Source organism: Triturus cristatus, chromosome 9 (assembly GCF_964204655.1).
Source record: "Triturus cristatus chromosome 9, aTriCri1.1, whole genome shotgun sequence".
Lineage (NCBI taxonomy): Eukaryota > Metazoa > Chordata > Amphibia > Caudata > Salamandridae > Triturus > Triturus cristatus.
Window position 1 is genome coordinate 290,633,960 of NC_140592.1, and position 288,358 is coordinate 290,922,317.

At 47.1% G+C, this 288,358-nt stretch overlaps 1 long non-coding RNA gene across 2 annotated transcripts; it reads right to left on the reverse strand.

Annotated features, from left to right (window-relative positions):
• Positions 1-70,445: 70,445 nt before the first annotated feature.
• On the reverse strand, positions 70,446-200,574 carry LOC146797765 (uncharacterized). 2 transcript variants are annotated; one of them, XR_014968529.1, is made up of 5 exons: positions 200,470-200,574; positions 199,955-200,096; positions 171,170-171,252; positions 160,947-163,172; positions 70,446-73,461 (listed from the first exon to the last, which is right to left on the reverse strand). It is a non-coding gene; the product is annotated as an uncharacterized LOC146797765 (long non-coding RNA). The 2 variants fall into 2 exon arrangements; XR_014968530.1 differs by lacking the exon at positions 199,955-200,096 and having other exon boundaries at positions 200,470-200,560.
• Positions 200,575-288,358: the final 87,784 nt, after the last annotated feature.

The following is a 288,358-nucleotide window of genomic DNA, read 5'->3' on the forward strand; positions in this document are numbered from 1 at the left end:
GGATTTCCAATGGCAAGGACACCAACTCCCCTACTGAACTTTGGATTCCCTAATCCCGGAAAGCCCCTCACTTTGTCCCCCCCCCCCCAATAATAAATCACACTATTAAGAGTAGATGCCTGCTGGTAGCATTATTACCTAACATGTGTCTTGTACAGTCTAAACATGCCTGAGTCATCTGTTCACTTCAACCATCCACACCCTGGGGCCTGAGTCTGGCACAGGACACATGGGTCACAGTTTATTAGGAAAGACAGACATGGAGCACCATACACACCCGTGATGGGCAGAACCAGCTGAGGGGGTGGCCGAACAACCGTGCTGACAGACACATTGAGTACAGCAACAGTCATGCGCAGAGGTCAGGGATCCTGGCCAGTGTCCTGGGGGGCACCCAGGTATGTGTAGACAGGTGGCAGAACCATGTCCTGCAAGCTTGAGTCCGGTGGATGCAGAGAATGGGGTCATGGACAACGTTGGATGCATGGGGATGGCACATGTCACAATACCCACACAGTCATGGACATCATGCCCAATACACAGTCTCAGCACACACACACAGCTTGCATCTTGCCACTCGACACATTGACACATAGCCACAATCAGGGAATACCATGCCAGACATGCAGGATGCACCGTGCCAACACACCAGCATTGACTGAGAAGAGGCACCTTGGAGGCATAGGGACACCTTTATTAGTCATGTTTTTGGGATTGCAGAGGCAACTTGAAGTACACATGAACACATCATGTGGAGTAACATGTGGGTCCAACACTGGCACCCCCCTTCTGCAGCACAAATGCGTGATAGCCATGGAACTGGCACACAAGTGTCGGCTAACAGCTAAAACCCACAGCTGCACACGGAGAGCCTGACATACACCATAGATCCGCTGATGTGGAAGTCCCACGCCATGTCAAGACAATGTTAACCGTATGTGTCCAAGGGCAGTGTCACACACATTGATGCCATCATCACAATCCACTATCCCATCACTGATGACTGACAACCAGGCAGCCCATCTATTCAGGTGTACCCAGCTGCATGTCGTGTCCCATGGGGATGCCACATGACTGCAGAGGAACCAAACCCCGACCGGGGCAGTGTGCACACATCGTGAACAACTGCCACACCCAATACACCCCAGATGCATCCCTTACCCCATGGAGACTTCCAAACGTGTCCGTGCCTGTAACGCTGAGTCAGCCCACGATGTCATGTCCATGAGGAATAGCAGTGCCACAACAATGCAACCAGCAAACGGCATGCGCAGGTACCTGGGGAAGAGACACACACAAGAAGTCAGCCACAAAAAACACAGCCATTTGCATGTGCATTTACTCGACACATGTATGGATGACAACATGCTAGGTCACAATTATGACTGGGGAAATACTACCATCACTGCCACCATCACTCCAGTGACACACCCACACACACCTCTGACCCACGTGCCATACATGCAGGTGGAGACACACATCACAACGCATGCCACACGGGGACCAATGCGTGCACACTCAGACCCTGGTACTCACCACTAAGCAAAGAAGTCGCGTATGAGCCGAGTCCGGATGTCCTCTTGCGGCTCCACATCCTCCACATCACTAGCCCCATTGCCAAGCCCTTCGTCCTCCACGGGTGGATGGTCCTCGTCATGTTGATTCAGGATGAGTGGCACAGCTCTTTCAACTGCCATGTTGTGCAGCATGCAGCAGACCATGAAGATCTTGCAGACCTTCGCCGGGGCATAAGGGAGTGCACCGCCGGTCTTGTGGAGGCACCGGAATCGGCTCTTCAGCATGCCAAACGTCCTCTCTTTCACTCGCCTTGTCCGGCCATGGGCGGTGTTATAGCGGAGCTGGGCCGGCGTGATGGGGTTGCGGAGAGGTGTCAGCAGCCAAGGCATGTTGGGATAGCCAGCGTCCCCTACATGGGAAGCACATGGACATCGTTAGAACTGGTGAAGCGGTCGTGCTGGTCGGCTATACAGAATACAGGACAGACAGACTGTACCCACCAACAACACATGCCCGTTCGTTGCGCAGCTGCATCATCATATCAGGCATCCCGCTACGCCTCATGATGTAGGCATCGTGTGCTGACCCTGGGAAACGAGCACAGACATGTGAAATCACCATATTGGACAGACACACCACAAGGGCATTGATGGAGTGGTAGTGCTTCCGATTGCGGTACGCCACCTCCCGTGCGTGTGGTGGTACCAAACCTACATGTGTCCCATCTATGGACCCAATGACATGGGGCATCCCTCCCAGGGCATAGAATCCACGCTTGACCTCAGTCATCTGTTCAGGGGTTGGGAACTTGATGAAGTCATCCAGGTGAATCAACATGGCCTCCAAGAAATCATGCAGCACACCGCTGAACATGCTCTGGGACATGCCACCAACATGAGCTATGGTATTTTGGAAGGTACCCGTGGCAAGAAAATGTAGGGCAGCCATTACCTTCAGCTGGGGTGTCAGTGCCGTAGGATACCTGTGCTGCGGTTGCAGGTGTGGTGCCAGTCTCGCCGTCAGCTCCAGAATCAACGGTTGGGTGAAGCGGTAGAGCCGGATCCTGTCATTCTCCTGCATGGTAGCCAAGTCTGGAATTCTTCGGGCAAGAGGCGGCGCTCTGCAGTAATTTGGAAGTGACAAGGAAGAGTGAGTGCACTACGAGAACAACTCATGTCTACTGAGTACATGTAAATCTGGCAATACACACATGCTACATAGGGAGTCAGGTATGTGCTACATGCCCAGGACACGTATGGATGCAAGGTGACACTCCTTCCAAGACCCAGCTACACACGGTGATTGAGAACCTCCCCATGCCACGCCATGGAAATAGCTGTGTCCCAGTGCAAGTGCACAGCCCGACGCAAGACAGGAGTGACATACACCCACACATCAGCAGAAGTGGGATGCCGATTGCAGAGACTGGTAGCGGAACACTGGAGCCACAGGTCACATGACATTACACTAGTCCAGCCCACACACCTTGCCATGAAGGTGCACATGTCATGACTCACCACACATTCCTTGTGAGGATGCTGACATGGCCTTGTCACGCTACTCCGTGTCCCATGCATACATGTGCACCTCACATCCGATAACACATGTGGCATGGTGTGCGGAACAGTGTGCAATGACAATCTACACACAGCCACATGTTGGTTGCTGCAACGGCTGCAGCTTTTGAGGGTGCTACAACATCAACCTGATGTAAATCCCGGACACATATATGACATAGTCACATTGTGCACTGTGGGTAGTGACAAGTCATGTGTCATGACCCCTGTACCGGGCATCATGGGACACTTCCGTGTGTTGGTGTCCGTGCCATGCCAGTGACGCTCACCCCAAGTGCGCAGTCCCACATGCACACATGTCAAAGGAGTCAAGGGCATGCCTGGCACACATTGCACCCTCACACAGTACACCTGTACACATCTCATCATACATCTGGTGCCTTCTCCACTCAGGAGGCATGTTCCACATCACAGCCTGTGACACCTGTGCCCCACACATGTAGTAATGCACAGACGATGCCTTGATGTCCATTCCTGGACAAGTATGTCCATCCATGGACAAGTATGTCCATCCATGGACAAGTATGTCCGCCCTATTCCTACCTGTGTGTCGCCTATCACCACAGTGATGTGTAAAAACCGCCGTACTGCTGCTGAGAGGGCCTGTGCATGTTCCCAAATCACTGTGGGAGTGCTGCCGTATGTGTACCCATAGTGATGGCGAGCGTACAGGCATTTGTACGGTCCGTACCACTACGAGTACGCATACGCGTGCAGACCCATAGTGATAGGGCCGTACACACGCATGTACGCTCACTATCACTATGGGTCTGCACGCGTATGCGTACTCGTAGTGGTACGGACCGTACACACGCATCTACGCTCACTATCACTATGGGTCTGCACGCGTATGCTTACCCGTAGTGGTACGGACCGTACACTCGCATGTACGCTCACTATCACTATGGGTCTGCACGCGTATGCGTACCCGTAGTGGTACGGACCGTACACTCGCATGTACGCTCACTATCACTATGGGTCTGCACGCGTATGAGTACCCGTAGTGGTACGGACCGTACACTCACATGTACGCTCACTATCACTATGGGTCGGCACGCGTATGCGTACTCGTAGTGATAGTGAGCGTAGATGCGAGTGTACGGTCCGTACCACTACGGGTACGCATACGCGTGCAGACCCATAGTGATAGTGAGCGTAGATGCGAGTGTACGGTCCGTACCACTACGGGTACGCATACGCGTGCAGACCCATAGTGATAGTGAGCGTAGATGCGTGTGTACGGTCCGTACCACTACGAGTACGCATACGCGTGCAGACCCATAGTGATAGTGAGCGTAGATGCGTGTGTACGGTCCGTACCACTACGGGTACGCATACGCGTGCAGACCCATAGTGATAGTGAGCGTACATGCGTGTGTACGGTCCGTACCACTACGAGTACGCATACGCGTGCAGACCCATAGTGATAGTGAACGTAGGCATGCATGTACGGGCCGTTGCCATGCATTTGGGGTGCCCTAGGGCCCCGAAACGCACCGTACCTGTGTGTGATGCTCCAAATTACATAGGGGACAAGTATTAAGGCCTACATGCATGCTGGTTGTCATGGAGACCAAGTTCAAATTTCGAAATTGTTCTGGAAGGTGCACAGCAGAAGTCAGTTGGAATTCTTCTACTTTGTTGCAATGTGTTTGTGGGGCTGACATCATGCAGGAGAATGAAACCGATAGAGAACCCGCAGACTGCTAGGTTTGAAGGGATTGGTGGAAACATAGGATGCAAATGTGAGTGACCAATCACTCTGTACTCCTGTGCATGAGACTGGGCAGAAGGGCACATATAAGGCAGCCAGGTCCCATGAGGGAGCACTTGCCTGCACATCTTTGCATTCGTCGACCCAGCTGCTGCTACTGATTCCCTGGAACCATGTCAAGGGCTGTGGAGAGGACACAGCCATTCACCCTGGAGGAGAACATGGCTCTGCTGGATGTGATCCTCCCACAGTACTCCATGCTGTATGGGCGACCAGGGTATCAGGTGAGTGCATAGGCCACTGCCACAGACTGTCCCTATGTTGTGACTGTGACTTCTGCCATTGCGTCCAGGTGTAACACACATGCCATGTACTGTCGGGGGGTCCCAGGGGGGGGGGTGCCTGATGTCTCCCAGCAGTGCCCTGAGACAGGAGGGGTGTGTGCAGAGTCCTCCCAGCAGTGCCCTGAGACAGGAGGGGTGGGGGCCTATCACTCACAGCAGTGCCCTGAGACAGGAGGGGTGGGGGCCTATCACTCACAGCAGTGCCCTGAGACAGGAGGGGTGGGGGCCTATCACTCACAGCAGTGCCCTGAGACAGGAGGGGTGGGTGTGATGCACAGTGTGAGCCTTGATCATTGATTGTGACATTGCCATCATTCCACCTGTGTACCCACTGTGGCACGTACTGCTTTTGCCCTCACCAGGGGATGATGTCCCTATGACAAAGGTGCAATGCGTTGGCTGCATGACATGCCTTGTTGTAACCAGCTAATTTGTACCCATATGTCTCTCTGTGACATGTGGCTGGTGTATTGATGTGGTGTCACTTGTTCCCCCTCACAGGTAGGCGCCACTGCCAAGGAGCAGATCTGGTTGACCGCCGTCAGTGCCGTGAGGGGTGTGGATGGTCGGAGGCGGAGCCTGCCCCAGGTGAGGAAACGCTGGCAGGATATCCGGTGCTGGACGCGGAGGATTGCACGGCTCCTGCTGGGGGACTCACCTGAGAACCACAAGAACCGCGGCCGCCGCCGTCTGAGCCACCTCCACAGGCGTGTGCTGCCGGTGGTCTTTCCAGACCTGGAGAGGCGCTTACAGGCGATGCAGCAGCCGGAAGGGGGTAGGTACATGTGTGTTTGTTGTGTGTCACCGGCATTTGTAAGGGCACAGTAGCATGAATTCACTGGCAGGGTTTAAAGGTGCTGTGCAGATCCTGTTTGCCCCAGTATAGCGCTGTGCCCCTGCCACCCTTCCCCTCCTTGCAATGTGTTCCCTGGTCTGTGTGTAGTCACTCCTTCACAAGGTAATGTAGGCTGGCTCTTTGTCCACGAGAACAATGACTGTAGCATCATGTGTGGGGGTGGTGTGTAACAGGTTGTGGGACCTTGCCTGTGCACTGTCAAGTTCACTGCATGTGGGTTCCATGTCAGTTGGCACTGATGCTGACTCCAGACATGGGAGTTGGTCTCTCATGTGTCATGCCTTACAGCGCGCATGTCCTATGTAGTGGCCTGTGACATGATGTGCATGAGTGTGCGATACACATAGTGCAGGGATGGTGACGTGTGTTGCAGTCATTACCATTCAGTAGCATGTAGTTGCGTGCCCACTACTGTCCCCTGGGGCACCTTTTCCTCAGTGGTGTATGTGTCATCATAAACGTGGCCAATCTCAGTGTCTACAGCGTAGGTTGTGCTCTGTGCCATTGTCCCCTGTCACCATGTATATAGACGTGCTATTTTGTACAGGTGTCCACTGTGCAGCCTGACCTGATTGTCCTTCTTCATACTCACAGTTGCCAGTGCCTGTGTGTCTTTTTATACTCATCTGAGGATGGGCACTGGTACCTCATTATTTGTACAGGCGCACCTTGGCTGTTTGGCGTCCAATCTTGCTTTTTGCCTGCCCCTGTGTGTATCACCCAGACTATGAGATGTTGGTGCCACCTGTGTCTCAACAATTTGCCTCGTGTAGGGTCTTGTTGGGGCGGGCAATGCCTATGTGTTAACTCCTGATTTCCACTTGCTGGGTCTGGGCAGTGTGTGATGTGTCTGGACACACACGCAATGTGCAGTGACCGAGTCATGTTGTGCATGTTTTCAGCATTACCTATGCAGCATGTGTCTCAAGTTCATGGATATGCTCCCTGGTCATCGGTATTTTCGCCAACGCTGTGTGGTGCAGATGCAGTGCTGGATTGTCCCCAGGGCCTGGGTGCTATGTCAGACTCCGTTTCCTGTGTTTAGCTATTGTCTCATGCTCTCCATGGTATTTCAGTGGCATGGTGGCTCAACCAACTGTGTGTTTCATGCCCTACATCGGTACCCTGTTCAGTAGATGTTAGGGATCTTCCTTTTCAGGCCATGCAATGTTACCTATGTAGATTGGACTCATGTGACAGATGTGTACAGGTGTCTGATTAATTTCTGTCTCTCCACCCTGCCCACAGCATCGTCGGGGGACACAGAGGGAGACATGGACACAGACCAGGCGGAGGGACCGAGCACCAGTGCCAGCCGTGACATCGGGTCTGGCACATCGAGTGGGACAGAGGCGGAGGAGAGTGTGGCCGAGGACCTGTCGACTGGCACATCAGACTACGAAGCTGACAGGTCCGAGGAGGATGTCTGAGTGGGCGGAGGCTGCACCAGCAGCTGACAGCGGAACAACACCTCGCACCGCCCCCTCAGTTTCCACCAGCCGCCTCCCACTTGCTCGTGTCCCTTCCCAGCGTGCCCGGTCACAGCATGTCTCCTTCCTGCCAGGCACCGCACCCCCTGCCCCTGTCTCCACTGCTGCCGCCAATGCAGAGTCTGTGGACATCCAGCGGCAACTGCAGGTTGGTCAGGCTGCGATCCTTAATGTCCTCCATGCCCACGGCAAAACCCTCACCAACATCGAGGCTTTCTTGGAGGGCATTCATTCATCGCAGGCTGACCAACGCAACTTGCTGAGGTCCATAGACTCCACACTGACTGCAGCAGTGGGTCTCCTGCAGCGCGACCTCCCCCCACCAACCCCTGCCCCATCCACACTTCCCACTCCCATGCCTGTCCCACGTACACCCAGACGTCGGCATGCACCCACATCAACGGACACGGGCACCACACCAGCAGGGAAGGTCCACCGCACTCCTCCTGACACGCACACACAGGGTGAGGTAGGCACACCCACTGGGTCGGGGGGCAAACGTGTGACACGCAGCCATAGTGGGAGTCCGCATTCCACCCAGTCCACTCCCTCCAAATCCCCTCCCCTCAGCTCTCCTGGCCACATCTCCCCCAAGGACTCCTTCATGGCCGCTCTGTCCCTGAGCCCCACAGTGACACCACCACGCAAGCGGTCAAGGAGGTCCCCGGTCAGGGTGGTTGAGTCTCCCCCCCTGTCTCCACCCTCCCCCGGTGGCGCTGCGACCCATCCCTCTGACCCCCCCCCCCCTTGGGGCCTGAGGTCCCTTCGGGTGCAGGGGACTCCCTGGAGGACCTTGCAAAGGTGTGTAGTGCCATCCTGGCCTCCGCCTTTGGCACTGACCCACCCCCTGTGGTGGAGTCCTCCATCCCTGCACCCACAATGCCGCCCCTTTGCCCTGATGTCCCTGCGGTGCCTGTTGCTTCCCCCCCCCCTGATGCCCTCACCAGTGTGGAAGACGATGCCATTTGACTGTGCAGGCAAGGTAGGGGACACGCATCCCACTGTGTCCCCCATCCAGCTGAGAATCATTGCCTGCCCTATGGGCTTTGTGAAGATTGAACTGCCTGCGATCCACGGACATTGTGCTCATGTTGAATAAAGCTTAATTTTGTTTTCATTATCACACTACTGCTATGCTGGTATTGGTGTTGGTGGGGCTGCTACATGGTTTTGGGTGGTGTATAAGGGTTTGGGTGTGTGGGATATGTAGTAGTGTGCCATCACAAGGTGTTGGCTAACTTTCTTTGTTCATGTAAGCAGTTACTGCATGGTGCACTTGTCCCAGGGTGTATTCCTTCCTCTGTGTACCCAGCTTTCTTCCCTGCAGGGTGTTACCAATGTTTAGCGCAGAGCTGTGTCTACATGAGCTGTGTGTGTGACGGAGCCCTTCTACTTTGGCCATGCATGCAGGGCCATGTCTCCACCTGCAACAATCGTGGCATCCTTGGTGATCACTGTACTTGTGTGTGGAGTCTGTTGACATGAGTTCATGGGGACATGTTCCCTTGTAGCCAGTATGCATGTGGATAATTCTGGCCTCACACACATGTGTTACACCCCTCCTGTCTCAGGGCACTGCTGGGAGTGATAGGCACCCACCCCTCCTGTCTCAGGGCACTGCTGGGAGGACTCTGCACACACCCCTCCTGGCTCAGGGCACTGCTGTTAGTGATAGGCACCCACCCCTCCTGTCTCAGGGCACTGCTGGGAGGACTCTGCACACACCCCTCCTGTCTCAGGGCACTGCTGGGAGGACTCCACACCCACCCCTCCTGTCTCAGGGCACTGCTGGGAGGACTCCACACCCACCCCTCCTGTCTCAGGGCACTGCTGGGAGGACTCTGCACACACCCCTCCTGTCTCAGGGCACTGCTGGGAGGACTCCACACCCACCCCTCCTGTCTCAGGGCACTGCTGGGAGGACTCCACACCCACCCCTCCTGTCTCAGGGCACTGCTGGGAGGACTCTGCACACAACCCTCCTGGCTCAGGGCACTGCTGTTAGTGATAGGCACCCACCCCTCCTGTCTCAGGGCACTGCTGGGAGGACTCTGCACACACCCCTCCTGGCTCAGGGCACTGCTGGGAGGACTCCACACCCACCCCTCCTGTCTCAGGGCACTGCTGGGAGGACTCTGCACACAACCCTCCTGGCTCAGGGCACTGCTGTTAGTGATAGGCACCCACCCCTCCTGTCTCAGGGCACTGCTGGGAGGACTCTGCACACACCCCTCCTGGCTCAGGGCACTGCTGGGAGGACTCCACACCCACCCCTCCTGTCTCAGGGCACTGCTGGGTGGACTCTGCACACACACCTTCGATTTCACGATATGTACGCTTGGAACATACACGGTGGGGGTACGCTCAATGCATTCGAGGTGAGGGTACGAGTCTACTTACACTGGTGTGGTGGGGGTACGCTCCATGCATACGCGGGTGAGGGTACGGGTCGTACTTACACTGTTGGGGTGTGGGGTACGCTCCTTGCATACGCGGGTGAGGGTACGGGTCGTACTTACACTGTTGGGCTGGGGGGTACGGTCCGTGAGTCCGCGGGTGGGGGTAGGAGTCGTACTTACACTGGTGGGGGTGGGGGTACGGTCCGTACGTCTGCGGGTGAGGGTTCGAGTCGTACTTACACTGTTGGCATGGAGGGTACGCTCCATGCATACGCGGGTGAGGGTTCGAGTCGTACTTACACTGTTGGCATGGAGGGTACGCTCCATGCATACCCGGGTGAGGGTTCGAGTCGTACTTACACTGTTGGCATGGGGGGTACGCTCCATGCATACGCGGGTGGGGGTACGGGTCGTACTTACACTGTTGGCATGGGGGGTACGCTCCATGCATACGCGGGTGGGGGTACGGGTCGTACTTACACTGTTGGGCTGGGGGGTACGGTCCGTGAGTCAGCGGGTGGGGGTAGGAGTCGTACTTACACTGGTGGGGGTGGGGGTACGGTCCGTACGTCCGCGGGTGAGGGTTCGAGTCGTACTTACACTGTTGGCATGGAGGGTACGCTCCATGCATACGCGGGTGAGGGTTCGAGTCGTACTTACACTGTTGGCATGGAGGGTACGCTCCATGCATACGCGGGTGAGGGTTCGAGTCGTACTTACACTGTTGGCATGGAGGGTACGCTCCATGCATACGCGGGTGAGGGTTCGAGTCGTACTTACACTGTTGGCATGGGGGTACGCTCCATGCATACGCGGGTGGGGGTACGGGTCGTACTTACACTGTTGGCATGGGGGGTACGCTCCATGCATACGCGGGTGGGGGTACGTGTCGTACTTACACTGTTGGCATGGGGGGTACGCTCCATGCATACGCGGGTGGGGGTACGGGTCGTACTTACACTGTTGGGCTGGGGGGTACGCTCCATGCATACGCGGGTGGGGGTACGGGTCGTACTTACACTGTTGGGCTGGGGGGTACGCTCCATGCATACGCGGGTGGGGGTACGGGTCGTACTTACACTGTTGGGCTGGGGTGTACGCTCCTTGCATACGCGGGTGAGGGTACGGGTCGTACTTACACTGTTGGCATGGGGGGTACGCTCCATGCATACGCGGGTGGGGGTACGGGTCGTACTTACACTGTTGGGCTGGGGGTACGCTCCATGCATACGCGGGTGAGGGTTCGAGTCGTACTTACACTTTTGGCATGGGGGGTACGCTCCATGCATACGCGGGTGGGGGTACGGGTCGTACTTACACTGTTGGCATGGGGGGTACGCTCCATGCATACGCGGGTGGGGGTACGGGTCGTACTTACACTGTTGGGCTGGGGGGTACGCTCCATGCATACGCGGGTGGGGGTACGGGTCGTACTTACACTGTTGGGCTGGGGGGTACGCTCCATGCATACGCGGGTGGGGGTACGGGTCGTACTTACACTGTTGGGGTGGGGGTACGGTCCGTGAGTCCGCGGGTGGGGGTAGGAGTCGTACTTACACTGGTGGGGGTGGGGGTACGGTCCGTACGTCCGCGGGTGAGGGTTCGAGTCGTACTTACACTGTTGGCATGGAGGGTACGCTCCATGCATACGCGGGTGAGGGTACGGGTCGTACTTTCACTGTTGGGGTGGGGGGTGCGCTCCTTGCATACGGGGTGGGGGTAGGGTCCGTACATATACGTCCCCACGCTATGTGATGCTTGTGCGGCCCATACCCAGGCCTTTGCCACGTGGGTGCGATCCGTCCCGCCATTGTTGGGGTGACGTGTGTGGGCGTGGTCCGACTCGTACCCACGCTCTTCAGGCGTGGGTACGGGACGTACCTGTCTGGTTGTGTTGCCGGTTCGCGTGGTGACGGACTTCCGTTGTGGCGGTCGCTGGCTTATCAGGACACGCCCCCACCCCCTCGTGGTGACCAGGGCATGGGAGTCAGGTATGTCCAGCCATGTGTGGTGTGTGACTTATGTGGTTGTTTTGTGGCCTGCCCTGGTCCTGCCACCCCCACCCCACCCCACTTTCCCCCCTCCCTTAGTTATTCTGACCTTCTGCGGCGTCTGCGTCGTAACCTGTAGAGGAGGTGGACTGCTATGAGGGCAGGGATGACTCGTAGGTTCGGGTCCATGTCTGTCCGTCGCGTACTGGTACTCCTTGATCGTGTCGTCCTGTCGCGTACGGGTCCTCCTTGATCGTGTCGTCCTGTCGCGTACGGGTCCTCCTTGGTCGCGTGGTCCTGTGTGTCCGTCGCATACTGGTCCTCCTTGTTCGCGTCGTCGTCTGTCCGTCGCGTACTGGTGGTCCTTGTTCGCGTCGTCCTGATTTCCCGGCAGTTTTTGGCTGCCGCAAAATATTCGCCGTGCGGGGTGACGTCGGTGCGAATCGTGATTCCTGGGTCGTGAATGGCTGGCTGCGAGCGTCCCGACGTCAGGTCGGCGCTTTTCCGGATCGCATTGGTAGGTTTTTTTTGGTCGGTCGGGCTTTTTTACGATTCGTACGGTACTGGTGTACCCGTGCGAATCGTAATTCCTTGTTTGTAAAAATTGACGACCAGCTACGCGTCGGACGGAGATTATGCTCCGTCCGACGGTTCGTACCCGGTTTTTGCCGGATCGTGATCGCCACCTTTGGTGCCGATCACGATCCGGTAAAAAATGTCCCCGTACGACTCGTATCGCGTCTTTTTACCGTACGAATCGTACAAGTGCCGTACGAACTGGCAATCACGATTCGCATGGTAAAAAGTCCATACGAACCGCACTGGGAATCATTCCCCACACGTCCTCGGGTCGGAAAATGTGTCCGACACGTCCTCGGACGATTTACCTTACAAACGTAAAAATCCAAGTCCGACCGAGGAATCACGATCCATCCCGTGAGTCCGAGCCTACAACCGTATGGAAAAAACACCGTCCGCACCGAACACCTATAGCAACCATGGAGACATGTGCCCGCATACGCGCCCAACACTCCCCCCAGCCCCCGTACGTCCGACACGTACCCCCCGTATATGTATACCCCCACCCGTCTAGGTACACCCCAGTACGTTCCAGTCGTACCCCCACCCCAGTACGTGTCATACCCCCGTGTACCTACACCCCAGTACGTTCCAGTCGTACCCCCACCCCAGTACGTGTCGTACCACCGTCTATGTACACCCCAGTACGTTCCAGTCGTACCCCCACCCCAGTACGTGTCATACCCCCGTGTACCTACACCCCAGTACATTCCAGTCGTACCCCCACCCCAGTACGTGTCGTACCACCGTCTATGTACACCCCAGTACGTTCCAGTCGTACCCCCACCCCAGTACGTGTCGTACCACCGTCAATGTACACCCCCCCCTGTACGTGTCGTACGACCGTCAATGTACACCCCCCCACCCCTGTACGTGTCGTACCACCGTCTATGTACACCCCAGTACGTTCGAGCCCCACCCCCACCCCAGTACGTGTCATACCCCCGTGTACCTACACCCCAGTACGTTCCAGTCGTACCCCCACCCCAGTACGTGTCGTACCAACGTCAATGTACACCCCCCCACCCCTGTACGTGTCGTACCACCGTCAATGTACACCCCCCCACCCCTGTACGTGTCGTACCACCGTCTATGTACACCCCAGTACGTTCGAGCCCCACCCCCACCCCAGTACGTGTCATACCCCCCGTGTACCTACACCCCAGTACGTTCCAGTCGTACCCCCACCCCAGTACGTGTCGTACCACCGTCTATGTACACCCCAGTACGTTCCAGTCGTACCCCCACCCCAGTAGGTGTCATACCCCCGTGTACCTACACCCCAGTACGTTCCAGTCGTACCCCCACCCCAGTACGTGTCATACCCCCGTGTACCTACACCCCAGTACGTTCCAGTCGTACCCCCACCCCAGTACGTGTCGTACCACCGTCTATGTACACCCCAGTACGTTCCAGTCGTACCCCCACCCCAGTACGTGTCATACCCCCGTGTACCTACACCCCAGTACGTTCCAGTCGTACCCCCACCCCAGTACGTGTCGTACCACCGTCAATGTACACCCCCCCTGTACGTGTCGTACCACCGTCAATGTACACCCCCCCACCCCTGTACGTGTCGTACCACCGTCTATGTACACCCCAGTACGTTCGAGCCCCACCCCAGTACGTGTCATACCCCCCGTGTACCTACACCCCAGTACGTTCCAGTCGTACCCCCACCCCAGTACGTGTCGTACCAACGTCAATGTACACCCCCCCACCCCTGTACGTGTCGTACCACCGTCAATGTACACCCCCCCACCCCTGTACGTGTCGTACCACCGTCTATGTACACCCCAGTACGTTCGAGCCCCACCCCCACCCCAGTACGTGTCATACCCCCCGTGTACCTACACCCCAGTACGTTCCAGTCGTACCCCCACCCCAGTACGTGTCGTACCACCGTCTATGTACACCCCAGTACGTTCCAGTCGTACCCCCACCCCAGTACGTGTCATACCCCCGTGTACCTACACCCCAGTACGTTCCAGTCGTACCCCCACCCCAGTACGTGTCATACCCCCGTGTACCTACACCCCAGTACGTTCCAGTCGTACCCCCACCCCAGTACGTGTCGTACCACCGTCTATGTACACCCCAGTACGTTCCAGTCGTACCCCCACCCCAGTACGTGTCATACCCCCGTGTACCTACACCCCAGTACGTTCCAGTCGTACCCCCACCCCAGTACGTGTCGTACCACCGTCTATGTACACCCCAGTACGTTCCAGTCGTACCCCCACCCCAGTACGTGTCATACCCCCGTGTACCTACACCCCAGTACGTTCCAGTCGTACCCCCACCCCAGTACGTGTCGTACCACCGTCTATGTACACCCCAGTACGTTCCAGTCGTACCCCCACCCCAGTACGTGTCGTACCACCGTCTATGTACACCCCAGTACGTTCGAGCCCCACCCCCACCCCAGTACGTGTCATACCCCCCGTGTACCTACACCCCAGTACGTTCCAGTCGTACCCCCACCCCAGTACGTGTCGTACCACCGTGAACCTACACCCCAGTAGTTCCTGGCGCACCCCCAACACAACCTCCTAAGTACGGAGCGCACCCCATGCCCCAACATCACAACCGCATGTACGAGTCGTACAAAGCCACACACAAGGACATAATCGTACAACCAAATGGCCCATGTACACACCGTACACACGCTCAAAACGCACGTACACAACCAGGACAAAATAAAACAACACAAGAATACACCATTCGAAAGGCACACAGCCACTAAACATGGCCAACAACCACTAAAATAACACAATCACTGACCTGCAACTGCCAAAAACAAACAGAGGCCCAATACACCACCACTCCTTATAACACACCCACCCAAAATTCAAAAACTGCCACACCCACCCATGGACCAATAAAAAGGGCCCACACACACAAACCATGAGCCTTTGCAACAGACTCACTGCTGCCAGACACCACAGAACCAGACTACAAGCTACACCACACCTTACACTTGCACACCTTCACACGACCACCCTCACAAACACCCTCTCATCACATTCACACACACACACAACCATCCACACCCCCCCCAACATCCACACACCCCCCACACCCACACCATCCCCACCCACACCCCTCACCATGCCCACTACCAAGAATCCAAAGTTCAGTCACCGAGAGTTGGAGGTCCTTGTTGATCAAATCCTCAGAGTCGAGCCACAGATCTTTGGAACATTGGTCAGAAGCACCAGCCAGGCAGCCAAAACAGCCATGTGGCAGACCATCGTCGATGCTGTGAATGCTGTTGCGGACACCAGGAGGACCTTTGCAGGATTGCCAGAACAGGTGGTACGATCTGCGGAGGAGGGTCAGAGCCAAGAGGCAGGAGGAACACGACCAGGCCAACGCCACCGGAGGAGGGCCCTCCCGCAGAGCCGTACAGTACCATCCCTGGGAGGAGAGGGTGATGGCCATACTGCCGGTGGAGGCAGTTGAAGGAGTAGAAGGACTCCGAGACCCGGGTGAGTACACAAACAACGCACCTCACATGGGGGGAACTGCAACCACAACCAAAATTACTAACAGGCACGCAACCACCACAAGCCATCGCATGACTCAACCACACTCCATGAGCAGGCACATGCCACTGCTGCCACCATGCCCCATGCACCCAGCTGGACAATGTCAAGTCACAGGCCACAGAAGACAACAACACATGACACGGTAACCCGGATGGCGGGAGGCTGGGCACCAAAAATCACATAGTGCGACTCCAAAGCAGACAACAATGCCCTCTGCCCATATGGCCTAGGTCACAGCCAGACAAACACTGTGTCCCAACACAGGAATGACTTGCCAGCAAATGGCGGACGCCTTGCATCAACACATGGGGGTGAAGGCACTGTTTTGCACATGACAGCAGCTAATGAACAGCCAACATTGTGAAAGAGTGGCAGCACACACCACCACAGCAGCAGCGCACAGACACACAGCAGACAAAATGGGTGCCTGGAGATCAGAAACAAACTCACATCAACAGGCCAAGGGCCACTCAAAGATCTGCTAACAGTGTGTGCCCAGGAAGCTGGGCCAAGGTGACAGAGGGTGACACACGGAGGGAGGGAGAGGGGGACACAGAGGGAGGGAGAGGGGGACAGAGAGGGAGGGAGACACAGGAAGACGGACAGAGGGAGGAGGCTGACACACAGAGGGAGGGAGAGGGGGACAGAGAGGGAGGGAGAGGGGGACAGAGAGGGAGGGAGACACAGGAAGACGGACAGAGGGAGGAGGCTGACACACAGAGGGAGGGAGAGGGGGACAGAGAGGGAGGGAGAGGGGGACAGAGAGGGAGGGAGAGGGGGACAGAGAAGGAGGGAGACACAGGGATAGCAAATCAGTCCTTTGGTGTGTGGGAATGTCTGCTCGTCAGCAGGTGGACTGCGTGCATGTAGACAAGGGTGGCCAGTGCCAGAACCCCCCCTCTTCATCATGGCAAAACGCAGGGCCATGTCACAACCTGTACACGAGCACAAGGACAGCCACCTGCATCATATAAGTGTGTGGATCCACTCCATGTGCACATGTACAGTGCTACAAGGAAGGCGCAAATGCATGGCTCGCCACACCTGCCCACTCCACTGCTGACTGCAGTCACACTTGACGCAGCAAGTAAGACTGTGCCACACATAGTTAAAGGGGCCAAATTGGTGCCCAAGGGACACACCCATGCACAAGTGCACTGTGAGTGGAATGCAAGACAGATCCTAATTCCAAGAGGAAATGTGCCAACTTTGAAACGGATGAAACATGGATGTTGCATGGACCAAAATTAACATTTTCACTCTCACACACAGGTCAACGTCGTGCTGCACTCCCCAACACTGGGGGGGAACACTCACAGGACCCGGATCTGCAGGAGACCGATCCCACCGGCAGCGACCACTCTCACCACTCTGCGGACGACCCCGACCGACCTGGCCCCTCTGGTGTCCAACCACCTGCAGCACCTGCGTCAGGTACAACCGTGCCAACCACCACCCCCACTCCTGCCACATCCCAGGAGACACCCAGGATCCCTGCCCCAACACCACAATGCAGCCAGGCTCGCCAGGAGGGACACGGTGTCCCGGGCACCCAGGAGGAGGCAGGCGACAACGCCAATGCCACCCCTCAGGGGTCCCGGAGACCCGATGTGCCCACAAGTGCAGGCCAGACGCAAGTGGGCAGGGGTGGTGGGAGTGGAGGACGGCGGAGGCGCGAGCCTGACCAGTTGGCTGGGGATCCGGTATTTTCCCATGTCCGTAACATCCTGGACTCATACCGGCAGGACACCACGGGCATGGCCCAGGTTGTGTCCGTCCTCGAGGGGATCAAGGTCCAGCAGGCCCAGCAACATGCGGAGCTAATAGCCTGTCTACAGGTACACCAACGGAGGATGGAGGACAGACAGGCTGAGCAAGTGACGGCGTTCCAGGGGATTCACGCTACACTCCGTCGGATGGCCGACACCATGGCCGACCCTCCCTGTGCCAGAAGGCGGAGAACATCACCACCCACAGGGAGGGATCAGGAGGAGGAGGAGGAAACATCCGACGGAGCATCCCAGACGTCGTCACGGCCTGCTGCTGAGGTTCCCCGCAGGAAGCCGGGTCGTCCACGGAAAGGACCGTGAGGGTGGCTGCTACATCACCATCTCCCAGGACACCTGGCCTGGCACCTGGCCCACTGGAGCAACAGCATCACAGCATCAAGAGACATTCTCTGCCACATGGCCCTGCTGGTCACTGGCTGACCAATGTTGACAAAGACTGTGGCATGGACTCTGAGGATTTCCAATGGCAAGGACACCAACTCCCCTACTGAACTTTGGATTCCCTAATCCCGGAAAGCCCCTCACTTTGTCCCCCCCCCCCCCCAATAATAAATCACACTATTAAGAGTAGATGCCTGCTGGTAGCATTATTACCTAACATGTGTCTTGTACAGTCTAAACATGCCTGAGTCATCTGTTCACTTCAACCATCCACACCCTGGGGCCTGAGTCTGGCACAGGACACATGGGTCACAGTTTATTAGGCAAGACAGACATGGAGCACCATACACACCCGTGATGGGCAGAACCAGCTGAGGGGGTGGCCGAACAACCGTGCTGACAGACACATTGAGTACAGCAACAGTCATGCGCAGAGGTCAGGGATCCTGGCCAGTGTCCTGGGGGGCACCCAGGTATGTGTAGACAGGTGGCAGAACCATGTCCTGCAAGCTTGAGTCCGGTGGATGCAGAGAATGGGGTCATGGACAACGTTGGATGCATGGGGATGGCACATGTCACAATACCCACACAGTCATGGGCATCCTGCCCAATACACAGTCTCAGCACACACACACAGCTTGCATCTTTCCACTCGACACATTGACACATAGCCACAATCAGGGAATACCATGCCAGACATGCAGGATGCACCGTGCCAACACACCAGCATTGACTGAGAAGAGGCACCTTGGAGGCATAGGGACACCTTTATTAGTCATGTTTTTGGGATTGCAGAGGCAACTTGAAGTACACATGAACACATCATGTGGAGTAACATGTGGGTCCAACACTGGCACCCCCCTTCTGCAGCACAAATGCGTGATAGCCATGGAACTGGCACACAAGTGTCGGCTAACAGCTAAAACCCACAGCTGCACACGGAGAGCCTGACATACACCATAGATCCGCTGATGTGGAAGTCCCACGCCATGTCAAGACAATGTTAACCGTATGTGTCCGAGGGCAGTGTCACACACATTGATGCCATCATCACAATCCACTATCCCATCACTGATGACTGACAACCAGGCAGCCCATCTATTCAGGTGTACCCAGCTGCATGTCGTGTCCCATGGGGATGCCACATGACTGCAGAGGAACCAAACCCCGACCGGGGCAGTGTGCACACATCGTGAACAACTGCCACACCCAATACACCCCAGATGCATCCCTTACCCGATGGAGACTTCCAAACGTGTCCGTGCCTGTAACGCTGAGTCAGCCCACGATGTCATGTCCATGAGGAATAGCAGTGCCACAACAATGCAACCAGCAAACGGCATGCGCAGGTACCTGGGGAAGAGAGACACACAAGAAGTCAGCCACAAAAAACACAGCCACTTGCATGTGCATTTACTCGACACATGTATGGATGACAACATGCTAGGTCACAATTATGACTGGGGAAATACTACCATCACTGCCACCATCACTCCAGTGACACACCCACACACACCTCTGACCCACGTGCCATACATGCAGGTGGAGACACACATCACAACGCATGCCACACGGGGACCAATGCGTGCACACTCAGACCCTGGTACTCACCACTAAGCAAAGAAGTCGCGTATGAGCCGAGTCCGGATGTCCTCTTGCGGCTCCACATCCTCCACATCACTAGCCCCATTGCCAAGCCCTTCGTCCTCCACGGGTGGATGGTCCTCGTCATGTTGATTCAGGATGAGTGGCACAGCTCTTTCAACTGCCATGTTGTGCAGCATGCAGCAGACCATGAAGATCTTGCAGACCTTCGCCGGGGCATAAGGGAGTGCACCGCCGGTCTTGTGGAGGCACCGGAATCGGCTCTTCAGCATGCCAAACGTCCTCTCTATCACTCGCCTTGTCCGGCCATGGGCGGTGTTATAGCGGAGCTGGGCCGGCGTGATGGGGTTGCGGAGAGGTGTCAGCAGCCAAGGCATGTTGGGATAGCCAGCGTCCCCTACATGGGAAGCACATGGACATCGTTAGAACTGGTGAAGCGGTCGTGCTGGTCGGCTATACAGAATACAGGACAGACAGACTGTACCCACCAACAACACATGCCCGTTCGTTGCGCAGCTGCATCATCATATCAGGCATCCCGCTACGCCTCATGATGTAGGCATCGTGTGCTGACCCTGGGAAACGAGCACAGACATGTGAAATCACCATATTGGACAGACACACCACAAGGGCATTGATGGAGTGGTAGTGCTTCCGATTGCGGTACGCCACCTCCCGTGCGTGTGGTGGTACCAAACCTACATGTGTCCCATCTATGGACCCAATGACATGGGGCATCCCTCCCAGGGCATAGAATCCACGCTTGACCTCAGTCATCTGTTCAGGGGTTGGGAACTTGATGAAGTCATCCAGGTGAATCAACATGGCCTCCAAGAAATCATGCAGCACACCGCTGAACATGCTCTGGGACATGCCACCAACATGAGCTATGGTATTTTGGAAGGTACCCGTGGCAAGAAAATGTAGGGCAGCCATTACCTTCAGCTGGGGTGTCAGTGCCGTAGGATACCTGTGCTGCGGTTGCAGGTGTGGTGCCAGTCTCGCCGTCAGCTCCAGAATCAACGGTTGGGTGAAGCGGTAGAGCCGGATCCTGTCATTCTCCTGCATGGTAGCCAAGTCTGGAATTCTTCGGGCAAGAGGCGGCGCTCTGCAGTAATTTGGAAGTGACAAGGAAGAGTGAGTGCACTACGAGAACAACTCATGTCTACTGAGCACATGTAAATCTGGCAATACACACATGCTACATAGGGAGTCAGGTATGTGCTACATGCCCAGGACACGTATGGATGCAAGGTGACACTCCTTCCAAGACCCAGCTACACACGGTGATTGAGAACCTCCCCATGCCACGCCATGGAAATAGCTGTGTCCCAGTGCAAGTGCACAGCCCGACGCAAGACAGGAGTGACATACACCCACACATCAGCAGAAGTGGGATGCCGATTGCAGAGACTGGTAGCGGAACACTGGAGCCACAGGTCACATGACATTACACTAGTCCAGCCCACACACCTTGCCATGAAGGTGCACATGTCATGACTCACCACACATTCCTTGTGAGGATGCTGACATGGCCTTGTCACGCTACTCCGTGTCCCATGCATACATGTGCACCTCACATCCGATAACACATGTGGCATGGTGTGCGGAACAGTGTGCAATGACAATCTACACACAGCCACATGTTGGTTGCTGCAACGGCTGCAGCTTTTGAGGGTGCTACAACATCAACCTGATGTAAATCCCGGACACATATATGACATAGTCACATTGTGCACTGTGGGTAGTGACAAGTCATGTGTCATGACCCCTGTACCGGGCATCATGGGACACTTCCGTGTGTTGGTGTCCGTGCCATGCCAGTGACGCTCACCCCAAGTGCGCAGTCCCACATGCACACATGTCAAAGGAGTCAAGGGCATGCCTGGCACACATTGCACCCTCACACAGTACACCTGTACACATCTCATCATACATCTGGTGCCTTCTCCACTCAGGAGGCATGTTCCACATCACAGCCTGTGACACCTGTGCCCCACACATGTAGTAATGCACAGACGATGCCTTGATGTCCATTCCTGGACAAGTATGTCCATCCATGGACAAGTATGTCCATCCATGGACAAGTATGTCCATCCATGGACAAGTATGTCCGCCCTATTCCTACCTGTGTGTCGCCTATCACCACAGTGATGTGTAAAAACCGCCGTACTGCTGCTGAGAGGGCCTGTGCATGTTCCCAAATCACTGTGGGAGTGCTGCCGTATGTGTACCCATAGTGATGGCGAGCGTACAGGCATTTGTACGGTCCGTACCACTACGAGTATGCATACGCGTGCAGACCCATAGTGATAGGGCCGTACACACGCATGTACGCTCACTATCACTATGGGTCTGCATGCGTATGCGTACTCGTAGTGGTACGGACCGTACACACGCATCTACGCTCACTATCACTATGGGTCTGCACGCGTATGCGTACCCGTAGTGGTACGGACCGTACACTCGCATGTACGCTCACTATCACTATGGGTCTGCACGCGTATGCGTACCCGTAGTGGTACGGACCGTACACTCGCATGTACGCTCACTATTACTATGGGTCTGCACGCGTATGCGTACCCGTAGTGGTACGGACCGTACACTCGCATGTACACTCACTATCACTATGGGTCGGCACGCGTATGCGTACTCGTAGTGATAGTGAGCGTAGATGCGAGTGTACGGTCCGTACCACTACGGGTACGCATACGCGTGCAGACCCATAGTGATAGTGAGCGTAGATGCGAGTGTACGGTCCGTACCACTACGGGTACGCATACGCGTGCAGACCCATAGTGATAGTGAGCGTAGATGCGTGTGTACGGTCCGTACCACTACGAGTACGCATACGCGTGCAGACCCATAGTGATAGTGAGCGTAGATGCGTGTGTACGGTCCGTACCACTACGGGTACGCATACGCGTGCAGACCCATAGTGATAGTGAGCGTACATGCGTGTGTACGGTCCGTACCACTACGAGTACGCATACGCGATTGCTGACCCATAGTGATAGTGAACGTAGGCATGCATGTACGGGCCGTTGCCATGCATTTGGGGTGCCCTAGGGCCCCGAAACGCACCGTACCTGTGTGTGATGCTCCAAATTACATAGGGGACAAGTATTAAGGCCTACATGCATGCTGGTTGTCATGGAGACCAAGTTCAAATTTCGAAATTGTTCTGGAAGGTGCACAGCAGAAGTCAGTTGGAATTCTTCTACTTTGTTGCAATGTGTTTGTGGGGCTGACATCATGCAGGAGAATGAAACCGATAGAGAACCCACAGACTGCTAGGTTTGAAGGGATTGGTGGAAACATAGGATGCAAATGTGAGTGACCAATCACTCTGTACTCCTGTGCATGAGACTGGGCAGAAGGGCACATATAAGGCAGCCAGGTCCCATGAGGGAGCACTTGCCTGCACATCTTTGCATTCGTCGACCCAGCTGCTGCTACTGATTCCCTGGAACCATGTCAAGGGCTGTGGAGAGGACACAGCCATTCACCCTGGAGGAGAACATGGCTCTGCTGGATGTGATCCTCCCACAGTACTCCATGCTGTATGGGCGACCAGGGTATCAGGTGAGTGCATAGGCCACTGCCACAGACTGTCCCTATGTTGTGACTGTGACTTCTGCCATTGCATCCAGGTGTAACACACATGCCATGTACTGTCGGGGGGTCCCAGGGGGGGGGTGCCTGATGTCTCCCAGCAGTGCCCTGAGACAGGAGGGGTGTGTGCAGAGTCCTCCCAGCAGTGCCCTGAGACAGGAGGGGTGGGGGCCTATCACTCACAGCAGTGCCCTGAGACAGGAGGGGTGGGGGCCTATCACTCACAGCAGTGCCCTGAGACAGGAGGGGTGGGGGCCTATCACTCACAGCAGTGCCCTGAGACAGGAGGGGTGGGTGTGATGCACAGTGTGAGCCTTGATCATTGATTGTGACATTGCCATCATTCCACCTGTGTACCCACTGTGGCACGTACTGCTTTTGCCCTCACCAGGGGATGATGTCCCTATGACAAAGGTGCAATGTGTTGGCTGCATGACATGCCTTGTTGTAACCAGCTAATTTGTACCCATATGTCTCTCTGTGACATGTGGCTGGTGTATTGATGTGGTGTCACTTGTTCCCCCTCACAGGTAGGCGCCACTGCCAAGGAGCAGATCTGGCTGACCGCCGTCAGTGCCGTGAGGGGTGTGGATGGTCGGAGGCGGAGCCTGCCCCAGGTGAGGAAACGCTGGCAGGATATCCGGTGCTGGACGCGGAGGATTGCACGGCTCCTGCTGGGGGACTCACCTGAGAGCCACAAGAACCGCGGCCGCCGCCGTCTGAGCCACCTCCACAGGCGTGTGCTGCTGGTGGTCTTTCCAGACCTGGAGAGGCGCTTACAGGCGATGCAGCAGCCGGAAGGGGGTAGGTACATGTGTGTTTGTTGTGTGTCACCGGCATTTGTAAGGGCACAGTAGCATGAATTCACTGGCAGGGTTTAAAGGTGCTGTGCAGATCCTGTTTGCCCCAGTATAGCGCTGTGCCCCTGCCACCCTTCCCCTCCTTGCAATGTGTTCCCTGGTCTGTGTGTAGTCACTCCTTCACAAGGTAATGTAGGCTGGCGCTTTGTCCACGAGAACAATGACTGTAGCATCATGTGTGGGGGTGGTGTGTAACAGGTTGTGGGACCTTGCCTGTGCACTGTCAAGTTCACTGCATGTGGGTTCCATGTCAGTTGGCACTGATGCTGACTCCAGACATGGGAGTTGGTCTCTCATGTGTCATGCCTTACAGCGCGCATGTCCTATGTAGTGGCCTGTGACATGATGTGCATGAGTGTGCGATACACATAGTGCAGGGATGGTGACGTGTGTTGCAGTCATTACCATTCAGTAGCATGTAGTTGCGTGCCCACTACTGTCCCCTGGGGCACCTTTTCCTCAGTGGTGTATGTGTCATCATAAACGTGGCCAATCTCAGTGTCTACAGCGTAGGTTGTGCTCTGTGCCATTGTCCCCTGTCACCATGTATATAGACGTGCTATTTTGTACAGGTGTCCACTGTGCAGCCTGACCTGATTGTCCTTCTTCATACTCACAGTTGCCAGTGCCTGTGTGTCTTTTTATACTCATCTGAGGATGGGCAATGGTACCTCATTATTTGTACAGGCGCACCTTGGCTGTTTGGCGTCCAATCTTGCTTTTTGCCTGCCCCTGTGTGTATCACCCAGACTATGAGATGTTGGTGCCACCTGTGTCTCAACAATTTGCCTCGTGTAGGGTCTTGTTGGGGCGGGCAATGCCTATGTGTTAACTCCTGATTTCCACTTGCTGGGTCTGGGCAGTGTGTGATGTGTCTGGACACACACGCAATGTGCAGTGACCGAGTCATGTTGTGCATGTTTTCAGCATTACCTATGCAGCATGTGTCTCAAGTTCATGGATATGCTCCCTGGTCATCGGTATTTTCGCCAACGCTGTGTGGTGCAGATGTAGTGCTGGATTGTCCCCAGGGCCTGGGTGCTATGTCAGACTCCGTTTCTTGTGTTTAGCTATTGTCTCATGCTCTCCATGGTATTTCAGTGGCATGGTGGCTCAACCAACTGTGTGTTTCATGCCCTACATCGGTACCCTGTTCAGTAGATGTTAGGGATCTTCCTTTTCAGGCCATGCAATGTTACCTATGTAGATTGGACTCATGTGACAGATGTGTACAGGTGTCTGATTAATTTCTGTCTCTCCACCCTGCCCACAGCATCGTCGGGGGACACAGAGGGAGACATGGACACAGACCAGGCGGAGGGACCGAGCACCAGTGCCAGCCGTGACATCGGGTCTGGCACATCGAGTGGGACAGAGGCGGAGGAGAGTGTGGGTGAGGACCTGTCGACTGGCACATCAGACTACGAAGCTGACAGGTCCGAGGAGGATGTCTCCGAGTGGGCGGAGGCTGCACCAGCAGCTGACAGCGGAACAACACCTCGCACCGCCCCCTCAGTTTCCACCAGCCGCCTCCCACTTGCTCGTGTCCCTTCCCAGCGTGCCCGGTCACAGCATGTCTCCTTCCTGCCAGGCACCGCACCCCCTGCCCCTATCTCCACTGCTGCCGCCAATGCAGAGTCTGTGGACATCCAGCGGCAACTGCAGGTTGGTCAGGCTGCGATCCTTAATGTCCTCCATGCCCACGGCCAAACCCTCACCAACATCGAGGCTTTCTTGGAGGGCATTCATTCATCGCAGGCTGACCAACGCAACTTGCTGAGGTCCATAGACTCCACACTGACTGCAGCAGTGGGTCTCCTGCAGCACGACCTCCCCCCACCTACCCCTGCCCCATCCACACTTCCCACTCCCATGCCTGTCCCACGTACACCCAGACGTCGGCATGCACCCACATCAACGGACACGGGCACCACACCAGCAGGGAAGGTCCACCGCACTCCTCCTGACACGCACACACAGGGTGAGGTAGGCACACCCACTGGGTCGGGGGGCAAACGTGTGACACGCAGCCATAGTGGGAGTCCGCATTCCACCCAGTCCACTCCCTCCAAATCCCCTCCCCTCAGCTCTCCTGGCCACATCTCCCCCAAGGACTCCTTCATGGCCGCTCTGTCCCTGAGCCCCACAGTGACACCACCACGCAAGCGGTCAAGGAGGTCCCCGGTCAGGGTGGTTGAGTCTCCCCCCCTGTCTCCACCCTCCCCCGGTGGCGCTGCGACCCATCCCTCTGACCCCCCCCCCTCCTTGGGGCCTGAGGTCCCTTCGGGTGCAGGGGACTCCCTGGAGGACCTTGCAAAGGTGTGTAGTGCCATCCTGGCCTCCGCCTTTGGCACTGACCCACCCCCTGTGGTGGAGTCCTCCATCCCTGCACCCACATCGCCGCCCCTTTGCCCTGATGTCCCTGCGGTGCCTGTTGCTTCCCCCCCCCCCTGATGCCCTCACCAGTGTGGAAGACGATGCCATTTGACTGTGCAGGCAAGGTAGGGGACACGCATCCCACTGTGTCCCCCATCCAGCTGAGAATCATTGCCTGCCCTATGGGCTTTGTGAAGATTGAACTGCCTGCGATCCACGGACATTGTGCTCATGCTGAATAAAGCTTAATTTTGTTTTCATTATCACACTACTGCTATGCTGGTATTGGTGTTGGTGGGGCTGCTACATGGTTTTGGGTGGTGTGTAAGGGTTTGGGTGTGTGGGATATGTAGTAGTGTACTGCTCATTGGTGGGACCCTGTGATCTGTGTGCCATCACAAGGTGTTGGCTAACTTTCTTTGTTCATGTAAGCAGTTACTGCATGGTGCACTTGTCCCAGGGTGTATTCCTTCCTCTGTGTACCCAGCTTTCTTCCCTGCAGGGTGTTCCCAATGTTTAGCGCAGAGCTGTGTCTACATGAGCTGTGTGTGTGACGGAGCCCTTCTACTTTGGCCATGCATGCAGGGCCATGTCTCCACCTGCAACAATCGTGGCATCCTTGGTGATCACTGTACTTGTGTGTGGAGTCTGTTGACATGAGTTCATGGGGACATGTTCCCTTGTAGCCAGTATGCATGTGGATAATTCTGGCCTCACACACATGTGTTACACCCCTCCTGTCTCAGGGCACTGCTGGGAGTGATAGGCACCCACCCCTCCTGTCTCAGGGCACTGCTGGGAGGACTCTGCACACACCCCTCCTGGCTCAGGGCACTGCTGTTAGTGATAGGCACCCACCCCTCCTGTCTCAGGGCACTGCTGGGAGGACTCTGCACACACCCCTCCTGTCTCAGGGCACTGCTGGGAGGACTCCACACCCACCCCTCCTGTCTCAGGGCACTGCTGGGAGGACTCCACACCCACCCCTCCTGTCTCAGGGCACTGCTGGGAGGACTCTGCACACACCCCTCCTGTCTCAGGGCACTGCTGGGAGGACTCCACACCCACCCCTCCTGTCTCAGGGCACTGCTGGGAGGACTCCACACCCACCCCTCCTGTCTCAGGGCACTGCTGGGAGGACTCTGCACACAACCCTCCTGGCTCAGGGCACTGCTGTTAGTGATAGGCACCCACCCCTCCTGTCTCAGGGCACTGCTGGGAGGACTCTGCACACACCCCTCCTGGCTCAGGGCACTGCTGGGAGGACTCCACACCCACCCCTCCTGTCTCAGGGCACTGCTGGGTGGACTCTGCACACACACCTCCGATTTCAGGATATGTACGCTTGGAACATACACGGTGGGGGTACGCTCAATGCATTCGAGGTGAGGGTACGAGTCTACTTACACTGGTGTGGTGGGGGTACGCTCCATGCATACGCGGGTGAGGGTACGGGTCGTACTTACACTGTTGGGGTGTGGGGTACGCTCCTTGCATACGGGGTGAGGGTACGGGTCGTACTTACACTGTTGGGCTGGGGGGTACGGTCCGTGAGTCCGCGGGTGGGGGTAGGAGTCGTACTTACACTGGTGGGGGTGGGGGTACGGTCCGTACGTCCGCGGGTGAGGGTTCGAGTCGTACTTACACTGTTGGCATGGAGGGTACGCTCCTTGCATACGCGGGTGAGGGTTCGAGTCGTACTTACACTGTTGGCATGGAGGGTACGCTCCATGCATACGCGGGTGAGGGTTCGAGTCGTACTTACACTGTTGGCATGGGGGGTACGCTCCATGCATACGCGGGTGGGGGTACGGGTCGTACTTACACTGTTGGCATGGGGGGTACGCTCCATGCATACGGGGTCCCGCATCGTTCCAGAACTCACCTGTTGGTCCTTCGTGGTTACTGTACCCGCCCTGGGAAGGGCTTTGTGGATTGCTGATTGCTGTTTTACGAGAGTGGCAGGACTAACGCGGGGAGCAGGCTTAGCACGGGACTCCGGTTCCCAGGAGCCCGTGCGCGGTTACACCTGTGCTTCTCCCCGCCCACCGCCCCAAGAACATTCATAACGCCTCGCGGAACCCGCTGGCGCGGGTCCCGCATCGTTCCAGAACTCACCTGTTGGTCCTTCGTGGTTACTGTACCCGCCCTGGGAAGGGCTTTGTGGATTGCTGATTGCTGTTTTACGAGAGTGGCAGGACTAACGCGGGGAGCAGGCTTAGCACGGGACTCCGGTTCCCAGGAGCCCGTGCGCGGTTACACCTGTGCTTCTCCCCGCCCACCGCCCCAAGAACATTCATAACGCCTCGCGGAACCCGCTGGCGCGGGTCCCGCATCGTTCCAGAACTCACCTGTTGGTCCTTCGTGGTTACTGTACCCGCCCTGGGAAGGGCTTTGTGGATTGCTGATTGCTGTTTTACGAGAGTGGCAGGACTAACGCGGGGAGCAGGCTTAGCACGGGACTCCGGTTCCCAGGAGCCCGTGCGCGGTTACACCTGTGCTTCTCCCCGCCCACCGCCCCAGCTATACTTAAGTTCTGACGGTATCCGCTTCGCGGTACGCGAGCGGGACGCGCCGGACGAAGCCCGGACAAAGGGCGGGCCCTCTGTGGCCCTCAGAGGCCAGAGGAGACAGGGCTGGGCCACAGATCGTGGATACATCTACTGCCTATATTGTCAAACATTATGCTGCGGTGTTAATTGTGTTCACCCCCACGTGTTAGCAGATGTTAGAAATACAACAGGGACACCTGGACAAAACCGCATTTGTTGCCTGTGCTACCTAGATTGCACGTAGATTCCTTGTATTGTGTTTAACGCTCGGCAGAACTCGTTGCATAGGTCCCGCCTCACAGAGGGGTGCTCTCCGTTGTGGGCTGCTAGCTGTAGCAGGGGAAAGATAGGGGCAGAGGGCTGCGAGCAAGAGGACTGGGACTACATTTCTTAGGAGTCCCAGTAACCCCGCCGGTTCCACCTGGTCTGCTCTCCCTCCTCGCCCCCGACCCCACCAAACGGGTAGCCTCTGTTAGAGTTATAAATTAACACGTGAACACGCTGTGCGGGAGCGCAAGGGAGCTTGCTGAGGGCTATAGTTATAGTTTCCTTTATAGTAAGTGAATTTCTTTGTACTCTGCATTGGCGTGAAGTAGGGCAATGTCTGCCATAACAAGTACTGCCAGCGCTCGTTCAACTATCTTACCGACTGAGACTGGTCTATTGGCTATCGGCCCTTTAGATAAATTCTTCTTTAACCGCTCATCTTTTATTGATAAAGAGTTAACCTTGGCCGAGAGGCGCGCAGAGCGCAGACAATCAATTGAATTGCTTAAAAATTCCACGGACAAGTATTTAACTCAAACATATCCCACTCTGGTGACTCCATTATCTTCAGTAAACTTTCCAGTTGCCAACGAACAATCTGAAGGTCAGACACAAATAATAAATGAGGAAACTGTTACAGATTTGATTAGATCCAGTGGGAGTCACAACAGTCTCATATTGCTTCCTGAACCAGATGCTCAGGTTATCCCGATTCGACCTAAGCTTGGGTCTAAGAGAAAAAGAACAGCCCCACAAAGAAAATGTAAAAATGTGGTTAAACCCCCTTTTAAGCAAAGGAAGCTACACAAAACTGTGGGTACAAGAGAGGCTGTTTTTGAAGAAAATCACAGTATAGGAAGAGTTCAGAACTCGAACCATGTTCCCTTGGGTATTCTAGACTCACAAGAGAAAACTTGTCTCGAGTCTACCGCATCAAGTAACGATAAATTGTTATCACCTGCAAACCTGCTCCCTGAGCTAGAAAGATTACTCAGACTAATACTTATCCCGATAGAGAATAGAATTGCCAAGCTCTCTGATAGGTTAAACCACTTTGAGCAGGCAACACTAGATAATTTTTATTCTACAAAATCATTGATTAAATCCAATATAAGGGTGGATTCAAGTATAAAGCCCCAAGATAATACTAATCTTGTCACTCAAGACAAGGGTAGAAGGTCTCAAAACAACTCTCCTTCACTCCCGAAGACAAGTAACACCATTGTTAAAACAACTACCAAATCTACTGATTTGGTGTATTTAGGCCCTGTCCAACTCCAGCCTAATACCACTAATACCACAAATCCACCCCAGTCGATGGTAATTCAATCACAAAATCCATCACCCGTGGCTGGTTTAGGGGTTACTGTACGTTCTTCAGTGGATAAAGCTTCAGCCCCCACAAAAATAACCAATAAGCAGTTAGTTCTTAACAATCCTGCGGTTGGGACAGGGGACAATGTATGTCTCTTAGCAGGTAAAGTTTTAGTTCCAACTCAACCAACTAATATTCAGTTGGTGTCGAAACCTGTACCCTGTCCTGATCCTATAGTTTCCAAATTAATCCCACCTCCCGTGATAAAGCCACACCACAGAAAACCCCCAGTAAACCTTACTCCGGATTCCTTCCCCTATGTAGCAGTCCTTACTAACGTCCCATCACTCCCCATAGGGCAGAGAGAAACCTTCCAGATGCTTAAAAATAAGACCATGCACTGGTTAAAGGAGAATAGACCTCTCCCAGGAGATCTTGATGGGTTAATCATAGGGGTAAGGAGAATAGATTGGATAGGGTATACACCAAAAAGCTTGGGGGGGATTGTGTTGTGGTCAACTTTCAAGATCCAAGGGTGGCGGGATGGATAACTAGGCAGGGATGGGGTGAAAACAAGGGAGATATTAGAATTGTAGATCTCACCTTCTTCTACCCCCGTCCAACCAGTGCACTGACTAGCCTGCGTAACGAACCCCTGAACCCTTCTGCTGTATCCTGGCCAATTACTTCCACACCAGCTTTATTATTAGGCCAGAATTATACCACATGTACTAGTCATAATCTCCAAGCTGGATGGCTGGACTCAGGGTGGGGATATTGACAAATTACTAGAGAGTGGAGTAGTGGTATTGGAGGGATTAATAATGAGTCCAAGGGGGCCCGTGAAGATCATGTTAGCTCTATTGACACAATCTTAACTGCTGGTTACACAGCGAAGGGGAATTTTGTTGTAGAGGGAGGTACCGGGATGGAAAATATAAATGTTAGTACTGTGAACCTTCCTGACCCCATTGACAATCTGGGGAAGGTAGTTACTAACATCAAAGGCTCAATGATTTCCGGAGTGTCTTCTTATACTAATAATTATGATGGGTCTGAGTTTAGCTTTGGTACGCTTTTATCCTGGAATGTGGCAGGGTTGAGTAGCAAGTTAGACTCCCAACTCTGGGTAGAATATATCTGTGGGTTCGATGTATGTTGCTTCCAAGAAACCTGGGCCTGTGACCCCCTGTTTTGTTGTGGTTATTTAAACTTTTCGATACCAGCATCGAAAGGTGGTAGGGGTCGGCCCATGGGAGGTCTTACTGTATGGGTAAAACAAGATTTGGACATTACCATCAAAATATTGGACCTGGGAAGTAGCGACTTACAATTGATAAGAATCTCAGCAGATAAGGGTCCATCATTGGATTTGTATAATGTTTATATAAGAGGCAGTAACACAACCAATTCCTCGACCTTAGAATTGTTGTCTGCCTGCTTAGAGACAAAGTCCCAAGATAGCAGGGTAATTATAGCCGGGGATCTTAATAGGACTTTTGAACCTTTAGATTCTACAAATGATCCCCTAGGGATGGATGAGGATAACCTATGGGGAGTACCATCTTTGTGTTTAAACCCCGTCCCAAGGTGGACAAAAGACATCCTATTACTAAATGCTATTTGTATGGAACATGGTCTAAGAGCACTGAATGGGAGAACTACAGGGGACAAGGAGGGTAGTTGTACCTTCGATAATGGTAATAGCAGGAGCAGAATCGATTATATAATATGTAGTCTTCAGTTGTGGCAGGGGGTTATTGATATGGCCATTAGGCCCAGAGTAGAAAGTGATCACAATCCCCTTTGTGTGACTCATAGGTGGTGGAACCCAGGAGTGGGAAATTTGTTTTTAAAGAACGATCAGTTTCCAGTCATGAGTAACGACGAACGTAGGTTGAAATGGCCAAGGGTATTGGCTAACGAAGAAACTATGACCTACATCAACAATGAGGTTGATAGCGCAATCATTGCAATGGAGGCGGTTGATCCAACAGTTCCCGGGGTTAGGGATATCACCGATATCCACAATAAGTTATTTTCCCTCCTCAAACCATGTTTTTTGACCAAGAGCAAGAAAGGGAAGAAAACCCAGGAAGTTGGAAGGTGGTTCAATCGCCAATGTAGAACAGCACGTCTAGTACTGGGACAAGCCATTAGGAACAGGGACTGCGTCGCAATAAAAGAGGCAAGGAAACTGTACAAACAGGCCATCTTCCAAGCAAAAAAGAAATGGGACGAAGACCACTGGGCCGAGTTGAAAGAGGCCTCTAATAAGAAGGACTCTCGGTCCTTTTGGAAAATTATTAAGTGGGGTAGAGGAGGTGGCCCAGTAAAGCCAGATAATAATGTAGCTGAAGAAGCCTGGGTTGACTACTTCAGACCACAATATGCTGAAGTCATGCATCCCGGGGTAGGTGAATGCATAGCGCCAGTCTATGCTATTGACAACATGTTCTCCCCCAAAGAAGTAGAAATCGCGATTAGATCTGTGAATAGTGGGAGAGCCCCAGGGTTAGATGGGATACCCCCGGATATTTTTAAGTATGATATGACGAGATGGGTGAGGTATATTTTTTTAGTAGCAAATGCCCTAGCCAAGGGCGCGGTGGTCCCCGACCTTTGGAAAGGTGCAATTATTATTCCCATCCATAAGAAGGGAGATCGCTCATTGCCGGCCAACTATAGGCCTATAAGCTTAATAGCAACCATACAAAAAGTAGTGGGAAGAATGGTTGCAAACCAGCTTATGGACTGGGTTGATGCCAACAATGCCCTTTCCATATACCAAGCAGGATTTAGACGAGCTACCAGTACCATTGATCAGGTCTTCCGCTTTACCATACTGCGGTGGAAGACGGTTTTACTGGGAAGAGGATGCCTATATGTCGCGTTTGTCGACCTGCGGGCGGCATTTGATTTAGTCCCCAGGTTTAAGCTATGGTTGGTCTTGCAAAAAATGGGAATTCCTATTGATTTGCTTACATTAATTATGCGTCTCCACGAATCCAATTTCGCAAGAATACAGTGGGGTGGGAATGGCGAGTTTACTTCGGACTTTCCCGTGGAAAGGGGTGTCCGACAAGGCTGATCCATGGCTCCCTTACTCTTCTCATTATTTATCAATGGGATTGTTAGGCGAATGTTGAAAGCAAGCGTAGACGCACCCTCGTTAGCGGACGCCAGGGTTCCGATCCTGATGTTCGCTGACGATACTCTTATCTTGTCAAAAACCCCTGCAGGGCTGCAACGTGCATTAAATATTTTTGATACCTTTTGCACAGAGCATGGGCTTGAGGTAAACGTGGGGAAAACAAAATTAATGGCCTTTACCCCAAACCGTAGAATCTATCCCAAGGTAACCCTAAATAATTGTAAGTTAGACACCGTTAAGGAGTTTACATATTTGGGGGTACAGATAGCAGAGAGCGCTGGCTGGTCGCATCATGTGGAAAAAGTGGTCATAAAACATCAACAAGTTTCAGGTGCTCTGAGGGGAGAACACCGCAAATCAAAAACAAAGCTGATTAAACCCGCACTTACAGTGTACGATGCCAAGGTCTTAGGTGCCACTTTATATGGTGCGGAGTTATGGGCCTGGGACAATCTTGCGGCCTTACAGATATCCGAGAATAAGTTCCTCAGAGGGATTACAGGACTTCCTCAGAGCACCCCCCTAATACCATTGTTCCTGGAGTTGGGTAAACGCCCAATTACTGATAGAGCTCGATTGCGCCCTGTTCTCTACTGGAGGCGTCTTTGGACAACTCCAGAGATTAGACAATATGCAGAGGGTTTTCTCTGGATAATTAAGGAAGATATTTTTCACAAGATAACTTGGCTTAAAAATCTAAGGGCAATGCTAATTGATCTGGGGTTTTCCAATCTTTGGAATAACCCAGCGGGTGAAGAGTTCCCAAGTAAAGAAGATCTCAAATTACGTTATTGGGACTGGGTGGGTGGCAATTTGCTGAACGGCGTTAGGTCCGACTCTATGGCTGGTCGTTTTTTGGAGACAAAACTTTTTCCTATCCTAGAAAACTATTGGGATACTATTACGGTACCAATGGATAGGAAGCTAGTCTTCCAGCTAAGATCCGGATCTTTTCCCTTAAAAAAACTAACGTCACGTTGGCAAAAGTCGACTAACAGGTTATGTCCAGCCTGTGGTATTGCAGAGGAGAGTGTAGGTCACTTCCTATTCGTATGCAAAGCTTACTCATCACCCAGGAGACTATGGCTCTCCCCTGTATGCAAAAACCTGGGGACACGTGATAGCACTGTGGCACTAAGAATTGTGTGTACAGCAACCCATGAATCGATAGTCATTGGGGTAGCCAAATACTTGGGTTGGGCCTGGGCCATTAGGCAACGTCTAATGGGCGGGACCAGTTAATTAGGTTTTTCTTTTATTTTTTTTTGGCTAAAAATGTAAAATTACTTGTCAAATGTAAACATTTCTATGCCAATACTGTATGAGCTGCACAGAACGCCTATTTGAATTTTATTTGTAAATATCTTGTTTTTTTAACCTCTAATGTTTTTATGCTGTGTTACATGAATTTGTATTTGTAAATATCTTGTTTTTAATCTCTAAATGTTTTTATGCTGTGCTTTTATGAGAAATATCTCGAATAAAGCTTGTACAACAACAGCATACGCGGGTGGGGGTACGGGTCGTACTTACACTGTTGGGCTGGGGGGTACGGTCCGTGAGTCCGCGGGTGGGGGTAGGAGTCGTACTTACACTGGTGGGGGTGGGGGTACGGTCCGTACGTCCGCGGGTGAGGGTTCGAGTCGTACTTACACTGTTGGCATGGAGGGTACGCTCCATGCATACGCGGGTGAGGGTTCGAGTCGTACTTACACTGTTGGCATGGAGGGTACGCTCCATGCATACGCGGGTGAGGGTTCGAGTCGTACTTACACTGTTGGCATGGAGGGTACGCTCCATGCATACGCGGGTGAGGGTTCGAGTCGTACTTACACTGTTGGCATGGGGGGTACGCTCCATGCATACGCGGGTGGAGGTACGGGTCGTACTTACACTGTTGGCATGGGGGGTACGCTCCATGCATACGCGGGTGGGGGTACGGGTCGTACTTACACTGTTGGCATGGGGGGTACGCTCCATGCATACGCGGGTGGGGGTACGGGTCGTACTTACACTGTTGGGCTGGGGGGTACGCTCCATGCATACGCGGGTGGGGGTACGGGTCGTACTTACACTGTTGGGCTGGGGGGTACGCTCCATGCATACGCGGGTGGGGGTACGGGTCGTACTTACACTGTTGGGCTGGGGGGTACGCTCCTTGCATACGCGGGTGAGGGTACGGGTCGTACTTACACTGTTGGCATGGGGGGTACGCTCCATGCATACGCGGGTGGGGGTACGGGTCGTACTTACACTGTTGGGCTGGGGGGTATGCTCCATGCATACGCGGGTGAGGGTTCGAGTCGTACTTACACTGTTGGCATGGGGGGTACGCTCCATGCATACGCGGGTGGGGGTACGGGTCGTACTTACACTGTTGGCATGGGGGGTACGCTCCATGCATACGCGGGTGGGGGTACGGGTCGTACTTACACTGTTGGGCTGGGGGGTACGCTCCATGCATACGCGGGTGGGGGTATGGGTCGTACTTACACTGTTGGGCTGGGGGGTACGCTCCATGCATACGCGGGTGGGGGTACGGGTCGTACTTACACTGTTGGGGTGGGGGTACGGTCCGTGAGTCCGCGGGTGGGGGTAGGAGTCGTACTTACACTGGTGGGGGTGGGGGTACGGTCCGTACGTCCGCGGGTGAGGGTTCGAGTCGTACTTACACTGTTGGCATGGAGGGTACGCTCCATGCATACGCGGGTGAGGGTACGGGTCGTACTTTCACTGTTGGGGTGGGGGGTGCGCTCCTTGCATACGGGGTGGGTGTAGGGTCCGTACATATACGTCCCCACGCTATGTGATGCTTGTGCGGCCCATACCCAGCCCTTTGCCATGTGGGTGCGATCCGTCCCGCCATTGTTGGGGTGACGTGTGTGGGCGCGGTCCGACTCATACCCACGCTCTTCAGGCGTGGGTACGGGACGTACCTGTCTGGTTGTGTTGCCGGTTCGCGTGGTGACGGACTTCCGTTGTGGCGGTCGCTGGCTTATCAGGACACGCCCCCACCCCCTCGTGGTGACCAGGGCATGGGAGTCAGGTATGTCCAGCCATGTGTGGTGTGTGACTTATGTGGTTGTTTTGTGGCCTGCCCTGGTCCTGCCACCCCCACCCCACCCCACTTTCCCCCCTCCCTTAGTTATTCTGACCTTCTGCGGCGTCTGCGTCGTAACCTGTAGAGGAGGTGGGCTGCTATGAGGGCAGGGATGACTCGTAGGTTCGGGTCCATGTCTGTCCGTCGCGTACTGGTACTCCTTGATCGCGTCGTCCTTTCGCGTACGGGTCCTCCTTGATCGCGTCGTCCTGTCGCGTACGGGTCCTCCTTGGTCGCGTGGTCCTGTGTGTCCGTCGCGTACTGGTCCTCCTTGTTCGCGTCGTCGTCTGTCCGTCGCGTACTGGTGGTCCTTGTTCGCGTCGTCCTGATTTCCCGGCAGTTTTTGGCTGCCGCTATATATTCGCCGTGCGGGGTGACGTCGGTGCGAATCGTGATTCCTGGGTCGTGAATGGCTGGCTGCGAGCGTCCCGACGTCAGGTCGGCGCTTTTCCGGATCGCATTGGTAGGTTTTTTTTGGTCGGTCGGGCTTTTTTACGATTCGTACGGTACTGGTGTACCCGTGCGAATCGTAATTCCTTGTTTGTAAAAATTGACGACCGGGTACGCGTCGGACGGAGATTATGCTCCGTCCGACGGTTCGTACCCGGTTTTTGCCGGATCGTGATCGGCACCAAAGTCTGCTTTAATAGCTGAAAAAATATTTTTTTAACCATAAAGGCATACAAATTGGAGATTAAACTTTATGTGGACATTTTATTCTTCACAACATCACGTCTTAATATGGAGTGTAGAAGGGCCAGAAGCAGGCTTCAGAAATCTAAAATTTCTAGAATTGTTCTTGCTGCGAACTTTTGGGATTTTGAACATTGGATTTGACAGCAAGACTCTTGCAGGTAGCCTGGCTCATCTGTTAGTGGCGCTGTCTTGAATTTATTTTAATAGTCCTTTCTCTCCTTGCTATGCTGACTTCTCCACTTACTGGCTTGCTGTGGGTGTGCCTTGGATCCAGAAGCTATTGGAATGCTCAGACTGAGTATTCTGACCACATAAGCTGTGAGCTGCTGGCACAGTATTATGGGGGCGTAGGGGTGGTGATTTGCCATTATTGAAGTGGAAATGGCAAAAGAAAGTGCAGTATAGTTGCAGATCCCAAACCTGCAGGGCACGTGTTCATAGTGCAGGAGAGAGTTCGCTCGCTGGGCTCGTGGGTGAAAACATGAGGCTGACATCGAATGAAAAACAATAGATTGCTATCCTGATCGAGACTGTGAGATATGGCCGTATACGTTGACGGCCGGAAGCCTCTCCATCCAGAAATTGGATAACGTGTGTGTGGTGTTTTTTTTTTTTTTTTTTTACGACGGCTAAGCATAACCTCCTAATGGGTTTTGCTCATCTAATTTACTAACAGCAAGTCAGCGACACTTGAAAAGCCACTATTTGAGCTCCAAGCCACACATGACATCTCGTCACCAAGAAAACGGGTGAAGAAAGTAGGGGCATATCACCAAGGGCTTTATCTCTGCTTTTTTGGCTTTAAAAGACAAAAAAGGAGAGATAAAACTAACGCCCTATCAACAACAGGGTGCTAACATGCAAATTGGCATGTTAGCACCCTTTTACTCTACGTTTCCCCTTGCATCTCTAATGAGATGCAAAGGGGGCGTTCCAGAGTAAAATAATAGGAGAAATGTCGCTAAGCGACATTTCTCCTATTATCAAGAATATCGCTAACCCTGTTAGAGACAAAAAAAAGCAGCGCTAACCGCGGTTAACGCTGCTTTTTTACATCTGGTATTTTTCTGACTTAGCCATGATATCCTATGGAAGGAGGATATCATGGCTAAGTTTGCCTGTCCCTATCAACAAGCTAACGTGAGATTATCGCTGGATTTCCAGCAATCTCACGTTAGCCTGTTAGCGTGAGGATTTTTATCTCTATTGAGATAAGCGTTGCTAATAGCACGCTATCTCAGTGATAAAAATTCACGCTAGCCGGCGATAATTATCCTAGCGCTAAGTGCGATTAGAGATAGTTATCGCCGGTTGTTGTTGATATTCCCCTTGGTTCCAAATCGCATTCAAAAATATGGAACGATTGACTCGCTGTGAGTCTCACCTTTTGTAGTAATACCTTGGTGCTCTTCTCTCGCAACTGCCAAACTTCATCAACTGTCTCCATGCAAAACAGATTACATTCTCGCGGCGCAGGTCTACGGCCAGTTCAGAGAACGAATTGCAGAAACTAGCTTAACTTTTCTTTGAAAATGAGTTTTTAACTGCACATCCCTAAAAACGGACTGTGCTTTTACGGTATTCTGCATTTCAAGGGCTTTCAGAAACTATTATTAAGGGGCTATATGTAAATGAAGGGACGGGGGCCTTTGACTATCTCTGCATCACCAACAAAAATAATTAGATATGTTTTTGATAGGCTAAGGGGGGTGAGGTGTTTTATGAAAAAAAATGTTATTATTAGTCTTTTTATGCTATCCTTCTCTCGTGGCCCATGTGGTGACTGATATTTCTGCCCTGGGGAAGGCCAATATGGTGCCACGAGATGGTCTAGGAAAGGCAGTGTGACACACAAAAACAAGTGTAAATGGGGCAATCTACCAGGAGTAGGGTGTCTTCCCAGCTCAGACTCTCTGCTAGACCCACACCTTCTGATCTTTTGCATCTTCTCTACTGCTAAAGAAATCTGGCACTAGAAGCGTTTTTTTTGCTAGATGGTCTATTATAGGCAAAAGTGCAGGACCAGAAAGGCCCTACATCTATTGGTAGACCTGCTCTCCAAATCAAATTGGCTACCTGTGACGTAGAGAGCCTTTGCAATGCCACCAACATTATAACCGGGCACTGAGGCAGTGGGACACAGATACATGGATGCACTAGGCGATAAGATGTCATAGACCTGTGTTTGCATAACATGATGTACCAACATTGCTAACGCTTGTTTGCTGTAGATCTTTGAATTCTTCTAACATCGTTTACTCTTTTCTACTCAAATGCAGAATAAAAGTAAAATGCCGATTCCTTGCTGTGAGCGAAATGGCCCATTCTCAAGTAAACTAACTTGGCCAACTCGTGTGCATGTGTAACAAGCTTCTGAAATGAGATTTGAGGTTTAAGGTCATGTCTTATGAGTTTATAAAACGTTGAGAGGGGGGTGATGGTGGAACAGACATTTCAGCAGATGTTCTGTTGAAGCGAGTGTGGTCTTCTAAATTTCTTGGATAGCAGAATCTTAGAAGACGTAGAAAATTAGATGCTTTGATTAAACCAGTTGACTAAAGTAGATGCTGATTCCAGCAGTCAAAAACACAAACTGTGATTCAGTAGATCTAGTAATGCATTGTAACCTTGCACAAAAGCCAGGGCTGGTATTTTGAAGGGGCGTGTCATCTGCTGGAAGATTTCTGACTTCTCAAGGAAATGTTTGAATCCCGAAACCTCTTTACTAAAACAATAATGCCGGCAATTTTTTTTTTGTCATTCTTTTAAAAAAAAATCTTTTTATTATAAAAACAACAAAAAACATAAAAGAAAGCAATCGTCAGAATGGACACATCATTCAAATAAATGTCGCATATATAATCAATGAAATTATAAAAGACGATAGCAATGACATATGGACATATCATAATATTAGATCTGTCAGGAGACTCACTATCCACAATATATGGAACATCGTCTGCAAAGGGGGTACATAAAAGTCCTCTATATTCATTCCATGGGCCCCATATTCTAGTCCATTTGCCCGGGCAGCCTCTACCTTCGTATACCACCCTCTCAGGTTGCATGCACCAGTCCATATCTGTAGCCCAATCCGTAGGGCGGGGCACGACTCCACCTTTCCATGTTCTGGCAATATTCCTCTTTGCTACAATACAGCCCAGAGAGACCCACAGTTGTTCGGTGCGATTCAAATCTGTAGCGGATATTTGGTTTTAAGAAGTCGAATTCAAATCTGTACACCTTGCCTTGGGCGCGATCGTCGGACTGCTGTGTCATATTACATGCACTCTAATGTTGTGTGGTGTGTGTTTTTTTTTATTTTTTGTCAAAATGTTTAACTTTTTTGGCAGATCCAAATCGCAAGCGATTCATTATCGTGGACTTTGTATAATGTCCTAGATATAAGCAATTTGAAATGGGTGATCACTAAAGTGGTTTCACCTGCACCTAAATGTAGTAGAAAAACAGTTTTCTGCTGTTCTTATGGTAAGTGGAGACTGTTTTGTAGTGTTAGTAGATTCTACTAGCAGACTTATCACCCTGTTGACACCTTTAGCGTATCAGCTGGGGGGAGGGACCCTATAGAGTATGCCAGATGCCTCATAAAAAGTAGATACACTCTTCATAAACACTGTCTTATTGTAGTGCACTCAGGAGTTCCAAAAGATGTTGTTCTACTGTCATAAGCTGCATAAAGAAAGTTATGTCCGAATTCCTGAGAGGTAAGGGTATCGTATACACAATGTGTAGCTTCAATCAAGAAGAACTTTCTACAAATATAAGGAACAAACTAATGACTTCCTTAAATTGAATCCTACCTGGATGTCACTTAAATCTGAAAGTCCGGAGTTTATCTGAAACTCAATCCAGCAACAACTGAATTTGTCCTTAACAGAGGAACGCTGAATCACTTCATTGGCTTTTTGATTGAATCTCAACCCCATCTGTCTTAAAATCTAATCAACAAAAATGTGTCCCAGCATGGTTTCAGGCTCCATAGGCTAAAAATACAGTTCTTCTTATCTTTATGCTCTTTGAAGGCTGTTGCTTTATTGACGGAGAGCTTATTATTCGCTGCTCTCCCAGAGCCCTGGTCTCCATTCAGAGCAGTTCTTCAAGTAACCGTTGCCCAATCTCCACTCAGAGTTTGAGGTTATCCGCTTCCATGGGAAGGGGGGGAGCACTTCCCGCCAAAATCCACTTCGAAGTCTGTTGTCCTCTATAAGTTGCTCCACTAAATCTGACTTAATGTTTTTTTTTCTTCTTCTAAATTCAAGCTGTTCACAGTATTCTAGTCTTACGTTGTCTGACAGCATTGAACTGTCATTTGTGAAAAGTTCATGCTTTATAAAAGCCCAAATATAATAATTAAAAAACCTGCACTGTTTTTAGGTCTCGCCTGAGACAGTGCTTGCGCTGCTGTGCGAGACATTTAGTAAGTGGGTTTTCAAAGTGCTACCAGACGCTTTTTGGGTGGCATAGAGCGTGCGGTTATGCGCACAATGACGAGCAGAGGCGCCATCTGGCTTTCCTCTCTCGTCATGGTGCGCACACATCACACACCACTCTCCATCCAGAAATTGGATAACGTGTGTGTGGTGTTTTTTTTTTTTTTTTTTACGACGGCTAAGCATAACCTCCTAATGGGTTTTGCTCATCTAATTTACTAACAGCAAGTCAGCGACACTTGAAAAGCCACTATTTGAGCTCCAAGCCACACATGACATCTCGTCACCAAGAAAACGGGTGAAGAAAGTAGGGGCATATCACCAAGGGCTTTATCTCTGCTTTTTTGGCTTTAAAAGACAAAAAAGGAGAGATAAAACTAACGCCCTATCAACAACAGGGTGCTAACATGCAAATTGGCATGTTAGCACCCTTTTACTCTACGTTTCCCCTTGCATCTCTAATGAGATGCAAAGGGGGCGTTCCAGAGTAAAATAATAGGAGAAATGTCGCTAAGCGACATTTCTCCTATTATCAAGAATATCGCTAACCCTGTTAGAGACAAAAAAAAGCAGCGCTAACCGCGGTTAACGCTGCTTTTTTACATCTGGTATTTTTCTGACTTAGCCATGATATCCTATGGAAGGAGGATATCATGGCTAAGTTTGCCTGTCCCTATCAACAAGCTAACGTGAGATTATCGCTGGATTTCCAGCAATCTCACGTTAGCCTGTTAGCGTGAGGATTTTTATCTCTATTGAGATAAGCGTTGCTAATAGCACGCTATCTCAGTGATAAAAATTCACGCTAGCCGGCGATAATTATCCTAGCGCTAAGTGCGATTAGAGATAGTTATCGCCGGTTGTTGTTGATATTCCCCTTGGTTCCAAATCGCATTCAAAAATATGGAACGATTGACTCGCTGTGAGTCTCACCTTTTGTAGTAATACCTTGGTGCTCTTCTCTCGCAACTGCCAAACTTCATCAACTGTCTCCATGCAAAACAGATTACATTCTCGCGGCGCAGGTCTACGGCCAGTTCAGAGAACGAATTGCAGAAACTAGCTTAACTTTTCTTTGAAAATGAGTTTTTAACTGCACATCCCTAAAAACGGACTGTGCTTTTACGGTATTCTGCATTTCAAGGGCTTTCAGAAACTATTATTAAGGGGCTATATGTAAATGAAGGGACGGGGGCCTTTGACTATCTCTGCATCACCAACAAAAATAATTAGATATGTTTTTGATAGGCTAAGGGGGGTGAGGTGTTTTATGAAAAAAAATGTTATTATTAGTCTTTTTATGCTATCCTTCTCTCGTGGCCCATGTGGTGACTGATATTTCTGCCCTGGGGAAGGCCAATATGGTGCCACGAGATGGTCTAGGAAAGGCAGTGTGACACACAAAAACAAGTGTAAATGGGGCAATCTACCAGGAGTAGGGTGTCTTCCCAGCTCAGACTCTCTGCTAGACCCACACCTTCTGATCTTTTGCATCTTCTCTACTGCTAAAGAAATCTGGCACTAGAAGCGTTTTTTTTGCTAGATGGTCTATTATAGGCAAAAGTGCAGGACCAGAAAGGCCCTACATCTATTGGTAGACCTGCTCTCCAAATCAAATTGGCTACCTGTGACGTAGAGAGCCTTTGCAATGCCACCAACATTATAACCGGGCACTGAGGCAGTGGGACACAGATACATGGATGCACTAGGCGATAAGATGTCATAGACCTGTGTTTGCATAACATGATGTACCAACATTGCTAACGCTTGTTTGCTGTAGATCTTTGAATTCTTCTAACATCGTTTACTCTTTTCTACTCAAATGCAGAATAAAAGTAAAATGCCGATTCCTTGCTGTGAGCGAAATGGCCCATTCTCAAGTAAACTAACTTGGCCAACTCGTGTGCATGTGTAACAAGCTTCTGAAATGAGATTTGAGGTTTAAGGTCATGGCTTATGAGTTTATAAAACGTTGAGAGGGGGGTGATGGTGGAACAGACATTTCAGCAGATGTTCTGTTGAAGCGAGTGTGGTCTTCTAAATTTCTTGGATAGCAGAATCTTAGAAGACGTAGAAAATTAGATGCTTTGATTAAACCAGTTGACTAAAGTAGATGCTGATTCCAGCAGTCAAAAACACAAACTGTGATTCAGTAGATCTAGTAATGCATTGTAACCTTGCACAAAAGCCAGGGCTGGTATTTTGAAGGGGCGTGTCATCTGCTGGAAGATTTCTGACTTCTCAAGGAAATGTTTGAATCCCGAAACCTCTTTACTAAAACAATAATGCCGGCAATTTTTTTTTTGTCATTCTTTTAAAAAAAAATCTTTTTATTATAAAAACAACAAAAAACATAAAAGAAAGCAATCGTCAGAATGGACACATCATTCAAATAAATGTCGCATATATAATCAATGAAATTATAAAAGACGATAGCAATGACATATGGACATATCATAATATTAGATCTGTCAGGAGACTCACTATCCACAATATATGGAACATCGTCTGCAAAGGGGGTACATAAAAGTCCTCTATATTCATTCCATGGGCCCCATATTCTAGTCCATTTGCCCGGGCAGCCTCTACCTTCGTATACCACCCTCTCAGGTTGCATGCACCAGTCCATATCTGTAGCCCAATCCGTAGGGCGGGGCACGACTCCACCTTTCCATGTTCTGGCAATATTCCTCTTTGCTACAATACAGCCCAGAGAGACCCACAGTTGTTCGGTGCGATTCAAATCTGTAGCGGATATTTGGTTTTAAGAAGTCGAATTCAAATCTGTACACCTTGCCTTGGGCGCGATCGTCGGACTGCTGTGTCATATTACATGCACTCTAATGTTGTGTGGTGTGTGTTTTTTTTTATTTTTTGTCAAAATGTTTAACTTTTTTGGCAGATCCAAATCGCAAGCGATTCATTATCGTGGACTTTGTATAATGTCCTAGATATAAGCAATTTGAAATGGGTGATCACTAAAGTGGTTTCACCTGCACCTAAATGTAGTAGAAAAACAGTTTTCTGCTGTTCTTATGGTAAGTGGAGACTGTTTTGTAGTGTTAGTAGATTCTACTAGCAGACTTATCACCCTGTTGACACCTTTAGCGTATCAGCTGGGGGGAGGGACCCTATAGAGTATGCCAGATGCCTCATAAAAAGTAGATACACTCTTCATAAACACTGTCTTATTGTAGTGCACTCAGGAGTTCCAAAAGATGTTGTTCTACTGTCATAAGCTGCATAAAGAAAGTTATGTCCGAATTCCTGAGAGGTAAGGGTATCGTATACACAATGTGTAGCTTCAATCAAGAAGAACTTTCTACAAATATAAGGAACAAACTAATGACTTCCTTAAATTGAATCCTACCTGGATGTCACTTAAATCTGAAAGTCCGGAGTTTATCTGAAACTCAATCCAGCAACAACTGAATTTGTCCTTAACAGAGGAACGCTGAATCACTTCATTGGCTTTTTGATTGAATCTCAACCCCATCTGTCTTAAAATCTAATCAACAAAAATGTGTCCCAGCATGGTTTCAGGCTCCATAGGCTAAAAATACAGTTCTTCTTATCTTTATGCTCTTTGAAGGCTGTTGCTTTATTGACGGAGAGCTTATTATTCGCTGCTCTCCCAGAGCCCTGGTCTCCATTCAGAGCAGTTCTTCAAGTAACCGTTGCCCAATCTCCACTCAGAGTTTGAGGTTATCCGCTTCCATGGGAAGGGGGGGAGCACTTCCCGCCAAAATCCACTTCGAAGTCTGTTGTCCTCTATAAGTTGCTCCACTAAATCTGACTTAATGTTTTTTTTTCTTCTTCTAAATTCAAGCTGTTCACAGTATTCTAGTCTTACGTTGTCTGACAGCATTGAACTGTCATTTGTGAAAAGTTCATGCTTTATAAAAGCCCAAATATAATAATTAAAAAACCTGCACTGTTTTTAGGTCTCGCCTGAGACAGTGCTTGCGCTGCTGTGCGAGACATTTAGTAAGTGGGTTTTCAAAGTGCTACCAGACGCTTTTTGGGTGGCATAGAGCGTGCGGTTATGCGCACAATGACGAGCAGAGGCGCCATCTGGCTTTCCTCTCTCGTCATGGTGCGCACACATCACACACCACTCTCCATCCAGAAATTGGATAACGTGTGTGTGGTGTTTTTTTTTTTTTTTTTTTACGACGGCTAAGCATAACCTCCTAATGGGTTTTGCTCATCTAATTTACTAACAGCAAGTCAGCGACACTTGAAAAGCCACTATTTGAGCTCCAAGCCACACATGACATCTCGTCACCAAGAAAACGGGTGAAGAAAGTAGGGGCATATCACCAAGGGCTTTATCTCTGCTTTTTTGGCTTTAAAAGACAAAAAAGGAGAGATAAAACTAACGCCCTATCAACAACAGGGTGCTAACATGCAAATTGGCATGTTAGCACCCTTTTACTCTACGTTTCCCCTTGCATCTCTAATGAGATGCAAAGGGGGCGTTCCAGAGTAAAATAATAGGAGAAATGTCGCTAAGCGACATTTCTCCTATTATCAAGAATATCGCTAACCCTGTTAGAGACAAAAAAAAGCAGCGCTAACCGCGGTTAACGCTGCTTTTTTACATCTGGTATTTTTCTGACTTAGCCATGATATCCTATGGAAGGAGGATATCATGGCTAAGTTTGCCTGTCCCTATCAACAAGCTAACGTGAGATTATCGCTGGATTTCCAGCAATCTCACGTTAGCCTGTTAGCGTGAGGATTTTTATCTCTATTGAGATAAGCGTTGCTAATAGCACGCTATCTCAGTGATAAAAATTCACGCTAGCCGGCGATAATTATCCTAGCGCTAAGTGCGATTAGAGATAGTTATCGCCGGTTGTTGTTGATATTCCCCTTGGTTCCAAATCGCATTCAAAAATATGGAACGATTGACTCGCTGTGAGTCTCACCTTTTGTAGTAATACCTTGGTGCTCTTCTCTCGCAACTGCCAAACTTCATCAACTGTCTCCATGCAAAACAGATTACATTCTCGCGGCGCAGGTCTACGGCCAGTTCAGAGAACGAATTGCAGAAACTAGCTTAACTTTTCTTTGAAAATGAGTTTTTAACTGCACATCCCTAAAAACGGACTGTGCTTTTACGGTATTCTGCATTTCAAGGGCTTTCAGAAACTATTATTAAGGGGCTATATGTAAATGAAGGGACGGGGGCCTTTGACTATCTCTGCATCACCAACAAAAATAATTAGATATGTTTTTGATAGGCTAAGGGGGGTGAGGTGTTTTATGAAAAAAAATGTTATTATTAGTCTTTTTATGCTATCCTTCTCTCGTGGCCCATGTGGTGACTGATATTTCTGCCCTGGGGAAGGCCAATATGGTGCCACGAGATGGTCTAGGAAAGGCAGTGTGACACACAAAAACAAGTGTAAATGGGGCAATCTACCAGGAGTAGGGTGTCTTCCCAGCTCAGACTCTCTGCTAGACCCACACCTTCTGATCTTTTGCATCTTCTCTACTGCTAAAGAAATCTGGCACTAGAAGCGTTTTTTTTGCTAGATGGTCTATTATAGGCAAAAGTGCAGGACCAGAAAGGCCCTACATCTATTGGTAGACCTGCTCTCCAAATCAAATTGGCTACCTGTGACGTAGAGAGCCTTTGCAATGCCACCAACATTATAACCGGGCACTGAGGCAGTGGGACACAGATACATGGATGCACTAGGCGATAAGATGTCATAGACCTGTGTTTGCATAACATGATGTACCAACATTGCTAACGCTTGTTTGCTGTAGATCTTTGAATTCTTCTAACATCGTTTACTCTTTTCTACTCAAATGCAGAATAAAAGTAAAATGCCGATTCCTTGCTGTGAGCGAAATGGCCCATTCTCAAGTAAACTAACTTGGCCAACTCGTGTGCATGTGTAACAAGCTTCTGAAATGAGATTTGAGGTTTAAGGTCATGGCTTATGAGTTTATAAAACGTTGAGAGGGGGTGATGGTGGAACAGACATTTCAGCAGATGTTCTGTTGAAGCGAGTGTGGTCTTCTAAATTTCTTGGATAGCAGAATCTTAGAAGACGTAGAAAATTAGATGCTTTGATTAAACCAGTTGACTAAAGTAGATGCTGATTCCAGCAGTCAAAAACACAAACTGTGATTCAGTAGATCTAGTAATGCATTGTAACCTTGCACAAAAGCCAGGGCTGGTATTTTGAAGGGGCGTGTCATCTGCTGGAAGATTTCTGACTTCTCAAGGAAATGTTTGAATCCCGAAACCTCTTTACTAAAACAATAATGCCGGCAATTTTTTTTTTGTCATTCTTTTAAAAAAAAATCTTTTTATTATAAAAACAACAAAAAACATAAAAGAAAGCAATCGTCAGAATGGACACATCATTCAAATAAATGTCGCATATATAATCAATGAAATTATAAAAGACGATAGCAATGACATATGGACATATCATAATATTAGATCTGTCAGGAGACTCACTATCCACAATATATGGAACATCGTCTGCAAAGGGGGTACATAAAAGTCCTCTATATTCATTCCATGGGCCCCATATTCTAGTCCATTTGCCCGGGCAGCCTCTACCTTCGTATACCACCCTCTCAGGTTGCATGCACCAGTCCATATCTGTAGCCCAATCCGTAGGGCGGGGCACGACTCCACCTTTCCATGTTCTGGCAATATTCCTCTTTGCTACAATACAGCCCAGAGAGACCCACAGTTGTTCGGTGCGATTCAAATCTGTAGCGGATATTTGGTTTTAAGAAGTCGAATTCAAATCTGTACACCTTGCCTTGGGCGCGATCGTCGGACTGCTGTGTCATATTACATGCACTCTAATGTTGTGTGGTGTGTGTTTTTTTTTATTTTTTGTCAAAATGTTTAACTTTTTTGGCAGATCCAAATCGCAAGCGATTCATTATCGTGGACTTTGTATAATGTCCTAGATATAAGCAATTTGAAATGGGTGATCACTAAAGTGGTTTCACCTGCACCTAAATGTAGTAGAAAAACAGTTTTCTGCTGTTCTTATGGTAAGTGGAGACTGTTTTGTAGTGTTAGTAGATTCTACTAGCAGACTTATCACCCTGTTGACACCTTTAGCGTATCAGCTGGGGGGAGGGACCCTATAGAGTATGCCAGATGCCTCATAAAAAGTAGATACACTCTTCATAAACACTGTCTTATTGTAGTGCACTCAGGAGTTCCAAAAGATGTTGTTCTACTGTCATAAGCTGCATAAAGAAAGTTATGTCCGAATTCCTGAGAGGTAAGGGTATCGTATACACAATGTGTAGCTTCAATCAAGAAGAACTTTCTACAAATATAAGGAACAAACTAATGACTTCCTTAAATTGAATCCTACCTGGATGTCACTTAAATCTGAAAGTCCGGAGTTTATCTGAAACTCAATCCAGCAACAACTGAATTTGTCCTTAACAGAGGAACGCTGAATCACTTCATTGGCTTTTTGATTGAATCTCAACCCCATCTGTCTTAAAATCTAATCAACAAAAATGTGTCCCAGCATGGTTTCAGGCTCCATAGGCTAAAAATACAGTTCTTCTTATCTTTATGCTCTTTGAAGGCTGTTGCTTTATTGACGGAGAGCTTATTATTCGCTGCTCTCCCAGAGCCCTGGTCTCCATTCAGAGCAGTTCTTCAAGTAACCGTTGCCCAATCTCCACTCAGAGTTTGAGGTTATCCGCTTCCATGGGAAGGGGGGGAGCACTTCCCGCCAAAATCCACTTCGAAGTCTGTTGTCCTCTATAAGTTGCTCCACTAAATCTGACTTAATGTTTTTTTTTCTTCTTCTAAATTCAAGCTGTTCACAGTATTCTAGTCTTACGTTGTCTGACAGCATTGAACTGTCATTTGTGAAAAGTTCATGCTTTATAAAAGCCCAAATATAATAATTAAAAAACCTGCACTGTTTTTAGGTCTCGCCTGAGACAGTGCTTGCGCTGCTGTGCGAGACATTTAGTAAGTGGGTTTTCAAAGTGCTACCAGACGCTTTTTGGGTGGCATAGAGCGTGCGGTTATGCGCACAATGACGAGCAGAGGCGCCATCTGGCTTTCCTCTCTCGTCATGGTGCGCACACATCACACACCACTCTCCAGACGTGGCACTGCAGTTGCTTTCACTTTTGCTGTCTTGCGCATGTGCATGTGTTATTTATTTATTTATTTATTTTCTTTTTTGCGCGCGCATACAACTCATGGGTTTTGTTTTCTTAACTTTCACTTTTTTTCACTTTCTACGTGCGCACCACTCGAGTGTTATTTTTTTTTTTTTCCTTATCTTCTCCTAACCCTCTCTCTCTCTACGTCTTTCTCGCTCTCACCTGCGTTCTCTTTGTGTTACTCCTTGCTCTCTTTCTCTCCATTCCTAAGCAGTCGCTGTGCGCCTTCCCTTGTAGTTCATGGCCACAGACGCGTGATTATTTCAAGTGAAATATTGCTGGAAGTGGGAAACACGCTGCTCTTCACTTTGCCATATGAGGAGAAAAGCATTCGAAAGGTCTTTATAAACAAATTGTTTTATAGTAATGTCTCACAGGACAAGAAAAATCAAATGTGCAGTCGAGAACAGGAGCTCCGTATTTCGGGGAAGCCTCGATACGGGGTGGGGGTAGGGTTGCTCCCGCCCCCTCCCCTTCTATCTCGCTCTTTCTGTCTCTGATAGACTCTCTCTCTCCCGCTCTGTCACTCTTTACTGTTACCCTCTTTCACCCGTCCCGCTTCTGTTTTCCCTTTGAGTCACTTTTTCCTTTCCTCTTCTCTCTTTTCTTTATTTCTTTCTAACACTCTGCACCTCCTACACCTCTCTACGTCTTTCTCGCTCTCACCCGCGCTTTCTTTGTTACTCCTTGCTCTTTCTCTCCATTCCTCCCCTGTAGTTCTCTCTCATTCTCGCACTCTCCCTCACTCTCCCCGTAACATCCCTCTCGCTAACCTACTTTCCCTTTCAATGCTGAATATTGAAAATTATAAGCAGTCGCTGCGCGCCTTCCCTTGTCTCACAGGACAAGAAAAATCAAATATGCCATCTTGAGAACAGGAGCTCTGTATTTCGGGGAAGCCTCAATACGGGGTGGGGGAGGGGTGTGGGGGCATCTGTCCCGTTTTCCCTCTGACAGATGTGCACACCGCTAATTGGCCAGCTCATTTTGATCTCCTATACCTCAATTTATCATATCCGTTGCTCCCATCGCAGGAGGGTCACGGGGTCAAGCTGAGTTCAGGTCCTGGCCCTGTAGATCACTATACCTGGGATCACCCGGAAGTGTTCGCTTGGCCGCTAAGCAGCTCGTGCTATTATCCATCTGCAGCTGGTGATAGTCATAAACATCGTTTACATACGACTTCCAGTTCATTACATTTTTCAAAACTCCGCAGGCCTTTCCAACCGCAAAAACCACAAACCTTCCATTCAGTCTCCAGCTTTTCCCTCCAGGACAGACCCCCTCCCCAGCCTCTTGGTATCCTGTTCCCCGTCCCAGATGCCCCTCCTGACTGGCAGACATACGTACCTGCTGCTACTTCTCTTTCCCTGTTAATTACAGTGTGATGTTAGCGAGCTGGTGTGAAGTAAGTAATGCGTGTAAAAAAGTTAATGTAACAGAAACCTGCTTGATTTCCAAAGTCATTTGAGCATGTGAGCTCAATTTACACGTGCAAACGGCTCGATCTTCAAGGGGCAAGAATTTACAAAATGTTTCCTTGCAGTCATAAATCCATATGTTCACTACTCATCATGTCTTAATATTCTGTATGAGTAAATCCTACTCTGGCAAAGGAAGTGGATGTTTCAGCGTGGGGCTCCTTGAGAAGTTTGAGGATATATTTTGGGCGATATTCACAAATGTTTTTTACGACCCTTTGCCACTGTGGACATGCTTGAAGATTTCCTCATTTAAAAGTCAGGATCTAAGTCCCAATGTATGATTGAGGCAGGTCCCACATAGTGGGTGCGAAATGCGAATTGACTTTTTGTGACCTCCCTGTTTGCTATGCGACCTAGGTAAAACGCCCATAGCCAATAAGTCTCGCTTTTGGGACCTTATACGTGTTTAGCCGTGCAACAGTTGATGTTGTTGCACCAAGGATATTGTGCTGCATAACTAAATACTTATAAGGTCCCAAAAGCGAGACCAATTGGCTATGTCAATGCTTGTTTAAAAAGCTACAACTATTGCATGCAGGTTTGTAAATCATTGTACAACATCACTGATGTGACATTTGGATTGAACATGGTTTTTGACAGTTTCCCTGTATGCCAACTGTGAGGGGACTGTTTCGACATGCTGCACCTGTTATATCCTCTGTTCAGTAGTGACAGTGGTGAGGTTCTATCACATTCTTGACAATGCCGATTTGATCTCATTAATGTGCCTGTACACTGCATTGTGGTTGAGCCACCCCTACTCATTCAAGTTTACATGCATTTTTTATTATCTAGTTTGATGTTGCCACTGCCACATGATTGTTATTGTGGCATAAGGAGGGCAATCATGCAGTCGAGATCAGGGTTGCTGTGATGTAACCCATGATACGACAATTAGATGTGCTTGAATTGCCATGCTCCGACAAGTGTCCATCTATTTGAAGGTGGCAAAAGCAGATTGACACATGTCATTCACATTGATGTATGCTGATATGCATGGAGGGGACAGCTTCTTGTTTATTGCCCCTTATTCACTTCACCCAGTCACCCTTGCACTTTGGTGCATTGTCAATGGTGATATGTTGCAAGCCGGAGGACATATGACTCTTAGTCAGCCTTATGACACTTGTGCATTTTTGGACTGCAGACATTTTTCTTGACTCACGGGGGGCATAGTTACAATGAAGTGACAAAGTGAGGTCTTCTCCTTACGGGATTAACGCCGCACTCCTCCACTTCAGTAACACAGGCCTGCACCATAGTTACAAGTTTATGGTGCAGGCCTGTGTTTCAGCCTGCACTGGCACATAACTTCTCAGTGTGGTGCAAACACAGGCACCTTTGCAAGATTGTGCAAGTGTGTCTGGGTTCAGGGTAATAATGTTTATTTTCAGGGAGGGACCCCTTCATGCTAACAATGATTGACAATTTTCTGTTTCTATGTGTGTTGCACAATACAGTACACATGGAAAAAGCAAAAACGATGAGAAATGAAGGATTTCTATTTATTTGCATGTTTGAGATGTTTTTTCTGGCCTTAATTTTAAAATAGCCTCCACCCTTGTGAGTATAGGGCAGTGTGTTTTTCAATGGGTGTTGCGGGGGGCACCCAACACAACACCCATTACCGTCCCCTTTCACACTAAGTGAAGTGTGTAAGTGGCCCTTGATTACATGGTAACGGTTTACGCTGGCTTGTAAGTGGTGAAAAGCTCCTATCACCATCCCAGCAAGTGACATTGGCGTGGGGATGGGGGCTTGTAAATATGCCCCTCAGATGGACACATGGATGATACATGCTCTTCTGCTCGGGGTAATTGGATGCCTTTGTTTGTGTAAGGATGTTTACAGACATGACTGCATTTGTTCACTGCCACTGTTGACTTTTCCTAAGGACTAGTTTCAATGCATGTCAATGTGTCTTGGACATCTCACAACCAGGACCGTGATAACAATACAATACAATACTGGTAGCTGTACGACACATGTAGATACTTTGATGTGGATGACTGCATTTTGATGTATCGGGTGAAGGTGACATGTAGCAAGATGACATGCATTGGTGCAACATTGTAAATCTTGCTCAGGGTCATACCTCACTTGTGATGCACCTGACAGGGACTTTGTGGTTCTGTGAGCATGGCAGACAGAACAAACACATTGTTGTTTTAGGGGACACATTCCTGATATGCAGAGTCCTTACACTGTGCTTTTGGATGCATATCCCTTCTGCTCATAGGTGACCATCACATTTGCCCTCCAGTATGTTCCTTTTTGACAGTATGAAATGTGCACCTTTTAGACATAGGGGTGCATATTTACAATGGAGTGTTGATGCATGTGTTTATGCCACCACGACTCACAACATGCTTTGTCACTTTGGAAACACATGGCTGCATATCATGAACAAGCAAAGGGGCATACTGACTGGAGAGGTGGCAGAGTATTGCATTGACCTCCTTGGCTCCACACCACACTCAGCCAAATTGGGAACACAGGGCTGCATCTCATTGACAACAATATGATGCAGCCCCGTGAACCACCCTGCTCTGGGGCAAAAGTTAGCAGACCACCACCGATGCAGACACACATGCACCATTGTGCAAGGGTGTCTGAGTTGAGTTGAAGATTGTACATGTGCAGGTAGGAGGACCTTACTGCACATACACAATTTTCCCCACAACACAGGCACCCATGCACAATGGTGCAAGTGTGCCTGTATCGGTGGTGGCCTGCTAACTTTTGTCCCAGAGCAGGGTGGTTCACGGGTCTTGGGCACCGGCTGGTACTAGGGGTTCTTACAGGAAGTTGTCCCAGCCCCATACATCAATTTCCTTCTTTTCACAATGGCACTGGAGCAGGAGCAGTGTAGTCCCTACTGGACTTTGATGCTCCCTTGGACCCATCTCTCCCAGTAAGTTGTATGACAAAAGTACAGAAGGCAAGAATAAAGCATTTCCAGCAAAAAATGACTGACAAGGATCTCTGTTTTTAAGATTTACTTAATGAATTAAAGTACAGAAATGCATAAGCGGGGCCATCTAGGTTAAATCAATTAGCATTCGATTCAATAGCAAGACTCAGTAGAGTTCTAGTAAAATCCAGCATATATTCATCTTCAAACAATGAGGAAGGGTCTTTTTCCTACATAGAGAAATCTCACCCTTTTATAGTGCTCTTTACACAGGCTTCACACATTCAGTACATTAGTACATGTTTCACATGCTCACAATCAATGGAAATTAAGTAAAAGCAACAGTTGGTAAGGAAACATATTTGAAGATTTTATCACCATTCTAGTTCATGGAGTTTTAGTGTTCACAGCATCTGTTCCAGGTACATGAAATGTTACATTGTATGTAATTCAGTCTACTTGGAAAGTACACGCTCCTTAGTAGTCACAGGAACTCATTTCTCAGCTAGTGAAGTCTATGAGTCTTTACTTATTTATTTTGAAGGTTTTATACAGCGCGAACAAGACCCTTGCGGGTATCAGAGCGCTTTACAAGGTCAATATCGAAGATACAAAGGCATATAGTAAATAACATATAGTTCCATACAAATCAAGAATAGTATAATCACGATAACCCTGGCTCAAGAGAATTTAGCCATGAGAAGGGATTTCACTTCTTTTTTTAAAGATGCAGTAGAGGGATTCTGTCTAGTTTCTGGGGGCAAAGCATTCCAGATCCTGGGCGCCTTCCCCGAGAAGGCTCGGTTGTATGTTTTCTTCTTGATGAATCTTTGTGGTTTCAGCTTACCACATGAAGGCACCAGTGTTTATGCCAGATAGCTGGGAGTGTTGTGATGAATGCATGCGATTTTTAGTTGAATTCTGGCTTCGAAAGGTAGCCAGTTAATGGATCTTAGGTCCGGGGATATGTGAGTATTTATTTTGGAGCCAGTTATAAGTCTAGCTGCTGCGTTGATTGACGCTCTTAAAGGGGCCAATGAGGATCTGGGAAGGCCGCAGAGAGGGACACTCCCAGATTCCACTTTTGGGATAACTAGAGCTTGTGCTGCCAGTTTGAAGTCCTTTTCAGGCAGGAAAGGTTTTAGTTTTCTAAATGTGTTCATCTGAAAGTTTGCTCCTTTTGTTTTGGTGCTGATGTGTTTTGCATGTTTAGATTTCTGTCCCGAGTTACTCCCAGTGATTTAGCTGAGTCGACAATAAGAGGTTGGCAGTTGAGTGCTGTTAGGTGTTTGATCCAATCTTGAAATATGGGTACTTGGGCAGCAGGAGCAATTAGGAGGAATTCGGTTTTGAGGGTATTCAGTGTTTGGCCAGTGAAGTCTGAGTTTTTCCTAGAGTTGTGTTGAGAGATGTTATGTCTTCTAGTGAGTGGATCTTTAAGTATAGTTGTGTATCATCTGCGTACATATGATACTGTACGTTGCAGGAGTTGAGAATTTCGGTATGTGGTTCCATGAATAGATTGAAAAGTGTTGGAGAGAGGGATGATCCTTGTAGGACTCCTAAGGTGACTGGGATGGGTTCAGACAGGGAATGGTTAACCTTGAATCATTGTGATCTGTTTTGGAGGAATGAGGTGAACCAATTTAGAACAGATCCGGATAATGCCGTTCTGTGTTTCAGAAGGTCTAGCAGGTTGTCATGTTTGACGGTGTCAAAGGCCGAAAAAAGGTCGAGCAAGATAAGTAAGCACGCTTTGTTTTGGTCTGGGATTTGTAGTGCATCGTCTATTATGTGGGTCATAGCTGATTCAGTACTGTGTCCTGCACGGAAGCCGGATTGTAATTGGTTGAGCAGGTTGAAATGGTCTATGTTGTTTTCCAAACTGAAAGTGTACACATTTTTCTAGGAGTTTGGCCAGGGTAGGGATGTTGGATATTGGTCGGTAATTATTTAAGTCTGCGGGGTCAACCGTTGGCTTCTTTAAGATGGGGGATACCTGCCCGGATTTAAGGATTTCAGGGATGGTTCCTCGAAGGAGAGAGGTAATTATAATCTTGGTCCAAAGAGGCAGTAGCAGTGGGATGAAGTCTTTTATGCAGTTTGCGGGAAGAGGGTCAGTGACGTGGTTGGCGGGATTCAAAGCCATGAGTATTTTGAGTATAGATTCTTCGCTGGAAGTGTTGAAGGAGGACCAAGATGCATTATTTTTTAGGTCGAACTTTGGTGAGCTCCGGTGTGTGACTAATGGAAGGGATGATGAAGAGTCAATGTGTGTGTCAGTGTGTATAGATAAATCATTGAGTAGGTCCTTCTTTATGTTCTCGATCTTCAGAGTGAAGAAGGAGACAAATGCTTTACAGTTGGGAGGTGAACCTGTGTTAGCTTGGGGGGGTGGGGTGCATCCTTAGACTGTGTTTTGATTAGCTCAAAAGGTTTTTGGGACGATTTTTGGCCTGGTCTAATTGATAACTAAAAAAGTCTGCTTTAGATCGTCTAATCTTTCTGTAGTAGGCGTTTCTTTTCATTCTTAGCAGTTTGAGGTGGTTGGCGGATGGTGTAGATCTCCATCTACGTTGAATTAGTCTTCATTGAGTCTTCCATCGTACCAGGGTTTTGAATCTTTGAAAGAGACTCTCTTCAGTTGTAGGGGGGCGACCTCATCTAATACCATGTTCATGGAGTTGAAGTAGTGGTATGTGAGATCTTGAACATCAGATAGCCCTACTGGGGGAAGAAGGATGTTGGAGCTGGAGGTTGTGATTCGGTTAGTATCAATATTTTTCAGATTCCTCTTCCATATTTTAGATCGTGTGGTTGTGCAGAACTAAGTTTCACTGTTTCATTGATGAAGAAGGTGATGATATGATGGTTGAACCAATCACATGGACGGTTCATATCGAGCTGAATGGAATCTGCATTAGAGATGACTAAGTCAAGGATTGATCCTTTATCATGTGTGGAGCTGTTACAAATTTGGGTGAGGTCGAGGTCCACGAGGAAGGTTTTGAGACCATTGACCGCTGAATCATTAGGGTCATTCCAGTGGAGATTGAGGTCACTGAAGAATATTTGGGTATTTTGTTGTCCGGCATTAGTAAAAACAATGTCCATGAGCTGTTCGATGAAGGTGAGGTTATCAGCTGGTGGATGATAAAAAGTGTGCAGAGAGCAAACTGGTTTGCTATTGCTAGTGATGTCTAGGCATAGGTATTCGCAAGAGGGTAATACTGGAGAGTGGGATCGGTTCACTGAGAGATTGTTTTAGTGTATGCAGGCAACACCATCCCCTGGCTTATCAATTCTGTCTAGTCTGATGATATCATGGTTTGGGGGTACCAGTATGTCAAGGATGGGCGTAGAATATTAATTTAACCATGTTTTGGTCAGAATTAGTGGGTCTGGTTCTTGCGTAAGTATGAGGTCAGCTAAATCCGCTGCATGTCTTGAGGCAGATCTACAATTTAGCAGTATACATTTAAGACAGGGCTTGATGAGGGTTGAGTTGGGTTCCTGTATAAGGGGAACTTGTCTAAGGTTGTTTTCGACTATACCGCTGGGATTATGTTCTGTGAGTCTGTGAGTATTGGAAGGAATAGTTTGGATTGGGGAATGTTTGTGGAAGTTGTCTGTAAGCACTAAGTTGAGGTTGGGTTGTGGGTGATCATAGTAGCGTATTAGGGAGAGTAAGTCTTTATCCAATAGAGGATTGGTCCTTCGGATTGGGTGGGTTGCAGTATTGTGGTGAGGAACTGATCCCCACCTAGGGGGCTGTTATTTCGGATGTATGATAGTACATCGCACACCGTTTCAAAGCGTGCTTTTACCACACGCTTCCCACATTGCAAAGACTGCTACATCGCAAGTTTTCCTAATGCACGGCGTTTCAACGCCAATGCCGTTTACCCTATTGCGAAATCCATTAGATCGCACATTAAAAAATCGCACGCCATTACAACGCCTATTTTTTTCTCTATGATGCTCATAATCTCCCTGTAATACGGCTACAGCTAAACCAGGTCTTTGTGTGTGGCAGGGTCATATTCTAAGCCTGCTGAAGTGCCAAGTGTTGAGCTGCCTTACAACATTTGGCCAAACCTTTTGGCATAAATAAGCATACATTTTGTAAATCTGGCTTGCACGCTTGTGTTATTCGAATTCAGGCCCCCTTTCACAGCTTTTCCGCTTGTGCGTACTGATAATTGATTATACAGCTGACGTCATGCACTTAATAATGCTGGCAATATGCCTAGACTTGGAGTAACGCTTCTTTGTCTGCGACACAGAGTCTGCAAGTTTCATTGCTCTCAGTTTTGTGCCATGGTCTGAGGCTGGCCAATGTTGAGTGTGTGCCAAATTTGTGTAGTAGAAATGTGCTCTTTAAGGTTTTAGAAAAGCTCGGCCACACTTCCAACCCACCCCCCCACCCCTACGGGGGGCCGGCCGAGCACTTTGCTAGGGCCAGTTTTGTTTCCTAGTCCGGCGGACATTTGATAATGTGGGGAATGCTGTCCTCAGTGACAGTGTGTTGGATATCATTAATTACATTGTTAGTATGAATGTTAAAACAAATAAAAGTTGCCCTGAAGGAGCCACACTTCTGCTATGCTTATGAACAACATTTCCAAATGAGTAGGTGGTGTTGCGGCCTTTTACTCATAAAATAAACCATAGTGAGATGCATGTCGTATTACATGTCTAAAATATATTAGTCACACATGTGTTTTCTCTAGGGTGCCTACTTTATGTATCCTGCACTATAAAGAGTTCATACAGTAGCCTAAACGCCGAGTGAACATCTCATGCTCCTATTAGCACCCTCATGAAAAGGCTTTTTAAATGATTTTAGAGAATCAATGTCCCTCAAAATTGCTTTGAATGATGCCCTTTCTATCTTAACAAGCAAAAGGAAAACCAGATACCGATTTTTTACTTAAGGTTGCATTTAAATTAAATTATATGCACAATATCAATGTGAGACGGTTGTTAAAATGATGGAAATGATAAATAATCCACTGAGTGTAGCCCTGCAACTAATTCAACTCGCGGAATTCTTGAGACGATTGTTTATCCATTAAAGAAGAGATACGGGTGTTCCATATTAACCTCTTGAGTTTTTCACACTAAAGGTCTTTGTAGTTATCCGGAGAACAATTATTTGGGGCAAATTACCATACTCTGGCCGATAGTCTGCACTGTAGCTAGCAATATATTTGAATAAAGCGAGATTCAATATTGTACAATCAGTGATTGTATTTATAGTTGAAAGTACGCATGCCGCTTGAAACGTCACAGTACGTCACATCAGCAAACGCCACAGCTGTGTACATACGTCACGCTGCGATGCAAGTGCAACCGCGGTGTGTGATAAATAAGGGCTTGTGATAAATAAGGGCTTGGGTTGTTAAGCCTTACTCTGTAAGGGTTCCAAGCAAAAGGAAAACCAGATACCGATTTTTTACTTAAGGTTGCATTCAAATTAAATTATATGCACAATATCAATGTGAGACGGTTGTTAAAATGATGGAAATGATGAATAAACCACTAAGTGTAGCTCTGCAACTAATTCAACTCTCGGAATTCTTGAGGCGATTGTTTATCCAAGTATCTTTATAACCTGCTATCCACCTTGTGTTAACTGTGATGGGATAGGACACCAGTAGTAGATTGACAAGCTGCTTCCATACTGTGACGCAGCGACTCTTTGTGTGATGGCAGTCTTCTTGCAATTTACCACATCGTACCATTACAGAAGAGATACTGGTGTTCCATATTAACCTCTTCGGTTATCTGAGTGGGCATCTTCCATCAGTGAGTTTGTCACACTAAAGGTCTTTGTAGTTATCCGGAGAACAATTATTTGGTGCAAATTACCATACTCTGGCCGATAGTCTGCACTGTAGCTAGCAATACATTTGAATAAAGCGAGGTTCGATATTGTATAATCAGTGATTGTATTTATAGTTGGAAGTACCCATGCCACCTGAAACGTCACAGTACGTCACATCAGCAAACGTCACAGCTGTGTACATACGTCACGCTGCGATGCAAGGGCAACCGCTGTATGTGATAAATAAGGGCTTGTGATAAATAAGGGCTTGGGTTGTTAAGCCTTACTCTATAAGGGTTCCGGCGCGAAAACCGTCGTAATAGCATGCGATGTGAACAACAGTGCGATGCAAGGGCTTGCGTTGCTGTGCCTTACGATGTAAAAGTTGCTGCGAAGTAAAAATTGTGTTGTGATGTCCCCGCGAAGTGGGCACATCGTTGTAATGGGTGTTCGCCGTTATTTCGGGGTGCTATGGAGTGGTTAGTGTGGAAATTTGTCCTGGCTTTTTGTTCTATAGGTCAAGGGTTGGCGAAGAAACAGTTCACATAGAACTTGTAGGTCCTCTTTGACATGCTGTAGAGAAATTAGAATCTTGTCAAGTCTAGGATCTGGTGTAGGTGGTAGTATGCTTGGTGATTGGATTGTGGGCGCAGGAGGTGTGCTTGCATCCCGTAGGTAGTATAAGGGTGTCATGTATTCTGGGTCGTTGTGTTGCATCCTGCCTGGTTGCTTATCCGGGTCGGGGAGGGGTGGACTGGTGGGGGGAGTCGATGTATGTATCGCAGGGGCGTGAGGTGTGGGTGGGGTCATGGGAGTGTTGGTTTTGAAGGTGGGAGGGTTGGAATTGGGGGTTGTATGTCCTTTCCAGGGGAGACTGCTGAATCTGGAATGGGTGTAAATGCTGGTAGTGTACTGAAAGAGGAGTGTCTTGTAAGGGAATCGGGCTGGGGAGAGGGTAGCACTGGGTTTGGGTATAAATGTTGACAGTGTCCTCAGATGAGAGTGACTGGACGGAAAATTAGGGGGGTGTTAGGATGTGTGTTGGAGTGGGAGCCGCATGGGGGGGTAGAGTTTTGCCACTTTTTCCTTGATGTTGGGGAAGATATTGTCTAGCAAGTTTAAACTACGGTACCATGATTGCATGAGGATGATCCCATTGTGATAAATGGTGATTGTTACTGCGGCTTTGTAGATTGGGGAGGGGGAGATAGAAATTGTGAGACTATGCCCAGTTTTCCTGGTGGAGGAGATCAAGAACATGGCTAGGAAGGCTTTCCTCCATTGTGCTCTTCTACTGGTGTAGAAAATAATATCCGTGGTTATGTGCCCTTTGTTTGTTGAGAAGTAGGGGTCCAAGATGGGAGTTTCTGGTGTGATTTTAATAAATTGTGTTTAAAGCACTTAGCTGCTTTTTTTGAAAGGTTGGGGGGGTAATTAATAGTGTAAGTGTGTAAGCCTGTGTGCTCCATAGTGGGGTTGGTGCTTGTTGGTGGGGATATAGTGGTGTGGGGCGTTATGCATGGTTGCGCGATAGGGACAGTTGCGGGGGCCTATGCTGTGAGGGGGGATGGGCGTGGATGGGTCAATGGTGGGCGAGAAAATGAGAGGAGGTGTTGGAACTATGGGGGTACAGGTGTCGGTTTAGGCCAGAGAGGAAGGAGAGCGAGGGTGGTGTAGGGGTTGTTTCAAATTTGTGCGGTGACTGGCCCGCTGAGGGCGTGAAATAAATGAGGGACTGGGTCAAAATTAAAATTCTCACCTATGTGAATTTGGAGAGGTAAACCAAAGGGTAATAACTAGCGACATACAGGGGCTAGTCCGATGTGAGGAGTCAGTCCAAGATGGCCGCACATTTAGTAGTAGGTATCATAACCAGCGAGGTGGTCCTATGTCTCTTTCCATTAGCTGGGCCGATAAAGTAGTAGTCCTGTTTCAGTTTAAATATGTGCTGTGAATGCTTTGTCTTTTTTCACTTGCTCTGTGTTCTGCTTCTGGGGACTATCGGTGTCTCTTTCTGCCTAAACAACAGGCTGAGTGCAGACCCTTAATCATTGATAAAGAGGATTAGTAGTGGTCACCATTTTGTAAGCATCGGGGCACCTGCTGCCAGTCAGTTCAGTAAAAGGGAATCTCTGAGTAAAATCCCGATCAAGAAGATGCAGGTCTCTGGAATGGGGAGTGGTAGCCTGTGTTAGTGAGCAGGCGGTAAAACCAAAGAATGTGAAACCCCCATGTATAGGGGATCTCACCGCTAGACTTGGTATAAACACGCACAATGTTACAGATCAAACAAAAGCCTGAGATAATCCTAGCGGCTTAAGGTCTAGAACGATCATCTGCTTCAATATAGTCCATTTGGATCAGTGCCTGTGAGGGGCGGGGTCAGGCTACAGGACTCTGTCTGACAAGGGCTCCGATCTCGCTGCCTGCCCCCGAAGAATCGCTACGGGTCCTATCCATATCCAGGCAGATGCGCTCCTAGTCTAGCGCCTTATCTGCACCCGCTCAGACTCTCATGAGGGCGGAGTGTTCAGCACAACGAGAGCTTCGATCGTAGCACTCGTTTCCTGTGTGTGACCTCACAGAGTGATCTGTCTTTATGATGAAACAGAAAAAAACATCAGATCAGATCACGTGTTAAACTGCAACATCACAAAAAAGATAGGCAATGAGGCCTAAGTTGTACTAAGTTAAAGAAATATGAATTCCTACACTCTGAATATAAACATTTTGAATTGTACGCAATCACCATTTACAACTAACTGATTAGTCATCAGATTTGGGCTCTTGAATTTAGATCCTTCTAGCTTCTTCACATCATCATGAATGTCACTCTGCAATGCTTCATATTCAACAACAGTTCTTTTCCTCTTTCTCCTGGTTGTTGATTTCAGATTTTTTTCCCAAATCTTACCCCATCATTGGATGAAATGATGAAATTCACAGCAGCTTTAGTATTCCGCCTCCTACACTACCTAGTGTTGTGGAAACTGAGAGGCATATTTCAATGTCCCTTCAGCACTTTTACGGAACCGGAGTGTCATTTTTGTGAAGCTCCGGAGGCGCAGAGTGCTGGCCCAAATTTACAAGGACATGCAAAGCCACCCTGCATGGTTTTTCATAGCTTTGTAAATATGGAGTAAGGCAATGCCTTCCTGCATGGAAGAGGCATTCCATGTGTGTTGCCGTAGGTGTTCCCACTCAAAATCCATGGTTTTCTACACTGCCCCAGATTTACAACATAGATTTACAACATAGCATAAATTTGGGGCAGCACCAAAAGTAACGCCTTCCTAAAGCAGGCTTAACGAGGAGACATGTTCGCATTTCTCCTCAGTGTTTCCTATTTCCATGAGTGGTGCATTCTGCAGCACACATAGAATAAGGAAAAATCCTCCTTTGATTGTTTTTATGAAGGAAGGGAAACAAGCATGCCAACACGTTGGCACTCATCTGCAGTTTGTGTGTTGGCAGAAAGGACTGTAATGCATCATATCTTGTAGATATGATGCATTCCTGCCCTTTTCTTTTGACGTAGGGCAGCAGAGCTAGAAGGCTTGCAGTGTTGCACTATGACAAAATATTGTAAATATGCTCCTGAGTTTCTGGCTCAGCTCTACAAGGTTTTTTTTCACAGCCATGAGTGACACGAGTGAACTTATTCCAATGCTCCAGTGCTGAATGTGAAAGAGGTATTGTTGTGTGATCATGTGCAGCAGGACCCTTGTGGTCCTAGGCAGACTCCTTACAAAGTTACGTTGGGAGGTATTTGGGATGTGTCTGGGTATGGTCAATAAAGTCTATAACGCAGTACGTTCAGTTAACGGTTGCATGCCGAGGAATAAAGACATATATTGCAGAGCTCTGTGTGTGGTGTAGTCATTTGCATGCTCCAGTGCTGGGGTTGATGTTACAACTGGCGATGAGTAGGGGATACTTGCCCTGAAGAAATTAGACTGCTCTCCCTGAGAGTTTGCTGAGGTCCAGCAAACTGCTTGTGTGTGCCACGTGCGCCCTAAGAAGCAAGATACGGTTGGCGTATGTGGAGCCAAAGCGCCACTCTAGCTCGCACAAGGCTCTCAAAGAATGTGAAGGTCATACAAAGGAGCACTGTCAGGAAGCCCACCAGAAGACTACTGGTAAGGCAGAAAGAAGAGATACTGTGCCACAGAGTAACAGAGAGCCATCATTCATACAAAGCAGAAGCACTAAAGGAAGCAACACTGGAGGCAGAGACAACAGGTGCAAGGAAACGCTAAAGGCAGTGACAACCCAGTACGAAGAAGTGCTAAAGGCAGCTGCAACCAGGTGTGAGAAAACACTAAAGGAAGTGACAACCAGGTACAGAAAGTACAAATGTACTTACCAGCATGAGTGAGGGAAATGCCACATGACTTTAAATCAGGCAGGATGACCAAACCCGAGTGTGGTGATTTTGTGGCTGTTTGTGGGACTGTTTTACGGTCTGCTGGGTCAGTTTTTACAGTTAATTTGCCTGGCGCATCAAAACTCGCATTGCCTGCAGGAACCTCTCATCCATGCAGTCTTCTATAAATTGCAAAAACACGTGTACAGCATGTCTTTGCAAATTGCGACAATTTTTATCTTGTAAACATGGCCCACTTTTTTTTTACAGTCTCCTTGGCCAGTGTTTATTGTTGATTTCCCTTTTATTTTACCTATGTAATTCACAAATGGGGGCCACTTTTATTTTGGTGCCTCGTCTATTTTCTGTCCCAGTCTGATGCTGAATTTTATTTACTCTTGAAATCCCTGTGGTTTATTTATTTTTCTAGGGTGTTGCGTTTTTGCAGTTATTTTCATGCAATACATTACTCTTGTAGGCAAGAGGTCACGGGGTTAGTTTAATTAGGCACTGATAGGGAAAACGTGCGAGAGCAGGCTTTAAGACCGGGTAGGATGGGTGGAGAGCTGAGGATGTTATGCAAAAAGAGGAAGATAAGCATAGAAATAACTGCCGGTTTTTTCATGAAGAGGTAAAAAGGATTGAGTTTGCTTATATGGACGTGGTGAATGGGTGGGAGTACGTTTTCTCATGTTTTTTAATTTAAGAGATTCAACAACAGTTTTTACGAGGGGAATGAGGGTTTGGAAAGGGTTTGGGAAGAAATGTTTTTATTGCACTTTTTGTCTTTGTAGCGAAAACTAAGGGGATTTAATTGGGGGCTCAGAGATAAGCGGTTGTTTGTTTAGTTGTTGTGATTCAGCACACACATTAAATGCATTGTATTATTTGTTCATGTAGGTCTTTCTGATTCTTTTTCAGTACGCCTGAAGAAGAACTTTAACTGTTCGAAATGCATTGGGTTGTTTTGATAATGCCGGCGTAATGGAATGTTGGAAGCACATGTCTTTGTTTAAGCTTGTTTGGCAGTAAAAGACATTTGAAAATGCAAAATAAAAACGAATCATTCCAAGTCATCATTGCTGTCTCCGGAGTGATTACAATAAGGATGGATGAATCATTGATTAATGTCGTGGATTACTACAGATTACTTTAGATTACATGGAAATAAGTGGTCAATTTGGTTTACTTCAAGAGGGGAGTATCCTCATTACTGCAGTGCAACAGCAGGAGGCACAAAGGTCACCCGTTTTGGTAATACTTTCTAAAAGTGGCATTTTCAAACACAGAATGTTAAAACCAACTTCACTAACTAATTTTATCATCCTGAGTTCAGGCATACTAAATTCGAATTTCTACCATGTTCTCTGAGTCAGTTAGGATTATAAAATGTAATAACCAAACTGCCTATTCTGGCCTATGGAGAACAGGTAGCCTTGCAATAGTGAAAAACGAAAATGGCTGTAATTCACTATTAGAACATGCCACACACATCAAGGCATGTCCTACCTTATCCTTACAAATGCACCCTGCCCTTGGGCCCACCATAGGGGTGTCTGATATGAAGAAAAGGGAAGGTTTAGGGACTGGCAAGTGGGTGCACTTGCCCAGTCAGCATGACAGTACCATACTGCACGCAGGCTCTGCAATGGCAGACCTTAGACACATGTTTACAGGCTGCTTCTGTGGGTGGCACAACCAGTGCTGCAAGCCCACTAGCAGTATTTGGATTACAAGCCCTGGGCACTCCTGGTGCCCTGTACTAGGGTCTGACAAGTAAACCAAACCAACCAATCATGGAATCACAAATCATACATCAATTTACAATAGGGAGCACTTGCACTGTGGCACTGGACAGCAGTGGCACAGTGCCCTGAGCAACTAACACCAGCAAAAACATATGAGGCAACAGCAAAAAATGGAAGGAAGACTAACGCCAATGTGCCAGGTCTAACAATTGGCAAAGAAGAACACAAGTCAAAGAGAGATCACCATGTGAAGCAACCCAAATCATTTGGCTGATGCCTCAAGATCACGTTAAAGGTGAATGGCTGCCCTACAACTTTCATTATGGACAGTGGTGCATTGATAAATATCGTGGTGACAGAAAAATGCAACAAACTGTGTCTGGTACCATGTCTAATGCCCAAAGGTGTACATGTGGGTTGCTTCTACTCCATTGCAAAGTCAAGGGTCATTTATAGTGACCATAAGTAAATGATAGTAAAAACACCAATTCATGTTCTCCGAGGTACTTCGTTGAGTGCATGTTAACTCAGTATCAGCACTGCTACTGACATGAGATTGATATCCATCAATCACAATCTCAATGCACATTCTGAAATAGTAAGTCAATTCCCATCGTTATTTCGTGGGCTATGGACACTTAAAACAATGAAGGTGTAAATTCACATTAATGAGGACATTTGTACTGTTGCTCAGTGACATTGTTGGATTGCTTTTCATTTACAGGAGGCCGTTGAGAAAGAACTGGAAAAAGAATTAAAAGCTTGACATCATCAGGCATTCCAAGAGTCCAACGCCATGGGTTTCGCCCATAGTGGTAGTGCCAAAAAAAGGACAGTGGAGGTGCAGTGCGCCTATGTGTTGATGTGCACCAGGCCAACAAAGCAATTGAGAGAGAAAGACATCCAGGTCCACACAGCAGACATGATTACACAGCTGAATTGTGCCAAAGTCTAATCCCATTTTGATTTGAACAAAGGATACCATCAACTCGAACTGGAAGAGAACTGTAGGCACATTGCTACTTTTTCAGCTCATGTTGGTTTGTTTAGATACATAAGACTCAGATTTGGTGTGTCATCAACTACAGAATTCTTTCAGGATATAATTCGCTGAGTAATTCAACCAGTCATACATGCTTTTAACTACATTGATTATATATTAGTATTTGGGGCCACACAAAAGGAACATGACAAAGCTCTTATGTACGTGTGGTGTTTCCTCGCCAATGCAGATCTCATGTTAAATGCAGAAAAGTGTGAGTTTCACAAAACCAAACTCAAATTCTTTGGGCATATTTTCTCTGAAGGGGGAGTGGCTCATGGCCTTGAAAAAGTACTAGCATCGTCATCCACCTGTCCCCCGCAAAATGAGCCATCCTGAGATTCTTCTGAGGCATGGCCAGCTATTACTCCAGGTACATTCGTGATTTTGCTACAGTGAGTGTCCCATTACGACTGTTGACAAAGAAGAATGTTCACTTGCAATGGTCCTTTGAATGCAATCGAAGTTTAAAGAAAATGAAACATGCAATTAAAAATGCAACTGAAATGGCTTACTTTGATCCAAAGTTGCATACTGAGGGGCATATGTACAAGCCCCTATCACCACCACAATGTCACTTTTATTGACGCTGTGGTGGCGATAGGGGCTTAGCCTTATATACAAGGCTGCGTTAAGTCACTTAACGTGGCTTAACGCTGACATGTAAATAAGGCCCCCTTTCTCGCTATGGTTAGCGTGAAAAGGGTGGGCAGTGGGAGTTGTGGTGGGTGTTCCACCGCAACACCCATTGATTTTGAAGCTGCCCCCTAAGTACAAGGGCAGCGTACATAGGAGGCAGCGCTAAAATTCGGACCAGGTAAAACCTGCTCTTAAGTTGGCGAAATGAGGAGAAATGCATTATTTCTCCTTGTTTTTGCTTTTTCCATGTATGCTGCCTTGTGCAGCACAAATAGAAAAAGCAAAATGCCATGAATTGTTTATGTACAGGAAGGTCTCTCTTCCTGTACATAAACAATGTTAAAAAATAAAGCCATTTTGTGACTTTCATGTGTGCTGCATGAAGCAGCACACATGAAAGTCACAAAATGGCATTTCTGGATTGTTTATGTGCAGGAAGGGACACCTTCCTACACATAAACAATCCTCCCCTGCACGCAGACACCCTTGCACTATGGTTTAAGGTTGCCTGCGTTGGCGCTACACTGCTAAGTGTAGCGCCAGCGCAGTGGAAAATGCAAGGCTGCACCATATTGTTGTAAATATGGTGCAGCCTTGTAGTTTAAGAAATGGCGGAGTGAGGCGTTAAGCCATGATGGCTAACACCTCACTCTGCCACTTCCTTGTACTTGTCCCCCTGAGATTGTTGTAGACGCTAGCCCGGTGGGGTTGGGCACCATTCTTGCTCAACACAATGGACATCTAAATGCTCAAAGACACATTGTGGCCTATGCCAGCCAAAGTCTTTCTCAGACTGAACGTGCCTATTCTCAGCCAGAAAAAAAGAGTCTGGCTATAGTGTGGGCTTGTGAACATTTTCATGTGTTTCTGTACGGAAAGCATTGTACCCTTGTCACTGACCCCCAGGCGTTGCTCACCATTTTCGAAAATACATAAGCCAAGATACCCGCTAGCATCAAGAGTTGGAGGTAGAGATTGCAAGAGTAGGATTACACTATTGTGCATAAGCCAGGGATAGCTCAAAACTCCGCAGATTGCTTCTCACGAGTGCCAGTACAGCGTCACAGTGCAACATCTAAAATGGCTAAAGCATACATTAATTTCATAGTAAAGTCCATTACCCCTTCAGCTCTATCCATTGAGCAGATTCTTGCTGCTACCAATACAGACAGAGACATGCTCACACTCAAGGATACAATTGCTGATCAATCATGGAGAAAACATTCTCGACCTTTCACAGATGACGTTGAATATCAAAAATTCAAGAATGTACAAGAATAACTTTCTGTCACCCAAGAAGGTATCATACTATGAGGTTCGAGAATTGTCATATCTGAGAGCTGATCTATTGCGAGTCATGACAAGTAAAGGACATGTGGTGACAGCTCAACATCCGTAAAGTCCATTTTGAGAGACTCATCCCATTTCAAACATCTGCCTCGATGTTCATCGACTCCAGACATTGTGAGTGAAACATGTCCATCTGAGTTCCCAAGTCAGGCATCTGAGTCTACAGCTACAATGTCAGTTGACAATTCAACTCCTTCACCTCATATGACTGGAGCTGGATGATTGATGCAAGCACCTCAACGACTCATTGAGGAACTTTAATGTATTTATGTTGTCCGGAATTTTATTCAACAAAGGGGGAGATGGGGAGATGTAATTTTGTGTGTTCATGTGCAGTAGCACCCTTGTGGTCCTAGGCGGAATACTTACAAAGTTGCATAATCATTTGGGAGGTATTTGGGGTGTGTATGGTTGTGGTCTATAATGTCTATTATGCAGTACGTTCAGTTAACAGTTGCATGCCAAAAAATAAAGACATGTATTACAGAGCATCATGCCTGGCGTAGTCATTTGTGTGCTCCGGAGCTGGGTTGAATGCTACAAAAGACAGGTTATTGTAGCCCCACAGAACCTCATCCAATATATGAATGAGGTACTGTCAATGCTTTTGGGCTACTAACAGAGAGCAGCAGCAAACCAACGACTTGTTCATTGATGAGTTACACACTCAAGATCAAGAGAAACGGAATATGTATTTCAACATATTTAGTTTAAAATAGTTATTTTAATAATGTCGGGACCTAATACACATAATATTTGTAACATAACAGAAGATAATAAAAAGCAGCTACGTTTTTCAATAACAGTGAATACAGGGAAAAATCATCACATCACAATTTATAGCACTAGCACCCTCAATGTGCTATCTCTACGCGCTATGCTAGTTCTACCATATGAATTTAATAAAAAGCCTGAGTTGCAGAGGTGATCTGCATACCTGCACAGCAGGGTGTGTTGTCTGTTTGGAATAGCTCATCAGCTATAATCAAGCACAAGGTTAAGAGCTAGGAGATTGTGGCCACTAGAGAACACAATTCTGGCACCAGTTCGTGAAGGCAAAATTGAATGCTTTGCAGAGCCTCTGGAAGTCTTGCTGGAGGCTTCTTTGGTCAAGATGGAATCTGGTGCCACACTCATTTGCGATCTGCATCTGCGACCTCTGAGAAGTTTCTCTCCTGACTAAGTGGTCAAGTGACAGTTTTCTATACTGAATCTTATCAGAGACTGGAGTTTCTGACATAAGTTGAGAAATGTCTGACATAGATTACATGAATAATGGTGTGTGTCCCAGACATTTCCTTATGGCTCTTTCAGGTTAGAAGAAATCAAGTAAGACAACACTATTTTAGCTATATGTCTGTATTTTGAAAATGGCTCCTGTCCCAGACTGATGTTGCACTAGGGGATTTATTGATGTCTATTTCTGAATGACTTGGCACTTTCACAGTTCTTGGAAAGAGTGGCCAAGGCGACATCTGCGTAAAAGGCAGGCATGTTGATGATTCTGCATAATTTGAGGAAAAAACGGCAGCCGAGCTTCCAATTGTCTAAGATGGCAACCTCCATTATTTAGATTGGATTTAGGGCCAACGGCACACAAACTGGACAGGCTAATTAAAATAGAGACTATAGCTAAAATGGTACCTGTCATGTATGCGTTTAAGAACCTACAACTAAAAGAAATATGCCTTAAAGCAAGTGATTAAAATTGCTACAATAATAGACTTATGGAGGGAAGCAGTCATAAGATATATGACATTCCTGGAATAATGTCTAAGAAAAATAGCCACTAAATTATCACAGAATGTGTTTTTGATTACCTTGCTTATCAGACATGTTTGTTATACATTTACAGAATAAAAGCACATGCCAGAAATGTGCATTTGAGGAGATAGAGATTCATCACTTGTTACATGTTCAATAACATTTCTTCAAACTGAAATGAAGAAAAGGGTCTTAGCATTGGAAGACAGGATCCTTACAACCATTTGCCTATCTTGGTAAATCCCTTCCCAATAGCGCTAAATACCAATCCTACTCCTTCCGAGACACCAGTCTCTTCTAATTCTTTCAGCCTAGAAGTCACGTTAGGAATATTAGTGAAGCTGGTCATCGTCTTTGAGAATATATGCCCAACATTCCCTTGCATTGGTTAGTCTGCAAACTCAATCTCCTTTGCTAGGATTATGTCAAGCACTAGGTGATTTTGGATTATCACAGCTCTCATTGCAAGCAGTTTCTTATTAATGATAGTCTGCATGCCAGCTGTGTTAGTTGCCAATCTGTCTAGTTTTGTAATCTTACCATCGTTGAGTGCTACGCCTACTGGTGTATTATGGCACCAAAAATGCCACTCATTATCTGTGTCTGCTTCACCACAAGTACGTGTCTGGTCTCATGTTTAAGTCATTGGTGTTGTTCAGACAACATTAATTAATATACATTATAATTGAAAACGCTCTAGGCCTGGGAAATATGGGAAAATCTACTCTTGTGGGGCTCTTTATTAGCAGCAATGATACTGGTATAGTTAGTTTACTTTGCAAGGCATCTCCCTCCATTCGATAGAGGGCTAACATCCATCCGGCCACTGATACAGCTACAGCAGCTACCAAACTTACCAAGCCAATTTTGCAGGATTCCTGCGCCATTGTCATTTCTTACCCAATCAACTGAGGATTAGTACTTATACCAAAGTGTATTACCCTTCCTACTTCTACCCTATAGTTTCTACCCTATTTCAGAAGCTACAGTGATTGTTGCTACATCAACCGAATGTCTAAGCAACTTCTAGCCCTCTAACCACTGCTCTGGCTTACCAATATGCTTTATGATTCTTTAAAGTGTCCCTTCAAGTGTTACCTCCTGCTCACGGAACTCAGGTCACAGAGGTTCATCAGGGTCAGTTAAACAGTCATCTGTTTCATTGTCCGTTTGCAAGTCCAGTCGTGCCTGTGCATTTTCTGCTGACCCTTCTTTCTCTATTCGATCTCTTAGGTTCTGTCAGTGCTATGGGACTGAATTCTAACTCTTCTTGGTACTCTTGTTCTTATGTCTCACTAATTTCAGTTATAGGTTCTGGTCTTTTAGATTTGGATATCTGTCTCTTTCTTCTAAGTCCTGTCTTTGTCCAGCTGCCCTCGGAATGCGCCTTTTCTTCATAAGTACTGGTTATTTTCGTCTCATGGGCAACTGGATTGCCTTCAGAAGAATAGTCCTCTGTTACTGTTTCTCCAACCCCATTCTCAGACTCAGTCACGCGTTCCGGGCTGCTCAGACTCTGTTCTACAACTGTCTCTCCCTCTCCTGTAGATGTGCAATATTAGCCTAGAGCCGCAAGCTTCAGTTGCACTAGGTTCTAAGCTCTCATGCTGCTGTTAAGGCTGATGCTGTTCTGCTACGCCTGTGCCACTTCAAGAAGCCTTCTGTCTTCCGTTTCAGAGGCATCAGAAATTTATAGTCAAAGTGGACTTGGAGAATCAGAAGGAATTGGTTCTTCCTCTTCCTCTGCTCTTCTCACCCTCTTGAGATGGGAAGCATAAACCCAGTTTGTCAGACTGGCACACTTCACTGCTGCATTTGTTGTTAAAAAGAATTGGTGCAACTCTTTCCCATGTTCTTCCAAGCAGAGCTTGCCGACATTCCATCTCACATGATCCCAGGCTCCAGGTTCAAATCATCGCAAGGAGCAGCACTCATTGATGGGGTGGCAACATCAACCTGATGAGAGACAGGACATACCACATTAGCCAGGCCAAAGTCAAGCATAACCCCGAAGTCATACTGGCTATCAGTGTAAATGGTGACTCAATCCATCGAAGGTACAACAGGCTCTTGTACGAGTTATCAGATCAGAGACTTGAGCAGAGGTTAAGTGACACAAGTGTGAAGCTTTCTCAACACTGCTCAAGGTACAGATGGAATAAACTGCCCCTAATACACCACTTCTGTCTGTTAAACATGAGCCATCAACAAATAAGATCAGGTCTGATTCATTTAGGGGTACATCCAATATATCTGGTCATGGTTTTGTGCAATATTCTGTAACAGCAAAACAATTGTAGTTGTACTTGCATTCATCTCCCTTATCTAGGGTGGGCAACAGAGTTGCGGAATTGCGAACATTACAATGCCATAAGGACACATTTTCCACTACAAGAATGATTGTTTCATGGCTGGTTAGGTGGCTATTTGTGATATACTGTGTGTGCATACGGGTCAAGAGGATCTCAATGGAAGGAGGTACCATGACATTTATTGGGTGACCCATCACAATAATTTTGTGATGGGTCACCCCCAGTTTGTTGTATACTCCAACTAACCACTGCAACTCCTTTGAGACAACCAGGTAGAGCTGTGGCTACAGGATCAAGGGTCGCTGACAGGTAGACCACCAGCCTTTTGGAATCACCATGGGTATGTGTCAACAGAGACAGTGTGCACCCAACACGTTCATGACAGAACAATACAAAACCTTTGGTGTAGTCCAAGCGCAGGTGCACGGCAGAGTGCTTTTTTGAGCTCCTGGAAGGCTTCCATGATCTCGTCATCCTTTAGTATCGGGCCATTGAAATCTAGTTGTATCAGCAGTTGTGGGGGCTTCGCCACAAGGGAAAAATTGGAGAGCCATTGTCAGCAGTAGCCAACCATGCCCAAAGAGATGCACAACTCTCCCTGTGTGGTCAGGAATTTCATCTTATTTTGCTATCAAAGCTACAAGTAAGTCATCACTATACGGCATTAGGGTGGAACAGCATATCAGTTGCTGTGTCTCCAGATTTTCGTTCAGAACCTGATTCAAATATGAAGGACTCTCTGTATACCCTTGAAGAGTGCAATACCACACAAGAGTTTCCTCTTGGAACCTGACGTGAAGAGGTCTTGACTCTCTTCTTGGAGGGCGATGGAAAAGATTGCCTGACACAAGGCAATGACCATGAACCACTCAGCTTCTGAGAGAATTTGGAACAAGTTCACTGCTGGGTTTGGTACCACAAAATAGCATGGACAGACTATTTGGTTTATTTTCTACAAATACTGGACAAACCTCAACTTCTTATTTGCTTTTTGTAAGGCCATGATAGGGAAGTTACATGGTCTCTCAATGAACTTCTTCAGAATTTCCGTTTCTAGCATATTCTCTAAGACTGGCGTCATGCCAGCTATAGCTTCTGGTGTCAGTTTATAAGGGCGTGATTAGGGATAAACTGCATCAGACCTAAGAGTAATCGTCAATGGGGCAGCACCTTTTAATGAGGCCAATTTCCTTCCCTGTGAAGTCTCATACATCTTCCCTGACTGTTCTCCTTAGTTCGATGAGCAAATCTTCTGTAGTAAGAATAGGGAACAATCAGACTTCGGACTCCTGTGACTTCAATTTAAACTCTGCATCTGAGGCTTTAGTGTCGACTCCCTCAGGTGTGCAATATATGACACCGTTGTGCTTACACAAAATGTCTCTTCCAAAAAGATTTAAGGGGCTTGAATCACAAATGATGAATTGGTACTGATCTCGAATGGACCCTATCTTTATTGGGAAAAGGGCTAAAACTAGATTTGAGGGTGTTGCTGATTTGAAATACCTGCAACTTGGACTTCTTTCCCCAAGAGGGGCACGTTTGGGACCACAGTGGCCTGCAAGGTAGAACAAGTGGCACCAGTATCAACCAAAAAGTATGCAGAATGACCATTAAGTTCTCCCTCCACTTAGGGGCCACTCTAATCCACTGTCAGAACTGCGCCAAATACACAATGCTCCTCTCCCCTCAGGCACTGTCATTGGCCGTGTTCAAATCCAACTGAGCTTTTAAACACGATGAGGATCTGTGGAACCTGGTTCAGAAACTTAATTTGCTGAGTTCTGAAACTAGGCTGGAAATGATGGGTCCTGTTTTGCATCTGTGCGGGTAATGTAGGGGCTTGGGTCAACCCTGGCTTAGAGATTCCTGGGTTTATCATGTATCTAGGCATAGTAGGGATTCCCTTCTGAACCATGGGGTTAGGTACTTGATGTTCAATCTACATCCGGTCAGGGTTAAATCAACAATCTCTCTTCCAGTGGCTGACCTTGTTGCAAATGTGACATGGGTTTACCTTCTGTAAAACACAAATGGTTGCACCATTAGAATTTCCTTTCCCCCTCCCATGTCCGAGTATATTACCTCCATAGGGCATGGCAACTCCTTGCATATTTACCCACCTACTTGCATTGAAATCAAATCCAGCATTGGTGGCACTCACACCTCTCATTCCTCCATGCTACACCATCGTGGTCTGAGCGACCATGAACCTTTCCTTCAATCCCTTTTGCTTAGCTATAAAGTGTCACTGCAGTGTTTGGCATAGTGCAAGTTCTTATCCAGAGTCTTCAACTGCCAACAGAGTATGCTCTGTATTATCTGTGAACTAATCTCGGGTCTGAAACCTTACACAAAGGAGGCAACAAATCCTCACATGTTCTTGCCCAGAAGGTCATTCATGCTGTTATGTTCTATGTATGCCTGCCTCAGTTACTCAAAATAAGCATGCCCTGATTCCTTGGGTTCCTGTTTGGTTCTGAATATTTTGGACCAATTTATCCCCTATTGAGGAACCTTTAGTTTGAGATGAGCACTTACCTCATTGTATGTGGTCTTTACTATTGGGGACGGGCAATTTGCGTTCAACACCCTTAGGGGTTCCTGTGTCAGCCAGTCTATTACTCTTCCACATTCTGCCCACACATTCTTCGGGACTGCCACCTTGAACACCTGTCCAAGTCTTCTCACAATACCTTGAAGATCGTCATGATCCTATCTATCTGAATGTACCACTTGTCTGGGTTCTCCCTTAACTTGGGAAGAGAGCTTGTAAAATGGATAGGTCAGCTCGGGACCATGGAACGTGGATGTAAGCTCCTCCCTGAATCACCCTATAAGGGTAATCCTTTACCGCCACTTCTGTCTCCTCACCCTTCTCATTCTCTATGGTTTCCCATCTCCTCCTCACTTTGGACATTTCCTTCTTTGATCTTTTCTCCCTAAATGTCTCTGAATCACTCCATTCTCTGTTGCGTTCAATCAGTTCCTTTACACTGGTTCTCAAGCCCTTTGGTTTCAGTGCCCTTAGGTCCCTGTCACAGGCTGTCATTCTGGTATTCCTTCATAACTTCTTTCTCTGGGACAGGTCATTCCCACGCTCATCTGCCAATGTCTCCATTCTTGCATACACCACACATCTACTCTTGTGGCTTCCTTACCTGGATACATTTGTTTATTTTCAGTGTAGTGCCCTAAAAAGTCTAACCCCACATTACCTTTGACAATCTCTTCAAGTTCAGTCTTTGGGCAATGTTTGTTATCTGTGCAACTGGTCTGCTGGGTGCTGGGATTATTACAGAAACTGTGGCCTGTACAGGGGTACCTATGATTCCTCCGGTAGGGTCTCCGTGAAGTAAAACATTTAAGGACCTTGTGGCTGCCTGCCTGCTTGGGGCAGACTGAGCTTGAGAGGTACTCGTGGTTATAGGAACTGACAAGGAGCTTGTGCTGGTTAGGGTCTGGGTCGTGGTTGAAGGGGTACTCTGGACCAGTGGGGTCTGTGTACTTCCTGTTTCAGTGAGGCTCAAGGGTGGACTTGCCTCAGCTGTGAAGTTGGCCTGTTTTCTATGGGGTTTTGAGGTGTATTGCATGTACTGGGCCTCTGTTGTACTGGAGTGGTCTGGACCTCAGGAGTTCATATATGAGATTGTCCACCTTATCACTCTCTGGGTCTGATTCACCTTTGACCTTCTTTGGAGGGGTGGGATTCTCCCTCCCCAGAGTTTTACTGTCTATTGCAGGGTAAGCGCCTGCTGTTTCAATCATGTCCTCCCTCCACCTTCTCTTCTTCATGAATGTTCAGGCACAAATGAAATTTCTTGCAGGTCTTTAGCACAAACCTCTTGTTATGTTTCTCATTTACCATCTGTTCCCACATTATCAGAGCCTCCAATTGGGTGGGTCTAGGCTGAGATTTCAAGTCATATATTCTTCTCAGATTCTCAAGGTGGGTATGTGGTAGGTACCACCTAGCAGGAACTGTAATTCCCCATCTTTCTTGGTATATTTGAACCACTGTTTAAGCCATACACGTGTGTGTGTGACTCATTCCCTTGTTAGTGTGCCTTCAGGTGGAAATTTCTCTTCTTTTTCTATCTCTTTCTGCTTTTTCGAGCACTGTATCCCCATGATTCTACTTTAAATGTCAAGTAGAACCGCTCCTCTTTGTCTACTTGTGTCTCTCTCACTCACAGAGTACTTCGTTCATTCGTTAATCACAGCACCACTAAGTCAAAGGTCAGCCAATCACAGCACAGCTTTCAGCATTTGCCAGTCTTTACCTGTGCGTCACACTATGACATAAACGGCCGAGTGGTGTTGAACTCTCCTGAACTCCGCTCACTCTCACTCTCTCAACTTTTACTTTGTCTGCTTCTTCTTTATTAATTGAAGGCTCTAGAAGTGCTACTTGGTCAGAAGAACATTCACACAACAGCAGACTCTCAAACCTGCAGAAGTTTGCTTTGACCACTTTGCTCATTCCAGTGCATTTAGGAATGACTGACTATCAGTCTTGATTAGTACAACCTCACAATAGCAAAATGAGGTCCCTATCTTGGTATAACTGATAGTGTTTCACAGTACACCTAACCTTAGTAGGCAATAAGATATCCTATTAGATCTCCAAATTACACCCAAGGTATCTTTTACCGTTGTAAAGTCCCGACAGGCAATCTAAACAGCGTAGTCTTCAAAAATCCACAAAAAACATTAAAGAAACAATGGCCACTGTCCTATCAATACAAGTGTCAAAACCATGTAGTAATTCTGTTAAAAATCTGTCCACTGCATCGCAACACTCCATCTCCGACATAAACATCCCAAAATGCACTGGTTTTCATAATGCACTAATTTACACACAATTTCCCTATTAATACTCATGTTGTCATTCTCGGGTTACTGCTTCGACCACCTCTTCTCCTCACGATCGTCACATGTCAGCATCGGTGTGTGGACTGTTTCAATTTGAATCTCGGGGCGCAACCACCTATAACGTGAAGGTACCATTTTTGGTTCCAAAACCAATTTATCTATACAGGCCTCCTCAGCACTTGATGAATCCAGATGGTACCATCAGCTCTACTACCAGATCTGTCAGCGCTCAAACCTATGCATTAATTTCCTTCTTTTCGGGCTGGCCCGGACTGAGAGCAGTGCTCCCCATTAAGCCGGTCTCTCTCAGTAAGTTGGGTGACAAAACTACAGAAGGCAAGAATAAAGTATTTCTGGTAAAAAGCAACAGAAAAGGATCGCCATTTTAAGATTTACTTAATGAATTAAAGTACAGAAATGCATAAGCTGGGTCATCAAGGTTAAATAAATGAGCATTAGATTCAGAAGAAAATATAGCAATACTCAGTAGAGTTCTACTAACATCCAGAATAGATTCACCTTCAAAGAGTGGAGAAGGGACTCTTTCCTACATTGAGAAATCTCACCTTTTAACAGGCCTCTTGATAAAGGCTTCACCCATTCACTAAGTGGAATATTTATCAATGTGTTGCATTGCCCTAACGTCACGCAAGGGGGGCACAAGGGTGACCCAACACTAAAGTAAGATTTATCAAGCCACACAAGATGACCTTGCATAGCTTGATAAATTTGTAGTAACACAACGCAGCGTTACCCTGCCCTAGGGAGGCATTCCATGGGTGGAGCCTGGGCGTTTCCATGCTTCTGCCCATGGATTTTGCCGCACTCCCAGATTTACCAGCATTGGTAAACCTGGGAATACTGCAAAATGCTACGCTTACCCATGGGAGGCGCAACAAGGAGAAATATCTTTATTTCTCCTCGTTGTTCCCTCTTTCAAAGTGAGCTGTATTCAGCATCCCACTTAGAAAGAGGAAAATGCCTATGAGCATTATTTTTGTGTAGGAAGGGACCCCTTCTTATCCGTTCCCCCTTTAGAATCCTCATGACCCATGCCACATGAAGCATTGTCTCTTGCCTGTGTCTTGTGAAGTGTACTTCCAAGAGATTAAATATAACATACATGTCTTTATATGTCAGTGTCCATTCTCCTTCACATACCTATCTGGCCTGCACTCGGTTATCACAAAGCACATGCAAATGTCAGACATAGCCTCACTCCTAACATAAACCTGTTGAACTAAACAAAGGTGATAAACCTGCTGCCCTGTTAAGTATTTAGAATTTTAGAGATGTAACCAACCGGTATTTCTTTCTTTCCTAGTGATATTAACTTGAAATTCTTGACACCACAAGATGAAGTACAACCCCTGTTACAGTTAAGACCCTAACAAAGGTCATACGTCATAAACCATGGATGAAACCAACAATCATTTGACACCACTCATGGCAACATTGGTTGGTTTTAGTGGTGGAAGAGTGCAGTTCAGTAGTGAGTAGTGCCCTTCTAAGGAAAATGTTTTGGCCCTGGCACTTGCTTGTACTTTAAAAAAAAAGTTAAACAACATAGTTAGTGTTTGCAGCTGCTACATCTGTCTTGCTATTAGGTACCTTTGGCACCACGCTTGATATCCCTGGTCCTAGAGGAACAAACAAATTACCTTTAAGAACCATGTTTCTTTAAGTTAGTTCAGACTTGCCGACGTTTAAAAACATTTCATTGGGTGAGAGAGCAGGTGGAGTCTTGAGGGGGTGAGGCTTAGATCCAGTCAATATCTCAGGACTTATATTCATCTTCAAAGAGAGGGGCACGGATCAGTGTAAGCCTCTGACTGAAACAAAATGGAGGTTGAATCAAGGGGGACTTTCCTGGGTTAGGGTGCTGGGCTTAGGGTCTATATAGCCTCTCTCCCTACCCGAAATACCTATATATTGCCTTTTGAAGTCGCATCTCATGTCCAAAGGTGAATGGAAAAACCGTATGGGATTTTGTAATGGTGCAGAGCCTCTGCAAGTAATTGTAATTGAAAGAAACATTTCTATAGCGCGACTGCCACCCAACGGGTATCCTAGCGCTGTGATTACCACTAAGGGACACTGTGCGTAACTGAAAGTCTGGACAGAGGGACTAAAGAATTAGTTGCTCGGAAAGAGTCTGGTTTTCAGTTCCTCTCTAAACCTCAGCAAGGTATTAATTTATCTCATCTCGATAGGCAATGAGTTCCAGAGTCTGAACGCTACAAGACTGAACGATCTGCCTCCTAATCGAGCCTTGTTAAAATGTGGAATGCATAGCAAATTAGCTGAGGAAGAACGAAGGTTTGTTGCTGGGGAATACCATAGGAATTTCCTCTGTAAAGGCTTAGGCCACATTTAATGAGCTGTCCTATAAACAATACAAAGTCCCTTAAACTGGACTCTCTGTGCCATAGGTAACCAGTGGAGATCCTTTAAGGTGAGCGAAGCAGAAGCTCTGCGTTGTCTATTTAATGCAAGCTTAGCTGCGATTACTTGAATCCTTTGCAGCTTTTTTAACAGGGAGCCAGGAGCTCCCAGTAATAGCACATTGCAGTAGTCTAGTTTGCTCATAATAATACTCCTTACCACTTGGGGTCTGGCTGAGGCTGGTAAAAAAGGAAGACTTTTTCGAAGAACTCGGAGCAGAGATAGACAGGTGCTCACTGTTTTATTCACTTGGGAGTTCAGTTGTAGGTTACTATCTAGTAGTACTCCCAAGTAATGAGCTTTCTTAACAGGCAGCGGGGGATTATTTACAGAGGCTGGCCAAAAATCCAAATGTAGAGGGTGAGAGGTTTTACTTGTGGCACAGTAAAGTATTTCCGTCTTATCGCCATTAAATTGCAGAGAATTAACTCTAAGCCAGCCTGCTGTTTCCCGCATACAGCTCTGGAATTTTTCCAGGGGAATTGCCTTATTGCCCTCAAAAGAAAAGATAAGTTGGGTATCGTCAGCGTAATTTATAACTTCAATGCCAAAGGATTTTATAAGGGAGATAAGTGGGTGCAAATAGAAGTTAAAAAGGATTGGGCTAATAGCCAAATCCTGTGGAACCCAATGTTATACAGGGCTATTCTGAGAAATAAATGGCGTCAAAGTAACTGCCTGCTGCCTGTCTAAGAGATAGGACTGCAGCCAGTCCAATGCCTTGTCTCTAATACCATTCTCCTTGAGTCTTTTAATCAGGGTCTTATGATTGACCGTGTCAAATGCGGCCGACATATCTAATAGCACTAAAATGGCGGTTTGGCCATTGTCGGCCCGCATTCGAAGGTCAAAAAGGACTGTCACCAGAGCAGTTTCGGTACCGTGTCCCTGGCGGAATCCAAATTGAACTTCATCTAGAAGATTGTTTTCTTTCGCAAATTTCGAAATGGCCTTACTCACTACTCTTTCCAGGATCTTTATTGGATAGGGTAACAGGGAGATAGGTCTATAGTTAGATGGACACAGAGGGTCCATTGTAGCTTTTTTTAAAGAGGGGAAATAACTGCCTTTTTCCAGTAATCTTGAAACCTCCCCTTTATAAGGGTTTACAACTCATCTTTTTTGCAGTTGTCAGAAATTGAGTTATTTTTTTGGGTAGTGGGGACTCCTATAAACTCAATAAACTAACTCTGTTTAGGTTAAAATGCAGCTGTGAGAGAATCTCTGCTCAACCCCTAGAAGCATTGGCTCACGCCATGGGTCATTCACAGAGAGATGCATGCTAAGTTCAAGCAGTACCAACAATTTTAAAGTAGAGAACACATAATAAAATTCCCAAACTAATTTTGAAAAATAGAGAAAAATATAAGCAGCAGAAAGACAAGATCATCAAAATACATTATGCGGAACCGGACATAAGAATGTTTTAAGAAATAAGGCAAAAAGTGCCTAGAATAAGCTAGGAACCATGGTAAAATAACAGTTTTCAGTAAACCAGACCTATTTGCAATTATAAACTGACCACAATGGCGCAGAGGCCGGATACACCAAAAGGGTTGCCCCAGTCAAAAGTTTTACCTTCAAACTTAGTGCCTGATCTAGAGTTTGGCGTACAAGGTAGTGACTGTTGCAATGCCCGAGGACATTGATGATACTTTACCCACCAAAGTTAGAGATGATTACTGGGACTGTGGTCTTCTCTATGCATTGAAGGGGACCATCCTTACACTGGTTCCTTTCAATGTATTAAAAGTTTGGTGTATGGCAGCAGTCGGATTTGAAGGCTGCTTACTGTGAGAAAGTGCCCTCTTTCTGTGTGGTTGCCCCCACTTTTTGCTGAATTGCTGATGTACTTTGACTGAGTGTGCCCTGTGCTCCTGCTAATCAGGTACCCAGGGCCTATGTTCTTTCCCTAAGACTGCATTGAAGCCTAAACTCAATTGACATCTCTGGCCACAGGTCAGCCCGTGGTAAATGGTACCACAGGTACCCAGGGCACTGTGACCAGAGAAGGCCTCTAAGGGCTGCAGCACTTATTGTGCCACCCTTAGAGGTCCTGTACCACTACACTTACACACTGCCTTTGCAGGCTGCGTGTTTTGGTGCAGAACAAAGTGAAGAGTTGATATGGCACACATCACTGTGTGCCATGCCTACAACCCACTGCCCCGGCATAGGTCAGTCACCCCTCTAGCTGGGTGCACTATACCAGTGGTGAGGGTACAGGTGCATGACCCCTGTACCCCTACAGTGTCTAAATCCATTCTTAGACATTGTAAGTGCAGTGCTGCCATTAAGAGTATATGGTGCTGGGAGTTTGTCATTCCGAACTCCACAGCACCATAATGGCTGCACTGAAAACTGAGAAGTTTGGTATCAAACTTCTCAGCACATTAAACCCACACTGATGCCAGTGTGGGATTTAATGAACAATGCACGCAGGGGGCATCTTAGTGATGCCCCATGAAAACTGACCTACCACTAGTGTCCAGGCTGATTGGCTGCTTTCAGCTGCCACCACCAGACATGTTTCTGGACCCCTGGGTCGAGAGCCTGCTGCTCTCTGGGGCCTGAAACAATGCACATCCTGGGGCGAGGTGCCAAGCCTCCTCCCCCAGGATGGGCAGGGTTCACGAAAGTGGAAGCTTAAAGGGCTTGCTGCCTTTGTGAGCTTCCCCAGGCCACTTGCTGCTCTCAGCAACCAGTCCCCGCTGGTTCTGACCCCCACTTTTGGCGGGAAAAACAAGTGAGCAAGAGAGGTGAGCCCACCTCTGCCAACTCCACCCCTCAGGTGGGGGAGGCGAGGTGAAGCACAACTCTCAGTCCACGCCATCTTGAAGATGGGGGGACTCAGCCAACCAGGGACAGGCTCATGCCCCCCTCCCACTGGAGGGTGGCATAATAGGGGGTGTACCCACCCCAGGGAAGGGACCCATTGGGCCCTGCCTTTTACCTACCTGTAACGCCCCTAAATCTAGTATTTAGGGGCACCCCTGAACCTTGCTTCCTCAGACAAGAAGAAACTACAAGAAGAAGGAGAAGAAGGACCGAACAGCCGTACAGCAGCTAACAAGAGGAAGACGCCCACTGACTTGGCCCCAGCCCTACCGGCCTGTCCCCACCTAGAAACTGCTCCTGCAAAATCCTGGTGTGTCCTGCAGCCAGCAGCCTCGAAAACCCCAGAGGACCTGCCTGAGTTCATCCTCAAAGACTTTGTCTCCCGTGAACACTGGATTTGTTCATCTGCAACTTCTGGCCTTGTCCGGAAACCGTGAATCTGTACTACTCTACACCCGCTGTCCACGGCCCGAGCTTGAGTGGGAAAACACCACGAGGAGGTCACCCCGGGGATCCAGACTCGAGATCCGGTGACCCCTGACCTACCTCAAGCCTCCAGCCGACGCCTGCAGTCTAAATTCAGAAGGCTCCCCTAACCGCGACCAGGAGCTGGTAAGAAGATCCGACCCCAAAAGGCATCCCTGCACCCGACACCCCACGGCCTTGTGTGCCCAAACCGACGGTCCCTAACCAACCCCTAACTTCCCAACTTACCTCTCAAAGTGGTGGTCACACCCAGAAGACCTCCGTCCCCAAGCCTGCAGTGCCTTTACAAACCGGAGGTTCTCCATTGAAAACAGCAGGGCGTCCGATGTCGAAACAGCACCCTGTACCCGGCCGCCCTAGTGCCACTGAGGGTGCACCTTTGGTGCTACTTTGTTTCCCCACTTGCCATGAGCTAAAGTCCAGGAGCTTTGCTCAACCAACCCAGTGGTCTGCTTCCCAGCAGCCACCAACTGGAGGCCCCCTATCCCCCTTTGGATAACATTGGGCCTCAGCACTCTGCACCCAGCCGCCCTAGTGCCGCTGAGGGTGAAGCAAGAGTGCATCCTTGACCCTGGGGGACCCCTGAGTCTACCCCCAGAACCTCAACTCCCACTACCAAATACTTACCTAAAAACCGATAACACTATTCTCCTCCATAGGATAACATTGACTTTTTTTCTGTTAAAAGTTTCTAAGTGTGGAGTTTGAGAAACTAAAGAAATTCTTTAAAATTGCATAATCTAACAAAAACGATTTTACTTACCTGTTTTCAGGAAATGCCCCAGAGTAGTATCTAGGTATACTACTCTGTGTAAGCCTAGTAATCTCAAAAGTTACTTACCTGCTTTTTTATTTTACTGAAAAGCCCATTCCAGTCTATGTACTGCATTTACTAAGTATTGCATTTCTCTGCATTCATACTGTAAATCAAATTAAAGTGCATATGCAATTATCAGTCAAACTGTATTTCAATTGCATTACCACTGTAAAGTACTTATTGCTTACCTGTGCCTGGCTTGCTTGGTTCTAGAAAATAAAATAACTAAAAGAATATTTTTATACAAAAACAATTGGTCTGAAGTTCAGTCTTTGAGTGTGTGAATGAATTTGCTGACTGAGTGTGTACAACAAATGCTTAACACTGTCCTCTGATAATGCCTTACTGCTCAACCATACTACCACAAATAGAGAGTAAGGTTCTATCTAACTTTACCTCTGTCTACCTTTGGGTTCCTCTGGAGTCTGTGCACACACACTGTCCCAGGGGACAGGGAAAGGGCAGGAGTACGCTGTATTTAATATTTAAGTAAATACAGTGCATTCCTGCCTTTTCCCCTGTGCTGGTGGCCTTTTGACAGCCGAGCGGTAATGCAGGCACCCCTTGCACAATGGTGCAAGGATGCCTGTGCTGCATGCAGGATTATTTTTGTGCGGGAAGGGATGCCTTCCTGCATAAAAACAATCCTGAGAGGCTTATTTCTCTTTCTATGTGTGCTGAAGAATGCAGCACACATAGAAAGAGGAAGTAACTTCTTGGAATTGGCCAAAAACCATGTGAGTTGCATGGGAGCCCCCATGGAACGCCCATGGAACGCCTTCAGTGGGCAGAGTAAGGCAATGCAGCGATTTGCGCTGCATTGCCTTACTCCAAATTCGTGGAGTCAGTCGGGGCCACACAAAGTGGCCTTGTGTGGCTTCATAAATCACATGTAAGATTTGGGTCGCTCTTGCAACATGTTGCGTGGTGCAAGAGCGATGCGAAGCGGCTCATAAATAGGTCCCCAGGTCTCTCTCAAGCCGGGTCTCTGCGGGGTCTAATACACTTTAATCACATAGGCCTCTAGGTCATCTAGTCAGGAGTCTTTATGTGTTTGTGTCCCTGATGCAGGTAAACAGGCGGCCAATCACTTCACCCCTGCAGAGCAGTTCTATCCACTGGGTGCCAGCAGGATTCGGGAGCCCTTGTGAGAACCTGTTTCTACTAGCAGAAGTTAGGTGTCAGGAGTCATAAATACTCCTCCAGCAGGGCCTTCTTCTTCAGATGGAGTCTTCCCAAGTCCAGGAATGTTATGAAGCAGTGGTGGTTGTGGTGTCCACCTTATCCTGTGCACTAGGTGGTGATTGGAGAAAATATACAGCCCAATCCTTACTATTTCTCACAGCCCCCTACCTCCATTTGCAGCACATTCTAATTGCCTTAATGTAAAATTCACCAGCATCACCAGTTGTATCATGGCACTACCTAGCTGCCATCAAGCAGGCCTATCTTCTGATTCTTGGCGACTCCTCTGGCTGTCAGAGCCAAAGTTGATTTTCTCTTCTGGTGCGACTGGGTCCTGACTGTCTACAAGGGTCTTGTGGGATGGGTATGATAACCCCCCTTGCCATCTTGAAGGCAAAATAGGTAGTGCTAAAGTGGCCATTTGCTCTGCTAGCTGCCCCTGTCCTTGCCTACATAGGTTACCTCCTGCTAGGTGGTAAGTAGTTAAACTCCATTAGCCTTTCTAGGGCTCATAGACAAGCTGCTGTCCACTAAGGCAGGGTCATTAACTCTCCCAGCAAAGGATGTGTATACCAGCTCTGGAGGTGAGTGGCAGACCTGTTTAAGCCAGTTCAGCTCAGGCTTCCTAAAGTACATTTTTAAAAAGCTACTCTTCTCAATTTATTAAAAATCTGATTTTACCATTAAATCAACATTTAAAAACTAAGCAGGGAATACCTGTGAAGCATTGTAGTCTTTTCTTAAGCACAGTGGTAATATAAAGATTTTAGTCCTACCTAGGCCTATTTAGGTAGCAGTTAGCTGGGTCTCTGAAGGAAATAGTTTTTCTTTGTATTGCCCTGTCAGGGCATATTAACCCCAATATGTAGTGTTCCCTATTTTTATATATTGCCCTGTAGGATGTCAAAGCACATTTTAGGGGGGACATATGAATATATAAAGATAGGCTTTTGCTACATGGCAACAGCAATTTTCTCTGATTTGAGTCACTGCAGTGTATTTTAAACTGCGGCTCAGCCAGAGCACAGTGGTGCTTCTGGCAGATAAACATCTTGTCAATTATGTAGGTGGAGTAAATACATACTGCAGCCCTCAGATGACATTTAATTTTCCATGCCATATGTGCAGTTAATGCCCCATTTACATTGGACTTACAGGAAAGTAAAATAGGCCAATTATAGAGGTTTGATGTGCAGCACATGCTGTATAAGTAAGTTCAACATAAAAACTAATAGAGGTGCAGGGATAACATGTTAAAAAGAGAAACAATAATTGCGCTATGATCAAGCCAAAATTGTTCGATTCAAATCAACGCTGAAATAAAAGAAACAAAAAACAAGATACCCACAATAGATTTTTTGTAAAAAACCTTTTTGTTATTTGAATTATTCTTTGTAAAACAAGACAGTACAGAATCCATTACAAACAATTGGTTCTCAACAAACATATATAACAAATCAAAGTGTAAACCAAAACCATACACAATGGCCCAGGAACACAAATCCAAATATTTGTTCTGTTTATCAAGCGCATAATGCAATATATGCTTCTTTTTGATTTGCCAAAGGAGAACGTCGATGGCATTTCGACCTTAGTGATTTGTTAGATCATCATCAGAACATATAACATTATTTGTGAGCAACCATCAAATTTAATTTGTGGTGTGGGACATTTCCAAATGTCTAGTCAAAAAGTGGATTTCAATCCTCTGGTCTGAAAATTCACGATTATCATAACTCCATTATCTTAGGGAACCATAGGGGCAGATTTACAAGCCCCTTGCGCCACTTTTGCGTCATTTTTAACATGGGAAAAGTGACGTTATGGTGGCGCAAGGGGCTTGTAAATAAGACCCATAGTTTCCATACCAGGGGGCTTATTTACAAGGCCCTTGCGCCACTTTTGCATCATTTTTAACATGGGAAAAGTGATGCAAAAGTGGTGCAAGGGGCTTGTAAATCTGCCCCCACATGTTTACAAAATGACACTGATACACAGGAATCAAATTTCATCAATACACCCAAGGCATGGACAAGTTCACAATTTAAAGTCCCAGAGAAATGATTTCACCGACGTCAGGAAGCGCAGGCACATAAGACTGTTGAGCGGTAGAGTCAGTGCACAGAGTCGTAAAGCCAGTAAAACTACCGCCCAGAAAAAAGCAATAAGTCTGCGGTGACATTTCAGGAAAGGCAGATTTACTACTGCCATGCCATATCACTTCTTTATTAGGTGACCTGGTGATGAAAGCGGTTATTGTGTGACACATGGTGGACGGTTTAGTTGGCAAGTTTGTTAGTATGTGTTTCTTGTCCTTCCACCGACCACTCTAAGGTTAGCCCAGTGATGTCAGCGTTGGTCAAAGGGTTCATGAAGTTACTTCTGGTACACTTGGCATTTTGGTGAATCAATGTCCCTGGGTGACTGGTCCTACCATGTGCTGGCAGTGCCCAACAAGGGTGTAAGGTTGGATACATTTTGCTGAAGCCATTAGGTGGGAGACAGGCTCCTTGATAAGCTGACATCAACGTTCTATACAATGTTGTGAAAGAGACAGGGGCTTATTTATGAGCCCTTGCGTCACTTTTGAGCCGCCGGTGCGTCACTTTTGTGCCGCCGGTGCGTCACTTTTTGTGACGCACCAGCAGCGTAAAAAATTAGCCTTGTTGCACCATATTTACAAAGTGACCCATCTAGGTAGATGCGTCACTTTGTAAACCCCTGCACCACATTATACCTGCGCCAGGTATAATGTATGCAGGGGGCGTTCTGACACAAGAAAGAATCGTAGAAGTGACGTAGTGAAATCTATAAGATTTCACTGCGCCACTTCTAGGACGCAAATGCGTCAATATCTTACTCCTGTTCATGGCAGGCGTAAGACTGACGCAGGCACATTTCACATGGGAGTTGCCCATGTGTAATGACCCATTGCAGGAGTTGCGTCACTTTTGTGACACACTCCAGCAATGCGTCACTTTTGCACCTACAGATACATCAGAAATACGTATCTGTAACTCCTTGCGACATGATGAGTCATAATGTAAATATGACGCATCATTGGTGTCGCAAGGAGGGCGCAATGAAAAGTGACGCATCGCTGTTTTCTCGCAGCGATGCGTCACTTTTCATAAATGAGGCCCACGGTGACTATATTTTAATGAGCACATAGGACATTATTTATGAAAAGTGACGCATCGCTGTGAGAAAAGAGCGATGCTTCACTTTTCACTGCGCCCTCCTTGCGACACCAATGATGCGTCATATTTACAGTATGACGCATCATGTCTCAAGGAGTTACAGATAAGTCAGTATTTCTGACGTATCTGTAGGCGCAAAAGTGACGCATTGATGGAGTGTATCTCAAAAGTGACGCAACTCCTGCAATGGGTCATTACACATGGGCAACTCCCATGTGAAATGTGCCCGCGTCAGTCTTACGCCTGCCATGAGGCAGGCGTAAGATATTGACGCATTTGCGTCCTAGAAGTGGCGCACTGAAATCTTATAGATATCACTGCGTCACTTCTACGACCCTTTCTTGCGTCAGAACGCCCCCCCTGCATACATTATACCTGACGCAGGTATAATGTGGCGCAGGGGTTTAGAAAGTGACGCATCTACCTAGATGCGTCACTTTGTAAATATGGTGCAATAAGGCTAATTTTTTACGCTGCCGGTGCGTCACAAAAAGTGACGCACCGGCGATGCAAAAGTGACGCAAGGGCTCATAAATAAGCCCCATAGTCTTTGCAGGAAGTAAAAGTGAGAGACCTGCCAGTTATGTTACCCCTGCCTTTTTATTTGAAGTGCAGAGCCAGAGATATTCTTTCCATTTGTTATTTTCCCTTTTATTTTAAAATCCCCTCCGAGATGAAGCTCAGCTTATATAAGCAGAGAAATAACAGCTATAAATATCCGGTGCAGTGCACGAGCGTGGATCTGAACGGAGATCTTCACCAAGGGAGCCCGATCAGTCTAATGAAAGCTCCAAATCAAAGTGTGTCCAATGAAAGTGTCCAGTGGGAGCCGTGAACTCTGAGAGTTGGCGCGAGGACAGACAGCAAAGCGTGGAGACGCAAGGAGGGAGAAAAACGTGGCCTTAAGAGAGCACAGCATGGTGGAACACAGAGGCAACGTGTCACATGACAGTGCACAGCGTGGTGAGGCAGGGAGGGAGAACAACATGGCGAGATGAGAAGCCAGTAAGGAGGAACACAGAACAGAGCATGGATAGGCAAAGAGCAGAGTGAAAAGAGGCAGTGGGCATAGTACAGAAAAGACAGGAACACAGCACTGTGGAGCAGAGAGCAAAGTGTAAACATCAGAATATACCCCCTAAATAGAACGCATTGCGTGATGCAGAAAATAGTGGGAGCAAGCGCACTCTGATCTCTCCGTGGACTGAGATTCGCATGGATTGGTCCAAATTGTCCAGTTCCTCACCACTAGGCTCACATCCCCAAAAACATTTGTCATAAAAGTGTGTGCCGGCTTCTTTTCCAAATACAGTACAGTGACTGGCACCAGACAACTCTCTACCATGTCCATCAAGAAATCAATCATATCATCCCTTGTACTATGTTGTCTTTCCTCATCTCTGCACTCCTCAGAAACTTCCCCCATGTTTGTCTCCATGCTACTAGTGAACCTTCAACCAGTCTCATTGAGCTCGTTCTCATAAGTCCATGAGTCTTTCTGGATCTGTGTCTCAAGCTTGTCCACTTCTGGGGAAAAGTCATAGAATCTCAACCAGGAAGTGAGTGATGTTATTTTCCAACCCAAGTGTGTGTCTTAACCTGAACAAAGCATTCCATTCTAAGCAATCAAATACTAGCACTCCTCACTAACATTCATGCTTTTGTCTTCTTTCATGACCGTTTTATTGTGCATTGTGAAGGTCATCATTTGACCTCCAATTAATTTCTCAAGACTCAGTCCTAGCACAAGCTGGGAAATTTCGAGCAAGGCAATGTGATAAGAAGGAGGCACCTTGAAGCAGATACATTTATTATGTTTAAGACTAGCTTTGGGGATATACATCGGTCAACTTTAAAACACAGCAGCCACTGGCAGAATTAGAACGTTATTTCCTCTACTATCTATTCATTGTTGAGACCACAGTTCTTCCCGTGAGCATGGTAAACTGATACATTCACAGGGTACCCTTCCTGTACAAAATACTATGCCTAGACAAGTTCAAACACGTTTCCCACTTTGTATGTCTACTGCACAGTGCGGCACGCACACAAAGTAGGAATAGAAAGGAGAAATGAAAACATTTCTCTTCTTAACACCTCTTTGAAGATGGAGTTAACTTTTGGCACTAAACCCTGTCTACAATTGTTTGGAGATAGGGTTTTGCGTCAAAAGGCATGGGTGGTTGCATGTTAACACCCTTGTACCCCATGTAACCCCCCCCTTGGTGCTAAGTAATTCAAAGCAATGCTTCACGCTGCTTGTCACTACTTGTAAGGTACATTCAACGCAAAAAATGTTTGCGCTGAAAAGTAAATTGGTAAAAAAACATTTTGTGCTGTTTAGAGTCACTATGGTGATATTAACCCAGTGCAAAATGTGTGAAAATCTACCCATTGGATTATTGTTTCACACAACGTTTGATACTATGTGATACAATTGCTAAGTTGGATTCCCCTAACAATTGGGAAATAGGGTAATCACGGTGAAAAGCCCACTGGTACACAAAGTATAGAACATAAACCTACGATCTTCTGTGCCCTCATCCGTTCATTACCAGACCATTAATCCCATCAAACTGTTTTTTACTGACCATCAGCAGAGCCACTCTCCTTCCCTCTGCCCTTTCTATGTCTATTGACAACAGTCATTTGTCTCACCCAGAGCTTGCCCCCACTTGTCAGATTCTTGCTGCTCTGCTCCCATTTTGACCTTATGAGACCTGCTGAGCACTGTCCCTCTGGCTCTCTCATCTCTCAACAATGGTGACAACTCACTGTGCAATCCGTTATGCACACACTCTTTTTCCCCATCTCTCATTCTCCCATGTGTCATCTCCCATTCATCCAGGCTGTTGTCTCCTGATGAACGTTTATCCACCACCTCCATGTTGTTGATGCGGGTACTGCACTGGCCCTCGCCGATCTTTCAACCTGACGCCGGCCTGCTAATCTCTGCCAGCCATTTTTAGGTCTCGCCTAGCGTTGCAGCGCGAACGCGCTGCCATCGCTTTGCAAGGCATGCAGTATATACTGTAGTGTGGAAGCTTCGTGGAAGCACCGCCCACTCTCTGCCCATTGGCTTTTGTCTTAAATGCTGCCTTCCGATTGGTTTGAGGCTTGTTAGTCCCTCCTCATTCATCATTTGTATCCTTCCACGGCTATTGGCCCCTTTACTCCTGACACTATTTTCTTTTAGGTCTCGTCTAGCGTGGCAGCGCGAATGCGCTGCCATCGCTTTGCGAGACATGCAGTATATACTGTACTGTAGAAGCTTCATGGAAGCTCCGCCCACTCTCTGCCCATTGGCTTTTGTCTTAAATGCTGCCTTCTGATTGGTTTGAGGCTTGTTAGTCCCAACTCATTGATCATTTGTATCCTTCCACGGCTACTGGCCCCTTTACTCCTATCACTATTTTCTTCCCTGTCTCCCCAACCCACCGCCCCCTCCCTCAGTCTGTGACTTCTCACCTTCCCCCACCCCCCCAATCCCGTTCGTGTGTTCTTGCCTGCCGGCACTTCCGTTTTCATCTTTATTATTGCCACCTTTAAATATGCGAGTTCAAGACGCGGGCTGTACAAAAACTTCTTGTGTTTAATATTCTTGATTTTGATGTTACTCTAAATAGAAAAAGACTCTAGGCAACATTCGGGGTATGCATGGCAACTGATGCCTCTTAGTTCACAAATGGCATTGATGTCGGGCGGGAGGAGCTGCAGTGTTTTAACTCATGCTTAAAACAAGCACTTTTAATACCTTCCTCTCAATTCAGTGCTATAATCTTGTGTACTGAGGTGACGCGCTAAAGAAATGCACTTTTTTGAATTCTGAAGGGACATTATCACACATTTACAACATGTTTACTGTATGATTAACATGCCGATCATTTTCACGGCTCGCCCACTGGCTCGTATACTCATGGCTCGTCTCTGGCTGGCTCTACCTGTTAATTAATATATTGGCTTGCGAACCTCTAACAAAGAGAGATGAATGGATGCATGACAGTGAGCCCGGTAGATGGTAGAGAAATAGACTGGTGCAGACAAACAGACAAAGTCAGTCTACATTGCCTCACATCAGAATCATCACTTTCAATAACCTGGAAAACTGCCGGCAACTCCTGCATGCCCCAAACTCATCCCCCTCACCTATTCTTAGCAGAAGGGGCAGATTCTGAGCTGTGCCCTGCTGGTGCAGAGGTGCACGGCAGAGTCTGTAGAAGCGCTGGGATCCCTAGCCTCTCCAGGCGGGCACCTAAGCCTTCCGGGTGCCTTCACACTTAGGATAAATGAATACATTTTGTTCTGTGCTTTAGTCGCCCCTCTGTGAGCTCAGTGTGGTAGATGAAGTTCTGTGTTAATAAACACATTCAGAGAGGTGGTTGTGTACAAACAAACAACAGCCACAATACCGTACATTTTGAACGTGTAGTTAAATACCTGCTCATCGAGTACCTCATTGGCTGATCATTCCATGGCACTACCAAAATGACATTTGGACACATTTGCTCAATTGTAAAAAAAACTCCCTTCTATGGGTCATTTAACAACTCGGGGCTTTGGGGTTAGGTAACCTACTTTGGATGCTGTGTAAAAGAGTAAAATACAAAAATTAATGCAATGAAACTAAGCAACCAGTGCTGTCTAAAACACTGTGAAAACTGACATGCATTCTGGCATTTTGTTTAGTTAATGTCGATTTTCTCATAGATGCAAGTAAAGTACTCTTAATATCTTAATGAAATCTACACACTTTTAACTAATAACACCAGGCGACCTTTGACAACTAGGCAATGAATACATTTTCATGTATCCCCGAAGCCCCCCTGCTCCCTGCCCCCTTGGCAAACTTCATTGCCTCCCAGTGTTTGGGGGATAACCAAGACACAGGAGAGTGAGTCAAATAGTCTAAAAAATGGAAGAGAAGCCGGGATTCGATTCACATGCCCCGATCCCGATCGCGTTGGTTAGTCTATAAGCACTATATATATTTTTTTAACAACAAGTTTTATTTGGTCATTTTGCAGTATATCGGGCAGTAGCCCCACAGTGGCACGTATGATCATTTGGACAGTATATGCAGCAAAAACCATTTCCATAAGAATAAACAGGCCCTGCCAAACATGCAGGTAAACCAAAAAATAAATCCAATATGCAGACAGTGGTCAAATCCCAAGATACAGCACACGATTCAACAGATTCCCAGTATACATCACTATAAGATGGTAATACAAGCAAACAACATAGTTTGGGGTGATGCCGGGCGGGAAGCAAAGAATATCCCTTATGGGTCCTCCTCAGGCAGGGGGGGCAAGTCAATTCCTGTAAGCACTACTTTTATTAATGATTAATGAGTTTCACATTAGTAAAGCACCACGGTGTGCATGTGAGGCGACACTTCACCCACGTGGTACGTGGCAAGTAATTGTTGACACAATCCACACTTTGCGTCTTTTTCAATATATATATTACGAAGTGCCGGACCTTTCCAAGGGATTTTGCACACTACATACATTCACTCCAAAAATAAAACGTGTAGGTAAAAAACATTGTCCTTTACAATGTCAATAGCTCTAACTCACAAATGTGAGACCTATTTGCATTGCAAACGCTTTTTCTCTTCTGCAATGGGGGAATTGGGTAGTGGGATGCTATGTCAATACAAATCATCCCAGGGCTTTCTACTGTGGGGATAGATCCACCCTGTCTTGCCTCTGGAGCCTCCTTGTCTGTGTCTTCGCCTGTCTCGACCTGACTCTCAGGGTTGGCATCTCACTCATTTTATCCGGCCACCTGCGTCCTGGGACCTCCTTGAAACTTTTCCCAGACTTATATCTCAGAGATCTCCTGCTATTCTTTTCCAGTCTTCCCTTCCTGTTTTGCTCCTTTTCCAGAGCTGAGACGGCACCCAGTCTATTCTAACTCCAGGGGCAGTACTATGCATGACTGTGCCGGCGCTAGTTGCCTCTGTGCGCCAGAATATGTTTGTTTTTATTTGCGTTTGTGTCTGTGCACTAATACAATATGCGCACAGACGCAAACGCACATAAACACAGAGCTCAAAGTCTGCGCCAACATCACAGCGCATTACAAACCAATCCTCTGTAATGCCATTGGGCGCATACTCGGGCGCACAGTGACAACTAGCTCCGACGCAGTCATGCGTAATATGGCCCCAGGTGGTGTTTGGAAATCGTCCCTCAGTTGATATGTCCTTTAAAACTGACCTTAACACCGACCTTTCTCCTTTATTTCTCAATTGGTACCTCCTGAAACCTATTATATAGGTCACCCCAACAATTCCTCCCCTTCCTCAAAAGGAATGCTCTCCTGCCTGGGAAACATATTGAACCCATGAAAACCTGTATTAATTCCCGCTTTTATTTTTCTTTTAAAGACCCATTTTTGTGTCTGTGGAAGCTTGGTGTCTTTCATTTTAATATATGTTTTTCTGTTTTGGGTACTATACTGTTTTATTGCTTGTTTTTTGTTTAACTGTAAGTGCTTAAATAAACTTGTCAAACTTGTCTGCTAAAATGCAACAACTCAGCCCTACTGAGGGAGGGGGCGCAGATGATATTAATATCAGACGTTCTGACCGGAAAGGACAGAGGTGTATATGCACTGGTACACCGAGACATCTATAGGTTCTAATAGCCAAGGCTCCTGGGACTCAACGTGTTAGATGTGGTGTCTATACAAGTACAAAGACAACACGCAGCAGAGCTATCATTTTGTGCAACATTAACTGCCTTGCACAGAACATTATTTGCAGGTCTCAAAGTCACACACCACATGCGTAATTTGCCAAACACTCCTCTACTCCACCTTTTTCTCAGTACAAACAATGTCTGTCAGGCTAATCTTTGTTCAGAATGACAGACACTCTATATGGTCGGGGCAGGCAGCCAGGCACTGTACATATGCTAAATGTGTAGGTGCTTCGCTGCTTGAGCCAAAATTTGCTGGGCTGAAGATTTCACAGCCCGCTGGGTGTGACCACCTCTGGCAAAGTCTCCTGTGGACTTCCCACTCATGACAAAGGAGAACGTCACCGATACACTTGGACCAGGCCTCTTCAGTTTTAAGCCCTGAAGTACCCATGTCGGAGTGTTTATAAGTGATGTTCGCCACAGAGTGGGTGAGTTTAGCAGTCTTACCGTCCCCATCCAACTCTGCGATTAATAGGTGTCTGCCACTTCCTTTCATTGGCTAGCCCATAAAACAGTCAGCCAATGAGAGGAGGTAGTAGTTCCAATCCTCCTGGAACCACTGAGGCTTCTCACCTGCCACCCGAGATCACCTCTGCGGCACAATAGGTTTCTTTTTTTAATGTTGGGTGTGTGCAGACGTCTATGGATGTATGAATGTTTGTGTATTTGTATGTGCATGCATGCTGTGAATGGGTGTGTGCGTATGTATGTACTGGGTGTGACTATGTGAGTGAGTGTAAAAGAGTCTGTGTGTGTGTGTCTGTGTGTTTGTGTGTCTCTGCTCCACCCCTGCTGCACATTATGGGCATACACTTAAAGGAATAAATCTGACCTCCTTCCATTTTTGAGGGTCCCTTCTAATGGATGCCATCTCGCACCAACATTACAACACTTTTAGGGGTATAATTACAAGCCCCTATCACCACCACAATGTCACTTTTAATGACGTTGTGATGGCAATAAAAGCTTTTCCTCATTTACAAGGCAGTGTTAAGCCACTTAACGTGGCTTAACACTGCCTTGTACACAAGGCCCCTTTCACACTACACTTAGCATGAAAGGGGTGGGCAATGGGTGTTGTGGTGGTCGTTCCACCATAACACCCATTGAGTTTGACGCTGCTCCCTATTTACAAGAGCAGCATAAATAGGAGGCAATGCCAGAATTAAGACCAGAGAAAACCTGGTCTTACACAGGCAAAATGAGGAGAAATGCTTTATTTCTCCTTGTTTTTACTGTTTCCATGTAGAAACAGCAAAATGCGAATGATTGTTTATGTCAACCACGCTGAGATTTATAGTACGAGGAGCACTCTCCTATCTACAGGTCAAAATATCAGCTTACAAGTAGTGGTCGGAATAGAGATACATTTTGGATACGGAGGTACTACCACTTGGGAATTTTTGATGATATATTTGATGAGCCCTGAAGAAGTTGCAGGGTAATCCCATGTAACAGCGACAAAACACGTGTTGGCTAAGAAACATGATAAGTGAAGTGCAGCATGGACTTCGCTAACAGAAGAACTCAAACAAACTACCTTGAAAAAGCACAAGAAAACGAACTATGATTTATCAATCTACCACTAATGTTTGTAATTATCACACATGTGCAGAGGAATTGCATTTCATGTGTAGGAAGCTCCCCCTTCCTGCACATAAACAATCATTTAAAAAAAAATGCCTTTTTGCAACTTCTATGTGTGCAGCATTAAGCAGTACACAAAGAAGTTACAAAACAGCATTTAAAGATTGTTTATGTGCAGGAAGGGGGATCTTCCTGCAGATAAACCAGCTTCCCCTCAACACAGGCACCCTTGCACTATTGTGCAAGGGTGCCTGCGTTGGCACTATGCAGCTAAAGTTAGCACCAGCGCACTGTGAAATGCAGGGCTGTACCCCGCTATCCTAGTACATAATGTGCAGCCCTGCGTTTCTAAAGTGACTAAGCGTGTCGTTAGCCTTCTTGGCTTAATGACACGCTTCGCCACTTTATTGTAAATATGCCCCTTAGTTTCTCCTGTTACGGTTATGTGCTGCAATGACTGCAGTGCTTGTCTATGCATAAGCTTTACCAGGAGGGACATATTGAACTGTATTGACTGGTGCTCTGACTGACCCCCATGATTGATGCAGGCGCTCCAACATTCCAATCCTTACTAATTCATTTTCCCAGGTGATACGTACAACCTCAGTAGATCTGGATTCCCTTTGATCGATCTTCTGCTGCGTGCTCCAAAGTCCAGACGATGAACGATAATCATCCCAGGTCGAAATACCATTGACGATCTTGGCACTTGGTCCCTAATTATCAGTCCTTTGATTGGATATTCGTACCAATACTACTGACTTTATATGGTCCATAGCCAATTTAATACACACTCTGAAGCTAATGCTTTTTATATTTCGTTGTGTGATCACACGAGGACTGAGCACTAATTCGATTGAATGAAACATGTTTTGAAATGTCTTGTTCACTGTCATTGTTGATATTATATATTTATTTGTTAAGTAACTACTGTGACAGTATTACATGATTTCTAATGGTCCCCCCCCCCCAAAACCCCATTATCACATTTACAGCCCCTGGTTCCAGGTGGCCAACGGGCAGCTCCTGCTACATAAACACACATATCCAGCACAGAATGCACACATATATTGCAGGGGAGGTAAGATCCCCACTTGTCAGGGACTGGTCCTGTTTTAAAACTAAGGGCAAGAGGGCCCTCTTCCCAGGTAAAAAGGTATGTGTCCTTGAACTAGAATAAACTGACACTAATTGCTAGTCACGCCATAAACTGGAATGAGTGGGCCTAACACCAGTGTTTTGACACCCTCACTATTTAGTTTGTATATGAATAACTCATACAGCATGCATCATGGTTGTGAGGTATGTCACTGCATGCCACTTTTCTGAGCAAATGGTGAAATGATGACCCACCACCACATCACTGACCAGTCACTGAACAATTTACATTGGGTGGGGTAGGTTGCGTTAGGAGTTAAAAAAAAAAATGGGCACTTGAAATCTTTGCCCACTCACCAATTAGCCCTTTCTATCAGTCCAGGTATCACAACCAAGCTGCCATCCAAGGGTCCATCTTAGTCACAGATATACTATGCTCTAGATGAAATAAAAGGCCATCCACCTTCCATTTACAGATCACTTCAGTCAATATGTTCCCTCTTTTCAGCCATTACATCCCCTTGTTTCGTATACCAAAACAGAAGATACAAGAATCTATACTTGTACATAGCTCTTTTCACATTCAGTGAATCTTGGCCATGAACACACTTCTAAATTTGATAGCTGTCTGATCAAAAATGTTCCTTTCTGGTCCTCTGAGGCTCCCTTTGATCATGTCAGGTTTTGAGATGGTAAACAATTAACTCGATGAGTATCCTCACCCTCCATGAGCCTCTAACCCTGTGGGAGATTGGCTGTTACCAGTAGAAGCAAGATGGAGGAGATGGAGGTTAGGGAGGAGAGAAAGAAAAAGAATGGTACTGGCACTGACACAGTCATGGCGCTTCTCCTGCACTTTGCAGAACTTCGATTCAGTGAGATGCAGGTCTTCAAACTAAGGAACAGATGTAGGAATATCTGGTACACAATACTGGTCTCAAACTCTGACCAGTATTTTTGTGACTAATAAAGATTTTTAAGAACTGACCTAGGAACTAATAGATTGGTTCTTAATGATCTGAACTGCAGTGGGTCGGAATCTGGCTTATCTCATGAATAGTAATGAGGTAGGTTGCAAATTGTAACTCGCTGAAATTTAAGGGATGGTGACCTGCTGGGGTCAGAAGATCACCATGTCTGATAGCTGTGAATGAAGCACAATTTCTTTTTTTAATGCAGCCCATTTCCCTTAAAGGTAATAGGGTTGAATTTAAAAAGAAAAGTTTTATTTTCCTGTAATGTTTATTTAAGAGTTGTCAGTGGTCCCCTGGGCCACTGCCTAATCTTCAACAAACTTTTTTTTAACTCACAAAGAGGACCGCTTCTCTTTAGGGAATGAGTTACGACCTTTGAGGTCACTAACTTTCCAATTTTTTTCAGTCCGATTTTGATGGCAAAACATTGATACATAGGATACACATTTAGATATCGGAAGGGACACGTACAGCCTACCCCTTTCAAATACTGATTTTGTATCCAATCGCAATCACATTTAAGGAGTCAGGAAAACATTTTTAAATCGTCAAAGGGGATTGGATTTGGGAGCTTAAAAATGCTCATTACACCTGGCACAAAGTGAGGTACAAAAGATTACTAAAGTACCAACATGTTTTATGGAATTTTAATCAAATGCTTGTAATCAGTTTGCCAGTCTCTGAAGCGACAAAAACTGAAAATACCAGGAGCCTTTCCAGCATCCGCAAACATGTGGAAAACTGGCAGCAATTGCAAGAGTTGGAAAACAACAATACAAGAGTGCAATGTAAGATATGAGAATCTGGGAGGAAAAGTTGCAAGGGATCTGAAAGGAAAACTAAAACAAAGTTGCATAGTACAGATGCTATGTGTGAACTGTAGAGACCACAGAACAACAATACAACTATGCAAAATGTAGCCGGCAAGGGACACAAGGTGAGATGTCCTCTTGTGGTGCAGGTACCCAAATTGCCCTAGAAGTGTGTCATCCAGTTCGGAAGGTGACTCTACCATGAGGAGGTTAACAGTGTAGACTCTGATGGGTTTGCTAACCTTCCATCACCCAGTCTTCCAAACCCTCCAGTCTCTCTCCTGAAAGGTGTATTATTACCTATTTGTGATGTTACGTGAGATGGTCCGAATTTGTGTGGTATTTATACCAGAGCCTTTGACCCAAATCCTCACAGATCATCTGTCCAGAGAGCAGGGTGATTCTGGTTCTTTATTTCCCAGCTGAATAAATCAGGATAGGACAGGGAATTAACTTGAAAGGAGACTAGGGTTGGGGCAGATTTGGGATGCGTCCTCTCCTCCTCTCTAAGCAGCAGATGTTGTTTGGGTAGTCAGTTGTGCTTGAGCATGTTCCTGGTGTAAACAAAGAAAAATGTCTCCAAAGGTACTTGTCGGAGACTGGTTTCAGTGGAACATTTCTCTTGTAGAGATATTTTCTGTGTGAAACAATCTCCCATGAGGAAAAATTACATGATGAAAAATTTGAAGAACTTTAGTGAATTTCAAGTAATACGAAATTCGTGAATTGCAACATAATCATCGATATAATCAAAATGTCGCCCCAGCCTATTCCCCATAACCTTACTTCATCCTCACCTCAACCTCATCCCAATTTCACCTAATCCCCCTCCCACACCTTAACTGACCTGTCACCTCTACATCACACAATCCCCATCTCAGGATTGCTCTAAACTCACTGCATTCTCCCCTCAAAATTATCCTAACCAGTTCACACCTCGCTCTTTCCACAAACTAAAATCCTTCTCATTTCACTGCCACCTCACCATATCACCACTTCAACAGCACAACATTCTCACCTTAACCTCAATTTAATACCATCTCACCTCAACTGCATTTCCACCTCACACTTTTCACGTCCATCCGTCTCACTATAACTCACCGGTCCTCCCTGCTACTCTCCTCAGTCACCAATAGTCATGCCTGTTAATTTTCTCAGATCAAAGATAGTGTGTGTTGAGATCACCATACGATTTGGCTGCACTGTTCAAGTTTTTAAATGCCTATTTTCTAAAATGTTTTTTGAGGGTTCCATTACTTGATACTTCTATATTTTTACATACAATATATTTATTGGAACACTTCACTGGGTAGTCATAACATTTTGAAAAGGCAAGTTTAGGGGTTGAACTAATTTAATACAAACTTTGCAAACAAAGAGAATTTATTCTAAGATCTTTTTCTCATGAGTATGAAGAGTAAGGCAGCTGGTAAATTCGAGGGTGGTAAGTTGATGTGCACAGATTGCTATAAACAAAAAATCAATACATGTTTACTATGAATGTAAGGCTGCTTTAACTTTGTAGTACCCCCAAACGCAGCTGCTATCTCTTGCTCTTTCTCTCAATACATGTTTAATTTACTCATGAATTTCATAGCTGCAGCTGATGTCTCCATAACTGGGCACACCACTCCAGATATGTCTACTAAAACTACTCTTAAAACTGGAAGCATCACTTTCACAATATCCTTCAGAAATGAGCACAATATGATAGAAGATTACATAGTTTACTGAATGTGGCTTCCAGAATTAAATGCAATACTGCAGATAACGTCTCTGGACCTAAATTAAATATACCATAGGGTTTCTGCGTATCTGGACACACAGCTCTTTCCATGTGTGGCCTCTACTAGTGAACATAATATGCCAGAGATGGCCTTCCAATTGAGACACAACATGCTAGGGAAAGCCCTGGTTGAGTGGGTGAGTGAGGCATTTGTCAGAGCAATGTTAACTCAATGGGATCTTAGCAATAGGACTGTCCTGGCCTAATGGCAACACACTTAGGAATCATGCAGACAGACCAAGTAGACCTTAGGGACTTGCAAAGGGATTGATGATTTTAGTTGTTTGTGGTGCATAGAATTTACACCATGCTGTTTCTTTGGACAGGCACTCTTATTTCAGTATCTTTCATATTTCTGTGAACATTGGGTTGAGTTTGGGACCGGTTTTCCCTCTTTGGAGCAGAAACTCAAGTCTAAGACATTGAAGATGTCTGCAGCAAGCAGATTCATATGTGATATGGGGAAAATGGATTCCAGTAAGGGATGGGTTTTCTTTTAGCTGGTTTTTAATGGCATTTAAGGATATTTTTGTTGGAGTAGAACAGAGTGGCATTATTTTATAACTCCTTTTTTGGTTCCGGAGCAGGGAGGGTGTAAGTATCGTATGACAGTGAAAAGCAATCAGTGATCCTGTGGTAGGATATTGTCAAGGCAATGTTTTTTCATATTGGAGAGACTTTTGAAGAGGAATTCATGTTCAAGGCTGTTACATAAATTCTAGGCTTTTTCTGAAATTTGCAGGCATTTGTATTCTCTCCAGAAGTTATAGTCATGAGCGAGAGGGGACTGAGGTGAGGGGTGAGAGCGTGGGGATTAGTGGAAGAAGTATGCGCATAAAATCATTGCAAAGAGGTTTGACTGGATCAGGTAAATAATATCATGTTAACACTTTGTAAATGCTGTTTTTGGACAAAAGTATGAGGAGTCCAATGATCTAGCTTATGTTGCTGGGTTCAAATAATATATGTGGTGGCTTGGCTGCAATGAAGATGGCCGCCTTCTAACACAGTCCGTACAGGCTGCCTAACATATGTGCTATAAAAGGCTATCACAGTACTCAATAAGCAATGGGGCTGTGGAGCTGTTGTTTTTATATCCTGGAGGCCGATTTGGGAAGAAATACAGGATGCTTCGATCGCGCCCAATCCTGGGTTTGCTTGACCCCAGAGTGACCAACGCCCCAACATTCCATGCAAACCAAGAGCTATGCAGCCAGGGAAGCCGTGACAAGACCTTTCATAACACCCCGACAACAGGTTGCGGTGGGGGGGGTGGCCTGCATCTCCGAGAAGTGCTGCCACTCCAAGCGGTAAGCTGCCTCTCTGCAGACCTCCTCCAGTCAGCTTGATTTCATGCAAACACCAAATCTGCCCAATCTTAGAAGGTAGCCTAAGAATAGAACAGTGATGAAGTGGGAGCAATAGAACACAGGGGGCGCATCTCTACACTTACTGGTACATGACCCAGTGTCAGGGCCAACTGAGGGCAGCCATCTTGGATTAGGAAGCACGAAGGCTGATGATGTAATCACCATGTCTACCACTGATAGAAAAGTCTTTACTGAGCCTCAGTGCCATCAGCTACGGTTTGCTGCCATCTAGCAGCAGCTAAAGTAAACTATCTCTGTCGATCTGGGGTACAATCTAAAATTGTGCCAAAATGAATGCAGACGGATCGAACACCTTCATCCAGAGAAGCCCACCAGAATCCCTATGCACCACTTAGATGGTCTGGATCTGTGTGCTTTCACCTTCACCTAGATGTGGTGGGCCTAGAGATCCATGGAAGGTGAATTGTACAGGCATTCTGGGGTAGAGACACTCAGAACTCTGTCACAGAGTTCTCTGTCACTGAGCTGATGTTAGAGACATGCTCCTCAGCTGTCTAATAGACCGGCGTACATGCTGCACTCTTCACCAATCATGGTTTATTTGCAGGTTGGGTGGGTCACTCTTTCAAATATGTCTCTTGTCAAAACCCCTTTCAGAGGGCCAAGGTGCAAGCAAGGTCTACTGGGTCCAACCGTGGGGGTTGGGACTTTTTGCTGCTGATGTCATGGGCTCGACCTACTATGGATTCTGAGCAACTGGGCCAAGTACCACTTCTGCATTTAACTCTCAGTTGCAAGTTCCCTCAGGCCGACTGGCCTGAAATCATTCTTACGTGCACCTCACAGGATCGGAGTGACCAAAGTTCCTGACTTTGCTCCTTCCACTGGTACTGGAGTGACAGCAGCCAATGCAAGTGAGTTCGATGCATTTGGCCTGAGCAGGTTGCAGCCAGTGGTCTGAGAGTCCTCACACATGGTCTCACCTCCACAGCGACCTGAGTTTCTCAGCGTCTCCTCTTTGCAGGGTAAGATTCTGGTTCCTTCTACAATTGGGTGTGGTGAAATGACGCTCCTGGTGCAAATCCTTCATTCTGGGCAGGTGTGCAGTGTTTCACAGTAGCCTCACTCCTGTCGTTGATGACTCTGACCAGGTCACATGGCTTGTGGTTAAGGTGAACCCCTCTGGCATACAAGGTCACTGTATCCTCATGGTACACTGACTCTGGCCCGATCGGAACAGTGAAGTCCATGGTGTATGCCCCTCCTGCATACTGGGTCACACAACCTCACATGGGCTACGGCCCTCATCACACAGAAACCTTCACCAGTTGGCCCCTCCAGGCACATAAGGCTGACCATTTCCGCTACTCATGATGCGTATGGCTCAATTCATGGCTGACCTCATCTGACATACAAGGGTCACCAACTTAATTCTGCACATGGACAAAGACCCGATCAGTGCAGCAGCCATCTCCTCACACCTTACCAATGGAGTCCACTCGACAGGGATTCCCACGAGGCAAGCAGGCAGGCGCTGGAGCTCCAGGCTCCAGGTCAGGTGATCATGGATTCTCCGGGTGATGTTCCCTCACCCATCAGACTATCAGGCCTTGGCCTCCAGTTCTGCTAACAGGCTCTTCCTCTCCTCACACAGCCTGTCTGGCTGCTTGGCAGATGACAGTTCTTGGGGTCTCAAGCTCCCCTTCTTATAGGCCGTTTCGAGACCCCAAATATAATTTAGAGTCTGAGCCTTTGAAGTTAAATTTGGGGGTTTGCTTCTTTTGAAGTGCCCACTCCTCTACTCTTGTCTTCCTCTTAAAAGCCATCTGTCACAGCAGGAGCGACCCCAATGGCCATGGGAGTGACTAGAATGCACACCTGGATGTCAGCCACATCTACTTGTGTATCATAAGGTTACCCCAGGGCCCCAGTCCTCTCTTTAAGATTTTCTTATCAGTCCATCTCTTTCCTGAGATGTGCCCAGGCATCTTATTTGCGATGCCTCACTGAATTAAAGAGCACCTTTTGAAGTGTATAGGGTAAGCTTGGCTCTCCAATCTCCAGTTTGTGTCCCACCCAGCTTACCGGAATGCAGCAATACACAAACCTGTCTGGGGGACATTTGTACCTCCTCTCCTTGTTTAACAATGCAGGCCTGGATCTCCCAAAATGGAACCCATCGCCCTTCATGTATTGTTCCATCCCCAGATACACATACACCCAGTGCACATTTACAACCTACACACTGCACAGCACTGTATCCTTCATGTGCTGTACCACTCATAGGCACATACGTTTAACAGGCACACACTACACAGCACTATATCCTTTATTTAATGTACCACTCATGGGAACACATACACCGAGCACATGCATTCACCATGCATGCATGCACTGCTCAGTACTGCAACATCCCTGCATTTTTGCCTTCCCAGACACACATCCTCTCAGTGTAGATACAATACATGTGTGCTGCGCGCCACTACACACCGAGCCAATGTACACAAAGGATGAGTTAAGCACATAGCAGCAGAAGTTTATAAATGAGTGAGCATGTAGGCCTCACTCCAGTGACACAGGATAACAAGCATTTGCAATGCAATAGGTCTAGCATTTATTACAGTTTGAGCTATTGGCATTGTAAAATTACAATGCCTTTTATTTATGTTTTGGTTTTAAAACAAATAAAAGGCATTGTCATTTACAATGTCAGTAGCATAAACTCGCATAAAAGCAGTGTGTGGAGTGCAGCAGTGTGCGGCGTGCAGCAGTGTGCGGCGTGCAGCAGTGTGAGGCGTGCAGCAGTGTGTGGCATGCAGCAGTGTGCGGCGTGCAGCAGTGTGCGGCGTGCAGCAGTGTTTCGTGTAGCAGTGTGAGGCATGCAGCACTGTGACGTGCAGCGGCGTGCAGCAGTGTGCGGCGTGCAGCAGTGTGCGGCGTGCAGCAGTGTTTCGTGTAGCAGTGTGAGGCATGCAGCACTGTGGCATGCAGCGGCGTGCAGCAGTGTGCGGCGTGCAGCAGTGTGCTGCGTGCAGCAGTGTCGTGCAGCATGCAGCAGTGAGTAATGCAGCAGTGTGCAGCAGTGTGCCGGTTGCATCAGTGTGTGCAGTGCAGCAGTGTGTGGCGTGCAGCAATGTTTTGTGTAGCAGTGTGTGGCGTGCAGCAGTGTGTGGCATGCAGCAGTGTGCGGCATGCAGCAGTGTGCGGCGTGCAGCAGTGTGCGGCGTGCAGCAGTGTGCGGCGTGCAGCAGTGTGTGGCAGTGTGTGGCGTGCAGCAGTGTGAGGCGTGCAGCAGTGTGTGGCGTGCAGCGGCATACAGCAGTGTGTGGCGTGCAGCAGTGTGAGGCGTGCAGCAGTGTGAGGCGTGCAGCAGTGTGAGGCGTGCAGCAGTGTGTGGCGTGCAGCAGTGTGAGGCGTGCAGCAGAGACACGTGGAGGGTGAGGAGAGACACGTGGAGGGTGAGGAGAGACACGTGGAGGGTGAGGAGAGACACGTGTAGGGTGAGGAGAGACACGTGTGGAGGGTGAAGAGAGACACGCGTGGAGGGTGAGGAGAGACACATGTGGAGTGTGAGGAGGAGACACCTGTGGGGGGTGAGGAGGAGACACATGTGGAGGGTGAGGAGGAGACACATGTGGAGGGTGAGGCGGAGGGTGAGGAGACACGTGTGGAGGGTGAGGAGAAACACGTGTGAAGGGTGAGGAGAGACACGTGTGGAGGGTGAGGAGAGACGTGGAGGGTGAGGAGAGACACGTGTGGAGGGTGAGGAGAGACACGTGTGGAGGGTGAGGAGAGACACGTGTGGAGGGTGAGGAGAGACGTGTGGAGGGTGAGGAGAGACACGTGGAGGGTGAGGAGAGACACGTGGAGGGTGAGGAGAGACATGGAGGGTGAGGAGAGACACGTGGAGGGTGAGGAGAGACACGTGGAGGGTGAGGAGAGACACGTGGAGGGTGAGGAGAGACACGTGGAGGGTGAGGAGAGACACGGAGGGTGAGGAGAGACACGTGTGGAGGGTGAGGAGAGAGACGTGTGGAGGGTGAGGAGAGACGTGTGGAGGGTGAGGAGAGACGTGTGGAGGGTGAGGAGAGATGTGTGGAGGGTGAGGAGAGACACGTGGAGGATGAGCAGAGACACATGTGGAGGGTGAGCAGAGACACGTGTGGAGGGTGAGCAGAGACACGTGTGGAGGGTGAGAAGAGACACGCGTGGAGGGTGAGGAGAGACACGTGTGGAGGGTGAGGAGAGACACGTGGAGGGTGAGGAGAGATGTGGAGGGTGAGGAGAGACACGTGGAGGGTGAGGAGGGTGAGGTGGAGGGTGAGGAGAGACATGTGGAGGGTGAGGAGAAACAGAGTTGGAGGGTGAGGAGAGACGGAGGTGGAGGGTGAGGAGAGACGAAGGTGGAGGGTGAGGAGAGACGGAGGTGGAGGGTGAGGGGAGACGGAGGTGGAGGGTGAGGAGAGACGGAGGTGGAGGGTGAGGAGAGACCGAGGTGGAGAGTGAGGAGAGACAGAGGTGGAGGGTGAGGAGAGACCGAGGTGGAGGGTAAGGAGAGACCGAGGTGGAGGGTAAGGAGAGACCGAGGTGGAGGGTAAGGAGAGACCGAGTTGGAAGGGAAGCAGAAGTGGAGGAGAGAGAGAGGTGGAGGGTGAGGAGAGACAGTGGTGGAGCGGGGGGAGGGGAGGATATCACTTTTACTTCCTCTCCTAGTGTAAGGTAACGCCCCCACCCCACAGGCCCTGCCGGGGCCGAGAGCAGATCACTGTTCGCATCAGCCGTCACCCGAGACCGCTCCATACTTGTTGGTAAATAGAGGTTCACTATCTGTTGATAATGGGATTCACTTGGGGGGCTGACTTACCTCCTCCACCCCCAGGGCCAACACTGAGAAGGCATCAGAGACCTGGTGCTGCCTATGCTACAGTACTGCGAGAGAGAAGGATGGGGGGGCGGGCAGAGGAAGAGGAGTGGGGTTAGAGAAGGGACAGGTGGGGAGAGAAAGAGGAGAGAAGGGACAGAGACAGAAAAGGAGCAAAAAAAGAATTAGAGAGAGTAAAGAGGAGAGTTGGGGAAAATGAAAACATTACGAGAGAACATGTAGCAAAGAGGTGGAGAGAGAAGATGGGAGAGAGTAAGGACGCAGCCAAGAGATAGGGCAGAGACAAAAAGAATCGAAACAATACAAAAGTATTTTCCAAACTCGTAAATAACCACGGGCCAAACAACTGATCTGCAATGAAGCATCCGAATCCGGTATATCATGACCTTAACCATGCAATAAAAAATAAATTTAAAAAAAATTAAAAAACACCAAAAAACACGTATTCACCATGTTGACCCTTTTCCATGCAACGTATTCTAAAACGCCATTCTTATTCAAACATTCACAGCAAACCTGTTCACAAGAGTGACACAAAATGTGGTATTAGTGTTACATTTTTGTTTACATCCATACCCGCTCACTTATGCAATTAAAGGATTCATGACCACACGGTTAAACAAAATGTACTGATTGGCCTTGCCGTGAAGGAGAAACACGTGTTGACACACACTCCCGATCTGTGAAACGTTCGCCCCACTTTCTCGAAATTGAAACCAGTGCATGTGTCCGACGAACTTCCTGTCGCTTATCTGAATGCACCAGTGGCAGAAGATAGTCACCATCTTGCAACAACACAATTAAAGGGAGGCATGTCTGTCTCGCCCCACTGCCACATGTCTCTGAGTCTTACTGTCTCATGCGAGATCTCCCTCTAGGAGACAGCTGATACCGACTCTTCCCCTGAGACAGTACGGGAGATGCGTGTGTGTGCATAGTGTGTGTGTCTATATGTATATATCTGTGTGTGTATGCATGTGTGTGTGTTTGTATGTGTATATGTTTGTGTATGCATGTGTGTGTTGGTGTGCAAGTATGGGTGTGTCATTGTGTTCATTTGTCTTCATGGATGTGTACACATTTGTTTGTGTGTGTACCTATGTCTGTGTATGCATGTTTGGGTGTATGTATATGTGTTTGAGTATGTTGGTGTGCGTGCTTGTTTATATGTGTATGTGGGGTTGGTGTGTTGGTGTGCATGTATATGCATATGTTTATGCATGTCTGTGTGTGTTTGTATATGTTCATATGTGTGTGTAAATGCATGTGTGTGTTTGTATGTGTGCATAGTTGTGTATGCATGTGATCAGAGGGAAGAGTGCACTTGAGGGCAAAGAGGAAAACATACAGGGAAGAGTATGTGAGGGCAGAGAGAAAAATACAGAGGTAAAAGCACTTGAGGGCAGAGAGAAAAATACAGAGGGAAGAGTCCATGTGAGGGAGGAGAGAAAAATAGAGAGGGAAGAGCTCATGTGAGAGCAAAGTGAAAAATACAGAGGGTAGGGCGGATGTTAGACCGGAGATAAAAACATAGAGGGAAGACAGCATGTGAGAGCAGAGAGAAAAATATAGAGAGAAGAACACATGCGAGGGCAGAGAATAAAATACAGAGAGAAGAGCACATGTGAGAGCATAGAGAAAAAATGCAGAGGGAAGAGTACATGTGAGGGAAGAGAGAGAAATACAGAGGGAATAGCATGTGTGAGGAAAGAGAGAAAAATGGAGAGGGAAAAGCACATGTGAGGGCAGAGTGAAAATACAGAGGAAATAGCACATGTGAGACCAGAGAGAAAAACATAGAGGGAAGAGCATATGTGAGGACAAAGAGAACAAGTACAGGTTATGCCAAGCGGAAGTGATCGCGTTTGCGATCAAACATCAAAGCGGCGAAAGTGAAAGTAATCGAGCAGAGCATCAAAGGGCTGGGTGAGAAGGGAGGGGGGAATGCAAGGGTCAAAGCGGCTAAAGTGAAAGTAATCGAGCAGAGCATCAAAGGGCTGGGTGAGAAGGGAGGTGGGAATGCAAGGAGCAGAGGAGCAGCTGTGCACGTGCACGCCATCGTGCCCTCAAGCCCTAGGCCAGCAAAACCATGTGGGTAGCACTTTTGAAAGCCCACTTACAAAATGTCTCAAAGAGACAGCTTTCGCTGTCTCAGCGAGACCTAAAAAGGACCAGTTCACTCCTAATGATCAGTACACATTATGCTGCCACCACTGCTCTTGTGCTGCTTAACTCCTGGTGTAGGCTGTAGCCTTCCGCCACTATGAGGCTAGCACTATGGGCGCCCCTCCCAGTCCAACAAGACTGTAAACCGTGAGACAGGCCTATGTCATGGCACACTTGCATGAACTGTGTTTTCCTTTGACAACAAAAACAAGCATTAGGGATCCAGACATTAGTACAGTTGGGCACTTAGAGCAAGTATGCACATCCATTACTATGCAGAGGACTTTTACGACCCATCATCTCTCCAGCTGACAGTGCAGACCCTGCAGCTCATGTCCATTCACCATGCAGCTTGCTGTAAGACACATGGTCACTGGTCATAATTTGCAGTTCTCACTCTGTCAATTTCACTCACTTGTACAAACATTGGGTCTACTATTGATAGACAAGGTGCTGTTACATTTACTCTGGCCCTTCGAGTTGGCCTCTCCCCACTTAGGAGTAGGAGGAGGTGGCCCTCATCGTACCACACGAACAAGGCAGAAAAAATGTGCCTATCTGGAGATCAGTGATGCTAGGGGCAAGGGAAGGGTTTCCCTGAGATTGTGCATGTGTGCAAGTGTGTGTGTGCATGTTTTGTTTTCTAGTGCTCATGTTTGAATGAGTGTGCGCGTTCTTGCGAGCACAAAGGTGTGTATGCCTTTGCTTGGGCCTATGCATATGTGTGTGTATCTGGTAATCACCCCTACACTTAATTGCTACCATACTCTGCCATCTGAGGCAGCTTCTCCCCTGCTGACCACACTCTCTCATGCAATGGACTGGTCTAGAACCTGGTGACCACCAACTCTTCCCATCTGGTGTCTACCACCCCTGGCATTTAGTGACACCTGTCCCTTAACATTTCGCACACGTCTCCCACTGGCATCTCATGGCTGCCAACCCTAGCATCTAGTATCTGCCATTCCTTGTAACTAATGGCTTCCACTACCTGGCATCTGGTGTCTACTACCCGCTCAGTACGTTCCCGTGGCATAAGGTATATTTCCTTACCATAATGTGAATATTCTAGTCATTTGGATGCCCCTCATTTCCTATTGTGGAATAATAAGTATTTTAATGGTAAGAGCAGTAAGTAAACCGCATTTGCTGGCCTTTAAAGCTTGCTTAAGTGTGCCCTCTTTTCTTTCTGTGGCCTCCCAAGATTATGGTAGCCAAAACTGATGGTGGCCTGGCATAAGATTTTCCTCATGGATGTTATAGGACTTCGATTCCAAGGCATTATGCAACTTCAGGCATATAGTGGATTTTTTCTTGACGCAGCAGCGGCGCTGTCATTGCCCCATATTTACAAGGTGACAAATCTAGGTTGATGTGTCACTTTTCATCGGCCTGCGTCGTTTTTTTTCTTTGTCAGAATCTGCTGCTTCATGTTAATTTCAATATATGCAAGGTAGGTGTTACCTCTTAATAACCCCTGTAAAACTGATTCAGTGGTATTTATGGCTTTTTTCAAAATGTACGCATCTTCGGGAGATGGGCCGCTGAGGTTGTGATGAGTAAAAAGTCCTACGCCTCTAAAACCAAGGCATAGGAATGACACGTTGGCTGTTTCATAGGAATTTGACCTGCTGAAGTTACTTAAAACTGTGTAATATGCAATCAAGTTACATCCCCTCACCAGGTAAGTGCACACATAATGCAGGTAACACAGTAAATCACATATTACACACCATTAATGACATGTCACACATACATAGGCTTAGTGGTACTCATAAACACAGTAGGCCCACTTGTATGCATGGCATTAAGGACCAATGTAATAGAGTGTAAGGTGAGTTTTTCACCTTTTGACAATCTACTACATTGATCCCCACACAGTACGCGCCTGCGTCAGTCAAAAACGATACATTGCCTCTCTAATTTGATGCATTGCTGTAGTTGAGTCAGTTTTATGACCAACTCTTGCAATGCACCACTACTGGGCCGGATGCCTTGTGGCATCTTTCCCACAGATACGTAGGAATTTCTGGCACATCCTTGGGACCTTGCGCTATGGAGCCCCGTATAGCAGATACGGTGCATCCAATGCATCGTAAGGATTAGGCACGCAGGCGCAATACATTTTTACGCTTTGCTGCCTTGGCACAGCGATGCGTCATTTCTTGTAAATACAACCCTGAATATGAACCCACGTATTCGGTGGCACAGGATATTAAGAAGAAAATGTCCAGATGGTAGGACAGAATATTGAGGATAAAAATGTCCAGATGGTATTCGGGGGCAAAACCTGTGGATTTAGTAAATGGAACCCTGGTTTATGGTGAAACAAAAGTGTATTTTCAAAGTGACAATCTTTTGTTTGGGCGATCAGGTTTGTTTACCCAGAATCTGCTAATTGGGAGAATACAATGTGCTCATTTAATGAATATAAAGCGGATGTTTAGTGTCAATAATATTGCTTTCATATAATGTAAATAATTCCGAAATTAAAGTGCTCAGTCAAGGCGGATCGATAACACTTATTGAAAATTTTATTTCCTCAAAGCCATAGGGCGTTTTGATCCTGTGGCTGTTATTTCATGACTTCTGTTTAGGAATTTCATCATATAAACTCATAAGGTTGTTTATAGAATTAATCTCGCTTCAGCTGCCTTAGTCCGAAATATTTAAAATCGGTACAATCTGAAGGATGTGTCAGCTGCCTGACCCTGTAACCTCTTTCTAACCAGAATGTTGGCTTTAGTGTTTGAGTCTTACAGAGCTGTGTAACCCGAGGGTTTGCTCCACTGTCTGCATACTGAGAATGTGAGATTTGTTTACATTTCCATTTCCGCATCCTGTCCTTTCCAAGTATATTCTCAGTCACATCATTATACTGAAATTCTATTTGGAAGGAGCCAGGAGGCACAATGAAAGGAAGTGATATGCAGAAGTAAGGATACATGGCATATATATCTACAAAAACAAATACTGGAGGCCCGCCAAAATGTGTACCAAGATAATTTGCACTGCCTGTAAAACTTCTATTTTTTAGTCAATCTATTTGAAAATTGTGCTAGAAAATGCATAATTTAGTGGTTGGAGTTTAACAGGAGAGTCTGTGTGCGCTTGCTTGGTTGTTTGATCAGTGGGTGGTCTGTCCGACCAGATATTAAAAGTTCATCTGTTGCCATGGTTGGCACTACGGGGTATATTTACTAGGATATGGCGCAGCGCGGTGCTGCAAGCAATTTAAAAGAGCCGCACTGTGTCATTTAAAAAACACAGGCATGTGCCGTATTTACAAGAATATGGCGCACCCCTGTGTTTTCCCTCGCGCTGGCGCTCACACAGACACCCTTGTGCGCATGGGTGTCTGTGTTGCAGGGATGATTGTTTATGTGCAAGAAGGGACACCTTCCTGCACATAAACAATCTTTGAAGGTGATTTGTAATTTCTAGGAATGCAGCACACATAGAAAGAACAAAAACGAGGAGAAATAAAAGCATTTCTCATTGTTGCGCCATTCTAACACCTGCTATTCAGTGGCATTCGTTTTTGGCACTGCCTGAGGTTTACAGATCCTTGTAAATCCGGGGCAGGGTCAAAAAGCAATGGGTGTTGTGGTGGAATGCCCACAGCAACACCCATTGCCCGCCTCTTTCATGCAGATACCTGCTTGAAAGGGGATGATATTTACAAAGCCTTAAATCATGCAAAGCAGCGTAATGCTGCTTTGTAAATATGGAGCAGGGCATTGTGCCACTGAAAGTCGGGAAAAGTAATGTTCCGGTGGTGCAACGCCCTTGTAAATATACCCATATGTATTTGCACTTCCCCTCAGTTTAAAAAGGCACCAGTCGCCACTGTCATCTGCCCAGGTGCAACTTCACAGAATATGGCAATCCAGAACCTGATGTGCTGTGAAGACCAAAGACTATCTAGAACCACCCAGACTCAGGGCTGGACAAATCTTTTATTCCACTGAGCATTTCTCCTGTAGACTAGAGCCCTTGGAGGCCGGGTTGGAAAGCCCAGGGCAGTTCCTGGTGCTTCTGTCACTTTCCCCAACTCCCTGAGGTTAATTACAACAGGCACAAAGAGGCATCAGGAAACAGAGAAAGAGGTGGGGCGGGGGTTAGAGAGAAAGTAATCAGAGACGAAGAATAGAGAGAGGAGAGAAGGACAGAAAGGATGGATGGAAAGAGAAAGCTTGCACTAGGAGACGAAGGGAGCGAGGCTGGTTTGAGCATTTGTCTCAGGGTTTCTTTTGGTTTCCCAGTTCAGCATGTCCAGACTAGGTGGGGTCAAGGTGTGCTCCCCTACTATGGTGCCATTATCCAAGGGTTTGATTCGGGCCCTGTCTAATCAGCCAGTGCCCATACTGGGTAGCGGTGCAAATGCGGGTCTTTTCTCACCATGCTCAGCCACTTATCGCTTTAGTGGCCTGAATGGGTCATCATGGATCTGGGAGACAATTATGATTGACACTTGCCTAGCACAAGGTCTCACCATGACCTGCCATGATTCTGTCACCACCGGTCTTGTGCTTAGGGGCAGCGGAGGCAACTGATGGGGTGAGTGGGAGGGGGAAGGGGTCTGGGTTTGTTTGCTTCTCTCCATGAATATTTTCACATTATAACTATGTAACAGAAATCCAATTTACCCGCACAACAATGTAACTTCAGTTTGTATCATCCTTATAGGCATCTGTTGCTGTCCTCTTACAACAACTGTATGCGCTACAGCTTCACAGGATAGAGCTTAATGAATAGGAGCAACTATTGTATTCATATTCTGAATGAAAACAGAAATAAGGAATTCGGTTCCAGGACAGTAGAATGTTATAGCAAAATGTACATTCCCAAGAGAAATGTCACATTTGTCTCCCCTGAGGACTTTGCATCAGGTTAAAAAAGGAGAGATTGCGAGAGGGAGTAGGGATCGTGTCCAAGAACATAAATGGATGTATTGACATGGGAATAGAGGCAGAGGACAGGGAAAAAAAATGTGGATGAACGAGAGAAGTAACATTTCAAATGGAGACTGTCTGATAAAGAAAATAACATAAAGAGGAAAAAGCACAGTAGAAGAAAAACAAAAAACAGATAAAGAAGAGATTCGAAAGGAAGAGAATCCTGCTTTCATGTCCCCTTCTTTCAGCTCTCCTCATTTTCTTCTTCCATCTCTCCTGTCCTCTCTACCATTTTTTAGGCAAGTTTTTTTTTTATAACAATCGGTAAAAGAGAGCAAAATATAACATACAGAAATGGAGAGTCTGCTACCGTCTGTTTTTTTCTGCAAGAAAGTAAACAGTGTGTGCCCATAAGGAGACATCACCTACATTCACACAGAGAACACTTGTAGGTAGGTCCGGTGAAGCCTAAAAGCTTTTTAGCTTAGTCCATGCTCATTTTTACATCACTTTTGCAAAACTGCATTTCAAGGAAAGTTTCTTGGCCCTCGTCAATCTAAGCAAAGGGACTAAATTAACAGTATTTGGGGGCATATTTACAGGCTGGCGATAAAAAATTATCGCCGCTTTTGCGGCTGTTTTCGGCCAAAAAGCGGCGATAATTTTATCGCCGAATTAGCAAGGCCACGCTAACGCGTGAAACCTTGCTTTAGGTTGGGGATTCCTAACGCCCAGCTTTCCATCTCCAATGAGATGCAAAGTGGGCGTTCCTGACCTAACATGACAGGATAAATGTCGCTACGCGACATTTCTCCTATCATCAAGCCCCACGCTATGAAGCATATCGGCAGGAAAAGTAGCGATAACGACAGTTATCGCTACTTTCCTTACGCCTGCTTCAGGACTAACTTAGCCATGATATCCTATGGAAGGTGGATATCATGGCTAAGTTTGTGAGTCCCTATCAGCAAGCTAACGCCACACTACGTGAGATTATCGCTGGGTTTCCAGTGATAATCAAACGTTAGGCAGTTAGCGTGAGGATTTTTATCGCTGAGGAGATAAGCGTTGCTAATAGCACGCTATCTCAGCGATAAAAATCCACGTTACCCGGCGATAATTATCCTCATGCTAAGAGAACTGAGCGATAATTATCGCCGGGTGTTGCTGATATGCCCCGCGGTCTCAAAAAGCAAACATTCTGATAGCACTCCGTGGCACTGAAGGTGACTACCTTGAGTGTGCATGGGCCCTTGTGAAAGAGCAGAATGCTGTCACTCACAGAGAAGCTAGCTGATGGCTTAAGGGGGCAGGCCTATTGCCCCACACTGTATGCTGTAGAGAACTGAAGAAAAGTGTGAATGGCAATATAAGACAAATCATTGAAGAGGCCTGGCTTAAAGCTGCTATAAGTAAGTATATTATACACACCATTTTAGTAAAATCAAAAGGTCGTGGTAAATGCCAGGCCTAACATCTGTTTCCTTTACCAGCAGAAAGAATGGGTGTTCCTCTAGGCTGGCCAATTGGTTCGGGGAGTAATTTAGTCTGGACTGTTGTGGTGCTGCATCCCTTAGACTGTGCTGTCACCCTTGCATACTCAGGCTGGGATGTATACACTCTTGTCAGGAATAACCGAGATGTACAGGCATCCTTCATTTCTTACACCCATAACCTTCACTTTCAAATGCCACAGATCCATTCACAGACCCATTCCTGACCCTGATTCCTTAGCTGTAATAAAACATCCAGAATAAGAGTAATCCAGCAAGTTCAGCTTTAGTCTCACGCCTCCAATATCTCTCGTAAACTAGTTCCTCGGATCACCTTTTGGTGGGAGCTGCTCCTCTGCTCTTATGTTTTTATGGAGGGTCCCAAGGATTAACACAAAAGCCGCTGAAGGTCACTCTGTGTGGAAGTCTTTGAGTCTTCCACACTTCCCTAAACACATCTTACACACAAGGATAAACCATCAAACAGCCAAGATTACTGGGATTTCTCTGGAGAAGCAGCCAGCCTGGAAGCTAAGGTGAAGCCTTAGACTCTGGAAGCCCTTTCCATATCCCTTAAGGTGGGATCAGTGACAATATCTGTGCTTCATTACTCTGCGGAGAGCTAGTCCTTCAGTCCACCCAAAAGCAAATAAGAATGTAACTCTCAGCTGTCCTTACTTCCATCCTCCTCTTCCGCTGTGGACCTGCATCGGAATTTATTGATTAGGAAAAATATCATTTAAAGGCACACTAAAAACACCAAAGATGTTAATCAGGGCTCTCTCTTGATTCATCACAATGTAATTTCTCCCTCTGATAGTTACATCATTCACTCCCGTGATTTCTCTTTAGCTCTCTTGCTCCTTACTTCATTATCTGGCTTCCATGTTTCTGGCTAAGTGAATAAGGAAGAGTACCCACAATGAGGCACTGCTCCAGTAGGTATGATACTGGTGTTAGGGAGAAGATCTTTACATTCACAAAACTCCTTTCTCATACCCTGTCTCCTCCTCTTTATCTTTTCTGGTCACTCCTCTAAAACACTCCTGGACCCCCGTTGGTGCCTAACAGACCTTGGGAGTAGCATAAAACACTGCTGGAATAGAAAAGTACCCTGCATGGTGATAGACATGCACCCCTTTGCCGCAGCTACATCGATATCGGCATCCCTGGCACTGATTTTTGGTCCTAGGCGAACATGAATCATGCGTGTGCCCCATGAGCTAGGCCTGTCCAACGGTAATGTGGTCTGCCTAGACCTGGAGGGATGCACCAAGCACTACGCTTATGAAGGCAGTGGGCTACTGGCCTTTGCTGGAGTTAAGTGACACGAGCGCAGTCGTGGCAGCATAACCGTTTTGTGTCTAGAAGAATCCGTAATGTGAAAAGACCTTTTTACCTGTGTTACTGGAGTGGGGTCTACAGGCACACTAATGTAAAGTTCTGTGGCTGTGTATTTAAATCACCCTCAGTCTGCATGGATTGCATGTAGCACCAGACAACTCTTGATAGCTGGGTGTGTGCCTGTGTATGGTATAACATTGAGGCTCTAGTGTTCCATTTTGGAAGGCCAGGGCCTGGAGAGAGGAAGACTGTATCTCCCAGAGAGGAGATACGTATTGCTGACCTTCCCAAAGGTTGGGATGGGACACATATACTGAAGGGAGAGAAGCAGAACATCCTCTGTGCATATCAAAGGGCTATTTGCTTCCAGGAAAGGTTTGAGGAATGTTGGGTTAGGCTCATTATCAGGGTGATCATGGGACTGATAAAGTTGGCACTACTAGGGAATCTTGATAGAGAGGAAGGCTTAGTTCTTTGAACCTTTATGAGGCATATTACAGTGGAGGCTGCCAGCCAGGGGTGATCCTTGTTTACCACCTTTTTCTGTGTTGTGGGTCACTCAGAATTGGAGCCATTCCTGCTGTAGCAGACTGCCCCTTTGTCAAAGGACAGTGCAGAGAGCACCTCAAAGAAGCTGACATCTCCCACATGAATTGTACAGGCCAGTTACAAAATCACATATGTGTCTTAATTTGGCTATAAAGGTAGGCGCACGTGCCCTGAACTTTATTGAACAGGACCATTTCATCAGGAGAGGGAAGCTCGCCAAGACTTTGCTGCTGCGCCTTGGGTCCAAGGTCTGTTAGTCTTCCCTCTGGGTGAGAGGCCGTCATCCAGGAGCTAAACACTTACCCTGAGCCATCAAGCCTGCCAAGACCTGTGCGCCCTGTGAGGGGAGGGGGAGCCTGGAGGGAGTGTGGCCTAGCCAGAGGTGTACCAAAATATGAAGGCCCCCTTGTAAATTAATGTGAGAGGGCTCCCCCACTTCCTACTCCTACGTAGCTACTGTCCCTTGTTGCCTGCAACATACACCTACAACCAGCTTTCTTATTTAGATTTGTACTTGTGATCCAATGGTTATAAGCTATTCTCCAATAAAACTCAGAGATATTTAATGAACATTTATGTTTTGTGTGTGTTTGTAGACACCTGTAACTTGCAGATTTCTCACAGAATCTATAGTCAACACCGGATGTATCTTACCAGTACTCAATTCTGGAACATACTGGCTACACACACACACACATACACTTATGCATGAACCTTTACCCACTGAGCTATAATTCTAGTGGATGCACTTTGCAAGAAGAAGTTGTCATTGTTATAGCTTAGTGAACCAATGCAGTAACAGGAAAATCTTAGTTTGGAAACCCGCATATGGTTTGAGGTAGACACTGACGACAAAACTGGGTGAAGTCATGAGGGCTGGAGTCATGACAGGGGGGCACGATGAAGATAAAAACAGTTAACCTATGATTTACCAGCACATATGAATTATTTGTACATTCTTCTCCCTTAAATGAATTGTCAAGAAAACAAAATATGATAGTAAAGATGTTTTGCCTGAAGTAATTTGTTACAAATCTACTGTATTTTAGATAACTTGGCTGTTAAGGAACCAGCTGCAGAAACGTTTGTGAATCCAGTAAGTCTCAAGGTAAAATACAGGTAAGGTACCTCATGTGTCACTGCACGTGCTGGAGAGATCACTGCCTTATTGCAGATACCAGATCTGAGTCATACTAAAAACTTAGAGGATTAATGTGCCTAAAGCAGAGCACAAGCTGCAGGCCTCAGATTTGTATTATATGTAAAACAGCTAAAATGTGACTGTTGATAGATCCTTATCTAACCAACTGGTCAGGTTACTTTCCTGGTAAAGTAGTTCAGTGAGTCCTGCACTCGCAGTATGCAATATACACACCAAATCAAACTTTCGTAATAAATGTGGTTTGTAAAATTAGTTCTTTGGGTTAATATTAATGTTTTTTTCCCATTTTGATGTATTTTCTGCAATTGCACTTTAATGGTCTCTGCACCGTGATAAGGTATTTCCTTACTAACACCTATTATCAAGAGTCAACGAAAGTGCAACTGCCATAATAGCCCAGTGATTGAAGATGATGTTGTAATCTGCAGGCTGCAAGTTTGAACCCAGGCTCTGCAAGGAGTTGAGTATCACTAATAGGTAACAGACTTTACTATTAGTCAATTTTTGTATGGGGATACTATTATGCCACTAAATACGGTAATAGTAGCATTTGTTAAGTACACCGCTTAGAAAATGCAGAAGTGTGTTCTGAAGTGCTGTATTAAAAAATGGTGTGCGGTGAAGATAATTATTATTAATGTAAATTCACACATATAAACACATATCTGACATTCCTACATGGCAGTTTGCATCAATATGGTGCTTTAGTAAGTCAGAAAACACTTTCAAATTTCAATTTATCTAGTAGTAACTTATGAATTGACAAGCTTGGTCTTCATTGCCATGGTGTACTGCTGCATCTGGAGGCAAGGTATGAGAATCCAGCCATGCTCTCTTTGAATTCCAACACCTGGTAGAGGTCAAGGAACTGCTCGGACAGAAGGGATTATTGACAGATATGTAGCCAGGTACTAGCAGCCAGACCATGGGGGGAGGGGAAAAAGAGCCAATGTGCCCCTTGCAGACTGCTCTTATTCACAGCACAAAAAGACTGAGGGACACATTTATGAAAAGCCCTGTGCCACGCAAGGGATGCAGGGTGACGCAAAACCTAAAATGAGATTTACCAAGCCACGCACAGCCACCTTTCTTGGTCCTGCGTGGCTCAAAAAATCAGCAGTAATGCAACGCAACGCAAATCACTGCATTGCATTACTCTGCGCCTGGGAGGTGTGCCATGGGTGGAGTGTGGGTGTTCCCACGCATCCGCCCATGCATTCTGACACAGTCCCAGATTTACCAACACTGGTAGGCCTGTGTCAGAATTGTACTACCCCCACAAGAATCGCAACGAGAAGAAATATCTTTATTTCGCCTAATTCTTTCCTCTTTCTAAGTGTGCTGCATTGTGCAGCACGTGTAGAAAGAGGAAAATGACTCTGAGGATTGTTTTTGTGCAGGAAGGTGCCCCTTCCTGTACAACATAAAAAATAGTGCTAGACAGCAGTTTGTACACCTGCGCATTCACAGAGCAAAAATTAGTCATATAATGTTAATTACAGTGTGTTCTAGCCCTCTCTCTATCATGCAGCGCAATGCAGCAGAGTTGTTTGCTGCACTGCATTGCGTGAATATTTGTTAAATATTCCCCTGAATATGCAAGCAGTCATATATGTGTCCTGATGCTGGTACCCTGCATGGGGGTTCAGGGAGAACAAATTACAGGTGCAGGGACACAATGACTGCTGGAACCTGAATCTATCTGATTCACACTCAATGTCAGTAATGCAGAGGAATCGAATTCATTATGTGGTGATCTGTTGGTAGCTTTAAGTTTGCTGATTTGAACCTCGTTGTGGCTAACAACACTTTTCATGCTTCTAAGGTCCATAAAATTATTACTGTTCAGTTAGGATTTTTGCATGTGTTTCTCTGCGCACTTTTATGTGTGTGTTTTTGTGTGTAAAAGAAACATGCTTACAGGTTTCCCACATCAGCACTTAAATCTTAATTTTTAGACTTGTTAAAGGAAGACCACAGTGCCAAGACTACACAACTTGGCTTGGAGGTAATGAGAGACAAAATGGAAAGTGAATATCAGGAGACAGCGAAGAAGTTAAAGACAGGAAATACATCTGTGCATCAACATTTTTCTACTCAGGTAAAGTGATGGAGGTAATGTCTGTGTTTAGAAAAAAATGGATACTTATTTGAAACATTGTACCATCGCAGGAATAATTCCTTTAATAAATTGGTCCTGGAAGTTACTGTGACCAAAAAGTAATGTCCCTTCAATATAATAAGATTAACTTCCATTTCGAGGACAGCTATCCTCTATTACAACTGAAAATATCATATTCTGACACTCGCTGTAAAATTACAGTACATGTATTATTTGGCACATGAACATTACCTGAATGTTTGGTAATTGTGCCATTGAACTCTAAAAGTAATGTGTCAAAGACTAAATGCATCACAAAGTTCCAGAGGTTGTGCCCTCCAGAGTAGCTATGCCACATGTCAAGTAACAGAAAATAATTGTTTATTGTGCCAGGCATTTATTGTTGTTTAACCATAGTGTGCCAAACAGTATTGTCTACATCCTCTGCCGTCCACCCTTCACCAGCATTCACACTTAACAATGTGTGCGATCTTGGCTAAATCACTTCTCTGCCCAGTTTCTGTATCTGAAATTTTTTTTTATTTATCCACCCAAACGTACAGATTTAATAACAACGTTGCTGTATGTTATACAAAAACATCCTGGGTATGTCTAAACGATACTTAATAAACATGTTCACGCACCACAACCTGCACTGCCTTTTGATGCTTAATAATCAGCACTGATAACTAAAGATAACGATTTTATCAGCTAGTAAAGGATTAAACTCAGGCCATGACAAAGGAATGGCATTTTATAGAAAACCACAAGGTTGGGTTAAAAAGGGTGAGTTCAGTGTGGTGTGCCGAAATCAGTGTATTGCTATTATGATGAGCTAAGGCATAACACATGAGCCTTTAGGTATGAGTAGGTGGCATTAAAGAATTCCCAGGTGGTACATACCTCTGATCGGGCTCCTGGTATTGCTGTGTGTGGATCTCATCTGCATAGTCAAATAGCAAGGGGCAGCGGCATAGCAGAGGTGCGATAAGCCTTAATGTATGCAGCAAAATGTGCCTACCGGCTTCCGGTTGGGAGGTAAATGATAGTCATAATTCTAGTGCAGTGGCCCATCGTACCACTGGGCCCAGTGTGACTGCACTTACTGCACCAGTGACAGCTGTACGCATGGCAGGGTGTGCTAAAAATCAGGAGAGAGGTACATGAGTAGGTAGGGCTAATTTGGGAATATAGTAGAAGACTGTAATTGAGCAAACCACTACTCATCCCTTTTTAGACTTAAATGAATTATTAGAACTATATTTTGACTTTGCAATTGATTACTTGTGAGTGCTGCTGGGCTGGACCAGGGAACACTGATAGACATGGAAAACCTCAGCTCTTATGTCAAAATGGATGTTGCTCTCCTGGAAGGAGGACATGTACATGGGCTGGACCAGGGAACACTGGCAGACATGGCACATCTCAGCTCTTGCATCAAAGGGCATGCTGCTCTACTGGATGGAGGACATGGGCTGGACCAGGGATCACTAGCAGACATGGCACACCTCAGCTCTTGCGTCAAAGGGGATACTGCTCTCCTGGAAGAAGGACATGGGCTGGACCAGGGAACACTGGTAGACATGGCACACCTCAGCTCTTTCGTCAAAGTGGATGCTGATCTCCTGGAAGAAGGACATGGGCTGGACCAGGGAACACTGGTAGACATGGCACACCTCAGCTCTTGTGCGAAAGGGGATACTGCTCTCCTGGAAGAAGGAAATGGACATGGGCTGGACCGGGAACACTTGTAGACATGGAACACCTCAGCTCTTGTGTGAAAGGGGATGCTGCTCTCCTGGAAGGAGGACATTGGCTGGACCAAGGAACACTGGTAGACATGGAACACCTCAGCTCTTGTGTGAAAGGGGATGCTGCTCTCCTGGAGGAAGGACATGGGCTGGACCAGGGACACTGGCAGACATGGCACACCTCAGCTCTTCTGTGAAAGGGAATGCTGCTCTCCTGAAAGGAGGACATGGACATGGGCTGGACCAGGGAACACTGGTAGACATGCCACACCTCAGCTCTTGCGTCAAAGGGGTTGCTGCTCTCCTGGAAGGAGGACATAGGCTGGACCAGGGAACACTGGTAGACATGGAACACCTCAACTCTTGTGTGAAAGGGGATGCTGCTCTCCTGGAAGGAGGACATGGACATGGGCTGGACCAGGAAACACTGGTAGACATGGAACACCTCAACTCTTGTGTGAAAGGGGATGCTGCTCTCCTGAAAGGAGGACATGAGGTGCACTATTATAGCTATAATTGTGTCTGCTTTGGTGAAGAGTAGAGGATTCTGCCTCTTTGGGATTAGGTGCATTGTAGGGCTGTATGTGTATCTCACCAGTGGCACGACAAGGGGCGTTCCTGAAAGACCAGGGCTGGGATGCGTCAAAAGAGCTTTATTTGGATCTCAACAATGGTGAAATACTGGACTGCTGATGGTCAGGAATAGGTACATTTGTAAAGTGTCTTGCAAGTTCCATCAATAGGATTGTGTAGAGTGCTGCTGTTTAGAATGGAGGTGCACTGTCAGAGATGAGACTGGATCTAGGCCTTGAAAAGCAGAGCTTGCTGCACTGTGCTGCAGTTAAAGAATGAGGCACAGTACAAGGGTTCTACATGAACCTCAGCACTCTTATGGAACAGGCATAGTGATGCTGGACTGGTCAGGAATAAGGTGCATCGGCAGATCTTCAGAGCTCCCTATAGTTTACATTTGTAGAAACACAGTAAATTGAACACATCTTGGTAAAGTTATTAACAAGCATAAATTACTTCCTGTACAGTTCAGTCGGATTTGGTCCTTTTAATATTGTATTTCCTCTTTATGTTTGGATTACAAACTGCCTGCTAGTCCTAGCAAATATTCACTTAGGTATGCAATTTTCACTCTGTGATGAGTGGATGTTTTATTATAACAAAAAGGGTGATTACAGCAGTCCTACAAAGGCCCTCATTCTCTTAACTCTGCCTTTCACAATTCTTGCGCAATCTCTAACTATCCGTGCTGCAAAAAAACTGTTACAACATGTGGCGTCCGGCACAGGTAAGCGCGGTGAGGCGGTGGGGTGGTGCGGGGAGGGGGAAGTTGACAGATGACGGAATAGGCATAATTAAAAAAATAATAATACCTATTCCGTCATCTGTCGGCTTCCCCCCCCGCCGGACCCTGCCCAACTGCGCTTACCTGTGCCGCCCGCCGCTGCCATGTTATACCCCTTTAGAGCATGTGCAAACAGTACCTTTGTACCTTTTGCTCTCTCCATCTGCTCTCAAGTTTTAACGAGCCACAAATTACAAGAGCACCTCACATGATTGTTTTTTATTCCATTTTGGGCGCAAATGGGGATGCGTGTTCAAAACAGCATTTGTAACCAGATCGTCTAATTCTGTTCTAGGGCTATGAAGGTGTTCAGAGTAAAGAAAATGCCTTTTTTACAACATGCTTCTAAAATCAGTGAGAGAGACTAATGAGAGTACGTGAAAGAAACAGAGGATGGAAGAGAAAGAAAGATCTGAGAAAGATGAACAGGGTGAGAGAGAGTGCATATGCATTAAGGTACATATTTATTTTAGAGATCAAAAGGAAATTTTTGGTAATTTGACAGTGATGCAAATTTCGTTACCACTAGCAGTAATAGTGACATTACAACAATGGGAGATAGCATGTGACAATTTGGCCTCTGCAGTCATCAGTTTTCTCTCAAAATCAATTTACATGCACAAATCCATTTTCCACACATTTAGCATATTTTTAATTATTGTTCCCAAAACGTCAATGCACTACAAAAGAACCAGCTTGTTTCATGCTTAAAAATTAATATAGTAGCCCTCCAAGTTAACTCTCTCAATACAAACAAATGCGTGACATATCACCCATTATAGACATGTCAGGAATGGAGAGTGGACAAACAAGTCAGCTGCTGAGCTTCAAGTGAGGAGTTTTCAGTTAGTTCTCTGTTGAGTTTCAGTGTGATCTTGGGCATCTTTCGCGGTAGAGCTATACTATGTTAAATCAGTCATGAAATGGAGCAGTGTAGCCAGAAAGACAGTATTTCTGTCTGACGCCTTAGATTAAAACGTTTGCCACTTGAGAGATGGTTCAACTGTCTAAATCTGAAACTGTACCTGCCCTGCAGCCTGAGACATGACCGTGCAGTCTGTTTTCAAACCCTTAAGTTCTCAGTCAGTCAAGAAATGCCAGAGGAGCAGTGTATTTCTTTTTATGAAATCATTATTATATGTTAAAGGTATGTTTTTTTCTGCCTGCTCTGTAAGTGCAAGATTCCAAAGAGTATAGGGAGGGATTCCACAAACAATATTTTGCCTTAAAGCCCAATTGCTATAAAAGACAAGGGAAATCAAATACAATTGGTCAGGGACCTTGGGTAATGAATTATTTCTAAAGACAGTGGTCCCTAGACAAGGGTTAATGTGAGTAAACAATAAATACAGACCCAATCAGTACTATATTTTACAGCTGTCTAGCCAGACAGGGTTTTTAAATATGCAGTTGCTTAAATATATACAAAATAAAGCAAGAAACAATTAAAGTGGGACACAAGCCTGTATCCAACTTAGTGGGAAGGACATACAACATGAAAATAGAGAGGCTCAGGCACAGTAACTTGTTTGTATGGGGCACATTTTGATATGACAAACAAATTACAGTGGAGACACCATTACTCGAAATAAGAATTAAATAAAGAAGTGTATATGGAGCACAACAAGTTGGCGGCGTTTCGATCCTCACAAAAGATATAGGATCATCATCAGGACATTATCAATGGTATGCCTGTGTATATTTTGCCTGTAATAAGTAGAACAGAACCATAGGAGGGAAGTAAGGGAGGAAACAAAGACACAATACAAAGTTAGCTTGGGCGGAAAACAGTTTTAAAACAACTTGGGTGCTGGTGAGGGCAGTCTCTATGTCAAACCGGCATGAAGGGATCGTTCGTGAGAAAAACTATACCAGAGAAGTGAACTAGACGCATAAAAATTGGTAACGAAGGCTCCGCAGGACCGAGAGTTCTGTTAGTGAATACGAGAATTACACAATTAAGTGCAACTTATGCTAGTACGCGTGTGGTGATGAAACACGTGAAACGGTACAGAACTCGGTGAGTGGTGTTAAACCAGCGAAACTAGCAGAATAGCAGAAAGCTAGTAGGCCGCTGGTGTTAAAAGCAGAAAATAATCTAGATAAAAGGAAAATGGCAAACGCATGCAATGGTGAAGCACTTGTGAAAAACAGTGAGTTCGCAAGATGCAAGTAGGTAGGATGCTTGATGGCGAGAGGGAAACATAGTTATAATAATACCTAGGTCCAGGTCAGAGTGACTTGGAGGAGGTTCATTCCAGGCGAAGACTGATTAGAAGTCTGGGCCAAGAAAGATGCAGAGAGCCGCAGGTGCGGTCTGTACAAGTAGAGGTTGGGTCAGAGTCGACCTGTGTGAAAGAGAACCAAGTGATGTTGAAACTGAGAAAAAGGTCATAGAGTATGGCAGGAGGCCAAAAGAGGGATGGAGCTTACCTAATTAGAAGGGCTGTAACAGCTTAATTAAGCTACCGGACGGTGTCCGGGGTATTTCGGAAACTATTGCCGCATATCGGTATAGGAATCAGGGTCCAGGAAGGCCTAATGAAAGAGAGTAGCCAATTAGGAAAGGTAGAGCCACCTGGACAGGGCAGAGATGATTGCAGTCGCCAAAAGGCTTACCTATTTCAGAAGGCTGCAGTGTATCTGGGACAGTAACCCAGTGAGCTATGAGCCGCGTCCGCGGTCTCAAGTATCAGGGGAATCTAAACAATGAGTTGATGGAGCTTTAGTATCAAGGTGGTGAAGAAATGAAAAAAGGTGGATGGGGTGCAGGGCACGTTTACCTGTGATTAGCTGCTGTTACAGCATGTCTTGCCTGTCGGAATAGTGGAAAGGAGTGTATGAGTTGCCGGTAAGATGGCAAGTTGAATAGTCATGGGGCTGATTGGATAATGAGGTCATGTGACACAGTCACGGAAATTGAGAGAAGGAAAGAATACAGCATAAGTGTTAAGGAGGTGATAATTACGCCTAGATTTGTGCGAAACGTTTCATAAAGGAGTCAAGAAGAGGTGTGAGATAATTAGAGGAAAAGTAATTAGACACCGGGGGTTTACCTAGCAATTACTAATACAAGAGAGGGATGAAAAAGCCGCACAGTAAAACAGACTAAATTAATGTAGTCCAGTCCTCCAGGCGACTGAGGCCAGTGTGTATGCTACTACTTCATAAAATCCACTTGAGTTCCTCCTTGTTGAGGAGCTGTGAGAGATCCACCCCTCTTGGAGGTGGCTTGATCACGCTGATGATAGTCCAACCTATGTCGTCCTCAGTATGGCCTGATGCCAGGAAATGTTCCACAAGGGGGTCATTTGGTGTCCTGCAACGTAATCAGCTGCAATGAAGGCAAATCCTTATTCGTGCTTTTTGTGTGGTTCGGCCAATAGAGATTTTATTGCAGGGACATAGAATTGCATATATAACATTGCAAGTGTTGCAGTTCGAGAATTCTTTCAATCCAAATTTGATTTTACCAAAGACAAATTCCTTGCATTCAATAGTGAATGTGCATGCAATACAGTTCCCACACTTGACATGCCCAGTGAGTGGGGCCAAGCCCCGATTGTCATTGAGTGTTCCTGTGCATGTTGTAGTGGGCAAGTCTGCTCTGACCAAATTATCCTTTATGTTTTTGTTCTTTTTAAATGCAAACAATGGGCACTCCAGGTTCAATATGCATGCATTGATGACCTCCCAATGCTTCAGAATCACTTTGCGTCCAATGGGATCATGGTCTTGCTGTGTGACAGCGTGAAATTGAGCCCCTCCCAGTTATTGTTTCGCCAATGAAGGAATTGTTTCATAGTGGTCTCCGAGTCTTGCCAGATCATAAAAATATCGTCAATGTATCTTTTCCACACTGAAATAGCAGTGCGGAAAGGATTAATTGGCGATAGAATGCATTAAGTCTCAAGGCAGTCCATATAGAGTATAGCCAAGTTAGGGGTAAAAACAGCCCCCATTGATGTCCCTTTAGTTTGCTTGTAATATTGGCAGTCGAAGAGGAAGAAATTCCTCGTGAGGCAAATTTCCAATAGCTGTAATATAAAAAGTATGGGTACCGCATGAGGCCGGGAATGTGTGTTGAGGATGTGTTCAATGACCAGTAAGGAATCAATTTGGGGGATATTTGTATAAAGCGACTCTACATCCAGAGTGCATAAAGGGTTAGAGGCAGGGTCAAATGGGTAATTTTCAACAAGATTGATCATGGCCAGGATGTCAAGGATGTAGCAATCAGTTGTGGGAACAAAATCCCTAATGAAGAAATCTACATATTGGCCGAGTGGTTCTAGGATAGAACCACAGCCCGAAACTATGGGGCAGCCGGTGGGTTTTCTTGATTTTTGTGTATTTTGGGTAAATTATAAATGACAGGCCTACGGGGTGACTTGGTGTTGAGAAACTGATGCTCAAGTTTACTCAAGAATTCTTGTTCTACGTTTTAATTGGTCACTTGAAGGATCAGGTTTTGGAGTTCTCTATTGGGGTTAGTAGGCAGTTTACAGTAGTGATTGGTGTTAGCCAATTGCCTATGTATTTCAGTTTTGTATGCGCCTATTTCTTGAATAAATATTTCACCCCCTTTGTCAGCTGGTTTGATGACCAGAGTTTCATTAGATTTCAGTGTGGTCAATGCTGCTTTCTCCTCCAATGAGATATTATATGGAACGAAGCGGCGTAAATTATCGAGTTGTGTGACGGCATGAAGAACCATTTTTTCAAATGTAAGTATCTCAGCAGGAACCATGCTGGGTTACCGTCCCAGATACAGTGCAGCCATCTGAAATAGATAAGTCTTGTTGCGACTGCAATCCTCTCTGCCCTGTCCACTGTGGCTCCACCTTTCCTAATTGGCCACTCTCTTTCATTAGGCCTTCCTGGACCCTGATTCCTAGACCGCTGTGCGGCAATAACCTCTCAGCCTCCGAAATACACCGGACACCGTCCGGTAGCTTAATTAAGCTGTTATAGTCCTTCTAATTAGGTAAGCTCCATCCCTCTTTCGGCATCCTGCCATACTCTATGACCTTTTTCTCAGTTTCAACATCACTTGGTTCTCTTTCACGCAGGTCAACTCTGACCCACCCTCTACTTGTACAGACCGCACCTGCGGCTCTCTGCATCTTTCTTACTCGGCCCAGACTTCTAATCAGTCTTCGCCTGAAACGAACCCCCTTCAAGTCACTCTGACCTGGACCTAGGTATTATTATAACTATCTTTCCCTCTCCGCCCTCAAGTATCCTACCTACTTGCATCTCACTGTTTTTCACACGTGCTTCGCCATTGCATGCATTTGCCACTTTCCTTTTATCTAAATTATTTTCTGCTTTTGACACCAGCGGCCTACTAGCTTTCTGCTATTCTGCTAGTTTCGCTGGTGTGAAACCACTCACCGAGTTCTGTACCCTTTTGCACTTTTCATCACCACACTCGTACTTCTAGCATTAGTTGCTCTTAATTGCGTAATTCTTGTACTCACTAACAGTACTCTCGGACCTGCGGAGCCTTGGTTAACAATTTTTATGCGTCCAGTTCACTTCTCTGGTATAGGTTTACTCATGAGCATCCCTTCATGCCAGTTTGACATAGAGACTGCCCTCACCAGCACCCAAGTTGTTTTAAAACTGTTTTCCGCCCGAGCTAACTTTGTATTGTGTCTTTTTTCATCCCTTACTTCCCTCCTATGGTTCTGTTCTAGTTATTACAGGCAAAATGTACACAGGCATACCATTGATAATGTCCCGATGATGATCCTATATCTTTTGTAAGGATCGAAACGCCGTCGACTTGTTGTGCGCCATATGCACTTCTTTATTTAATACTCATTTTGTGTAATGATGTCTCCACTATAATTTGTTAGTCATTTCAAAATGTGCCCCATACAAACAATTTACTCTGCCTGAGCCTTTCTGTTTTCATGTTGTATGTCCTTCCCACTAAGCTGGATACAGGCTTGTGTCCAACTTTAATTGTTTCTTGCTTTATTTTGTATATATTTAAGCAACTGCATATTTAAAAACCCTGTCTGGCTAGGCAGCTGTAAAATATAGTACTGATTGGGTCTGTATTTATTGTTTACTCACATTAACTCTTGTCTAGGGACTACTGTCTTTAGAAATAATTGATTACCCAAGGTCCCTGACCAATTGTATTTGGGTTTCCCTTGTCTTTTATAACGTGTTAAGCACAATCACCAGATTGCAAGGGGTTTGTACTCTGATTCCCCTTTTTTAAGTGGGTCACTCCCCTAGCTCCACACTCTCACTAGCTTCTTCTTTACTCTCACTCCACTTGGGCTATGTCAGACCACACACCTCTGTACTCAGTTGACTACATCAAGAAAATCTTTGAGGGCCCATCATTATTTGCTGACTCTAGTGACACCCCAGTAGATATTAACACCTCCCTCTCCGAACAATTAGAAAAATGCAAGGACAAATCTGTCCGACTACAGCTCATGATACGCATGCTGACTGAATATTTGAAAGCTAACATTATCTCCACAGGCTTACAAGTTAGACACATCCCCGGGCTATTCACCAATATCACCAAATATTTTACCAATTTCAGTTATATCGGCACCACATGCTCCAGACATTGGATGGTGCTTGGTATTGATATGGCCACTGAAGAACCTCAAAAACTAAGTGACAAAATCAATGACCTAGAGAAACGGATCAAAGACAGTAACCCTGCAAGTGATTACAAACAACTATTAGAACAGGTACAAAAAACTGTAGATGAGTTTCATTGCTTAGAACAAAACAAAAAATCCACAAAAGTCAAGAAAGATATAAAATCTTACACACAAGAAATGGCACTCCAGACCTTGGGGCTGCTTCAATAGACGGAATAACCTTGTAGGCTTCTCCGATACCTCTGCTGACTCATCAGACAACTCTGACCAAGGAGAAGGTCTGAGTACGTCTAAAAGAACCCCTAACACTCCTTTTTTAGGACAAGGCCAACCCGAACCCCTAAAGAGAGGCCGGGTCAAACAGCAGCAGCGCTGGTACAAACCACCAGGGGAACGTCCGACACGTTCCAAATACTACCAATGGTAACCAACCCAACGGAAACAACAACTATGAGCGATAGTTCATTGATACCCATTTTTAACCTTTCTAACCACCCATTGTCAGACCCTGAAAAATCACTATTAAGTAAAGGTCTTTCATTTGTTCGCACAACCCATCCCAACTTTTGGACTTACAAACCAAATTATTGAGATTCTTTCGCAAAATAAGACTGCATAGCTATTTCTTGCTCAACCCCAAGTCTAGTCATACTCCTAACACTTCATTATGACCCCCTTCACTTTCTCACCTTTCTCAAGCATGGTTCCTGCTGAGATACTTACATTTGAAAAACTGGACCTCCACGACGTCACACAACTCGAAAAATGATTCTGCTATGTTCCATGCAAAATCTCATTGGAGGGGGAAGCAGCATTGACCACACTGAAATCTAATGAAACTCTGGTCATCAAACCAGATGACAAAGGGGGTGGAATAGTTATTCAAGAAATAGACGCATAACAAACAGAAATACATAGGAAATTGGCTAACACCGATCACTACTGTAGACTGCCTATCAACCCCACCAGAGAACTCCAAAACGTAATCCTTCAAGTGACCAATGAAGGCTTAGAACAACGATTTTTGAGTAAACCTGAGCATCAGTTTCTCAACACCAAGTCACCCCGTATGCCTGTAATTTATACTTTACCCGAAATACGCAAAAGTCAAGAAAACCCACCCGGCCGCTCCATAGTTTCGGGCTGTGGTTCTTTTCTAGAACCACTCGGCCAATATATAGACTTCTTCATTAGGGATTTTGTTCCCGCAACTGATTGCTACATCTGTGATAGCATGGCCATCATCAATCTTGTTGAAAATTACCCATTTGACCCTGCCTCTGACACTTAATGCACTCTGGATGTAGAGTCGCTTTATGCAAACATCCCCCAAATTGATTCAATACTGGTCATTGAACAATTCCTCAACACACGTCCCTCATGCGGTACCCACAATTATTTTTATATTACAGCTATTGGAAATTTGCCTCGCGAGGAATTTCTTCCTCTTTGATGACCAATATTACCAGCAAACTAAAGGGACATCAATGGGGGCATTTTTGCCCCTAACTTGACCATACTCTATATGGACTCCCTTGAGACCAAATGCATTCTATCTCCAATGAATCCTTTCCGCACTGCTATTTCAGTGTGGAAAAGATACATTGACGATATTTTTTTGATCTGGCAAGACTCGGAGACCATTATGAAACAATTCCTTCATTGGCGGAACAATAACTGTGAGGGGCTCAATTTCATGCTGTCACACAGCAAGACCATGATCCCATTTCTTGACCTCAACATCCAACATAAGGAAGGCATACTAATCACAAGCCTGTTCAGGAAACCCACTGAGCGTAACACGCTCCTGAGATACGACAGCAACCACCCACGTGACCTCAGAGACTCATTACCCTACTCACAGTTCCTATGTATTAGAAGGAATTGTACTCTGAAAGAGGATCACTTTCACAAAGCCAAAGTCCTAAGTAACAAACTAACAGCTAGAGGTTACCCTTTTAGATTAGTTCGCAACTCCCTGAAAAGAGCCTGGTACTTCCCAAGGAACTGTCTCCTAGAGCCCAAAACAAAACACTCACAGAACCGCATAGTATACGTTACCACTTTTTCCCCTGTTTCACATACTGTACGCCCATTGTTTGCATTAAAAAAAAATAAACATAAAGGATAATTTGATCAGAGCAGCCTTGCCCACTATAACATGCACAGGAACACTCAATGACAATTGGTGCTTGGCCCCACTCACTGGGCATGTCAAGTGCGGGAGCTGTATTGCATGCAAATTCACTATTGAATGCAAGGAATTTGTCTTTGGTAAAATCAAAATTGGATTGAAAGAATTTTTGAACTGCAACACTTGCAATATTATATATGCAATTCTATGTCCCTGCAATAAAATCAATATCGGCCAAACCATTGAAGAAATATGATTTCCTTCTCAGGGGTCTCACTGATACTTAGTCCATTCAAACCAATAATAAAGAATTTGGCACAGAAGCTGAAATATAAAAGAACATTTTTATTAAACTCAAATGAGTGTGACTACGTCACACAGAAGCCGTAGCAACTGAATGAGGTAGTCTATAGAATGGTCTTACTTCACGTCTTATATACTCTTTATCCTGCCCCTGGCATGTAAGGGAGTTGTACCAATTACATTCCTAAACAAATGGAAAATCTGGAGGGTCAGCAGGTGAGTAGCCTTTGAGGTTTTAGCAGGATATGGGCAAAACATTATAATTACATAGTACACAAAGGTTAATCTGATTTAGATGGCACTGCAGGGCATGGCATGATTGCATGTACAGTATCTTGATTGGCAATCTCAGACAAAGATCGATCAGGGAAATTGGCTTTGCAAGGTCAGTTTCAGGTGAAGAGGTCAGTTTCTTACAGTTCATTCCAGAGTCAGAAAGAAACCTAGTTAATGTATACATAGACTAAGAAGGCCAGGCCACTTTGTTCGCCAGGCTACCTTCACAGGCCTATGTGAGGGCAACACAAAATGGTGGCAAAATAAAATGGAGTCAGTCTCGAGAATTACAGAACCTCACCATACAAAAGCACAGATAAGGATTTGCCAACATCGCAGCTGATTACGTTGCAGGACACCAAATGACCCCCTTGTGGAACATTTCCTGGCATCAGGCCATACTGAGGACGACATACGTTGGACTATCATCAGCATGATCAAGCCACCTCCAAGAGGCGTGGATCTCTCACAGCTCCTCAACAAGGAGGAACTCAAGTGGATTTTATGAAGTAGTAGGATACACACTGGCCTCAGTCGCCTGGAGGACTGGACCACATTCATTTAGTCTGTTTTACTATGCGGCTGTTTCATCCCTCTCTGACATTAGTAATTGCTATGTAAACCCCCGGTGTCTAATTACTTTTCCTCTAATTATCTCACACCTCTTCTTGACTCCTTTATGAAACGTTTCACACAAATCTAGGCGTAATTATCACCTCCTTAACACTTATGCTGTATTCTTTCCTTCTCTCATTCACCACTACAAAATGGCCGCCTCCTTTACGCAACTTTGTCCTTTATTTACGTGACTGTGTCACATGACCTCATTATCCAATCAGCCCCTTGACTATTTAACCCGCCATCTTATCGGGAACTCGCACATTCTTCTCCACGATTCCGACAGGCAAGACATGCTGTAACAGCGGCTAATCACAGGTAAGCGTGCCTTGAACCCCATCCACCTTTTTTCAATTCTTCACCACCTTGATACTAAATCTCCTCCAACTCATTGTTTAGATTCCCCTGATACTTGAGACCGTGGACGTGGCCCACAGCTCACTGGGTTACCGTCCCAGATACACTGCAGCCATCTGAAATAGATAAGCCTTGTTGCGACTGCAATCGTCTCTGCTCTGTCCACTGGGGCTCCACCTTTCCTAATTGGCCACTCTCTTTTATTAGGCCTTCCTGGACCCTGATTCCTAGACCGCTATGCGGCAATAACCTCTCAGCCTCCGAAATACACAGGATGCTGTCCGCTACCTTAATTAAGCTGTTTCAGCCCTTCTAATTAGGTAAGCTCCATCCCTCTTTCGGCGTCCTGCCATACTCTATGACCTTTTTCTCAGTTTCAACATCACTTGGTTCTCTTTCACGCTGGTGGACTCTGACCCAGCCTCTACTTATACAGACCGCACCTGCGGCTCTCTGCATCTTTCTTAATCGGTATTCGCCTGGAACGAACCTCCTCCAACTCACTCTTACCTGGACCTAGGTATTATTATAACTATCTTTCCCTCTCCGCCCTCAAGCATCCTACCTACTTACATCTTGCGAGCTCACTGTTTTTCACACACGCTTCACCATTTCATGCGTTTTCCACTTTCCTTTTATCTAAATTATTTTCTGTTTTTGACACCGGCAGCCTACTAGCTTTCTGATATTCTGCTAATTTTGCGGTTTAACACCACTCACCGAGCTCTGTACCATTTCGCATGTTTCATCAACACACGTGTACTTCTAGCATTAGTTGCTCTTAATTGCGTAATTCTCGTACTCACTAACAGAACTCTCAGTCCTGCAGAGCCTTGGTTAACAATTTTCATGCGTCCAGTTCACTTCTCTGGTACAGTTTTACTCACAAGTGATCCCTTTGTAAGGATCGAAATGCCGTTGACTTGTTGTGCGCCATATACACACTGCAGCCCTCATCCTCCTTGACCTCTCCGCAGCCTTCTACACTGTTTCACATCGCATGCTCGCAGCCAGACTTCATGACATGGGGATTCAAGGAGCCGCCCTCAACTGTATCCAATCCTTTCTCTCTGGCAAATCCCAGAGGATCAGACTCCCTCCCTTCCTCTCCGAACCCACCGATATCAACTGCGGAGTACCCCAAGGATCATCGCTCAGCCCCACGCTCTTCAACAACTACATGACCACCCTCGCCGCCATCATCAGACAGCATGTGCTCAGCATTGTATCCTATGTCAACGACACCCAGCTCATCCTCTCACTCATGAAGAATCCAGAAGACACCAGACTCTGCTTCCAGGAAGGAATGAACGTGGCAGCCTGGATGAAGGAAAGCTGCTTGAAGCTCAACTCAGAGAAGACCGAGGTCCTCTTCCTCGGACCCTGCACCTCCACCTGGAACAACACCTGGTGGCCCTCTGCCCTCAGGAATCCACCCACCTCTACAGACCACGGACATAACCTCGGCATCATCCTTGACTCCTCCCTCTCCATGAACCACCAGATAAACGTCGTCGCTACCACTAGCCTCAACTGCCTGCGCATCCTCCGTAAGACCTTCAAATGGATCTCTTTCGACTGCAGAAGGACCATCACCCACGCGCTCATAACCAACAGACTGGAATACGGCAACGGCCCTATACGCCGGAATCAACAGAACTCTTCTACACAGACTCCAAACCATACAGAACGCCGCAGCCAGACTCATCCTCGGGACACTGTGTCACGAACACATGACCCAACACCTACGAGACCTCCACTGGCTCCCCGTCAAGAAGAGGGTCACCTTCAAACTCCTCACCCACACCTACAAAGCCCTCCACAACATCGGACCCAAATACCTCAACGAGAGATGATCCTTTCACGTACCCAAGAGGAACCTCCGCTCGCCCTGGCAGGTGTCCCGCACATCTGCAGAAACAAAACAGGCGGGAGAGCCTTCTCCTACATTGCAGCCAGGACCTGGAACGAGCTTCCTGTGAACATCAGACGCTCCCTGACCCTACACACATTCAGGAAGGACCTCAAGACCTGGCTCTTCCACTGATCCGGAGCTGCAACCCCCCCCCACCCCCAGCGCGTTGAGACCCTCTTGGGTGAGTAACGTGCTTTATAAACCTCTGATTGATTGGGGACGCGTTTGAAGGGGGCTTACCTGCGATACCCTCCAAGAGCCGTGAGGGCAACGGCATCGCTCTAAACCACAGGCAGAAGGTCCCTAACTCCACGGGGACAACACCGCTCCAAACTCCATCGGGATCGCCGTGAGGGCAACGGCAGCGGCAGAACGGGGAACTACAACTCCCAGGCTCCCTCACCCGGCGCTAGCAGGTGACGTCAGTGGCAGGCGTCACCAGCCTACATCTTCGCTGCACGCCTCCCGCAGCGCGGGACGCGTTTGAAGGGGGCTTACCTGCGATACCCTCCAAGAGACGTGAGGGCAACGGCATCGCTCTAAACCACAGGCAGAAGGTCCCTAACTCCACGGGGACAACACCGCTCCAAACTCCATCGGGATCGCCGTGAGGGCAACGGCAGCGGCAGAACGGGGAACTACAACTCCCAGGCTCCCTCACCCGGCGCTAGCAGGTGACGTCAGTGGCAGGCGTCACCAGCCTACATCTTCGCTGCACGCCTCCCGCAGCGCGGGACGCGTTTGAAGGGGGCTTACCTGCGATACCCTCCAAGAGCCGTGAGGGCAACGGCATCGCTCTAAACCACAGGCAGAAGGTCCCTAACTCCACGGGGACAACACCGCTCCAAACTCCATCGGGATCGCCGTGAGGGCAACGGCAGCGGCAGAACGGGGAACTACAACTCCCAGGCTCCCTCACCCGCGCTAGCAGGTGACGTCAGTGGCAGGCGTCACCAGCCTACATCTTCGCTGCACGCCTCCCGCAGCGCGGGACGCGTTTGAAGGGGGCTTACCTGCGATACCCTCCAAGAGCCGTGAGGGCAACGGCATCGCTCTAAACCACAGGCAGAAGGTCCCTAACTCCACGGGGACAACACCGCTCCAAACTCCATCGGGATCGCCGTGAGGGCAACGGCAGCGGCAGAACGGGGAACTACAACTCCCAGGCTCCCTCACCCGGCGTTAGCAGGTGACGTCAGTGGCAGGCGTCACCAGCCTACATCTTCGCTGCACGCCTCCCGCAGCGCGGGACGCGTTTGAAGGGGGCTTACCTGCGATACCCTCCAAGAGCCGTGAGGGCAACGGCATCGCTCTAAACCACAGGCAGAAGGTCCCTAACTCCACGGGGACAACACCGCTCCAAACTCCATCGGGATCGCCGTGAGGGCAACGGCAGCGGCAGAACGGGGAACTACAACTCCCAGGCTCCCTCACCCGGCGCTAGCAGGTGACGTCAGTGGCAGGCGTCACCAGCCTACATCTTCGCTGCACGCCTCCCGCAGCGCGGGACGCGTTTGAAGGGGGCTTACCTGCGATACCCTCCAAGAGCCGTGAGGGCAACGGCATCGCTCTAAACCACAGGCAGAAGGTCCCTAACTCCACGGGGACAACACCGCTCCAAACTCCATCGGGATCGCCGTGAGGGCAACGGCAGCTGCAGAACGGGGAACTACAACTCCCAGGCTCCCTCACCCGGCGCTAGCAGGTGACGTCAGTGGCAGGCGTCACCAGCCTACATCTTCGCTGCACGCCTCCCGCAGCGCGGGACGCGTTTGAAGGGGGCTTACCTGCGATACCCTCCAAGAGCCGTGAGGGCAACGGCATCGCTCTAAACCACAGGCAGAAGGTCCCTAACTCCACGGGGACAACACCGCTCCAAACTCCATCGGGATCGCCGTGAGGGCAACGGCAGCGGCAGAACGGGGAACTACAACTCCCAGGCTCCCTCACCCGGCGCTAGCAGGTGACGTCAGTGGCAGGCGTCACCAGCCTACATCTTCGCTGCACGCCTCCCGCAGCGCGGGACGCGCGCGGGCGAAGCCCGGGCCAAGGGCGGGCCCGTCCTTGCCCGTCATCGCCAGGAAGAGGCAGGGCTGGGCCGCCCCTCTATCATCACTCCCATAAGAAGGACAACTGACAACCAAAGCCTGATTGCCGCACAGCGCGTAGCTGAGAACTGTAAGTACTGCGGCGGCAGAACAGACTCAGTAGGGATACCACCTGACTGGAGACCTAATATTGTTTATTGGGGTTAATGTGCTGGCAGCGTAACCCAGAGGCAAGGTGGCTGGATTGACATCATGAACACTTCAAGCCATAGAGACCACAGCTGCCCTTTCTAGTACTGTGGGTGTGATTTGAAGGGATTACAGTTACCAAGCAGAGGAGCAGGGGATAACCTGGGGTATAGAAGGCTTTAAAGGGTTGGTGTAGGTGAGGGGTAGGGTGAAGTAAGTGGTGGGTATTAAGCTGACTAGATTGCCTGGTAGCCTCACCAAAAGACAGCGGAAGTATGGCAGGTACAGCTAGAACCCGCTCTACTAAATCAAAGTTGAGGCAAACAACGCAGCTAAACCCACCCCCCACGGAACAGGCTCTTTTGCCATTACAGATTCAACCAACGGCAATCGATCGAATGTTGCAAAAAGCTATAGGGGCGGTTTCTAGCGAAATCGAACGCACAGAGAGACGCTTATCACTCACACCACTACTAGACACACCATCCCCGGTTCAAATAATAGTGAGTGACAATACGGATTCCCCCCCCCCCCCCCAATCACAACAATGAATGTCTCGGATCTTCCTTGTGCCCAGCGGACTGCGGAGAGGGATAGTGAGGCCCATATTAGGGGTCCACCACTAGGGGCAGGCAGGAAACGAAGAGTTGGCCCTGCAAAAGGTAGGACCAAATCAAAAAGTCGTAACGCCCCGCCAACAATAAAGACTACTATAGAGTCAGGGAGGGACGACGAGCCAAAACAATACTCAATCCCACCATTATGGTTAGCTCAAATAATGGCAGATTTCCAATCTCAATTAGAAACTTTTATAGCCAGTCAGATCAGACCACTCACCAGTAGATTGGATAAGATAATTAATGAAATAAAAAGTAGGGAAAGGGTAGTAAGGTCAACCCCAGAAATAGCCCCCATCCCTAATGTAAGTGGCATCAACAGTGTCCGCACGAATGAGGGACAACTTATTAACTCAGAGGTTAATCAAGTACAAGTTATGCAGACCCCAGAATGTGAGACTCACACATTGTTGCAATCCAAACCCACAAATCTAAAGGGGAAAGCTCAACAAAAAGAAGTGTTAGGGCAAGCTTTACATGTGACATCTGGGAACAACCAAAACCCCCCGCACACAGCGTATAGGAATCAGGTCACCCAACAACCAATGAGCATCTCTAGGCCAGCTGATCTCTAGGCCAGCTGTTACAGTCTCCCTCCCGATAGTAAATTTACCGCCACAGGCATGCCCACTAGTTGTTATCCTGGCTGGGGCACCGGAACTCAATGGTGATCAGAAGGAGTCCCACCAGGAATTAAAGAACAAGGTCATACACTGGTTGGGCAGCCATAAGCCTTTACCACACGGGAAAGATGGCGAGATCCTTTTAGTGAGAAGGGTGAACTGGCTCGGAAATAGGCACAAAGACATCCCGGGAAATTGCATAATCATCAATTTTAGGGATAGCAGTGTAGTCAACCACATTCTCAGAGAGGACATAGGGGTGAACAGTAAAACTATAAAACCGTTACCCCTAGACTATTTTTACCCCTGCCAAAACGTCCCATACAAGGGAAGACAACATGAGGATGGGCAATGGGAGTTAACCCGCATAAAACCCCACGAACCTCAGGAATGGCGGGGAGAAAGGCCGAGGTCGTGGGACGTCGAGCAGGCTAGGTGGGAAAATAGGTATGCACCCCTTATGTCCTTAGAAGTTAATGACTGACTAACCCATGCTGTCTCGATAACGGAATATAGATGCATGGAGGGCAAGGTCAATAAGCCGGGAGACAGGGTGAACGAACCGACCATTGTACAGGTTGCCCCCAAAGAAGGTAATTGCCATACGATCTATTTAGATTCGTTGGTATCGCCCCTTGAAACAAGAGAGGCTGATTTGGTCAATAAGCCATATGCCACCTGTGACGAATTGCCAGGAATTAACAACGCGGGAATGGCATCAGATGAAGGTGGGACACCCCAGGGTTTGGAGGGTACAAGCGAGGAGTTAAGAGTGACAGGGGATTTTGACGGGTCACAAGTAATTTCCCAACAAACGGACCAGTCAAGGAAGTCAGAGGGTGGTCTAAATGTTATCTCCTGGAACACGGCTGGCCTGGCAAGCAAGTTCCACATCCAGGAGTGGAGAGAATACATTACAGAATTTGAGATAATAGGCCTCCAGGAAACCTGGGTAACAGAAAATAGCCCCTATCACATACAGGGTTTTAAATGTTTTTTCATTCCAGCCCTGAAATCAAGATCAGGGAGAGCCATGGGGGGTTTATCCCTATATGTGGATCTAAGGATAAAAGGCAAGTGGACGAACATATCAAGCCCATCGCGTAACATACAGGCCGTAAGGTTTGAGGGGCAGGGTCTAGGTCTGTTACTGCTCAACATATATAACCCGGGTGAAGCTAAAGAGGAAGAGGATTTTGTGAGAACATTGGATACTCTATTGAGCAAGATCTACACACAAGCAAATGGAGTAATTCACCCACATTATATAATAATGGGTGATTTAAACATCCATTTATGCTCTTCCTTGTTCCCCATAAACTTTGAATGGTCACGCTGCCCGTTGGTCAAGGGGCCCCATTTTGCCCACACGACAGCAGGCAGAGAATTGAGTAACCTCTTGAATAGCCATAACATGGAACATACTTTGGACATGATGGCTATGGGAAGTGATGGCTCCCTCCCTCCGACCTTTAAAGGCAGAGGGTGTTCATCAATTATTGATTACCTTTTGGTGTCTAGGTCCCTCAAGCGCATGGTTATAGCGGTCGGAATAGAGTGGAACCCATTCAGTGATCATAACCCCCTAACACTAAAATTACAGTACCAGGTAGTAACCAAGATAGGCACTTTGGATGGGGTTCTCGAGAGGGCAACAGATCAAGGAAGGCGGATTAGGTGGGCCAAGATTGAGGGTGCAGTATTCTACAGAGATCTGATAGACAAAGGGAAACAACCTATTGAAGATTGTCTCGATCTAACAACTGAGGGTCCCCAAGTATTGTGTGCCTTTGGGCAGATTACAAGTTTGGTGGACAAACTTTTAACTACACGATCTGTCAAAAGAACCATAACGCAACCAAAATGGTTCGATAGCGATTGCTCTCGCGCACTCAGAGAGCTAAAATGCTGTTTAAAACAAAAGCCCAGGAATAAAGATAGGGTTACTAAGTGTAGAGCAAAATACAAGGCTGTTACTAAAAGAAGGAAATCAGCTCTACAGGGGGAAGTGTGGGCTGACCTAAGGGAAGCGGCCGAATCTAGGGATCTTGCTAAATTCTGGAGTATTATTAACAAACCCTGCTTTCATGAAAGCAATACACCAGAAATCAGCGCAAATATCTTACCGGAGCAGTGGGTCGCACATTTTAAGAGTTTGTATAATCATGAAAAGACGGCCCCTGTCACCGTGGAAGATATTACATTACAGACCCAGAGGGTAGAGTTCACTTTAGCAGAAATCATTATAGGAATCGAGGGACTATCAAAAAACAAAGCGCCTGGCCCCGATGAGGTTCCCCCCGACTTGTTCATCAGCAATGTGGAATTGTGGGCTCCCCTAATGACCAGGGTAATAAATGCAGCAATAACGTTTGGTTTGCCAAGGTCATGGTCAATGGCTACCATTATCACCATCTTTAAGAAGGGTAATAGGGATAACCCCCAGTGCTACCGGCCCATTTCTCTGATTGATGTCTCTGCTAAGATCTTGGGAAGGGTAATCCTTAACCGACTAACTGAATGGACCGAGGAGAACAATATAATCTCGGACATTCAATATGGTTTTAGATCTGGGAGATCTACTAGTGATCAATGTCTCAATTTATATATGCTAGTCGCCAAGTACACCATAGCAAGTAACGAATCCATTTATTTAGGATTCATGGACTTGGCGGCTGCTTTTGATCATGTAAATAGGGAGAAATTGTGGCTAATGATGTCCCAACTTGGTATTGACCAGGGATTGATCATCATTCTCAGGGAGCTGCACAGAGATACCAGAGCTAGGGTACGCTACAACAATGCTGGGGGCCTCACTGAAGCTTTTGGGTGTTCAAGCGGGGTAAGACAAGGGTGCATCCTTGCGCCCTTTTTATTTTCCCTCTATATCAACAAACTTGAGCAGACCCTGGTTGCTTTAAATACTGATTGCCCGAAAATTGGAATGCGCCAGATTCCAGTCTTACTCTACGCCGATGATGCGGTATTGTTAGCCCGCACCCCGAAAAGTTTACAGGTTTTAATTGACGGCTTTGTGAAGTTCATGGGATCCCTAGACCTCTCTGTAAATCTGGGTAAATCATTTGTGATGAGGGCAGGGAAAAAATCATGGCCCACATCTACACACAGAATTGGGTCTCACAAACTAGAAAGAGTACAACTTTTCTCCTACCTAGGGATATTGTTTGATGAGAGATTAAAATTTACATCCCTGGTAGAAGAAAGATGTGGGAAACTGATATCCTCTAATGGTGCAGTGATGAACTATGGGCGTAGACTAGGTAGATGGTCCCCTGAACAAGTACTGTTTATGTACAATTCCATCTGCTGTTCTAAAGCTCTGTATGGAGCCGAAGTATGGGGCTTTGTAAACACCACACAACTACAGCGGGAGGAAAATAAAATATTGCGGTCTTTACTTAAAATCCCGCAGAGCACCCCAGCTATTATAGCCCATAGAGAGTTAGGGAGGCCATACATTGAAGACATGGTTAAGCTCAGGCCGATCCTGGCGTGGCTCAATATCTGGTCAAATACAGAAGCTAAGTTAAGCAGACTAATTTTGAGCGACTGTCTAGGCAGAGAGAAATGTATGAAGATACCCTGGTTCAAATATGTCATGGATACTTTAGAGAAGTTGGGTCACATAGAACTTTTCACTAACCCCCCAGAGATTAGAGCCCAGGATAAACTAATGGTAAAAAGCCTGTTTATGGCCCAAAGGAACACAACCAGACTCACGGAAGAAGGGTCTAAAAGGTCAGTGAACTTGTATACTCACACTGAGACCACAGTGGGCATGGAACCCTATCTTTGTTTATTGCATAATGCCCAAGATAGATTTTTAATAACCCGTTTTAGGCTCAATCTTTTACCGTATTTATTGGCGGACCCACAAGGGCATTCAGTACCGATTGAGCAGAAGGGTGCCTGCGGCTGCGACAATCGGTCTCCGCAGGACACCCTTCATTTTGTATTATTTTGTTCTTATTATTCCACTCCCAGGCGAGGTTTTTTAATTGATATCTTGAAAAGGGCTAAACTGACCCAGGCACACTCAGCAATACTGTTCTTACAAAGGGCAGCTGACCCACTGACTCTGTGTTGTATTTTGAACTTTCTCAAAGTGTCTTGGAGACTAAGATTAACCAAAGGTTAAGTCTAAACAGCGTCCGCTTAGAAGTAGTGTACCTGTGAGGGGACACGATTGTTTTATCTTGTATCATCTTCATCAAATGTTCTTTCTGATTGATTTAATTGTTTTTTAAAATGGATAATGAATGATATTTGTATTGTGCATATGTGCTTTTATGGTGTTTTTAACATCCGAATAAAGAACTATTGATTGATTGATTGAATACTCTATTAAAAAGTCTTGGCAATGGAAGCGCCGAAGCCCGTTCATGGACTGTAAAGTCCATGCCATGCAGGAAAGGGGATGCATGCAGACAGAGAGGCACACCATATGATCCCCTGCATGCATCCCATGGCACTGAGGGAACAGGGGGGCCTGTAGGGAGTCCTACGTTTCCTCACCACCACCCTTTTCATGGCAGGCTCACCCCATGAAAAGTGTGGATGTGAGGAAACTCGTAATATGCTTGGTGGTGCTGCAGCATCAGTGCCAGCATATTATGGCATACTCCCACACCACAGCCAGGGATCGTGGATCCCTGGTGGATGCGGCGGTCCGATTTCGCTCCGACCACTGTACTCATAATAAGGCAGTTGGGCCGCTGGTGCTGCGGTCCACGACCGCCACCGCACTTCCACCGTGAGTTTGGTGGTCCAATGGACCGCCAAACTCATAATTGGTCCCTTAGACTGACCAAGGGGCCAAACTCAAGTACTGCTTAAGCACCAACAAGGTAGGCCCACCTCCATTCATCCACTCAGCCAGCCCATCTTCATAGGCCCACGCCCACTCCTGAAATGAGCAGGCTCCGACAACTACTTGACCCTGGCCAGGTCATCAAAGAACGAAAAAAGTTCAAAGATGTTTTACAAATTGAAACATTAACATGTTCCTTTTGATTTTGCCGGGCAGTGCCAGCCTTGCAGTCCCTGAACACAAACATAGCAGGCTGCAGCCTGCTGTAAGATGTTATCCTGTTAAGTGCATGCAGACATGCAGACAGATAGGGACACTTTTTGGAGCTTGGCTGTTTACTGCCCAGAGAGCTCGAAACGTTCAGGCCAAAGCCAGACTTTGATGTGCACCGCTAGAACAGACAGCTCCTGGGGTCACCTCCTAAAATCCGCCTGGGATGCTGAGTATAGAATGCAGGAGAGGTGGGGAATGAGGTGCATGCTCGCGTGGAGACTGCCATGACAAGTGCGAGCCTGCTTGTTTTGAGAGACTGTGTGGATTTAATGACCTCCTGCTTGGCCTGTGGCCTTCTGAAAGGGGTTCTGACAAACACTATACATGAAAACAACCTAATTAATCTGATATAATTATACCAAATCACCACCAGTAGAGGCCGCTGCTTTCCTAAACCAGGTCCCAGGGCATGAGGCATCCTGCTTAGAGAAAAGACAAACTGAACAAGCAGATAATTCTCAACTACATTTGAGACACTCCGGATGGATTCCTAAGGCAAGGTTCTGTAGAGAATGCAAATTCTCTGCGAGAACGTGGTAGGAAGATGAAATGTCTACTAATGGACTCAGCACGTCTCCTGTAGCCCCAGCTCTCATCAGTCTTCAGCTGCTGATGAACAACACAGTAGCTAAGCATCTGTAGCAGCTTGCAGCCACATGCAGAAGCAATCGAGGGCAGGTAGGACTTACCAAGGGCAGGTTTCCATTAGGACACATGGCCTCCTTTGAGAATCTCTGCCAGGCACATCATCACTAAGAGCAGTACAAGGCCTGCTCTTTCTTACCGTTTATACACACTGCGGGGCAGTTTTACAAGCCCCTTGCACCACTTTTGCGTCACCTTTAACATGGGAAAAGTGACGCAAAAAGTGGTGCAAGGGACTTGTAAAGCTACCCCTGCATATTTTTATCAGTTCCGGTATGGGGCATCTCTGCAACAACGTGCAACAATATGCACATCAAGAAACTTAGGGGCAGATTTACAAGCCCCGTACGCCACATTTGTGCCGCCGTTGCATCACTTTTGTGATGCAGCGGTGGCGCAAAGCCAACGCCATGCTGCGGGATATTTACAACATGACACATCTAGGGAGATGCGTCACGTTGTAAAGCCCTGAGCCACATGTGGGCGTTCTGGCGCAGGAGGGGCGTTCCGGCGCAGGAAGGCCTCCGAAAAGTGGCTGAGTGAAATCTACAAGATTTCACTCAATCACTTTTGCGGCCATGCTGCGTCAAAACCCTGCGCCTGCCTGAAGCAGGCGTAAGGATTGACGCAGCATATTAGGCATAGGGGCACCCCGAGCCTTGCTGGAGCTGCGTCGTGCTTGCGACGCGACTCCAGCAATGCGTCACCTTTACGGCAGCAGATGCGTCACGCATCTGTCTATTCTTGCCCCATGGTGCGCTGCATTGTAAATGCGGCGCATCCATGGTGGCGCAAGAGGTGTCTGCCGTGACGCAAAATAACTGGCACATCCCTGCTGATATGCAGGGATGCGCCAGTTATTGTAAATCTGCCCCTTAGAGTGTCAAAGGTCAAAAGATACTGCCCTAAAACAAGACTCTTAGATAAAAGTCAGGTCAATGTAACAGCAACATCTTTATTCGGCAGCCATGATTGCAATAACTCCCTATAGCAACTATGGCCTCCATTTCACTCACTGTGATTTGACTATTCTGACATCTCCTTTCAAAACAGGTGCTTTGCTAATTGTGGTGGCTTTTTCTATGTTCCTATTAACAGTCATTGTTTATTAACATTCTTATAGCGTGAGTGTTCAACAATAATTGTTCCAAAAACGTTCAAAGTCTTGCCAATTGGTACAAAGTTCATGTGATGCGAATTTCTGTAATCTCATTTGTTTGAAAGAATGCCTGTTACCAGTTCAGCAACACTGAGATGGAGAAAAGATGCCGCTGACAGCACCTCTAAAGGTGGCGCACAAAAAGCGAATCAGAAGATTGATCAAAGCGAAGGAGCCTTAGCAACAGAAGAGGCAGGAGAGGAAAAGGAGGCGCGCACCAATCGCAGCAAAAGTGTTTTATATTCAACCTGTGATAGCAAAACTAGAGGGGGATAAAATGATATCTCCTTCTGCATTGTTTTACGGAGATGGCAAATTTCTCAACAGGACAAAGTAGAAATGTCGCCTAGGACTGAAAATGTTAACAATAAGTTTTTGGGGGACAGTTTTTGCAGAAGAGTTATCAAATAAAATAATAAGAGGACCCGCATTCTCCACGAATCTTTCAGGGGCTCGACCAGGGATTTAAGTTGGATGAAAAATCTGGGGGATCTCTCAAAGGGGCGTGGCCAATGTAATTAAGGGCGTGGCTTAAAACACGTTAGCTAAAAATCTTTGCTTGGTGTGATGGGGGCTAAGCTTATATATATATATATATATATATGCTGAGTTAAAATTACATCTGAGAAGGAAACAAACTCATGCACAAAGGATGTGAAAGGGGCAGTTACATAATTTGCACATTTGATCTATTTTGCACAAATGATGTGTTTACATATTTATTGAGAATGTTTACAAGTGACTATGCCCTATATTGTAGTTTTAAGTGGTTTTATATTTATATATAGAAATATATATTTTCATACAGAAAATGTTCTTAGCAATATTTCTATGTATTTATTATATTTATATTACCAACTGAAAATGTATTTTACAATACTGCATTTTACGCAGTATAAAATAACAGCTCACAAGTGCAATTAAGTTTGTTTTACCCTATGAATGTTATAACATCTACCTCGTAACAACATATGATGTGAGAAGCGAAGTATCTCTACTATGTTTATTTGGTGATGGTCACGTGATTTATGATGCAATTGGTAAAAACAATGGCGGATGCAATACTCTGTGTGTGATCAAGGGCACTCAGTGCTCGAAACGCGTTGCAGAGGGAGAGTCGTATGAAATAAAAATCTTCCTGCCTGAGCCGTGAGGGTCCGTTTCTCCTTTTCTTTCGCGTTGGGATAGCTGTGAAAGCAGAAACTACGTGATGGTGTGGAGAGTGCACTATTTATATATATATATATATATATATCTATATATATATATTGTTGGCTATCGCGCTATGCAGCACGGGGACACAACACCCCACACAATTAGCCTTAGCTAGGGAGTAGAACCACGTGCGGTTCCTCCCCTTTTATTAACCCCCGTGAGCCACGCCTGGCACACGGATGAGGTGTTACAGTAGTATCCGGTTACGTCACTGGACAACAGGACTGCTGATCTGTTACATCCCTTCCCAAGTTAGTTCTTGAGTAAAGTCTTTATCGGCTAGCACACAAAGTCCTGAGAGTTTGATCTGAAACTGTAGCGATGCGGGTGATTACTGATAGGTGGGTCACACCGTGAAGTAGTTACTGGTGGTGGGTCTGATGATGGTTCTCCAGATTCCTCGGGACCTGTGTCTTCTTCCTGTTCACTGGCTGGATGGTGGTCGGAGTTCTGTGCCGACTCTGGAGGGGATCCTGAGACAGGTCCGGATGGGGTTAACGGAACTTCCTTGAACCAGGAGATATTACTGGAAATTTCTTCCACCCCTCGTTGGGCCGTTACCATGGTGCCTCTCTTGGCTATGACCATCCAGGTCCCTGGTTCATGGGTGGTTTTGAACTTGTTGCCGGGGTGCCGGTTCCTGATGAGCACAGTCGCACCAGGTTAGAGCGATCGTTGCACAGCCTGGCGGCTCGTGCTGGCTCGGTCATTCCTTCGCTTCCTCCTTTCTTGTGCACTTCAGGCGCCATGAGGTGGAGGATTCCAACCTGGACAGGCGGGCAGTAGGTCTCTCCAGGCTCCGTTGAACATCATCGCCCAGGGGGATTGTAACATTGTGCAGTGGGGAGTGCTCCTGTACTCCCGGAGGAACAGGTTTAGCCTGCTCGACAAGGGCGTTACGCAGTGCTTTGTTCAGCATGCTCATGAACTGTTCCAAGCGATATCAAAGGGGATGATGGACGGAGCGTTTGAGCAAATCAAACACTTACCCCCAGTCAACTGATCTGGGTTTAATCCATCAGCATTCTTTAGCTCACTCCACCACCCCAGTTCAGACATGGCCATATGCAAATCAGTCTGACCCTGTGCCTCATGGGAACAGTCCAGCCCGAACTGCCAAGCCATGTCTTCCCTGGACCGGAAACAAGCATCCTGGGACAGGTTTCGGGTCTATAACCCTCATCAGCCAGGCATCTTGAATCCAGTGGCAAAGTGAGCAAGGGACCCACGTCTGGGCATTCCCTGCCAACTTAGGGCGAACAAAGTGATACCAAAGGGGATGATGGACGGAGCGTTTGAGCAAATCAAACACTTACCCCCAGTCAACTGATCTGGGTTTAATCCATCATCATTCTTTAGCTCACTCCACCACCCCAGTTCAGACATGGCCATATGCAAATCAGTCTGACCCTGTGCCTCATGGGAACAGTCCAGCCCGAACTGCCAAGCCATGTCTTCCCTGGACCGGAAACAAGCATCCTGGGACCGGTTTCGGGTTTATAACCCTCATCAGCCATGAACTGTTCTAAGGCACCGTTCACCTGGGGCCAATACAGGGTAGTACGGTAGTGATGGATCCCTCGCTGAGTAAGGAACTCCGCGAACTCCTCTCTCATTGTCGCTCCTGATCTTGGCTGGGATGCCGAAGGTCGCAAATATTTTTTCCAGTATGGGCGCCACGTGTACCAACATTGTCGAGGGGATTATCTCCACAGTTGGAGTAGGCATCTACCAGGACAAGTGTGGTTTTCCCCCCAGGAAGCTCCCAAAGTCTATCCTCAGCTTCAACTACTGGTCAGTACAGGGTTCCTCCGTCAACACTGGAGCCGGGCGCTCTGGCAGGTTGGTCAGCTGACAGGCCTGGCACTTGTGCACCAGCTCTTCTACCATTGTCTCCTGGTCCTGGAACCACACCTTCTCTTGCATCCTGGACTTCATCTTGGTGGTGTCTTGATGTCCCCTTTGTGTGAGCTGGGTGGCCTGTTGCTGAAGTGTCTGGGGGATTACAAGGCGGGAACCCCGCAGAAGGATTCCTTCTTACATGGCACTGAGTTTGTTGCTTATTCTCCACATCTTGGTTAGTTCGTCCTTGTTCTCCGAGGAGCAGTCATTTGACTGTCGGAGAAATTCACTCCATGACCCACTTTGTACAGCTTGTAGGGTCCTGGCATACATGGGGTCAAGTCAGCCGCCTTCCGGATGTCATCCAAGGTCATGGCCTGAGGGCACGGTGATCTTGAGATCATTTTGATGTAGTGCTCTGATTCATCGAGAGGTCCAGTTGTCTTCCCCTGTGTGAGGTGATGAGATAGAAAGCCTGCAGGATTTTAAGCTCCTGGGTGGTACACCACTTCTATGTGGTAGTGTTGCAGCTGGACAGCCCACCTCTCGATCCGCAGCAGTGGGTGTGGAGCCGATCCTTTAAACAGCGGAACCCGTGGGTGTTGGTCAGTCACCACCGTGAAGGGTTGGCCGCTAAGATACAGTTGGAAATGATTGCATGCCCACTTGATGGCGAGTGCTTCACGCTAGATTTGTGCCTATTCAGTTGGATTCAACAACTTATTAGCAGACAATAGCGTGACCCATCGTCCCGGCTACTGTTCCTGGGTCAGCACCGCACCAAGGCCCACCAGACTTGCATCTACCTGCAGCTCTGTTCAATGGGCTGGGTTGAAGTACGCTAAAGTGGCCTCACTGAGGAGGGCGTCTTTGATGCTCTAGAATACCTTGTCTTCCTGGGTGCCCCAGGTCCATTTGGCTTCCGTTTTGGTGAGGGCTCGCAGTGTTTCGGGCTTTCGACCAGGGTTGCGAGGTCCGGGATGAACTGCCCGCAGTAGGTGGCCATGCTGAGGAAACTCCTCACTTCCGCTGGGGTGCTGGGAGGCCGGCGCATCACGGATAGCTTGTGATTTGCGGGGGTCCACCCGAATACCCTCTTGGTTGAACATATAGCCGAAGGACTCCAGGGAGGGCTGGAAAAATGAACACTTTTCCCGGTGTAACGTCACACCATGTTCGCTGAGCGCTGTACGGTGTCTTTCAAGTGTTTGTGGTGCTCTGCAGCTGTCGCTGAGTGGATCTGTATATTGTCACTGACGTTTGGCACACCGGATAACCCTGATAGAATTTCTCAGATGGTGTTCTGAAAAACTTTGGCTGCCGATGATATTCTGAAGTTCAACTGTTTGGAGCGCCGCAGCCCCAGGTGAGTGCTAAACGTTGTTTTATATCTGCTGTCTTCTGCTAAGGGTAATTGGTGATACCCCGTGTTGAGGTCCAACTTGGAGAACCATCGAGATCTGTTTACATCCGTGATTATGTCATCCAACGTTGGGGTGATGTGTCATTCTTGTTTGATTGCCCGATTGGGTAGTCTCATGTCGATGCACCGCTATATCATGCCTGGCTGCTTGGGCTTTATGGCGATTACCATCAGCGACACCCACGGCGTTGGGCCTGACACTCGCTCGATCACGCCCTGTCTCTCGAGTTTCTCCAGCTCCTTCTCCACCAACGGCCGTAAGTGGAATGGGACTTGTCGGTGCCTCAGCGCCACTTGGGTGACGGTCTTATCGATGTGCAGCTTGATGGGTGGGTACTTGAGGCAACCTAGTCCTTGAAATAGTTTGGGGAGCTGGTCTAGAATGTCTTTGACCTGGTGTGTTGGAACACTCCTCGCGAAGAACACCAACCCCAGATCCTCGGCGGTGTGGCTGCCGATCAGGGTGTCTGCTTCGCGGTCCATGATGTGGATAATCATCATTACCTCTTGGTCTTCTGATTTGACTGGTACTGACATCTTCCCTCTTAAGGGTAACGGGCCTTGGCTTCTGTAGGTGAATAGCCTCATCTTGGATGGTGTAAGTAGGGGCTTGGGATTGAGCTGGTGGTGCTGTCGGACACCCATCACTTTGACCGAGGCCCAGGTGTCGATGATTGCCTTGACTTCGGCCCTGCGATCCCGCCACGCACGTGGGTTGGGGCCTCTGGCAGCGCTTGTGCTCTTGCACAAATGAAACGAGATATGTTTCCACGTCATCATCCTCCGATGAGCCCTCTTGCTCTTGGCTTGCCCAGCTAGCCCCTTTTGGCTCTTCCCGTTGCGATATGTTCGTGATTGACATGGGACGTACTGCTCTGGATGGTGGCCTCTAGCCCCTGTTTTCTCTACCTCTGGTTTTCTTCCGGCATACCACTGCAAAGTGGTTGGGGATGCCACATTTGGCGCAGGTCCAGCCTTGGGCAGGACATTCGCTCGCCGGGTGTTCTTCTCGCCTGCAATAACCGCATTGGTGGTTTTTGTTTTCGGTACGTGTCAAATTTTGTCTTCACGCAGAGGTTGTTGACCCTCTCCATCTTGAAGACTGCTGGTCTTTCTTGTGTTCCCGTGAGGGCTTGGTCCATCTCGCTGGCCCCTGCCGCCGATAGGTCATGTGTCCTCGCTAGTATTAGTATGTTTTCCAGGCTTATTTCTGGCTGGTGCAATATGAGTCCAACGAGCACTTTGTCCTGACACCCTTGGATGATCTGCCCTCTGATCTTCTTTGGCTGATCGTCCGCCGTGCAGGTGTTGGCCAGCTCGTGCAGGAGGGCATAGAACGCGTCGATCGACTCCCCCTCCCGTTGGCATGCCAGGCGCTGCTTAAACCTCTCAAAGTCTGGGCTGAGCTGTGGGTCAAAGCGTGCATTCACTGCCCGAACAGCCTGTCTTAGTCCGTCGCAGCGCCAGTGTTTGGCAGATGCTTGAAGAGCTTGAAAATCTAATCTCCGGCATAATGGAGTAGTAGTGACCTTTTAACTGCTCCATCCACTTCCCTTGTCACCACAAAGTAGTTGTTTAGTCTCTCTATCTGTATCGTCCACCGCGGGGACGCGGTTGCTGGGTCTTCCAGCTCACTAAATGATGGTACCCTGGTGAGGGTGTGCTGTACGAGGATCCCTGGTTGAGGCGGTGCTGAGGCATCATCTGTCATTTCGTCTAGCGTTTAGCTGCTTTCCTTTGCGCTGCTTGAGGGCGTTTTTCCTCTTGCCTCCTCCTATGTTATTTATTATTTTGTTTTTTCCTTTCCTTTCCTCTTGATGTATTTCAATTGTGCCTCACGGGCCCTGCTGAGGTGGTCTTGGTTGGTAAGTGGGCGCTTCCTGTGGCTGACTTGGTGCCCTTGTTAATAGCAGTTATAGCTATGTTCTTCTCTATGGGACTTGGTGTGAACTTGTTTGTGCCTGTGCTTGTTTGCCTGCAGCAGCTTGTGCCAGTAGTTCCTTCCCCTTGCTGCTTACTCAGGGCAGTCAGGTGATTGGCTCCGGCAGCGAAGAAGGTGCTGTTGAGCGCTCCAGCACTCGAGCTGCGTCACGCTCCCCGCACTCTTCCTCGCGGGGGGGCTGACCTAGGAGCACATGGGACGCTCCCCCACCTTCTCGGCGCTGGCTGAACACAGGAGGCTGCCTCCCACTGTGTCGACAATGTGGACACCGTGCCTGCCACGGAACGGTCTCCCCACCTGGGCACCGCAGGATGCTGTTGGGCAGGTAAGCGGGGCGCAGGTTGCGACCCTCTCGTCGCCAGTGTGATGGGGGTTAAGCTTAGATATATATTGTTGGCTATCGTGCTACGCAGTGCGGGGACACAACATACCACACAATTAGCCTTAGCTCAGGAGTAGAACCCAGTGTAGCTCCTCCCCTTTTATTAACCCCTGTGAGCCACGCCTGGCTCACGGATAAAGTGCTACAGCAGTAGCCGGTTACATCACCAGACAACAGGACTACTGACCCGTTACACTTGGCATAGTGTGCCGCCCGACTTGTATTTTGCTGTTTCTGTCATTGCATCCAGATTTACGATACAACAAGTAACATCAAACCTACAACAAGTATGGACTATTAGCTTTGTCAATAGTTGTTATTGGCATAAGATAAATATTCAGCAACTATTGCTTGTATATAATATCGATAAAGCTTCCACTTAAAGCCATGGTGACACAACAACAATGTTGCTGCTCCTGAGAAGAGAAGGGAAATCCAGAGAGAAAATGACTCTCTTTAAAGGATTTCCCTTCCCCTTCCCCTAAACCGCTCACCTGGCATGACGTCATGCCGTAACTTCTCCACTAGTGAGAAGTGAGCAGTGTGAGCACGCGCACAATGATGTGCCTGCTGTCACTGCAGTCCGGTAAAAAAATGGACCGGCTGTGCCAGGGCACAAAACAGAGCCCGATAGAGACCCGTTTCGAGCCCCTCATTAAAAAACTGCTGGTGCTCAGCACCGGTGAGACCTGGCCCACTTAGAGCCCTGGGCTCGACTAAATCCCTCCCAGGGGCGAGTCCTCCTCACCCCCCTCTGCCCCATTACTGCGTCCCTTTCACCTTTTAATTACTCCACTGACAACGTGATTTGGTGCCTTAAAGGGTCGCAGTTTATTCAAACATACCACAGTTGTACATTTTGCAAATCATATGGTCATTCATCAACATCCATGTTATCGCATCCTTTTCATTGATTGTCTTTGTACATTCATTGTTGTTGTTCGTTCACAGACAGTATATTTTGCGAGGTGCCCCTTGTGCTGAGACTTTTTGTCTGCAGTTCCAGGCTTCACCTTGCTACCGAATTTTGTGGGCGTCCATCAAGACCTGCCCGGGCTGCAAGTGCCGTGCTGCTTGCCCTGGACCCTTTGTTGGCCACTCGCCTGCTCCTCAGGGTCCCTGCTGTGTGGCATCCCAAGGGCCCTGTTGAGAATTTCATCTACTCTGCCTGTGGCTGTGTTATTCTTGCTCGCTGTATGGACCCAGCCTCCTCAATTTCGAGGGAAGGGAGGGCCCCTTGTCTGGGCTCCTGATTCACGGGTCTAGGCTTCAACTTGCTACGGACTTGGAGGGTGCCCGTCAGGACCTGCCTGGGCTGCAAGTGCCGTCCCGATCGCCCTGGACCCTTTCACGGGCCCTCCCTGCTCCCAGGGGTCCCTGTTGTGTGGCATCCCAAGGACCTTGCTTGAGCATCTACTCTATCCTTCCTGAGGCTGAGTCCTTTCATTTCGCTCCCTCGGTACTCCTGCCATTAGGCATTCCAAGGGTCCTGCGGGAGCAACACATCTACTCTTTTCTATGGCGGCACGCCGCCCTTGGCTCCCTCAGTGCCCCTGCCATGAGGCATCCCAAGGACACTGTGTGAGCCTTCCATCTACCTCTAGTAATTTTTCTCTCTTTTGTGTCTCTTTCCTGGGTTTCGTCTGCCACGCTGCCTACGGTTTGATGATTGGAGGGAGCTCCCCCCTGTTCTCTGCTCCCCCCTCATCTCCCAGAGAAACCCCTGCTCTAAGACCCCTACAGTGTTTAAGTAAGAGTGTGACTGTCCGCTCCCCTGTCAGGAGTCCCCCTATCCCAACTACCAAATTCTGCTGACTTGCCATTGTCAGCCCTGACTTACCCAGACCTCGTATGCTACCCTGTGTATGTTCCTCCTGTCCTGGAGTACTCCCTTTGCACTACCACTCACCTTTGCATCGAGGGGAGTCAGTGGGCTACCAATGAGGTAATATGTGCTAGGGATTAGGCGTGTTGAGGGGTCCTCTTTATCTTAAGAACCGACTTCTACCCCACTCAACCCTTTACTCAGCTTTCGGGTGACGCAGGATTGGGGGAATCGTACGCTCTAACCATTGCCATAACGTTCCCTGCAGCTCTCTGCTGTCGGTAATGGCTCACTGTTCTCACTTAGCCGTCTTGTTATGACTGTCAGTCGCGCCCATATCTCCTTGCCAATTCAGTGGCCCCTGCAAAACCTTTGTGATTTGCCTGGCACTTAGCCTTTGGTGCACACGTATTAGACTCCTGCGCTGTTCCTTTATCCTTCAAACCACCTTATCAGGCAAAAAACATTGTGTCCTTCCTCTTGGCATGACGGCATGACGATACTCAGCCATAGCACCCTGACGCCTCTTATTCCTGCCTTACCACTATCTGCAGCTTAGTGTAGCCTGAGTTGTCACCTAGAGGCATGAGATGGTTAGTAGTTGTGTTGGTATTGTTATATGCAGCACTGTCAGTGTTCCTCTTCCAGGGGGGTTGTGTGTTATCTCTGGGCCATGCCCCCTATTTAACCCCCCAGCTACTTTCCGTCTCGTCCCCTGATTGGGAGGGCCGTCGGCTACCTTGGGGCGACCAATCCTGGCCGCCCGCTTTTTCGCGGGCTTCTGCGACGGGGGAGGGCTTTCCGCCTCTGGGCGGCGTTTGTCCCGGGCCTCCATCGGTTCCGGCGGTGCCTTCCCTGGCCCAGGTTTCCATCCGTCAGACGTCTTTGCTTACCTGCTCACCTGGTGCCATGAAGAGGGGTGGTCAGACTGCATTATTAAAGTGCCAGGAGCTGCCCTCAGTGCTGGATGTGCCCAGGCGAGTGCCCAATAAGCGGATTGAGGTGGCTGGGCAGAGCAAGGTGGTGGAATTTTGGATGTGGAATTTTTTTAATTTGAATGTTTACTAAAAGTTTCATTAGCACCACTCTTAACTAGACTAGAAGGGATGGAGGCTAAGTTAGCCCATTATTTAAATCATAGCAATAGTACGTAAAGCAACACTGAGAACATTTAACCTATTGACATGGGTCATAAGGAAGGAACCGGGGAACCAAGCATAAAGACGGATGGGTGGCAGGTAGACCAACCGGCACTAACTGCTCCCCAGGAGAGAAGGGTGGAGGACTCAGGTACATTAGCTGATAAAACGAGGACTAAGTAGGCGAAGGACTTTTTGTGGGCGAATATGGAGCAGCTCCCACTGAATTCCAGTATGCCACAGGGTAACAGGGAGGGAAAAGCGACAAAGTTACATCTGCGCCCAGCGGCAGTCCCACTTGTAGGGATTTTAGTCTGAGTACTCTCGATCAAGGCAGGGGGGTGGAATCGACAGCATACATTAGGTGTAAGGTTGAACACTGGTGCAACCATAATTTTGACAAGGGTCGACTGCTATCACCCCATATAAGAGTTGTGTGGGTAGGAAATAAGAGAAAAGGAATAGATGAAGATTGTGTGGTAGTTAATTTTATGCATCCCAGGTTCAATGAGGATTTTATATTTGGCATCCGACTGCGATAGCATTCGACCTCAGAGATAAGGGTTTAACCCCTACAGCACTTTTATCCTACCCCTTCCTTCAACAACAAAGAAAATGAGCCCTTATTAGTAAGTTATTCCCGGAGGGCGAGGAATTTGGGCCACCTCAGGAAAATTACCCTAAAGAACAGGTTTGCCCCCTTGTTCAGCTTAGAGGAAAATGACTGACTTAGTTCTCTGCAAGGGGGTGCTATTCCCATTTGTAATACCTCCTTGAGTAGCTGTGAGATGGAGGGTCACCATTTGGCTTGAACCCCAAATTGTTAAAAAGAATAAGCTAAATATTGTGAGTTGGAACATCGCAGGGCAGAGGGATAAAAGGGAGGATACAAGGTGGCAGAATATTCTTGGGGGCAATTGTATAGTTGCCATGCAAGAAACTTGGGACTTGGACAACTTGTTTAATCTGTAGGGCTTCTCATCCTTTTTTAGGCTGCATTTGCCTCATCTGTGGAAAGAGCTAGGTTCGGCCTAATGAACCTTGTCTCGATTAAACTTCCTTGTACCACCATTCTTATAGATAGGGTCTCCTGTAATTTACTGGTAGTAAAGCTGGTGTTTAAGAACGTAGCACCACTTATGGTGGTAAAGTTCTATAGTTAAATTGTCCAAGAAGAGCAAACAGGACATTTAATTAGTGTAAATGGCTTCCTGGAAGATCTTGGGGAGAAACAGTTTACTCCTTTCTTCGTTTACTTGAAGTGAATTTTAATATTCACAGCTGTCAGCAAGGGTGTGTCATAGAAGAGGAGTTGGATGGGAATGGCCCAAATAACGTGTATTTTGAACATTCTACACAAAGGGCACTTTTGGAAGAGATCATGGCTAACAATAATTTGATAAGTACCGACCAGATTGGGGGATAGAGATCATGTTCCATCATTCTCTGGTTGGGGATATAACTCCACATTGGATTTAATAATGGTAGAAGCCCTTCTATCATCACAAGTTCAGGATCTGCGGGTGGAATGGAATCATTTCAGTGATCGCAATCCGATCTTTTTAGCACTATATGTGGCATGGAAATAGATAGAACCCAGGAATTAGACCGCTCAAATTTGGAAATCTTGCCTAAGGATCAAGAAAGAAAACTAGAATGGGATAGGGTGATTCTGGATACCTTTTTAAAGAATTTATATACAGCAAATGTGCTAGATTTAGCTATTTGTCTAGACACAAGTACATAGGATGGAGAGATCTTGCTAGCCTTTATTAGGCTGTGTGGGCATCTCTCATTAAACCTTTCTACTAGAAATGAAATGGCTAAGAGAGAAGGGGGGAAGGTGTTCGACGCCAATTGTTCTAAAATGCATAAAAATGTTCTCTCTGCCCCCCCAAAAATCACACAGGATAGGAAGGAAATAAGGGCCTGCAGGAAAATGTATAAAGTAGTGATTCAGAGACAAAAGCAGGAAATTAGGGACCAAGCCTGGGATGAACTGTTGCAATCAGGGGCTCTCAATGATAGTTGTAAATTTGGGGAAATAGTAAATAGACCCATTTTTTCAGATTGTCAAAATAACAGACTGGAAAGTTTTATTTCCCCTGATAAATGGGTTGCATATTTGGGAGATATTTGGGAGGGTGAGGGCAGAAGATGAAAAGCTGGAGTGGGAGCCAGATGGTAACGTTGTCTTTCAGTGAAGAAGAGGTCTATGAGGCCATCATGACCTCGGCAGGAGGTAAAGCCCATGGGGTGGATAATGTCCCGGCAGATCTTTATAAGGCTGATCTGTCAGAATGTGCCATAATATTATCTCAGGTTTTTAACACAGCTTCTAGGAAAAGGTTTTCTGTGGCCTGGTTAAAATGGATCATTGTCCCGATAGTTGAAAAGGGGGCTAGGGAAAACCCCAAATGTTACTGGCCTATCTCCCTGCTGTCGCTGCAGTTAAAATTATGGGGAGGGCTGTGCTGGCTAGATTAACTGAATGACTTGAAAAAAATGACATAATCTTGAACCTCCATTATGGTTTTAGAAAAGGGTTAGGAACATTGGACCAGTGCATGAACTTACAGCTGATCATTGGCAAGTATACTATTGCCAAAGACGAGAATCGCTATATGGCTTTCATGGATCTTACTGCAGCCTTTGATCGAGTAAACAGAGCAAAATTGTGACCCATGCTTATTAAAATAGGGTTGATTATGATTATAGTTTAGTGGCCTTTCTACATACCCTCCATACAAATCTTTTGCCTTTCATTAAGTATGATGAGGACTGTAGTTTGCCGCTGTGGAAATCAAAAGGGGAGTTAGGTAGACATGCATGCTTGCCCCTCTGCTATTCACACTCTACATCAACCATTTAGAGCCAACACTCACTGCTGTTTGTAGTGATGTACCCAGGACTGGGCCAAAAATGATTCCTGCTTTAATGTATACGGACGATGCGGTCCTGAAAGCAAGGACATCAGCGGCTTTGAAAGTCTTTGGATGCCTTTGTGGGCTTCATAGATTCTTTCGACCTAGTGACAAAATTTACAAAATCACAAACAATGGTACTGTGCAAACGAAAGAAAGTAAAGATTACATTTTTTAGTAAGGGCGTTGAACTCACAAAAGTAGCCACCTTCCCATACTTAGGCATTGTGTTTGATAAGCAAGGGTCCTGGAACCCTCATAAAATCAGGAAAAAGAACACCTTGCTAAGAGCTGTTGCAGCAACAACAGGCTTTGCAAGAAGGTTAGGGGCCAGGCCATTGCAGGTACTGATCAAGGTTTATCTGCAAAAATATATTCCTAGGCATGCTCTGGGTCTGATCTCTGGGGCTACAAAGAAAGTAGGGAGTTGCAAGGGATAGAAGATAGGTTTTTGATAAACATATTGACAGTTCCTGCTAGCACCCCTGCTTTTGTGGTTCATGAAGAGTTGGGCATAGGGTATGTCTCTGACCTTATTGCCTTGGCTCCAGTCTTGCAATGGCTGAGAATCTGGACAAACCCATGTGCTGTCCTAAACTGGAAAGTGCGTGGTCATTGTTTATCACTGGCGAAAGGACTCCAAATCCCCTGGATTGGGTATGCTAATAACAGGCTGGAAAAGGTAGGGCGACCAGACTTGTTTAATAAACCCATATCTGGGGTGAAAGGGGATTTGGTGAAGATTAAGAAGGTATCTCTTTCACTAATGGCTGCAGAAATGGAAGGGAGGGAGCTCAACAAACCCTCGGTAAGGGCACATACCATGTTTCTTACGGGTCCAGTGGTGGAGCCATACTTGGCGATGGTTATTAATCCTCATCATCGTCACTTACTAACGAGATTTAGGTTAAATATGATCCACTGGGTCCTTGCAGTCCCTAAAGGTTTTAGTAAAGAAGAGGATTTGGCCCCGTGTCGGAGGCGTTTTTTCATGCCATTGCTAAAAGAAATGTATTTCCAACAAGTGAAACCAGCAATGTTGTTCTTGCAATTGCTTTCATCCCCCCTGGTTATTTCTGGTGTTGCAGGTTTTTTGACTGGAGCTTTTAGACTTAGGAACTACATTTTTGGATGTTAATTTGTGCAATAAATGAAATAACCTGGGCGATTAATTTTTGTAAACGGTTCTAAATTTGGCTGCCTTGTAAGTTTTTTAAAATATATTTACGACACTGGTTTGCACTATGGGTGTCGTTTATAACTAAGTTTATTTGTAAATTTAGGGGCTGCAATTAAGACTGAGAGTCTAATGCTATTGAAAATGATGATTTTATGTATTTTATGTACTTTGTACTTTTAAGGTTTAAAATTACCGAATAAAGTATTATTGACTGACAATAATAAGGTTTGTTTTTTCTCCTACATGTCCCAGGGACATATTAAAAGATTTGCCTGTGTTCAGAGAGGATGTGGCCTGGTAGTTCGGGCTTGCATATGGTTCTCTCCTCTCTGGAATTGTACAGTAAGAAAAAGAATATATAGATTGGAATGCAACCCAGAGTAATTATTGGTAACTGAGATTAAGTCAAGCATTGCATCCATCACTTCCTGTTTTTCTCCGTGCCAAAGGCCTCATGCCTATCCTCAGTGACTAGGCCCAATATGGCTGCGATCAGTCTGGGTTTGCTTCTGTTCCTATTCAGGGGAAAGGGAGCCTGGCAGTTTTAGCTGGACAGTGCCTGTTGAAGCTGTCCCAAAGCTTATCTGCTTATGGTGACTATGTAGTGGTATGATGAGCAAAACACGATGTAATGTAATGCAGCCACTTACCAGTAGAGGTTAACTAAAGCATTTCACCCATCAATTTTCTTTCTCTTCACTTCATAAAGTCAGCAAATTAGAAGATGCTTTAAGAGAGATTTGCAAAGTTGTGAAAAAAAAGCTTTACAATTGTACACACACCTATAAAGTTACTCCAGCATTGTCGATAGCATACCTACATGGAGCTCACAGCCAACCAAAGGCACCATGTCCATGCAAGTGGAATGTCTGTGCTTACGATGAAATACACCAAGACATATGGATTCATGAGACAGGACTTAAAGATGATGATACGAAGCAAATGCACGCAAACGTGGAGCCGTAGATGGTAGGTGTCAAAAGAGTGCATTTCCAGAAATAGCACGGCTAGAATAGATTGCACATAAACAGTGTTATTGAACTGTAAATAATACACTGTTGAAAACCTTCATCACATAATGATTGTATTTCACAGCTCTAGTCGGGAATCATCCTAGAGATGGCACTGATATTTATTGCTGGCGCTTTATTCTGTATTCTTGCTTGGCCTCTGAACTCCAACCATGATATTCCTCACATTTTCAGTGTGGGAGAGCCAGGGCGTAGCTGTCTCAGAGATATTTAGAGAGAAGCAAACAATGCAGTATTCGATTAGCAATGTATTCATTTTGGAGCATTCTGTACTAAGGGGGAATGATAGGTGTTTTGTCCATTACAACACTGTAGCTTGCTTATAAGAAACAAAAGGAGGATGGGAAACCATTTTGGAACTCTTGGGGGCATATGTACAAGGGAAGTGGCTTAACGCTGCACTCTGCAACTTCTGTAACGCAGGGCTGCACCATATATTTACAAGAACATGATGCAGCCCTGAGTTTCCCCCTGTGCTGGCGCTACATTTAACAGTAGTGTAAGGGTGTCTGCGTGCAGGGGAACATTGTTTATGTGCAGGAAGGTCCCACTTCCTGCACATACACAATCTTTACATGCCGAATTGTAACTTCTATGTGTGCTGCTTAATGCAGCACACACAGAAGTTTAAAAATTGAATTTTAGAGCGCGCAACCAAGATGGTCGCGTAGGCACAGGGCTCCCGAGGGCCTCCACAACTTCCCACGTCTATCCTGAATTTATCCTGATTCTATCGACGGGCTTCTACGGGCGAACCTATGTGGAGGTGATACCTGTTGTCCAAATCCAAATCGGACTTCAGGAACCGGAATAGCATCGATTCCAAGTTGGCGGCCTACTCCGGACCTTGCCCCGGACTCGAGTTGGCATGGTGCCCGGGCAGAAAGTGAACAACAACGGCATGCAGGACTTGGGCCGGTGCGCACCCCATACTTTCACTTTCGGTTTCGGGTCTCCTCGCTGAAACTGACTGAGGGGCCCCGGATTGTCAGCACGCATTTATAGTGGGACGATTGGGTATCCTGCCTGCTCTTGGACACTAGCCTGGACTACCTTTCGTGATCGCCGAGGCTCCCTAGATTGGCTCTCCGGGGATCGCTCATCGTGTTGGTGGCCGACACCCTTGGCGACCATCAGACAATGGCGGCTAGATTGGACGGAGATAAACAAAAATCCAAGACGACTAGGCGGGGAGCTCATACCCAAGCTAACAACATGGACCGCTATACCCAGTCGAAAGGATCCCCTAGTGGCCTGCATAAGTCACCGGAGAGACGCAAGGATGGCCCGGGATCGTCTACGGAGTTAACATTGCAGGACGTCATGGGTGCCATTAATGAGATGAAAGCGGAGGTCGGCCAGCAATTCGATACATTGGCCCATAAATTGGACACGGTTTTGATCGACGTTAAACTAGTCAGAGCGGACCTTTCACAAACGAATGAAAAGGTCAAATCCTTGGGTCTGACGACGTCGAGTCTGGTAACGGACGTGTCTGACCTGCAAGCCGAGGTCCGTAATCTGCGGACGTCCACTGCTTTGTCGGTCCGTTGACTGGACGATTTTGAAAGTAGGGCTCGGCGGAATAATGTGCGCATAATCGGGGTGCCGGAGAAATCGGAGGTCCCTGCGGCTGACCTCTTCATGGAAGACCTCGTGATCAACCATCTCGCACCCAAAGGCTTGAGTAAATTCTTTGCGGTTGAGCGGGCCCATAGAGTTCCGGGTGGTAAGCCTAAACCGGGCGCTCCCCCACGGCCCATCATTGCCAGAATTTTTCATTTCAGGGACAGGGATGCTATACTGCAGGCCTCGAGGGTGATTGGGCCGACACTCATATAAGTTTCTACCCGGACTTCACACAATTGGTCCAAAAGCAGCGACAGGAGTTCATGGGTGTTAAACGGCGACTGAGAGACATGGACCTGAAATATGCGATGCTCTTTCCGGCCAGGTTGCGTGTTGAGTTTGAGGAGCGGACGCATTTCTTCGATCGGCCGGAGGAGGTTGGAGATTGGTTTGATACCCTGCCTCAGCAACGACGTCGAGAGGGACAGTCTGAAGGGAACGGAGTGGGCTTGGCTGGACAGGAATAGACTTTTGGTTCCCGGTGACTGACTATTGTGATGACACTTCCATATTTTGGTTTGGTGTTTCTATCCAGTGCCTTATCCTTCAATGCCCGGGGGTTGTGGGGTGCTCAGTGAGGCTCTTTCCTCCTCTGGGTTTTCTTTTTGTAGCGTAGTTAATGCTAGGGCGACAGGCACACTGCAAGTTGGGGGGCTACATGGGCTCATGCAGGGGTGCAGGGTGGGGGGAGTTGTAACGGGAAGGTTGGTGGGGAGGGGGGGAGTTGGGGAATGTTTGAATGTTCTACAAGGCAATGTCACGCCATACGACTGGTGGTCGGGATCGTGTTCTCTGGGGGGGAGTTGTGCGCGGGGTTGGGATGGGGAGTAGGTGATTGAGAGTACTCTCGTGGAATGTGAATGGCTTGGGGGATAGGATTAAACGTGGAGTAGTACTGCAGCTTTTGAAACGGCTGTCGCCAGATATTGTCTTTCTGCAGGAAACGCATCTAATTGGGAATTCTTGCCATGCTATGACTAGGCGGGGATATCTTCTCGTTGTGCATTCTGGTTTCACTTCTGGCTCGCGTGGGGTGGGCATCTTGATTAGAGCCTCTCTCCCGTTGGAGGTGGACGATGTGATCCATGATGATAGAGGGCGGTATGCTGCACTTGTAGGCCGATGGGAGGGCAGAACCATCTCGCTTTTTTCTGTTTATGTCCCACCAGGATTGCAGACCGTAACTTTCGCTGATTTGGGGCGAATGTTCTTGGGACTCCCGGGGGGGGTTCTGGTGGTGGGGGGCGATTTTAACTCTGTCGTATCTGGCGGGGCGGATCGTCACCCTCCCAGGGATCTCCCGGGGGCACAGGCCGGCTGAGTGAGTTTATAGATACCCTCGGACTGATAGACTGCTGGAGACTAATGCACCCGGGACAGGCGCAATACACTTTCCACTCAGGGGCTCATGGGAGTTTGTCGAGACTTGATTATGTCCTTATGCCGGCGGCCCAAGCTTTGATGATTAGGGAAGTAAGACATCTGGCCCGGGGTATTTCCGATCACTCCCCTCTACTGTTGCACATCGAGGTCACCCCCGGGGCTGAGGGGAGGTTGGCACCGATTAACCCCTGGTACCTGCGTAATCCTAAAATCCGGCCGGACCTGGTCAAGTCTATTGAGCGCTATTTCACTGAAAACGTGGGGTCAGTGTCCTCTGCTGTCTCGTTATGGGAAGCCTTCAAAACAGTGCTCCGTGGACAGGCTCTTTCTCTAATTTCCCACTCCAAGAAAAGCAAGACTGACCAGGTGGTTCGCCTTGAAAACGACATAGCCAAGTTGGAGGGGGACCTGGAGCTGGGTGTTACGAATGATAAGTTGCATGTTCTCAGTCTTAAGCAGCTTGACTATAGAGCGTTGGTTAATGATGCTGCCAAAGTGATGAGTAGAGAGCAACAGAGGCGCTTATACGATGTGGGGGACAAGGCTGGAAAATTGATTGCATGGTTGGACAAGAAGGAGAGAGCGAGTCGAGTGGTGCCAGTTATTGAGAGAGCGGATGGCGTGCGTGTGACTGACCCTGTGGAAATTGTTGAATGTTTCGCGACTTATTTCCGCGACGTATATTCTCCAGTCTCGAATGGCCTTGAGGATGACTCTCATCTGTTGCTGAGAGATATAGTGTTGCCGTCTTTGTCAGAGGCGGATAGGGTACTGATGGATGCGACGTTGTCGCCTGATGAGGTTGCTTTGGCTATTCGCTCGGTCGCTTCTGGCAAGGCCATGGTCCCAGTGGCCTTCCCATTGAACTGTATAAACTGCGCCCGGACAAGATGGCGCCTCATCTCTGCGACATGTTTCTTGAGGCACGTGACATGGGCTCCCTCCCCTATGATCAGCGTCTCGCTACCATAGTTGTGATTCACAAGGAGGGGAAGCCGCGGGATCAGTGTATTTCTTACAGGCCCATCTCATTATTAAATGCTGAGCCTAAAATTCTTGCTAAGGTTTTAGCTAATCGTCTGGTTAGGGTCGTTGGCGACTTGATCCATCCGGACCAGTCCGGTTTCATACCTCACCGTAATACGGCTCTGAACCTGAGGCGTCTTCATGGAGTGCTCGCCAGAGCGGAGTACATACGTGAACCGGCCGTTTTGGCGTCCTTGGATGCCACTATGGCGTTCGATACCCTAGAATGGCCGTATCTTTGGGCGGCGCTTGCGAAGTTTGGTTTTGGCCCCGGGTTTATCGGTTGAGTGAAGTTGCTGTATAAGGAACCGTTGGCTCAGGTAGTTGTGAATGGCAGAGTGTCGGAACCCTTCGGGTTGGGAAGAGGCACGCGGCAGGGTTGTCCGCTGTCGCCCCTCCTCTTTGCACTTGCCTTGGAACCTCTGGCCGCCTGGTTACGATGGGAGCCCTCATTGCGCGGCATTAGGTGGACGCCTGAATTTGAGGACCGCATCTCTCTTTATGCGGACGACATTCTCCTGTACCTCACTTCTCCCCGGCAGTCTTTGATAGTACTGGTCGATGTTCTGAACTCATTTGGTCGCAACTCCGGCTTGGTCATTAACTGGGCCAAGTCATGCGTCTATGTTCTCTCTGGGGATGCTCCTCTCCTTCCGCGTGGCTGCCCTATCCAGATTTCGCAGTCAGGGTTTAAATACTTGAGAGTTTTCATAACTTTGGACCCTGTGGCCCATTATGAGTGGAACCTACTCCCCCCACTCCAACGACTGAGGGCCGACGTCTCGAGGTGGCGACGGCTTCCGCTTTCGCCGCTCGGACGCGCGGCGTTGTTCAAAATGATGTCGCTGCCACGATTCCTGTATGCACTGCAAAATACACTCGATGTCATACCGGCCCGCTATTTCCGTGAGGTGGAGAGCTTGCAGAGGCGGTTGTTTTGGGACGGGCGATCCCGAATTGCTCTCACAAAATTGACACTCCCTTGGTATGATGGAGGAATTGCACTCCCCGATATCAAGCGATATTATTGGGTGTCCCAATTGGCGGCGGTGAACCACGGGATGTTCGGGCTGGCCCTGAACCCGGCGTTCGAGATGGATAAAATGCTATTGCCTGGGGGGGATTATAATAGAGCACTCTATTCGAAGTCTCTTGGTGTGCAGTTGACAGGCCCAACAAAGATAGCGGTACGTTTGTGGCATGCTGCTAATGCTGCGATGGGTTGGAAGGACCGCCTGACTCGAGCGACTCCACTGTATGCTTCGGAAAGGCTGGGCTGTTTGTGGAAAACTAAAGGGTTTGAGAAATGGGATATGATTGGCATATGTAAGGTGAGTGACCTCTGGGTGAAAGGGGAGTTTAAAACGTTTGAAATGCTGAAAGCGGAATATAAGCTAAACGATAGGGTGTATTTCCGGTATGCTCAGGTCCGTCATGCATTGCGCTCGGTTTTCCCTGATGCTACTGCTATCCCGGAAAATTCCCCGCTGGAGGATAGGGTGCTCGATGGCTACGTGCCTGACAGCACAATCTCCTTGATCTATAAAAAGCTTATCAACGATCAGGCGGATCTGTTGACCCGCTTGAGGGAGATCTGGGTGGCTGACGGTTTGGAATTAGATGATGAGGATTGGGTTTCGGCAATAGCCTCCCCGCGGGAGGTGGCAATTCCGGCCCACCTTCGGTTCGTACAACTAAAGATACTCCATAGAGTGTATGTCACTGGTCCCCGCCTGATGCGCATGGGTTTCTCCGTGGATGGGATGTGTAAGCGTGGCTGTGGTTCGCTGGGTACTTTCCTTCATGTTATATGGGAATGCCCTGAGGTGGCGCTCTTTTGGCGTCGGGTGCATGCGGTAATGGAAGAGGTCACTCACGTTGCTCTGCTTCCAGAAGCTAGGAGATGCTTGCTGAACGTGTGGGAGCCAAACGATTATAATGTGGCACAGACGCGGTGGGCGACTTTGGGAAATATGGTGGCTAAACGTAATATTGTCCAGTTATGGGGTTCCCAGAGGCCGCCCACGGTCTCGGTGTGGAAGGAGAATATGGATTGGTGCATGTTTAGAGAAAAGACGGTGTATGTAGCGAGAGGCAAGCCGAGGAAATGGACTGGGGTGTGGGGTCCGTGGAACGCTTATCGCGGAGACATCTGTGCCCCTCCTCTGGCTGTTGTATTGGATGCCTCTTTGTCCCCCTAGCCGAGCATTCCTCATCTGTTAGGTTACGAGTGAGTTACAGTTTGATTTTTCCTCTGTTCCCGTGCCCCCCTCCCTTCTTTGCCGCTGATCATTGATTCCCTACCCCGGGGAGCGCGTCCTGACATTTACAATGCCTATTGCCTTGCTTGTGTGTAATGTTTTTTAGTTTTAACTTGAAAACTGAAACCGTATTTAATATTGTCACTCAACTATTGCTTCTGCCTTCACTGGGAGCATGATGGACTGACGGGCTCCTCGGATTGACCAATCTGTATAACGGTGAATGATACGTCTCATGCTAATTAGCGGCCGGCCCAAAGGGTTGTAGGCCCATGTCTGTAACTCCTTGAAGTCAAATAAAGGTTTCTTTAAAAAAAAAAATAATAATAATTTGAATTTTAAAAACATGATTGTTTATGTGCAGGAAGGGGGACCTTCCTGTACATAAACAATCATTGGCCTTTAGCTGTTTTCTTCTGTGCTGCACAAGGCAGCACAGATGAAAACAGCACAATCGAGGATAAATGAAACCTCTCTCCTTGTTGCGCCAGTGTAATACCAGGTTTTCCCTGGTCTTAATACTGGCGCTGCCTCCTATTTACACCTCCCTTGTAAATAGGAGGCAGCGTCAGAATCAACCGGTGTTGCGGTGTAACGCCCACTGCAACATACATACCCCTCAAAGGGGACCTTATTTACAAGGCAGCGTTAAGCCACATTAAGTGGCTTAACGCTACCTTGTAAATAAGGCGAAGCCCCTATCGCCAAATGAACTTCGCAAAAAGTGATGTTCCCGTGGCAATAGGGGCTTGTACATATGCCCCTTGGTATGATATGAAGAAGAAGGGGTGGCTTTCTCACCCCCCCAAATAAATGTCCTGTGTATCGGAGTGTTTAGGTACCGATGCATGATTTTCAACTGGAATCACACAGCTACCTCTGTGGCCCTTAGTGGACTCTGTTTATGTGGCATCCTAAAACCTTAGAATAATTTTACTAAGAACTGTCACAATGTGAAAGCAAGCAGACATAATTGGACATAATTTTATTTCAAAAGTCAATAGTCTCAACTTAACTCTGGAAAAAAGTAGCAGGCATATATACTATAAAACAATTATACCCTATCCAGATGTTGTGTTGCACGGCCTATCCCTTTTGAAGTTCAGTGCTCCAGCATACACACAGGCTTCAGGACTTTTGTCCCCACTGCAGTGGTTTTGCTCCTCTACACCTGTGAGCCCTCAAAGGCCTCTCTAAAGAACTCAAAGGTTAGCACTGAGGAGAGAGGTAGAGCAGGTGTGACACCATCTTTACCACATATAAACAAGCATTATCCAAGCCAATTGGTCTTACCTTTGAAAGGTTTATATAGCATTGCCACTGCCTGTGTGAGTTATCAAAAGGTAATTTCAAAATGGCTGCCAGTGTGTGACAATTCATGCACACACATGCAGACACATATATGTCCATTTTTGAATGGGTTTCCTAATAAATAACAGTGATTCCAAGATGGTCATCGAAGTGAATATATGTGTTTCTATGCGCTGTTTGGCACTCGTTGTCATTTTGGCATTTTTAGTGTGGCTGTGAGAAATTATAATTAGGGGTGCTTGAAATGAAACCTGTGAAACGATTACTACGCCTACATGGGTGGTGCAAAATGTGCAATGACAACATCACTGGTGATGTTTTGTTGTTCAAATAAATAAACAATTCATCATTTCCTTGATGTACCTCAGTGCTCATAATTCTGAGTTGCCCTGGAAGACCCAGTGAGGAGTTATTTGAGCTTCAAGTCCAGTGAGAGTATCAGGAGGCTGGATACAAAGTCAAAGTAAAAGTCATAAGTACTTTATTCGGCAGCCAAGAGCCATAAAAGTAGACATTTTAAAAGGACATTTCATTGAAAAACATTTTATACATAAAAACTTAGGTGAACATAAAAATGTTTAAAATATCTGTACAGAGCAATATAGGGACATCCGACTTGATTATTTCATCGATCACATATAGACCTGCAGAGGGTACAACATATAAAGTGCAACAGTGCTAGACATTAGTCCAGAGGCTATAAGCATTATCTCATAAAGTGCACATTATAATGGCTCAAAATCAGGTTAGCACTAACTGAGGGAGCAGGATGGCTATTGCGGTGACAACTTTTTCCTGTGCCTGATAGCCCCAATTAGAAAGCTAGCAACCCCAAAGCATACCATGGGAGAGGATAACATTTGCAGGTAGATCAGAGCCGGGCCTGACTTGAACAAATTGGCGGTCTCTAAATAATAGTGAGATATGTTTTCTGCCCAAGGAATCGTAGTGGGCACAGAAAAGCATAAAATGCAGAGTATCCTGCTCTGAAAAATTATCACAGGGGCATGGTTTTAGTGAGGTTTCGAGTAACCTTGGGGAAAAGCCAGAAGCCAGGGGACCAGGTTCAAATGAAATCTGGTCAGAACAAAAAGATGATATGCTTTGTTGGCGTAAAATAAATATGACTGCATCTGTGGACCAAAGCTCAATATAGCAAACCTTCTCACCGACGGTTTGACTAACTCCTTCTCCTCCCTGAGCCTGTGCCGTTTGTCCAGAAACTGCTGTTTGAGGTCTCTGATAGCAGTCTTGCCAAGGGACCCGGGGCTCGGGAACAGGTCAGGATGGCCAAGCCATCTAGTCTGTTCCTTTATGTATTTCAACCAGGGAATATGTAACGCCCCCTCCAATGCAATGCAATCTGTAATTATAAGTTGATTTAAGTTGCGGTTGGACTTGCCCAGATTCTAAGCCAGCACAACAGCGGGGCGGCCGCGATCTGGTCTGAGATGTAACCCACTCCCAATTCTTTGTGTAAGTTAAAAACAAGGGTTGCAGTGGGGACCGCAAGGAGTTTCCGCATAAAATTATTCTCAGCCGCCTGGATTGCCTCAACATCCTTATAGCCCAAAATGTCACACCCATAGGTTGCCATTGGGATACATTTTGCATTATAGACCTTCAATAGTGCGGGAAGGGTCTTTGATCCCAATCTTTTGGCAAAGTTCAAGGTGGCCCCTGCTGCTCTGGATAAGATGTTCTGTTACGTAAATGGTGCGCACACCAAGATCCTTGCTCATCAAAAAGTACCCCTAGGTATGGAAACATAGATACTTTGGTTAATTCTGTCCCCTTACAATAAAACTTTGCCTTGGCCGCCTTTCGGGGACCTATGGTCATAGTGTGTGATTTCTTAAGATTTGTGGTTAAATCTAACGAATCCATAAAACCAATAAAACAATTTAAAAGTTGTTGAAGGCCTGTTGCAGTTCTGGCCAGTAGAACTGGATCATCTGCATACAAGAGTGCTGGGATCAACTTGGAGCTAGCTCTTGGTATGTCTTTGCGACAGGATGTTAGGGAGTCTCCCAGTTTGTTAGTATATAGAGTAAACAGCAGGGGGGCCAAAATGCACCCCTGCCGGACCCCCCTTTTTACTTCCCAAGAGCTTGTCAGACTGCCATCTGCATTGTACCTTACCGCTGCCGTAGTGTTTTCATGGGCAGTGTGCAAGAAGGAGACCAACTCTATGTCTAAACCCAGATCGCGTAACACCAACCACAACTTAGACCTATTAACATAATCAAACGATGCTGAGGTTAGGTCCATAAAGGTCAGATGTAAAACTCCCCTCTTAGCGATGGTGTACTTCCCAATGACTAAATGCGGGTTAAGGCATTGGTCCAAGGTTCCTTTCCCCTGTTTGAAGCCATATTGCAGATCAGAAATGATGTTAACCTTATCAAGCCAAGCTGTTAGGCAATCCAATATTACTTTCCCCAAAATTTTGGCCTCTGAATTTAGGAGGCAGATCAGTCTATAGCATGCAGGGTCATCCCAGGCGCCATTTTTTAAAATGGCGATGATAACCGCCTTTGCCTATGATGAGGGAAAGCCACAAGAGCAGACTGCATTAAAAACGTGGGTTAGGATCTTGGCCCAGACCTTGGGATCGGCCTTATAGAGGTCTGATGGTACCCCGTCTGATCCCGGCACCTATCCCCCAGAAATGGAGGTAATAGCTTTATGAACCTCATCTATACTGTAATGGAGCAGGATACTCTGTGGGCCGGGAGCTGATTGTCCCACAGAAACTTCCAGATTTACATCGCTATAGATGCTTCCAAAATGCTGGACCCAGAGCTCAGCAGGTATCGTGCAGTTTCTACTAGAGTTTGGCATATCCCAAAAGAAAGGGCTATTGAACACCGACCAAAATCCGTCCAGCTTGGCTGAGCGCCTCCCAAGCCTGCTCCCTTAGCAGCTTCTTTTTTTCCTGAACTGCATGTTTATAGGCCTTCCAGCGGCTCCTAATCAATGTTGCGTCCCTTGGTTTTGCATAAGGGCCTGCTTTAGTTCTTTATGGGAAGCCGAACAGGTATTGTCAAACCACCTTTTAGGTTTTGGGCATCTAGCTCTAGTTTTAGAGGTTAAATCGGATGCTACCTGCTTAGCGATTTTATCAAAAGCGTCTAGAGTGGCTCTATCATGTGGGACAGGATCCATACAGACTTGAAACTCCGGATCACAGGTGGAATACAAATTGTCTAGGAAACTCTCCGGAATGATCCTTTCCCACTTCAGTCTCCATGCTTGGTGTTTAGTACTAATGTTAGCATTAGAGATTTGACTAGTTACCCCCCCCCCCCTTTTATGGCAGCCGACAGGGAGAGATCCAGTATTAAAGGATTATGATTGCTGAGGCAGTTCCTGGTAACACTTTGGTTTTTGAAAACCGGCACTAATAGTGCAGATAACATAATGTGATAAATTATACTAGGGCTACCGCTGCCTGCATAGGTGGGGACCAGGACAGTGGTGTCAGTTTGCTGTAGGCATTGCAAATCATGGCCTGATAGGAAACTATCTAACAAATGTGTGCTCAACGTGATTTGACAGGTCGAAGCCATCACCCTCATCCTGCATGGGAGTACAGTAAAGACAACAATGATGAATATTGAAATCCCCTAGGATTAATGTATCATGGTATGCTTGTCTTCCTTCCCCGTAACTTTCCAGAAAATCCTCTAGGGCTAATAGATGTTCAGTCTCTTGAGAGCTGGTGAAGGAATTATAAAAATTAACCACTAACAGGGTGGGGAGATTCTTGTATGACAGTTCCACTGCTAGAACAAGGGGTGATCGGCAATTAATCAGTTTGGCTTTGTAGGAGAGTTTAAGAGAAAACATTAAGAGAAGACCCCCCATGGCTCTTCCCATATTCGAGGGGGTTGCATGTTTGAAAAATGTGATAAAACCATCTAGATAAAAACAGTTGTTGGGTTCCAATATTTCTTGTGAAGCAATGATGTGCTATGTGGCAAGAAAGTGTTCCCAATTTATGTTTCGCTTCTTTGACCTAAGGCAAGCTATGTTCCAGGACAGTACTTTCAAAAAAGGGTCAGCAGGGGAGACTGATGTAGAAATAGGATTAGAGAAGTTATCCAGCAAAGGTAGAAGTGTAGGAGCAGATGCACATGGCTTATTAGAAGTATTCGATAACGACATCTTGCACTGGGTTTTTTCAGCCACCGACGGTAGTTAATGATTTTCGTCAAGGCTCTCAGGGCAAGCTAGGGATAGATAACGGTTTGTCAGAGCTAGTACTGGGTTCACATTTCTATCTTGAATAGACTTGACCAATTTAAATGGCAACTGCCATTGGGGATTAGCTGGGGGTGGTTTAAAAGGATAAAAAGACTGTAAGGGGACTGCTCTGATTTTGGTCTTGGTACCATTCTTAAATTGACAACCTGCCAGTGCTTGAGCCTTCATGGGATTCTTGAAGTTAACAACTATGCAATCCCCCTCAACGTTTTTCCTGGTCGCATGACCTATCCACCCCACTCTTCTGGCCATAATGATCTCAGAGGAGATTCTAGGACCGTTAATCACATAGTTGTTACACCAGTGAGTGGTCTTATGGATGAGATCCAAAGAAGTTTCCTTGGTGCCTGGAGTGAGTGTGGGAACCCCTAATAAAACAGGGAGGTCAAGTATACAGTGCTGATCAGCCGTGACCATATGGGGGGGGGGGAGAAAGAGTGCATAGATGGTGGGCCCTCATTGAAATTTTCCTACCCTTCCATATGGCCCTCCTGAGGAACAGTAATCATCTCCCCTGATGTGTGATTAGAATGATTAAAGTTAGATTTACTGGGTAAAGACACTGCCACCACTGCTTGGGTGCTGTTTGCCTGGTGGTCTTGGGTCACGCCACCAGATACCATACAAGCCCCCCCCCCTCCCCCCAGCTGCTGTAACATGCCCTGGGGAACAGTTGTTATACATAGAGACAAAGGAATTTTCGGCTCGATCTGTTCCAGTTTTAAAATTATGGTTGATAACAGATACTTGGACCAACTCTATAGCCTTGCAGTGAGATTGTCCAACAATAGTTCCTGTTTACATTCAGCTGGCGGTGGTGGTATTTTTCACCGCGGTGATTTTCTCACTGCTCTCTTGCCGCCGGTTCTAATTCTTTTAAACAGTGGGCGATCCTAGACTTCACCCAATGTCAGAATTGCTGCAGGGGTACACATAGATGTTTCCGCCTCCACTATTTGGCATGCTGTCGATGGGAGTGGAGACATAGGGGGTGACCTTTCTCCTGCCGGAACACTCATAGCCTTCATCATGTCTCCATCCCTTACAGAGGCCAATGCTAATTTTTCAGGCTCCACGGAGAGTCTTATTTCAGTTAGGGCTATCTACTTCGTGATGACATTTGCTGCTTTAGTTAAAAAGGAGTCTATGGTCCCAACTGGCCCTGCTGCGTTGGTTCCTAGTGAACCCCCTTGTCCTGCGGCCTGTTTCTTTTTACCCATCGCTAATTGGACGGGAGGTGCTTTGTGTTATATGATCTAAACTGCAAGATGACTGTTTCTTCAGGGGTCAGATGTAGCATGCAAAGGGCCCTTCCTGAGTTAAAGTAGAGAGGCTGAAAATTGTAAACCAGGAATGACACAGTCACAGTTCCCCATACAAAGAAAATGTGCAATGTACCTTATTCTTGCCCTTAGGGACTCGTTCCAACCAAACGCTGCAGCCTAGGGGTAGCCTGGTCTGGTAACAAGAGCCAAGAGACATGGCCCAGCCTCTTCCTGCCTCCAGGTGCATCAGAGACTCATTGGCGGCAGAAAGAGGGGCTGCAAAGTGCGCTGGGACCTGTACTCCTGGTCCCCCGGTAACGTGATGGCCAGATATTCAAAAAGAATGTCCCACGCTGCTGGAGTGCAGCACTGCTTTCAAAGCACCTCAAGGTGCATCAGAGACTCGTTGGTGGCAGGTAGAGGAGCCGCAAAGTGCACTGGGACTAGGCCTGGGCTAAATTTCCGTTCCGCTTGCGGAAATTGCGATAATTTGAAATTTTCGCGTTCCGCGGAGAGCGCGAAAATGTCAAAATTTCTGCATTCCGCAGCTTAGCGATAATTTGTTTCTTGCTCGCTCTGTAAAATAATACATTCTTGCGCGCGCGCGATCGCCTTACCTGAATCCCCGCGTTCGCCGACAAGTTTTCCCGATCCGGTCGCGTTCTCCACAAGATGTTGGATTGTTGGTAGCCATTTGCGCTGTCTCGCGACAGTTCGCGCCCGCAGTAATGTCATTGGTCGCGCGATCACGTCTTTCTTCTCGCGATCATGCACCGCGAGAAGAGTGAAAACAAGATGGCCGCGCCCGCAAGCAACCGCATGGGTAAGTTGGCGAGCCTCGACCATGCAGAAAATACCGCGAACGGGCAGGAAAAAAACTACCGCATCTTCGCGATATTACCGCGTGTTTGCGGAGATTTGTAACATTTTCGCGATAATTTGCGAAAGTCACTTTCGCAAATTCCGCCCACCCCTAGCTGGGACCCGTAGTCCTGGTTCCCCTGGTAGCGTGACAGCCAGAGATTCAAAAATAGCGGCTGGGTACATTCTCGCGATCGTTCTCCTCTGTCACTCAGTGTGCACGAATTACAAGAATGGGTGGTGCTCTAGCGGGCCCCGGATGAGGGTCCATGCACCGGCCCTGGGTCAGAGCTGAAGTTGGCCCTGGGATGGAAGCCTCCAGCCTGGTCCTTCATTCTCCCGCTCGCTGTATCACTTAAAGACCAGGACAGGGTCCCTAAGGGCTAGATAGGGGTCCCCTGCTTGACTGGGTAAAAAAGCTCTGACAGAACTCTAGGTCAGAGCTCTGGCTGACCCTTGGGTGGAAGGTCTGAGCCCGGGGCTCCCTTCTCCAGCTAGCTATATCACTTAGAGCTCAGGCAAGGGTCCTGCAGGCCTAGGGAGTGAAAAGGTACATTCAGAATCTGAGTCAGAGTTACATGAGTGCCCCCGACACAACAGTGCCTCAGGTACAGCTTTCCTTGGAGCCTCTGGAGAGCAGGTAGGGAGGTGAAGGAAACATCCCTGTGCAGTACGATCTGCTCCGGGACAGTCTAGCCACCACTTTACTCTGATTGATTGGGTACTCTCGGTCCATTTAGGGATGGAGTGCTTGACTAGCCTCAGCTGTTTCAAGTAGCTCTTCCATGCCACCTGGACTGTCCCACTCAAGGGATTTCCTTTTGTGGAGGTCAGCCAGCAGAAAAGGCCAAGCAGCATGGCAGCTTGTGCCTCCCCCCATGGTCTAGCCAGAGTTGTTGGGGTCAGGTGGTGCAAGTCCTAAATACTGCTGGTGGTCCAGGCCCTGTGTGCCACACCATTGCCCTTTTTCAATTAGTGCATTACTGCACCTGTTGGGAAGGACCATTCTATGGGGGTTATTACACCTGTGTCTCGCTCAGACTGCACATCAGCCCACCTCTCCCTTCTGTTGTCGCCCACCGATGCTCACGTCACTGCCCTGCAGGCAAGCGAGGACTCGTGCATCATACTCACGTTTCCTCGTCCCTCAAACAGGTGCAGCTACCTGGTTGATCCTGCTAGTAGCAGATGCTTGTCTCAAAGATTAAGCCATGTACGTGTAAGCACACATGGCCAGTACTGTGAAACTGTGAATGGCTAATTAAATCAGTTATGATTCCTTTCATCACTCCATATGTTACTTGGATAACTGTGGTAATTCTAGAGCTAACACACGCCGAGGAGCGCTGACCTCCCAGGATGCGTTCATTTATCAGACAAAAATCAATCTGGGCTTGCCGGCTATTTTTAGTGACTTGGGCCAATTGCTTATCCCTGTGAAGGTGACGATATATTCGGATCTCTAGCCTATCAACTTTCAGTGATACTTTGTATGTCTATGCATGGGGACACGAGTAACAGGGAATCAGATTGATTTAATCCTGGGGGAACCAAATCTAAGTGCCTGCCCAGACTGACACCCCTAAAGGCCCTGCCACCTGGGCTCTCCGGTGCTTGATCCCTGCCCCCCCCCCCCAGGTTCTGAGTGACAGAAGGGCAGCCTGGATGTGAAGGAGCTGGAGGTCACAAGGTAACCCTGGCTTCTCTCAAGAAAGACTCTGTGCCCCTCAATGCCAGAGCAAACTGCTTTGAGGGGTGAGATGAGAAGCCACTGCTGGCAGATCAGGTTTCCAGGCATGCACCCCCAGCAGGAAGCAGGTGAGTCACTTTGACAGAGTGGGGGAACCTGGCTCTTCTCCCCTCGATGCCTTCCTCCAGGGCAGTGGGGCTCCAGCCTGTCTGCATTGCTTGGGTCTCTGGCTAAGCCATGGACTCTTGTCGTTCAGGGGTTGAGTCCTGGCTCGCGCTGGCCCTGGTGGGTGGCTCCCACTCCTAGGGCTTGGAAACACTCTTTAAATTGTGGAAGCCGACTCTGAGTGGGAAAGCCTGAAGGGGTGCCGGGCCATCTTGCTATGTCAGATTAACTCAGAAGGAGGACCATAAGATTAAAAAACTATCAAATTTATGACAAGAAAATTGTTGGTGCAGAAATATCAAAACCCTATCAGCAATAGATGATTGGATTAGGCCAAGGACTTGGACTAAATAGAGATACTTAGAACATGTCAGTGCTGTCCACATTTTGGGCCTCATGTAGGTAGCGAAATACCGGTCGGTAACGGCCCAATTTCGGTAAATATTCCGTTACCGACCGGTATTCAGACAAGTGAGATGTAGGAGACCAAAAACCACTTTTCGGTAAATATGAGGCGGTAAATACCGATTCATATATACCGAATACATAATTAACGAATCGGTAAATATGAAGTGGTAAATATGAAGTGGTAAAAAGTTAAAATGACATGTAGGAGCACTCGGTAATTAAGAAATCCAAGAAAATCGGTAAATAAGAGTCGGTAATTAACACGGATTGAAAGCAGGTGGTAACCAACAACAGTGCAGCTAAGCAATCCCAAAATGCAACAGCGTGGACACCCTGGCAGCTATGTACGTCATTGCAATGCACCTACGTCTAGAGGCAGCAGGACTGAGGGTTTGGCGACGGAAGGAACGCATCCACAGACAGCGCATCACACTATTCCAGCTGACTGATGCAGAGATACATGAGAGGTACAGGCTACACCCCGAAACCATCATGGACTCAATCAGGGACCCGCACCCACTCCTGGACCAGCCAATGAGAAGGGCGCACGCCATACCCCCACATGTGCAGGTGCTCTGCAGCCCACATCTGCTGGCATCCGGCATTTCTCAGGTGGTGACAGCTGCGGTGGGTGGTGTATCCCAGAGTTGCCTGTCCCGTTCCTTCAGGAATTACTTCCCCCATTATATTGGCTGCATTGATGGGACACACATCCCACTCTGTCCACCAGCTGACACAGAGCACATCTACAGGATCAGGAAGTCCACCCACTCCATCAATGTGCATACCGAATGGAATGATATTGTGAATGGTACCGTGGGTGGCAGAACCAAAAGGTGCGCGTATGCTATTTACAACGAGGTCTGCAAGTTGCCGCACAGTGATGCGGCTTCCAGACTGAGAGCTATTGACCAAGCAAACATGGAGAAGGCCTAAGCCGTTATAGATATTAGCTCTAGCACTCTCACTTCTAGGATTCATACATGAGACAATAGACACATGCAAGTACACGGCGCATGCAATGTACAAGCCCCGATTTTGGCGTGCGTCCTACGAGGTATCCCAGTGCCTGTGATTACACCTTCTTTCACTGTGCTTGCAAACGGTATTCATTTAATAATGATTAATGAAGTTTGCTGCGGGATGTGAGTGGTAATCCCGTACATAACTGTCTCGCATGAAGTTGTCTGCTGCAATACTGTTCTTTTTCCACCCCCGCATGGGCGGCGGGATGTTTCCATCTGGCCTTCGATTCCAACCTTGAAAGCAGAGTCCAACAAGTTGAGCAGAATAGAGCGCCATTGTCCCACAAAGAGGTGCCTTTGACTTTCTCTCGTTAAAATATTTGTCCTTCACGTTGCTACTACGCGCACTGAGGAACAGGCGCCTCTGAATACTGACCTCCCCCTGCATTTCGGCTCTTTGATCCAAAGTATTATCAATGCCTCGTCCACGACCGGCCTGGCTCAATTTTTTCTAACATGTGGGGCTCGGGTCTCGTGACCTCTTTCCAAACAATTTGTGGTGTAATTCCGGCATTTGTTCATTCACTGTTCTCGAGCATCTTTGGAGGTGTTCCGCTGCTTCTGGCGCTGGTGGCAGGTGTGCTGCTTTTACTTTTCATACTACGGAATGGCTGCTCCTTCTGTGCCACACGAGCACCTGTCCCGTCTGCATCTTCTTCGTGATAGGATGCTTGACTTCTATGGTACTTTGCCATTGGCGACTTTGAGCCTGGCTTATGGATTATCCTTCAGGTATTCCTACTTCACCTGCGTACAACCTGTATTGCACTGCCTGGATTGTCCCTTTGAATGGCCTCTGGATTTGTGCTTGACCAACATGGTGTCTCCGGTGCCGGATTTCGATCGACTGATGAGGCCCTTAGTGTCTCACGAGTTGTCCTGTTCTGGTGTCCGGATCATGGCGTGTGGAGCGGCGCATGGTATCCTGGGTAATTGGGACATCTCAGCGGCAGCCTACGACTTCTTGTCCATGAGCTATTTGGAGGAACATTCCGGGTGCCCTCTGATTGTGCTAGAGGCTCCGTTGGTTGGAGAACACGTATGTTCCTTTTCTTTACTCAATTGGATGGCTGAGACTTTTAGTGGCCCTGACAACGATTGCTTGTTGGAAGCCGTGGCCACATATGCTGCCTATACATCCATGGATTAACTGGATTGTCGTCCATTGCGCCTGTGCTACTGGACAGCACCCTGGCGCAACATTTATTTCTTTTAGTTCTCGTTTTTCTCTTCCTGATGGTCTGCTTGAGTTTTTTACTATACTTGCATTGTGTTTTTGGAATTGTATGCTGCAATTAATTGGACTGTAGGACTTTGGCGCTGCATTGGTTACGCCCTGTTCTGCTCTGACGAAACTGAACTCTGCCTTCTCTCTTTTCGTGCCTATTACATATTGCTTCGCTCAAGGGGGCGTGTAGTGAGTTCTCCCTGAATACGTACATGTATTGTTCAGTTGGCATTACCACGTTGAATGTTATGTAGCCATATTTGTGTCTTTGCACACAACACTGCGTTGACATGTTCTTTCTTGAATAAACTGCTGACTCGAGACTTCCTTCAGACGAGTGCATTCTGTTGTTCCCATCCCAAGCTCTGCGCAGCGACCTTGGTCTGTACATGCTGTGACACACAGTCTGGAATTTTACACAATGCTTGTTTTCCACTCTAGGTTGTTCGACCCACGATTTAGCCATGGCACACGCGCAGCTGCACATACCTGACAGTTGGTGCTTTTCATATCTCAGACGTCATGTTTATTATTCAGACCGAAGACGAGCCTTCCTGCGAGGAGACTCCTGATGCTCCTGTGATGTGATTTCACTAAGCTGATCTTTGAGGTATGGGGTCCCCTATTCAAGCCTGAGAGACCTTCTATAATGACATGATTGTGATATTGGCTACTTAGTTAAGGGAAGGTGGTAGTGTCCTCGGTATTTTCCGATTCGCTAAATACCACCTCGGTATTTACCGATTCGGTGGATACCACCTCGGTATTTACCGATTCGGTGGATACCACCTCGGTATTTACCGATTCGGTGACTTCCGATTCGTATTTACCGAATGTTACCGAATCGGTAACTGTTACCGAATTTTTACCTACATATAACTTACCGGTTCTAATTTACCGATTCGGTACGGCTCGGTATTTATGAACCGGTAAAATGTATTTACCTACATGAGGCCCATTGACATTTAATATGCATTGCTGTTACATAACGTCAATATCAGTCATAATCCTATCTTTTCTTTTTATTTCCATTCTATTGTTTGAGGCTTCACAAAAAGGCAGCAGACACGTTTTTGGACCACCAGTGCTGTCTTTGAGCTGCAAAATTCATATGCTATCAGTCAATGAAGTTGAAATATTTCTACTAAAAATATAATGTACCACAAATAAAAGTCAACTAAGTTTTGAAAAAAACACCCCAAGTAATGACTAAACAAAGTTTTCTCTTCAGAGTGGTTATGGGAGCCTTATAACATACTTAGAAATGATAGTACAATTTGGAGTTTTGGGGGATTCCCAGTATTCTTATTTTTGCAAGGTAAGAAAATGTGACAAAATATCATATGTCATCTAATCTTCACAGCAAATTCAACAATTTCAATCGTGTACTACAAGCTACAAAGATACAGATGTCCAATACATGCATATAAGTGTTGCGCTGACTCTTTGTTAATAAGGTAAAAATCTAAACTCACAAAATTCAGGGACTAATTACCAGTGCCCTAGAATTTCCTATATGCCTTGTAACAGAGCTGCAGAGCTGCCTGGTAAAAAAAAAATCCTCACTCGTGTTTTTGTTCGTGATACTTGAAATACCACTCCATCCAGATTATAAAACCTGCTACTTACCAACAAAGCATGCAACAAAACATGCTTATCAGAAACCCTCCTGAATGACATCAAAACAGTAAAGCTGCTAACATCTTCTTAGCTGCCTTAAGCTCAAAAACCCTATTAACAGGCCATGTTCCAAACAAATTGAATTTTTTACTTGCTCTCAGCAGTCTTTGTAAGTGCATTCATTTGAAAACCTTGAACACCAAAGCATCCTTAATAGCTGATCTTCCTTCTATTAAAGAAATGACCTACTGCCACCACTAATCTGTGACAATTAACTGTTCTGTACTCAAACCTTTGGCAAAAACTCCATAAAAATGTTCCCCGACCCTACTGCAGAGCTTTCCATGGCATTCACACTCCTTTATGCACCAACCAAACCCAACAGACGTACTCGTTTATCTGTTCTTCATTCCTGGTGACCAAGTGTCCTCCAGAACATGTAAGATCCACTCCCGAACTAGGACTCGCATCCCTCTTTTTCCAACATCGGATCCCATTGCCTTGCATCAGAACCTTGATCTTGCAGCTCCTCTCATAGCACTGGAAGTCTGGACTGCAACACTGGCATCAGGACACCACTGCCTGTATCCTTACCATCTGCTCTAATGTTTTTCAGTTCCCTCCGCAGCACTGACAGTGTTACTTTCGGAGGGATTACTGCTGGTCTTGCAAAAATAGCCATGTCGCAAATCTCGTGGGAACTCCTGTTCACATGAGAGCAGTAGGCATCTTGAGTGTCGTCAGATATTGAAGCTGCATCTAAGTTCCTCTCTCTGCTAATCCAGCAAGTTCTTCAATTGGTTTGGACTCTCATGGTTCCCTGTATGAGGCAAATATTTTAACTGTACACTTGTGTCAGCTCTTCTATTCCTACATTGAATCCAGTGGTGGCTCCTCCGCTAAAGCGTAGGAGCGTCGCCCCACTGCCAGGTGTTTCCGGTCCAGGGAAGGCATGGCTTGGCAGTTCGGGCTGGACTGTTCCCATGAGGAACAGGGTCAGGCTGATTTGCATATGGCCATGTCTGAACTGGGGTGGCAGAGTGGGCTAAAGAACGGTGATGGATCAAACCCAGATCTGTTGACTGGGTGTGAGTGTTTGATTGGTTCTGATGCTCCGTCCATCACCACCCCCTTTTGTACCGCTTTGTTCGCCATAAGTTGGCAGGGTATGCTCAGACGTGAGTCCCTTGCTCACTTTGCCACTGGATTCAAGCAAGCCTGGCTGAAGACGGCTGAAATGCCAGAAACCGGTCCTAGGAAGCTTGTTTCCGGTCCAGGGAAGGCATGGCTTGGCAGTTCGGGCTGGACTGTTCCCATGAGGAACAGGGTCAGACCGATTTGCATATGGCCATGTCTGAACTGGGGTGGCAGAGTGGGCTAAAGAACGGTGATGGATCAAACCCAGATCTGTTGACTGGGTGTGAGTGTTTGATTGGTTCTGATGCTCCGTCCATCACCACCCCCTTTTGTACCGCTTTGTTCGCCATAAGTTGGCAGGGTATGCTCAGATGTGAGTCCCTTGCTCACTTTGCCACTGGATTCAAGCAAGCCTGGCTGAAGACGGCTGAAATGCCAGAAACCGGTCCTAGGAAGCTTGTTTCCGGTCCAGGGAAGGCATGGCTTGGCAGTTCGGGCTGGACTGTTCCCATGAGGAACAGGGTCAGACTGATTTGCATATGGCCATGTCTGAACTGGGGTGGCAGAGTGGGCTAAAGAACGGTGATGGATCAAACCCAGATCTGTTGACTGGGTGTGAGTGTTTTTTTGGTTCTGATGCTCCGTCCATCACCACCCCCTTTTGTACCGCTTTGTTCGCCATAAGTTGGCAGGGTATGCTCAGACGTGAGTCCCTTGCTCACTTTGCCACTGGATTCAAGCAAGTCTGGCTGAAGACGGCTGAAATGCCAGAAACCGGTCCTAGGAAGCTTGTTTCCGGTCCAGGGAAGGCATGGCTTGGCAGTTCGGGCTGGACTGTTCCCATGAGGAACAGGGTCAGACTGATTTGCATATGGCCATGTCTGAACTGGGGTGGCAGAGTGGGCTAAAGAACGGTGAAGGATCAAACCCAGATCTGTTGACTGGGTGTGAGTGTTTGATTGGTTCTGATGCTCCGTCCATCACCACCCCCTTTTGTACCGCTTTGTTCGCCATAAGTTGGCAGGGTATGCTCAGACGTGAGTCCCTTGCTCACTTTGCCACTGGATTCAAGCAAGCCTGGCTGAAAACGGCTGAAATGCCAGAAACCGGTCCTAGGAAGCTTGTTTCCGGTCCAGGGAAGGCATGGCTTGGCAGTTCGGGCTGGACTGTTCCCATGAGGAACAGGGTCAGACTGATTTGCATATGGCCATGTCTGAACTGGGGTGGCAGAGTGGGCTAAAGAATGGTGATGGACCAAACCCAGATCTGTTGACTGGGTGTGAGTGTTTGATTGGTTCTGATGCTCCGTCCATCACCACCCCCTTTTGTACCGCTTTGTTCGCCATAAGTTGGCAGGGTATGCTCAGACGTGAGTCCCTTGCTCACTTTGCCACTGGATTCAAGCAAGCCTGGCTGAAGACGGCTGAAATGCCAGAAACCGGTCCTAGGAAGCTTGTTTCCGGTCCAGGGAAGGCATGGCTTGGCAGTTCGGGTTGGACTGTTCCCATGAGGAACAGGGTCAGACTGATTTGCATATGGCCATGTCTGAACTGGGGTGGCAGAGTGGGCTAAAGAACGGTGATGGATCAAACCCAGATCTGTTGACTGGGTGTGAGTGTTTGATTGGTTCTGATGCTCCGTCCATCACCACCCCCTTTTGTATCGCTTTGTTCGCCATAAGTTGGCAGGGTATGCTCAGACGTGAGTCCCTTGCTCACTTTGCCACTGGATTCAAGCAAGCCTGGCTGAAGACGGCTGAAATGCCAGAAACCGGTCCTAGGAAGCTTGTTTCCGGTCCAGGGAAGGCATGGCTTGGCAGTTCGGGCTGGACTGTTCCCATGAGGAACAGGGTCAGACTGATTTGCATATGGCCATGTCTGAACTGGGGTGGCAGAGTGGGCTAAAGAACGGTGATGGATCAAACCCAGATCTGTTGTCTGGGTGTGAGTGTTTGATTGGTTCTGATGCTCCGTCCATCACCACCCCCTTTTGTACCCCACTGCCAGGAGCAGCAAAGAAAGGAAAAAATAAAATGATAATAACAGAATGTTATTATCATTTTATTTTTTCCTCCTGCTGTGGCAGTGCGCGAGGGGGCAGACGGAGCTACAGAGTAGGAGTGGTAGAGCACTCCTGTGCGCAATGACGGTTTGGTCGGCACTCTAGGGCCGCCCTAAAAGAGTCATGCGCACTTCCCTGTTCTCCATGCAGGCTGCATTACAGCCTGCATGGAGAGCATGCCCACCCCTCCTGCCCCTGGCTGAGCACCATGTCAATGGGCGTCTGCCTGCTGAAAATATCTATTCACCGTGGCAGGGGTGGGGTAAGCATGTTGAATGATGTAATATTGGATGAAGCGGAAGCTGACATTCCTGAGGTCATAGATTGCGCTCTCTAACATGGCAACCCACTCTTTATCAGTAGGCAGGCGGGCGAGATTGTCTTCCCAATTGTGCTTCAGAGATATGAGTAGTGCTGCCATGTGCTGGCATAGGGAAGCTGAAAACCATCTTGTGAGGTGCCTCCCTGTCCCCATAACGTGCAGATATTGAAATGTGAGTGTTGGAATTTTCCTCATCAGATCTCCCCATTTGCCACCCAGTGTGGCAAGTAAAGAGATATGTAAGAGGAATTGGCAGGATGGTAGTCCCTCCTCTTCCACTAAGGTATCATAGGGCGCCAGTGTACCATCCTGATAGATGCCCCATAGTATGTGCAGGCCTGCCTCCAGCCATCAGGAGAGCTCTGTGGAAGACGTGATATTGCCACCCGTAGGTGTACTCAGTAGGGGTAGGGCTGGTGCATACAGGAGAGTGGACCATGTGATATAGGCTACAACAATAGCACCAATGTGCGACCTCAAACAGCAGTGACTCCTGTAGCTTTCCGCGAGTGCAGGGATAAAAAAGAATCAGAGTACCGCTGAGAGGGTCCAGGCCAGCAACAATGTGGCTGTGTCTGGGAGTTGCAATCCTGCTACCCATCTAGCCACCCACTGGAGCAGAGAGGCAAGATAGTACTGCCCCGTATTTGGTACAGCTAGCCCGCCCTGGTTTATAGGCAAATACAATTTTGACAGTGCCACACTTGTTCCAAATAAACTCCCGCATTGTTCCCTCAAATGACCGAAAGAAGGGAGGTGCGATATACAGGGGCAGGATAGTGAAAAAATAGAGCTGTTGAGGCAGGACCACCATTTTGAATAGAACTATGCGGCCTATAACAGATAGTGGGAGTGTCCGCCACAACGACATCTGTAATCGTGAAGATTACCCTTAAATAAGTCAGGTGGCTTATGGTATGTTCTGACTCCTAAATACTGAAATGTGTTAAGCTGCCAAATCACTGGTGCAACGCTAAGGACAAAGGTAAGGTCAGGGTATGAGGGGGTAAATAGAAACAAGCATGACTTGGCCCAGTTAACCTGTAGACCTGAAAGGACAGCGAAGTCATTAAGTGTCTGGGCGAGCATACTGAACTATACAGGAGAAGGTCGTCTGCATAAAGGGAGATTGTGTGGGTTCCATCTCCAATGGAAAATCCCAATCTGCGCCGTGATTCTGGATGACCATGGCAAGTGGCTCAATAGCTAAGGCAAAGTGTGATGGGGATAGCTGGCAACTCTGCCTATCGGGATAGAGTCTGAGATGTAAGAGACCTTCTTGACTCAGCATAAAGTAGCTTAATCAGGCAAAGGAAGCGGCTCCTGATTCCACAACGATACAAAGTGCCAAACAGAAAACCCCATTCCAGTGAATCAAAGGCCTTCTCATAGTCCAGTACCAGGCAGCCAGAGTGGGGTCAGAGTTGAGCAGAGTATCTGGGGACCCGGAAGAAGCATAGCAAATTGAATGAGGTGTTGCGGGCTGGTACAAACCTGTTCTGATCCATATGGACCAGAGAGAGGACCAAGGATGGCAGACAGCCTGCCAGGACTCAGTCCAGGATTTTATAGTAAGTGTTGAGTAATGCAAGGGGTCAGTAGGAACCCAGAGCAGTGGGATATCTGTCAGGTTTTTGTAGGAAGATGAGCAGGGCCTCGTGTAATGACTCAGAGAGAGAAGAAGCTGAGAGGGGTGCTTTGTAGCGGGTAAGCAATTGAGGTGCCAAAACAGACACATTGGTTTTGTAGTATTCAGCCGGTAGGACTTCTAGCTCCGGGGACTTGCCTGTCGCTGGGCCCTAATGGCTTCACAAATTTCAGAGATTGTTATGGGTTCATCTAATTTTGTATGCTGCTCAGGTGTGATGTGGGCAGGCAGAGCGTGGAGAAGAATGCCTCAAGGTAATCTGGGCTAGTGTCTGTAATCGACTGGTATAGCAAGGTGTAATGTTTTTATGTGGGGTGTGTAGAAGGCGCCCCATAGAGGAGCATAGTGAGAAAATAGGTTGCCAGAAGTCGGCCAGCTCGATCTGATGTTGCATAGGTGCAGGATGAGTGTAGTTCAGACATTGCAGTCGTTCCAGCAGTGAGATCGGTTCGTGCCGTGCTTCTGCCAGTCGGCGGGTATACACCCGTTCGGTTACCGAGCACGTTTCCAGTCCCAAGAGAATACAGTCAAAGTGCGCCATGTCACCATCTAGTTGTTTGCAAATATTCCAGCTCAATCCCAAGCAGTGTCCCCTGAGGGTTACCTAAAAGGCATCACTTTCAATCAGTGGCAGAGTTTTTGCTAAACTCTATATAGTCCGCTCTGGCAGTTCCTAGTGATGAGCGGAAGGGCAGGTCTTGTAATGATGTTGGTTGTAGGCACCAGGTGTGTATGGCTGGTGTTCTGGTGTCACGTGCCAGTTGTGGGAGTTGAGGGCTGTGGTTCGAGTTTGTGCGCCCCAAGTAATCTGTTTGCAGGATAGCCAGGAGGAGGCTGATCGACACCACGACATGCAGATCATGCGGAGAGGAGTAAAAGGAATACAAATGTGTGTTAGGGTTGCGGGTGCGCCATATGTCTACTAGGTGTAAGTGTAGGAGCCATTTGCCCTAGACATGGGAATTGGAGGTGGCCACTGTGAGTGGCAAAGTAGGGAAAGAATGGTCCAAAGCCATGTCTAGGACAGAGTTAAAGTCAACCCCTAGTAGCCACAGGATCCCATTTCAAAGGGACATTTTGCTAGATAGTCTATGCAAGAACAATGTCTGGTCAGTGTTTTGGGCATATATTGCCCTAAGCAAAAGGCAGCAGCCATCTAAACGGTCATTTAATAACACATACCAGCCATCGGAGTCTATCACTACCTCTTCATTATGAAAGGTAGCTTTGGCTTTCCCCAGATCAATACGCCCCTGGCGTAGGAAGAATAGTCATTAGTAAATACTTGACCTTGACAGCATCGCTGTAGTCTACGGGCTTCGACCAGTGTGTCTCCTGTAAGAGCACTATGTGAGTTGATCTGCATTTAAGGTAGGCATCTACAGCATAGTGGCACGAGGGTGTGTGCATGCCCCTCACATTCCAGGCGATAATGTTAGTATGGGTCATGAGAAATGGGAGTTAAAGCCCTATAGGCAGTTAACTCATGTGGGAGAGAGATCCCTGCAGTGTACAGTCTCAGTGATGGGTAAAGGTGACCACGGGAGCTGGGTTCTCCATGGTAGTCAGTCATAACCAAGGAAAGAAGGAAAAGCATAACCTGTAACATTACCAGAGTGGAGGAACAACGGGTATCTGCCCAAACTGTCAAACTATCAGTGCAAGTACCGGCCTTATAGGCTGGCCACAGAAAGTGTCTGGGGACTGTGCGAAGCCAAGGTTGCAGCACCCCATATAACAGGACATAGAGATACCAACTATGTGGATGAGTGTACATATAACAGCAGTGCAACATGTGTGTAGGAGAGTAGGATCTGCCTCTTATGTTGCCCCAAATGTTTTCTGATGTTTACACTGGTTTCTGGCTATAGTCTGGCTGGGACCCTGCTAATCAGGGCCCCAGCCTCTCTGTTCTCTCTAAACAACTTGGAGTGCATATTAGGTGCACTAGTGATTGGATACTGTGGTACCTTATGAGCCCCTAGTCTATGGTACCTTAGGTACCAAGGGCATAGGTACTTCACAGGCCTACCAGGGGCTGAAGCATGTATTATGCCACCCCTGGGAAGCAGACTAAATATGACACCACAGGCCTGCTACTGTAGCCTGGGTGAGGTGGTGATAGCACTCCTCACTGAGATATAGGTTCACTATATCTCTCCCTGCACACACATTTAAACCTATCAGCCACCCCTAAGGCAGGCCCTATCAATCCTGAGGGCAGGGTGCTTGGTTTCCATGTGAGCGGGTGCCTCTGCCTGAGCAGGGCTCCTCTGCAGCTCTCAGAGTCCATTCTCTGGGGCTGTTTGTGAATGCGGTCAAACCATATACTCTTAAGTGCATTATAACCTCGCGGTTAATGCTAACTTTGGAATGGCTGCATCAAAACACGTTGTGTTTTGTGTCAAACGCTTTGGAATCATACCCCCACACCAGTAACTGGTGTGGGAGTATGATCCCACCTTTCTAGAGGGATAGACATGTACCTACTGTGGAAACACTGTAGAATCCTGAAGAGCCCTGGCATCACAAAATGGATGCCACCAGTCACAGACACTGGGCTGCCCTCCTTCTGATGACCGAAACTCGCAGTGGAGGAGGCCCAACAATAGGTATCCTGTCACAGGGAGGTGTGACCACCTCCCAGACAGGGTTTAGTGTATTAGGGCTGGGTGGGTGCACTCCTAGAGTGCTTTGAAGTCCTGCACTGGGGGAGCACTAGGCTCCTCTGTGCATACACCAGTTCAACCGGCTCAGGGGCTACCTGCCCCTGCTCTGGTGCGAAACTGGACAAAGGGAATTGGGTGAAGCCACCCACTCCCCTGACCCTCCCAAAGGTGGAATCATAGAGCTAGTCCCTCCCTTCCTTCTACTATAAGTTAGGGAACCCTTGCCATAGCAAACTAGATACCCCTGGACGACGCTCTGAAGATGAATCCTGGACCTTCGATGTTCCATTACCTTTGGAAGATGGAAGAATCTCCCTTGGAGTCAAGGAGTGACTCCCCTGCTTGGCAGGCACCCAATCTTGCAATCAACGGTCGCAAACTTTCCCACTCCCGCCGGACTCCGAAGGCCCTGCAGCCCAGGAAGAAGATTTCCTGACTTCTTCAAGGCCATCATGAGTCACCAGCGACGCTGAGGCAAGTGGACCCCACGAGTGACGAGGAACCGTAATCCCTGGGTACCGTGCACTATTTTCGAGTGCAATCCCTTTACGACGTTCTACAAACTTGTGCATTAGACCATATGTGGTCTAAGCCTCCAGCAGAAATCCCTACGAAGATCAGAGGCCTACACCATCCCGAGTGACCGTGGGCCCCTGTTGAGTGAATCCTCCTGAGGCATCTTTGCGATCTCTTGCCGGTTGGCTTGTGGGTACCCAGAAGACTTTTCTACAGTCCCAAAGGGCTCCCCTGGTTGCTCCAGGCCTGCCCTGAGTTACCTTTGCTGGGTGAGTCCCCCAGACTTTGCTGTTCTGCACCGCTAACTTTTTATCCTTTCCATGAGGCTTGCTGTTACCAAGGCTTGTTGGCTCCAATCTGGTAACCGAGACCGCAGTAAGCTGCAGACTTTGTGGGATACGCCAAATCCAGCTCTTAGTTGTCGTCGATGCCTCCTGGACCTCGTGGCTGAATAGTCAAGACACCCATGGATCACCTGAAGTCACCCGACGACTGTGGGCATACATCTTCCTTGCCCCGGGTCACTGCCAAGTGACTTTGAACACTGTCCCCTCTGCTTTCAGGTCTTCCTTCTTTTGAATCCAGCCTTGGATTCCACCGGATACTTCTCCTGTCTTCACAAGCAGCAAGTCTTCTTTGGCTCCCATTGAAAACGACGCCGCGACCCGACACCAAAAGACACCTATGCACCCGGCTTCCCTGGGTGAGGTAACTCCAGCACTACGGTGCTCCTGTGGGTGTTGGCTCTAGAACTACTTACCCTGTAAGTGACTTGCTTGTAGTCTCTCCCGAAGTATCCTTAAACTCTAAATTTCCAATCGCCACTTGCTCCATTGAAGTCAATAGGGATTCACGGCTGTGTTCTCACACTGCATGCGTCTCCCGTGGGTCCTTTATTTACCTGCCTTGGGTGGTTTTGTGAGATCAGTTGACTGGGGGTGAGTGCTTGCAATGTTCAACACTCCGTCCATCATTTCCTTTGGTTTTGCTTTGTTCGCCATAAGTTGGAAACAGGGTATGCTCAGACGTGAGTCCCTTGCTCACTTTGCCACTGGATTCAAGCAAGCCTGGCTGTGGACGGCTGAAATGCCAGAAACCGGTCCTAGGAAGCTTGTTTCCGGTCCAGGGAAGATATGGCTTGGCAGTTCGGGCTGGACTGTTCCCATGAGGCACAGGGTTAGACTGATTTGCATATGGCCATGCCTGAACTGGGGTGGCAGAGTGGGCTAAAGAACGGTGATGTATTAAACCCAGATCAGTTGACTGAGGGTGAGTGCTTGCAATGTTCAACACTCCGTCCATCATTTCCTTTGGTTTTCCCTGGTTTCGTGAGGCCCCAGTGCTTCTGAAGGCCCTAGGCCTTGTCCCCTCACAAGTCGTTATCTCTAAGTCTCATTTTTTGGATAGGGTCTGGTACGCTCCTAGGGCCCCAGCCATATTTGTGCTTAACGTATTGTGAAATGTTGATTTGTGCATATGTTCCTGACTTCTAATCTCATAAAGAGATTAGCAGAGAGTTGTTAGTAATAAATACATATATATTTGATATATATACCTGTGTGGTGTCCTTTTATTTAGTAATTCAAGAGATTATAAGGTAAAACAAGCTGCTTTACATTCCTCTAAAGACTTAGCCTGAAGGCTGCTCTCCACAGCTACCACTAGGTTAGCTTTCTTTAAAAGGTTGTCTTAAACCTACCACCATAAGAGTCAAATTGTATTGGTGCAAGGTGTCCACATTAACTAGTGAACAGCATATACCAGGTCAACTTCTCACATTGGTGGGCAGCGTGTGGGATTCCAGCTTGCCATTCTTTTGCGAGAAAATCTCTATTTGAATTAGTAACTGAAAACCACTATAGGTACTCAAGGTACATATAAAGTCAAGCTTAGTATCAATAAGTTCTACTGAACTTAGAGCTGTGTGCCAAGGGAAAGCACACCCTTTCTACAGCTCAAGCTAGTATCAGTAGGCCACAAACTAGTGTAGGTAGTACAACACTGCACAACAGTAGAATGTCCTTAAGGGTTGGAACCAGTGGGTCCACCCAGCCTCAGTATAAGGACATGACTTTCTCTGACTTGAAAGCCATGTGTGCTGCAAGGCACCTAAAGCTAGGACAGAGTCCCTCCACACTACACCCGATAGATCTGCTGACAGCAGATGATCTTAGATTAGCTCTAGGAGCTAATGAGTCTGAATCAGTGAGTGGGTCAATTATAGTGTCTGGGTCAGATGATGAAAATCAAGATGACCAGGACCCTGTGGTTCAAGGGTCAGATCCACAAGGGTCTGAAAAGGACAGAGGAATTCTCTCTAAGAGAACTGACAGAGTGGAGGAAAGGCCTAGGTCCCTTTCTAGGGAGTCTGACCACTCCTATCACTCTGGCAGAGAATCTGTCCACCAGAGGAGCTCCTACTTTCCTAGAAGGGAGACCTCCTCTGACAGAATGTACAAACTGCTGCAGTATGAGGAAGCAAGATTTGCCCTCAAAACCAAGCAGTTGGCATTGGATAGAGAAGCCTTTGAACTCCAGAGAGCTTCTAGAAGAGAGGGGCTAGAACCCCCTGGTGGCAGCAACAGTGTCCCTAGAGGTAGAGAATATATTCCAGACCATAGGAACCTGAGCAAGGTTGTTCCTCCCTACCAGAAGGGGGATGATATCCACAAGTGGATAACTGCTATGGAGAGGGCCTGTAGAGTACAACAGGTCCCTCAAAAGCAGTGGGCAGCAATCTTGTGGCTCTCCTTTTCAGATAAAGGTAGAGACAAGCTCCTCACTGTTAGAGAAGAGGATGCTGATGACTATGAAGTCCTGAAGAGTGCACTGATAGATGGGTTTGGCTTAACTACTGAGCAGTACAGGTTGACGTTCAGAGATACCCAAAAGGCACAGACTCAGGACTGGACTGACTTTGTAGATTGTGCAACCAAGGCTCTGGAGGGTTGGCTGGTTGGCAGTAGGGTTACTGATTTCAAGGGATTGTATAATCTAATGATGAGAGAACAGATCCTTAATAATTGCCAAAACCAGTTGTTGCATCAATACCTGGTGGACTCTGATCTGACCTCTCCCCAAGAATTGGGAAAGAAGGCAGACATATGGGTCAGAACCAAGGTGAGGCAGAAAACCCAGAACCAAGGGGGTGACACCAAGAAGCAGGATTCTAAGGGCTCTGAGAAAGGTGGGGATAAGTCAAAAGACCAGAAGTCTTCACAAGGGCCCCCAAAATCTGCATCTGGTGGGGATTCACAATTCAACAAGGGAAAAGGCCAAAAGAAGCCCTGGTGCATGTTCTGTAAACAGAAAGGGCACTGGACTTCTGATTGTAACAAGTCCAAAGACCAAACCACCACCACTCCTGCCCCTAAGGCAACTGTTCCCTCTAGTTCAGCTACTGGTGGAGGTGGTACTCAGAATAAAGGTGTAGTAGGGTTGACCCTGGGTTCTGAAGTGGACTCTGGCCTAGTCAGAGTACCCACTCAGGCATTGCTGATTTGTGATGGAGACATTGATATGTCCTTCCTAGTGAGTCCCAGTAATCTGGGCAAATACAAACAGCAGCCTGTAATAAATGGAAAACAGGCTTTGGCATTTAGGGACACAGGGGCTAGTGTCACCATGGTGGCAGGGGATCTTGTGGACCCTGGACAGATCATCCTGGGCGAAATGTACCAGGTGACCAATGCAAGCAATGGCAGGACCAACCATAGTCTGGCAGTTGTGAATTTCTCCTGGGGAGGGGTAACTGGCCTCAAGAAGGTAGTAGTCTGTGCAGACCTCCCTGTAGAATGTCTATTGGGCAATGATCTAGAGATTTCAGCCTGGTCTGAAGTAGAGTTATGGACTCATGCTGAGATGTTGGCCATCCCTGCAGAGGTATTTGCTGTGACCAGGTCACAGGCCAAAATGCATAACACTGAACCAGCTCTGGATCCTGAAACTATGGACCAGATGCTTCCCAAGAAGAGGAGCAGTAAGGTTAAGGCAGTGCCTTCCCCTCTGTCTCAAATCACAGATTCACCTCTTGAGGGAGGAGAAGCAGACCCTGAAGAAAGAACTGCCCCAGAGGGGCTTGAACCTGATAAGGGTGAGTTCTTGGGGGCAGGGGGCCCTTCTAGGGACGATCTGAGTAAGGAGCAACAGTGCTGCCCCTCTCTTGAACCCCTCAGACAGCAGGCTGCTGCTGAGGCTGCTGGGAGTGCTAACAGGTCCCATAAAGTTTATTGGGATGAGGTACTCCTATATTCTGATGGTAGAGATCCAACCCCTGGAGCCAACAGGAGGTTGGTAATACCTCAGAAGTTTAGGGGGTTCCTCTTGACCCTAGCACATGATATCTCTTTGGCAGGTCATTTGGGCCAAAACAAGACCTGGGACAGGCTTGTTCCACATTTTCATTGGCCACACATGTCAGAAGACACAAAGGAGTTTTCTCGCTCCTGTGTCACTTGTCAAGCCAGTGGCAAGTCAGGTGGCACAACAAAGGCCCCCCTGATACCACTACCTGTGGAGGGGGTACCCTTTGAAAGGGTAAGGATTGACATTGTGGGTCCCCTTGACCCTCCAACTGCATCTGGGCACAGGTTTATCCTGGTGGTAGTGGATCATGCCACCAGGTACCCAGAGGCAATTCCCCTGAGGACCACCACAGCACCTGTGGTGGCAAGAGCCCTCATTGGAGTTTTCTCCAGAGTGGGTTTCCCAAAAGAGGTCATCACTGACAGAGATACAAACTTCATGTCAGGATATTTAAAAGCAATGTGGAAGGAGTGTGGTGTAACTTACAAATTCACCACCCCCTGTCACCCACAATGCAATGGGTTGGTTGAACATTTCAACAAAACCCTTAAGGGAATGATTAAAGGACTCCCAGAGAAGCTTAGGCAGAAATGGGACCTTCTTCTTCCCTGCCTTTTGTTTGCATACAGAGAGGTTCCACAGAAGGGGGTTGGTTACAGCCCATTTGAGCTTCTGTTTGGACACCCTGTAAGAGGTCCATTATGTTTGGTAAAAGAGGGCTGGGAGTTACCTCTCAAACCCCCCAAACAGGATGTGATGGACTATGTACTTGGTCTCCACTCCAGGATGGCCAAATACATGAAGAAGGCAAGCAAAAACCTGGAGGCCAGCCAAGAATTACAAAAAGCTTGGCATGACCAAAAGGCTGTGCTGACTGTGTACCAGCCAGGACAGAAAGTGTGGGTGTTGGAGCCTGTGGCCCCAGCAGCCCTCCAAGGCAAGTGGAGTGGCCCCATACATTGGTTGAGCAAAAGGGAGAAGTCACCTATCTGGTGAATCTTGGAACTCCCATGAGCCCCCTGAGGGTGCTCCATGTCAACAGATTGAAACCATATGTTGACAGGGCTGACATGGGCTTGCTCATGGCAACTGATGCGGAACAGGAGGAGGAGAGTGACCCTATCCCTGACCTGCTCTCACAGAACCCTGATGATGGGTCAGTAGATGGTGTTGCTTTGGCAAGCAGCCTCACTGACCATCAGCAAACTGAGTACAGACAAATTCTGCAGCAGTACAGACATATGTTTAGCCTGACCCCTAGTCAGACTACCTGGTGTACCCATGAGGTGGACACTGGGGACAGTCTGCCTGTCAAGAGTAAAATCTACAGGCAACCTGACCATGTCAGGGACTGTATCAGGACTGAAGTCCAGAAAATGTTGGAGTTAGGTGTGATTGAGCCTTCAGATAAAGCGATACCAAAGGGGATGATGGACGGAGCGTTTGAGCAAATCAAACACTCATCCCCAGTCAAATGTTCTGGGTTTAATCCATCATCATTCTTTAGCTCACTCCACCAACCCAGTTCAGACATGGCCATATGCAAATCAGTCTGACCCTGTGCCTCATGGGAACAGTCCAGCCCGAACTGCCAAGCCATGTCTTCCCTGGACCGGAAACAAGCATCCTGGGACCGGTTTCGGGTTCATAACCCTCCTCAGCCAGGCTATCTTGAATCCAGTGGCAAAGTGAGCAAGGGACCAACGTCTGGGCCTACCCTGCCAACTTAGGGCGAACAAAGCGATACCAAAGGGGATGAGCCTTCAGATAGCCCTTGGGCTAGCCCAGTAGTCCTAGTACCCAAGCCTCATACCCAGGGTGGTAAGAAAGAAATGAGGTTTTGTGTAGACTACAGAGGCCTCAATGCAGTCACCAGGACTGATGCCTATCCCATACCAAGGGCAGATGAGCTGATTGATACTTTGGCCTCAGCCAAGTATCTGAGTACATTTGACCTAACAGCTGGCTACTGGCAGATCAGGTTAGCGGATGATGCAAAAGCTAAAACAGCATTTTCGATCCCTAGTGGGCACTACCATTTTGTGGTGATGCTCTTTGGATTGAAAAATGCACCTGCCACTTTTCAGAGGTTGGTGAACAAAGTTCTGTCAGGGATGGAAACTTATTGCTCAGCTTATCTAGATGATATTGCTGTCTTTAGTTCCTCCTGGCAGGATCACCTGGTCCACCTCAGAAATGTTTTGCAGGCTCTGCAGAAAGCAGGCCTCACTATCAAGGCCACTAAGTGCTAGATAGGGCAGAGTCAGGTTGTGTACCTGGGCCACCTTGTAGGTGGAGGCCAGGTTCAGCCTTTACAGAGCAAAATCCAAACCATCATGGAATGGGTTGCTCCAACCACCCATACACAGGTGAGAGCCTGTTTAGGCCTGACTGGGTACTATAGGAGGTTTGTAAAGGGATATGGATCTATAGTGACCCCCTTGAATGATCTTACCTCAAAGAAAATGCCAAAAAAGTTTCAGTGGACAGCTAGCTGTTAGAAGGCATTTGAAGACCTAAAGCAGGCCATGTGCACTGCCCCCATCTTACAGAGTCCAGACTATACCAAAAGGTTCATTGTCCAAACAGATGCTTCTGAGCTGGGTGTGGGAGCTGTACTGTCTCAACTGAATGATGAAGGTCAAGACCGAGGTTCAAGAAGGAAAAGGAACCACCTCCCCAAGATTCTATAAATGGGCCTAAAAGATTAGGTCCCTAAGTCCAGCAAACACTCAATGGGAGCAAAACGAATAGGATGATAAATACGTCAAAACAGAAGGTGTCGATATAAAAATAATTTTTTGTTTATTTTGTTTTTTTTAAACACAAAAAGTATATTCAAATATTTTTGGTTGATAATAGCATATACATACATTTATTTAGTGTTGAATAATACAAACAACAAAATTACGTATCTAAAAAATAATAATAAATGTCCCACACAAAGCTCAACTCATATACCAAGCATTCATTCAACAAACATACTGCAAGCCAATTCCGGTCAATGTGGAAAAAATCGTCCAGATATGATTGTATAGGTGGTAAGTTCATGTATCATCAAGATATCAAATGGGTGACACTATATGAACAAAAAGCCGAAAGTTCAGGCGCCAACGCGCGTTTCGGTATTGGACCCAATCGTGGGTCCCACCTTCATCAGGGCGACTACCGTTGGGAAGTGGGGGACAATAATAATACCTAGAATTAATAAAACAAACATGAATAACCAACAAAAAATCAGCAAATGTAATAACAAATTTATATAGATGACATATACATATGGTATGTAACGCTTAGTCCATTCAGTTAGGCTCCATTAGGTGTAAGCGAAGGGCAATAGCATACAAAAATAGATACACATTTGTATATATCAGGTCCAAACCGGTACCTAGGCAGAGACTATGTGACAGCGGACCTCCAGAGGGGAAAAGATTTTTCACCGTGAAAAGCCAGATAAATGTGAGAAAACAGAAAAAGGTTAGAGGATGGTGCACAGAAGTAGGAGCTCTAAAAAAAATAGAAAACACGCAGGATAGAAATTCACCAATAGATTAATCCCAACGTAAGACCTAGAGAGAATACATGCACTAAAATATGGAAAAAGGAGTACAAGATAGCTGAAAACACTAGTTATAACATACTTAAAATTCAACCCACAGGATGGGGTCAAAATAGTAGTCATCAAAAAGTTGGAATAGCTCAGTGTATCAAGGGAATGCTCCGCTTCAATAAAGATGGCCAGCCGAGTTCAATCCCAAATATTTATGCGAGAGTCCAGACGTGATCAGCTTATTCAAAGCAAGCTACACTTCAGGAAGCTTATACAGTTGCCTTCAAGTCTAGAAACAAAACATGAGGTAGGAACAGATTAACCGATAGGGGTTCCCTATGTTCGACTAAGAGATAATTATCTTTGTCTTACTAAGAGACAAGAAACCTTTGGCATAAAAAACACGTACTTGAGAAACAGGACGTCATCATGATAGAAGAGAAAAACAGTTCATACGAATGGAGAGGGTTTCAAGGCAAAAGAGGATCGTTCGGAGACGATGGTATTTAACCTCTAGGGGAACAGGATATCATTCAGGTCTCCGGGGGCTCCTGCAGCAAGAGAATCAAACAGGCAGGAAGTTGCGGGATATGTAGGAAAGTGAAAAAAACAGGACAAAACTGTCAACGTTTGCAGAACGGTTAAAGTTAGTTTTATCAAGTCATAGGGGATATAAAATAAGGATTTCTAGCAATGCAAGATAGCCAGCTGGATGAACTCGGCATATCGTTAAATCCACATACAGGGTGTGACGCGGAGAAGAATTAGCCTTGATACAAACAAACCGTTCCGGTCAGATGAAGAGTCACTGCGTACGGCTACGCTAAAAAGGAAAGTAAATGGCAACCCTGGCGGGGAGAAGGAAACACCTCCAATAAAGGTTCTGATACCGCAAAATGACCCAAGGAACTCGGAGCTGCATACCTGTTGGATAATCCTGGTATAAGAGTCTGTGGATCCGTCGGCGATATGTCAGGAACACCCGTCCGGACGCCTGAACTGAATACACAGACGGGGAACTTCCTTAAATGAGGGAGGGGATTCACAAAAGCCAATAGAAATCATCCTGGCTACAAGGGCAGATGCTAGTAGAAAGAGGACTTTAAAGGAAAAATCAAAGAGTATTGCATAGGCACGTTAGCGGTCATATTGAAACAGAATCTGGGGCCAGAAACTGGTGACGAATCACATGTAAAACACGCAGCGCGCAAAGACTGCCATGCCGTCAACCTCGAAAATGGGGCACATACCGGTTTCCAATCGTGGGATCTAACCAGTTTGGAGTCTACAATGCGTAAACGGTTGTACTTTAGATGAAAGGCAGAGGGGGCAAGGGGATTACAAGATGCGCAGCATACTTATGGTTAAAAGAGTGGAGGGCGAGGGGATTACATGATGGCATTCTCCCAGTGAATTATTTCGTTCAGCCCATGCTGCACTGAATCAAGATAAAAGATCCAAAATGTCTCTCTCTTTTTTCTCAGAGATGTTGGATCTCTCCCAGGGGGGGTACGTATTTTTTCCAGGATGGACCATCTAAGGTCCTTGTCATTATGATTTTTGTCAAGCCAATGGCTAACAAGGGGGGCAGCAGTTTTTTTAATGCGAATGTTAGATTTGTGTTCACAGATCCTCATTCGAATTTCGCGGCCTGTTTCACCAATGTATATAAGATCGCACGGACATGCGATGATATAAACAACATTGGAGGTACGGCAGTTAGACATGCCTTGAAGAATAATGGTACGATTGTTGGTATTGATGGTGTTCCCAACGATGGCGTTGGAGCATGCCTGACAAGTACCACAGCGATGGTTTCCTTCAATGGGTTTATATTCTGGGATAGAAGTCTGGGTTACTGTTTTCTCCTCCAGGACTTTCCCTCTAATAAGAAAGTTTTTCAAATTCTTATTATGCCGAAAGGCAAACAAGGGTTTAGGGATTTTCATTTCATCATTGCCCATGTTCAACAAAGGTCAAGACCGGCCAGTAGCTTTTATTAGCAGACTGCTGACCCCTAGAGAGAAACGTTGGTCAGCTATAGAGAGAGAGGCCTTTGCTGTGGTGTGGGCCCTGAAGAAGCTGAGGCCATACTTGTTTGGCACTCACTTCATAGTTCAGACTGACCACAAGCCCCTCCTATGGCTTAAACAGATGAAAGGGGAAAACCCAAAACTTTTAAGGTGGTCCATTGCCCTACAGGGGATGGACTATACAGTGGAACAGAGACCTGGGACCCAACATTGCAATGCAGATGGACTCTCAAGGTATTTCCACTTAGAACATGAAGACTCAACTGGTCAAGGTTAGTTTAGTGTCCCTGCATTTGGGTGGGGGTTGTGTAGGAGAGTAGGATCTGCCTCTTATGTTGCCCCCACTTTTTTCTGATGTTTACACTGGTTTCTGGCTGTAGTCTGGCTGGGACCCTGCTAATCAGGGCCCCAGCCTCTCTGTTCTCTCTAAACAACTTGGAGTGCATATTAGGTGCACTAGTGATTGGATACTGTGGTACATTATGAGCCCCTAGCATATGGTACCTTAGGAACCAAGGGCATAGGTACTTCACAGGCCTACCAGGGGCTGAAGCATGTACTATGCCACCCCTGGGAAGCAGACTTAATCTGACACCACGGGCCTGCTACTGCACACATATTTAAACCTATCAGTCACCCCTAAGGCAGGCCCTATCAATCCTGAGGGCAGGGTGCTTGGTTTCCATGTGAGGGGGTGCCTCTGCCTGAGCAGGGCCCGTCTGTAGCTCTCAGAGTCCATTCTCTGGGGCTGTTTGTGAATGCGGTCAAAACCATATACTCTTAAGTGCATTATAACCTCGTGGTTAATGCTTCCTTTGGAATGGCTGCATCAAAACATGTTGTGTTTGGTGTCAAAAGCTTTGGAATCATACTCCCACATTAGTAACTGGTGTGGGAGTATGATCCACCCTTCTAGAGGGATAGACATGTACCTACTGTGGAAACACGGTAGATGCCATCAGTCACAGACACTGGGCTGCCCTTCTGCTGATGAACGAAACTCGCAGTGGAGGAGGCCCAACAATAGGTATCCTGTCACAGGGAGGTGTGACCACCTCCCAGACAGGGTTTAGTGTATTGGGGCTGGGTGGGTGCACTCCTAGATGGTTATTAGGTCTAGCTGTACACATCTAAAATGTTGTTTATTGCTGTCTTACTCTGAAAATGCCAATAAAGACATATTTAAAAATATATATATTCCTAACAATGATATGACACCTGAAAAAAATGATATTCTTGACGATGATATTTCTACATCACTATATTTTTTTGCACAACATTTGTTCCTGGTATTTCTGTCTCTCGGTACTTACAACTCAATATTTTGTCCAAATACTGCTCTATAAAATCACCTAAACCAATAAATTCTGCACAGAAGGCACTCCCTCCTCCAAAGAATACCTATCTCCTCCTCAAACATATATATTTGAAATCTACAAAATAATACTTATTTCCAGTTGGAAAAAAGAAGCTAAGAATAGGAAAAACAAGCACGAAGCTCCTCCCTCCCTCTGCAGGATATTCTAAGGAACCATCTGGTTGTCTACAGTTGTTGGAGCTGATGAGGGATAATTGTCCTGTTTAAGAAATGTAATCTTCCATTTTGGAGAAGGTCATGTTTTATTCCTCTTTAAGGTGGCTGCTGATCATGGTCTCCATCTGCTGAGCTGGCCTGAAGGAGCGCAACACCTGGTTTCGTACCGTACAGTGTGTTTTCTTGGAGCCAGGAGCTGCCAGAATGGATACTTCAATGCGCTTTGACAGCAGTGGAAGGAAGGCAGAATGAAAACAATAGAAAATCGCACAGGTGTGCCAGAGTTGAAGATTGCTCATTATAGATACATTTTTTTAAGGAATGATAAAACAATATAGTTTTTGGCTGCCCTGATAAAAATTCAGTCTTTTGCCCAGAAAAGTAATTGTAACAGGTTCTTCCAACGATGTGTACATTTGACATCAAGGCATGTAGCTACAAAACCAGATAACATAAAGTTGGTTTAAAGATTAAGGGAGCCTAGCACCCATCCATATTTTTTGACACAGCCTGACACAAAATGCATTTTGGTCTTTCCTAAGCCAAGCAAAGCCCGATTTATGTGGCTATGTGTGGATTAGTAAAAAAGAAAAAAAAAAAAAAAAGGTACTGCAAGGCAGTGCATATCCCTGTGATACATTACCCCCCCAGGTCCCTCTAGTCCTCATCCAATTTATTACTCATAGAAATATATGCTATCTCCCAGACAAAAAAAAGAACAAAAGAAATGCTGGTACCCCTTCCCATCCCCTTCCACCGGAGTACTTAACACGTACTTACCCAGCATTCGTTCTGTTCTTTTTAGGTCTCGCTGAGTCAACGCGCATGCGCTGCTCGAGAGACTTTTGTAGGTGAGTTTTCAAAGTGCTACCCACATGGTTTTGCTGGCTACAAGCTTGAGTGCATGATGGCGTGCACATGCACAGTTGCTCCCCGCATTCCCCCCTCCCTTCTCGCCCAGCCCTTTGATGCTCTGCTGCATCTCCCTCCTCCCTTATCGTCAGTTTCATTGTGGCTCCTTGCATTCACCCCTCCCTTTTCGCCCCGCCATTTGATGCTTTGCTAGCATCTCCCTCCTCCCTTTTCGTCACTTTCATTCTGGCTCCTTTTCGTCAGTTTCATTCTGGCTACTCTACTCCTCGCATTCCCCTCTGCTCCTCGCATTCCCCTCCCTCCCCCTCCTCGCATTCCCCTCCTCCCTTCTCGGCCAGCCCTTTGATGCTTATAACATTGTGTTTCATTTAGGGCATTAAACATAAAGGAGCCCTGGCAACGCTGATAAAATGGATTTCATTTTGAGTAGTGACTAAAACTTTAACCACACACACACAACCACACACACACACACACACATAACCACATGCACACAACCACAAGCACACACACACACAAGCACACACACACACACAACCACACACACACAACCACACACACACAACCACACACAATAACACACACACACAACCACAACTACACACACAACCACAACACACAACCACAACCACACACACAACCACTCAGAACCACACACACACAACCGCAACCACACACAACCACAACCACACACAAGCACACCCACACACAACCACACACAACCACAAGCACACACACACAAGCACACACACAGCCACACACACACAACCACCCACACACAACCGCAACCACACACACACACACACCCAAAACCACACACACACCCAAACCCACACCTACACCCACACAACCACAACCACACATACAACCACACACACAACCACACACACATCCACAACCACACACACCCACACAACCACAACCACACACACGACCACTTACACAAACACAACCACACACACAACCACACACACACAACCACACACAACCACACACACAATAACACACAACCACACACACAACCACAACTACACACAACCACAACCACACACAACCACACACACACAACCACACACAACCACACACGATAACACACACACAATCACACACACACAACCACAACTACACACACAATCACAACAACCCACAACCACAAGCACACACACAACCACAACCACTCAGAACCACACACACACAACCACAACCACACACAACCACAACCACACACAAACACAACCACAACCACACACACACAGCCACACACAAACACAACCACACACACAACCACACCCACGCCCAACCACAACCACACACACAACCACACACACAACCACAAGCACACACACAACCACACACATAGCCACACACACACAACCACACACACACTACCACACACACACACACAGCCACACACACCCACACCCACAACCACACACACACACACACACACACAACCACACCCACACAACCACACACACAACCACAACAACACACACAACCACACACACAACCACACCCACACAACCACACACACACACCCACCCACCCACACACCCACACACACACCCACACACACCCACACAACCATACATACACACACAACCACACACACACAAAACCACACACACACAACCACACACACACAACCACACACACAATAACACACAACCATGCACACAACCACAACTACATACACCCACAACCACACACACAACCACAACTACATACACCCACAACCACACACACAATAACACACAACCACAACCACACACACACAACCACAATCACACACACAACCACACACACACAACCACACACACAATAACACACAACCACACACACAACCACAACTACACCCACCCACAACCACACAGCCACACACACACAACCACACACACAACCACACACACAACCACACACACACAAGCACACACAACCACAACCACACACACACCACCACACAACCACCCACAACTACACACACACAACCACAAGCACACACACCCACACACAATCACACACACAACCACAACCAACCACACACAACCACACCCACACAACCACACACACACACCCACCCACCCACACACCCACACACACACCCACACACACCCACACAACCATACATACACACACAACCACACACACACAAAACCACACACACACAACCACACACACACAACCACACACACAATAACACACAACCATGCACACAACCACAACTACATACACCCACAACCACACACACAACCACAACTACATACACCCACAACCACACACACAATAACACACAACCACAACCACACACACACAACCACAATCACACACACAACCACACACACACAACCACACACACAATAACACACAACCACACACACAACCACAACTACACCCACCCACAACCACACAGCCACACACACACAACCACACACACAACCACACACACAACCACACACACACAAGCACACACAACCACAACCACACACACACCACCACACAACCACCCACAACTACACACACACAACCACAAGCACACACACCCACACACAATCACACACACAACCACAACCAACCACACACAACCACCCCCCCACACACCCACACGCACAACCACACACACACCCTCACACACACATACCCACACACAACCCCACACCCACACACCCACACCCGCAATGACACACACACAACCACACACACACACACAACCACACACACACAATAACACACAACCACAACTACACACACAACCACAACTACACACACAACTACACCCACAACCACAACCACACAACCACACACACACACAGAACCACAGACACAGAACCACACACACAACCACACACACACACAACACCACACACACCCATAACCACAACCACACCCACACACACAACCACAAGCACGCACAACCACACACACACAACCACAAACACACACACAACCACATACACACACAACCACACACAACCACAAGCACACACAACCACACACAGAACCACACACACAACCACACACAATAACACACAACCACACACAATAACACACAACCACAATCACAACCACTAACACAACCACACACATGACCACAACCACACACACAACCACAACCACACACACACACCGACACACAACCACACACACGCACCCACACACAACCACACACACACAACCACAATCACACACACAACCACACACACACAACCACAACCACACACAAACAACAACACACACAACCACACACAAACAACAACAACACACACACAATCACACACCCACACACACAACCACAACCACATACCCACACACCCACAACTACACCCACAACCACACCCACAAGCACACACAACCACAAGCACACACAACCACACAACCACACACACAACTACAATCACACACAACCACACACATCCACACACACACTACCACACACAAAACCACGCACACAACCACACACACAACCACACACACAATAACACACACAACCACACACAACCACAACCACACACAACCACAACCACACAGACACAACAGTTGCATAACAATATACTTATAAGGTCCCAAAAGCGAGACCTATCGGCTATGCCAATGCTTGTTTCTGTCTGCCGACTGAATGGAACGAGGAGTACGGTACGCTGCTCCTGCTGGGCTGGAATTGACGAGTGCCCCATCTTGCCAGATGGACGGCGGTCAATGGCGTGTCTCCCTGTCTGCAAGGCTTGCAGGGAGTCGCATGTAGGTTGGATCAGCTCTTGGAGGCTGGTGAAGTTCCGGGATCATCGTGTGCTGCCGTCCCCCTGACCACCACCTGTGAATATTGTTCAGGTGCAAGGAAGTATGTGATTGGGGTGAGCTCCCTGGTATTTTGCCAGACTTCCTGTTTGGACAAAAGTCTTCTGATTAGGCACGCCGTAGGCGTAGCGCGCACCTGGGCTGTGTATGCTGAGTTCCCCCATCATGTGGATAGTTTAGGAAGCCTATATATGCCGGCGCCGGGGGTAAGTACCACATAGCATTTTTGGGGGGCAACGCTGTGCTGGTGGCTATAATATGTGGTTTTCTTGCCCGCTAAGAGTTTCTAGTGCTGAGTGCTTTGTTGAGGCCATGGGGAAGCACTCACGAAAGAGGAAGCATATTGCTGAGTCTTCCTCTTCCTCTCCGTGTTCTTCATCCTCTTCACATTTTCCTGCTTGATCTAAATGGCGCAGAGAGAGTGAAGACTCTAGACTAAACAGGTTTATTAGGTAGAATTTACAGGAGATGGGGGACCCTTGTAAACCTAAGGGTGAAGGGTGCGTTTCCTGTGCAGTCTTCATGGTCATCAGGGTCAGAGGGTGAGGGGCCTGGCCCTGATGAGCCAAAAGGCAAGGAAATTCCCAAGGACATGTTTCCTGAATTGATTAGACCTTGCGTCACTTTTGCGTCACGTTTCCCATGTTAAAAGTGACGCAAAAGTGGCGCAAGGGGCTTGTAAATCTGCCCCGGGGTTTTCTGATGAGGAGGTACCTGAGACACCTTCTGGTTTCCTCCTACGCCAGTTTCAAAGTTTGATAGCTATTGATGTTCCAGTGTACCCCCTACAGTCATGCAGTTCTCAAGCATGAATGGAAAGATGCTGACAAAGTTATGTTACTGCACTTTATGGCCAAATTGTACCCCTTGCAGGATATGCAAAAAGGTTTACCAGGTACTATCCCCATTGATTCTTTTGTGGCCAGATTAGTTGGGAGGACATACTTGGCAGGGGATACAATGATTAAAGATGCTGTGAATAAGAAAGTTGATGCCTCTCTCCAGAAGGTGTATTCTTGCTCACATCTGGCCCTTCGAGCAGGGATCCATGGTACTTATGGGACCCAGTCACTGATTATAGCTATTAAGGCCCTGTATAGGTCTTTGGATGATTCAGCCGATTCCTCTTGATAGCTGTAACATGTAGTGCAAGGCATGGAATATCTATTGGCTATGTCTTTTGATGTGGTGAAGGCTTCAGCTCTGTCAAGTGGAGCTTGTATGGCTGCTTGCCGGAATTTAATTCTGAAGGACTGGTGGACAGATTCTGCCCCGAAAACTTCCACCATCCAGTTGTCTTTTCAAGGGACTGCTTTGTTTGGGTCCAAGCTGGAGGATAAGTTTCACAAATTAATCATTGAGAAGAAGCATTCGTCCTCCCTGAAAGTGAATGTGGCGAATAAGCAGTCCTGGAGGCTGAATCCCCTTTTTGTCAGTCTCCGTGGAGGCAGTTTCACTGTTCTCAGGGAAGGTTCTCTGAGCGAAGGGGTTGTTATAGCAAGGCCAAATCTCCCCTTTGAAGTCTCGTTCCTGACTGTATGATGGGGCAGAAATTTGTGGTAGGCAGTTGCCTCCAGCACTTCCTCCCCGCCTCGGAGGAATCTATTTCAGATGCATGGGTGTTGGGCATTGTGAGGCATGGTTGCCGGATAGAATTTGGGGAGGGTCCTCCAGGGTCGGGGGTTGTTAATAGTCCTTGGCTTGTCAGGACCGAGAAATGGGTGGCTTTGTCTCAGGGGATTTGTTCTCTGCTGCAGAAGAAGACCATTGAAGGGCGTTCCTCTGATGGAGAGGGGCAAGGGGTTCTACTTGATTATATTTCTAAGGATACAGGAGACTACTGGCTGGTTTTGGATTTGAAATCTTTGAACAAATATGTACTACATCTTCTCTTCAAAATGGAGACACTGCTGAATGTGATTCTGTTGGTACTACAGGGGCATCTGATGTGCACCCTAAATTTGCAGGACACATATTACAATGTTCCAATCATCCCCATTTCCAGCAGTGTCTGAGGATGTGTATTAAAGGGATTCATTATCAGTTTCTGGTGCTGCTGTTTGGTCTTCAGTCGGACCCAAGGGTGTTTACCAAGGTGGTGGCTTCATTGGTTGCGTCCCTCCATCTCCAGGGGATTCACCTATACCCCTAGCTGGACAACTGGCTTTTCCATGCACCATCAGAGAAACAGCTTCTTTCCAATTTGAAGGTGGTGTGTGCATCTCTCAGGGCTCAAGGGTTTCTGCTGAACCTGGAGAAGTGCCGGTGGTGCTCTTCCGGGATCTGACATTTATTGGGGCTCGGTTTTGAACCAACCTTAACAAGGTTTTTCTTCCTCCTCCCGGAGCTTAAATGTTGCGTCAATGGCCCAGGAGGTGATGGGCATTGCCTTCCTGCTAGTTCATCGATGGTAACACCTGTTGTATTACATAGCAGCTGCAGTGTTCACGGTGCCTTGGGCATGGTTGCACCTCCTGCCTCTATGGATTTATCTGCTGTCCGTGTGGGATTGGTGCCCCAACAACTTCGGTCAGATTTTGCCGGTGTCTACAGGGAGTCTCCCGGATCTGGAATGGTGGACTGTGCTGGACATTTTGTGTCAGGGTATGTCTTTGCAGCCGGATCTACCACTGGCTCTGACAACAGATGCCAGTTCTTTTTTGTTGCAGAGCAACTCTAGGGGACAGATCCCTGCAAGCACGTTGGTCCCTTCCAGAAGGAAGACATTCTTCCAATTGGACGGAACTGATGGCATTCTACAGGGTTGTAACGGGTGATCCAGCGGAAAGGGCAAATTTACATATCCTCCCTATGTCACAGACTCGTCACCATACTAACTCATCCATACGCTTATTTATTGGTGGGGCCCATAACACCAACATGCACTCGTCTTACACAAATCTGTACACAGGAGAAAAAGCGCTGGACATGTGGGTACCTTATTACCGATCAGGATTACATTTCTTTACCTTATATACATTATATACATCTGCGCCTATGTAATCCTGACCTTAACATCAAGGCACTCCACCACTTGGTCGATGGACCAATTAGTTGCACTGGTTGATGGTGATTTAGAACCAGCTAAAACACAATCCAAGCCTAGGAAACATTTTCTTAAATTCTGGTACTCAGTTAAAGAATCACAAACTCATTTCTTATTAATCCAAATTTTGTTTATCTAATATTAGTTTGTTCTGCATTAGCATTTAGGCGCTACAGAATATAACTTAATTCAATTTATTTCAAAAAGACATCAAATCTTTAGATCATAAGCATAGTTTTCGCATTGCATTATATTTACCAAAATCACGCAATTGGCGACCCTCCAATTACACAGAGGATTATTCGAGTCTCCGACAATCTCCCGGATAAACTGTCCAACCCACGGTAATAATCAAATCATTAGATGGAATCCCTCTCTTGAATTTAAAGAAACCCAAGGTAAACCATGGAAATCTTCATCAGCTCAACGCACACTCAACGCCATAGACGATCATCCCAATGAACCACCCCCCTTGGGCAGCTGAGGGTCTTTATACCCTTTTCCCGCTTACTTCAGATCAATATGCAACAATTTTAGGGTTAGAAACTGTTCGGATTGGTCAGTCCAATTCAATTTGCAATTTCTTACATTTTTCACATGTCCCATGGTTTTCCATGAGACTTGGCATAGCAAAGTATAAAATGTGTCCTGTATTCTTCATTCACAGGCGAAAGTTCAGAAGTAAAACAAGTCATTGTCCCCTTAGTAGTTCACACCGTTCATCTCTTGGCAACCCTCCATGCTTCTATCCTTGACAAGGGACATGCCGGTACAGGATCTAAGGTCATTTGGAGATCTCCAAAGCCATCCGATTCTGCGCAGTAGTCATCGTGCTCACATGGTGGCGGCACCCTCGGAGCTCCATCTTAAGTACTGCAGCCTAGCAGGCCCAAATGCCAACTCAAAAAAAAACAGACATAACAGTAATTAGAATATAGAAATTAAGATTCTAATGTTTAATCCAACGCTAATCCCAATATATATTAGTATTTTTCTAGCTTGTAGCAACATTTAAAGCAATAATACTCACCATTCTGCATTTCTGAAAGCACAAACCATCACAAAAGCAACAGGAATCATGCAATTCTTTATTTCACCACATTCTAAAGTTAGTTTGCGTATCACAGTTAATTAATTTAGTTGTTCTGCCATGCAATTAGCATTTTAGTCCCACGTGTATCTTGTGTTTATCAAGGCATAAGGGTTGGTTAGATGTTCCACTTCAAACTAATTAGTACGAGTTAATACTTAGAATGATTACGTAATTAATTTCATGCAAATAGAGGAGGTATACAAAATTTTGTTTTACCTGCTCCATCATGGGTTTTCGTCATCTTCTGGTGGGTCACTACTTGGAGGTATGGTCTGAAAACCAGGTTCCTGTGGCATATCTGAACAATCAGGGAGGGATCCGTTCCAGGTCCCTCAATGCTGTGGCTTTGCCTTTGCTCCAGTGGGAGGAGAAGCATCTTCAGTCTCTGATTGAGGTACACGTCAGAGGGGTGTACAATGGATTGGTGGATGACTTCAGTTAGTTTTACCCTCCCTCTCACAAACTGTCTCTCACCCGGGGGCCTTTCTTTGGGTGTGCATGAGGTTCGATCTCCCTTTTCTGGACCTATTTGCTTCCCGGCTCAATGCACAGGTTCCCAGGTTTTGTTGTCACTCCCATCATGATGGGGACTGGGGGGTGGATGCTTTGTATGTTCCTTGGCCGGACCGCCTGTTTTATGCCTTCTTGCTGATTGCTCTCCTATCCAGGTTTCTGGCTCATCTGAGGGGGGAGTCCAGAGTAGTATTGATGGAGGTGTTGTTTAGGCCCAGTCAATCTTGTTTTCCCAGCCTCAACCTTATGGCGATGCAGGGTCCCTGGATGATCCGTGGCTCCCCCTCTCCTCTGCTGTCTGTTTCATCTCTGACTCTACCAAGGCTTTGGCTGTTGATCTGGAAGTTGAAAGAAGGGTGTTGCAGTGCAGAGGGATTCCTCAGCATTTAGCTGTAGCTATCCAGCAGCACCGTAGGTTTTCCATTATGAGGCCTTATGAGAGGCTTTAGGGGAATTACAGCACTGGTGAAGGTCTCTTCAGTTGCCTCCCCTGGAGTGTTCCTTGATGGATGTGCTGCAGTTTTTATGGCATGGTTTTGAGAAATGCTTGGCAGTATCTACCTGGAGGATCCAGTGGGCAGCTATCAAAGCTTTCCTGTCCCCTTGTGGTAACCTGAATGATGTGGATGATCTGGTGGCACGGTTGTTGCGTGGTTTCTCCCTTTCCTGCTGTTTGGTTAAGCCTCTATTTCTGTGGTGGGATTTGCCCCTGGAGTTCAAAGCTCTGGTTTTGGCTCCCTTCAAACCTCTGGAGTTGGTGGACATTAAACTTGTCACCTTCAAAGTGGTCTTTTTGGTGGCCATCACTTCCAAAAAGCGGTTACATTGCTGCATTATTGAGCCTCTTGCATTTCCTTCAGTGGAAGGCTCTTCCCTCGCTCACGCTCCCCGGTACCTTCTCTATCCACCGACCGCCATCTTGGGGGTAGCGCAGGGAGCAGTCTAGTGTCTGCTTCCCTGACGCTACTAAAGTGGGGCATGGGGCGAACGCGCAGCGGACACGCGCAGCGGGCGCGCCGGTGGCGCGCCGAAGGCGCGCTAAAGGCAAGCCCGTCTGCGCCCGTCCGCGCCCTGACGGGACCCAGGGCCACCCCTCTTTCCTCTGGTTCTTTGACCCCTAAACTCACGTACTCACGCTCTGCTTTGTATAGCCTCCAAGTGCCTCTAGGGCCTCATTGCTCGCGTTTTTGCTGTCACGATGTCCCTCTGGTCTGCTCCGCCTGCACCCTAGCTCTCACATCTCTCCCCTCGGAGTGGTGCATCGCCTCTGCCTCCTTTTGGAAAGCTACTCCCTCTTCAGTAACAGCACACTCCGATTCTGCTTCCGATCTTAGTTTTCTTAACCTAAATTGTAGATCCTTGCCCAAACACAAAAGGGACATATTTGATCTTCTTACATTATCTAGTCCTTCAGCTCTGTTTCTAACCGAGACCTGGCTTAATGATAGCTCCGGCCCTGATATCGCTACTGCTCTCCCCGAGGAATACACGTTTGTGGGACGCAACCGAACATCTGGGGTAGGTGGCGGCATCGCTATCATTTATAAGAGGTGTTACTCCTGTAAATGGGAAGATCTGGACATCCCCAATTGTGAAGCTGGCAGTTTTAAACTGTCACTATCCCCTAATTTCACTTTGTCTGGCGTCCTCGTGTATCGTCCACTTGGTGCGGCCGCCACTTGGGCAGCCTCCCTTCCTGAGCTTATTGCTCCCTTTCTGTTGGAAGCTACCAATTTCATGCTGCTAGGTGACCTTAATATCCATCTTAATGATACCCTATGCTCTATTAGCACACACCTGATACAGGACCTTGCGGCTATTAACTTAAGTCTGCTTAACATTGGCCCAACTCACAAAGGTGGTAATCTCCTTGATCCAATTTTCACTAATTTGGACATTGTAAACTGTTTACCCTCTAGGCCTATTATTTGGTCTGACCATTTTATTGTAGAGTTCTGTATTAAAATAGCAGGTGCTACTTGCCTTCCCAACAATACTCATCCTTCTAGAATCCGTAGGAATTGGCAAAAACTTAATTTGGATCACCTCAATAATTCCCTTCTGAAGACCCTGCCGCAACTTCTTAACATCCCCTCAGATGATGTTATGACAATTAATACCTGGCTTACGTCTGCGCTCGACCTCTGCCTCCCAGCACGCAAATGTAAGCAAAATTTTTCGCACCCCCCTGCCCCCTGGTTTAACGACCAATTAAAAATGGAAAAGTCCCGCTGCAAAAGGCTGGAGCGTATTTGGAGATCTAATTACTCTCCTGCAGATAAAGAAAATTATAAAACTGCACTCCACAAATATCACGCTCTTTGCAAATCCTCTAGGGCCGATCATGTCAATAACACTATATTGAAAGCCCAGAACCGCCCCAAAGCTCTTTTTAAGGCAGTCCAGGAACTATCAGGCATGGCCTGTGCTCCGAAAGCCCCCTGTTTGGATAGCACTCAATGCAATTCCCTGGCCGACTTTTTTATGCAGAAAATTGATAACATCTACGCGGGCTTTGGAGCCCCACGATCTGCCCCACCTTCATCCAGCCCATCCTCACAGAACTATGACCAACCTCTTCCTCTGGATGATCTGGTTCAGTCATCAATCCCCCTCCTAGATAAGTGGGACCCCATTTCTATGCCCGTTTTCCAGAATTTGTTGGCGGAGATCAAATCTGGTTCTCCCCTTGATCCCATGCCCCCACAGATCTTCTGTTCCCTAGCCTCTGCTTCACTTGATTGCATTCTGTCTCTTCTGAATGCTTCTCTTACTGAAGCTATTGTTCCTAACGTCTGGAAACATGCGATGGTCGCTCCACTTTTGAAAAAAGCTAATGCAGACCCTAATAATCCTACCAACTTCCGACCGATCTCTTTACTTCCCGGCCTCTCGAAGGTGTTAGAGAAGCACGTTAATCGTCAGCTAACTACCCATATTGAGTCGGCGAACGTTCTCCACTTCTCCCAATCTGGTTTTCGGACGGGCTTTTCCACTGAGTCCACCCTTCTGGGAGTTACGGAAACAATCAGACGTCAGGTGGATGGAGGAGAGACGGTGGCACTCATCCTTTTGGATTTGAGTGCCGCTTTTGACACCGTCTCTCATACCATCCTCCTTTCTGCCCTGAGGTCTGTTGGAATTTCTGGATCCGCACTTGCATGGATCTCCAATTTTCTCTCTGATCGCACCTTTCAGGTTTTTTCTCCTTCCTCGGTGTCCTCGGTTCATAATATTCCGCACGGTGTCCCCCAGGGTTCTATTCTTAGTCCTCTGTTTTTCAATCTTTACATTAGACCTCTTGCTTTTCTTGCTGTACAGTCTGGACTATCTATTTTTTCTTATGCAGATGATACTCAAATCATCTTCTCTCTCTCTGCTAATCAACACTCCCCTTGTTCCTCTCTTAGTTCAGGGCTCACGAACATTGCCAATTGGATGACGACCAACAAATTAAAGCTGAATGGAGATAAAACGGAGCTGCTCCTGTTTGGGCCTGACTCCGCTCTCTGGGGCCCTCAACATTGGCCTCAGCAAATGGGTCCTTTGCCAGTCCCGGCAACCACAGCTCGCAATCTCGGGGTCCTCTTTGATAACCAGCTATCCATGAGACAACATGTGATTAAAGTCGCAGCCACCTGTACTACTATTATCAGGTGGCTGAGGAAGATCACGTGGATGCTCCCTCAAGACACCCAGAAGCTTGTGGTCCAGGCCTTAGTCACATCTCGGCTGGACTACGGTAATGTCTTACTTCTGGGTGCCTGCAAAGAGGTCTCCCGGAAACTCCAATTGGTACAAAATATGGCTGCCCGACTACTGTGTAATTTACCCAGATCTGCATCTGTTTCCTCTGCTTTGCGCAGCCTGCATTGGCTACGCATAGAATCTAGATCTAAATTTAAAGCTCTATGCTTTATGCATCGCATTAAAGCAGGTAAATCTCCTCATTACCTATCCACTTTAGTTCACCAATACTGTCCCTCGCGTACTCTCAGATCTTCCTCTCAGTGCAGATTCGCTGTTCCTCGTTTTAAACGCACCAGAATTGGTGGGCGCTCTTTCTCGTATCTGGCGCCCTCACTCTGGAATTCGCTTCCTATTCCTTTGCGTTCTGAAATGTGCTATCTTAAGTTCCGCAAAGGAGTGAAAACTTGGTTGTTCTCCTTATAATTCCCTCTTTGTACCCTTGCCTGCTCCTCATTGCTATGCTCCAGCGCCGGGAAACCTACGGGTAGCTGTGCGCTTAACAAATCTATATATAATAATAATAATAAGGTGAATTGGTGAGTTGGAGGCTCTGATAGCTAAGGAACCCTATTTGTCGTTCTCTGATGATGAGGCGGTGCGGAGGTTCGATGCCTCCTTTGTGCCCCAGGTTAGCCAGGCATGACTTCTTTATGGAAGGAGTGATCCAGTTCAAAGGCCCGTCTAGTAAGAGATAACAAATGCAGGTGGATAAGGACTGAATTACTAATGAATGATCGAACAACAGAATTTTTGAGATGCTGGAGTCTAGAAGTGCAAGGTGGCTGAAAAGAGATCTGGGAGGAGGTGAAGGAGCCAGTTTATGAATGTATGCTTCTAGCTGGAAAACGTTTTAGTGTTTGAGAAGCAATCACCCCAGCCTTGGTAGACCGAATATGGCAGCTGTGGTAAGTAGGAGGCCCTGAATGATGGGGTGGATGGTGAGAGTGACATGCATCTGGACTGGGAAAACTCCTTATACTCCATGCATTAAGTGGGCACCAACCAGCTTTTTTAGGACTAAATCGCATTGGCTGTATAACTGGGACCAGTCTCAACAGAATTCACTCTAGTGGCTTACCTACAAAACCAGATAAAATAAAGTTGGTTAAAAGACTAAGGGGGATATTCACAAGGAGCTATCGCTGAATTAACGGCACTTTATCGCTGCCAAAGTCTTGATAAATTTACCTCCCCATTCACAAGCTGGTGCTAACAGCCCACACCACCAGTTTACCCGCGATACCAGCCGCAAAATAAAAATTGCCACAGAGGATCCCCGCAACTATCGCTAATGAGATGCAGAGTGGGCGTTTCCGTGCCAAAAGCCGCCACAACATCACACCACAACATTCTCAACGACCAGCCACATCGGTGATAAAAACACAAAACAGGCGATAAGGTGTGTTAGCACCAGGAAATCTACACCTGCTCTGACCTGGTGTTAAGTCAGACGGCAGCCAACACCACAAAAGGGAGACCGGCCTAGGGCCACATCGGAAGTGCAACAGATGTCAAGGAGCCACTCATCACGCGGGCCGGACACCCAAGAGGGCAACAACACCCACCCACACCACCCCAGGACCCCACCCCACACCCGGAACACCCCCCCGGACAACCACAGAGACAGCGCAGACAAAGACAGCAGACCCCCAGGAAACGTACCAGCCTCACAGACCCAACATCTGATAATGTCACTGTCCACTACAGGCTGAAAGGGACAACCATCCAATGCATCCTGACCATCATCGCCTAACAGGCCTACGGCACCAACATAGCGGACAATTAACATCCCACCCCACACCAAGCTGCTGGTATGGCTGCACCTGTTGGCCCCTGGCACACCCAAAACAACACCTGCCAGAGTCAGAGGAGCCTCACAGCCAGCCACATCCAAGTTCCCCACACCTGTCCTGGACATCCCCATCACCCTGGTACCCCAGCCCCCATACGTCCAACACAATGTGCAGGATCCGCTGGAGACCAAGCAAGGACCATAGGCCATAGCAGGATGCATGCACGTGCTGGGGCAATCCACAGCACACATGTCCCACCTGTGCCCCCTGGTGACCCAGCACACAATCACCGCAACAGGAAGCACACGTCTCACATCAATGCGCAGGCAACAACAGAACACCGTGGAACCTCCAACAATTTCGCCTCCAAATACCCAGCCACTGTGCACGATTCCTTCACCCTCCGACAGTCCATCAGCAACCAGCCTACCCAGGATGGCAACAATAGAAATGCACAGCCCCATGGCAAGTTTCAAATGGACACCCTACTCACCTCAACTCCACAACCATGCAACTCACAACTCTGGCAATGCACACATCACAAAATCACTACCAACATGCACAACAACATGACCACCCACCAGACATGACAGGACAACTCACAATGGCTACCTGGCCAAGCCATAAACATGAGCCATCAACGGCTTGGCACCAAAGCCACACAACATCCGAATGTGGGGAGAGGTGGCAGCCAGGCATGTGTGAAGAATGCAGTAGAACCATGATTGGGAAAGTACACAATGCCAAGAGTGGCGGAGATGTGCTGGACAGACCACAGTATGCAGAACACACCCATATCCATGGCGACACACACCTCTGGTGTATGGAGTCCAGTGGACAGTGGACGCAACCATTTCAACCTAGCCAGTGGGGGACCCTGCGGAAAGGTTGCCTGTTATGCCCCCCCCAAGCATGACTGGAGTGAGATGGCCCAGCATACGCCACGCCAGTGTAGGGGTGTGAATATAAAGTACATAGCCTGGGGCGTGGTCCTCTTCCAGAAAGCACAATGTCTCTGCCAGGGCAGCACCTCTCACCCCGCCACGAGGCCGAGGCCGTCACTGTGAGCAGAGTTGCCTGCGATGCAGTGCGCCTGCCGGAGCCCGGCACGGTGGACCACAAACCTGTCAGGCCCACCCCTGCGCAGCCAGGCCGCACTGATCACCTGCCGACACCGGCGTGTGTCAAGTAGGGCCCACCACATGCTGATGCAAGCTCCAAGCCCGAGGCCCGATGCCCGCGACCTTGGCAGCCTTCTCAGTCCATCACGGCCTCCATGACACAGGCCCGCTTTAGTCCTTTCTCGTTGATGTACTCTACTGCCGCCTTCGGACTACTCTTCGGCCCAGTTGGTCACATGTGCAAAAATGTGTCCAGATTCATGAATGGCAGTGACCCCAAAACCGGGGCAGCGGCCACGGCACCAGACCCTGTTCATTGCACTCCATGTTGATGTTGTGTCAGGTCTTCTCGAGCTGTATCCGTACTCCTTACTCCTTGCACCGTCTCCACACGGATGACTGTGGCCTGGGTTTCCTTTAGCTCCTCCTCTGGCGCTGGACTGCCACCTCCTGTTGCCATTGCTGCCTTCCTGTTGGCAGCGGGTTTGTGCCTGGTTTAGGTAGTCACTTAATGCTGGCACCTATTGGTTTCCTGGTTTGGCCACCTCGGCACTCCGCCTGCAATCCAGGTGGTCTGCTTGTGGGTCAGTTGATGGTAGTGTTCTGTCACCTCCGTGACGCTGGTCATATTTTCCTTCGGTCTGCACCCCGTCTTCCTCTCCCTCTTCTCCTTGGCCTTCCCCAGCCCAGCTGTTCCTTGCTGGTAGTCTGTGGGGGTTGTGGGGTTCGGGTTGGCCCCTGCGCGGTGTCAGGGTGCATCCACGTTGCTACGCACTTTGGTTGGTTTTTGGTCTATTTTTCTGTGGTTTTTATAGTGCATTGTTCCGCCAGACGCGTGGGATTTGCAGGCCTGTGACTGGTTTTCGCTACTTCTTGTACCGCGGTTGGCCTCATCACAGGTTTTTTTGCATTCGCGTATCGCATATAGGCAGGCGTGGCATTGACTTTGACGCGGACATTTGGCGCGTTATCTGGGGACTATCGCATGCTGCCGCCTTGTTGTGAATCCCACATTGTCACAGGGTTATTTCCCCACGATGTGCTGTGATACTGAAAGTTGCGTTATGCTACTCTTGCGGTAGTTATCACACGTTCATGTGAATATACCCCTAAGTGTCTAATTATGAATTTGGCGATCCAATGGGGTGCCAAAACCCACAGTGGTTGTGCGGATACCGCCGCACCTGTGACAATGACAATGACACTTTATTTGTGTGATTAGTAAAAACCAATACAAAAGGAGCGATCAATATTAAAAAGATAGTTAAAATAGAATAATATATAACAATTCTTAAAAACCACCATTTGGTGTTTTTGTTTTATAAAATGCAATTAGTATTAGATGCGCCAAGGCAAGCTTTCAGTGGGGGCCAGACTGCGTGGGTCCCTCATCCAGGTAGTTCTGACATGGTGCCAAGGTTGACCTGTCCATAAGAAGTTGGCGGGCGTGATAAATGAACTTAGCAAAACTGGCCATATGCTTCACTGTGTCCAGCAAATGTAGCTATTGAACGGCCTTGTTTGCCGTCCGCGTGCCTAGTTGAAGGAGAATGGGCCTTAGGTAGGTTCGGCGCGCTGGCAACAGTGCAGGACAGCATAGAGGATGTGAGCCTGCGAGTCACGCTTGTAATAGCAGAGGCGACACTCCGTGATGGCTGGTTTTACTTTCACAGAGGGATACAGATATTTTAGGGGGAGCGCGTGTAGTCTGGCTGCTAGCATCCTATATAGGTCTTGCCTCTCCACCAGCTGTGTGAGATGTGGTTTAAGTCCATATGATATATGAGGAGAGCTTTGGGTCCCATGAAAGCCTCTAGCTGTCAGAGCTTTGATGTCCAGTGTACGAGAGCATGATCTTACTTGCTTTTCTATTGATGATTTAATGGTGGTATACTTGATTATATTGGGGTCCCAATTAGAAACTACTTCCAACAACTGCCTAAATCAGGCAACCTCAGTAACCGTGGAAAAACAGCTGACATATCCTGCTATGCAACTAGCAACAAAATCAATGAAATCATTCCTAATCCACTAGCATGCGCTGAAAAATATGATGCTGTGAATCAAAGCTCCTTACTGATCGTTCCACTTTCACCAGAAATTATCATAACTAAGGGCAACAGCGCACAAGCAAAAGAAAATGCAATTGATCTCAGCTGGTTTCACCCCAACAACTCAGGAATCAGCATATCGGGGCCCATAAATTTAGACAGTGGCCCCACGGAAGTTCCCCACACTCCTGACCCAGAGGAAAGTGAGAGAGGCAAGGAACTTCCTTCTTTAATCCGATAAACCACGATCATTACGGATAATTGTACATCTCTGAAACCCCAGCTTGACCCCCGGCTTTTCCTTTCATGCCCACCGAGCTTGGGGAAGAGGACTTTGGATTAAAAGAGAGGTCTGACCCAGACCCAGACCTAAGCCGATTAAGTGCAAATGATCTATGGCGGCCCGACTTGCCCAAAGCGGGAATGGAAACCGGCTTGGAGTCGCAAAAAGATAGAAAACCATCTTGCACTGATAAATGAAGCTCTGATTTCAATGGCAAATGCAGCCATAATGCACACAGATAAATTAGATACTCAAATAAATATACTACAATTAGTTGCCAGCCTGATTTCTGGAGTGGATTTGAAATTGGAACATTTAAACTCTTTGATACGCAGAGCCCAGGCAAACACAGACGCACAGGTAATACCAAATGACTGCGGGTGCTCCCCAATACTGCAGACTTTGAAAAAACTCCCAGAAATAATGAGCACTCTAGTTACGGACCTCAGGAGCGAGGCTAACAGGTGGACGAGCAATACATCACGCCCCCCCTCATATCCCAATTCAGAGTCCAAATACGAAGACTACTCATAAGGAAAAAAATTGTATAAAAGCCACGAATGCCCCACCAGGGCTAGCGGGAGACCAACCGAACAAAATAGGAACAAGAGACCCGCAGTCTACGTTGGACCCACAACAATGACCACAGGATAATCAAGATAGCTCAGAAGAAACGCAGGAAACCTTTAGGAATGATAGTAACAACCTCAAAGGACCACTGAGTGTCAATAGCCTGGCTTTGAAACCAAACTCGCAGCCCAAATCACAATCATGCCTCACTACTGATATTGGCCTTGGAGAATCAGATGACCTAACATCATCATCTTTAGTACTCCAACCTTTATCCAGGAAAAACAAGAAAAAACTAAAAAAAGTTAAACAAAACAAAAAAACGACAAAAGAAACCCTAAAGGGACCATCAAGCATTGCCTTGTGCCAGAAAAACAGGAAAACAAAGATTATAGCAAGGAAAATCAAAATGGCTGTGGCCCCATACAAAAAACAATTACCGCTGATCAAAACAAAGGCACACAAATCTGCAGTACATTGATCTCTGAAACACCTACTCAGAGCTCTTTAGGAATCTCAAGTGGACCCTCGATGAAAACTCTGTTCATAACACCCTCTGTGCCCAGTGACCGGTTGACCAACACACAGGGCCCACAGATCGAAGATAACACAAACAAACCTGCCGCCACACAGCCAATATCCCATAACGAGCCTCAATTTGTAAACATATTCAATGACAAACGGGAGAGGAAAATCGCCCAAGTAAGTCTTATTGATTGTCCAAACGCCCCGGACCGCACCTCCAACCTCAGGAGTGATTCGCAACTCTGCATTTCAAGCACAATTTAGTCCGGGAGGGGACTTGCACCCCGTGAAAATCCATCTCAGAATTTAACAGAACCTTTGGAAACTAACAAGGTTCCTTCCAACTTACTCAACCCCCCCTCCCCCAGGCCCACGCCACAGGCCGAGAACATTCAAAAGTTTTGTTATATCCCGAATACACCTCGCAGGGGAATTGGGACATCCTCAATAGAGGAAACCTTCTGAAGCTCTGCGAAAATATTCTAGGCCTGGAAAACATCAAAACAACTGATATTGAGTCGGTGGCTTTCACCGGTCCAGGGCCGAGTGAATTAAACAAAACAACTGAGATAACTTTCTCCAACTCGATCATGGCGGACATTTTGAGAGGGTATAAAACGCAACTGGGCAACTGGGGCATAAAACTCAAGCCCCCACCTGTTACCAAATATCCAGAGATTTTGAAAAATAGAGTGCCTTGCAGTCAACAGGGAGAACAAGATCTGAATAGACAGAAATGGATGAACAGCAAACACCCAACTGTATTAACCACTGGATCTATTTTACATGGCTCTATAGGTGGCACACAGTTAACACAGCGGAGCAACAACTCAATTCAAATTACCAAACATGTTGATGGAGGTAATGGCTCATGTTCAACCAAGGGGAACAACATCAAAGATTGGGCCTGCCTCTCTCTGGCCTTAAACTGTAGCTCCTAACCTCAGACCCTTACTGGGCAACCAACTGATACCATCAAAGACCACCTATGCTTTAAATATTGCCCGTGTTCAGCACAGCAGCCCCACTGAGAACAATCAAACGATAAATATAATGACCTGGAATGTCACAGGGATACATAAAGTTTTGCAAAGTCCAGGGGTAATTACATTTCTTGCAGGAGCAGATATAATCTGCGCCCAAGAAACATGGGCCATTTCGTCAACACCACTAGGGGACTATGCTGAATATTTCAAACCCGCAATTAAAACCAACATTTTCGGGAGACCGTCAGGGGGCATTTCAATATACATCAAGCACGCACTGAAAGTTCACTTCTCTGTAATAAAGAATTCATCAGATATGCTTTTGGCTGGCACTTTGAGAGGCTTGAACATAACAGACGGTCCAACATCTATACTTCTAATCAATGTCTACTTCAACCGCCACAGGCCGGGTTCGAAAGACAAACTTACTCGGCTGCTAAACGAGATCGAATCTCTGCTATTACAGCATGTAGGCATGGATTCCATCATTCTTGGTGACTAACACAAAAGACATAGGACTAAACGCACCAGAAAACCACCCCAATGGGAGCACCGGAAGCTTCAACGCCCTAATGCGAGCATATAACCTGGTAACGTCACATTCTTTAACTATAACAGTCAACCCAACAGCATTGATAGTACCGACTTATAACAATCAGACCGCAATAGATTATATTCTATTAAGCGAGAATCTACGAAAACATATGCTAAACTATGCGGTCCAACCCCGTAATGAAAGTGAGCATACTGCTCTAACCTTAGAGTTGTCCATTACTGGGAAAAAAGTCACACTCTTCGCTGCATTGGAGCAATAAAGGGAGAAGAGTTATATAGTCTCCTTAGAAGAATAAAATGGGGGCTGCTACCGAGTCATAAGTTTGCCTCATGGAAAGTAACATGGAAAGGCTGGCAGACAGGCCTTAACGACAAGGGTCGCATAGGGAAATGGGTCTCACTCACCTACGATTTAGCATCTCAGCTTCGGGGGAGCAACATCAATAGCAACATCCATAGAACTTATGCTAACCCCGCATATAAATTGGGCATCAACCAGTAATTAAGAAATCCTCCACACAACTGAATTTCAAACGCAGGGCCTATCGAGCAACTAGATCCGAGTCTGCAAAAAAAGAATTAAAACTAGCGGCTAAGAGCCACTCAACATTGATGTGGCAAGTAAAACGCGAATTCACAGATGCAAAATGGCTGAAAATATTCGAGCTGCTTGCACCCAGCAAATCAAGAATTCTGGCAATATTTAAACAATGTAATCCACAGGACCACCAATAGAGAGAACCCACTTGACGCAAGCACTTGGACAGCCCATGTAAAAACTAAGCCTGGGTGAAAATTCCGTTCCGCTTGCGGAAATTGCGATGATTTGACATTTTCGCATTCCATGGAGAGCGCGAAAATGTCAAAATTTCCGCAATCCGCATCTTACCGGAATTTTTTTCTTGCTCGCGCTGTAAGAAAATACATTCTCGCGTGCGCGCGATCGCCTTACCTGAATCCCCGCGTTCGCCGACAAGTTTTCCCGATCCGGTCGCGTTCTCCACGAGATGTTGGATTGTTGGTAGCCATTTGCGCTGTCTCAGGACAGTTCGCGCCCGCATTAACGTCATTTGTTGCGAGATCACGTCATTGGTCGCGCGATCACATCAATGGTCGCGCGATCACGTCATTGGTCGCGCGATCACGTCATTGGTCGCGCGATCACGTCATTGGTCGTGCGATCACGTCATTGGTCCCGCGATCATGCACCGTGAGAGTATGAGATGCTTGAGATCTCGAACACATCATTCTCCACCGCGAGTGAGAGCGTGAGGACGTGGGCAAGTCATATCGAACGCGAGCAGGTGGGACAAGTGAAAACAAGATGGCCGCGCCCGTGAGCAACTGCATGGGTAAGTTGGCGAGCTGCGATCACGCAGAAAATACCGCGAACGGGCGGGAAAAAAACGTCCGCGTCTTCGCGATATTTCTGCGTGTTTGTGGAGATTTTTAACATTTTCGCGATAGTTTGCGAAAGTGAATTTCGCAAATTCCGCCCACCCCACGTAAAAACCCTCTACACCGACGACTCGAAGACAAAAATAACAGAAAGAACAACCCTTGGGGAACGACCAAGTAAAGTGACAACTGAACCCATGGATATTTTGGCCGTTTATACCCCCTCGGGAAAACAGGCAATATGAGTTATTTAAAAAAAAAATGCCATAATGGAGCCCCTGGCCCTAATGGTTTGCCCGGTTCCCTCTTCAGGGAGGACATCAACTTCTGGGCTGAAAATTTGGCACAGTTGTATGCACAGTGTAGGCTCTTGGAGGACGTCCCAGATTTCTGGAGAGGATCACTACTACATCCAATTTACAAAAAAGGGCCAAGCACTGACCCTAAGAAATATCGTACGATTGCCTTATTGGACATTGAGGGCAAGGCTTATGCAAGTACTCTTCTGAACGAACTAACAGACTGGGTCAGCAAGGAAGATCTGCTCCCTTTCTACCAGACCGGGTTCCAAGCAGGAGCTTCCACCTTAGATAACATCATTGCCCTATCATACTTAGCACCCCAAACGACGGCTCACAGCAATCAGCTGCTTTTTGCTTGCTTCATTGACTATACAGCAGCATTTGATGGGGTAGATCGTAACATCTTATGGAAGAAACTGGCCAGCTGGAACATCTGCCCAAAACTGCTACAGGCCATCAGATCACTGTACTCGCAAACTTGGGTAAGAGTTAAACTCTCGTGTGAATCTGCTACTGCAAAAATCATCACAGACCACGGGTTAAAGCAGGGCGGTGTCCTTGCCCCGCTGCTTTTTAATTTATATACAGACGACTTGGGTAGTGCTCTGCACAGAGCCACTTTAGTGACTCCAAGGATTGCGAGTATCAAGATCCAGTTGATGCAATATGCTGACGACTTGGTCCTTTTGGACCACACCAAAGTCGCCCTCCAAAAAGCTTTAACAGCACTCTCACAATATAACGCTAAAAATAAGCTGGTTGCAAATCCAACAAAATCCAAGATAGTAATCTTTGGACGCCATCCGCCGCACCTGTGGTCTGACCACCGTATTCAGAGTTGGGTGGTCGGACACCATGGGACTGCTGCTACCGCCAGGTCTTGCAGCAGTCTGAGGCCTGCAATATGCTGGCAGTGCTGCTGCAGCACCACCAAGCATATTACGAGTTTCTTCACCACCAAAGTTTTCATGGCAGTGAGCCAGCCATAAAAAGTGTGGAGGTGAGGAAATTAAGGGAGCCCTACAGCTCTCCTGTTGCCTCAGACACAGGGGATGCATGTAGGGGGCACATGTTGTGCCCCTTGTCTGCATGCACCCCCAGTTTCTGTACAGCAAGGACTTCACAGTCCATGCCATGCAGGAACACGCGTTTGCGGCCCCAAGGTGATGCCTTGCTAAGGCTCATATATGAGTTTTATCACTGCACCACCATGGGACTGCCAAAGCAGCACCGGCCGACCTGGATTCCAGTCATAAACCAGCAGGCGGTACCAGTACAGGTTTGGTAGCGGAACGCAGGTGTGGCAGCCCGCTGTCATACCACCAAACTCGTAATAAGGCCCTAAGTGGAGCCTAGAGCTGTCCATATTTATTAACATTTTGCATCAGGGTTGCTTTACTTCTTTGAAGCAGCACAAAATAAAATGCATTTTGTCCTTCACTAAGCCAGGCAAAGTCCGATTTGTGTGGCTATGCATGGATTAGTATTTTTTTTAAAGTAACGCAAGGCAGTGCATATCACTGCGATGCATTACCTTGCATCCTGGAGGCGTTCCATGGGTGAAGCAAGGGCATTCCTGTGCATCGCCTCATGGATTTTGTTGCAAACCCAGATTTACCAAAGTCTGTAGCCTTAGGTTTGCGCCAAAGCGGAGCGCATGCCTTAGGCTGGTGCATATAGGAGAAATAACTTAGTCCAAGGAGAGAGCATAAGTGTACCAAATCTTTGGAGTATGGCACAATTTTGCTTCCTCACTTTCACGTAATGCAGTGCAGCAAGTTTCCCTGTTGCATTGTGTAAAAGTTTAGTAAATCTGGCCCTTCAAAGTCAACGTTGGCTTACCATTATGTTATTGTAGTGAAACATTAAACATATTGGTGTAAAATTCACACATTGTAGAAAGACGTCTAACAACTAAAAGCATTCAACAATCCAGCCATACAATGTACAACTTCTTATATGCTGGTTTAGTCTTGTTACCCAGGCAGGAAGCCTTTATGGAAGGAATGATCCAGTTCGAAGACCTGCCTAGTAAAAGAAAACGCAAACTCATGGAAAAGGACTGAATTAATAATGAATGGTTGAACAATAGAATATTGGAGGTGTTTGAATCGATAAGGACAAGGTGGCTGAAAAGAGATCTGAAAGTCAAGAGACTAGGAGGAGGTGGCAGAACCAGTTTATGAACGTATGCTTCCAGCGGGGAAATGTTTTTCAGTGTTTGGGAAGTACTCACCCATGCCATGGTAGACCAAATATGGTGGCTGTGGTGAGGAAGAGGGCCCTGAATGATGAGTGGATGGTGAGAGTGGCACCTGAGCTGGGAGAACTTCCTATACTCCATGCGCTAAGTGTGCTTCGACCATCTCCTTAAGGACTACACCTCATTTGCTGGTATAACTGGGACCGGTCTGAACACTGAACAGAGTTCCCTCTAGTGGCTCGCTGAGGGAAGGTGTGGCTTAGGGTGGAAGGTCCTCAGTGGGAAGGTGTGGCTAGGGGGTGGACGGCCCTCCGTGGGAAGAAGGCGTGGCAGGAGGTGGAAGGTCTTCCATGGGAAGGCGTCGCTGAGGATGGAAGATCCTCCGTGGGAAGGCATCGCTGCCAGTGGAAGGTCCTCCATGTGAAGGCATCACTGGGGGTGGGAGGTTCTCCGTGGGAAGGCGTGGCTGTGGGTGGAAGGTCTTCCTTGGGAAGGAGTCGCTGGGGGTGGAAGGTTCTCTGTGAGAAGGCGTCCCTGGGGGTGGAAGGTCCATTGTGGGAATGCGTCGCTGGGGGTGGAAGGTCCTCCAGGGAAGGCGTTGCTAGGGGTGGAAGGTCCTCCATGGGAAGGCACTGCTGGGAGTAGAAGGTCCTCCATGTGAAGGCGTCGCTGGGGGATGGAAGGTCCTCCTTGGGAATGCGTCGCTGGGGGTGGAAGGTTCTCCATGGGAAGGCGTCGCTGTGGGTGGAAGGTCCTCTGTGTGAAGGCGTGGCTGGGGGTGGAAGGTACTCCATGGTAAGGCATCGCTGAGGGTGGAAGATCCTCCGTGGGAAGGCATAGCTGCCGGTGGAAGGTCCTCCATGTGAAGGCGTGGCTGTGGGTGGAAGGTCCTTCCTGGGAAGGCGTGGCTGTGAGTGGAAGGTCCTCCTTGGGAAGGGGTCACTGGGGGTGGGACTGTGGGAAGGCGTCACTGGGGGTGGAAGGTCCATTGTGGGAATGCGTCGCTGGGGTTGGAAGGTCCTCCATGGGAAGGCGTGGCTGGGGGTAGAAGGTCCTCCTTGGGAAGGCGCCACTAGGGGTTGGAAGGTTCTCCATGTGAAGGTGTTGCTGGGGTTGGAAGGTCTTCCTTGGTAAGGCATCACTGGCAGAAGGTTCTCTGTGACCACAGTGGAGGTCCTGTGGTGAGATCTCTGAAACTGTTTAATGACAAAATTGCTCTGTGCCTTTATAATAGCAGAGAAACACGATAAGAAGCACAATTATTTTAACCTTGGATGAGTTAAAACGAGGCAAAGGTGGAAAGCATCAGTGTGGGGTTTCTAGTAAGCGTGCTGAAAGGGTGGAGGTGATCAAGGGGAAGTTCGAGGGAGTGAGACATATTGTGGCAGCGGCTGAAGTAAGCTTGGGAAAAGTGGAACATGTTTTGTCTGAGTGAATGAGGCATTTGATGCAGTGGGGGTACGAGCCCAACCTATAGAAGTAAAAATGATTGTAGTGCCAATGAACTACAGGAAATGGTGACAATTAAAAATAATGCTGTGAATCCTCCCATAACCCTTGATGCAAAGTTGGAGGCCCCAGAAAAAGCCAATATGACAGAGAATACCCCTGCGCCTGGGCTTCTACCTCTGGTCGCAGGCAGTGATGCACTGCTTCTGTGCAGACCACCTAGCGCCTCGTGATGACTCTGCCCCACCCCTTTTGAAGAAGCATTTCGGCTGCCTTGTAGGGTGTCTAAAACATAAGACGTCCCTGCCCCTTACAGGTGGAGCAACAATGGAGATGCCGTCAAACTACTACGTAATCCGTGAGTCAATTCTGAAGAAGACTACAATAATTAAGTATGACCTTCCGCAGGATGTTCCACAGATGTCAGAAGGTGAGAGGAGGAAAAACAAAAGAAAACCATAAACATTCGGTATAGCGCCTGTACTGTGGTACCTGATGAGGTTGAAAGTCTCCAGGGAGCAAAGGCCATGCCTCTTTTCAGGCAATTAATCCTTGAAGATGTAGAGAAACAGAGAGCCTTTGAAGATCGAATATATGCGAATGTAAAGACACACTAGGCTGTTGCAGTGTTGCATGGTGCAGATCTGTGACCGAGGGGAAAAGGAGGGTCAAACTAGAAACCAGGAACACGCCTCCCAAAAATATACTACAGAGAAACTAGAAGTACCCAGGGTCTGAAAAAAGACTAGAGATGGCACATGCAAATATCATTTGACACAGTAAAATCTTATTTTTTTAAACGGCGAAAACCATCACCCATCCAAGGTGTGGCATGGTTCGTCATCGGCCCCACCTCACATTAGCCGTGAGACTTTATCAATGCAGGCTGCAACCCTGAGAACATGAGACTTCTTGTGATGGAAATGCCAAAAACTAAGGGGGAAATTCCAAGCGCTAACTGCCAAATGTGAGATTATCGCTGGAAATCCAGCGATAATCTCACAAGGTTTGGCGATAGCTTGATGATAGTGCAAGGCATACTTAGCCATGATATCCACCTTACATAGGATATCATGGCTAAGTCAGTTTTGAAGCAGGCGTAAGGAAAGTAGCGATAACAGAGGTTATCGCTACTTTGCTTGTCGCTCTGCAGGTTAGCGTGCCCATTGATAATTGGAGAAATGTCGCTTAGTGACATTTCTCCAGTTATGTCAGGGAAGGAAGGCCCACTTTGCATCTCATTAGAGATGCAAAGCTGGGCGTTCAGAATACAGGCGCTAATGCAAGGTATCACGCAATAGCGTGACCTTGCCGATTAGGCGATAAAATTATCGCCACTTTTCGTCCGAAAACGGACGTAAAAGCGGCGATCATTTTTTATCACCTCATTGATGATATGTCCCTAAGTAATATATATGTATGCAAAGTCATTAAAAACCATTACATTTCACAACACTTAAATAAATATATGATTCTAAAAAAGCGCCATTTGATATAAATATATAAAAAAGATTAAAAGCAGAAGTGCCAATATTTAACTTGGTGTGCAAAAATATGCCTTAGCATGCACATTCTCGTGTTATTGTACAGCGAATCGTAGATCGTAAACAATTTGTATAACGGCAGCTCTGGGTAGGGTCCTAGTATGTTTACTTTGTTTGGCCTCTGATTTTGACGTAATAAACATCATTGAGCCTAAATGATAGAATTGTAATAGTTTAAACAGGTTTTTAATTTAACAATATATACTTTATGTACATCTCCACCTTGGACACACGGTGACTAGGTTTGACAATAGACTTCTTGTGGGTTAAGATATCTGGGAGCATGTTCACAACATAAATGATGGCTGCAAATCAAGGATTTTACCACTCTGCTGACCACTGGTAGCTAAACTTTCAAATACTTGCCTATATTGTGTGAAATGAGAGAGAGGTTCGTAAAAAATTAACAATACTCCATGATCTGCAGAATGAGTGCGGTACGGTTGGACAATGTGATATTTCTTTCTCTCATTTCAAATAAAACACATAGGGGCAGATTTACAAGGAACTGGCACATCTGCATAGATGCGTCAGTTTCCTTGCATCAGCGCCGAATGTTCTTGCACCACTATGGATGCGCTATATTTACAATACAGTGCTTCATGGCGCAAGGATTAAGAGATGCGCATCTGTTGGCGCAAAAGTGACGCATTGCTGGAGTTGCTCATTAAAGTGACAATAGATGGGTGTGTCCCATTCAAAACGCCCTGCATCATTCCTTATGCCTGGTCTGCGCAAGCGTAGGGATTTTGACGCAGTGAAGGCGTATAGTGACACAGTGAAATTTTGTAGATTTCACTGCGTCAGTTCCACATGGCTTTTTGCAGGGGAACGACCACCCTGCATACATTATACCTGACGCAGGGCGTTACAACGTGAGGCATCTCCCTAGATGCGTCACATTGTAAATGGGCCGCAACATTTACGCCGCGACTGCATCACAAAAGTGACGCAACTGTGGCACAAAAGTCACACAAGGGGCTTGTAAATCTGCCCCATAAAACATATATCTGCCAAGTGGTGTGCAAAATTATCATTTAACCTGTGACCTGTTGCAGATGGTGAAAATCATAAATTCACATAGTTGCAAACTTCGATAGCTGCGCAAGAACTTGCTGATGGGTAAAACCTCCTGCAATAAGAATTTTGAGACAAATGTTCCTGCAAAAAATACTTTTAGCTAACAAAATTCTCCAGCTAAAAGTGGAGATTTCATGAGCATGATTGGGAGGGGGGGAGAGGAGATGGCAGCGGAGTCAATGGGGCATAATTTCAAGCCCCTACTGATACCGGGGCATCACTTTTTTTTAATGCTTTGGTTTCGTAGAGGCATTTTTAATATTTACAAGTTGGCGCTAAGCCACTTGACGTGACTTAACGCTACCTTGTCAATATGCTCCTTTCTGCCGCAGCCCTCTGCGGCAAAGGGGCGTACAATGGGTGTTGCTGTGGGCGTTCCACAGCAACATCCATTGCTTTTTAGGTCTCGCCTGGCGACGCAGCACATGCGCTGCGTGCCTTGGCGAGACCTATAGTCGTCAGTTTTGGTAGCGATGGGAGACAGGAGATGGCATGTGCCCGGACAGGCTATATGCACATGCACGACGTGCGTGTGTACATCGTGCGTGTGCACATCTCCTGTCCCGATGTAGCTTTTGCGCGTGTTTTGCTTTAAGAATGGCAGGCACGCCATTAACGCTGCTCATGAATTGATATTTATATTTTCAAAGCGCTGTGCTTTTAAGAGGTGTGCGAGGCACCTTCAGTTTCGAGAACGGCAGCCGCGCATTTCTTTTGTAATGCCCGGCTGCCGAAATCGATGAACACAAACTTGCCATTGGCGCCGGCGACTTGCAGCCTCTCATTCCTGTCCTGCCCCCGGGCGCTGTAACAACACAAATCCAACTCGCCGCCCGGGTAAGTTGATATTCCTAAATACCTTCCTTTTCATGCTTATTCACATACTCGAGCTGCAAGTAGAATGGACGAGAGAGTGCGCCTGCTCTCAAAATGCAGCAGATCCCCCCCGTTACAGAAGCTCCAATCAGAGCACAACAGATGGTCGTTTTAACTACAGCCGAATGAAATTCAAGAGTCTTAAAGGTACAGTCACATAAGAAAAGCAAGAAACTGGCTTGTTAAGACGAGCTGTCGCCTGTTGAATGTGATGGTAGGACTTTCAAGACCGCTTTCGTTTTAAAACGAATGTTGATTTTTACAGTCCTATATCGGGCACCTCACTCCACCCTTGCCCCAGCAACTCTGACACTGGGGTCCTACTGCAAAACCAAACTCTTAAATCCTTGTAGAGCTTATTCCGAACACGCCGACCTCATGTCTGGAACAGTGAGTTACATAAAGGCAGCTAATGTGCTGTATAAGAGCGTCCTACTGATTGTGGGGCCAACACACCGAGGAGGGTCTAGCCTGGCCGCTGGGCCCACTGCCTTTCACAAGGGTTGTTGTAGTAGGTTTTTTTTTATTTTCATTGTGCTTGTTTGTTTAAAATATGTATAATTACTTACAGTGCACTTGTGCATTTAAAATGTTTAGTTACTGTTTCTTTATGTTTAATTGGAATTTGCAGCGCTGCACACAAGCCCCAACTCTCCCACGTCTACAGCTGCGGACGTCACAACCCCTCGCTGCTCGCAGAGAATGAGCGTTTGGCAACTTGAATAATCGATCCCCAGACACCAATGGTTCCTAATTGATATATACTGCTTCTGAGCACAATCAAGCACATCAGCCGCACTCGGTAAACAGACCGCCGGAATGGCCACCCACCACTGTCCATGGTAACTGCCATCCGTGCTGCCTCCCACCCCGCAGAAAACATAAGTATTTTCTGACATGCCTAGCGCGGATTGCTTTTTATCAGCCCACACCGCTGGTGTACATGTTGCACCCTCACGCGCCCGCCTTCTATTTTTTCCGGCTGACCCTCCAATCACCAGTCATACCAAAAATACGACTTTTCAAACCAAAGGCATCCTACCCATAAATGTTGTTGAAAAAGCGCAAGAGGCTACTTAAAACTAGCACTGTCCTCACGTGCCTACCCCCTAGTCCCTGTAAATGTCGAAGTGTGCCCATGCTTGTTGAATAAATGAAGGTACTTGCATGGAAATCATTATTCAAATATGGTAGTAATAGAAACATTTCTCAAAATCATTGGGATGTTTGCAGTAAAACCAAAACACTGACGCACACCGCTGCTGTGCAAGCAGACTGGCATTCCTTTCCGTAATCGATGTTTTTAACCTCTTCTGTGCCCATGACGAGATAGTCTCGTCATGGAGCACGGTTGCGCTGTGCCCATGACGAGACTATCTCGTCATGAACCCCACCCACTAATGCAACGCCCGGCACACTAGGGTGAAAGGGCGTGGCACTGAAGGGGTTAAATAACTTTCTTAATGTGCCTGCTCCCTTGTTTAAATGTTCTACATTTTGTACTAAAATGCATTTTTTGGCGAACATGGTCACATGCTATATTCAAATGACTAGGGCACACAATGTAACAGGGCACACAACGAGCATGAATCCATTCTTAATGACAAGCTAGACATGTAGAAGTGAAAGCAACCAGCCCTGTGATGAAGCCAACAGCATGAAGCTCAATATGGTATTTGGAAACCTTATTAGCTCCTGTGATGTTTTGCCATGCAGCCTCGATTAGTGACCAACAGTTATTTAGTTGCAGCAGTTCTAGCCACTAAATGCAGCTGCTCACCAGCAGACCCTTAGCATGGTTGACTGTATGTTTTTAATAAAAAATAGTGGCGCTGAATAACATCGCAGGACTTTGTTTTCACAAATGCTGTCTGTGAAATTGTGTTTTCATAGATTCCAATATCCATTTTAACGAAGTTGCATGAACGGAAAAAATCAATTCTAGATTCCCTTCTTAAAAGCATAACTTTTTTAAGTTTGTGCTTAGCACATTACTTTAGTGCACAGAAATTCTGGGCAGAATCTAACTTTTCATATGACCCCCTAACATTACAAAAATAATAAGCTGTTGTAGCAATTCATGTTAATTTTGAGTTTATACCACCTTCTAATTTTATGCTACATTTGTGTATTGTTCTGGCAGTGCTGTGCAGAAAAGCAACATTTTAATCAGTGCCGGCGCGGCTCTGCTGCATGCTGTATTGGAGTATGGAATAGAACTCCTGCCCACTCTCCACTATTTGTCATTGGCTTGTGTCCTTGTCCTTCGTAAATGCTGGCTTCTGACTCGTTAATAGGCTTGTTAGTCCCTCCTTAGTACTGCCTTGTCTTCATTTGTAACCTCTCATGAGGACTGGCCCTTTTACTCTGGTTGTTACACTGTACGTATTTTTTAGTCTGTAAGCGCTATTTTCTTTAATGAGTTTCTCCTACTGCAGGCTCAACATGTTTTCCTGCAACATTCAGATCGCCATGCGTGCTTTCACTTTCCGAGCATCACTTTCCAAGTGGCCGGGACAATGGCGGCCGCTTCTTAGAATAGGTCTCACATTTACAAGAGTTTGAGCTATTGGCATTGTAAATGTCAATGCCTTTCATGTATTAATTAGCGAAACAGATAAATAAAAGGCGTTGATATTTACAATGCCAATAGCTTAAACTCTCGCAAATGCGACACCTATTGCATTGCAAATGCTTGTTGACACAGCCCCAGATTTACAAGGATGTGTAAATCTGAGGCAGCGCCAAAAACTAATGCCATGAAAGAGTAGGTGTTAGAAAGGCACACAAGGTGAAATACTTTTATTTCTCCTCATTTTTGCTTTTTCTATGTGTGCTACAGTCTGACGCACACATAGAAAGAGAAAAACGTCATTAATGATTGTTTATATGCAGGAAGCTGTCCCTTCCTGCACATAAACAATAATTTCCTGACCCGCTGTCACTAGGCAGCCAATTTGAGCACCAGCGCTAGGGATAACACAGGGGTGTGCTTTATTGTAGTAAATATTGTGCATCCCTTGATTTTAAAAATACCAAAGCCTGGGGCTGCCAAATTTGGCGCAGCTCCGTGCTCCGATATTTTCTAGTAAATATGCCCCAATGTCACCACAAATCCGATATGGGCTCTATTTTTACCCGTAGTTTCCTCAGGTCTCAGGTTAAACATACTGTTCAGGTTCAGACAGTAGTGTTAAGTGACACTAATCTTACATATTTCAGATAGTAATCATATGATCATAAAAAAAATGAGTAAATACAACGAAATACGTGGATGAGAACCATGAAATAATCATCACCACTGCAGCAAGAAAGTGACCACTGTAATAAAAGAAATGATGCCATAAAATAAACCATGAGAGCCCCAAGAACTACCACTTCAACATGAGCTTCAAATATTTTGTAAATACACTGACTTTGTGCAGCATTATCAATTTGTTATTTTTCCTATCCTTTTTTTGTTTGTTTCAAAAGTAAGTTTATTGAAAGAAACTAAGTGAACTTCAATATTTCGTGCAATTAAACATCAAATATTACATGGGAAGGAATATTAATATTACATATTCTGTTTGGGAGCGAGAAACAAAATAAACTAAGAAATATAAAGAGCTGGTTCTTAGAAATTTTAATATAAGAAGATATAAGAAGAAAGACTTAATATACTAGAAAGATGCAATCGTATGAATAATATAGAAATAACAAACTAAACGATATCATTCTCATTATAAGGGAAGTCAGGGTGGCTGAACACATTCTTGTAGTAAGGGGATGAGAGCAAAGGATTTTTTTGCACTATTATCTAAAACTGTGTGACAGGAGACCATTGTTGTAAACGTTTCTTAGCACGAGATATAGGATATTCAAAGGTTGTATCCAATCTTTGATTATGACAGACAGCATACCACCAAGTTGAATATGATAATTTAGATGTATCCTTCCAATTCTTTGTTATCTGCTGAAAAGCAACTGCCAGCAACAAGTCTATGATTTGTATTTGTGATTGTCCCATATTCCAATCAATAGATAAGCTCCCCAGAAAACTTTTGTTAGGTGAAAAGGGTGCTGTGGCATTAAGGATAATGTTAATTTGAGTCCAAACTTGTTTCCAAAACGTAGGTACGTATGGACATGTAAATAGCAAGTGTTTTAAATCAGTGTGTTCAAGGGAACATGACCAGCAAGTGTCAAGATTTTCAGCATGCATTTTGTGTAAGGTTGTGGGCGTTGAGAGGAGTGTATTATATATGAAGAAAAGAGTTTGTGTAGTGTTTGCTGCTCTGGATGATTTCCTAATTTTGCCCATGTCATATTCCACAGGGAGATGGACCATTCTGTGTCAAAATCAGTTTTGAAAAAAAGTTCTGTTTTGGTTTTATCCTTGTTAGTGGAAGATCGTGTCAAGCGAGAGTAAATTCTAGAGGCTTGGGCTTTATGCGGAGAAAATTATAACACGTAGAGTTGGTCAGGGAGGATGAAGGGCTTAGAGATTGAAAGTGAATGAATGTTTGAAGTATTGCAGATCGTAAAACTGAAAATTTGTGTTGGAAGGAAGGAGGTTATTGAAAGAGAGAGTGCACCCTTGAGAATGTAAGAAGTGAGTCTTGTTCAAATAGCTGATGTACCCAGTGTAATCCTTTATTTCTCCAAGTTTTCCAGTAAATGGGTTTATTTTGCTGAGTATATATATGTTGTGCCAAATTGTGGAGGCGAGAAAGGTATTAAGATGGTGTGTGGCAGAATGGAGGCGAGCGCCTAATAACTTACAGGAGTGTTTAATGACCGGTGTGGAAATTGTTTGCGGTTTGCAAGTGAAGGATAGGTATTCATTAAATGAGAAGGGTGATAGAAATGATTTCTCAAGATCAACCCATAGCGGGGAGTCTAATGATGAATCAGACACCCACTTGGATTGCTGTTTCAATTGGAAAGCTTTATGATATTTAGGAAAGTCAGGGAAGTTCACACCACCATCCGATTTTGGAGGTAACAATTTTTGCAGCAACATTCGCGATTTTTTGATATTCCATTAAAACGATAAGAGGATGGAGTTATTTTATGAAAAAACTTAGTTGCTATGGATATTGGAATATTGGATATGATGTAGAGTATGATAGGAGTCAGCATCATTTTGATGATGTCTAGGCGACCCCACCAAGGCAGATAAAGAGGGTGCCATTTCGTTAGTGAGTGTGCTTAATTTATCTAGGCATTTATCACAATTTAGGGAAATGGATGTCTTAATAGATGGGGTACACCATAAGCCAAGGTATTTGATGTGTTGAGGGTTCCATGTAAAGTTAGAGGTCCAGAAATACTCCTTAACAGCATATTTGGTTAAGGGCAATATTTCACATTTCTCGTTGTTTAGTTTCTAGCCAGATACCATCTTATAGGAGTCAACCTCTTTCAAAAACGCTGGGAGTGCATGCTGTGGTTGAGAGAGGAACATTAATATATCGTCTGCATATGCTGCTAGCTTGATCTGTTGAGTGTCAGAGATGAATCCTGTTATGGAATCGTTTTGTCGAATTTTAGATAAAAATGGTTCCAGTGCTAGATTAAAAAGAAAGGGAAATAAAGGACAGACTTGACGTACTCCTCTATTTAGAGTAAAATAGGGGAAGGGAGGCCATTAGCGAAAACACCGGGTTTGGACTCAGAATAATGTACAGTAATGAGGGAAATAATTTTGGGCCAAATCCAAACCATTTAAGAGTATGAAAAAGAAAGGGACAATAAACTCTATCAAAGGCCTTTTCTGCATCCAGGGCAATCGCTGCAAGGGGTTCCGAATAATGTGGTGCTTTGTACAGAATATCAAAAAACAAACTTGTGTTATCATTGATATTATGCCCCTTGACAAAACCGGATTGTTCCTTGCCGAGCAGTTGAGGGAGATGTGATTCCAGTCGAAGGGCTAATGCTTTCGAGAAGATTTTATAATCCACATTGACTAGGGAAATGGGCCTATAATTTTTGCAGTAGCGCAAATCCTTGCCCTGTTTTGGAATGAGTCAAATTATGGCCTCTAAGAAGGAGCCCGAAGAATTGGGTGATTTGATAAAGGAGGAATAAGAGTGTGTAAGTGTGGAAGAAGTATTTGGACAAAGTACGAAGAAAATTCAACTGTAAAACCATCTGGGACTGCGGCTTTATCTTTTTGGAGAGCCTTCAGTGCGTCAAGCATTTCCATCTGTGTTATATCGGATTCTAAATGGTCTAAATTTGTTGTGGAACCAGCATGTTTCTGGATCGTAGAAAGATAATGGGATATATCTGCGTCTGAAGGCATGGTTTCTGGTGCATATAAAGATTTATAAAATTGTGCAAACTCTTGTAAAATTTCGGACTCTCTGAGTCTCGGTGTTTGATTAACATCAATAATGGATTCAATTTGGTGTTTGTTTTGCTCAATCTTGAGGTAATTAGCTAATTTACCTGATTTTTTTGGGCCCATATAAAATTTCACACTGGTTTTCAGTAAATATAAGGAACCGCTTTCAGTAGAATCCTTGTTAAATTCAATCTTAGTGTTTATACGTTCTGATAGGTATTCCTTTGACTTGGAGGTATAAAAGGAGTGTTCCAGTCTCTTTATCTTAGTGAGAGCTTCGGCAATAAGTGTTTTGGAAATTTTTCGTTTGCTGGATACATATCTGATGATAAAATCATGTGCGACAGCTTTAAATGCATCACAAATTGTATGGAAGGGAATGTTTGTTGTCAGTTTGATTCATTTGAAAATATTCATGAAAAAAGGAAACAAAAGAAGTTTTGAAATTGGAGCATGATCAGAAATAAGTATAGGGCCTATGTCAGCTGAGCCTAAAGATTGAGAAACATTGTGTGAAATGAAAATGTGGTCAATTCTGGACTGGGTCTGGTGAGGTGGGGAAAAATAGGTGTATCACTGTGAAGAGGGACTGCAGAGTCTCCAAGCATCAGTTAGGTTCCTCGATTTTATAGTTTGTAGAATAGCTTTATGTGCTTTGTTTGAGGTATAAAAAAACTGTGGATTTTCGGTCTATAAAGGGGACAATGGCCTGATTGAAATCGCCTCCAAGAAAATTAGTACTTTGCAAGTAGTTGAGAAATATGGGACCAAAAAGGAGCATCACTATTAGCAGGGGGATACATATTGAACAAAGAGACTGCAGCCTTCCCTAACCTTAAATTGGTAACCAGCCATCAACCCTCATTATCTGATTCTTGAGAAATAAGCTTAGCAGTCAGTGCCTTATGACAAAATGTTATAACACCATTTCTTTCACCATCACCAGGTGAGAACAAAACTTCACCTACCCAATTATTTTTAAGTTTTAATGACTCAGACTCCCTAAGGTGTGACTCTTGCAATAAGGCTATATTAACATCTAATTTAGATACATATGATAATACTGGTTGTCTTTTGATGGGGGGATTTAAGCCTCTGACATTCCATGTAACAATTTTTAAAGACATAAAATAATCATACAAAAAAATATAATTGAATAAGCCAGCGTTTATGTATATAATATCAAACATAGACCATAATACAGGTACGAATAAAGTGGCAATGAAAACTAATGGGTGAGAAAAGGGAGAGAAGAGAAAACAAGAACTAAAGAATTGATAGTGGAAGACATTATAGAGAAACAGTTCAAAGACAGAGAACAAGGTGGTCATAAAATGAAGGAAGATTGATGTTAGAAATACTAGAAGAAATAAGATCATACCTACATAAATTCCAAGACACATAAGGGGTTGGAGGGGATGAGGCAACATGGAATGATGACATGTTCAGACTCCATGAGGGATAGCGAGAACGACTGCAGAACAAACAACATGCAAAACGGGTAGGTCGTGCAATAAGGTGATGAAACCTGTAAAGAGAAAAAAATAGTTAAGGTTGCCTTGTAGCAAAACAAAAACAAATTCTATGTTCTTCTACAGAAGTCATCAGAACCATTATAATTGACTTTGCGACATAAAGTAGGACTGAAACAACTACTTAGTACATGTTATAGATGTGTCCATAGTTTCAGTACTGTAAGAGTTGAGGAAGCTTTTCAGCCCAGCTGGATCTTCATAAGTAGTAGTCTTGTTGCTGTAAGTTACTTTAAATGAACAAGGGCGAAAGAGGCCAAAACGTGCCCCAATAGAGTGAAGAGTAAGTCTCATAGCGAGGAATTCTTTACATCTATCAACTGTGGTCTTTGCATAATCTTTCTAAAAGAATAGATGGTTACCTGACCATGAAATTCGTTTTATGGACCTGACTGCTGACAATACCTTAAGGAGATCAGTATATTCTAGAAAATACAGTATGACTCCTTTCGATTTTCTCATGTTGGAAGACGCTGTATGTGGAGGGCCCAATCTATGTGCTCCGCTGGATATTAAGAAGAGTACCTTCTGGTAAGTTCAAAATTGTTGGGAGAAACGATTTGAAGAAGGTGATAGGATCAGACCCTCCAGAGCCTTCTGGTAAGCCATATATTCGAAGATGATTCCATCTGCTCCTGTTTTTGAGGTTTTTGACCTGCTTGTGAAGAGACGTAACCTGGGCTTGAAGAGCTTCTACTTTAAAATAGGATGATTCTAGAGATTCAATGTTATGTTCAACCTTGGTAATTCTTGCTTCCATACGTGTCCAACTATCTGTTAGAATTTGAAATTTGGAGTTTGTCTCTTCTACAAATGGTCGTAGAGCGCAAATCTCTTCTAAAAGAAGGTCAATTGAGACGGTCGAGGTCTGCTTTGGTGGGGAAGGAGGTTCTTTTTTCAAGCGTTTAGATGGCGCTTTGCTAACTGAAGAAGGAGCATTGATACTGGATAAAGAAGCGTCTTTAGGTGGTGAGTCCAAAGAGTCTTCCATTGAGGCAAAATGGGTGCGGAAATTCGAGCGGATTATAAATTTATGAGTTGAAGGCGTCAGCAGAGTTTTTGCTTTTTTCAGTCTGCCCATATGGGGAGGCAGTGAGGAGCGGGGCGTAAAAACCACCTTGCAGTACTTTTATGTAGTGATTTGTACGAAGAAACACTACATATTTTTGAGTAATATGAGGAAAGTTAGTGAGACCCTTCAAAGAGTGCAGCGGATGGATAAACGTGCTGAAAATGACTGCTGTATACCTCTGAAGCAATATAATTACGGAGTTATTCCATGGAAAAGTAGAGAATTCAGGCACTATTTGTGCAAGCCGTTTTTTTTTTGGCAGGAGACTATTACTTCAGCAGGGGCAGCCTTGAGTAAAAAGATGCGCTGAAAGTGAATACTTTATAGCTCACAATTGTCAGGGAGGTACATGTGGGAAGATTGACTCCTTTAAACTGCCTGGAAACGCATTGCAGATTATGAAGATTGCTGAGGAGAAGGGTCAGCGTGATACTCAAAGTGCTCAAAGTAGCGGGCGTCATGCCGATGGAGCCACTCATAACTGTGGAGAGAGAGCGTGAGTCTTGCAGAGCGCTACACAATAGAACACTTATTCTCTTGTTGTCTCCTTTGTTTACGACCATTTCCAGCGACTCGCAGGCATTGAGAGAGCCGTTAGTTCCGTTCAGTCCCAAGGGGAGTCACGGAAACGCCACCATCGTCCTTGGGTGCTAGCCACGCCCCTCCTTTACTATCCTTTTTATACCTCGAATAAATATTAGTATGTCACTTTCTGAAAAGATACTTTTTTTTTTTTTATGAATATTTTTATTTTATTTTCGAAAAATAAAACAAACTCCAAACAAAGCATGAGTACATGATGCACCATTGATGACAAAGCACCGTGACGTATATGGCAATTGTATAAATAAAATGTCCATGTCAATTGGATCCACAGAGGGGTCTGAGCCACCTGGTCGTAGAGGGATAAAGGGTCATGTTTACACTGTTCATGGGTACAAATAATGGGTACTAACATTACATCAATCAAGGCTCTTTTCCCACTTCTTCAAACCGCAATCCCCCTTCCTCCGCCTCCCCCATCACTTCTAGGCCATAGTACTTGATCCATGGTGCCCATATCTTCCGGAATTTCCAAGGACAGCCCCATGCCTTGTATGTCACCTGTTCGGCAACCATGTAATGATCAAGAAATGCCCTCTACTTTTTCAGTGTTGGTATTTGGGGTGCCCCCAATATTTCGCTATATCCCGTTTTGTCACCACTAGCCCCAGATTGACCAGTACAAGTTTACGTCGCGGGATATCCACGTCTGACGGGATTCCCAAAAGGAGAAACCGAGGTTCCAGGTCTATGTGGACTTCCAGTATGGCATTTAGCTCTCGCACAATCCTCCCCCAATAATTCTGGATCTCAATACATTCCCAAAGGGTGTGTATGAATGTGCCACTTTCTGTACGGCATCTAAGACAATTTGGGCTTTCAGCTCTCCCTATTGTATGCATTTTTGCTGTAGCAAAATAGACTCGGTGTAGAATTTTTTATTGGATAAGACGCAGCCGTAATTTAATTGCCACTTCGCGTGGGTGCATAAGAGCGGCCTCCCAATCTATGTCCTCCAGCACACCAGTGTTTTTTTCTCAGCTCGCACGGAGTGGACCCAATTTATCAGGCATATTGTTACGTAGGGTTTTATAGGTGAATGAAATAGCTTTATTTGGGATCTCCTCCTGGAGGAGTCGGCCTTCTAATGGGGCATACTCCGGTAGTGTTGCCTCATCCAACCTCTCCGCAGCCCATGCATGTTTCAGGCGGAGATATGCATATATCTGTGTATTATGGAGCTGGTATCTCGCTTGAAGTGTGTTGAAGGGAGCCAGCACACCATGTTCCAGGACATCTCCTACTTTAGAAATGCCAATTAAGTCCCACTGTCTAAAACCTCTCAGTTTCCCTATCTCAAGTAGCCGTGTCCCCTCCCTAGTGCATCTGCGATCCCACCCCATCTGTCTCTCCGCATGTTTCCATGCCTCAAGCGTCCTCTAGGTTGCCTGGAGCAATCGACTACATACCTTGCCTCCATAAATATAATGAAGATATGTACGGTTTCTAAATTGTACCCTTTCCAATCTATGTGCCGGGTGGTCTCCCGGCGCATGGATCCATTCATTGATAGCAACTAAGTGGGAAGCCCTATAGTAGGCCTTTTATCCGGGAGGGCCAGGCCTCCATTAAATGGATTTCTCTGTAGTGTTTGGAGTGCAATACATGGATGAGCCGCATCCCATATGAGTAAACGCACTTCATTGTCAATGTCTTTGAATATTGTGTCCGAGATCGATATAAGTGTTCTGCAACACATAGAGCAGTTGAGGGAGAGTAACTATTTTATACATGGCAGCTCTTCCCATTAGGGTTAGGGGGAGTTTCCGCCACCTCTTAACGTCGGCCTGAAAACTAAGGAACACCCGCCTAATATTATGCGCTAGGCTAATTGCCACATCCGTAGTAATGTAAAGGCCAAGATAAGTAAAGCCCTCTGTCGACCAACGCAAACAACTTGGGTATCTCTGGGGCTCTACCAATCCCCCCACTGGGTATAAGATAGACTTGGTCCAATTGATTCTGTATCCCGCGTGACGCCCATAGTCCTCGATGATCTGTAAGATTTGCTGAAGTGTCTCCGCAGGATTCGTAACGTACAACAGAATATCATCTGCATATAAAGATATGCGTTCTTCACCAAACAGTTGGGAGTCATCTATAAAACCACCCAGCCCTGGGAGGTCTCTAATCACACAAGCCAACGGCTCCCGAATAAGAGCGAACAATAAGGGGGAAAGGAGGCATCCCTGTCTATTCCCCCTGTGGATCGGCCAAGTCTCGGAAAGAGTTCGATTCAGCCTAACGCTTGCTTTAGGTTTTCTATAGAGTAGGTCTACCCAGTCTCTAAACCTCGGGTCAAATCCAAATTTCTCCAAAACATGCCTCATAAAGGGCCAATGGACAGTGTCAAACGCTTTTTCAGCGTCTAACGAGATGAGTAGATGAGCCTCTTCCCTTTCACGAACAACATCCACCCAGTTGGCCACTCTCCGAAGGTTATAACGCGTGGACCGTTTCGGCATAAAGCCAGATTGGTCCCCGTGAATCAAGGAGGTAATAACCGTTACAAGGCGTGCCACAAGGATAGTAGACAACATTTTTGTTTCAATATTTAACAATGAGATGGGATGGTAGGACCCATAATTATCCGGGGCTTTCCCTGCTTTCGGAACGACTACCACCTTTGCTATTCTAAGGTCTGTCGGGAGCATCCCTTCACTTTTAGCTGCCACAAACATTTTAAGTAAGTATGGAGCCAGAACAGCACTGTAGGCTTTAAAGAATTCCCCTTGGAGGGGATGTATGACGTTACAACGCACACTATTACAACGCATGCACTTACAACGCATTTTTTACAACGCATAATCCATTACAACGCATGACATTACAACGCATGACACTACAACGCATTTTTAAAAAATACCTTTACAACGCACTACCATTACAACGCATACTACCTTTACAACGCATACCATTACAACGCATAATATTAAATTACATTTAAGGTAAGTATTAGATAGTGTAGGGGTAAAAATTACTATTCTAACTCCAGGGGGTGCAACAGTAGGGTAAGTGTTGGATAGTGTAGGGGTAAAAATTACTATTCTAACTCCAGGGGGTGCATCAGTAGGGTAAGTGTTGGATAGTATAGGGGTAAAAATTACTATTCTAACTCCAGGGGGTGCAACAGTAGGGAAAGTGTTGGATAGTATAGGGGTAAAAATTACTATTCTAACTCCAGGGGGTGCAACAGTAGGGTAAGTGTTGGATAGTGTAGGGGTAAAAATTACTATTCTAACTCCAGGGGGTGCATCAGTAGGGTAAGTGTTGGATAGTATAGGGGTAAAAATTACTATTCTAACTCCAGGGGGTGCATCAGTAGGGTAAGTGTTGGATAGTGTAGGGGTAAAAATTACTATTCTAACTCCAGGGGGTGCATCAGTAGGGTAAGTGTTGGATAGTATAGGGGTAAAAATTACTATTCTAACTCCAGGGGGTGCATCAGTAGGGTAAGTGTTGGATAGTATAGGGGTAAAAATTACTATTCTAACTCCAGGGGGTGCATCAGTAGGGTAAGTGTTGGATAGTATAGGGGTAAAAATTACTATTCTAACTCCAGGGGGTGCATCAGTAGGGTAAGTGTTGGATAGTATAGGGGTAAAAATTACTATTCTAACTCCAGGGGGTGCATCAGTAGGGTAAGTGTTGGATAGTATAGGGGTAAAAATAACTATTCTAACTCCAGGGGGTGCATCAGTAGGGTAAGTGTTGGATAGTATAGGGGTAAAAATTACTATTCTAACTCCAGGGGGTGCAACAGCAGGGTAAGTGTTGGATAGCATAGTGTAATATTATGCGTTGTAATGGTATGCGTTGTAATGGTAGTATGCGTTGTAATGGAATGCGTTGTAAAGGTAGTTTTTAAAAATGCGTTGTAGTGTCATGCGTTGTAATATCATGCGTTGTAATGGATTATGCGTTGTAAAAAATGCGTTGTAATGGTAGTGCGTTGTAAAAGTTGCGTTGTAAAGGTTGTTCCCCCCTTGGAGGCCATTGGGGCCTGTGGTTTTCCCTGCTTTCAGTTTACCAATAGCCTCCGTTACTTCCGCCAGAGTGATATCTCCCTCTAGCCTGTCTCTCTCATCTTGGGCGAGGCAGGGGAGCCCCACCCCGGCAAGGTACTGGGCTATTTGCGCCTCACTTGTTTGTGTCTGGTTGGCATACAATGCTGAGTAGTAGCGGGCGAAAGCCCCCACTATATCTTGCGATGTGGTGTAGGTCCGGCCCTGTTCCTTAATGGATGTCACCCATCTCGACTCTTGTTCCTTCCTACCCAACCATGCCAACAGTTTACCCGTTCGATCCTCTGTCTCATATAACCTATGTTGTACTGCGAGTTGGTGTGCCCACGCCTCTTTAGTGACCAGTGCCTGATATTCCCGTTTAGTAATGTCAATTTGGCAGAGAGTATGTACATTAGAAGGAGAAGTATCCCCCCTTTCAAGATCCACAAGTCTACAATCCAACACCAAAATCTCCTGAAGTTCCTGCCGCTTTTTATGGGCAATAATGTTTTGGGCTCTATCGCATATCACTGTCTTAAAAGTCTCCCATAGGATAACATCTGATTGCAATGAACCATCAATTTCTTCAAAATAGAGCTGAGTTTCCACCCTAAGTTCTCTTGACACCGAATCGTCTTTCAGTGCCCAGGCATTTAGTCTCCATGTTGCACCATGACCTCTCCGTCTCTCCCCTACACGTAAGTAGATGGGCGAATGGTCGGAGATACCCCTAGCCAAGTATTCCAACTCCTCCACTCGATCAACCTCTCCAGCAGGGGTAAAGAGATAGTCCAACCTTGAAAACACCCTGTGGGCCCCAGAAAAGTATGAGTATGTTCGTGTATGTGGGTGTTGGCATCTCCAGAGATCAGTGAGGCCCAGGATGTCCCTAAACCTTGCTAATGCAGTCGCTCCAAGCTGTCCTTGTCTCGTCACCGTACGATCTAAGGTGGGATCAATCACATCATTAATGTCACCCCCAATAATATGTGTAGCGGGGCCAGACTGTAAAAGAAGATCTGTCAATTTATCCAGCGTACGCTGCTGGAGGCGTGGGGGCGCATAAACACTACAAAAGAACCAAGGTGTATGGTTCCAGGTGCCTTGGACTGCTACACATGTACCGTCTGGGTCCTCCTATCGTCGGATTACTCGGAAGGGGGGGATTTTTTAATAAGGATAGCCACTCCCCTCGAGCCCCGGGTGAATCCTGCGTGTGCCAAGGTGGTGTATTGCCCCCTACCCAAGAAGGAGCAGTGCGGACCCATCAAGTGTGTTTCTTGTAACAGTATGATATCTGGTTTAAGTCTTTTAAGATATTTAGAGACTAAGGGCCATATGTAGGAAGCCCAATACCGGTCGGTAACGGCCGATTTTCGGTAAAAATCCCGTTACCGACCGGTATTCAGGCTTTTGGTATGTAGGGGGGACATTTCAGGATTCGGTAATTTACCGAATCGGTAAAATTACAGATTCGGTAATTTTACCGATTCGGTAAATACCGAATTCTGAAATGAGATGTAGGGGTAGTGTGTGGGTGTTGTGTGGATTCGTTATTTACCACCAACTAAAAGTTGGTGGTAAATGACGAATGTCTTAGACAAAGCATTTTTTGGCCCTTAGAAGTGTGCAATGTGGCAGACATACATGCCCTTAGGGCATGTATGTGTGCCACATGTGCACACATGCAGGAATCAGGGGTGCAACAGGGTGTCACTGTGACACCCTGCCACCCTTGATTGCGCTCCCCTCATTACCGAATCGGTATTTACCGATTCGGTAATGGTAACTGGCTTCCCATTGATTCAGGAATCAATGGGAAGCCAGTTACCATTACCGAATCGGTAAATACCGATTCTTAATTACCGACCAATTCCGAATCGGTAATTTTTACCGACTGATTACCTACATAGCATTTACCACTTCATAAATACCGAATTGGTAAAATTCGGTATTTATGAAGTGGTAAATGTTAGGCTACCTACATAAGGCCCTGAATGAGGAAATTGGAGAGCTTCATAACAAAAAAGTCTCCTAAGATGGCCACCAAAGACAAAAAGAGCCCAAATGTAGCCTAAATACCACTCAAACATAGCTCAATGACAGAAGTGTGTCCAGTGTTGCCAGATTGGGCTGTTTCTCATACAAATGGGCAATATTTTTCCCATTTGTGAGGGAAAATAACTCCCTGGCAGGCTGTGTAAATTTGGGCAACATTTGACCTTGTGTGCGTAATATTAGTAGAATTGGTGTTGCCAGCAGTTTCAAATCAGGACCGTCCGCTAACGTGCTACCTATGACCGCCCTGCTTCATGTTGTTGGCATGCACTCAGAGAGGGGCATCATTTGTATTTTTAATCGACTGCTTCGCATGTCTTTGCTCGAGCTTCGAAGACGTCACCTACCTACCTGTATCCGGTACCATGCAGTGCGTAACGTATGGAGCAGGGGCGTAACACAGGCCCCCGCAGCCCCCCCGCGATGCAGGGGGGGCCCTAGCTCCAGGGGGCCCCCTCCGCACAGCACTCGGTCTGCAGAGCTCCTGAATGAGCCAGGAGGGGGGCCCTCCTTGTGCCTTGCAGGGAGGCCCCCTCGAGTTTCATTATGCCAGTGGTATGGAGCTGTGGCTCAGGATGAGTGCGCCTGCCGAGCGGCAACTGACAAACTTGAGCTACAGACTTCCATCACACCACTTTTGTTGCGGACTGTTGTCTTACCTAGCGATTGGATCTGTAACAAACTGATGTTACAAAAAAGACTGTGGGCAGAAGGTGCTGGAGGGGACTCGGCTTTCACTCCTGTGCATTACATTGTCCTGAATGGAAAGTTTAACATGCCTTAAAATGTAGCAACCTGCTGCCTAGTTAAAACAAGCCCATGAAGGCACGTGAGAATTAATCCTAATGAGGGCATGTGCTACTTGCTTTGTTTGCTGTGTGACGCCAGGGCTGTTAGGCAATGTTTTTTTGTGCACAAGATGCTCTGCATGAGTGACAATTCTGGTTTGTTGCTATTTGCAGAATGGACGAAGGTTGTTAAAAAAGGTTGTTAAAAAAACTAATTCAGGAAACGCTATTAGTGTGTTTTTTTAAGAACATTAAAGCGTTGAAACTGCGGTTTTAGACAGATAACACCCCCAAAAGAACTTCACATGTATCAATTGCCCCTGACAATGTATTAGCAGAGCCGGCTTTCACACTGGTGGCACCTAGGGTGACAATATTTCTTGGCACCCCCATTTCTCTACGGACTCCCCCACTACCACACTCCACCAGAGCCCCTCATCTCTCCATAACCTCTCTCTCGCATGTATTTAATTTGTTTTAAAGCACTACTCACCTACCAGTGTAGGATGTCAGAGCACTTTACATCACACACACAGAGCAAATGACATGTCTCTTAGTTCATTAATAGCATTTTCATCCGGGCAGAGGTAGGAATGCTTCCCAATTCATGTTTAAAAATGTCCACGTCATGTTTAATAAATACTTGCTTATGCGGTGGTGATGATGTGCTAAAGTGAAATGCTTTCACGTGTTAAAAATACACTTTTTTAGTTTGTAAAGTCACCTTATCATATTATAACATGCTTTTTGTTGCATGGTGTACATGGCAAATATTTTCATGACTCAGTTCTGGCTAGGCTTGTCCACCTCTACTGTAATGTATGTATATCGTTCAGTAAGTTACTGCTTTTAACACAGAGATCTTTGTGTTATTTGCAGCTCATATGTCACAGTGAGGTATGACCCATATTCAAGGAACTGCATACAAATGGAAAGGCATTGCTTTAGAGTCCTGTTTTTATTCTCAATCGTTTGTTTTTCCAAGGTTGTTTAACAGGGTTACTAAAGATTATAAAGTCTTACAGCAGCTGCATAGCGTTTTAACTCTATTTTGTGTTTCTACAGACAAGTGCTCTTAACATATAATGCTTACCAGTTTGCATGATATATGACTCCTACACATTGTAGTCCTCATTGTGCACATGCATAATAGTGCTTTAATTTACAATTTACATTTATATAACCATCGCTCTATGGACTCGCCTGAGAGGCCAAGGATTGGATGTGTATTTAGTCTGAACACCTTAATGACCCAGTGGCAGTCACTGTGAGAAAGAAATACTGTCTTCAGCCTCGGGGTTCTCATTCGGGCCCTTCATAAATGTCTACTCGCAATCTGAACTCACCCTGATCTGAAGATGACTCACTTCACAATTTGTAATATATCAGTATGATTTATGAAAATGAAACTAGAGAAACACTTCATCTGGAAAAAGGAAATACTGTTAGGGAACACTGCATGTAGTAAAACACATGAAATGTAAACATGGACTGCTTTTCTAGCATGGATTACCTTAGGGTGTTTACAGTCATTGCTTAGAAATTAAAGTTAAGAGCTTGAATAATTAAAGCTCAGGGTGGGTGATAGGTGTAAAGGAGCCTCATGAGATGGCTCATGACAGCGCTAATAGTGAAGGGGAATGGAGTGGGATGGTACAAAAAGAGCGATGACAGTATCAGCAGGGATGAGGGACTGTCAGTGTTGAGTCTGTTGCTGAAAAGTTCTAGGAAAATGGGTCATTTTCCTTTCTGCTCCAACAGTCTTGGGTTCACTTGTACCCCAAATAAACCCAACTGCTGCTTGCCAAGACTAGGAGCTTTACTCTAGCACTAGCTGCAACACAATACAAACAACTTCTTCTATAACTTTTAGTGCAAGAGTAAGTGGTCACAGTGAAGGGCTATGGAATGGAAGGCAGGGAATTGGTCAGAGTAAGTGACTATCACTCTTCTGGCCTCTTCAGTACATTTAAACTTTGGGCTGCTTGTTGAGCTGACACTAAATTTGAGCTTATACCTGAGCAGCTTTGGGCTTGGGACAGGTCTCAAAATTGGGCAACACTGAATGCGTCTGCTGCAGCCTGTTGTCATCATCTACGCACTTATCAGGAGGACGTCAGCCATACTGCCATAAAGTGCTGCTTCCAGCTCTCAGTGACAGGCTTCTTCTGCTGCCTCAAGTTATTCTTTAGTTCTTCTGGGGGAGTCACGAGTCTGTTGTTCTCTTGCAGAGATGAAGACCCAATCGTCCGGCTGCCTCATCATTTGACATGGCTTGCTGGAAAAAGACTCAGTGCGCCCCCATTACCCCACAGCAAACACCTAAATGAGTGAGAAGTGGACTTCCCATCCTGGGGGCTGGCAGGCCAGACCCTGTCAGCAATTTCTCTGGCATAAGACACCTGTAAGACAGACGAGACAGGCTTTGCTTGCCAACAGGACTCGAGCACGCTGGCAGGGAGGCCTGGCTACCCAGGTGCAGGTCGGGCCCAAAAAAACAGAACATGATGATTTGCCAGCTCTGTGCTGGCAGGGACATGACTGGCAATGGGCACAGCAAGGAAAAAAAAATGCTGCTGCCTCTGTTTGCCATCCTGCTGGACCATTCCATCGTCCACAGTCACAGGGATGGTGCAGACTGTCACCGGAAAACAAGGCAAGGCAAGGCGTCACATGGATCCCCGTGTGCCACAGTCTATCCTGCACAGTTGTTTATTTTTGTTTCCCTTTCCACACAAAGTTGCTGAGAGCAGAGACCACATGATTTAGCTACACTCTCAGAGGCTGGACTCCCACAACTCAAACAAAGTTAGCAGCACTTTGTTTTGACAGTCTAGTCAATGAGACAAGTAATGTATTCATTCAACAGAGCAAGCTAATTTTAACGCACTGCTTGGAAGGCCAGGGTTATTAATTATGTAGCTCAGCTCTTGAGTACCTCATTGCGGGTGGTCCCAGGGGCATCATAAATGCGTGACTAATGCATTTTAGTGCGGTGATGCGGTCACCAGCACCAAAATGCATTAGTCTAACCTCTGATGCGTGGTACTTGGCAGAGATGGTTGAACCAATGCCAAAACTTAAACCTGGTTCCTCAGTTGCAGAGTCTGCAGCTCTGGCCATACTGCCACATCCTTTTCCCTAAGTGTGGCAAATGATCAAGTGATCAACTGGATAAAAAAACATAAAGATAGCAAATAAGTTAAAAGTGCTTAGTCGCTATTTGCGAACTTAGAAAATGTGTCCTCATTTTAGTTTTTCAGAGCGCTAAGCATACTTTCTATGGGAAAAAGACCCCCTAATTTTTAGGTCAAGCCTCAGCAGCACATTCGCTGCTCTGCGGGGCATTCTGTATTGAGATATGGCATACAAGCTCCGCCCATTTCCCTCACATCTTTTCAATTGGCTCCTGTTACTGCCCTTGGAAAATCGTTCCTGTTCCTTTGTGAATAGGCTTTGTAGTCCCTCCTTGGGTACGCCTTGTCTACATTTGTAACCTCCCATAACGGCTGGACTTTTTACTTTGTTACACAGTTTGCTTTATATGTCGGTGGGCACTATTTTCTTTAATGAATAATGCAGGAAAATGGTGGCCGCTTCTTGTATGTGCAGGGCGCCTACACAGCACTCTTGGGAAAAAGGCAGCTGCGTTTTGTATATGTAGCACACTATGCATGCTTTAACTTTAATAGTGGCTGCCCCCACTCCCCACACAGCACCTGCGGGACAATGCCGGCTGCGCCTTCTTTTTTAAACTTTCAAGCTGAGCGCAGTGCCCACTCAGGGACACCGCATCTTCTTTTTCAGCTTTTTTTTCTTTTAACTTTAATGCTCAGCGTGATGCCCACATCAGGGACACTGCAAATTCCGTTTTCCTTTTTTTTAACTTTAAAGATGAGTGTGGCACCCACTCCAGGGACACTGTGCTTTCTGTGTTAGTTTTGTTTTACTTTAAAGCTGAGCGCGGCGCCAACTCCGGAGACACATCGCTTTCTGTTTCAGCTCTTTTTTTTAACTTTAATGCTGAGCACGTCGCCCACTTCAGGGATACCGCGTTCTCTGTTGTAGCTTTTTTTTTTTTACTTTATTGCTCAGCGCGGCGCCCATTTCTGGGACATCGGGCTCTCTGTTTCAGTTTTCTCTAATGTGCCGCAAAGCCACAGAAAACAAGCATTTGCAATAAATAGGTCTCGCATTTGCAAGTGTTTGAGCTATTAGCAATGTAAATGACAACACCTTTTATGTATGTGTTTAAAGAACCTGCATTAATAAAAGGTATTGTCATTTACAATACTAAAAGGTGAAAGTATCGAAAATGCGAGACCTATTGCATTGCAAATGCTTGTTATAATTTCTAAAGGAAATGCTTTACCTTTTACAGTTTTGATTACATCAAGATGACTTGAGAAGTGCCACACTTTTATAATAAATATAGAATATTAGCAATTTAGTTGTCCATTGGAACACTGTGGGGAGGCAAAAGTCAGGGGCACAGAGGGCAGGGAGGAGGGGGCAGAGGCAGCAAGTTGACCATGCTAGGTAGGCGGGATGGGCAATGGCAGTACTACAAATCATGGAGGGTATTAGAAAGGGGGGCAGGGGCAATAAACCAACTATACAGGACAGGTAAGAGAGGCAGTGGCAATACAACAGACCATTGAGGACAAAAGGGAGAGGCAGTTACAGTACAACCATACATGCCAACAGGCCTGATTCCGGCAGGAGGCTCCCAATGTTTTTAAGCCCAAAAAGGCTTTATTTTCACCGTCCCCCACCTAAAATCTCCTCTTTTCAATGTAGGTCAATGGAGAAAATCAATTACGCAGATTTTATTTTCAAAATCTCTCTCTTACAAACTTCAAAATGTTGGCATGTATGATGCGTTGGACCACGGAAGGTAGGAAGAATGGGTTAGGGATATGGACTCTGACAATAGAGGGCAGGAGGGAGGTGGGCAGGGGCACAAAACTGACCTTACAGGGCTGGCGCCAGGGGTTGCAGCAGCACAGTACACCACACAGGGCAAGCAGGAGGGCAGTGCAGCACTGCAGACCATAGAAAGCAAAAAGGAGGGGACATGGCCATATCCAAAAGAAGGGGGATCCCTAAAGGTAGGATAGGTAGACAGGGGAAAAAAAAGGAACAACAGAAGTCAGCCGGAGAAAGCACAACCCACTGTCTACACTGAACTAATTTATAGTATGCCCACAGATGGGTCAAATTTATAAAAAGGAACACTGGGCCAAAACAGACTAGAGAAGAAGATATAACAGGTCAAGATTTATTTCAGTTTGAATAAACACGATGATAGTACTTGCATAAAAAATCTAGACAATATAACAGGCAATACAATTTTTACACCTGAACAAAAGATCCCACACAAAAAACACACATAGACGACTCAATCAAGCATCATACTCATAAGTTAGACAAGACAAACATATATGCTTCAATAATACATATTGATTTCCGATGGGATTTAAAATAAACATCCACAATATACAAATTGGACAAAAAGCAAACTCGTGTATTCCCAGTTCATAGGGACATGTAGAATCTTCTGGTGGGCACGAGAAGGTAAGAGCCAACGTACGTTTCGGTGTTCGCCCAAACAGGGCTACACCTTCATCAGGGCAACGATGATAAAGGGCGTGTGGGACGAAACAGGCAAAACCTATCGTGGAATCATAAGACATAAGACATACATCAACATGTCAAGGGTTTTTTTTAAAGAAAACAGTCGATTCACAAAATATTTATATAATAGTGTCACCTCCAGAGTTCTCATAGAAAAGGGAGGGTCACAGAGATGTTAGAAAATGATATTCATAGTACGAGTCAAAAAGGCCCAGTAGAAAAAGGGATGATATGTGGGATACATAGGACCAGCCTCATGCACAGCTTGAGGTAGATAGAACCGTAGTGCATCCAAGAGATGAGGAGAAAAACAAATAACATAAGAGATGTCAATTAGGAGAATAACCCATCACCCTGAGCGTGAAGAGAATAAGTTCAAGACGGAGCAATAATATCGCAACCAATCACCCAAAGAAGTAAAGACAAGATTAATAGGAAAAAGATAATACACACAAGATGAATAAACATGCAAAAAAGCTAACAGACATTAGAAAACAATACCTTTCAATGTAGGATGCTATTAGAGGTAAGTTCTTCTAACTAATATCGAAGAGACCAAACTTATACATCTAATGAATAGGTGCATCAGTTCTATAACAAAAGAAGGAAGGGACAAGGTAAGGAAGCTTCCGGGGGGTAGATGGATAATCTGGGAAAAGGAGAGGGGAAAGGAATAGAAGAAAAAAGTAGAAGGGGCAAAGAGAAAGGAATGAGAAGGGAAGAGGAGCGGTCATGGGATTGCAAAAATATATATATATTAAGAGGCGACTTACCCAAAGAGTGGTCCAATAGGTAACGATCATGGGAAACAACCGGGGAGGGGCTGCTCGCATGAGATTTTTTTAGAGCGTCGGGGGTAGAATACCCTGCGTATAAATGGGATATGAATCAATAGATGAGGGGGGGGGAGGGGGGCCCAGAACATAAACAAGGCCATTCCTGTCTAGACATAAATAGAGATAATAGGCAAGATCAAATAGCAAAATACTGAAACAGGTGCTACTGAGTGTTAAGGTCACCACCTTACAAGAAACGCTTACCAGGGAAGGGGGGCTCACCATTGGGCGAGAGCCGTACGTTTAGATGATCCACAGACTAATATTCACAGTCCTAGCTGGAAAGGATGAAGGTAGAGAGCATCTCAATTCCAGCCGTCTAGTGCAGGATCTAAAGGGGAATAAGGTAATGGTCCGTCTCAAGAGATAGGCAGAAGACAGCAAGGCGAGGCAAATACACCAAGTTTATTTTAGGAAGGAACGAGGTGGACACCCTTCCTAGTGCAGCGTCAACAACAACTCAAGTGCAAAGACTGAGCAACGGGATCAGTGAGAGAGGGCAGCATACAACGATAATAAACAAACACAAGGGCGAAAAATATATACATTGGAGAGATTAATGAGTTACAAGCGCCCTATCGAGCGTCCAAATATAGGATACAGGTGCAGGGAAAGGTGAACCAAATATGCGAAGGGAGGGGGGGTATCTTACCGTACAATGATAACCGGAGTCAGGTAAACGGGTAACAACGATGTTGGCAATAAACATCTGAGTTCAATAACCCAGGATTTTAAGGAAGTTGGGACCAATCGCGGGACCGAGGATAGAAAGTCTCGCGAGACTACGCGAGATAACGAAACAGGCAACGGACTCCGGATAAGCAACAGCGGGAATTATCTGCATTGGCGGCCATGTTGGAACAGGGTAAGATTAAGAGGAATCTAAGTATAGTATTTAACATTCTTAAGGACGCAAGCGATTTCGGCGTATTCAAACGAGTGAGGAAACCAATAAACCAATCTAAATTAAATAAATCCTGAAAGGGGAATAGATAGGTGAAGGATAACCCGGACGTGGCTATCCGATAGTTCACCCAGGGAAACGAATAATGTAAGACGAGATAGCACACGCCAGATCTCTCACTGGGAGCAGTAATTCGGACAGGGAAAGAGACAGGAACGGGAATTAATCCGAGGGGGGGGGGGAATATGAATAGAATGCGTGGAACCAGAAGTTTCCTAAACCATGGCCATACACATGGACAAGAGAGGGCAGAGGGGAAGAGGCAAGGGCAGCAAACTGACTATACAGGGCAACTGCAGCACAATGGACCATAAAGGGCAGGAGGGAGGTGCAGGGGAATGCCAAAGGACCATGGAAGGCAGTAGAGAGGGGTCCACACATGGAAAACAGAGACAGGGGAAAAGGGGAAGGGCAGCATCAGCAAGTTGACCAAATAGGACAGGCTGGATGGGCACTGGAAGCACAACACACCGTGGAGGGCAAGAGGGTGACTATATTGGCATACACAGAGACAATGGAGGGAAGGTGGGAAGGGCTCAGGGGCAGCAAGCTGACCACACAGGGCAGGTGAGAGCAGTAGTAGCAGCACAAAAGACCATGCATTTCATGCACCAAGGTCCATGGAGGACAGAAGGGATGGGTAGGGATTAGACACAGATAAGGGAGGGCAGGGGCTTCACAACATGCCATGCCGAGCAGGCAGGAGGAGCAGTTGCAGCACAAAAGAGCATGGGGGCATACGGAAGTGGAAGCAAAATGGAACCTGGAACACAGGAGGGAGGGCATAGGGGCATGGAACTCGAAAAATGGAAGGCAGAATAGAGGGGCACTGGCAGCTCAACATAACATAACATGTGTATTTGTAAAGCGCACGTTAACCCAGAGGTATCTTGGCGCTGAATACCAGATGTTCATTGTTACCCAACTCAATGGTACTCATTTTATTGACCCCAGATGGATGAAAGGCTGAGTTGACCCACCAGGATTTGAACCTGTGACCATGAGGTCGAACACAGGCTCCTGCATTGGGGGCATTAGTCCACTAAGCTAACATAACACTCAGAGTAAACAGGAGCGGCTGTGGCAGGTCCAAGGAACATGGTGGGCAAAAGGGAGAGAGCAGGGGTATGCACAAAGACATTGAAGGGCAGAGGCAGCAAGCTAATCACGGAGACTATGCAAGAAGTCAGTGATAGGGGCATAAACTCAGGCAACTGAGAGCAGGATGAGTGAACAGGGACATCGAGCTAACTGGAGGGCACTGGCAACACATCGAACCATGCAAGGCAGGAGGCAGGTGCATGGACTCAGACAACAGAGGACAGGGAGGAGTTGGGTAGGGGTAGCAAGCTATCTGTGCAGGGCAGGTGGGCAGGTGGGAAGGGCAGTGCCAGAACAATGGCCACACAGGGCTGGAGCTGGAATGAGGAGGCAGCGGTATGGACTTGGACAATGGCAGGCAAATAGGAAGGGGGGCAGGGACAGCAAGCTTGGACGGGGGCAGCAGAATGGGCAATGCTAGGCCAGACCCTGCATCCAGCCCCCCCCACCGTGCATTCGGATGGACATCTTACTTTTCGTTAAACAAAACCTAGAAATTCACTGAAAAAAACAAAGGTTAAAGTGACGTTATAGTTGGGTATCTAAAAACCTTAGATATTCACTGAAAAAAATGAAGGATCCGCTAGAGGGATGTTGGTGTTAGGTGAAAAAATCATGTAAAACATGCCATTTTAAACTAACAAAACCACTGAAATTCACCAGATTAATTACCAGACTTATTACGATCTTGTCGGATGGGAGCAGACTGATGCCGGCAGGGAAACAGAACAACAAATTGCTACGTCCTGGAGGAAGCAGCATAAATAGCTACTCCCGCCTGGTGGGAGCAAGGCAGGCTCCTGCACCATTTAGGAGCCGTCTGAGGCCCCGGGGCCCTAGAACTTCCTTCCCATCACCCAACATGTGCTTGGTGGGTGGCCTCGGTGGACACCAGGTCACCTACCTATTATAACGACAGGCCCCTGGAGATGGCATTCACGGGGTCTACAAAGGCTCTGAGAGGGTAACCTCACCGTCCCGTCCCCTTTATAATGTCATGCAGCTCTGGGGGATGAGGTCCCTGGGGTCTAATAAGGCCATGCAGCCCCCCTCCCCTCTAAAAAAACAACAAGCTCCGGGAATGGGGTCTCCGGTGGGCCTATTTGGGCATGGGGAGCGGGGGATGTATGCCATTGCCCTTAGATATTGGCCCTGGGGGATGGGGTTCCCGGCGCCCAAGCAGGCTCAAGGAGGAAGGCCTTGCAGCCCCCATCCTTCTTTCTATTATATTTGGTGCTGATGGATGGGGTCCCTGGGGCTCATTAAGGCTCAGGAAGGGGGGCCATGTGGCCCGCCTCTTTTTTATCGTATTTGGTCCAGGTGTATGGGGTCCCCATTGCCCAAGATGGCTCAAGGAGGGGGCCGGCCAGCACCATCCCCTTCTTTATTATATTTGGGGTCAGAGATGGGGTTCCTGATGCTGAAAAACCACAGAAATCCACTGAAGAAATAAAGGATAAAGTGACGTTATAGTTAGGTGAATATATATACATCAGTGACAACATTAACAGTTTGAACTAAAAAAACACAGTAATCCAACACTTATATTTAGCAGAAATAACTATAACTTGCACACCTGTTAAGCACTGCTTATTTCTTCACATATTACATCACTCATTACATGTATTTGACATCATTTATGACTTCACTGATGACATCTCAAATGACACAATTTGTTTGCCAAAAACTGCTCTGAGAACCAGGAGGAAACCAAGAGCAACCTGCTCACTTATCCTATGTTCTCCTCCTCCTCCGCAAATCCTGTTCAGCAGTCATTTGCCAAAGGGGTATCCGGCCTTATGGAACTGTCTTCACCTACAGCCCTCTGCCTCATCCCACTGGAGATTTTCGACTTCCATAAATGAGACTTAGCCCGAACGTAGAAATCCTCACTGCTGGCTGTACCCAAGGCACCCCAATGGTGATGCTCCAACCTCAGATACCTCCTGCAGCCTCGTCTTGCTGAACTTCACCTTCTCTGAAATTTTTGCTCAAAATGTCTTCTAAGTCCAATGGTAAGTGCTGACAGGGCCCGATCCACTGCTTGTATTTCTTGTAACCGAACTGCATCATGGTTGGCCATGTGTGACTAGTTGTCCGCAATTGTTGCTTTGATCTTTTAGACACTAGTATTTACTAAATATTTTTAAAATTCCTAACTGCAGTTCTACTGATTCCATTTTTGTCTTTTTGGTTTTAAACAACTTATTAAAATGAACTCCATTTTTCCAAATTGATGTGGGATATTTCTTGTGTTTTTGTTAAATGTATTACTGTTTGTGAGCTGCATAAATACTTTTTACATTGCCTCTAAGTTAAGCCTTAATGCTCTTCGCGCCAAGCTACTCAAGTTTTAAGCACAGGTTAATTTAGTGAATTGTTGTGGCTCACACTGCCAGGGATTGTGGCTGTTGCATGACCAAGGCTCACATCCCAGTCAACCAACAATATATATCTATATATGTGATATCTTTACCTGACTTTTTCACCTAACTCTAAAGTCCCTTTAACCATTGATTTCTTTCAGTGAATATATATATATATATATATATATATATATATATATATATATATATATATATATATACATATATATATAAACATATATATATATATTAGTTCCGTAGATATCGATTGTCGTGCGCTCTCAGTATCACAAGATTCCACAGCACAGATTGTACAGCAAAGGGGGTGTTTATTCACAACGCGTTTCAACTACAAGAGTCTTGATCACGTGAATACTTGTGCTCGTACTGCTATCCTAATAAAGTACTGATAGACTATGGAAATAAACAAAGGGCAACCTGCAAGTATATGATGTAAATGCGGCAGACATCTTGTAACAGTCTGTGCCTGTACTATTGCTGATGTGATGTACAATGGATGTTGCAAATACAAATTCCGACTATTGCAAAGTTGCGGCAAATAATGAAAATTATCGAATAGCATAACAGGAAATTGTTAGAAATGTGTGTGGATTGCAACAGACACGCAATATTAAGAGCCTAAGTTGTATAATAGAGCCAGTGGCCTAAATGGAACAAACTGAACATCAATTGAAATCGGCACTCCGAGATCAGTTCTTGTGTGTACACAGATTGGCTATATATATATATTTTTTTTTACTAAGTACAAATATATGTAACTTGAACATATAATGTAATGGCATATTTAGCTGAGCAACTGGTCTCTATGAAAGATGAAAGTATATATCACACAGAAATGTCATGGGACATACAGGAGGTTTGTGTGGAAAAAATGTCTTGTTCGTACAGAAAATGTCTCTTTGTAACATATTCTCTACACCAACCAATCAACTGCACGCAAAAAACAGATTACATTTCACATTATGCGAAATGGCAAAAAAAAATCACTTCTCACAGAGCAAAAAATTCTGGCATTATCTAAAACTACCACAGCATATTAAACATTTAGGTACCGATTCCGATCCTGGAAAAAATGTCCCCGTACGACTCGTATCCGGTCTTTTTACCGTACGAATCGTACAAGTGCCGTACAAACTGCCAAGTACGATTCGCATGGGAAAAAGTCCATACGAATCGCATTGGGAAAAATTCCCCACACGTCCTTGGGTCGGAAAATGTGCCCGACACGTCCCCGGACGATTTACCGTACAAATGTGAAAAGTGAAGTCCGACCGCGCAAGTACGATCCATCCCGTGCGTCCGATGTTACACCCGTATGGAAAAAACACCGTCCGCACCGAACTCCCATAGCAACCATGGAGACATGTGCCCACATACGCGCCGAACCCCCCCCAGCCCCCGTGTACGTACGATTCGAACCCCCCCTGTGTATGTACACCCGTGTACGTACGAGTCGTACCCCCACCCGTGTATGTACACCCGTGTACGTATGAGTCGAACCCACCCGTGTATGTACGAGTCGTACCCCCACCCGTGTATGTACACCCGTGTATGTACGAGTCGAACCCCCCCCGTGTATGTACACCCGTGTAGGTACGAGTCGTACCCCCACCCGTGTATGTACACCCGTGTATGTACGAGTCGAACCCCCCGTGTATGTACACCCGTGTACGTACGAGTCGTACCCCCACCCGTGTATGTATGGTGCGTACGCACCGTACATACACGGGTGGGGGTACGACTCGTACGTACATGGGTGTACATACACAGGGGGGTTCGACTCGTACGTACACGGGTGTACATACACGGGGGGTTCGACTCGTACGTACACGGGGGCTGGGGGGGGTTCGGCGCATACTCACGGGGGCTGAGGGGGGTTCGGCGCGTACTCACAGGGGCTGGGGGGGGTACGGCGCATACCGGACCCCTAATCTGGTCGTTTCGCGGCCTACTTCGCTTTTCCGGCACTTTTTGGGTGCCGTAAAAATATTGCCGTCCGGACTGCTGTCGGTTCGAATCGTACTTCCTGGTTCGTGAAACGCTGCCTGAAAGCGTCCCGACGTCACGTCGGCACCTTCCCGGATCACAAATGTATGTATATTTTCGTCGGTCGGTGTTTTGTACGACTCGTACGGAAATGGTGTTTCCGTGCGAATCGTACTTGCATGTTTGTAAAGTTTTACAACCGGGTACGAGTCGGACGGAGAAAACGCTCCGACCGACGGTTCGTACCCGGTTTTTCCAGGATCGGACTCGGCACCTTAGTGGCGCCTTAGCTATTCCCCACAAAATCTTGCCACATAACTTAATATTGGTAAGGCGCTTAAACTAAATTATACTGAAATTAAGCCATCTCTTTTGATAAACAGAGGAAAAATCATAAAGTCCTCTCAGTCAAGAAACAGTTTCAAGTAGGTCTTCCACAATGAACACAATGAATATAAATCTGCAAGCCTAACCAGGGGCCTATTATAAGCCCCCCAACAACCCCTGTGTGCTGGGGGCGGGAGGGGGGTGTATTTTTGCCTATATTGGGGTCGGGCTCCCCAGGTTTACCCAAAATGCAGGAGACACCTCATTCATGACTTCAGCCTTTGTACACAGGCATGCACCATAACAGAAGCATCCCCCTCCTGGCTGCAGCCTGCTCTGCAGGAAGACCCAGCAAAGGATGTTCCCTAAACACAGTTATTGTTAACAATGTTGCAAAATAGTTTTTGCAAGCAAAGAGGAACCCAGACAGTAACACTGAGGTGTGAGAAATTCATACAATTTGCTTTAGCGTAATTACCTGAAATAATGGCATAATTACATGTAATAATGCTAAATGAAAATCTGTCATTTGGCGCTATAATTTAGCGTTCTTGCGTTAATTATTGCCACACAAAAAAAGCATGGTGTACAACACCCATTTGTGTTCTGTTGTTTGCATCCGTTCGTGGTAAATGTTTGCAGCAAATTGTGCATTTGTGTTAAATTTTTACTGTGAATAGCTCACTCAGAGTAAATCTTTAGCACGAATGACAAGTGATCATGCAAAGTGGCATAATAGCGTCATTTTGAGAATTTGGTATAACACGCTTAACTCAAAATTACCAAACTTACATGAATTACTCCAGTGTAATTTGTATTTTATCCATGTCTAGAAAAGACTGTGGGCCTCATTTCTGATGTTTTACCCTACAGTAAAAGAAAATGGCAGGAATGCACAAAATCTATCAGATACGGAACATTCTGTCCTTTTCCCCTGCGCTGGCACACATTGGGCTGCCATGCGCCAATCCAGGCACCTTTGCACCATGGTCCAAGGCTGCCTGCATTGCGGGGGTGATTATTTTTGAGCAGGAAGGGAAACTTTACTGCACAAAAAAATCAGAAGAGGCTTTTTCCTTAGCACGCATAGAAAAAGGAAAAACTATGAGAAATAAAGGTATTTCTCCTTGTTGTGTCTCCCTTACGTCTCCCGTAAGTTTTTGGCGCTGCCTCAGATTTACAATATCTCAAAATCTGGGGCAGTGTCAAAAAGCCATGAATGTTGCTGGGAACACCCCCAGCAACATCCATTGCATGCCCCTTTTTTGCAGAAAACTGTTAAAGGGAACCATATTTGTGAGGCAGCAATAAGCCCCAAAAAGTGGCTCAGTGCTGCCTCGTAAATATGAAGCAGGCTCCTGCGCCAAGGAATGTCATGAAAAGTGGCATTCCGACGGCGTATGAGGCCCTGTCTCTGTAACCAAGCAGGTGAGAAGAGAGAAAACTACTTCAGAATTCAGAAGCAGAGCGAGGGAAAGAAAGACAAAAGGATGGAAGAGGAGTTAAGTAAACGGTACGGACACGAAAGTGAGAGATGGAGGGAGAAGTGCGGGATGTGTGAGATGAAAGAGACAGCGGCAGAATAGTAGTCCAATGAGAAATAGGTGATAGAGACACATGTGATAAAGAGACAGTTAAGATGGTGAGGAGGAGACAGATGAGGAAGAGGGAGACAAAGAGGAAGTCTTATGAGAAAGAAGGGTGATAAAGAGACTGTTAAGAGAGGTGCGAGGAAGAGACAGATGAAAGAGAGATTAAGGCGAAGAAAAGTGAGATAGAGAGGGGTGATGGTGATAGTGTTAGAAAGGGGCATCTGAGAGAAAGGGTGGACAGAGAGTTGAAAGATAGAGGATAAATAAACAGAGATCCTAAAGGAGATGTATGTTGAAAGAGAACAAGACATCGAAAGGTGATGACAGCTGAGAGAGAAACGAGGAGGCAGATGAGCGCTGATAAAGAGACAGGGAAATCTGACAGCTGAGAAAGAGGGGGAAGAGCAGAGATGTGAAATAGTGAGGTGATACAGAGATATGTGAGAAATACAGCTAAGGGAGGAGAGGAGAAATAAGAAAGAGGTGAGGAGGTGAAAAAGACACAGCCAAGTAAGAAAAGGCACCTGAGAAGAGATAGTGATGGGAGAGAAGGGTAATGAATGGACAGTTTAGAAAGAGAGCTACATTTTATGAAAGCCAAGAGATATAATTTGATAAAGAGATATAGGTAGGTAAGCAAGTGACAGCTAAGAGGAGGAACATGTGAGAGAAAAGGAATAAAGAGACTGGTAAAACATAGTTGAGAAAGGGGGAGGCAGGTGGTAGTGGTGATCGAACGATGGCAGAGAAACAGACAGATGAAAGTAAAAGGGGGAGACAGGTGAGATAAGCCTGATAAAGATACTGAAACCAATGAGAAGAAGATGGCTGAGGCAGATAAAAAGGTGAGAGAGATTAAGCATGATATAGAAAAGGGAGAGGAGAAAAGGGCCCATATGGAGAACATAGATGTGAAAAGAGACAAAAAAGGACAGGAGAAAGAGAGGGCAGATGAGAGGTATGAGAGATGAGGCAGACCTACGGAGAGGAGTAGAACAAAATAAGGAAGGTGTGAAGGACAGCACATACATTTGACAAATGAGAAAAGAGAGATGGGAGAGCAGAGGTACAGGGAGAGTGTTGGACTTGGCCCTTGTTCCCTGAATTTTTTCGCTTTTCCCCCTAGCCTTTCTACTGACAGGGGTTGGCTGAATGGAAAATGTGAAATACTGCGCAATGGTGTGCAGAGGGTTATTTGCGCTGTTTAAAAATGTCACGGTTAAAATGTCACCCTGTTTGGGGTGCTTTCTGCCTTACATAGGCTTACATTAGGAACCCCCCCCTTTAGGGCACATCTCCCCCATGGTAGGAAATGTATATGCCATGTGTGGTGTGAGAGGAAAATAATAAATGCTGTGCAATGGCGTACGCACCTTTATTTTCACCATTGCAGATATGTCACTTTTAAAATGGATGCCATTGCTGTGTGCTTTGTGTCGCCTGCCTGTGGTAGGTTGACAGTCTAGTGTCTGAAGTGACAAGGTGATCCACACTTCCCCCACAGTGACAGTTGGAAACTGCCAGGAGCCTTCTGGAAGGTTCTAGCCCTTGCTGGTAGGTGGGAGGAGGGGTGGATATGTAGAGGAGCTGTGCCTCCATGTGCTCAGACTGAGCGTGGACCTGAATGAGAGGGGACACTCTGCCAGGAGGTACCGCCGCATGGGCCTGTGTGCTGGCCCCTGTGCCCAACTGTACCCCTCTGCTGTCCACAGGGCTAGTGAGAGCCCCCTTGCTGGAGTGAAGACTGCTATGTCAGGAGGAGTGCCACTTTATGGGAGATGACTGCTTCTAGGAGCTGCTGTCCTGTACTGATGAGTGCCCACTGTCTGCTGATCTTGCCCAGCCTGGCCTGCCTGCTCTGCTGCCCTAGCGCCTTGTGAGCGCTATACTTGGACTGCCTGTATTCCCAGGAGGTGAGGAGTGTGGGCGCTACTCCCTCGGGTGGGACCCTGGGACTGTGAGCTGTCTAGTGCCTCGTGAGCGCTGCCTCCAGCACCTGCCCAGGAGAAGAAGGTGCGTGGGTCCTGCAGCGCTGTGCTGCCAGAGCGCTATATTCGCAATGACTGTGCTCTGCCGGCTGTCTAGCGCCTCGTGAAGTGCTACAACTGTTTTCCGGCCCCCAGGACTCTCAGTCCTGCATTCCTGGACTTAGCGCTGCAACGTGGGCATCTGGTCGCTTTAGAGTCCCGGAGTGGGGCTCCTCCGGCGCAGTGGCGCCAAAGGCTCATCCGCAATGTTGGTGGCGTTCGCAATGCGCAGAGCTTTCCCCTAATGTTGCTATGGCTTGTTCTGCATGTAAGGGACTGTTCTGCCAGCAGAGCCTAATCTTGCACAGTTGAGAACAGTTTTTGTGTGCCCCAATACTGCCCACCTGAGAGACAGCTACTTCCTGGGAGTGGTGGCAATCTTTGCAACGTGTGTGCATGTATGAGGTTCACACTTCTGACTTGAGGCCTAATGCATTTCTACGCGCAGTGTAATCCTGCCATGATGTTCATGTTTTTATGCTAATGAGAAATGCCCTAATGATGCCTAATGTACCTGCAAAGATTCATGCCTAAGGGGTTTATACCCCAGGATTGGTGCATAGGGTAGTTGAGGACGCCTAATGCTATGATGTATGCATAACGTGTTGTTACCCTATAGGCCTAAAGTGATTTATGCTACGTGCAGGGGTTTGCCAGCAGCGACTGGTGGTTACATGTTCATTGATGGACTCCACATTTACTATTCTGTATCCTTTGTGTTGGTTCTGGCAGCGGCCCGATTGGCGCTGCCCTGTTTATAGTCCCCCTGTGAATTATTACCCGGTGCCGGCTGGCACAGTTTATCTGCACCTGTGATTCTCTTCTGATGTGTTTATTTTACAATACACATACTGTTTTTCACCTAAACTGGTGTGGTCTCTTTTTGTAGTGTGCCTCGTGTGTCGCCTGCGTGTGCTGCGTGGGTGCTTCACACATTTCCTCCGGAGTTTGGCCCACCTGCTCTGCACCACGCTACCCGTGTCTAACAGAGAGGAAGAAAGATGAAGGAGAAATCAATGGAAGGGAAAAGTAAGCATGTTTATTTCATAACATGCATTGATAATCTGGCACCTAATAAAGGGCATTATGTCATGGAAGATTTGTATACAACTGTCAGAATACTTTTTAGGAGCCACAGGGCACACAGGGGTTACTGGACCCAGCCGTGGTGGTTGAGGCCTTTTACTCCTGATGTCCCGTGCCAACTTACAGTGGGAACTGAACCAAGTATCTTGTCTGCCCTTGACTCTCAATGGTGGCTATGGTCGAGCAGTCCAAGTCTCCTCGGTGGGGAATTGTAGGTACAGTTTATTGAACACAACTCATAAATCAAAGAGCGAACAGCTATTGTCAATAAATCACTGTTGAGTCATATACTTATTTTCATATAAAGAAGAAATATTTTATTTCTAACCCTATGCATTCAAAGATGTAATATAACACTAATAAATTATAACACAATCCCCTTGAGGTGGGCACACGTAAACTCCAATCCTGCTCTGTTTTGTCGGGCTGCACGCACGAGGCCCAGCAACACCCAGCAGGCATGTGCTCTCCGTGAGCCTGTGGGCCGGCACCAGCAACGATTGGAGGTGCTCTAGCGCTTTCTCCTCCAAGGTATGTTTAGCTCTCCCCACCAGGGGATGGGGTTGGGTTTGATCTTGGCACTTCTGATCTGGTCCCAATGAGGTCAATGCACCATGGGATCCTCTTCTGATCACAGGGCAGGGCGGAAGGAAATTCCTTGATGCTTCATTTCGACCCACAGGTCGCACCTCAGTTCGGGGGGGGGGGGGCATCCCAAACTCTAAAAGTTAGTTAGTACTTACAGCCCCTCCTTGCATACAGGGTTGCCACTGTAATTGCATACAAAGCATTGGCTCTTCTTGCAAGGCAGTCCACACCATGGTGGACCCTTCAGGTATATGGGGTTGCCACTAGGCCCAGCTATGATCTTGGCACTTGGTGACAGTGTTCACTTCCACAGTGGCCTATCCTGGCATATGGGGTGGCTGCCACGTTGTGGTACAGGCTTCACACTCCACGAACAGCACTTTGCTCACGGCTATCTTCACAGCGAACCTCTCCTGACATACAGGGGTTGCCCAACTGATTTTGCACACAGGCAATGACCTCTTCAGTCAGCAGCCATCTCCTCACACTTCACACAATGAGTCTTCTCGGCAGGCTTCCCCACAGTTCCTCACTCCCTCTAATGCTCTCCTCTTCCAAACAAGGGCACACTGGTCTTGGCAAGTAAGCAGATGCTGGAGTTCCAGGTTCCAGAGCAGGTGGTCTTGGTTCCCTGGTTGATGTCCCACCAGTCACAGGCCAACTTCAGTCTCAGGTGACAGCCCCAAGTCTTTTATGATTTGGTCCCGGCAGCTCTCCTCTCAACATATGGGGTTGCCACGGTACCTTCCGGTGCAAATGCCCACACCACGGCCGCCCCTTCTAGCATACAGAGTCACTGCTCATGTGTTCAAGAGTCTCGGCGTACTGGCCATACAACTTCTTTACCAGTGGCCCCTTCTGGCATACGGGGTTGCAGCAACAAGGCTGTGTTGGCTTGGTGCCCTCCACACCCCGCTTAATATTCGGCACAGTCAGCAGCAGCCATCTTTGGCATACTGAGGTCGCTGGAAACAGTCTTGCACACTGGCTAAGGCCTGATCGGTGCACAGCTGAATCCTTACACCTTGCACAGGGAGTCCTCACAGTAGGGCTCCCCACTGGGCCTTGCGTCCTCGAACGATCTCTTCCTCACATGTCTTAGCAAGCAGGCAGGTGCTGGTGCTCCAAGCTCCAGGGCAGGTGGTCTTGGTTTCCCTGGGTGATGTTACCTCATCCAGAAGGGAGACTAGCAGGCTTTGACCCACAGTCTTAGTCACAGGCAGAAGTCTTGCAGATCTTTCTCTCCTCACACAGCCCATTTGACTGCTTGGCAGATGCAACATTTTTTAGGTTTCAGCATCCCCTTCTTATAGTCCATTTCCAGACACCAAATGTGATAAAAGGTCTCTTTGAAGTTTTAGGTTGGGGTTCTACTTCTTTTGAAGTGCACTAATTTTTTCTTCCTCTTGAAAGGCTGTCTGCCACAGCAGGAGAGACTCTGAAGCTGATAGTACCACAACCCAGGCCATGACAGTGATTACAAGTCACACCTGGATGTAAGCCAAAGAGATATGTGCATCAAAAGCTTAATATCGGGCTCCCTGCTCCACTCTTTATGATTCCCTTATTGGCTCCCTTTCCTTCTTGAAATGTATCAGGCCCCTTCCTTGTGATCTACTACTGAATCAAAGAGAACCCTTTCAAGTGTACCAGGGAAATCTCTCTCTCCCTTCTCTAGTGTATCCAACCTAGCTCACAGGAATGCAGCAATATATAAATCTGTACGGGTGATTCTTCTACTCCTCATGGCTTCACCAGGCAAGTCTGGGCTTTCTAAAGTGGAACCCAGGGTCCTCCACGTAGTGTAACATTACAGGCACAATTGCACTCAGTATATGTGCACAGCACACACACTGTCCCATACTGTTACCTAAAATGTATTTTGGCACCCCAGGCACACATACATTCAGTACACACAATCACTCTGTGGACACTACGCAGTAAAGTATCTGTTCTGTATTGTGCCATTGTCTGTTACATGCAAACACACCCACTGCTAGTACACACATTCCCCATGCATGCACGGCACAACACTTCACCCTTCATGTATTGTACTTTTCACAAGCACACATATACCTAGCATATGCTTTCATTGCACTCACACTCCACAGCTCTACATCTCTCATGTAATGTAGTCCTCTCTGGTCTATATTAAGCCTGTGAGGAGTTCGTGGAGTTCCGCTACACGAACTCCGCGAAGTGCAAATAAAACTATGCGGAGCTCCGCAAGCGGCAGAGTGCATTAGATAAATGCCGTTCGCAGTGATTTTCAGCGCCGGAGGTTTGTCCGCACTGTGAAATCATCGCGAACTGCACCATGCACAGCGCAAGTGGGCGCAGCTTCCTTTCGGCCGCCCGAGTAGGTTTTTTACTCGAGCTGCAGCTTTCTCAACATGAACGGACGGTTACTCAACGCAAGCGGTCGCGAACATATGCAACTATTCGCAATGAGAAATGCGACTGCCTGCGTTGAGAAATCTCGCCAGGAGGTTGATTTTCCATGCTCGCGCTTGCCAACTTGACGTTGATGATCGCAAATGAGGAAAAATCTCGCCAGGAGGTGGATTTTCCTCGCTCGCGCTCGCCAACTTGACCTTGACGAACGCGAGCGAGGAGGGGACTTTTTGGGAACTCCGCCAGCTCCGCATAACGTGGAGTGTGGAAAACTCCGCAAACTCCACGAGCAGAGTTCACTGCCCAGGGTTAGGCTACATACACCCAATACACACACTCGCCATTCACGTACTGTACAGCACTGCTCTATCCCTATAGTGTACCCTTTCCAGGCACATATACATCCAGTGCAGTCATCACTCCTGCGCTCCGCAGCACTCAGCATATACCTGATTTAGGCCATGGGTGAGTTAAGCACACAGCAGCAGTACTTTAAAAATCTGAGAGAGCCTGTAATTTCTCTCCTTTGACACAGGTTTAAAAAGACCTGTCTTCTCCTCCTGATCACTACACAGTATACTACCACCACGGTGCTCTTGCTGCTTAACTCTTGGTGAAGGCAGTAGCCTTCCACCACTATGGGGTTAGCGCTTTGGGTGCCCCTCCCAGTCTAACAAGACTGCAATCAGTGAGACAGGCCTAAGTCACGGCACACATGCATGGTCTGTGTTAGAAAAGGTAGACGGACCGGGAGGGCCGGCCGGGGTCAGGGGGAGAGGTCTCCGGGGAGAGCCGTCTCCAGCGATCGTACAGACAAGTAACTTCCCCCCCACAGACAGGAATCACACACGGATAAGGTTCAGTGTTCTTTATAGGTACTTAGTTATGATACGGTAGAATGGTACAAGGAGGTCTGGACGCCGGGGTCCCCTCGATTAGAGTCCCGTAAGGTAGGGAAGGGGGTAGCGGGTCAGTCTATTTACCAATCAGGTAGTTCGGATGAGATGATGATGAGCTCACAATCCTCGAGCTTGGTGTTTAGGTGGTACGGTCCGCGGCAGCGCCAGCAGGTCCCGGTAAGGATGGTTGATACAACGGGCCGCGGCAGCGCCAGCAGGTCCCCGGAAGGTGTACGGTCCGCGGCAGCGCCAGCAGGTCCCGGTGAGGATGGTCGTTACAACGGGCCGCGGCAGCGCCAGCAGGTCCCAGGAAGATGACGGTCCGCGGCAGCGCCAGCAGGTCCCGGTGAGGATGGTCGTTACAACGGGCCGCGGCAGCGCCAGCAGGTCCCAGGAAGATGACGGTCCGCGGCAGCGCCAGCAGGTCCCGGTGAGGATGGTCGTTACAACGGGCCGCGGCAGCGCCGGCAGGTCCCAGGAAGATGAAGGTAGCAGAAGGCCGCGGCAGCGCCAGCAGGCAGGACGATGGTTCACAAGAGCGGGCTACGGCAGCGCCAGTAGACCGTCAGGGTTGAGTTCACTCGGTGTCTCTCGACTCCAGGATACAACTGCCTTCCTGCTCCGGAGCTGTCTTAGTTATAGGGCTGGTGCCCTTTGATGTCCGGACCCTCGCACTTGGAGGTCGGAGGGTCCGGGATGAAGGTGTCCAGACACCCAGCAGGGGGTGGAGCCAGCGCCTGGGGGCTGCTGGAGGCAATCGGCACCTGGCGGGGGAAGAGCTCTTGACGCTTCGTTCTCCCATTGACCTGCCAAGTGGTCCGCTCACCTCCTGGGTGGATGGTGGTGCCGGGATGTCGGGGCCGGCCAGGCCCGGGGTTAGGGTCGAGGTGAGGCCACGCGGCCGCGTGGTGCAGGGCCCAAGATGGCGGCTTGACCCGGCCGGGGAAGCCGGTGGGGCTGGACCCCGTGATGAGTAGGGGTCCGAGGGCAGAGGGTCCGTCGGGAGACGGAGTACAGGGGCTTGTCACGGGGGTATGCCGGGTGGGCCGGAGCTCGGGCCCTGTTGTGCGGGGGGGGAGCAAGCCCTCTGTGTGGCCTGTCCAACATGCGTCCCCCCCAGCTGAAGGCGGGGAGAGTCATCCATCTCCTTGGGGACTCTCTTCATCGAGGCGGAAAAAGCGGGACAGGCCGTCCGCGTTGGCGTGGTCTTGGCCTGGCCGGTGCTCCACAGTGAAGTCCATTCCCTGCAGGGAAATGGACCAGCGCAAGAGTTTTGGGTTCTCCCCCCGCATCTGCATCAGCCATTGCAGGGGTCGATGGTCGGTTTGTACCCGGAAGTGGGTACCGAAGAGATAGGGTCGGAGCTTTTTGAGGGCCCACACTACTGCAAATGCCTCCCTCTCGATTGTGCTCCAACGCTGTTCTCGGGCCAGGAGACGTCGACTGATGAAGGCCACCGGCTGGTCATGACCTTCGGGGTTCAGCTGAGAGAGGACGGCCCCGATGCCGTGGTCGGAGGCGTCGGTCTGCACTACAAATTCCCGACTGTAATCGGGGGCCTGGAGCACCGGGGCGGTGCACAGGGCGGCCTTCAGCTCCTCGAAGGCCGCTTGACAATCAGGAGTCCAGTGGACCCGCTTCGGTTGATTCTTGGATGTGAGTCCCGTGAGGGGCCCCACGATGCTGCCGTAGTCCTTCACGAACCGCCGGTAGTAGCCGGTGAGCCCCAAGAAGGCTCGGACCTCGGTCTGGGTGACGGGGGGCTGCCAGGACTGGATGGCAGCAATCTTAAGTTGTAGTGGGGCCACCAGCCCGCTTCCCACTTGGTGCCCAAGGTAGGTCACAGACCCTTGGCCAATTTGGCACTTGCCGGCTTTAATGGTGAGGCCGGCCCGCTGGAGGGCTTGGAGGACCTCTTGGAGGTGACGGAGGTGGTCGGACCAGTGGCGGCTGTATACAGCGATATCGTCCAGGTAGGCAGCGCTGAATTCTTCGAGCCCTGCCAAGACCTGGTTCACAAGACGCTGGAATGTGGCGGGGGCATTCTTCATGCCAAAGGGCATGACCTTAAATTGATAGTGGCCATCGGGGGTGGAGAAGGCTGACCGTTCCTGAGCCCTGGGTGTGAGGCCGATCTGCCAGTAGCCCGCCGTTAGGTCGAAGATACTAAGGTAGCGGGCGGCCCCCAGCCGGTCGATCAGCTCGTCTGCTCGGGGGATGGGATGAGCGTTGGTCCGGGTGACAGCGTTCAAGCCCCGGTAGTCGACGCAGAATCTCAGTTCAGGAACGGTGCCGGGGGCAGCGGCCTTGGGAACTAATACAACCGGACTGGCCCAGGGACTGTCCGAGGGCTCGATGACCCCGATCGTGAGCATCTTGGCCACTTCCTCCTGTATGCAGGCCCGTACCCGATCTGGTACGCGGTAGGCCCGGTGCCGGACAGGGGGACTGTCCCCGGTGTCTACGTCGTGCAAACACCAAGGGGTGACCCCGGGGGTGAGGGAGAACAGGGCAGCGAACTGCAGCAGGAGGTCCCGGCAGTCCTGGCGTTGCTCCGAAGTGAGGGCGTCGGAGAGCCGGACCCCATCCACGGAGCCGTCCTTCTCCTGAGTCTTTAAGAGATCCGGGAGGGGCTCGGAGTCTTCTTCTGTACCACTGTCGGTCGCCATCAGGAGGCTTAGTTCGGAGCGCACAAAGTGTGGTTTGAGCCGGTTGGTGTGGAGGACCCGCAGGGGGTTCCGGGTGGACCCCATGTCGATGAGGTAAGTGACGGGGCTTTTACGCTCGACCACTTTGAAGGGCCCCGTCCACTTGTCTTGCAGGGCACATGGTTCGGTGGGGGACATCACCCATACTTGCTGCCCAGGCTCGAACTCAACGGAGGAGGCATTGTGATCATACCACCTTTTCATGTCCTCCTGACTGGCCTCGAGGTTCGCCTTGGCTATCTCCCTGAAGCGCCGGGTCTGGTTTCGTAGGGCCAGGATGTATTTGAAGACGTCGGGAGGGGTCGTTAAGGGGGCCATCTCCCAACCTTCCTTGACTAGGCTGAGGGGCCCTCGCACAGGGTGCCCGTACAAGAGTTCGAAAGGGCTAAAGCCGAGGGACTTCTGGGGGACTTCTCGGTAGGCGAAGAGGAGGCACGGGAGCAGCACATCCCACTGGCGACGGAGAGGCTCTTCCAATCCCCCAATCATCCCCTTGAGAGTGCGGTTAAAACGCTCCACTAGTCCGTTCCCTTGGGGGTGATAGGGGGTCGTGAATCTGTAGGTGACCCCGCATTGTTGCCAGAGGGACTTCATGTATTTAGATATGAAATTCGTACCTCGGTCGCTGACGACTTCTCGGGGGAAGCCTACCCTGGAGAAGATCCCCATCAGGGCCCGGCCAACCACCGGAGCTGTCACTGTCCGTAGGGGCACCGCCTCGGGGTAGCGGGTGGCATGGTCCACTAGTACCAAGATGAACCTGTGTCCTTGGGCCGTGCGGGGGTCCAGAGGCCCCACAATGTCTATCCCCACCCTCTCGAACGGGGTGGTAACCACCGGGAAGGGTTGCAGAGGGGCCTTCAGCTTCCGACCACTCTTCCCGCTGGCTTGGCACGTGGGGCAAGATCGGCAGTGGTTCAGGACGTCATTCCTCATTTTTGGCCAGAAAAAGTGGGTCACCAGGCGACTGTATGTTTTGTCCTGGCCCAGGTGTCCAGCCAGGGGGACATCGTGGGCCAGGTTGAGCAGAAAGTCTCGGAAGCGGAGCGGTACCACCAGAACTCGACCGGCCCCCAGCTCGGCGATTCTTTGCTCGCTGTAGAGCAGGTCGTTGTCCCAGTAGACCCAGTGGGTTCCGGTGGTGTCCCCTGCGTTTTGGGTATCGGCTTGTTGGCGGAGTCCCTCGAGGGAGGGACAGGTCTTTTGTTCCTGGCGGAACTGTTCTTGGGTGGGCCCCCCCTCTTGACGCCACTGAGCCAGATCCGGAAGGTCCTGGTGTTGTGCGTCTGCTTCGATAGTCGGGTCCGGGAGGTCGGCCTCGCTGTTGTCCTCGACGGAGGCAACCGGGGGCGGAGGTGCCGGCCATTCGGTTTCTTCTGATCGGGGGGTGGCCCGGGCGGCCATGGATCGGGTGGTTATGCAGGCCCAGTCCGGGAGGCCCAGCATCCCCAGGTGCTCTCTTTTCTCGACGGTGGCCCACGGGGAACTCTCGAGGTCATTCCCCAGGAGGCAGTCCACGGGGGCATCGTCCCGGACCGTCACCTTCAGTAGGCCGGAGACCCCTCCCCATTCAAACGGGACACAGGCCATCTTACACATACTCTCAGAGTTATCCGCCGAGCGGACGGGGCAGAGAATGTTCGGCAGGATCTGCTCGGGCTTCACCAGATGGCAGCGGACGGCCGTCACGCTGGCGCCGGTGTCACGCAAGGCCTCGGCTCTCTGTCCATTAATGGTCACCCACTGACCGTATTTTCTGGTGTTGGCGGGTAGGGGAGCCCGCGGATCCATGTCTCTTCCCCCTAGGCATGCCAGGACCATGGCGGCCGGTTCCCACCCTTGCTGGGCCGGCTCGTACTCTTCGGGTCCCTCCGAGGATTGCTCTTCCCCTAGGGCAGCGGCCGCTACCTGGCGGGGCTTGGGTGTTTGATTTAGCGGGCAGTTCGGGTCATTGGCGTAGTGGCCTAGTCGCTGGCACTGGTGGCACGTGACGTTGGCTCGGTACCCAGGCCGCAACGGGGGGTTGCCCCGGCCGGCCGGAGGCGGGGTGCTGGCCACGGGTGTTGTTGGTAAGGCGTCTCTCCCTCGCCCCTGGCCCCCTCCTCCTCCCCGAGGACGGTGCTGGCCTTGGTTGCCTCTGTTCTGGTCGTGGGGCCCTCTCCGGCCCACTCGGGTGCTTTCCCACCGGTCAGCTTCGGCGGCGAGCTGCCGGGGGTCGGTCAGCTTACTGTCGAGTAGGTGCTGCCGGAGCTCGACGAAACAGTTGTTTGACAGGTGCTCCCATACCATAAGGTTGAAGAGTTGTTCGTAAGTGGTGACCTGACTTCCCTTGATCCACCCTTCGAATGCCCGGCTGAAATAGTTCACGTATTCTACCCACGTTGTACCTGGGATCCTGGTGCAATCTCTGAACCTCTGGCGGTACATCTCGGGCGTGAGGCCGTAGCGGGTGAGGAGGGCAGCCTTCATGTGGTCGTAGGACGACATTTGGTGATCGGGGAGCTGCAGCAGGGCATCGCGACCCTCGTTGATAAATCTACCCCAAAGTCCGGCTCCCCAATCACTCCGGTCGATTCGGTGGGAGGTCATTGCGATCTCATAGGCTTTAAACCACTGTTGTATGTCGTCTTCTCGGACATATTCGCGGACAACATCCTTGGGGATGTGAACTTTTTTCTCACTTGGCCCCGGGGTGTGTGGTCGCTCAGGCGCCCCCAGTTCCTTATTCTGTTTGCGCAGTTCTATTTCCGCTAGTCGGCGCTCGTGCTCGAGCGTTATTTTTTTCTCTTCCAGCTCTCTCTGTCTCTGCTTTTCTTCTCGTTCCTCTCGAAGCCGCATATGCTCGAGGTTAAGTTTCTGTTCAGCTAACTTGAGTTCCCCATCCATCTTGAGTCGTGCCATCTCCAACTCGTGTAATCTGACTCTGTCTCTTTCTCGGATCTCCTCTTGCGGAAGGCCCGTTCCCCGCTCCTCGGGAGCCGTGGCGTTCCCTTCTGGTGTGATGCTGGTTTGGTCTGGGGTGACGCTGCTTTGGTCGGAGGGTCCTGTGACCCCCGTTTCTGTCCATGACTCCAGAGCGCGCTTTAGATCATCCTTGGTACTCAGGCCGGTGGTAGCAATGCCAAGTTCTATGCAAAATTGTCTCAGTTCGCGGTGGTTGTATTCTTCTAATTTCTCCATTTGGAATTTCTCGGTGGAGCTGCTATCTTTGGTCGACATTGTGTTTTTGTCGTGGGGTGAGCTACTCTCTGTACGCTTACGCGTTGATTCGGATCGCGCCGCTGCCACCAATGTTAGAAAAGGTAGACGGACCGGGAGGGCCGGCCGGGGTCAGGGGGAGAGGTCTCCGGGGAGAGCCGTCTCCAGCGATTGTACAGACAAGTAACTTCCCCCCCACAGACAGGAATCACACACGGATAAGGTTCAGTGTTCTTTATAGGTACTTAGTTATGATACGGTAGAATGGTACAAGGAGGTCTGGACGCCGGGGTCCCCTCGATTAGAGTCCCGTAAGGTAGGGAAGGGGGTAGCGGGTCAGTCTATTTACCAATCAGGTAGTTCGGATGAGATGATGATGAGCTCACAATCCTCGAGCTTGGTGTTTAGGTGGTACGGTCCGCGGCAGCGCCAGCAGGTCCCGGTAAGGATGGTTGATACAACGGGCCGCGGCAGCGCCAGCAGGTCCCCGGAAGGTGTACGGTCCGCGGCAGCGCCAGCAGGTCCCGGTGAGGATGGTCGTTACAACGGGCCGCGGCAGCGCCAGCAGGTCCCAGGAAGATGACGGTCCGCGGCAGCGCCAGCAGGTCCCGGTGAGGATGGTCGTTACAACGGGCCGCGGCAGCGCCGGCAGGTCCCAGGAAGATGAAGGTAGCAGAAGGCCGCGGCAGCGCCAGCAGGCAGGACGATGGTTCACAAGAGCGGGCTACGGCAGCGCCAGTAGACCGTCAGGGTTGAGTTCACTCGGTGTCTCTCGACTCCAGGATACAACTGCCTTCCTGCTCCGGAGCTGTCTTAGTTATAGGGCTGGTGCCCTTTGATGTCCGGACCCTCGCACTTGGAGGTCGGAGGGTCCGGGATGAAGGTGTCCAGACACCCAGCAGGGGGTGGAGCCAGCGCCTGGGGGCTGCTGGAGGCGATCGGCACCTGGCGGGGGAAGAGCTCTTGACGCTTCGTTCTCCCATTGACCTGCCAAGTGGTCCGCTCACCTCCTGGGTGGATGGTGGTGCCGGGATGTCGGGGCCGGCCAGGCCCGGGGTTAGGGTCGAGGTGAGGCCACGCGGCCGCGTGGTGCAGGGCCCAAGATGGCGGCTTGACCCGGCCGGGGAAGCCGGTGGGGCTGGACCCCGTGATGAGTAGGGGTCCGAGGGCAGAGGGTCCGTCGGGAGACGGAGTACAGGGGCTTGTCACGGGGGTATGCCGGGTGGGCCGGAGCTCGGGCCCTGTTGTGCGGTGGGGGAGCAAGCCCTCTGTGTGGCCTGTCCAACAGTCTGTGTTTGCCCATGCAAAATAAATCAATCACTTTAGGGATGCAGACAGCAATACAGTTGGGCATTCAGGGCAGAGATATACGTCCATTACCATGCAGAGGACTTTTCCATCCCAACAACATGCATATGCAGCATGGGGAGTCACTTCAAAATGAGGAGCGCTGAAATGCCAGTCCAACGAACAATGATTCAATCTGGAATGATTCATTCCAGATTGAATCTCCTTTACAGACATAGGCAATAGGTTCGATAGTGATGCCGTAAAGGAGGTCAAGGAGGCACCACCAGAAATACTTTTGCAGTGTCTCCCTTGAGTTGATGATACCTTTGTTTCCTATGGCAAAATCTTTTAAAGTCTCTTTTAAGATACAGGGGCCTTTGCCCCAATGAGCTCCAAGGGCCAAGCATAGTTTCCGAAACTCTATTTATTGTTGCATCAGGTGCCAGTGATAAGGTTGTCCAAGGGGTGTTACATGAACAATTTCTTTGATCTGGGCGTCTATCGAACAGCCATTAAGAGTCTGTAAATCTGCACTGCTGCTATATCCATAGAAACGGCTCTGAAATACTCTAGACAGAATGATAGCCCTGATAGGTGCGGCCTTATTTGCCAAGTCCAAGAATAGAAGGACTTTTCTTGCCAGTGTGAACTGAACCCTATTGCTGATCAAAAAACGGAAAATTATGAATGGAGAGAGTCGACGGTCAATATGTTCCTAGATTCTGCTAGTCTGATTCGTGCTCATCTGACTATTGACCATAAGAAGAGAAGCGGCGATGGATCAGTCTTATCTTTTTGTAATATTTCTGTTTTTCTGCCACTGAGGGCTACTTTACTCCCTCTCTTCATCTAATGGACTTTGTTTAGACACACATCAAGCTGTTCTCTGGTGTCCCTAGTCCCTACCCTCCTCTAGATGAGCCGTCAGTAGTGTCATCAGCATAGACCTGTAAGTCCAGCTCAAAGATCCTACTGAGTTTTGCTAATGAGGCCAGGTGCCCATTAAAATGTAATGGAGCCATTGTGGAACTGTGAGGGAGCAATCCTGGAACCCTGGTCAAGCACTGTATATTCTGGTTACAAATTACTCTGATGGGGAAACACATGGCATTACCACGCTATACGCCATTGTGATGTGGGTAAATCAGAATGGTGCAGCAACAGTGCACCCTTTAAACAGGCACCCCATGGTATTGGTATTTTCAACATGGGCTATTACCTTACGGGGTTCCACAAGACATGCAATGATGCTCTTAGAAGAGAGATGGGCAGAGGCGAGAGGTGAGGGACATATGCATGGACCGAATAGTAATAAAAAGAACCTAAGTGAAACATGACTATTGGAAATCCATGATTCCTCATCCATCTGAGAACTGGAGGGCATGGAAATATCCTTTAGAGGCGGAGCTTCAAAGGTGGTGCCCCCCCCCCACGCCTTGCTAATATTTGGAGTGATCCTGCACCACTTTCTCACTGATCTAAGTGATATTTAAGCTGTCATGCAGGTATATCTCTGCTTCCAGTGTGCTCAGACATTCACGTGGTTGTAACATGAGAGATAGCTATGCTGTTTGAAGTCCAATTCTGTATCTTCAGTTGTAGCTGAGGAATAGCTCAGTAGTGTGAATCAGAACCATTGTGGGTCTGTGTAATCTGAGGGATAGCTCGGCTCTCCGAGACCTCCTGAGGGCGGAAGAAGGGGAATAAAGAATGCATTAAGATTTGAGGGGTCCCCTTACTGTATCTTGCTGGGGGTGGACTGGGGGAATAAAGTTTTTGCTCAGCCTTAGAGCCTAACTAAATGATGAAAATAGTCGGCTGGTCATGTCCCGTTTTCTCCCCACATTTATCTATTCGCATTTGAAATGTGTTTGGTACTTGTTTATTTTTTCCTGACTCCGCTTGGGAAAATGCATTTTTCATGATGTTTTTTATCGATCTGTTGAAATATTGTTTTGTTCCTTATACCAAAGAGTAAAAGTGTGCTGAAATAAACAAGGGCTTCTGTAGTTGTAGCTCACCCTGGGTAGCTGTCTGATATGTATTGCCGTTGCCGCTGCAAGTATTTCTTGTCTACATTTCTCATATGTTTATCTATCCGAGAACAGAAAGAAGGGGTGAAGCCCATATTTAACCCGTAGTCCAGGGTCTACATTTAACTCCGTGTCCTTGTTTTATTACTTATAGTTAGGGTCTTCGTGTAATTAGTTATTCACAACAATAGTTTTAACTTGCAAGATGGATGGAAGGAGAAGTCTGTTATATTCTAAATACTTTACATTCACAAACAATGTAGACGCTGTCACTTTTCTTTTAGTATATTTTCAATTATTTGAAATGTGTACATAATATTTCATTTGGTATTTACAATTTGTGTATATTATTTCATTTCGAGACAAAGTGAGTGACCAATGTAAATGAAAATTCCATAACTGTGAGGACTGGTTAGACTTGTTTACCAATTATTTACATCTTTATGGTTGATTGAGACATTTTTAAGAACTCCCAAGATGGTGTACTAAGTCAGACATGCCTTTCCGAATGGAGTGTGCCATTACAAGTATGCTATCATACTATCAGACAATGGGGGAGTGTGATGGGTGTTTCATTGTTCTTTTTAGAACAGTGGTTTGGTATGCTCACATTAATTTCAAGTTTCTGAGGGCCATATTAGCAACAAACTGCGATAAATATCACAGTGCGCGATTAGCGCAAATTGTTTATCGCCAGCTATCGCTGGAATATATCGTCACTCTAACGCTGTATTAGCAACAATTAGCGCTATGGTGATTAATATTCCAGCGATAGCGGGAGGGAAGGGCCTACATCGCGACAAAACCAGCAATGTTGCATGGGGAAGGGGGAAAACCTTGCTGATACGACCCTGTGGTCGTATCAGCATAATCCACCCCCCATGTTAGGTATGGTTAAGTCAGGAAAATAGCAGGTGTTAAAAAAACGGCGATGACCCCGGTTAGCGCGACTTTTCCCGTCGCTAACCGGGGCCAGGGCTTCCTTGCTATTAGGCGATAGGCCTGTTAGCGGCTGTTCACCAGGTCTGTTGGTCGGGAACGCCTACTGTACATGTCATTAGCGATAAATATCGCTGACATGCAAAGCGGCACCCAAACCAGTCGCTTTCATCAGAAAACTGTCGCTAACTGCTGTTAACGACAGCTTGCTGATAGGCCGATAGAATTATTACCGCATTAGCAGGAAAAGGTCCCGCTAAAGCGGCGATATTGCTCTTGCTAATATGCCCCTACCTCTTTTAGACTTAACGGGTTGCAACACTTAAAAATGCCACTTGTGTCGTGTTCTTCAGGACGGGTTGTGCTGTAAAAGTGTCAGCAGTCTGTACTTTAATACTGGCTTCTCCATACATTGTTTAATTATCTTATTGTGTGCAACATTTAGGCTATGGTTTACTTTGCAACACCTTTGAGATTTCTTTTTCTTATCCTGATTAGCAGGAGCGCATGCGGCCACTTCTCATCACTGTCTCTAGGTTTCACCACTGACAGAGTGGCGCCTCACACTGGCAGCACTTTGAATTGCACATGTGGTTTGCGAAATATCTACATATTTCATGATGTATATAATGCAATATATACTGAAAAAGTAACAGTCCCTATGTTGCTTGTGAATGTAAAGTATTCGATATATAACAGACTACTGATTCTATCCAGTTAGCTGGCTGAAATAATGAATTTAAATGCATACATAGGAGAAGGCACTAATTATAAGTAATGGAAAAGGACCATAGAAAGTCAAACTTGACCGTTTAACGAATGATAGTGTTTAACGCATAAGCTAGTAGGGGCTTGTTTACTCCAGATTGTCTGTGTGAAGGCAACAGTCAAAGGAGGACAACAGAGCTACTGTTTTCAAAGTTGTGACGTCTATATGTGTCATATTCACAGCTAATGGAAGAATAAATATGCAAGTGTGCCGCATTCTACATCAGGAGTAAAATACTGATTCAGGACAAACAAAGGTTTGCGCCTGAAGGAGGAGTGCCAAGTCTGCCGTAATTCCTGCACCCCGGGGTGTTTGCACATGTGCACAGTCTGCAGACCTACACTACACAATTCCGCTTTGCGCTACTCATTTAGCACTTTATCCTCCATTACAACGTCTGAAACTGATGTGATCATATTGCACCCACAATATACTGTACCCGGAGTATCACAGTTTTCAGGTGTGGTGATGCTGCATGGATTTAGCAACGGTGGTTAGAAAAATGTGTCAGACTCCACGAATGTCAATCTGTTCAGCAATGTCTTGCATGATATTGTATCGCAGCATTTATTTAGCGATGCACACTCTTGACGAGATTGTTTTAATTGTCTAATTAGTCCAGACAGTAAAGATGCTGTTGAAAATTGGGTTGAAAAACATAGGGTCATATTATCGAGCACGGCGTTAAAATTATCGCTGCTTTAGCGGCAGAAAACTGCCGCTAAAGCGGCAATAATGGGCTTGATAATATGCTCTTGAGAATTCCCATAGAAGCCCATGTTGACACCAGAACATGGGCTTCTATGGGAATTCTCAAGGGCATATTATCAAACCCATTATCGCCGCTTTAGCGGCAGTTTTCTGCTGCTAAAGCGGCAATAATTTTAACACTGTTTCTTGATAATATGCCCCTATGGGGCATATTATCAAGCCTGGCGGTAAAATTATCGCTAATAATATGCTCTATGGAATTCCAATTGAAGCCCATGTTAAATGTGAAGGACGTCTAACATGGGCTTCTATTGGAATTCCACAGAGCATATTATCAAGCCCATTATCGCCGTTTTAGCGGCAGTTTTCTGCCGCTAAAGCGGCGATAATTTTATCGCCAGGCTTGATAATATGCCCCTTAGTTTGGTACAGATCTGCGCTGAATCTCTGCACAAGCTCACAGCTTGACGATTCCCCATAAACCTAATGATGTAAGAATCTATCTTGATGAAAAACGAATCTTGCTTGCATACCAGGTGCGCATTTAAAAAATTACAGAAACATGTTGTAAATATATATATTTTTTTCATTTTTATTTATTAGTGCTTAAGCCCGAAGCTCACCACATCAAAACACAGACGTGCACGGAAAGCATAGCAGAACCCAAGCTGTCACAGTGAACGCTTTACTGAGTGTAAGAAAGTTAAAGGCAAAAGATGCATCTATTAAAAAGACTTAGGGGCCGAATTTAATGTGGTCAGAAATGGCTTCGACCGTTGGTTGGAGCCGTTCCGACCTCATCGAAATGTCCCACTCGGATTCCTTTCTGACCGACCCATTATTATGTGGTCGGTCAGAAAGGAATCTGAACAGGCTATCCGAATGGCTTCCAATGGGCTCCCTCTTTCCGTCCAAGGGATTACGATGGCGGATTCCTACAGCCTTTCTGTTCCTGCCTTTCCGACACAGAAAGGCTCTTGGAATCTGACTTTGGGGAGCCCCAGCAGGGCCCCCATGGGTGCAAGACCTCCAGATGGCGGCAGAGGGGGCACCTATGGTGCCCCCTGTTGATCCCTGCACCTCAGCTCTTTATGATGAGAGCATGCATTCCAGTTGGAATGCAAGCTTCTATTCTAAAGAATAGGAGTGCGACCGAACAGTGTTAGGTTGCATCCTAATTGCTGGTTTGGGACCGCCGACAGGAGGTCAGTCGGTCCCAATTTCAGATCGATGTCGGACGGAGTCAGGTCCGTTCGACATCGAAATTGACCCCATAGGTGGGTTAGTGAAAATCAGTATTTGGAAGTTTTTGGAACCATCAACTCCTGGAAAGAAAACATATGTGCAAAATGTGTCATGTACAATATGCATGTACACACTGGCTTCTTACTTAGGTGTGGAGTAATGAGGTAGCACGTGTGCTAGAAAAATAAACACAATAAAAGTTCCAAAGCTGTAAAAAAAAAGTGTCGAGATAGGCACATATGAATGAAGGTTGGGTTGCAGATTTGTGTTAACCTACATTAAAGGTTTATGTTTATTGATGTGGTCGGTAAAAGCAGGTAAGTGTGCCTCATGCTTTCTCATCAGGACATCCCTATTTTGGTAATCTTGCTCTCTACCATATCCTGTGTTCTATGTTCCCTTCTCTCCCTGTAACCCTGTCACTATCTATTTTTTGGGGTATACTTTGTCAAAGGCATTTGTGGGTTTTGTGTAGTGCAACAATCGCTAACTACTTGGCCTCTTCGCCCATCACGTCCTCATGGGCAAACTTGTCTGTTATTCTTGGTTTCCCCAACAAACCATTTCCATGGATGCTGGGTTAGGAATGGGGAGGGGACGGAGAAGAAGCTCACCATGGGAGTGCCCTGCTGTCAATGCTGAATTACCAATTGACCCTAAGGGCCTTATTCTGATGTCGGTGAGCCTGCCACCGAAAGGCCGTCGGTGGCGGGCCCACCGACACCGAGCTTTGGGGGGAGGGACTGACCATTGCTTTAGCGGTGGGGCCATAATCCCTACAATAGGGGCGGTGCCTGCTCAGGCCGCCAGTCTGACCGCCATGTACAGGTAGGCCGAAAGGGACTTTGGTGGCCCCTTGCAGGGCCCCCTGGGTGTCAGCTATGGGGCCTGGGGGGCACATGTGATGCCCCCCAAACAAACATGCACCATGTGCCAGGCATCACGTGGTGCCTGGCACAAGGTGCATGGATGGATTTTTCAATTGCAGCTTGTGCTGAGGGCCTTTTCTGGGCCGTAGCACAAGCTGCAAATGAAAAAGGCATATTTCTGACTGCCGTGCTGGTGGTCACATTGTAATACAGGGGTGGAACCGCAACTACTAGTCGGGCAGTTCCACTACCACTGCGATGTTGGTCAGACGATCATCTGACCAGCATCGTAATGATCCCCTAAATGTTGGATCTCTGTCAGGGAAAGCCCAAACCTAAAAGAATCCCATTGAGATTTTCTCATAGGTTTGTGTTCATCCGGGTAGAGTTTATAGGATACCTAGACTTGGGATATAACATTTAGGGGGACAGTTTCCTGTCTTAACATTAAAGCACCTCTCTCCACTTCCCAGAGTAATAAGGAACACTCTGGGAGATTAGTGAAAGAGATGATCAATTGACCCATTATTTCTTCCCCAGGATGGATTACGTTTTATTCTCGGTCTTAAGGCTGGTGTGTTCTCATAACTGTGCACAGCATTAACTATAGGGACAAGCAAACCTTGCTGCTTCCCGTCAATAATCCATACATTTACCTACAGATACAGACAAACCTTCCTACTCACTCTCACTAATGGAATTATTTTTATCTGCAAAGCCCAAAGTTTTAGAGAGGGCTGAGGGAGACCTATGTGAGTGCCAGTCTCAGGCTTTAATTTTTACCTGTACTAGATTAACACTCAACAACTGTTCCAACAGTTGCAAAGAATGTATTTTCATTCATCTTGCCTCTGTTCTTAGAAGCAAAACTTGAATACAAATCAAACATTTTAGCTGCCTTCCACAACACAATCCAACCATGAGACATAAACATTCTACAGGTTGGTTGCATTCCATGAAGCCTCACCGTGACTGTTAGACTTGGCATCTTTTGCGTGGTTTCCCCTGACTTTTTGCCTTTACCTTCTGTATTTTTGATGCTGTGCTGGATGTAGTTTTTGCTAGTGTAGATGCGCTGGGCACTTTGCCACTGCTGATCAGTGTCAAAGTGCAAGTGCTCCCTGTGTAAATTGTTATTACAATTGGTTCTCCCTGATTGGCATATTTGATTTACTGGTAAGTCCCTAGTAAAGTGCACTGAGTGTGCCAGGGCCTGTAAATCAAATGCTACTAGTGGGCCTGCAGCACTGAATATGCCACCCACATGAGTGGCCCTGGAAAGGTATTTCAGACCTGCCACTGTTGTGTCTGTGCGCAGTTTTAAACTGCCATGTCAACCTAGCAAGTGCACCTACTTGCCAGCCCCTAACCTTCCCTTTTTTTATACATAAAGGGCACCCCTATAATAGACCCATGGTACTCCCAATGGGCAGGGTGCAATGTATGTGAAAGGTAGGACGTGTACTAGTGTGTGTGACATGTCCTGATAGTGAAATATGGTGTGCAGACAAAATATTGAGTTGGAAATGTCAAACTACAGAAATATAGAGTCCTAATTATCGTAAGTCAGAAATATCGAAAGCAAGTAAATTGTGGTCAAGAGTATTGATTTGAAGGTGAGAAATATATATTTTTTAAATATAGAAGTCATTAATATCGTTTACAAAATATAGTTGTTTAAAATTTCGATTTTTTTAATTAGTGTTATGTATTTTAGTATATATTCTAAATGTACGTGATGTATTGTTTTGTATAAGTAGTGTTTATGTTTTTCAATATATGTGTGAAATTTTAGTACTTATCAATTTTATTTTAATATAATTTTGCATTTTTTTAGTTCCGTAGTGGGTTGTGAGTTTATAGGGGAATAGGGTGCAAAGTAATTTAACTATAATTAATTAATGATACTTTTGTATTTATTTAATTGAGATTTTATAGTGTTACTCATGGGAAGTAATTTATTTTTAATTAATTATTAATTTGCTGTTAATTAATATTAATTAATTACTTGGTAATTAATTATGGTAATTGTGTAATTAATTTTAGGTGCGGGTTGTGGGGTTTATAGGGGTAAAGGGAAGGAGGTAATTTATTTTTAATAAATTAATAATTAGTTGTTAATTAATAATAATTAAGTAATTGTAAATTAAATATGGAAATTGTGTAATTAATTTTAGGTGTGGGTTGTGGGGTTTATAGGGGTAAAGGGTGGGAAGTTAATTAATATGTATGTGTTTTAATTTGTTTTTTTAATTAATACTATTAATTTAATTGATCATTAATTATAATAATTATGGAAGTGCATTTTATTTTTAGTTTATATGTGGGTTGTGAATTGTGTTGTGTAAATAAAATAAATGTATGTAATAATGCTTTTGTTTATAATAATTTCTAACTAAAAATATTTATGTGTTTGAAAAATATTTTTATATATCATTTAATTTAATACTTGTAGGTATTTGTGACATGTATTTAACATTATAATATGTTTTTATTATTTTTATTTTTTAATATTAAATATATTCTTATTTACATTTTTAACATATGTATATATATTTAGTAGATGGCATCTGGCTGGACTGCTGAATTTCCAGCCTTAACAGGAAATTACTTCATACCCTGATTCTGGGGTGACAATTCTGGTGCTGTTACTACGACTTTTACCTACAAGCGTGAATATACTATTAATAGTTGGATTCCTGACAAAGTTCCTATTTGGAAAAAGGAACGAAACGCGTTGGCTGATGATTGATGGCTAATTTTAAAGCATATGATCAATAATTTTCAATAAAAGAAGATGATGAACTGACACTGGCAATACTGAGTCTATTCCTGGTGCACCTTCCTTTTTGTTTATACTTGATATTTTGTTTGTTTTTAATTTTGAATTGACTGTAGTGGCAATACTAATTGTTATCCCTTTGCAATCCAGCACTTTCCCTACTGTTTCACTGACTGGAGAGGGAATAGTAAATTGTATCCCTCCGCTATCTAACACTTTTCCCTACTGTTGTACTCACTGGAGCGGGAATAGTAATTTTTACACCTCCGCTATCCAGCACTTTCCATCTGTTGCATTGACTAGAGTGGGAAATTTAAGTTTTAATATTCTTAAATAGTTTAATGTTTCAATAAATAATAGAATGTTTTTTTAACATAAATTTTATATTATTGGTATATGTTTATATATATATATATTTATTTGTTACATTTTTATATAATTTTAATATCATAAAATAAATGAAAAATAATAGTTTATTCATTTTTACAGTAAATATATATAATAATTAATAAATATGTGTGTTTAACTTTTTAAAGTTAAGTTTATTTGTTATATTTGTTAAAATGTGTATTAAATCTATTTTTTTATCTTGCATTAATGTTATATAATATATTTAATATTTTTATTTTTATTTTATATATATATAAAACGATATTTTGTACATTTATATTTATGATGTCA